This window comes from Pristiophorus japonicus, unplaced genomic scaffold (assembly GCF_044704955.1).
Source record: "Pristiophorus japonicus isolate sPriJap1 unplaced genomic scaffold, sPriJap1.hap1 HAP1_SCAFFOLD_257, whole genome shotgun sequence".
Classification (NCBI taxonomy): domain Eukaryota; kingdom Metazoa; phylum Chordata; class Chondrichthyes; family Pristiophoridae; genus Pristiophorus; species Pristiophorus japonicus.
In genome coordinates, this window is record NW_027252307.1 from 269,936 (window position 1) to 515,614 (window position 245,679).

Consider the following 245,679-nt stretch of genomic DNA (forward strand, 5'->3'; position numbering starts at 1 on the left):
AAGAGGTTACAGAGGTAGGGAGGGGTGCAGGGGCTGGAGGAGGTTACAGAGATAGGGAGGGGTGTAGGGGTGGAGGGGTTTACAGAGATAGGGAGGGGTGTAGGGGTGGAGGAGGTTACAGAGATAGGGAGGGGTGCAGGGTCTGGAGGGGGTTACAGAGATAGGGACGGGTGTAGGGGCTGGAGGGGGTGACAGAGATAAAGAGGGGTGTAGGGGTGGAGGAGGTGACAGAGATAGGGAGGGGTGTAGTGGTGGAGGAGGTTACAGAGATAGGGAGGGGTGTAGGGGTTGGAGGGGGTTTCAGAGATAGAGAGGGGTGTAGGGGCTGGAGGGGGTTACAGAGAAACGGAGGGGTGCAGGGGCTGGAGGAGGTTACAGAGATAGGGAAGGGTGTAGGGGTGGAGGAGTTTACAGAGATAGGGAGGGGTGTAGTGGTGGAGGGGGTTGCAGAGATAGGGAGGGGTGCAGGGGCTGGAGGAGGTTACAGAGATAGGGAGGAGTGTAGGGGCTGGAGGGGGTTACAGAGATAGGGAGGGGTGTACGGGTGGAGGAGGTTACAGAGATTGGGAGGGGTGTAGGTGTGGAGGAGGTTACAGAGATAGGGAGGGGTGTAGGGGTGGAAGAGATTACAGAGGTAGGGAGGGGTGCAGGGGCTGGAGGAGGTTACAGAGATAGGGAGGGGTGTAGGGGTGGAGGAGTTTACAGAGATAGGGAGGGGTGTAGGAGTGGAGGAGGTTACAGAGATAGGGAGGGGTGCAGGGTCTGGAGGGGGTTACAGAGATAGGGACGGGTGTAGGGGCTGGAGGGGGTGACAGAGATAGAGAGGGGTTTAGGGGTGGAGGAGGTGACAGAGATAGGGAGGGGTGTAGTGGTGGAGGAGGTTACAGAGATAGGGAGGGGTGTAGAGGCTGGAGGGGGTTACAGAGATAGGGAGGGGTGTAGGGGCTGGAGGGGTTACAGAGATAGGGAGGGGTGTGGGGGCTGGAGGGGGTTACAGAGATAGGGAGGGGTGTAGGGGTGGAGGAGTTTACAGAGATAGGGAGGGGTGTAGGGGTGGAGGAGGTTACAGAGATGGGGAGGGGTGTAGGGGTGGAGGAGTTTACAGTGATAGGGAGGGGTGTAGGGGTTGGAGACGGTTTCAGAGATAGGGAGGGGTGTAGGGGCTGGAGGGGGTTACAGAGAAAGGGAGGGGTGTAGGGGTGGAGGAGGTTACAGAGAAAGGGAGGGGTGTAGGGGTGGAGGAGGTTACAGAGATAGGGAGGGGTGTAGGGGCTGGAGGGGTTACAGAGATAGGGAGGGGTGTAGGGGTGGAGGAGGTTACAGAGATAGGGAGGGGTGTAGGGGTGGAGGAGGTTACAGAGATAGGGAGGGGTGTAGGGGCTGCAGGGGGTTACAGAGATAGGGAGGGGTGTAGGGGCTGGAGGGGGTTACAGAGATAGGGAGGGGTGTAGGGGTGGAGGAGGTTACAGAGATTGGGAGGGGTGTAGGGGTGGAGGAGGTTACAGAGATAGGGAGGGGTGTAGGGGTGGAAGAGGTTACAGAGGTAGGGATGGAAGAGGTTACAGAGGTAGGGAGGGGTGCAGGGGCTGGAGGAGGTTACAGAGATAGGGAGGGGTGCAGGGGTGGAGGAGTTTACAGAGATAGGGAGGGGTGTAGGGGTGGAGGAGGTTACAGAGATAGGGAGGTGTGCAGGGTATGGAGGGGGTTACAGAGATAGGGAGGGGTGTAGGGGCTGGAGGGTGTGACAGAGATAGAGAGGGGTGTAGGGCTGGAGGAGGTGACAGAGATAGGGAGGGGTGTAGTGGTGGAGGAGGTTACAGAGATAGGGAGGGGTGTAGGGGTTGGAGGGGGTTTCAGAGATAGGGAGGGGTGTAGGGGCTGGAGGGGGTTACAGAGAAACGGAGGGGTGCAGGGGCTGGAGGAGGTTACAGAGATTGGGAAGGGTGTAGGGGTGGAGGAGTTTACAGCGATAGGGAGGGGTGTAGTGGTGGAGGGGGTTGCAGAGATAGGGAGGGGTGTAGGGGCTGGAGGGGGTTACAGAGATAGGGAGGGGTGTAGGGGCTGGAGGGGGTTACAGAGATAGGGAGGGGTGTAGGGGCTGGAGGAGGTTACAGAGATAGATGGGGTTTAGGGGTGGAGGAGGTTACAGAGATAGGGAGGGGTGTAGGGGCTGGAGGGGGTTACAGAGATAGGGAGGGGTGTAGGGGCTGGAGGGGGTTACAGAGATAGGGAGGGGTGTAGGGGCTGGAGGGGGTTACAGAGATAGGGAGGGTTGTAGGGGTGGAGGAGGTTACATAGATAGGGAGGTGTGTAAGGGTGGAGGAGGTTACAGAGATAGGGAGGGGTGTAGGGGTGAAAGACGTTACAGAGATAGGGAGGGGTGTAGGGGCTGGAGGGGGTTACAGAGATAGGGAGGGGTGTAGGGGCTGGAGGGGGTTACAGAGATAGGGAGGGTTGTAGGGGTGGAGGAGGTTACAGAGATAGGGAGGGGTGTAGGGGAGGAGGAGGTTACAGAGATAGGTAGGGGTGTAGGGGCTGGAGGGGATTACAGAGATAGGGAGGGGTGGAGGGGCTGGAGGGGGTTACAGAGATAGGGAGGGGTGTCAGGGTGGAGGAGGTTACAGAGATATGGAGGGTGTAGGGGTGGAGGGGGTTACAGAGATAGGGAGGGGTGTAGGGGCTGGAGGGGGTTACAGAGATAGGGAGGGGTGTAGGGGCTGGAGGGGGTTACAGAGATAGGGAGGGGTGTCGGGGTGGAGGAGGTTACAGAGATAGGGAGGGGTGCAGGGGTGGAGGGGGTTACAGAGATAGGGAGGGGTGTAGGGGCTGGAGGGGGTTACAGAGATAGGGAGGGGTGTAGGGGTGGAGGAGGTTACAGAGATAGGGAGGGATGTAGGGGTGGAGGAGATTACAGAGATAGGGAGGGGTGTAGGTATGGAGGAGGTTACAGGCATAGGGAGGGGTGTAGGGGTGGAGGAGTTTACAGAGATAGGGAGGGGTGTAGGGGCTGGAGGGGGTTACAGAGATAGGGAGGGGTGGAGGGGCTGGAGGGGGTTACAGAGATAGGGAGGGGTGTAGGGGTGTAGGGGTGGAGGAGGTTACAGAGATAGGGAGGGGTGTAGGGGTGGAGGAGGTTACAGAGATAGGGAGGGGTGTAGGGGCTGGAGGGGGTTACAGAGATAGGGAGGGGTGTTGGGGCTGGAGGGGGTTACAAAGATAGGAAGGGGTGTAGGGGTGGAGGATGTGACAGAGATAGGGAGGGGTGTAGGGGCTGGAGGGGGTTACAGAGATAGGGAGGGGTGCAGGTGCTGGAGGGGGTTACAGAGATAGGGAGGGGTGTAGGGGCTGGAGGGGGTTACAGAGATAGGGAGGGGTGTAGGGGCTGGAGGGGGTTACAGAGATAGGGAGGGGTGTAGGGGCTGGAGGGGGTTACAGAGATAGGGAGGGTTGTAGGGGTGGAGGAGGTTACAGAGATAGGGAGGGGTGTAGGGGAGGAGGAGGTTACAGAGATAGGTAGGGGTGTAGGGGCTGGAGGGGATTACAGAGATAGGGAGGGGTGGAGGGGCTGGAGGGGGTTACAGAGATAGGGAGGGGTGTCAGGGTGGAGGAGGTTACAGAGATATGGAGGGGTGTAGGGGTGGAGGGGGTTACAGAGATAGGGAGGGGTGTAGGGGCTGGAGGGGGTTACAGAGATAGGGAGGGGTGTAGGGGCTGGAGGGGGTTACAGAGATAGGGAGGGGTGTAGGGGTGGAGGAGGTTACAGAGATAGGGAGGGGTGCAGGGGTGGAGGGGGTTACAGAGATAGGGAGGGGTGTAGGGGCTGGAGGGGGTTACAGAGATAGGGAGGGGTGGAGGTGTGGAGGAGGTTACAGAGATAGGGAGGGATGTAGGGGTGGAGGAGATTACAGAGATAGGGAGGGGTGTAGGGATGGAGGAGGTTACAGGCATAGGGAGGGGTGTAGGGGTGGAGGAGTTTACAGAGATAGGGAGGGGTGTAGGGGCTGGAGGGGGTTACAGAGATAGGGAGGGGTGTAGGGGCTGGAGGGGGTTACAGAGATAGGGAGGGGTGTAGGGGTGGAGGAGGTTACAGAGATAGGGAGGGGTGTAGTGGTGGAGGAGGTTACAGAGATAGGGAGGGGTGTAGGGGCTGGAGGGGGTTACAGAGATAGGGAGGGGTGTTGGGGCTGGAGGGGGTTACAAAGATAGGAAGGGGTGTCGGGGTGGAGGATGTGACAGAGATAGGGAGGGGTGTAGGGGCTGGAGGGGGTTACAGAGAAAGGGAGGTGTGTAGGGGTGGAGGAGGTTACAGAGTTAGGGAGGGATGTAGGGTTGGAGGAGGTTACAGAGATCGGTAGGGGTGTAGGGGCTGGAGGGGGTTACAGAGATAGGGAGGGGTGTAGGGCTGGAGGAGGTTACAGAGATAGGGAGGGGTGTAGGGGTGGACGAGGTTACAGAGATAGGGAGGGATGTAGTGGTGGAGGAGGTTACAGAGATAGGGAGGGGTGTAGTGGTGGAGGAGGTTACAGAGATAGGGAGGGGTGTAGGAGTGGAGGAGGTTACAGAGATAGGGAGGGGTGTAGGGGTGGAGGAGGTTACAGTGATAGGGAGGGGTGTAGGGGCTGGAGGAGGTTACAGAGATAGGGAGGGGTGTAGGGGTGGAGGAGGTTACAGAGATAGGGAGGGGTGTAGCGGCTGGAGGGGGTTACAGAGATAGGGAGGGGTGTAGGGGCTGGAGGGGGTTACAGAGATAGGGAGGGGTGTAGGGGTGGAGGAGGTTACAGAGATAGGGAGGGGTGTAGGGGTGGAGGAGGTTACAGAGATAGGGAGGGGTGTAGGGGCTGGAGGGGGTTACAGAGATAGGGAGGGGTGTAGGGGCTGGAGGGGGTTACAGAGATAGGGAGGGGTGTAGGAGGTTACAGAGATAGGGAGGGGTGTAGGGGCTGGAGGGGGTTACAGAGATAGGGAGGGGTGTCGGGGCTGGAGGGGGTTACAGAGATAGGGAGGGGTGTAGGGGTGGAGGATGTTACAGAGATAGGGTGGGGTGTAGGGGTGGAGGAGGTTACAGAGATAGGGAAGGGTGTAGGGGCTGGAGGGGGTTACAGAGATAGGGAGGGGTGTAGGGGCTGGAGGGGGTTACAGAGAGAGGGAGGGGTGTAGGTTCTGGAGGAGGTTACAGAGATAGGGAGGGGTTTAGGGTTGGAGGAGGTTACAGAGATAGGGAGGGGTTTAGGGTTGGAGGAGGTTACAGAGATAGGGAGGGGTGTAGGGGTGGAGGAGGTTACAGAGATAGGGAGGGATGTAGTGGCTGGAGGGGGTTACAGAGATAGGGAGGGGTGTGGGGGCTGGAGGGGGTTACAGCGATAGGGAGGGGTGTAGGGGCTGGAGAGGGTTACAGAGATAGGGAGGCGTGTAGGGGTGGAGGAGGTTACATAGATAGGGAGGTGTGCAAGGATGGAGGAGGTTACAGAGATAGGGAGGGGTGTAGGGGTGAAAGAGGTTACAGAGATAGGGAGGGGTGTAGGGGCTGGAGGCGGTTACAGAGATAGGGAGGGGTGTAGGGGCTGGAGGGGGTTACAGAGATAGGGAGGGGTGTAGGGGCTGGAGGGGGTTACAGAGATACGGAGGGGTGTCGGGGTGGAGAAGGTTACAGAGATAGGGAGGGGTGTAGGGGTAGAGGAGGTTACAGAGATAGGGAGGGGTGTAGGGGCTGGAGGGGGTTACAGAGATAGGGAGGGGTGTAGGGGCTGGAGGGGGTTACAAAGATAGGAAGGGGTGTAGGGGTGGAGGATGTGACAGAGATAGGGAGGGGTGTAGGGGCTGGAGGGGGTTACAGAGATAGGGAGGGGTGCAGGTGCTGGAGGGGGTTACAGAGATAGGGAGGGGTGTAGGGGCTGGAGGGGGTTACAGAGATAGGGAGGGGTGTAGGGGTGGAGGAGGTTACAGAGATAGGGAGGGGTGTAGGGGTGGAGGAGGTTACAGAGTTAGGGAGGGATGTAGGGGTGGAGGAGGTTACAGAGATAGGGAGGGGTGTAGGGGTGAAAGAGGTTACAGAGATAGGGAGGGGTGTAGGGGCTGGAGGGGGTTACAGAGATAGGGAGGGGTGTAGGGGCTGGAGGGGGTTACAGAGATAGGGAGGGTTGTAGGGGTGGAGGAGTTTACAGAGATAGGGAGGGGTGTAGGGGAGGAGGAGGTTACAGAGATTGGTAGGGGTGTAGGGGCTGGAGGGGATTACAGAGATAGGGAGGGGTGGAGGGGCTGGAGGGGGTTACAGAGATAGGGAGGGGTGTCAGGGTGGAGGAGGTTACAGAGATATGGAGGGGTGTAGGGGTGGAGGGGGTTACAGAGATAGGGAGGGGTGTAGGGGCTGGAGGGGGTTACAGAGATAGGGAGGGGTGTAGGGGCTGGAGGGGGTTACAGAGATAGGGAGGGGTGGAGGGGTGGAGGAGGTTACAGAGATAGGGAGGGGTGCAGGGGTGGAGGGGGTTACAGAGATAGGGAGGGGTGTAGGGGCTGGAGGGGGTTACAGAGATAGGGAGGGGTGTAGGTGTGGAGGAGGTTACAGAGATAGGGAGGGATGTAGGGGTGGAGGAGATTACAGAGATAGGGAGGGGTGTAGGGATGGAGGAGGTTACAGGCATAGGGAGGGGTGTAGGGGTGGAGGAGTTTACAGAGATAGGGAGGGGTGTAGGGGCTGGAGGGGGTTACAGAGATAGGGAGGGGTGTAGGGGTGGAGGAGGTTACAGAGATAGGGAGGGGTGTAGTGGTGGAGGAGGTTACAGAGATAGGGAGGGGTGTAGGGGTGGAGGAGGTTACAGAGATAGGGAGGGGTGTAGGGGTGGAGGAGGTTACAGAGATAGGGAGGGGTGTAGGGGCTGGAGGGGGTTACAGAGATAGGGAGGGGTGTTGGGGCTGGAGGGGGTTACAAAGATAGGAAGGGGTGTAGGGGTGGAGGATGTGACAGAGATAGGGAGGGGTGTAGGGGCTGGAGGGGGTTACAGAGATAGGGAGGGGTGCAGGTGCTGGAGGGGGTTACAGAGATAGGGAGGGGTGTAGGGGCTGGAGGGGGTTACAGAGATAGGGAGGGGTGTAGGGGTGGAGGAGGTTACAGAGATAGGGAGGGGTGTAGGGGTGGAGGAGGTTACAGAGTTAGGGAGGGATGTAGGGGTGGAGGAGGTTACAGAGATAGGGAGGGGTGTAGGGGTGAAAGAGGTTACAGAGATAGGGAGGGGTGTAGGGGCTGGAGGGGGTTACAGAGATAGGGAGGGGTGTAGGGGCTGGAGGGGGTTACAGAGATAGGGAGGGTTGTAGGGGTGGAGGAGGTTACAGAGATAGGGAGGGGTGTAGGGGAGGAGGAGGTTACAGAGATAGGTAGGGGTGTAGGGGCTGGAGGGGATTACAGAGATAGGGAGGGGTGGAGGGGCTGGAGGGGGTTACAGAGATAGGGAGGGGTGTCAGGGTGGAGGAGGTTACAGAGATATGGAGGGGTGTAGGGGTGGAGGGGGTTACAGAGATAGGGAGGGGTGTAGGGGCTGGAGGGGGTTACAGAGATAGGGAGGGGTGTAGGGGCTGGAGGGGGTTACAGAGATAGGGAGGGGTGTAGGGGTGGAGGAGGTTACAGAGATAGGGAGGGGTGCAGGGGTGGATGGGGTTACAGAGATAGGGAGGGGTGTAGGGGCTGGAGGGGGTTACAGAGATAGGGAGGGGTGTAGGTGTGGAGGAGGTTACAGAGATAGGGAGGGATGTAGGGGTGGAGGAGATTACAGAGATAGGGAGGGGTGTAGGGATGGAGGAGGTTACAGGCATAGGGAGGGGTGTAGGGGTGGAGGAGTTTACAGAGATAGGGAGGGGTGTAGGGGCTGGAGGGGGTTACAGAGATAGGGAGGGGTGTAGGGGCTGGAGGGGGTTACAGAGATAGGGAGGGGTGTAGGGGTGGAGGAGGTTACAGAGATAGGGAGGGGTGTAGAGGTGGAGGAGGTTACAGAGATAGGGAGGGGTGTAGGGGCTGGAGGGGGTTACAGAGATAGGGAGGGGTGTTGGGGCTGGAGGGGGTTACAAAGATAGGAAGGGGTGTCGGGGTGGAGGATGTGACAGAGATAGGGAGGGGTGTAGGGGCTGGAGGGGGTTACAGAGATAGGGAGGTGTGTAGGGGTGGAGGAGGTTACAGAGTTAGGGAGGGATGTAGGGGTGGAGGAGGTTACAGAGATCGGTAGGGGTGTAGGGGCTGGAGGGGGTTACAGAGATAGGGAGGGGTGTAGGGCTGGAGGAGGTTACAGAGATAGGGAGGGGTGTAGGGGTGGACGAGGTTACAGAGATAGGGAGGGATGTAGTGGTGGAGGAGGTTACAGAGATAGGGAGGGGTGTAGTGGTGGAGGAGGTTACAGAGATAGGGAGGGGTGTAGGAGTGGAGGAGGTTACAGAGATAGGGAGGGGTGTAGGGGTGGAGGAGGTTACAGTGATAGGGAGGGGTGTAGGGGCTGGAGGAGGTTACAGAGATAGGGAGGGGTGTAGGGGTGGAGGAGGTTACAGAGATAGGGAGGGGTGTAGCGGCTGGAGGGGGTTACAGAGATAGGGAGGGGTGTAGGGGCTGGAGGGGGTTACAGAGATAGGGAGGGGTGTAGGGGTGGAGGAGGTTACAGAGATAGGGAGGGGTGTAGGGGTGGAGGAGGTTACAGAGATAGGGAGGGGTGTAGGGGCTGGAGGGGGTTACAGAGATAGGGAGGGGTGTAGGGGCTGGAGGGGGTTACAGAGATAGGGAGGGGTGTAGGAGGTTACAGAGATAGGGAGGGGTGTAGGGGTGGAGGAGGTTACAGAGATAGGGAAGGGTGTAGGGGCTGGAGGGGGTTACAGAGATAGGGAGGGGTGTAGGGGCTGGAGGGGGTTACAGAGAGAGGGAGGGGTGTAGGTTCTGGAGGAGGTTACAGAGATAGGGAGGGGTTTAGGGTTGGAGGAGGTTACAGAGATAGGGAGGGGTGTAGGGGTGGAGGAGGTTACAGAGATAGGGAGGGATGTAGTGGCTGGAGGGGGTTACAGAGATAGGGAGGGGTGTGGGGGCTGGAGGGGGTTACAGCGATAGGGAGGGGTGTAGGGGCTGGAGAGGGTTACAGAGATAGGGAGGCGTGTAGGGGTGGAGGAGGTTACATAGATAGGGAGGTGTGCAAGGGTGGAGGAGGTTACAGAGATAGGGAGGGGTGTAGGGGTGAAAGAGGTTACAGAGATAGGGAGGGGTGTAGGGGCTGGAGGGGGTTACAGAGATAGGGAGGGGTGTAGGGGCTGGAGGGGGTTACAGAGATAGGGAGGGGTGTAGGGGCTGGAGGGGGTTACAGAGATACGGAGGGGTGTCGGGGTGGAGAAGGTTACAGAGATAGGGAGGTGTGTAGGGGTAGAGGAGGTTACAGAGATAGGGAGGGGTGTAGGGGCTGGAGGGGGTTACAGAGATAGGGAGGGGTGTAGGGGCTGGAGGGGGTTACAGAGCTGGGAGGGGTGTAGGGGTGGAGGAGGTTACAGAGATATGGAGGGGTGCAGGGGCTGGAGGGTGTTACAGAGATAGGGAGGTGTGTAGGGGTGGAGGAGGTTACAGAGATAGGGAGGGATGTAGGGGTGGAGGAGATTACAGAGATAGGGAGGGGTGTAGGGATGGAGGAGGTTACAGGCATAGGGAGGGGTGTAGGGGTGGAGGAGTTTACAGAGATAGGGAGGGGTGTAGGGGCTGGAGGGGGTTACAGAGATAGGGAGGGGTGGAGGGGCTGGAGGGGGTTACAGAGATAGGGAGGGGTGTAGGGGTGGAGGAGGTTACAGAGATAGGGAGGGGTGTAGGGGTGGAGGAGGTTACAGAGATAGGGAGGGGTGTAGGGGCTGGAGGGGGTTACAGAGATAGGGAGGGGTGTTGGGGCTGGAGGGGGTTACAAAGATAGGAAGGGGTGTAGGGGTGGAGGATGTGACAGAGATAGGGAGGGGTGTAGGGGCTGGAGGGGGTTACAGAGATAGGGAGGGGTGCAGGTGCTGGAGGGGGTTACAGAGATAGGGAGGGGTGTAGGGGCTGGAGGGGGTTACAGAGATAGGGAGGGGTGTAGGGGTGGAGGAGGTTACAGAGATAGGGAGGGGTGTAGGGGTGGAGGAGGTTACAGAGTTAGGGAGGGATGTAGGGGTGGAGGAGGTTACAGAGATAGGGAGGGGTGTAGGGGTGAAAGAGGTTACAGAGATAGGGAGGGGTGTAGGGGCTGGAGGGGGTTACAGAGATAGGGAGGGGTGTAGGGGCTGGAGGGGGTTACAGAGATAGGGAGGGTTGTAGGGGTGGAGGAGGTTACAGAGATAGGGAGGGGTGTAGGGGAGGAGGAGGTTACAGAGATAGGTAGGGGTGTAGGGGCTGGAGGGGATTACAGAGATAGGGAGGGGTGGAGGGGCTGGAGGGGGTTACAGAGATAGGGAGGGGTGTCAGGGTGGAGGAGGTTACAGAGATATGGAGGGGTGTAGGGGTGGAGGGGGTTACAGAGATAGGGAGGGGTGTAGGGGCTGGAGGGGGTTACAGAGATAGGGAGGGGTGTAGGGGCTGGAGGGGGTTACAGAGATAGGGAGGGGTGTAGGGGTGGAGGAGGTTACAGAGATAGGGAGGGGTGCAGGGGTGGAGGGGGTTACAGAGATAGGGAGGGGTGTAGGGGCTGGAGGGGGTTACAGAGATAGGGAGGGGTGTAGGTGTGGAGGAGGTTACAGAGATAGGGAGGGATGTAGGGGTGGAGGAGATTACAGAGATAGGGAGGGGTGTAGGGGCTGGAGGGGGTTACAGAGATAGGGAGGGGTGTAGGGGCTGGAGGGGGTTACAGAGATAGGGTGGGGTGTAGGGGTGGAGGAGGTTACAGAGATAGGGAGGGGTGTAGTGGTGGAGGAGGTTACAGAGATAGGGAGGGGTGTAGGGGCTGGAGGGGGTTACAGAGATAGGGAGGGGTGTTGGGGCTGGAGGGGGTTACAAAGATAGGAAGGGGTGTCGGGGTGGAGGATGTGACAGAGATAGGGAGGGGTGTAGGGGCTGGAGGGGGTTACAGAGATAGGGAGGGGTGTAGGGGCTGGAGGGGGTTACAGAGATAGGGAGGGGTGTAGGGGTGGAGGAGGTTACAGAGATAGGGAGGGGTGTAGGGGTGGAGGAGGTTACAGAGATAGGGAGGGGTGTAGGGGCTGGAGGGGGTTACAGAGATAGGGAGGGGTGTAGGGGCTGGAGGTGGTTACAGAGATAGGGAGGGGTGTAGGAGGTTACAGAGATAGGGAGGGGTGTAGGGGCTGGAGGGGGTTACAGAGATAGGGAGGGGTGTCGGGGCTGGAGGGGGTTACAGAGATAGGGAGGGGTGTAGGGGTGGAGGATGTTACAGAGATAGGGAGGGGTGTAGGGGTGGAGGAGGTTACAGAGATAGGGAAGGGTGTAGGGGCTGGAGGGGGTTACAGAGATAGGGAGGGGTGTAGGGGCTGGAGGGGGTTACAGAGAGAGGGAGGGGTGTAGGTTCTGGAGGAGGTTACAGAGATAGGGAGGGGTGTAGGGGCTGGAGGGGGTTACAGAGATAGGGAGGGGTTTAGGGTTGGAGGAGGTTACAGAGATAGGGAGGGGTGTAGGGGTGGAGGAGGTTACAGAGATAGGGAGGGATGTAGTGGCTGGAGGGGGTTACAGAGATAGGGAGGGGTGTGGGGGCTGGAGGGGGTTACAGCGATAGGGAGGGGTGTAGGGGCTGGAGAGGGTTACAGAGATAGGGAGGCGTGTAGGGGTGGAGGAGGTTACATAGATAGGGAGGTGTGCAAGGGTGGAGGAGGTTACAGAGATAGGGAGGGGTGTAGGGGTGAAAGAGGTTACAGAGATAGGGAGGGGTGTAGGGGCTGGAGGGGGTTACAGAGATAGGGAGGGGTGTAGGGGCTGGAGGGGGTTACAGAGATAGGGAGGGGTGTAGGGGCTGGAGGGGGTTACAGAGATACGGAGGGGTGTCGGGGTGGAGAAGGTTACAGAGATAGGGAGGGGTGTAGGGGTAGAGGAGGTTACAGAGATAGGGAGGGGTGTAGGGGCTGGAGGGGGTTACAGAGATAGGGAGGGGTGTAGGGGCTGGAGGGGGTTACAGAGCTGGGAGGGGTGTAGGGGTGGAGGAGGTTACAGAGATATGGAGGGGTGCAGGGGCTGGAGGGTGTTACAGAGATAGGGAGGGGTGTAGGGGCTGGAGGGGGTTACAGAGATAGGGAGGGGTGTAGGGGTGGAGGAGGTTACAGAGATAGGGAGGTGTGTAGGGGTGGAGGAGATTACAGAGATAGGGAAGGGTGTAGGGGTGGAGGAGGTTACAGGCATAGGGAGGGGTGTAGGGGTGGAGGAGTTTACAGAGATAGGGAGGGGTGTAGGGGCTGGAGGGGGTTACAGAGATAGGGAGGGGCGTAGGGGCTGGAGGGGTTTACAGAGATAGGGAGGGGTGTAGGGGTGTAGGATGTTACAGAGATAGTGAGGGGTGTAGGGGTGGAGGAGGTTACAGAGATAGGGAGGGGTGTAGGGGCTGGAGGGGGTTACAGAGATAGGGAGGGATGTAGGGGCTGGAGGGGTTTACAGAGATAGGGAGGGGTGTAGGGGTGGAGGAGGTTACAGAGATAGGGAGGTGTGTAGGGATGGAGGAGATTACAGAGATAGGGAGGGGTGTAGGGGCTGGAGGGGGTATCAGAGATAGGGAGGGGTGTAGGGGCTATTGGGGGTTACAGAGATAGGGAGGGGTGTAGGGGTGGAGGAGGTTACAGAGATAGGGAGGTGTGTAAGGGTGGAGGAGGTTACAGAGATAGCGAGGGGTGTAGGGGCTGGAGGAGGTTGCAGAGATAGGGAGGGGTGTAGGGGTGGAGGAGGTTACAGAGATAGGGAGGGGTGTAGGGGTGGAGGAGGTTACAGAGATAGGGAGGGGTGTAGGGTTGGAGGTGGTTACAGAGATAGGGAGGGGTGTAGGGGCTGGAGGGGGTTACAGAGATAGGGAGGGGTGTAGGGGCTGGAGGGGGTTACAGAGATAGGGAGGGGTGTAGCGGTGGAGGAGGTTACAGAGATAGGGAGGGGAGTAGGGGTGGATGCGGTTACAGAGATAGGGAGGGGTGTAGGGGCTGGAGGGGGTTACAGAGATAGGGAGGGGTGTAGGGGCTGGAGGGGGTTACAGAGATAGGGAGGGGTGTAGGGGTGGAGGAGGTTACAGAGATAGGGAGAGGTGTAGGGGTGGAGGAGGTTACAGAGATATGGAGGGGTGTAGGGGTGGAGGAGGTTACAGAGATAGGGAGGGGTGTAGGGGCTGGAGGGGGTTACAGAGATAGGGAGGGGTGTAGGGGCTGGAGGGGGTTACAGAGATAGGGAGGGGTGTCGGGGTGGAGGAGGTTACAGAGATAGGGAGGGGTGCAGGGGTGGAGGGGGTTACAGAGATAGGGAGGGGTGTAGGGGCTGGAGGGGGCTACAGAGATAGGGAGGGGTGTAGGGGTGGAGGAGGTTACAGAGATAGGGAGGGATGTAGGGGTGGAGGAGATTACAGAGATAGGGAGGGGTGTAGGGATGGAGGAGGTTACAGGCATAGGGAGGGTTGTAGGGGTGGAGGAGTTTACAGAGATAGGGAGGGGTGTAGGGGCTGGAGGGGGTTACAGAGATAGGGAGGGGTGTAGGGGCTGGAGGGGGTTACAGAGATAGGGAGGGGTGTAGGGGTGGTGGAGGTTACAGAGATAGGGAGGGGTGTAGGGGTGGAGGAGGTTACAGAGATAGGGAGGGGTGTAGATGCTGGAGGGGGTTACAGAGATAGGGAGGGGTGTTGGGGCTGGAGGGGGTTACAAAGATAGGAAGGGGTGTAGGGGTGGAGGATGTGACAGAGATAGGGAGGGGTGTAGGGGCTGGAGGGTGTTACAGAGATAGGGAGGGGTGCAGGTGCTGGAGGGGGTTACAGAGATAGGGAGGGGTGTAGGGGCTGGAGGGGGTTACAGAGATAGGGAGGGGTGTAGGGGTGGAGGAGGTTACAGAGATAGGGAGGGGTGTAGTGGTGGAGGAAGTTACAGAGTTAGGGAGGGATGTAGGGGTGGAGGAGGTTACAGGGATAGGTAGGGGTGTAGGGGCTGGAGGGGGTTACAGAGATAGCGAGGGGTGTAGGGCTGGAGGAGGTTACAGAGATAGGGAGGGGTGTAGGGGTGGACGAGGTTACAGAGATAGGGAGGGGTGTAGGGGTGGAGGAGGTTACAGTGATAGGGAGGGGTGTAGGGGCTGGAGGAGGTTACAGAGATAGGGAGGGGTGTAGGGGTGGAGGAGGTTACAGAGATAGGGAGGGGTGTAGGGGCTGGAGGGGGTTACAGAGATAGGGAGGGGTGTAGGGGCTGGAGGGGGTTACAGAGATAGGGAAGGGTGTAGGGGTGGAGGAGGTTACAGAGATAGGGAGGGGTTTAGGGGTGGAGGAGGTTACAGAGATAGGGAGGGGTGTAGGGGCTGGAGGGGGTTACAGAGATAGGGAGGGGTGTAGGGGCTGGAGGGGGTTACAGAGATAGGGAGGGGTGTAGGAGGTTACAGAGATAGGGAGGGGTGTAGGGGCTGGAGGGGGTTACAGAGATAGGGAGGGGTGTCGGGGCTGGAGGGGGTTACAGAGATAGGGAGGGGTGTAAGGGTGGAGGATGTTACAGAGATAGGGAGGGGTGTAGGGGTGGAGGAGGTTACAGAGATAGGGAAGGGTGTAGGGGCTGGAGGTGGTTACAGAGATAGGGAGGGGTGTAGGGGCTGGAGGGGGTTACAGAGAGAGGGAGGGGTGTAGGTTCTGGAGGAGGTTACAGAGATAGGGAGGGGTGTAGTGGTGGAGGAGGTTACAGAGATAGGGAGGGATGTAGTGGCTGGAGGGGTTTACAGAGATAGGGAGGGGTGTGGGGGCTGGAGGGGGTTACAGCGATAGGGAGGGGTGTAGAGGCTGGAGAGGGTTACAGAGATAGGGAGGCGTGTAGGGGTGGAGGAGGTTACATAGATAGGGAGGTGTGTAGGGGTGGAGGAGGTTACAGAGATAGGGAGGGGTGTAGGGGTGAAAGAGGTTACAGAGATAGGGAGGGGTGTAGGGGCTGGAGGGGGTTACAGAGATAGGGAGGGGTGTAGGGGCTGGAGGGGGTTACAGAGATAGGGAGGGGTGTAGGGGCTGGAGGGGGTTACAGAGATAGGGAGGGGTGTCGGGGTGGAGGAGGTTACAGATATAGGGAGGGGTGTAGGGGTGGAGGAGCTTACAGAGATAGGGAGGGATGTAGGGGCTGGAGGGGGTTACAGAGATAGGGAGGGGTGTAGGGGCTGGAGGGGGTTACAGAGCTGGGAGGGGTGTAGGGGTGGAGGAGGTTACAGAGATATGGAGGGGTGCAGGGGCTGGAGGGTGTTACAGAGATAGGGAGGGGTGTAGGGGCTGGAGGGGGTTACAGAGATAGGGAGGGGTGTAGGGGTGGAGGAGGTTACAGAGATAGGGAGGGGTGTAGGGGTGGAGGAGATTACAGAGATAGGGAGGGGTGTAGGGGTGGAGGAGGTTACAGGCATAGGGAGGGGTGTAGGGGTGGAGGAGTTTACAGAGATAGGGAGGGGTGTAGGGGCTGGAGGGGGTTACAGAGATAGGGAGGGGCGTAGGGGCTGGAGGGGTTTACAGAGATAGGGAGGGGTGTAGGGGTGTAGGACGTTACAGAGATAGCGAGGGGTGTAGGGGTGGAGGAGGTTACAGAGATAGGGAGGGGTGTAGGGGCTGGAGGGGGTTACAGAGATAGGGAGGGATGTAGGGGCTGGAGGGGGTTACAGAGATAGGGAGGGGTGTCGGGGTGGAGGAGGTTACAGAGATAGGGAGGGGTGTCGGGATGGAGGAGATTACAGAGATAGGGAGTGGTGTAGGGGCTGGAGGGGGTTTCAGAGATAGGGAGGGGTGTAGGGGTTGTTGGGGGTTACAGAGATAGGGAGGGGTGTAGGGGTGGAGGAGGTTACAGAGATAGGGAGGGGTGTAGGGGTGGAGGAGGTTACAGAGTTGGGAGGGGTGGAGGAGGTTACAGAGATAGGGAGGGGTGTAGGGGTGGAGGAGGTTACAGAGATAGGGAGGGGTGTAGGGGCTGGAGGGGGTTACAGAGATAGGGAGGGGTGTAGGGGCTGGAGGGGGTTACAGAGATAGGGAGGGGTGTAGGGGCTGGAGGGGGTTACAGAGATAGGGAGGGGTGTAGGGGCTGGAGGGGGTTACAGAGATAGGGAGGGGTGTAGGGGTGGAGGAGGTTGCAGAGATAGGGAGAGGTGTACGGGTGGAGGAGGTTACAGAGATAGGGAGGAGTGTAGGGGTGGAGGAGGTTACAGAGATAGGGAGGGGTGTAGGGGCTGGAGGGGGTTACAGAGATAGGGAGGGGTGTAGGGGCTGGAGGGGGTTACAGAGATAGGGAGGGGTGTAGGGGTGGAGGAGGTTACAAAGATAGGGAGGGGTGTAGGGGTGGAGGAGGTTACAGAGATAGGGAGGGGTGTAGGGTTGGAGGAGGTTACAGAGCTAGGGAGGGGTGTAGGGGCTGGAGGGGGTTACAGAGATAGGGAGGGGTGTAGGGGCTGGAGGGGGTTACAGAGATAGGGAGGGGTGTAGGGGTGGAGGAGGTTACAGAGATAGGGAGGGGTGTAGGGGTGGAGGCGGTTGCAGAGATAGGGAGGGGTGTAGGGGCTGGAGGGGGTTACAGAGATAGGGAGGGGTGCAGGGGCTGGAGGGGGTTACAGAGATAGGGAGGGGTGTAGGGGTGGAGGAGGTTACAGAGATAGGGAGGGGTGTAGGGGCTGGAGGGGGTTACAGAGATAGGGAGGGGTGTAGGGGCTGGAGGGGGATACAGAGATAGGGAGGGGTGTAGGGGTGGAGGAGGTTACAGAGATAGGGAGGGGTGTAGGGGTGGAGGAGGTTACAGAGATAGGGAGGGGTGTAGGGGTGGAGGAGGTTACAGAGATAGGGAGGGGTGTAGGGGCTGGAGGGGGTTACAGAGATAGGGAAGGGTGTAGGGGTGGAGGAGGTTACAGAGATAGGGAGGGGTTTAGGGGTGGAGGAGGTTACAGAGATAGGGAGGGGTGTAGGGGCTGGAGGGGGTTACAGAGATAGGGAGGGGTGTAGGGGCTGGAGGGGGTTACAGAGATAGGGAGGGGTGTAGGAGGTTACAGAGATAGGGAGGGGTGTAGGGGCTGGAGGGGGTTACAGAGATAGGGAGGGGTGTCGGGGCTGGAGGGGGTTACAGAGATAGGGAGGGGTGTAAGGGTGGAGGATGTTACAGAGATAGGGAGGGGTGTAGGGGTGGAGGAGGTTACAGAGATAGGGAAGGGTGTAGGGGCTGGAGGGGGTTACAGAGATAGGGAGGGGTGTAGGGGCTGGAGGGGGTTACAGAGAGAGGGAGGGGTGTAGGTTCTGGAGGAGGTTACAGAGATAGGGAGGGGTGTAGGGGTGGAGGAGGTTACAGAGATAGGGAGGGATGTAGTGGCTGGAGGGGGTTACAGAGATAGGGAGGGGTGTGGGGGCTGGAGGGGGTTACAGCGATAGGGAGGGGTGTAGAGGCTGGAGAGGGTTACAGAGATAGGGAGGCGTGTAGGGGTGGAGGAGGTTACATAGATAGGGAGGTGTGTAGGGGTGGAGGAGGTTACAGAGATAGGGAGGGGTGTAGGGGTGAAAGAGGTTACAGAGATAGGGAGGGGTGTAGGGGCTGGAGGGGGTTACAGAGATAGGGAGGGGTGTAGGGGCTGGAGGGGGTTACAGAGATAGGGAGGGGTGTAGGGGCTGGAGGGGGTTACAGAGATAGGGAGGGGTGTCGGGGTGGAGGAGGTTACAGATATAGGGAGGGGTGTAGGGGTGGAGGAGCTTACAGAGATAGGGAGGGATGTAGGGGCTGGAGGGGGTTACAGAGATAGGGAGGGGTGTAGGGGCTGGAGGGGGTTACAGAGCTGGGAGGGGTGTAGGGGTGGAGGAGGTTACAGAGATATGGAGGGGTGCAGGGGCTGGAGGGTGTTACAGAGATAGGGAGGGGTGTAGGGGCTGGAGGGGGTTACAGAGATAGGGAGGGGTGTAGGGGTGGAGGAGGTTACAGAGATAGGGAGGGGTGTAGGGGTGGAGGAGATTACAGAGATAGGGAGGGGTGTAGGGGTGGAGGAGGTTACAGGCATAGGGAGGGGTGTAGGGGTGGAGGAGTTTACAGAGATAGGGAGGGGTGTAGGGGCTGGAGGGGGTTACAGAGATAGGGAGGGGCGTAGGGGCTGGAGGGGTTTACAGAGATAGGGAGGGGTGTAGGGGTGTAGGACGTTACAGAGATAGCAAGGGGTGTAGGGGCTGGAGGGGGTTACAGAGATAGGGAGGGGTGTAGGGGTGGAGGAGGTTACAGAGATAGGGAGGGGTGTAGGGGCTGGAGGGGGTTACAGAGATAGGGAGGGATGTAGGGGCTGGAGGGGGTTACAGAGATAGGGAGGGGTGTCGGGGTGGAGGAGGTTACAGAGATAGGGAGGGGTGTCGGGATGGAGGAGATTACAGAGATAGGGAGGGGTGTAGGGGCTGGAGGGGGTTTCAGAGATAGGGAGGGGTGTAGGGGTTGTTGGGGGTTACAGAGATAGGGAGGGGTGTAGGGGTGGAGGAGGTTACAGAGATAGGGAGGTGTGTAGGGGTGGAGGAGGTTACAGAGTTGGGAGGGGTGGAGGAGGTTACAGAGATAGGGAGGGGTGTAGGGGTGGAGGAGGTTACAGAGATAGGGAGGGGTGTAGGGGCTGGAGGGGGTTACAGAGATAGGGAGGGGTGTAGGGGCTGGAGGGGGTTACAGAGATAGGGAGGGGTATAGGGGCTGGAGGGGGTTACAGAGATAGGGAGGGGTGTAGGGGCTGGAGGGGGTTACAGAGATAGGGAGGGGTGTAGGGGTGGAGGAGGTTGCAGAGATAGGGAGAGGTGTACGGGTGGAGGAGGTTACAGAGATAGGGAGGGGTGTAGGGGTGGAGGAGGTTACAGAGATAGGGAGGGGTGTAGGGGCTGGAGGGGGTTACAGAGATAGGGAGGGGTGTAGGGGCTGGAGGGGGTTACAGAGATAGGGAGGGGTGTAGGGGTGGAGGAGGTTACAAAGATAGGGAGGGGTGTAGGGGTGGAGGAGGTTACAGAGATAGGGAGGGGTGTAGGGTTGGAGGAGGTTACAGAGATAGGGAGGGGTGTAGGGGCTGGAGGGGGTTACAGAGATAGGGAGGGGTGTAGGGGCTGGAGGGGGTTACAGAGATAGGGAGGGGTGTAGGGGTGGAGGAGGTTACAGAGATAGGGAGGGGTGTAGGGGTGGAGGCGGTTGCAGAGATAGGGAGGGGTGTAGGGGCTGGAGGGGGTTACAGAGATAGGGAGGGGTGCAGGGGCTGGAGGGGGTTACAGAGATAGGGAGGGGTGTAGGGGTGGAGGAGGTTACAGAGATAGGGAGGGGTGTAGGGGCTGGAGGGGGTTACAGAGATAGGGAGGGGTGTAGGGGCTGGAGGGGGTTACAGAGATAGGGAGGGGTGTAGGGTTGGAGGAGGTTACAGAGATTGGGAGGGGTGTAGGGGTGGAGGAGGTTACAGAGATAGGGAGGGGTGTAGGGGTGGAGGAGTTTACAGAGATAGGGAGGGGTGTAGTGGTGGAGGGGGTTGCAGAGATAGGGAGGGGTGTAGGGGCTGGGGAAGGTTACAGAGTTAGGGAGGGATGTAGGGGTGGAGGAGGTTACAGAGATAGGTAGGGGTGTAGGGGCTGGAGGAGGTTACAGAGATAGGGAGGGGTGTAGGGGCTGGAGGGGGTTACAGAGATAGTGAGGGGTGTAGGGGTGGAGGAGGTTACAGAGATAGGGAGTGGTGTAGGGGTGGAGGAAGTTGCAGAGATAGGGAGGGGTGTTGGGGCTGGAGGGGGTTACAGAGATAGCGAGGGGTGTAGGAGCTGGAGGGGGTTACAGAGATATGGAGGGGTGTAGGGGTGGAGGAGTTTACAGAGATAGGGAGGGGTGTAGTGGTGGAGGGGGTTGCAGAGATAGGGAGGGGTATAGGGGCTGGAAGAGGTTACAGAGTTAGGGAGGGATGTAGGGGTGGAGGAGGTTACAGAGATAGGTAGGGGTGTAGGGGCTGGAGGAGGTTACAGAGATAGGGATGGATGTAGGGGTGGAGGAGGTTACAGAGATAGGGAGGGGTGTAGGGGTGGAGGAGATTACAGAGATAGGGAGGGGTGTAGGGGTGGAGGAGGTTACTGGCATAGGGAGGGGTGTAGGGGTGGAGGAGTTTACAGAGATAGGGAGGGGTGTAGGGGCTGGAGGGGGTTACAGAGATAGGGAGGGGCGTAGGGGCTGGAGGGGTTTACAGAGATAGGGAGGGGTGTAGGGGTGTAGGACGTTATAGAGATAGTGAGGGGTGTAGGGGTGGAGGAGGTTACAGAGATAGGGAGGGGTGTAGGGGCTGGAGGGGGTTACAGAGATAGGGAGGGATGTAGGGGCTGGAGGGGTTTACAGAGATAGGGAGGGGTGTAGGGGTGCAGGAGGTTACAGAGATAGGGAGGGGTGTAGGGATGGAGGAGATTACAGAGATAGGGAGGGGTGTAGGGGCTGGAGGGGGTTTCAGAGATAGGGAGGGGTGTAGGGGCTGTTGGGGGTTACAGAGATAGGGAGGGGTGTAGGGGTGGAGGAGGTTACAGAGATAGGGAGGGGTGTAAGTGTGGAGGAGGTTACAGAGATAGCGAGGGGTGTAGGGGCTGGAGGAGGTTGCAGAGATAGGGAGGGGTGTAGGGGTGGAGGAGGTTACAGAGATAGGGAGGGGTGTAGGGGTGGAGGAGGTTACAGAGATAGGGAGGGGTGTAGGGTTGGAGGAGGTTACAGAGATAGGGAGGGGTGTAGGGGCTGGAGGGGGTTACAGAGATAGGGAGGGGTGTAGGGGCTGGAGGGGGTTACAGAGATAGGGAGGGGTGTAGGGGTGGAGGAGGTTACAGAGATAGGGAGGGGAGTAGGGGTGGAGGCGGTTACAGAGATAGGGAGGGGTGTAGGGGCTGGAGGGGGTTACAGAGATAGGGAGGGGTGTAGGGGCTGGAGGGGGTTACAGAGATAGGGAGGGGTGTAGGGGTGGAGGAGGTTACAGAGATAGGGAGAGGTGTAGGGGTGGAGGAGGTTACAGAGATATGGAGGGGTGTAGGAGTGGAGGGGGTTACAGAGATAGGGAGGGGTGTAGGGGCTGGAGGGGGTTACAGAGATAGGGAGGGGTGTAGGGGCTGGAGGGGGTTACAGAGATAGGGAGGGGTGTCGGGGTGGAGGAGGTTACAGAGATAGGGAGGGGTGCAGGGGTGGAGGGGGTTACAGAGATAGGGAGGGGTGTAGGGGCTGGAGGGGGCTACAGAGATAGGGAGGGGTGTAGGGGTGGAGGAGGTTACAGAGATAGGGAGGGATGTAGGGATGGAGGAGATTACAGAGATAGGGAGGGGTGTAGGGATGGAGGAGGTTACAGGCATAGGGAGGGGTGTAGGGGTGGAGGAGTTTACAGAGATAGGGAGGGGTGTAGCGGCTGGAGGAGGTTACAGAGATAGGGAGGGGTGTAGGGGCTGGAGGGGGTTACAGAGATAGGGAGGGGTGTAGGGGTGGTGGAGGTTACAGAGATAGGGAGGGGTGTAGGGGTGGAGGAGGTTACAGAGATAGGGAGGGGTGTAGATGCTGGAGGGGGTTACAGAGATAGGGAGGGGTGTTGGGGCTGGAGGGGGTTACAAAGATAGGAAGGGGTGTAGGGGTGGAGGATGTGACAGAGATAGGGAGGGGTGTAGGGGCTGGAGGGTGTTACAGAGATAGGGAGGGGTGTAGGGGCTGGAGGGGGTTACAGAGATAGGGAGGGGTGTAGGGGTGGAGGAGGTTACAGAGATAGGGAGGGGTGTAGTGGTGGAGGAGGTTACAGAGTTAGGGAGGGATGTAGGGGTGGAGGAGGTTACAGAGATAGGGAGGGGTGTAGGGGTGGACGAGGTTACAGAGATAGGGAGGGGTGTAGGGGTGGAGGAGGTTACAGTGATAGGGAGGGGTGTAGGGGCTGGAGGAGGTTACAGAGATAGGGAGGGGTGTAGGGGTGGAGGAGGTTACAGAGATAGGGAGGGGTGTAGGGGCTGGAGGGGGTTACAGAGATAGGGAGGGGTGTAGGGGCTGGAGGGGGTTACAGAGATAGGGAGGGGTGTAGGGGTGGAGGAGGTTACAGAGATAGGGAGTGGTTTAGGGGTGGAGGAGGTTACAGAGATAGGGAGGGGTGTAGGGGCTGGAGGGGGTTACAGAGATAGGGAGGGGTGTAGGGGCTGGAGGGGGTTACAGAGATAGGGAGGGGTGTAGGAGGTTACAGAGATAGGGAGGGGTGTAGGGGCTGGAGGGGGTTACAGAGATAGGGAGGGGTGTCGGGGCTGGAGGGGGTTACAGAGATAGGGAGGGGTGTAGGGGTGGAGGATGTTACAGAGATAGGGAGGGGTGTAGGGGTGGAGGAGGTTACAGAGATAGGGAAGGGTGTCGGGGCTGGAGGGGGTTACAGAGATAGGGAGGGGTGTAGGGGCTGGAGGGGGTTACAGAGAGAGGGAGGGGTGTAGGTTCTGGAGGAGGTTACAGAGATAGGGAGGGGTGTAGGGGTGGAGGAGGTTACAGAGATAGGGAGGGATGTAGTGGCTGGAGAGGGTTACAGAGATAGGGAGCGGTGTGGGGGCTGGAGGGGGTTACAGCGATAGGGAGGGGTGTAGGGGCTGGAGAGGGTTACAGAGATAGGGAGGCGTGTAGGGGTGGAGGAGGTTACAGAGATAGGGAGGTGTGTAGGGGTGGAGGAGGTTACAGAGATAGGGAGGGGTGTAGGGGTGAAAGAGGTTACAGAGATAGGGAGGGGTGTAGGGGCTGGAGGGGGTTACAGAGATAGGGAGGGGTGTAGGGGCTGGAGGGGGTTACAGAGATAGGGAGGGGTGTAGGGGCTGGAGGGGGTTACAGAGATAGGGAGGGGTGTCGGGGTGGAGGAGTTTACAGATATAGGGAGGGGTGTAGGGGTGGAGGAGCTTACAGAGATAGGGAGGGATGTAGGGGCTGGAGTGGGTTACAGAGATAGGGAGGGGTGTAGGGGCTGGAGGGGGTTACAGAGCTGGGAGGGGTGTAGGGGTGGAGGAGGTTACAGAGATATGGAGGGGTGCAGGGGCTGGAGGGTGTTACAGAGATAGGGAGGGGTGTAGGGGCTGGAGGGGGTTACAGAGATAGGGAGGGGTGTAGGGGTGGAGGAGGTTACAGAGATAGGGAGGGGTGTAGGGGTGGAGGAGATTACAGAGATAGGGAGGGGTGTAGGGGTGGAGGAGGTTACAGGCATAGGGAGGGGTGTAGGGGTGGAGGAGTTTACAGAGATAGGGAGGGGTGTAGGGGCTGGAGGGGGTTACAGAGATAGGGAGGGGCATAGGGGCTGGAGGGGTTTACAGAGATAGGGAGGGGTGTAGGGGTGTAGGACGTTACAGAGATAGTGAGGGGTGTAGGGGTGGAGGAGGTTACAGAGATAGGGAGGGGTGTAGGGGCTGGAGGGGGTTACAGAGATAGGGAGGGATGTAGGGGCTGGAGGGGGTTACAGAGATAGGGAGGGGTGTCGGGGTGGAGGAGGTTACAGAGATAGGGAGGGGTGTCGGGATGGAGGAGATTACAGAGATAGGGAGGGGTGTAGGGGCTGGAGGGGGTTTCAGAGATAGGGAGGGGTGTAGGGGCTGTTGGGGGTTACAGAGATAGGGAGGGGTGTAGGGGTGGAGGAGGTTACAGAGATAGGGAGGGGTGTAGGGGTGGAGGAGGTTACAGAGATAGCGAGGGGTGTAGGGGCTGGAGGGGGTTACAGAGATAGGGAGGGGTGTCGGGGCTGGTGGGGGTTACAGAGATAGGGAGGGGTGTAGGGGTGGAGGAGGTTACAGAGATAGGGAGGGGTGTAGGGATGGAGGAGGTTACAGAGTTCGGAGGGGTGGAGGAGGTTACAGAGATAGGGAGGGGTGTAGGGGTGGAGGAGGTTACAGAGATAGGGAGGGGTGTAGGGGCTGGAGGGGGTTACAGAGATAGGGAGGGGTGTAGGGGCTGGAGGGGGTTACAGAGATAGGGAGGGGTGTAGGGGCTGGAGGGTGTTACAGAGATAGGGAGGGGTGTAGGGGCTGGAGGGGGTTACAGAGATAGGGAGGGGTGTAGGGGTGGAGGAGGTTACAGAGATAGGGAGAGGTGTAGGGGTGGAGGAGGTTACAGAGATAGGGAGGGGTGTAGGGGTGGAGGAGGTTACAGAGATAGGGAGGGGTGTAGGGGCTGGAGGGGGTTACAGAGATAGGGAGGGGTGTAGGGGCTGGAGGGGGTTACAGAGATAGGGAGGGGTGTAGGGGTGGAGGAGGTTACAAAGATAGGGAGGGGTGTAGGGGTGGAGGAGGTTACAGAGATAGGGAGGGGTGTAGGGTTGGAGGAGGTTACAGAGATAGGGAGGGGTGTAGGGGCTGGAGGGGTTTACAGAGATAGGGAGGGGTGTAGGGGCTGGAGGGGGTTACAGAGATAGGGAGGGGTGTAGGGGTGGAGGAGGTTACAGAGATAGGGAGGGGTGTAGGGGTGGAGGCGGTTGCAGAGATAGTGAGGGGTGTAGGGGCTGGAGGGGGTTACAGAGATAGGGAGGGGTGTAGGGGCTGGAGGGGGTTACAGAGATAGGGAGGGTTGTAGGGGTGGAGGAGGTTACAGAGATAGGGAGAGGTGTAGGGGTGGAGGAGGTTACAGAGATAGGGAGGGGTGTTGGGGTGGAGGAGGTTACAGAGATAGGGAGGGGTGTAGGGGCTGGAGGGGGTTACAGAGATAGGGAGGGGTGTAGGGGTGGAGGAGGTTTCAGAGATAGGGAGGGGTGTAGGGGTGGAGGAGGTTACAGAGATAGGGAGGGGTGTAGAGGCTGGAGGGGGTTACAGAGATAGGGAGGGGTGTAGGGGCTGGAGGGGGTTACAGAGATAGGGAGGGGTGTAGGGGTGGAGGAGGTTACAGAGATGGGGAGGGGTGTAGGGGTGGAGGAGGTTACATTGATAGGGAGGGGTGTAGGGGTTGGAGGGGGTTTCAGAGATAGGGAGGGGTGTAGGGGCTGGAGGGGGTTACAGAGAAAGGGAGGGGTGTAGGGGTGGAGGAGGTTACAGAGATAGGGAGGGGTGTAGGGGTGGAGGAGGTTACAGAGATAGGGAGGGGTGTAGGGGCTGGAGGGGTTACAGTGATAGGGAGGGGTGTAGGGGTGGAGGAGGTTACAGAGATAGGGAGGGGTGTAGGGGTGGAGGAGGTTACAGAGATAGGGAGGGGTGTAGGTGCTGGAGGGGGTTACAGAGATAGTGAGGGGTGTAGGGGTGGAGGAGGTTACAGAGATAGGGAGTGGTGTAGGGGTGGAGGAAGTTGCAGAGATAGGGAGGGGTGTAGGGGCTGGAGGGGGTTACAGAGATCGCGAGGGGTGTTGGGGCTGGAGGGGGTTACAGAGATATGGAGGGGTGTAGGGAATGGAGGAGGTTACAGAGATAGGGAGGGGTGTAGGGGTGGAGGAGGTTACAGAGATAGGGAGGGGTGTAGGGACTGGAGGGGGTTACAGAGATAGGGAGGGGTGTAGGGGCTGGAGGGGGTTACAGAGATAGGGAGGGGTGTAGGGGTGGAGGAGGTTACAGAGATTGTGAGGGGTGTAGGGGTGGAGGAGGTTACAGAGATAGGGAGGGGTGTAGGGGTGGAGGAGTTTACAGAGATAGGGAGGGGTGTAGTGGTGGAGGGGGTTGCAGAGATAGGGAGGGGTGTAGGGGCTGGAGGAGGTTACAGAGTTAGGGAGGGATGTAGCGGTGGAGGAGGTTACAGAGATAGGTAGGGGTGTAGGGGCTGGAGGAGGTTACAGAGATAGGGAGGGGTGTAGGGGCTGGAGGGGGTTACAGAGATAGTGAGGGGTGTAGGGGTGGAGGAGGTTACAGAGATAGGGAGTGGTGTAGGGGTGGAGGAAGTTGCAGAGATAGGGAGGGTTGTTGGGGCTGGAGGGGGTTACAGAGATAGCGAGGGGTGTAGGAGCTGGAGGGGGTTACAGAGATATGGAGGGATGTAGGGGTGGAGGAGGTTACAGAGATAGGGAGGGGTGTAGGGGTGGAGGAGGTTACAGAGATAGGGAGGGGTGTAGGGGCTGGAGGGGGTATCAGAGATAGGGAGGGGTGTAGGGGCTGGAGGGGGTTACAGAGATAGGGAGGGGTGTAGGGGTGGAGGAGGTTACAGAGATTGGGAGGGGTGTAGGGGTGGAGGAGCTTACAGAGATAGGGAGGGCTGTAGGGGTGGAGGAGGTTACAGAGATAGGGAGAGGTGTAGGGGTGGAGGAGGTTACAGAGATAGGGAGGGGTGTAGGGGTGGAGGAGGTTACAGAGATAGGGAGGGGTGTAGGGGCTGGAGGGGGTTACAGAGATAGGGAGGGGTGTAGGGGTGGAGGAGGTTACAGAGATAGGGAGGGGTGTATGGGTGGAGGAGGTTACAGAGATAGGGAGGGGTGTAGGGGCTGGAGGGGGTTACAGAGATAGGGAGGGGTGTAGGGGTTGGAGGGGGTTACAGAGATAGGGAGGGGTGTAGGAGGTTACAGAGATAGGGAGGGGTGTAGGGGCTGGAGGGGGTTACAGAGATAGGGAGGGGTGTAGGGGCTGGAGGGGGTTACAGAGATAGGGAGGGGTGTAGGGGTGGAGGATGTTACAGAGATAGGGAGGGGTGTAGGGGTGGAGGAGGTTACAGAGATAGGGAGGGGTGTAGGGGCTGGAGGGGGTTACAGAGATAGGGAGGGGTGTAGGGGCTGGAGGGGTTTACAGAGATAGGGAGGGGTGTAGGGGCTGGAGGGGGTTACAGAGATAGGGAGGGGTGTCGGGGTGGAGGAGGTTACAGAGATAGGGAGGGGTGTAGGGGTGGAGGAGGTTACAGAGATAGGGAGGGGTGTAGGGGCTGGAGGGGGTTACAGAGATAGGGAGGGGTGTAGGGGCTGGAGGGGGTTACAGAGCTGGGAGGGGTGTAGGGGTGGAGAAGGTTACAGAGATATGGAGGGGTGCAGGGGCTGGAGGGTGTTACAGAGATAGGGAGGGGTGTAGGGGCTGGAGGGGGTTACAGAGATAGGGAGGGGTGTAGGGGTGGAGGAGGTTACAGAGATAGGGAGGGGTGTAGGGGTGGAGGAGATTACAGAGATAGGGAGGGTTGTAGGGGTGGAGGAGGTTACAGGCATAGGGAGGGGTGTAGGGGTGGAGGAGTTTACAGAGATAGGGAGGGGTGTAGGGGCTGGAGGGGGTTACAGAGATAGGGAGGGGCGTAGGGGCTGGAGGGGTTTACAGAGATAGGGAGGGGTGTAGGGGTGTAGGACGTTACAGAGATAGTGAGGGGTGTAGGGGTGGAGGAGGTTACAGAGATAGGGAGGGGTGTAGGGGTGGAGGAAGTTGCAGAGATAGGGAGGGGTGTTGGGGCTGGAGGGGGTTACAGAGATAGCGAGGGGTGTAGGGGCTGGAGGGGGTTACAGAGATATGGAGGGGTGTAGGGGTGGAGGAGGTTACAGAGATAGGGAGGGGTGTAGGGGTGGAGGATGTTACAGAGATAGGGAGGGGTGTAGGGGCTGGAGGGGGTATCAGAGATAGGGAGGGGTGTAGGGGCTGGAGGGGGTTACAGAGATAGGGAGGGGTGTAGGGGTGGAGGAGGTTACAGAGATTGGGAGGGGTGTAGGGGTGGAGGAGGTTACAGAGATAGGGAGGGGTGTAGGGGTGGAGGAGGTTACAGAGATAGGGAGATGTAGGGGTGGAGGAGGTTACAGAGATAGGGAGGGGTGTAGGGGTGGAGGAGGTTACAGAGATAGGGAGGGGTGTAGGGGCTGGAGGGGGTTACAGAGATAGGGAGGGGTGTAGGGGCTGGAGGGGGTTACAGAGATCGGGAGGGGTGTAGGAGTTTACAGAGATAGGGAGGGGTGTAGGGGCTGGAGGGGGTTACAGAGATAGGGAGGGGTGTAGGGGCTGGAGGGGGTTACAGAGATAGGGAGGGGTGTCGGGGTGGAGGATGTTACAGAGATAGGGAGGGGTGTAGGGGTGGAGGAGGTTACAGAGATAGGGAAGGGTGTAGGGGCTGGAGGGGGTTACAGAGATAGGGAGGGGTGTAGGGGCTGGAGGGGGTTACAGAGAGAGGGAGGGGTGTAGGGGCTGGAGGGGGTTACAGAGATAGGGAGGGGTTTAGGGTTGGAGGAGGTTACAGAGATAGTTAGGGGTGTAGGGGTGGAGGAGGTTACAGAGATAGGGAGGGATGTAGTGGCTGGAGGGGGTTACAGAGATAGGGAGGGGTGTTGGGGCTGGAGGGGGTTACAGCGATAGGGAGGGGTGTATGGGCTGGAGAGGGTTACAGAGATAGGGAGGCGTGTAGGGGTGGAGGAGGTTACATAGATAGGGAGGTGTGTAAGGGTGGAGGAGGTTACAGAGATAGGGAGGGGTGTAGGGGTGAAAGAGGTTACAGAGATAGGGAGGGGTGTAGGGGCTGGAGGGGGTTACAGAGATAGGGAGGGGTGTAGGGGCTGCAGGGGGTTACAGAGATAGGGAGGGGTGTAGGGGCTGGAGGGGGTTACAGAGATAGGGAGGGGTGTCGGGGTGGAGGAGGTTACAGAGATAGGGAGGGGTGTAGGGGTGGAGGAGGTTACAGAGATAGGGAGGGGTGCAGGGGTGGAGGAGATTACAGAGATAGGGAGGGGTGTAGGGGTGGAGGAGGTTACAGGCATAGGGAGGGGTGTAGGGGTGGAGGGGTTTACAGAGATAGGAGGGGTGTACGGGTGCAGGACGTTACAGAGATAGTGAGGGGTGTAGGGGTGGAGGAGATTACAGAGATAGGGAGGGTTGTAGGGGTGGAGGAGGTTACAGGCATAGGGAGAGGTGTAGGGGTGGAGGAATTTACAGAGATAGGGAGGGGTGTAGGGGCTGGAGGGGGTTACAGAGATAGGGAGGGGCGTAGGGGCTGGAGGAGTTTACAGAGATAGGGAGGGGTGTAGGGGTGTAGGACGTTACAGAGATAGTGAGGGGTGTAGGGGTGGAGGAGGTTACAGAGATAGGGAGGGGTGTAGGGGTGGAGGAAGTTGCAGAGATAGGGAGGGGTGTTGGGGCTGGAGGGGGTTACAGAGATAGCGAGGGGTGTAGGGGCTGGAGGGGGTTACAGAGATATGGAGGGGTGTAGGGGTGGAGGAGGTTACAGAGATAGGGAGGGGTGTAGGGGTGGAGGAGGTTACAGAGATAGGGAGGGGTGTAGGGGCTGGAGGGGGTATCAGAGATAGGGAGGGGTGTAGGGGCTGGAGGGGGTTACAGAGATAGGGAGGGGTGTAGGGGTGGAGGAGGTTACAGAGATTGGGAGGGGTGTAGGGGTGGAGGAGGTTACAGAGATAGGGAGGGGTGTAGGGGTGGAGGAGGTTACAGAGATAGGGAGAGGTGTAGGGGTGGAGGAGGTTACAGAGATAGGGAGGGGTGTAGGGGCTGGAGGGGGTTACAGAGATAGGAGGGGTGAAGGGGCTGGAGGGGGTTACAGAGATAGGGAGGGGTGTAGGGGTGTAGGACGTTACAGAGATAGCGAGGGGTGTAGGGGTGTAGGAGGTTACAGAGATAGGGAGGGGTGTAGGGGCTGGAGGGGGTTACAGAGATAGGGAGGGGTGTAGGGGCTGGAGGGGGTTACAGAGATAGGGAGGGGTGTAGGTTCTGGAGGAGGTTACAGAGATAGGGAGGGGTGTAGGGGCTGGAGGGGGTTACAGAGATAGGGAGGGGTTTAGGGTTGGAGGAGGTTACAGAGATAGTTAGGGGTGTAGGGGTGGAGGAGGTTACAGAGATAGGGAGGGATGTAGTGGCTGGAGGGGGTTACAGAGATAGGGAGGGGTGTGGGGGCTGGAGGGGGTTACAGCGATAGGGAGGGGTGTAGGGGCTGGAGAGGGTTACAGAGATAGGGAGGCGTGTAGGGGTGGAGGAGGTTACATAGATAGGGAGGTGTCTAGGGGTGGAGGAGTTTACAGAGATAGGGAGGGGTGTAGGGGTGAAAGAGGTTACAGAGATAGGGAGGGGTGTAGGGGCTGGAGGGGGTTACAGAGATAGGGAGGGGTGTAGGGGCTGAAGGGGGTTACAGAGATAGGGAGGGGTGTAGGGGCTGGAGGGGGTTACAGAGATAGGGAGGGGTGTCGGGGTGGAGGAGGTTACAGAGATAGGGAGGGGTGTAGGGGTGGAGGATGTTACAGAGATAGGGAGGGGTGTAGGGGTGGAGGAGATTACAGAGATTGGGAGGGGTGTAGGGGTGGAGGAGGTTACAGGCATAGGGAGGGGTGTAGGGGTGGAGGGGTTTACAGAGATAGGGAGGGGTGTAGGGGTGTAGGACGTTACAGAGATAGTGAGGGGTGTAGGGGTGGAGGAGGTTACAGAGATAGGGAGGGGTGTAGGGGCTGGAGGGGCTTACAGAGATAGGGAGGGATGTAGGGGCTGGAGGGGGTTACAGAGATAGGGAGGGGTGTAGGGGTGTTGGAGGTTACAGAGATAGGGAGGGGTGTAGGGATGGAGGAGATTACAGAGATAGCGAGGGGTGTAGGGGCTGGAGGGGGGTTCAGAGATAGGGAGGGGTGTAGGGGCTGGAGGGGGTTACAGAGATAGGGAGGGGTGTAGTGGTGGAGGAGGTTACGGAGATAGGGAGGGGTGTAGGGGCGGAGGAGGTTACAGAGATAGGGAGGGGTGTAGGGGCTGGAGGGGGTTACAGAGATAGGGAAGGGTGTAGGGGTGGAGGAGTTTACAGAGATAGGGAGGGGTGTAGTGGTGGAGGGGGTTGCAGAGATAGGGAGGGGTGTAGGGGCTGGAGGGGGTTTCAGAGATAGGGAGGGATGTAGGGGTGGAGGAGGTTACAGAGATATGTAGGGGTGTAGGGGCTGGAGGAGGTTACAGAGATAGGGAGGGGTGTAGGGGTGGAGGAGGTTACAGAGATAGGGAGGGGTGTAGAGGCTGGAGGGGGTTACAGAGATAGGGAGGGGTGTAGGGGCTGGAGGGGGTTACAGAGATAGGGAGGGGTGTAGGGGTGGAGGAGGTTACAGAGATGGGGAGGGGTGTAGGGGTGGAGGAGGTTACAGTGATAGGGAGGGGTGTAGGGGTTGGAGGGGGTTACAGAGATAGTGAGGGGTGTAGGGGTGGAGGAGGTTACAGAGATAGGGAGTGGTGTAGGGGTGGAGGAAGTTGCAGAGATAGGGAGGGGTGTAGGGGCTGGAGGGGGTTACAGAGATAGCGAGGGGTGTAGGGGCTGGAGGGGGTTACAGAGATATGGAGGGGTGTAGGGGTGGAGGAGGTTACAGAGATAGGGAGGGGTGTAGGGGTGGAGGAGGTTACAGAGATAGGGAGGGGTGTAGGGGCTGGAGGGGGTTACAGAGATAGGGAAGGGTGCAGGGGTGGAGGAGTTTACAGAGATAGGGAGGGGTGTAGTGGTGGAGGGGGTTGCAGAGATAGGTAGGGGTGTAGGGGCTGGAGGGGGTTTCAGAGATAGGGAGGGATGTAGGGGTGGAGGAGGTTACAGAGATAGGTAGGGGTGTAGGGGCTGGAGGAGGTTACAGAGATAGGGAGGGGTGTAGGGGTGGAGGAGGTTACAGAGATAGGGAGGGGTGGAGGAGGTTACAGAGATAGGGAGGGGTGTAGGGGTGGAGGAGGTTACAGAGATAGGGAGGTGTGTAGGGGTGGAGGCGCTTACAGAGATAGGGAGGGGTGTAGGGGCTGGAGGGGGTTACAGAGATAGGGAGGGGTGTAGGGGCTGGAGGGGGTTACAGAGATAGGGAGGGGTGTTGGGGTGGAGGAGGTTACAGAGATAGGGAGAGGTGTAGGGGTGGAAGAGGTTACAGAGATAGGGAGGGGTGTTGGGGTGGAGGAGGTTACAGAGATAGGGAGAGGTGTAGGGGTGGAGGAGGTTACAGAGATAGGGAGGGGTGTAGGGGTGGAGGAGGTTACAGAGATAGGGAGGGGTGTAGAGGCTGGAGAGGGTTACAGAGATAGGGAGGGGTGTAGGGGCTGGAGGGGATTACAGAGATAGGGAGGGGTGTAGGGGTGGAGGAGGTTACAGAGATGGGGAGGGGTGTAGGGGTGGAGGAGGTTACAGAGATAGGGAGGGGTGTAGGGGTGGAGGAGGTTACAGAGATAGGGAGGGGTGTAGGGGCTGGAGGGGGTTACAGAGATAGTGAGGGGTGCAGGGGTGGAGGAGGTTACAGAGATAGGGAGTGGTGTAGGGGTGGAGGAAGTTGCAGAGATAGGGAGGGGTGTAGGGGCTGGAGGGGGTTACAGAGATAGCGAGGGGTGGAGGAGGTTACAGAGATAGGGAGGGGTGTAGGGGTGGAGGAGATTACAGAGATAGGGAGGGGTGTAGGTGCTGGAGGGGGTTACAGAGATAGGGAGGGGTGTAGGGGCTGGAGGGGGTTACAGAGATAGGGAGGGGTGTAGGGCTGGAGAAGGTTACAGAGATCGGGAGGAGTGTAGGGGTGGAGGCGGTTACAGAGATAGGGAGGGGTGTAGGGGTTGGAGGGGGTTACAGAGATAGGGAGGGGTGTAGGGACTGGAGGGGGTTACAGAGATAGGGAGGGGTGTAGGGGTGGAGGAGGTTACAGAGATAGGGAGAGGTGTAGGGGTGGAGGAGGTTACAGAGATAGGGAGGGGTGTAGCGGTGGAGCAGGTTACAGAGATAGGGAGGGGTGTAGGGGTTGGAGGGGGTTACAGAGATAGGGAGGGGTGTAGGAGTGGAGGAGGTTACAGAGATGGGGAGGGGTGTAGGGGTGGAGGAGGTTACAGTGAAATGGAGGGGTGTAGGGGTTGGAGGGGGTTTCAGAGATAGGGAGGGGTGCAGGGGCTGGAGGGGGTTACAGAGAAAGGGAGGGATGTAGGGGTGGAGGAGGTTACAGAGATAGGGAGGGGTGTAGGGGCTGGAGGGGTTACAGAGATAGGGAGTGGTGTAGGGGTGGAGGAAGTTGCAGAGATAGGGAGGGGTGTAGGGGCTGGAGGGGGTTACAGAGATAGCGAGGGGTGTAGGGGCTGGAGGGGGTTACAGAGATATGGAGGGGTGTAGGGGTGGAGGAGGTTACAGAGATAGGGAGGGGTGTAGGGGTGGAGGAGGTTACAGAGATAGGGAGGGGTGTAGGGGCTGGAGGGGGTTACAGAGATATGGAGGGGTGTAGGGGCTGGAGGGGGTTACAGAGATAGGGAGGGGTGTAGGGGTGGAGGAGGTTACAGAGATTGGGAGGGGTGTAGGGGTGGAGGAGGTTACAGAGATAGGGAGGGGTGTAGGGGTGGAGGAGGTTACAGAGGTAGGGAGGGGTGCAGGGGCTGGAGGAGGTTACAGAGATAGGGAGGTGTGTAGGGGTGGAGGAGTTTACAGAGATAGGGAGGGGTGTAGGGGTGGAGGAGGTTACAGAGACAGGGAGGGGAGCAGGGTCTGGAGGGGGTTACAGAGATAGGGACGGGTGTAGGGACTGGAGGGGTTACAGAGATAGGGACGGGTGTAGGGGTGCAGGAGGTTACAGAGATAGGGAGGGGTGTAGGGGTGGAGGAGGTGACAGAGATAGGGAGGGGTGTAGTGGTGGAGGAGGTTACAGAGATAGGGAGGGGTGTAGGGGTTGGAGGGGGTTTCAGAGATAGGGAGGGGTGTAGGGGCTGGAGGGGGTTACAGAGATAGGGAGGGGTGTAGGGGTGGAGGAGTTTACAGAGATAGGGAGGGGTGTAGTGGTGGAGGGGGTTGCAGAGATAGGGAGGGGTGTAGGGGCTGGAGGAGGTTACAGAGTTCGGGAGGGATGTAGGGGTGGAGGGGGTTACAGAGATAGGTAGGGGTGTAGGGGCTGGAGGAGGTTAAAGAGATAGGGTGGGGTGTAGGGGCTGGAGGGGGTTACAGAGATAGGGAGGGGTGTAGGGCTGGAGGAGGTTACAGAGATAGGGAGGGGTGTAGGGGTGGAGACGGTTACAGAGATAGGGAGGGGTGTTGGGGCTGGAGGGGGTGACAGAGATAGGGAGAGGTGTAGGGGCTGGAGGGAGTTACAGAGAGAGGGAGGGGTGTAGGGGTGGAGGAGGTTACAGAGATAGGGAGGGGTGTAGGTGTGGAGGAGGTTACAGAGATAGGGAGGGGTGTAGTGGTGGAGGAGGTTACAGAGATAGGGAGGGGTGTAGTGGTGGAGGAGGTTCCAGAGATAGGGAGGGGAGTAGGGGTGGCGGAGGTTACAGAGATAGGGAGGGGTGTAGGGGCTGGAGGGGGTTACAGAGATAGCGAGGGGTATAGGGGCTGGAGGGGGTTACAGAGATAGGGAGGGGTGTAGGGGCTGGAGGGGGTTACAGAGATAGGGAGGGGTGTAGGGGTGGAGGAGGTTACAGAGATAGGGGGGGGTGTAGGGGCTGGAGGGGGTTACAGAGATAGGGAGGGGTGTAGGGGCTGGAGGGGGTTACAGAGATAGGGAGGAGTGTAGGGGTGGAGGAGGTTACATAGATAGGGAGGTGTGTAGGGGTGGAGGAGGTTACAGAGATAGGGAGGGGTGTAGGGGTGAAAGAGGTTACAGAGATAGGGAGGGGTGTAGGGGCTGGAGGGGGTTACAGAGATAGGGAGGGGTGTAGGGGCTGTAGGGGGTTACAGAGATAGGGAGGGTTGTAGGGGTGGAGGAGGTTACAGAGATAGGGAGGGATGTAGAGGCGAAGGAGGTTACAGAGATAGGTAGGGGTGTAGGGGCTGGAGGGGATTACAGAGATAGGGAGAGGTGTAGGAGCTGGAGGGGGTTACAGTGATAGGGAGGGGTGTCAGGGTGGAGGAGGTTGCAGAGATATGGAGGGGTGTAGGGGTGGAGGGGGTTACAGAGATAGGGAGGGGTGTAGGGGCTGGAGGGGGTTACAGAGATAGGGAGGGGTGTCGGGGTGGAGGAGCTTACAGAGATAGGGAGGGGTGTAGGGGTGGAGGAGGTTACAGAGATAGGGAGGGGTGCAGGGGCTGGAGGGGGTTACAGAGATAGGGAGGGGTGTAGGGGCTGGAGGGGGTTACAGAGATAGGGAGGGGTGTAGGGGTGGAGGAGGTTACAGAGATAGGGAGGGATGTAGGGGTGGAGGAGATTACAGAGATAGGGAGTGGTGTAGGGATGGAGGAGGTTACAGGCATAGGGAGGGGTGTAGGGGTGGAGGAGTTTACAGAGATAGGGAGGGGTGTAGGGGCTGGAGGGGATTACAGAGATAGGGAGGGGTGTAGGGGTGGAGGGGGTTACAGAGATAGGGAGGGGTGTAGCGGCTGGAGGGCGTTACAGAGATAGGGAGGGGTGTCAGGGTGGAGGAGGTTACAGAGATATGGAGGGGTGTAGGGGTGGAGGGGGTTACAGAGATAGAGAGGGGTGTAGGGGCTGGAGGGGGTTACAGAGATAGGGAGGGGTGTAGGGGCTGGAGGGGGTTACAGAGATAGGGAGGGGTGTCGGGGTGGAGGAGGTTACAGAGATAGGGAGGGGTTTAGGGGTGGAGGAGGTTACAGAGATAGGGAGTCTTGCAGGGGCTGGAGGGGGTTACAGAGATAGGGAGGGGTGTATATGGGTGGAGGAGGTTACAGAGATAGGGAGGGATGTAGGGGTGGAGGAGATTACAGAGATAGGGAGGGCTGTAGGGATGGAGGAGGTTACAGGCATAGGGAGGGGTGTAGGGGTGGAGGAGTTTACAGAGATAGGGAGGGGTGTAGGGGCTGGAGGGGGTTACAGAGATAGGGAGGGGCGTGGGGGCTGGAGGGGTTTACAGAGATAGGGAGGGGTGTAGGGGTGGAGGAGGTTACAGAGATAGGGAGGGGTGTAGGGGTGGAGGAGGTTACAGAGATAGGGAGGGGTGTAGGGGCTGGAGGGGGTTACAGAGATAGTGAGCGGTGCAGGGGTGGAGGAGGTTACAGAGATAGGGAGTGGTGTAGGGGTGGAGGAAGTTGCAGAGATAGGGAGGGGTGTAGGGGCTGGAGGGGGTTACAGAGATAGCGAGGGGTGGAGGAGGTTACAGAGATAGGGAGGGGTGTAGGGGTGGAGGAGGTTACAGAGATAGGGAGGGGTGTAGGGGCTGGAGGGGGTTACAGAGATAGGGAGGGGTGTAGGGGCTGGAGGGGGTTACAGAGATAGGGAGGGGTGTAGGGCTGGAGGAGGTTACAGAGATAGGGAGGAGTGTAGGGGTGGAGGCGGTTACAGAGATAGGGAGGGGTGTAGGGGTTGGAGGGGGTTACAGAGATAGGGAGGGGTGTAGGGACTGGAGGGGGTTACAGAGATAGGGAGGGGTGTAGGGGTGGAGGAGGTTACAGAGATAGGGAGAGGTGTAGGGGTGGAGGAGGTTACAGAGATAGGGAGGGGTGTAGGGGCTGGAGGGGGTTACAGAGATACGGAGGTGTGTAGGGGCTGGAGGGGGTTACAGAGATAGGGAGGGGTGTAGGGGTGGAGGAGGTTACAGAGATAGGGAGGGGTGTAGGGGTGGAGGAGGTTACAGAGATAGGTAGGGGTGTAGAGGCTGGAGGGGGTTACAGAGATAGGGAGGGGTGTAGGGGCTGGAGGGGGTTACAGAGATAGGGAGGGGTGTAGGAGTGGAGGAGGTTACAGAGATGGGGAGGGGTGTAGGGGTGGAGGAGGTTACAGTGATAGGGAGGGGTGTAGGGGTTGGAGGGGGTTTCAGAGATAGGGAGGGGTGCAGGGGCTGGAGGGGGTTACAGAGAAAGGGAGGGATGTAGGGGTGGAGGAGGTTACAGAGATAGGGAGGGGTGTAGGGGCTGGAGGGGTTACAGAGATAGGGAGGGGTGTAGGGGTGCAGGAGGTTACAGAGATAGGGAGGGGTGTAGGGGTGGAGGAGGTTACAGAGATAGGGAGGGGTGTAGGGGCTGGAGGGGGTGACAGAGATAGTGAGGGGTGTAGGGGTGGAGGAGGTTACAGAGATAGGGAGTGGTGTAGAGGTGGAGGAAGTTGCAGAGATAGGGAGGGGTGTAGGGGCTGGAGGGGGTTACAGAGATAGCGAGGGGTGTAGGGGCTGGAGGGGGTTACAGAGATATGGAGGGGTGTAGGTGTGGAGGAGGTTACAGAGATAGGGAGGGGTGTAGGGGTGGAGGAGGTTACAGAGATAGGGAGGGGTGTAGGGGCTGGAGGGGGTTACAGAGATAGGGAGGGGTGTAGGGGCTGGAGGGGGTTACAGAGATAGGGAGGGGTGTAGGGGTGGAGGAGGTTACAGAGATTGGGAGGGGTGTAGGGGTGGAGGAGATTACAGAGATAGGGAGGGGTGTAGGGGTGGAGGAGGTTACAGAGGTAGGGAGGGGTGCAGGGGCTGGAGGTGGTTACAGAGATAGGGAGGTGTGTAGGGGTGGAGGAGTTTACAGAGATAGGGAGGGGTGTAGGGGTGGAGGAGGTTACAGAGATAGGGAGGGGTGCAGGGTCTGGAGGGGGTTACAGAGATAGGGACGGGTGTAGGGACTGGAGGGGTTACAGAGATAGGGACGGGTGTAGGGGTGCAGGAGGTTACAGAGATAGGGAGGGGTGTAGGGGTGGAGGAGGTGACAGAGATAGGGAGGGGTGTAGTGGTGGAGGAAGTTACAGAGATAGGGAGGGGTGTAGGGGTTGGAGGGGGTTTCAGAGATAGGGAGGGGTGTAGGGGCTGGAGGGGGTTACAGAGATAGGGAGGGGTGTAGGGGTGGAGGAGTTTACAGAGATAGGGAGGGGTGTTGTGGTGGAGGGGGTTGCAGAGATAGGGAGGGGTGTAGGGGCTGGAGGAGGTTACAGAGTTAGGGAGGGATGTAGGGGTGGAGGGGGTTACAGAGATAGGTAGGGGTGTAGGGGCTGGAGGAGGTTACAGAGATAGGGTGGGGTGTAGGGGCTGGAGGGGGTAACAGAGATAGGGAGGGGTGTAGGGGTGGAGACGGTTACAGAGATAGGGAGGGGTGTAGGGGCTGGAGGGGGTAACAGAGATAGGGAGGGGTGTAGTGGTGGAGGAGGTTACAGAGATAGGGAGGGGTGTAGTGGTGGAGGAGGTTCCAGAGATAGGGAGGGGTGTAGGGGTGGCGGAGGTTACAGAGATAGGGAGGGGTGTAGGGGCTGGAGGGGGTTACAGAGATAGCGAGGGGTGTAGGGGCTGGAGGGGGTTACAGAGATAGCGAGGGGTGTAGGGGCTGGAGGGGGTTACAGAGATAGGGAGGGGTGTAGGGGCTGGAGGGGGTTACAGAGATAGGGAGGAGTGTAGGGGTGGAGGAGGTTACATAGATAGGTAGGTGTGTAGGGGTGGAGGAGGTTACAGAGATAGGGAGGGGTGTAGGGGTGAAAGAGGTTACAGAGATAGGGAGGGGTGTAGGGGCTGGAGGGGGTTACAGAGATAGGGAGGGGTGCAGGGGCTGGAGGGGGTTACAGAGATAGGGAGGGTTGTAGGGGTGGAGGAGGTTACAGAGATAGGGAGGGATGTAGAGGCGAAGGAGGTTACAGGGATAGGTAGGGGTGTAGGGGCTGGAGGGGATTACAGAGATAGGGAGAGGTGTAGGAGCTGGAGGGGGTTACAGTGATAGGGAGGGGTGTCAGGGTGGAGGAGGTTACAGAGATATGGAGGGGTGTAGGGGTGGAGGGGGTTACAGAGATAGGGAGGGGTGTAGGGGCTGGAGGGGGTTACAGAGATAGGGAGGGGTGTCGGGGTGGAGGAGGTTACAGAGATAGGGAGGGGTGTAGGGGTGGAGGAGGTTACAGAGATAGGGAGGGGTGCAGGGGCTGGAGGGGGTTACAGAGATAGGGAGGGGTGTAGGGGCTGGAGGGGGTTACAGAGATAGGGAGGGGTGTAGGGGTGGAGGAGGTTACAGAGATAGGGAGGGATGTAGGGGTGGAGGAGATTACAGAGATAGGGAGTGGTGTAGGGATGGAGGAGGTTACAGGCATAGGGAGGGGTGTAGGGGTGGAGGAGTTTACAGAGATAGGGAGGGGTGTAGGGGCTGGAGGGGATTACAGAGATAGGGAGGGGTGTAGGGGCTGGAGGGGGTTACAGAGATAGGGAGGGGTGTAGGGGCTGGAGGTGGATACAGAAATAGGGAGGGTTGTAGGGGCTGGAGGAGGTTGCAGAGATAGGGAGGGTTGTAGGGGCTGGAGGAGGTTACAGAGATAGGGAGGGGTGTAGGGGTGAAAGAGGTTACAGTGATAGGGAGGGGTGTAGGGGCTGCAGGGGGTTACAGAGATTGGGAGGGCTGTAGGGGCTGGAGGGGGTTACAGAGATAGGGAGGGTTGTAGGGGTGGAGGAGGTTACAGAGATAGGGAGGGGTGTAGGGGAGGAGGTTACAGAGATAAGTAGGGGTGTAGGGGCTGGAGGGGATTACAGAGATAGGGAGGGGTGTAGCGGCTGGAGGGGGTTACAGAGATAGGGAGGGGTGTCAGGGTGGAGGAGGTTACAGAGATATGGAGGGGTGTAGGGGTGGAGGGGGTTACAGAGATAGAGAGGGGTGTAGGGGCTGGAGGGGGTTACAGAGATAGGGAGGGGTGTAGGGGCTGGAGGGGGTTACAGAGATAGGGAGGGGTGTCGGGGTGGAGGAGGTTACAGAGATAGGGAGGGGTTTAGGGGTGGAGGAGGTTACAGAGATAGGGAGTGGTGCAGGGGCTGGAGGGGGTTACAGAGATAGGGAGGGGTGTATATGGGTGGAGGAGGTGACAGAGATAGGGAGGGATGTAGGGGTGGAGGAGATTACAGAGATAGGGAGGGCTGTAGGGATGGAGGAGGTTACAGGCATAGGGAGGGGTGTAGGGGTGGAGGAGTTTACAGAGATAGGGAGGGGTGTAGGGGCTGGAGGGGGTTACAGAGATAGGGAGGGGCGTAGGGGCTGGAGGGGTTTACAGAGATAGGGAGGGGTGTAGGGGTGTAGGACATTACAGAGATCGTGAGGTGTGTAGGGGTGGAGGAGGTTACAGAGATAGGGAGGGGTGTAGGGGCTGGAGGGGCTTACAGAGATACGGAGGGATGTAGGGGCTGGAGGGGGTTACAGAGATAGGGAGGGGTGTAGGTGTGGAGGAGGTGACAGAGATAGGGAGGGGTGTAGGGATGGAGGAGATTACAGAGATAGGGAGTGGTGTAGGGGCTGGAGGGGGTTACAGAGATAGGGAGGGGTGTAGGGGCTGTTGGGGGTAACAGAGATAGGGAGGGGTGTAGGGGTGGAGGAGGTTACAGAGATAGGGAGGGGTGTAGGGGTGGAGGAGGTTACAGAGATAGGGAGGGGTGTAGGGGTTGGAGGGTGTTACAGAGATAGGGAGGGGTGTCGGGGCTGGTGGGGGTTACAAAGATAGGGAGGGGTGCAGGGGTGGAGGAGGTTACAGAGATAGGGAGGGGTGTAGGGATGGAGGAGGTTACAGAGATAGGGAGGGGTGGAGGAGGTTACAGAGATCGGGAGGGGTGTAGGGGTGGAGGAGGTTACAGAGATAGGGAGGGGTGTAGGGGCTGGAGGGGGTTACAGAGATAGGGAGGGGTGTAGGGGCTGGAGGGGGTTACAGAGATAGAGAGGGGTGTAGGGGCTGGAGGGGGTTACAGAGATAGGGATGGGCGCAGGGGTGGAAGAGATTACAGAGATAGGGAGGGGTGTTGGGGTGGAGGAGGTTACAGAGACAGGGAGGGGTGTCGGGGTGGAGGAGGTTGCAGAGATAGGGAGGGGTGTAGGTGCTGGAGGGGGTTACAGAGATAGGGAGGCGTGTAGGGGTGGAGGAGGTTACAGAGATAGGGAGGGGTGTAGGTGTGGAGGAGGTTACAGAGATAGGGAGGGGTGTTGGGGCTGGAGGGGGTTACAGAGATAGGGAGGGGTGTAGGGGCTGGAGGGGGTTACAGAGATAGGGAGGGGTGTAGGGGTGGAGGAGGTTACAGAGATAGGGAGGGGTGTAGGGGTGGAGGAGGTTACAGAGATAGGGAGGGGTGTAGGGGTGGAGGAGGTTACAGAGATAGAGAGGGGTGTAAGGGCTGGAGGGGGTTACAGAGATAGGGAGGGGTGTAGGGGCTGGAGGGGGTTACAGAGATAGGGAGGGGTGCAGGGGTGGAGGAGGTTACAGAGATAGGGAGGCGTGTAGGGGTGGAGGAGGTTACAGAGATAGGGAGGGGTGTAGGGGTGGAGGAGGTTGCAGAGATTGGGAGGGGTGTAGGGGCTGGAGGGGGTTACAGAGATAGGGAGGGGTGGAGGAGCTTACAGAGATAGGGAGGGGTGTAGGGGTGTAGGAGGTTACAGAGATAGGGAGGTGTGTAGGGGCTGGAGGTGGTTACAGAGATAGGGAGGGGTGTAGGGGCTGGAGGGGGTTACAGAGATAGGGAGGGGTGTAGGGGTGGAGGAGGTTACAGAGATAGGGAGGTGTGTAGGGGTGGAGGAGGTTACAGAGATAGGGTGGGGTGTAGGGGCTGGAGGGGGTAACAGAGATAGGGAGGGATGTAGGGGTGGAGGAGGTTACAGAGATAGGGAGGGGTTTAGGGGCTAGAGGGGGTTACAGAAATAGGGAGAGGTGTAGGGGCTGGAGGGGGTTACAGAGATAGGGAGGGGTGTAGGGGTGGAGGAGGTTACAGAGATAGGGAGGGGTGTAGGGGTGGAGGAGGTTACAGAGATAGGGAGGGGTGTAGGGGCTGTAGGGGGTTACAGAGATACGGAGGGGTGTAGGGGCTGGAGGGGGTTACAGAGACAGGGAGGGGTGTAGGGGTGGAGGAGGTTACAGAGATAGGGAGGGGTGTAGGGGTGGAGGAGGTTACAGAGATAGGGAGGGGTGTAGGGGCTGGAGGGGGTTACAGAGATAGGGATGGGCGTAGGGGTGGAAGAGATTACAGAGATAGGGAGGGGTGTTGGGGTGGAGGAGGTTACAGAGACAGGGAGGGGTGTCGGGGTGGAGGAGGTTGCAGAGATAGGGAGGGGTGTAGGGGCTGGAGGGGGTTACAGAGATAGGGAGGCGTGTAGGGGTGGAGGAGGTTACAGAGATAGGGAGGGGTGTAGGGGTTGGAGGGGGTTACAGAGATAGGGAGGGGTGTCGGGGCTGGTGGGGGTTACAAAGATAGGGAGGGGTGCAGGGGTGGAGGAGGTTACAGAGATAGGGAGGGGTGTAGGGATGGAGGAGGTTACAGAGATAGGGAGGTGTGGAGGAGGTTACAGAGATCGGGAGGGGTGTAGGGGTGGAGGAGGTTACAGAGATAGGGAGGGGTGTAGGGGCTGGAGGGGGTTACAGAGATAGGGAGGGGTGTAGGGGCTGGAGGGGGTTACAGAGATAGGGATGGGCGTAGGGGTGGAAGAGATTACAGAGATAGGGAGGGGTGTTGGGGTGGAGGAGGTTACAGAGACAGGGAGGGGTGTCGGGGTGGAGGAGGTTGCAGAGATAGGGAGGGGTGTAGGTGCTGGAGGGGGTTACAGAGATAGGGAGGCGTGTAGGGGTGGAGGAGGTTACAGAGATAGGGAGGGGTGTAGGTGTGGAGGAGGTTACAGAGATAGGGAGGGGTGTTGGGGCTGGAGGGGGTTACAGAGATAGGGAGGGGTGTAGGGGCTGGAGGGGGTTACAGAGATAGGGAGGGGTGTAGGGGTGGAGGAGGTTACAGAGATAGGGAGGGGTGTAGGGGTGGAGGAGGTTACAGAGATAGGGAGGGGTGTAGGGGTGGAGGAGGTTACAGAGATAGAGAGGGGTGTAAGGGCTGGAGGGGGTTACAGAGATAGGGAGGGGTGTAGGGGCTGGAGGGGGTTACAGAGATAGGGAGGGGTGCAGGGGTGGAGGAGGTTACAGAGATAGGGAGGCGTGTAGGGGTGGAGGAGGTTACAGAGATAGGGAGGGGTGTAGGGGTGGAGGAGGTTGCAGAGATTGGGAGGGGTGTAGGGGCTGGACGGGGTTACAGAGATAGGGAGGGGTGGAGGAGCTTACAGAGATAGGGAGGGGTGTAGGGGTGTAGGAGGTTACAGAGATAGGGAGGTGTGTAGGGGCTGGAGGTGGTTACAGAGATAGGGAGGGGTGTAGGGGCTGGAGGGGGTTACAGAGATAGGGAGGGGTGTAGGGGTGGAGGAGGTTACAGAGATAGGGAGGTGTGTAGGGGTGGAGGAGGTTACAGAGATAGGGTGGGGTGTAGGGGCTGGAGGGGGTTACAGAGATAGGGAGGGATGTAGGGGTGGAGGAGGTTACAGAGATAGGGAGGGGTTTAGGGGCTGGAGGGGGTTACAGAAATAGGGAGAGGTGTAGGGGCTGGAGGGGGTTACAGAGATAGGGAGGGGTGTAGGGGTGGAGGAGGTTACAGAGATAGGGAGGGGTGTAGGGGTGGAGGAGGTTACAGAGATAGGGAGGGTTGTAGGGATGGAGGAGTTTACAGAGATAGGGAGGGGTGTAGGGGCTGTAGGGGGTTACAGAGATACGGAGGGGTGTAGGGGCTGGAGGGGGTTACAGAGATAGGGAGGGGTGTAGGGGTGGAGGAGGTTACAGAGATAGGGAGGGGTGTAGGGGTGGAGGAGGTTACAGAGATAGGGAGGGGTGTAGGGGCTGGAGGGGGTTACAGAGATAGGGATGGGCGTAGGGGTGGAAGAGATTACAGAGATAGGGAGGGGTGTTGGGGTGGAGGAGGTTACAGAGACAGGGAGGGGTGTCGGGGTGGAGGAGGTTGCAGAGATAGGGAGGGGTGTAGGGGCTGGAGGGGGTTACAGAGATAGGGAGGCGTGTAGGGGTGGAGGAGGTTACAGAGATAGGGAGGGGTGTAGGTGTGGAGGAGGTTACAGAGATAGGGAGGGGTGTTGGGGCTGGAGGGGGTTACAGAGATAGGGAGGGGTGTAGGGGCTGGAGGGGGTTACAGAGATAGGGAGGGGTGTAGGGGTGGAGGAGGTTACAGAGATAGGGAGGGGTGTAGGGGTGGAGGAGGTTACAGAGATAGGGAGGGGTGTAGGGGTGGAGGAGGTTACAGAGATAGAGAGGGGTGTAAGGGCTGGAGGGGGTTACAGAGATAGGGAGGGGTGTAGGGGCTGGAGGGGGTTACAGAGATAGGGAGGGGTGCAGGGGTGGAGGAGGTTAAAGAGATAGGGAGGGGTGTAGGGGTGGAGGAGGTTACAGAGATAGGGAGGGATGTAGGGGTGGAGGAGGTTGCAGTGATTGGGATGGGTGTAGGGGCTGGGGGGGGTTACAGAGATAGGGAGGGGTGGAGGAGCACACAGAGATAGGGAGGGGTGGAGGGGTGGAGGAGGTTACAGAGATAGGGAGGTGTGTAGGGGCTGGAGGTGGTTACAGAGATAGGGAGGGGTGTAGGGGCTGGAGGGGGTTACAGAGATAGGGAGGGGTGTAGGGGTGGAGGAGGTTACAGAGATAGGGAGGTGTGTAGGGGTGGAGGAGGTTACAGAGATAGGGTGGGGTGTAGGGGCTGGAGGGGGTTACTGAGATAGGGAGGGATGTAGGGGTGGAGGAGGTTACAGAGATAGGGAGGGGTTTAGGGGCTGGAGGGGGTTACAGAGATAGGGAGGGGTGTAGGGGCTGGAGGGGGTTACAGAGATAGGGAGGGGTGTAGGGGTGGAGGAGGTTACAGAGATAGGGAGGGGTGTAGGGGCTGGAGGGGGTTACAGAAATAGGGAGAGGTGTAGGGGCTGGAGGGGGTTACAGAGATAGGGAGGGGTGTAGGGGTGGAGGAGGTTACAGAGATAGGGAGGGGTGTAGGGGTGGAGGAGGTTACAGAGATAGGCAGGGGTGTAGGGGTGGAGGAGGTTACAGAGATAGGGAGGGTTGTCGGGCTGGAGGAGGTTACAGAGATAGGGAGAGGTGTAGGGGCTGGAGGTGGTTACAGAGATAGGGAGGGGTGTAGGGGTGGAGGAGGTTACAGAGATAGGGAGGGGTGTAGGGGTGGAGGAAGTTACAGAGATAGGGAGGGTTGTCGGGCTGGAGGAGGTTACTGAGATAGGGAGAGGTGTAGGGGCTGGAGGTGGATACAGAAATAGGGAGGGTTGTAGGGGCTGGAGGAGGTTGCAGAGATAGGGAGGGGTGTAGGGGCTGGAGGGGGTTACAGAGATAGGGAGGGGTATAGGGCTGGAGGAGGTTGCAGAGATAGGGAGGGGTGTAGGGGCTGGAGGAGGTTACAGAGATAGGGAGGGGTGTAGGGGTGGAGGAGGTTACAGAGATAGGGAGGGGTGTAAGGGCTGGAGGAGTTACAGAGATAGGGAGGGGTGTAGGGGTGGAGGAGGTTAAAGAAATAGGGATGGTTGAAGGGGTGGAGGAGGTTACAGAGATAGGGAGGGCTGTAGGGGCTGGAGGGGGTTACAAAGATAGGGAGGGCTGTAGGGGCTGGAGGGGGTTACAGAGATAGGGAGGGGTTTAGGGGTGGAGGAGGTTACAGAGATAGGGAGGGGTGTAGGGGTGGAGGAGGTTACAGAGATAGGGAGGGGTGTAGGGGCTGGAGGGGGTTACAGAGATAGGGAGGGGTGTAGGGGCTGGAGGGGGTTACAGAGGTAGGGAGGGGTGTAGGGGAGGTGGAGGTTACAGAGATAGGGAGGGTTGTAGGGCTGGAGGAGGTTACAGAGATAGGGAGGGGTGTAGGGGCTGGAGGGGGTTACAGAGATAGGGAGGGGTGTAGGGGCTGGAGGGGGTTACAGAGGTAGGGAGGGGTGTAGGGGAGGTGGAGGTTACAGAGATAGGGAGGGTTGTAGGGCTGGAGGAGGTTACAGAGATAGGGAGGGTTGTCGGGCTCAAGGAGGTTACAGAGATAGGGAGGGGTGTAGGGGTGGAGGAGGTTACAGAGATAGGGAGGGTTGTAGGGCTGGAGGAGGTTACAGAGATAGGGAGGGTTGTAGGGATGGAGGGGGTTACAGAGATAGGGAGGGTTGTCGGGCTGGAGGAGGTTACAGAGATAGGGAGAGGTGTAGGGGCTGGACGTGGTTACAGAAATAGGGAGGGTTGTGGGGCTGGAGGAGGTTACAGAGATAGGGAGGGGTTTAGGGAATGGAGGGGGTTACAGAGATAGGGAGGGTTGTAGGGGCTGGAGGGGGTTACAGAGATAGGGAGGGGTGTAGGGGTGGAGGAGGTTACAGAGATAGGGAGGGGTGTAGGGGTGGAGGAGGTTACAGAGATAGGGAGGGGTGTAGGGGTGGAGGAGGTTGCAGAGATAGGGAGGGGTGTAGGGGCTGGAGGGGGTTACAGAGATAGGGAGGAGTGTAGGGGCTAGAGGGGTTTACAGAGATAGGGAGGGGTGTAGGGGTGGAGGCGGTTACAGAGATAGGGAGGGGTGTAGGGGCTGGAGGGGGTTACAGAGATAGGGAGGTGTGTCGGGGTGGAGGATGTTACAAAGATAGGGAGGGGTGTAGGGGTGGAGGAGGTTACAGAGATAGGGAGGGGTGGAGGGGCTGGAGGGGGTTGCAGAGATAGGGAGGGGTGTAGGGGCTGGAGGGGGTTACAGAGAATGGGAGGGGTGTAGGGGTGGAGGAGGTTACAGAGATAGGGAGGGGTGTAGGCGTGGAGGAGGTTACAGAGATAGGGAGGGGTGTAGGGGCTGGAGGGGGTTACAGAGATAGGGAGGAGTGTAGGGGCTGGAGGAGGTTACAGAGATAGGGAGGGGTGTAGGGGTGGAGGAGGTTACAGAGATAGGGAGGGGTGTAGGGCTGGAGGAGGTTACAGAGATAGGGAGGGGTGTAGGAGCTGGAGGGGGTTACAGAGATAGGGAGGGGTGTAGGGGTGGAGGAGGTTACAGAGATAGGGAGGGGTGTAGGGGTGGAGGAGGTTACAGAGATAGGGAGGGGTGTAGAGGCTGGAGGGGGTTACAGAGATAGGGAGTGGTGTAGGGGCTGGAGGGGGTTACAGAGATAGGGAGGGGTGTAGGGGCTTGAGGGGGTTACAGAGATAGGGAGGGGTTTAGGGGTGGAGGAGGTTACAGAGATAGGGAGGGGTGTAGGGGTGGAGGAGGTTACAGAGATAGGGAGGGGTGTAGGGGCTGGAGGGGGTTACAGAGATAGGGAGGGGTGTAGGGGCTGGAGGGGGTTACAGAGATAGGGAAGGGTGTAGGGGAGGTGGAGGTTACAGAGATAGGGAGGGTTGTAGGGCTGGAGGAGGTTACAGAGATAGGGAGGGTTGTAGGGCTGGAGGGGGTTAGAGAGATAGGGAGGGTTGTCGGGCTGGAGGAGGTTACAGAGATAGGGAGAGGTGTAGGGGCTGGAGGGGGTTACAGAGATAGGGAGGGGTGTAGGGGTGGAGGAGGTTACAGAGATAGGGAGGTTTGTAGGCCTGGAGGAGGTTACAGAGATAGGGAGGGTTGTAGGGCTGGAGGGTGTTACATAGATAGGGAGGGGTGTAGGGGCTGGAGGTGGTTACAGAAATAGGGAGGGTTGTGGGGCTGGAGGAGGTTACAGAGATAGGGAGGGGTGTAGGGGTGGAGGAGGTTACAGAGATAGGGAGGGGTGTAGGGGCTAGAGGGGTTTACAGAGATAGGGAGGGGTGTAGGGGTGGAGGAGGTTACAGAGATAGGGAGGGGTGTAGGGGTGGAGGAGGTTACAGAGATAGAGAGCGGTGTAGGGGTGGAGGAGGTTACAGAGATAGGGAGGGGTGTAGGGGCTGAAGTGGGTTACAGAGATAGTGATGGGTGTAGGGGCTGGAGGGGGTTACAGAGATAGGGAGGTGTGTCGGGGTGGTGGATGTTACAAAGATAGGGAGGGGTGTAGGGGTGGAGGAGGTTACAGAGATAGGGAGGGGTGGAGGGGCTGGAGGGGGTTGCAGAGATAGGGAGGGGTGTAGGGGCTGGAGGGGGTTACAGAGAATGGGAGGGGTGTAGGGGTGGAGGAGGTTACAGAGATAGGGAGGGGTGTAGGCGTGGAGGAGGTTACAGAGATAGGGAGGGGTGTAGGGGCTGGAGGGGGTTACAGAGATAGGGAGGAGTGTAGGGGCTGGAGGAGGTTACAGAGATAGGGAGGTGTGTAGGGGTGGAGGAGGTTACAGAGATAGGGAGGGGTGTAGGGCTGGAGGAGGTTACAGAGATAGGGAGGGGTGTAGGAGCTGGAGGGGGTTACAGAGATAGGGAGGAGTGTAGGGGTGGAGGAGGTTATAGAGATAGGGAGGGGTGTAGGGGTGGAGGAGGTTACAGAGATAGGGAGGGGTGTAGAGGCTGGAGGGGGTTACAGAGATAGGGAGGGGTGTAGGGGCTGGAGGGGGTTACAGAGATAGGGAGGGGTGTAGGGGTGGAGGAGGTTACAGAGATAGGGAGGGGTGTAGGGGTGGAGGAGGTTACAGAGATAGGGAGGGGTGTAGGGGCTGGAGGGGGTTACAGAGATAGGGAGGGGTGTAGGTGCTGGAGGGGGTTACAGAGATCGGGAGGGGTGTAGGGGTGGAGGAGGTAACAGAGATAGGGAGCTGTGTAGGGGTGTAAGAGGTTACAGAGATAGGGAGGGGTGTAGGGGCTGGAGGGGGTTACAGAGATAGGGAGGGGTGTAGGGGCTGGAGGGGGTTACAGAGATAGGGAGGGGTGTAGGGGCTGGAGGGGCTTACAGAGATAGAGAGGGGTGTAGGGGAGGTGGAGGTTACAGAGATCGGGAGGGTTGTAGGGCTGGAGGAGGTTACAGAGATAGGGAGGGTTGTAGGGCTGGAGGGGGTTACAGAGATAGGGAGGGTTGTCGGGCTGGAGGAGGTTACAGAGATAGGGAGAGGTGTAGGGGCTGGAGGTGGTTACAGAAATAGGGAGGGTTTTCGGGGCTGGAGGAGGTTGCAGAGATAGGGAGTGTTGTAGGGGCTGGAGGAGGTTACAGAGATAGGGAGGGGTGTAGGGGCTGGAGGAGGTTACAGAGATAGGGAGGGGTGTAGGGGTGGAGGAGGTTACAGAGACAGGGAGCGGTGTAGGGGCTGGAGGGGGTTACACAGATAGGGAGGGGTCTAGGGCTGGAGGAGGTTACAGAGATAGGGAGGGGTGTAGGGGCTGGAGGAGGTTAAAGAGATAGGGAGGGGTGTAGGGGCTGGAGGGGGTTACAGAGATAGGGAGGGGTGTAGGGGCTGGAGGGGGTTACAGAGATAGGGTGGGGTGTAGGGGTGGAGGAGGTTACAGAGATAGGGAGGGGTGTAGGGGCTGGCGGGGGTTACAGAGATAGGGAGGGGTGTAGGGGCTGGAACTGGTTACAGAGATAGGGAGGGGTGTAGGGCTGGAGGGGGTTACAGAGATAGGGATGGTTGTAGGGGCTGGAGGAGGTTACAGAGATAGGGAGGGGTGTAGGGGCTGGAGGAGGTTACAGAGATGGGGAGAGGTGTAGGTGCTGGAGGTGGTTACAGAAATAGGGAGGGTTGTAGGGGCTGGAGGAGGTTGCAGAGATAGGGAGGGTTGTAGGGGCTGGAGGAGGTTACAGAGATAGGGAGGGGTGTAGGGGTGGAGGAGGTTACACAGATAGGGAGGGGTGTAGGTGCTGGAGGGGGTTACAGAGATAGGGAGTGGTGTAGGGGCTGGAGGGGGTTACAGAGATAGGGAGGGGTGTAGGGGTGGAGGAGGTTACAGAGATAGGGAGGGGTGTAGGGGCTGGTGGGGGTTACAGAGGTAGGGAGGGGTGTAGGGGCTGGAGGTGGTTACAGAGATAGGGAGGGGTGTCGGGGTGGAGGAGGTTACAGAGATAGTGAAGGTTGTAGGGTTGGAGGAAGTTACAGAGATAGGGAGGGGTGTAGGGGCTGGAGGTGGATACAGAAATAGGGAGGGTTGTAGGGGCTGGAGGAGGTTGCAGAGATAGGGAGGGTTGTAGGGGCTGGAGGACGTTACAGACATAGGGAGGGGTGTAGGGGTGGAGGAGGTTACAGAGAGAGGGAAGGGTGTAGGCGTGGAGGAGGTTACAGAGACAGGGAGGGGTGTAGGGGCTGGAGGGGGTTACAGAGATAGGGAGGGGTGTAGGGGCTGGAGGGGGTTACAGAGATAGGGAGGGGTGTAGGGGCTGGAGGGGGTTACAGAGATAGGGCCGGGTGTAGGGGCTGGAGGGGGTTACAGAGATAGGGAGGGGTATTAGGGGTGGAGGAGGTTACAGAGACAGGGAGGGGTGTAGATGCTGGAGGGGGTTACAGAGATAGGGAGGGGTGTAGGGCCTGGAGGGGGTTACAGAGATAGGGAGGGGTGTAGGCGTGGAGGAGGTTACAGAGATAGGGAGGAGTGTAGGGCTGGAGGAGGTTACAGAGATAGGGAGGGGTGTAGGGGCTGGAGGGGGTTACAGAGATAGGGAGGAGTGTAGGGGCTAGAGGGGTTTACAGAGATAGGGAGGGGTGTAGGGGTGGAGGATGTTACTGAGATAGGGAGCGGTGTAGGGGTGGAGGAGGTTACAGAGATAGGGAGGGGTGTAGGGGCAGAAGGGGGTTACAGAGATAGTGATGGGTATAGGGGCTGGAGGGGGTTACAGAGATAGGGAGGTGTGTCGGGGTGGAGAATGTTACAGAGATAGGGAGGGGTGTAGGGGTGGAGGAGGTTACAGAGATAGGGAGGGGTGGAGGGGCTGGAGGGGGTTGCAGAGATAGGGAGGGGTGTAGGGGTGGAGGAGGTTACAGAGATAGGGAGGGGTGTAGGGGTGGAGGAGGTTACAGAGATAGGGAGGGGTGTAGGGGCAGAAGGGGGTTACAGAGATAGGGAGGGGTGTAGGGGCTGGAGGGGGTTACAGAGATAGGGAGGGGTGTAGGGGTGGAGGAGGTTACATAGATAGGGAGGGGTGTAGGGGTGGAGGAGGTTACAGAGATAGGGAGGGGTGTAGGGGCTGGAGGAGGTTACAGAGATAGGGAGGGGTGTAGGGGCTGGAGGGGGTTACAGAGATAGGGAGGCGTGTAGGGGTGGAGGAGGTTACAGAGATAGGGAGGGGTGTAGGTGTGGAGGAGGTTACAGAGATAGGGAGGGGTGTTGGGGCTGGAGGGGGTTACAGAGATAGGGAGGGGTGTAGGGGCTGGAGGGGGTTACAGAGATAGGGAGGGGTGTAGGGGTGGAGGAGGTTACAGAGATAGGGAGGGGTGTAGGGGTGGAGGAGGTTACAGAGATAGGGAGGGGTGTAGGGGTGGAGGAGGTTACAGAGATAGAGAGGGGTGTAAGGGCTGGAGGGGGTTACAGAGATAGGGAGGGGTGTAGGGGCTGGAGGGGGTTACAGAGATAGGGAGGGGTGCAGGGGTGGAGGAGGTTACAGAGATAGGGAGGGGTGTAGGGGTGGAGGAGGTTACAGAGATAGGGAGGGATGTAGGGGTGGAGGAGGTTGCAGTGATTGGGATGGGTGTAGGGGCTGGGGGGGGTTACAGAGATAGGGAGGGGTGGAGGAGCACACAGAGATAGGGAGGGGTGGAGGGGTGGAGGAGGTTACAGAGATAGGGAGGTGTGTAGGGGCTGGAGGTGGTTACAGAGATAGGGAGGGGTGTAGGGGCTGGAGGGGGTTACAGAGATAGGGAGGGGTGTAGGGGTGGAGGAGGTTACAGAGATAGGGAGGTGTGTAGGGGTGGAGGAGGTTACAGAGATAGGGTGGGGTGTAGGGGCTGGAGGGGGTTACAGAGATAGGGAGGGATGTAGGGGTGGAGGAGGTTACAGAGATAGGGAGGGGTTTAGGGGCTGGAGGGGGTTACAGAGATAGGGAGGGGTGTAGGGGCTGGAGGGGGTTACAGAGATAGGGAGGGGTGTAGGGGTGGAGGAGGTTACAGAGATAGGGAGGGGTGTAGGGGCTGGAGGGGGTTACAGAAATAGGGAGAGGTGTAGGGGCTGGAGGGGGTTACAGAGATAGGGAGGGGTGTAGGGGTGGAGGAGGTTACAGAGATAGGGAGGGGTGTAGGGGTGGAGGAGGTTACAGAGATAGGCAGGGGTGTAGGGGTGGAGGAGGTTACAGAGATAGGGAGGGTTGTCGGGCTGGAGGAGGTTACAGAGATAGGGAGAGGTGTAGGGGCTGGAGGTGGTTACAGAGATAGGGAGGGGTGTAGGGGTGGAGGAGGTTACAGAGATAGGGAGGGGTGTAGGGGTGGAGGAAGTTACAGAGATAGGGAGGGTTGTCGGGCTGGAGGAGGTTACTGAGATAGGGAGAGGTGTAGGGGCTGGAGGTGGATACAGAAATAGGGAGGGTTGTAGGGGCTGGAGGAGGTTGCAGAGATAGGGAGGGGTGTAGGGGCTGGAGGGGGTTACAGAGATAGGGAGGGGTATAGGGCTGGAGGAGGTTGCAGAGATAGGGAGGGGTGTAGGGGCTGGAGGAGGTTACAGAGATAGGGAGGGGTGTAGGGGTGGAGGAGGTTACAGAGACAGGGAGGGGTGTAGGGGCTGGAGGGGGTTACAGAGATAGGGAGGGGTGTAGGGCTGGAGGAGGTTGCAGAGATAGGGAGGGGTGTAGGGGCTGGAGGAGGTTACAGAGATAGGGAGGGGTGTAGGGGTGGAGGAGGTTACAGAGATAGGGAGGGGTGTAAGGGCTGGAGGAGGTTACAGAGATAGGGAGGGGTGTAGGGGTGGAGGAGGTTAAAGAAATAGGGATGGTTGAAGGGGTGGAGGAGGTTACAGAGATAGGGAGGGGTGTAGGGGCTGGAGGGGGTTACAAAGATAGGGAGGGCTGTAGGGGCTGGAGGGGGTTACAGAGATAGGGAGGGGTTTAGGGGTGGAGGAGGTTACAGAGATAGGGAGGGGTGTAGGGGTGGAGGAGGTTACAGAGATAGGGAGGGGTGTAGGGGCTGGAGGGGGTTACAGAGATAGGGAGGGGTGTAGGGGCTGGAGGGGGTTACAGAGATAGGGAGGGGTGTAGGGGAGGTGGAGGTTACAGAGATAGGGAGGGTTGTAGGGCTGGAGGAGGTTACAGAGATAGGGAGGGTTGTCGGGCTCAAGGAGGTTACAGAGATAGGGAGGGGTGTAGGGGTGGAGGAGGTTACAGAGATAGGGAGGGTTGTAGGGCTGGAGGAGGTTACAGAGATAGGGAGGGTTGTAGGGCTGGAGGGGGTTACAGAGATAGGGAGGGTTGTCGGGCTGGAGGAGGTTACAGAGATAGGGAGAGGTGTAGGGGCTGGACGTGGTTACAGAAATAGGGAGGGTTGTGGGGCTGGAGGAGGTTACAGAGATAGGGAGGGGTTTAGGGAATGGAGGGGGTTACAGAGATAGGGAGGGTTGTAGGGGCTGGAGGGGGTTACAGAGATAGGGAGGGGTGTAGGCGTGGAGGAGGTTACAGAGATAGGGAGGGGTGTAGGGGTGGAGGAGGTTACAGAGATAGGGAGGGGTGTAGGGGTGGAGGAGGTTGCAGAGATAGGGAGGGGTGTAGGGGCTGGAGGGGGTTACAGAGATAGGGAGGAGTGTAGGGGCTAGAGGGGTTTACAGAGATAGGGAGGGGTGTAGGGGTGGAGGCGGTTACAGAGATAGGGAGGGGTGTAGGGGCTGGAGGGGGTTACAGAGATAGGGAGGTGTGTCGGGGTGGAGGATGTTACAAAGATAGGGAGGGGTGTAGGGGTGGAGGAGGTTACAGAGATAGGGAGGGGTGGAGGGGCTGGAGGGGGTTGCAGAGATAGGGAGGGGTGTAGGGGCTGGAGGGGGTTACAGAGAATGGGAGGGGTGTAGGGGTGGAGGAGGTTACAGAGATAGGGAGGGGTGTAGGCGTGGAGGAGGTTACAGAGATAGGGAGGGGTGTAGGGGCTGGAGGGGGTTACAGAGATAGGGAGGAGTGTAGGGGCTGGAGGAGGTTACAGAGATAGGGAGGGGTGTAGGGGTGGAGGAGGTTACAGAGATAGGGAGGGGTGTAGGGCTGGAGGAGGTTACAGAGATAGGGAGGGGTGTAGGAGCTGGAGGGGGTTACAGAGATAGGGAGGGGTGTAGGGGTGGAGGAGGTTACAGAGATAGGGAGGGGTGTAGGGGTGGAGGAGGTTACAGAGATAGGGAGGGGTGTAGAGGCTGGAGGGGGTTACAGAGATAGGGAGTGGTGTAGGGGCTGGAGGGGGTTACAGAGATAGGGAGGGGTGTAGGGGCTTGAGGGGGTTACAGAGATAGGGAGGGGTTTAGGGGTGGAGGAGGTTACAGAGATAGGGAGGGGTGTAGGGGTGGAGGAGGTTACAGAGATAGGGAGGGGTGTAGGGGCTGGAGGGGGTTACAGAGATAGGGAGGGGTGTAGGGGCTGGAGGGGGTTACAGAGATAGGGAAGGGTGTAGGGGAGGTGGAGGTTACAGAGATAGGGAGGTTTGTAGGGCTGGAGGAGGTTACAGAGATAGGGAGGGTTGTAGGGCTGGAGGGGGTTAGAGAGATAGGGAGGGTTGTCGGGCTGGAGGAGGTTACAGAGATAGGGAGAGGTGTAGGGGCTGGAGGGGGTTACAGAGATAGGGAGGGGTGTAGGGGTGGAGGAGGTTACAGAGATAGGGAGGTTTGTAGGCCTGGAGGAGGTTACAGAGATAGGGAGGGTTGTAGGGCTGGAGGGTGTTACATAGATAGGGAGGGGTGTAGGGGCTGGAGGTGGTTACAGAAATAGGGAGGGTTGTGGGGCTGGAGGAGGTTACAGAGATAGGGAGGGGTGTAGGGGTGGAGGAGGTTACAGAGATAGGGAGGGGTGTAGGGGCTAGAGGGGTTTACAGAGATAGGGAGGGGTGTAGGGGTGGAGGAGGTTACAGAGATAGGGAGGGGTGTAGGGGTGGAGGAGGTTACAGAGATAGAGAGCGGTGTAGGGGTGGAGGAGGTTACAGAGATAGGGAGGGGTGTAGGGGCTGAAGTGGGTTACAGAGATAGTGATGGGTGTAGGGGCTGGAGGGGGTTACAGAGATAGGGAGGTGTGTCGGGGTGGTGGATGTTACAAAGATAGGGAGGGGTGTAGGGGTGGAGGAGGTTACAGAGATAGGGAGGGGTGGAGGGGCTGGAGGGGGTTGCAGAGATAGGGAGGGGTGTAGGGGCTGGAGGGGGTTACAGAGAATGGGAGGGGTGTAGGGGTGGAGGAGGTTACAGAGATAGGGAGGGGTGTAGGCGTGGAGGAGGTTACAGAGATAGGGAGGGGTGTAGGGGCTGGAGGGGGTTACAGAGATAGGGAGGAGTGTAGGGGCTGGAGGAGGTTACAGAGATAGGGAGGTGTGTAGGGGTGGAGGAGGTTACAGAGATAGGGAGGGGTGTAGGGCTGGAGGAGGTTACAGAGATAGGGAGGGGTGTAGGAGCTGGAGGGGGTTACAGAGATAGGGAGGAGTGTAGGGGTGGAGGAGGTTATAGAGATAGGGAGGGGTGTAGGGGTGGAGGAGGTTACAGAGATAGGGAGGGGTGTAGAGGCTGGAGGGGGTTACAGAGATAGGGAGGGGTGTAGGGGCTGGAGGGGGTTACAGAGATAGGGAGGGGTGTAGGGGTGGAGGAGGTTACAGAGATAGGGAGGGGTGTAGGGGTGGAGGAGGTTACAGAGATAGGGAGGGGTGTAGGGGCTGGAGGGGGTTACAGAGATAGGGAGGGGTGTAGGTGCTGGAGGGGGTTACAGAGATCGGGAGGGGTGTAGGGGTGGAGGAGGTAACAGAGATAGGGAGCTGTGTAGGGGTGTAAGAGGTTACAGAGATAGGGAGGGGTGTAGGGCTGGAGGAGGTTACAGAGATAGGGAGGGGTGTAGGAGCTGGAGGGGGTTACAGAGATAGGGAGGAGTGTAGGGGTGGAGGAGGTTATAGAGATAGGGAGGGGTGTAGGGGTGGAGGAGGTTACAGAGATAGGGAGGGGTGTAGAGGCTGGAGGGGGTTACAGAGATAGGGAGGGGTGTAGGGGCTGGAGGGGGTTACAGAGATAGGGAGGGGTGTAGGGGTGGAGGAGGTTACAGAGATAGGGAGGGGTGTAGGGGTGGAGGAGGTTACAGAGATAGGGAGGGGTGTAGGCGTGGAGGAGGTTACAGAGATAGGGAGGGGTGTAGGGGCTGGAGGGGGTTACAGAGATAGGGTGGAGTGTAGGGGCTGGAGGAGGTTACAGAGATAGGGAGGTGTGTAGGGGTGGAGGAGGTTACAGAGATAGGGAGGGTTGTAGGGCTGGAGGAGGTTACAGAGATAGGGAGGGGTGTAGGAGCTGGAGGGGGTTACAGAGATAGGGAGGAGTGTAGGGGTGGAGGAGGTTATAGAGATAGGGAGGGGTGTAGGGGTGGAGGAGGTTACAGAGATAGGGAGGGGTGTAGAGGCTGGAGGGGGTTACAGAGATAGGGAGGGGTGTAGGGGCTGGAGGGGGTTACAGAGATAGGGAGGGGTGTAGGGGTGGAGGAGGTTACAGAGATAGGGAGGGGTGTAGGGGTGGAGGAGGTTACAGAGATAGGGAGGGGTGTAGGGGCTGGAGGGGGTTACAGAGATAGGGAGGGGTGTAGGTGCTGGAGGGGGTTACAGAGATCGGGAGGGGTGTAGGGGTGGAGGAGGTAACAGAGATAGGGAGCTGTGTAGGGGTGTAAGAGGTTACAGAGATAGGGAGGGGTGTAGGGGCTGGAGGGGGTTACAGAGATAGGGAGGGGTGTAGGGGCTGGAGGGGGTTACAGAGATAGGGAGGGGTGTAGGGGCTGGAGGGGCTTACAGAGATAGAGAGGGGTGTAGGGGAGGTGGAGGTTACAGAGATCGGGAGGGTTGTAGGGCTGGAGGAGGTTACAGAGATAGGGAGGGTTGTAGGGCTGGAGGGGGTTACAGAGATAGGGAGGGTTGTCGGGCTGGAGGAGGTTACAGAGATAGGGAGAGGTGTAGGGGCTGGAGGTGGTTACAGAAATAGGGAGGGTTTTCGGGGCTGGAGGAGGTTGCAGAGATAGGGAGTGTTGTAGGGGCTGGAGGAGGTTACAGAGATAGGGAGGGGTGTAGGGGCTGGAGGAGGTTACAGAGATAGGGAGGGGTGTAGGGGTGGAGGAGGTTACAGAGACAGGGAGCGGTGTAGGGGCTGGAGGGGGTTACACAGATAGGGAGGGGTCTAGGGCTGGAGGAGGTTACAGAGATAGGGAGGGGTGTAGGGGCTGGAGGAGGTTAAAGAGATAGGGAGGGGTGTAGGGGCTGGAGGGGGTTACAGAGATAGGGAGGGGTGTAGGGGCTGGAGGGGGTTACAGAGATAGGGAGGGGTGTAGGGGTGGAGGAGGTTACAGAGATAGGGAGGGGTGTAGGGGCTGGCGGGGGTTACAGAGATAGGGAGGGGTGTAGGGGCTGGAACTGGTTACAGAGATAGGGAGGGGTGTAGGGCTGGAGGGGGTTACAGAGATAGGGATGGTTGTAGGGGCTGGAGGAGGTTACAGAGATAGGGAGGGGTGTAGGGGCTGGAGGAGGTTACAGAGATGGGGAGAGGTGTAGGTGCTGGAGGTGGTTACAGAAATAGGGAGGGTTGTAGGGGCTGGAGGAGGTTGCAGAGATAGGGAGGGTTGTAGGGGCTGGAGGAGGTTACAGAGATAGGGAGGGGTGTAGGGGTGGAGGAGGTTACACAGATAGGGAGGGGTGTAGGTGCTGGAGGGGGTTACAGAGATAGGGAGTGGTGTAGGGGCTGGAGGTGGTTACAGAGATAGGGAGGGGTGTCGGGGTGGAGGAGGTTACAGAGATAGTGAAGGTTGTAGGGCTGGAGGAAGTTACAGAGATAGGGAGGGGTGTAGGGGCTGGAGGTGGATACAGAAATAGGGAGGGTTGTAGGGGCTGGAGGAGGTTGCAGAGATAGGGAGGGTTGTAGGGGCTGGAGGACGTTACAGACATAGGGAGGGGTGTAGGGGTGGAGGAGGTTACAGAGAGAGGGAAGGGTGTAGGCGTGGAGGAGGTTACAGAGACAGGGAGGGGTGTCGGGGCTGGAGGGGGTTACAGAGATAGGGAGGGGTGTAGGGGCTGGAGGGGGTTACAGAGATAGGGAGGGGTGTAGGGGCTGGAGGGGGTTACAGAGATAGGGCCGGGTGTAGGGGCTGGAGGGGGTTACAGAGATAGGAAGGGGTATTAGGGGTGGAGGAGGTTACAGAGACAGGGAGGGGTGTAGATGCTGGAGGGGGTTACAGAGATAGGGAGGGGTGTAGGGCCTGGAGGGGGTTACAGAGATAGGGAGGGGTGTAGGCGTGGAGGAGGTTACAGAGATAGGGAGGGGTGTAGGGCTGGAGGAGGTTACAGAGATAGGGAGGGGTGTAGGGGCTGGAGGGGGTTACAGAGATAGGGAGGAGTGTAGGGGCTAGAGGGGTTTACAGAGATAGGGAGGGGTGTAGGGGTGGAGGATGTTACTGAGATAGGGAGCGGTGTAGGGGTGGAGGAGGTTACAGAGATAGGGAGGAGTGTAGGGGCAGAAGGGGGTTACAGAGATAGTGATGGGTATAGGGGCTGGAGGGGGTTACAGAGATAGGGAGGTGTGTCGGGGTGGAGAATGTTACAGAGATAGGGAGGGGTGTAGGGGTGGAGGAGGTTACAGAGATAGGGAGGGGTGGAGGGGCTGGAGGGGGTTGCAGAGATAGGGAGGGGTGTAGTGGCTGGAGGGGGTTACAGAGATAGGGAGGGGTGTAGGGGTGGATGAGGTTACAGAGATAGGGAGGGGTGTAGGCGTGGAGGAGGTTACAGAGATAGGGAGGGGTGTAGGGGCTGGAGGGGGTTACAGAGATAGGGAGGAGTGTAGGGGCTGGAGGGGGTTACAGAGATAGGGAGGGGTGTAGGGGTGGAGGAGGTTACAGAGATAGGGAGGGGTGTAGGGCTGGAGGAGGTTACAGAGATAGGGAGGGGTGTAGGAGCTGGAGGGGTTACAGAGATAGGGAGGGGTGTAGGGGTGGAGGAAGTGACAGAGATAGGGAGGGGTGTAGGGGTGGAGGAGGTTATAGAGATCGGGAGGGGTGTAGAGGCTGGAGGGGGTTACAGAGATAGGGAGGGGTGTAGGGGCTGGAGGGGGTTACAGAGATAGGGAGGGGTGTAGGGGTGGAGGAGGTTACATAGATAGGGAGGGGTGTAGGGGTGGAGGAGGTTACAGAGATAGGGAGGGTTGTAGGGGCTGGAGGGGGTTACAGAGATAGGGAGGGGTGTAGGGGCTGGAGGGGGTTACAGAGATCGGGAGGGGTGTAGGGGTGGAGGAGGTAACAGAGATAGGGAGGGGTGTAGGGGTGTAGGAGGTTACAGAGATAGGGAGGGGTGTAGGGGCTGGAGGGGGTTGCAGAGATAGGGAGGGGTGTAGGGGCTGGAGGGGGTTACAGAGAATGGGAGGGGTGTAGGCGTGGAGGAGGTTACAGAGATAGGGAGGGGTGTAGGGGCTGGAGGGGGTTACAGAGATAGGGAGGAGTGTAGGGGCTGGAGGAGGTTACAGAGATAGGGAGGTGTGTAGGGGTGGAGGAGGTTACAGAGATAGGGAGGGGTGTAGGGCTGGAGGAGGTTACAGAGATAGGGAGGGGTGTAGGAGCTGGAGGGGGTTACAGAGATAGGGAGGAGTGTAGGGGTGGAGGAGGTTATAGAGATAGGGAGGGGTGTAGGGGTGGAGGAGGTTACAGAGATAGGGAGGGGTGTAGAGGCTGGAGGGGGTTACAGAGATAGGGAGGGGTGTAGGGGCTGGAGGGGGTTACAGAGATAGGGAGGGGTGTAGGGGTGGAGGAGGTTACAGAGATAGGGAGGGGTGGAGGGGCTGGAGGGGGTTGCAGAGATAGGGAGGGGTGTAGTGGCTGGAGGGGGTTACAGAGATAGGGAGGGGTGTAGGGGTGGATGAGGTTACAGAGATAGGGAGGGGTGTAGGCGTGGAGGAGGTTACAGAGATAGGGAGGGGTGTAGGGGCTGGAGGGGGTTACAGAGATAGGGAGGAGTGTAGGGGCTGGAGGGGGTTACAGAGATAGGGAGGGGTGTAGGGGTGGAGGAGGTTACAGAGATAGGGAGGGGTGTAGGGCTGGAGGAGGTTACAGAGATAGGGAGGGGTGTAGGAGCTGGAGGGGTTACAGAGATAGGGAGGGGTGTAGGGGTGGAGGAAGTGACAGAGATAGGGAGGGGTGTAGGGGTGGAGGAGGTTATAGAGATCGGGAGGGGTGTAGAGGCTGGAGGGGGTTACAGAGATAGGGAGGGGTGTAGGGGCTGGAGGGGGTTACAGAGATAGGGAGGGGTGTAGGGGTGGAGGAGGTTACATAGATAGGGAGGGGTGTAGGGGTGGAGGAGGTTACAGAGATAGGGAGGGTTGTAGGGGCTGGAGGGGGTTACAGAGATAGGGAGGGGTGTAGGGGCTGGAGGGGGTTACAGAGATCGGGAGGGGTGTAGGGGTGGAGGAGGTAACAGAGATAGGGAGGGGTGTAGGGGTGTAGGAGGTTACAGAGATAGGGAGGGGTGTAGGGGCTGGAGGGGGTTGCAGAGATAGGGAGGGGTGTAGGGGCTGGAGGGGGTTACAGAGAATGGGAGGGGTGTAGGGGTGGAGGAGGTTACAGAGATAGGGAGGGGTGTAGGCGTGGAGGAGGTTACAGAGATAGGGAGGGGTGTAGGGGCTGGAGGGGGTTACAGAGATAGGGAGGAGTGTAGGGGCTGGAGGAGGTTACAGAGATAGGGAGGTGTGTAGGGGTGGAGGAGGTTACAGAGATAGGGAGGGGTGTAGGGCTGGAGGAGGTTACAGAGATAGGGAGGGGTGTAGGAGCTGGAGGGGGTTACAGAGATAGGGAGGAGTGTAGGGGTGGAGGAGGTTATAGAGATAGGGAGGGGTGTAGGGGTGGAGGAGGTTACAGAGATAGGGAGGGGTGTAGAGGCTGGAGGGGGTTACAGAGATAGGGAGGGGTGTAGGGGCTGGAGGGGGTTACAGAGATAGGGAGGGGTGTAGGGGTGGAGGAGGTTACAGAGATAGGGAGGGGTGTAGGGGTGGAGGAGGTTACAGAGATAGGGAGGGGTGTAGGGGCTGGAGGGGGTTACAGAGATAGGGAGGGGTGTAGGTGCTGGAGGGGGTTACAGAGATCGGGAGGGGTGTAGGGGTGGAGGAGGTAACAGAGATAGGGAGCTGTGTAGGGGTGTAAGAGGTTACAGAGATAGGGAGGGGTGTAGGGGCTGGAGGGGGTTACAGAGATAGGGAGGGGTGTAGGGGCTGGAGGGGGTTACAGAGATAGGGAGGGGTGTAGGGGCTGGAGGGGCTTACAGAGATAGAGAGGGGTGTAGGGGAGGTGGAGGTTACAGAGATCGGGAGGGTTGTAGGGCTGGAGGAGGTTACAGAGATAGGGAGGGTTGTAGGGCTGGAGGGGGTTACAGAGATAGGGAGGGTTGTCGGGCTGGAGGAGGTTACAGAGATAGGGAGAGGTGTAGGGGCTGGAGGTGGTTACAGAAATAGGGAGGGTTTTCGGGGCTGGAGGAGGTTGCAGAGATAGGGAGTGTTGTAGGGGCTGGAGGAGGTTACAGAGATAGGGAGGGGTGTAGGGGCTGGAGGAGGTTACAGAGATAGGGAGGGGTGTAGGGGTGGAGGAGGTTACAGAGACAGGGAGCGGTGTAGGGGCTGGAGGGGGTTACACAGATAGGGAGGGGTCTAGGGCTGGAGGAGGTTACAGAGATAGGGAGGGGTGTAGGGGCTGGAGGAGGTTAAAGAGATAGGGAGGGGTGTAGGGGCTGGAGGGGGTTACAGAGATAGGGAGGGGTGTAGGGGCTGGAGGGGGTTACAGAGATAGGGAGGGGTGTAGGGGTGGAGGAGGTTACAGAGATAGGGAGGGGTGTAGGGGCTGGCGGGGGTTACAGAGATAGGGAGGGGTGTAGGGGCTGGAACTGGTTACAGAGATAGGGAGGGGTGTAGGGCTGGAGGGGGTTACAGAGATAGGGATGGTTGTAGGGGCTGGAGGAGGTTACAGAGATAGGGAGGGGTGTAGGGGCTGGAGGAGGTTACAGAGATGGGGAGAGGTGTAGGTGCTGGAGGTGGTTACAGAAATAGGGAGGGTTGTAGGGGCTGGAGGAGGTTGCAGAGATAGGGAGGGTTGTAGGGGCTGGAGGAGGTTACAGAGATAGGGAGGGGTGTAGGGGTGGAGGAGGTTACACAGATAGGGAGGGGTGTAGGTGCTGGAGGGGGTTACAGAGATAGGGAGTGGTGTAGGGGCTGGAGGGGGTTACAGAGATAGGGAGGGGTGTAGGGGTGGAGGAGGTTACAGAGATAGGGAGGGGTGTAGGGGCTGGTGGGGGTTACAGAGGTAGGGAGGGGTGTAGGGGCTGGAGGTGGTTACAGAGATAGGGAGGGGTGTCGGGGTGGAGGAGGTTACAGAGATAGTGAAGGTTGTAGGGCTGGAGGAAGTTACAGAGATAGGGAGGGGTGTAGGGGCTGGAGGTGGATACAGAAATAGGGAGGGTTGTAGGGGCTGGAGGAGGTTGCAGAGATAGGGAGGGTTGTAGGGGCTGGAGGACGTTACAGACATAGGGAGGGGTGTAGGGGTGGAGGAGGTTACAGAGAGAGGGAAGGGTGTAGGCGTGGAGGAGGTTACAGAGACAGGGAGGGGTGTAGGGGCTGGAGGGGGTTACAGAGATAGGGAGGGGTGTAGGGGCTGGAGAGGGTTACAGAGATAGGGAGGGGTGTAGGGGCTGGAGGGGGTTACAGAGATAGGGCCGGGTGTAGGGGCTGGAGGGGGTTACAGAGATAGGGAGGGGTATTAGGGGTGGAGGAGGTTACAGAGACAGGGAGGGGTGTAGATGCTGGAGGGGGTTACAGAGATAGGGAGGGGTGTAGGGCCTGGAGGGGGTTACAGAGATAGGGAGGGGTGTAGGCGTGGAGGAGGTTACAGAGATAGGGAGGGGTGTAGGGCTGGAGGAGGTTACAGAGATAGGGAGGGGTGTAGGGGCTGGAGGGGGTTACAGAGATAGGGAGGAGTGTAGGGGCTAGAGGGGTTTACAGAGATAGGGAGGGGTGTAGGGGTGGAGGATGTTACTGAGATAGGGAGCGGTGTAGGGGTGGAGGAGGTTACAGAGATAGGGAGGGGTGTAGGGGCAGAAGGGGGTTACAGAGATAGTGATGGGTATAGGGGCTGGAGGGGGTTACAGAGATAGGGAGGTGTGTCGGGGTGGAGAATGTTACAGAGATAGGGAGGGGTGTAGGGGTGGAGGAGGTTACAGAGATAGGGAGGGGTGGAGGGGCTGGAGGGGGTTGCAGAGATAGGGAGGGGTGTAGTGGCTGGAGGGGGTTACAGAGATAGGGAGGGGTGTAGGGGTGGATGAGGTTACAGAGATAGGGAGGGGTGTAGGCGTGGAGGCGGTTACAGAGATAGGGAGGGGTGTAGGGGCTGGAGGGGGTTACAGAGATAGGGAGGAGTGTAGGGGCTGGAGGGGGTTACAGAGATAGGGAGGGGTGTAGGGGTGGAGGAGGTTACAGAGATAGGGAGGGGTGTAGGGCTGGAGGAGGTTACAGAGATAGGGAGGGGTGTAGGAGCTGGAGGGGTTACAGAGATAGGGAGGGGTGTAGGGGTGGAGGAAGTGACAGAGATAGGGAGGGGTGTAGGGGTGGAGGAGGTTATAGAGATCGGGAGGGGTGTAGAGGCTGGAGGGGGTTACAGAGATAGGGAGGGGTGTAGGGGCTGGAGGGGGTTACAGAGATAGGGAGGGGTGTAGGGGTGGAGGAGGTTACATAGATAGGGAGGGGTGTAGGGGTGGAGGAGGTTACAGAGATAGGGAGGGTTGTAGGGGCTGGAGGGGGTTACAGAGATAGGGAGGGGTGTAGGGGCTGGAGGGGGTTACAGAGATCGGGAGGGGTGTAGGGGTGGAGGAGGTAACAGAGATAGGGAGGGGTGTAGGGGTGTAGGAGGTTACAGAGATAGGGAGGGGTGTAGGGGCTGGAGGGGGTTCCAAAGATAGGAAGGGTGTAGGGGCTGGAGGGGCTTACAGAGATAGAGAGGGGTGTAGGGGAGGTGGAGGTTACAGAGATAGAGAGGGTTGTAGGGCTGGAGGAGGTAACAGAGATAGGGAGGGTTGTAGGGCTGGAGGGGGTTACAGAGATAGGGAGGGTTGTCGGGCTGGAGGAGGTTACAGAGATAGGGAGAGGTGTAGGGGCTGGAGGTGGTTACAGAAATAGGGAGGGTTTTCGGGGCTGGAGGAGGTTGCAGAGATAGGGAGTGTTGTAGGGGCTGGAGGACGTTACAGAGATAGGGAGGGGTGTAGGGGTGGAGGAGGTTACAGAGATAGGGAGGGGTGTAGGGGTGGAAGAGGTTACAGAGACAGGGAGGGGTGTAGGGGTGGGGGAGGTTACAGAGATAGGGAGGGGTGTAGGGGTGGAGGAGGTTACACAGATAGGGAGGGGTGTAGGGGCTGGAGGGGGTTACAGAGATAGGGAGTGGTGTAGGGGCTGGAGGGGGTTACAGAGATAGGGAGGTGTGTAGGGGTGGAGGAGGTTACAGAGATAGGGAGGGGTGTAGGGGCTGGTGGGGATTACAGAGATAGGGAGGGGTGTAGGGGCTGGAGGTGGTTACAGAGATAGGGAGGGGTGTAGGGGTGGAGGAGGTTACAGAGATAGTGAAGGTTGTAGGGCTGGAGGAAGTTACAGAGATAGGGAGGGTTGTCGGGCTGGAGGAGGTTACTGAGATAGGGAGAGGTGTAGGGGCTGGAGGTGGATACAGAAATAGGGAGGGTTGTAGGGGCTGGAGGAGGTTGCAGAGATAGGGAGGGTTGTAGGGGCTGGAGGACGTTACAGACATAGGGAGGGGTGTAGGGGTGGAGGAGGTTACAGAGATAGGGAGGGTTGTAGGGCTGGAGGGGGTTACAGAGATAGGGAGGGTTGTCGGGCTGGAGGAGGTTACAGAGATAGGGAGAGGTGTAGGGGCTGGAGGTGGTTACAGAAATAGGGAGGGTTTTCGGGGCTGGAGGAGGTTGCAGAGATAGGGAGTGTTGTAGGGGCTGGAGGAGGTTACAGAGATAGGGAGGGGTGTAGGGGCTGGAGGAGGTTACAGAGATAGGGAGGGGTGTAGGGGTGGAGGAGGTTACAGAGACAGGGAGCGGTGTAGGGGCTGGAGGGGGTTACACAGATAGGGAGGGGTCTAGGGCTGGAGGAGGTTACAGAGATAGGGAGGGGTGTAGGGGCTGGAGGAGGTTAAAGAGATAGGGAGGGGTGTAGGGGCTGGAGGGGGTTACAGAGATAGGGAGGGGTGTAGGGGCTGGAGGGGGTTACAGAGATAGGGAGGGGTGTAGGGGTGGAGGAGGTTACAGAGATAGGGAGGGGTGTAGGGGCTGGCGGGGGTTACAGAGATAGGGAGGGGTGTAGGGGCTGGAACTGGTTACAGAGATAGGGAGGGGTGTAGGGCTGGAGGGGGTTACAGAGATAGGGATGGTTGTAGGGGCTGGAGGAGGTTACAGAGATAGGGAGGGGTGTAGGGGCTGGAGGAGGTTACAGAGATGGGGAGAGGTGTAGGTGCTGGAGGTGGTTACAGAAATAGGGAGGGTTGTAGGGGCTGGAGGAGGTTGCAGAGATAGGGAGGGTTGTAGGGGCTGGAGGAGGTTACAGAGATAGGGAGGGGTGTAGGGGTGGAGGAGGTTACACAGATAGGGAGGGGTGTAGGTGCTGGAGGGGGTTACAGAGATAGGGAGTGGTGTAGGGGCTGGAGGGGGTTACAGAGATAGGGAGGGGTGTAGGGGTGGAGGAGGTTACAGAGATAGGGAGGGGTGTAGGGGCTGGTGGGGGTTACAGAGGTAGGGAGGGGTGTAGGGGCTGGAGGTGGTTACAGAGATAGGGAGGGGTGTCGGGGTGGAGGAGGTTACAGAGATAGTGAAGGTTGTAGGGCTGGAGGAAGTTACAGAGATAGGGAGGGGTGTAGGGGCTGGAGGTGGATACAGAAATAGGGAGGGTTGTAGGGGCTGGAGGAGGTTGCAGAGATAGGGAGGGTTGTAGGGGCTGGAGGACGTTACAGACATAGGGAGGGGTGTAGGGGTGGAGGAGGTTACAGAGAGAGGGAAGGGTGTAGGCGTGGAGGAGGTTACAGAGACAGGGAGGGGTGTAGGGGCTGGAGGGGGTTACAGAGATAGGGAGGGGTGTAGGGGCTGGAGAGGGTTACAGAGATAGGGAGGGGTGTAGGGGCTGGAGGGGGTTACAGAGATAGGGCCGGGTGTAGGGGCTGGAGGGGGTTACAGAGATAGGGAGGGGTATTAGGGGTGGAGGAGGTTACAGAGACAGGGAGGGGTGTAGATGCTGGAGGGGGTTACAGAGATAGGGAGGGGTGTAGGGCCTGGAGGGGGTTACAGAGATAGGGAGGGGTGTAGGCGTGGAGGAGGTTACAGAGATAGGGAGGGGTGTAGGGCTGGAGGAGGTTACAGAGATAGGGAGGGGTGTAGGGGCTGGAGGGGGTTACAGAGATAGGGAGGAGTGTAGGGGCTAGAGGGGTTTACAGAGATAGGGAGGGGTGTAGGGGTGGAGGATGTTACTGAGATAGGGAGCGGTGTAGGGGTGGAGGAGGTTACAGAGATAGGGAGGGGTGTAGGGGCAGAAGGGGGTTACAGAGATAGTGATGGGTATAGGGGCTGGAGGGGGTTACAGAGATAGGGAGGTGTGTCGGGGTGGAGAATGTTACAGAGATAGGGAGGGGTGTAGGGGTGGAGGAGGTTACAGAGATAGGGAGGGGTGGAGGGGCTGGAGGGGGTTGCAGAGATAGGGAGGGGTGTAGTGGCTGGAGGGGGTTACAGAGATAGGGAGGGGTGTAGGGGTGGATGAGGTTACAGAGATAGGGAGGGGTGTAGGCGTGGAGGCGGTTACAGAGATAGGGAGGGGTGTAGGGGCTGGAGGGGGTTACAGAGATAGGGAGGAGTGTAGGGGCTGGAGGGGGTTACAGAGATAGGGAGGGGTGTAGGGGTGGAGGAGGTTACAGAGATAGGGAGGGGTGTAGGGCTGGAGGAGGTTACAGAGATAGGGAGGGGTGTAGGAGCTGGAGGGGTTACAGAGATAGGGAGGGGTGTAGGGGTGGAGGAAGTGACAGAGATAGGGAGGGGTGTAGGGGTGGAGGAGGTTATAGAGATCGGGAGGGGTGTAGAGGCTGGAGGGGGTTACAGAGATAGGGAGGGGTGTAGGGGCTGGAGGGGGTTACAGAGATAGGGAGGGGTGTAGGGGTGGAGGAGGTTACATAGATAGGGAGGGGTGTAGGGGTGGAGGAGGTTACAGAGATAGGGAGGGTTGTAGGGGCTGGAGGGGGTTACAGAGATAGGGAGGGGTGTAGGGGCTGGAGGGGGTTACAGAGATCGGGAGGGGTGTAGGGGTGGAGGAGGTAACAGAGATAGGGAGGGGTGTAGGGGTGTAGGAGGTTACAGAGATAGGGAGGGGTGTAGGGGCTGGAGGGGGTTCCAAAGATAGGAAGGGTGTAGGGGCTGGAGGGGCTTACAGAGATAGAGAGGGGTGTAGGGGAGGTGGAGGTTACAGAGATAGAGAGGGTTGTAGGGCTGGAGGAGGTAACAGAGATAGGGAGGGTTGTAGGGCTGGAGGGGGTTACAGAGATAGGGAGGGTTGTCGGGCTGGAGGAGGTTACAGAGATAGGGAGAGGTGTAGGGGCTGGAGGTGGTTACAGAAATAGGGAGGGTTTTCGGGGCTGGAGGAGGTTGCAGAGATAGGGAGTGTTGTAGGGGCTGGAGGACGTTACAGAGATAGGGAGGGGTGTAGGGGTGGAGGAGGTTACAGAGATAGGGAGGGGTGTAGGGGTGGAAGAGGTTACAGAGACAGGGAGGGGTGTAGGGGTGGGGGAGGTTACAGAGATAGGGAGGGGTGTAGGGGTGGAGGAGGTTACACAGATAGGGAGGGGTGTAGGGGCTGGAGGGGGTTACAGAGATAGGGAGTGGTGTAGGGGCTGGAGGGGGTTACAGAGATAGGGAGGTGTGTAGGGGTGGAGGAGGTTACAGAGATAGGGAGGGGTGTAGGGGCTGGTGGGGATTACAGAGATAGGGAGGGGTGTAGGGGCTGGAGGTGGTTACAGAGATAGGGAGGGGTGTAGGGGTGGAGGAGGTTACAGAGATAGTGAAGGTTGTAGGGCTGGAGGAAGTTACAGAGATAGGGAGGGTTGTCGGGCTGGAGGAGGTTACTGAGATAGGGAGAGGTGTAGGGGCTGGAGGTGGATACAGAAATAGGGAGGGTTGTAGGGGCTGGAGGAGGTTGCAGAGATAGGGAGGGTTGTAGGGGCTGGAGGACGTTACAGACATAGGGAGGGGTGTAGGGGTGGAGGAGGTTACAGAGATAGGGAAGGGTGTAGGCGTGGAGGAGGTTACAGAGACAGGGAGGGGTGTAGGGGCTGGAGGGGGTTACAGAGATAGGGAGGGGTGTAGGGGCTGGAGGGGGTTACAGAGATAGGGAGGGGTGTAGGGGCTGGAGGGGGTTACAGAGATAGGGCCGGGTGTAGGGGCTGGAGGGGGTTACAGAGATAGGGAGGGGTATTAGGGGTGGAGGAGGTTACAGAGACAGGGAGGGGTGTAGATGCTGGAGGGGGTTACAGAGATAGGGAGGGGTGTAGGGCCTGGAGGGGGTTACAGAGATAGGGAGGGTTGTAGGGGTGGAGGAGGTTACAGAGATAGAGAGGGGTGTAGGGGCTGGAGGTGGTTACAGAGATAGGGAGGGGTGTAGGGGTGGAGGAGTTTACAGAGATCGGGAGGGTTGTAGGGCTGGAGGAGGTTACAGAGATAGGGAGGGTTGTAGGGCTGGAGGGTGTTACATAGATAGAAAGGGTTGTCGGGCTGGAGGGGGTTACAGAAATAGGGAGGGGTGTAGGGGTGGAGGAGGTTACAGAGATAGGGAGAGGTGTAGGGGTGGAGGAGGTTGCAGAGATAGGGAGGGGTGTAGGGGTTGGAGGGGGTTACAGATATAGGGAGGGGTGTAGGGGCTGGAGGGGGTTACAGAGATAGGGAGGGGTGTAGGGGTGGAGGAGGTTACAGAGATAGGGAGGGGTGTAGGGGTGGAGGAGGTTACAGAGATAGGGAGGGGTGTAGTGGCTGGAGGGGGTTACAGAGATAGGGAGGGGTGTAGGGGTTGGAGGGGATTACAGAGATAGGGAGGGGTGTAGGGATGGAGGAGGTTACAGAGATAGGGAGGGGTGTAGGAGCTGGAGGTGGTTACAGAGAGAGGGAGGGGTGTAGGGGTGGAGGAGGTTACAGAGATAGGGAGGGTTGTAGGGCTGGAGGAGGTTACAGAGATAGGGAGGGTTGTAGGGCTGGAGGGTTTTACAGAGATAGGGAGGGTTGTCGGGCAGGAGGAGGTACAGAGATAGGGAGAGGTGTAGGGGCTGGAGGTGGTTACAGAAATAGGGAGGGTTGCAGGGGCTGGAGGAGGTTGCAGAGATAGGGAGGGTTGTAGGGGCTGGAGGACGTTACAGAGATAGGGAGGGGTGTAGGGGTGGAGGTGGTTACAGAGATAGGGAGGGGTGTAGGGGTTGAGGAGGTTACAGAGATAAGGAGGGGTGTAGGGGCTGGAGGGGGTTACAGAGATAGGGAGGGGTGTAGGGGCTCGAGGGGGTTACAGAGATAGGGAGGGGTGTCGGAGTGGAGCAGGTTACAGAGATAGGGAGGGGTGTAGGGGTGGAGGAGGTTACAGAGATAGTGAGGGGTGTAGGGTTGGAGGAGGTTACAGAGATAGGGAGGGGTGTAGGGGCTGTAGGGTGTTACAGAGATAGGGAGGGGTGTAGGGGCTGGAGGGGGTTACAGAGATAGGGAGGGGTGTAGGGGTGGAGGAGGTTATAGAGATAGGGAGGGGTGTAGGGGTGGAGGAGGTTACAGAGATAGGGAGGGGTGTCGGGGCTGGAGGGGGTTACAGAGATAGGGAGGGGTGTAGGGGCTGGAGGGGGTTACAGAGATAGGGAGGGGTGTCGGTGTGGAGGAGCTTACAGAGATAGGGAGTGGTGTAGGGGTGGAGGAGGTTACAGAGATAGGGAGGGGTGTAGGGGCTGGAGGGGGTTACTGAGATAGGGAGGGGTGTCGGGGCTGGAGGGGGTTACAGAGATAGGGAGGGGTGTAGGGGCTGGAGGAGGTTACAGAGATAGGGAGGGGTGTAGGGGCTGGAGGGGGTTACAGAGATAGGGAGGGGTGTAGGGGCTGGAGGGGGTTACAGAGATAGGGAGGGGTGTAGGGGTGGAGGAGGTTACAGAGATAGGGAGGGGTGTAGGGGTGGAGGAGGTTACAGAGATAGGGAGGTGTGTAGGGGCTGGAGGGGGTTACAGTGATAGGGAGGGGTGTAGGAGTGGAGGAGGTTACAGAGATATGGAGGGGTGTAGAGGTGGAGGAGGTTACAGAGATAAAGAGGGGTGTAGGGGCTGGAGGGGGTTACTGAGATAGGGAGTGGTGTAGGGGCTGGAGGGGGTTACAGAGATAGGGAGGGGTGTAGGGGTGGAGGAGGTTACAGAGATCGGGAGGGGTGTAGGGGTGGAGGAGGTTACAGTGATAGGGAGGGGTTTAGGGGCTGGAGGGGGTTACAGAGATAGGGAGGGGTGCAGGGGCTGGAGGGGGTTACAGAGATAGGGAGGGATGTCGGGGTGGAGGAGGTTACAGAGATAGCGAGGGGTGTAGGGGTGGAGGAGGTTACAGAGATAGGGAGGGGTGTAGGGGCTGGAGGGGGTTACAGAGATAGGGAGGGGTGTAGGGGCTGGAGGGGGTTACAGAGATAGGGAGGGGTGTAAGGGTGGAGGAGGTTACAGAGATAGGGAGGGGTGTAGGAGCTGCAGGTGGTTACAGAGATAGGGAGGGGTGTAGGGGTGGAGGAGGTTACAGAGATAGGGAGGGTTGTAGCGCTGGAGGAGGTTACAGAGATAGGGAGGGTTGTAGGGCTGGAGGGGGTTACAGAGATAGGGAGGGGTGTAAGGGTGGAGGAGGTTACAGAGATAGGGAGAGGTGTAGGGGCTGGAGGTGGTTACAGAAATAGGGAGGGTTGTAGGGGCTGGAGGAGGTTACAGAGATAGGGAGGGGTGTAGGGGTGGAGGAGGTTACAGAGATAGGGAGGGGTGTAGGGGCTGGAGGGGGTTACAGAGATAGGGAGGGGTGTAGGGGCTGGAGGGGGTTACAGAGATAGGGAGGGGTGTCGGAGTGGAGAAGGTTACAGAGATAGGGAGGGGTGTAGGGGTGGAGGAGGTTACAGAGATAGTGAGGGGTGTAGGGTTGGAGGAGGTTACAGAGATAGGGAGGGGTGTAGGGGCTGTAGCGGGTTACAGAGATAGGGAGGGGTGTAGGGGCTGGAGGGGGTTACAGAGATAGGGAGGGGTGTAGGGGTGGAGGAGGTTACAGAGATAGGGAGGGGTGTAGGGGTGGAGGAGGTTACAGAGATAGGGAGGGGTGTAGGGGCTGGAGGGGGTTACAGAGATAGGGAGGGGTGTAGGGGCTGGAGGGGGTTACAGAGATAGGGAGGGGTGTAGGTGTGGAGGAGCTTTCAGAGATAGGGAGTGGTGTAGGGGTGGAGGAGGTTACAGAGATAGGGAGGGGTGTAGGGGCTGGAGGGGGTTACTGAGATAGGGAGGGGTGTAGGGGCTGGAGGGGGTTACAGAGATAGGGAGGGGTGTAGGGGCTGGAGGAGGTTACAGAGATAGGGAGGGGTTTAGGGGCTGGAGGGGGTTACAGAGATAGGGAGGGGTGTAGGGGCTGGAGGGGGTTACAGAGATAGGGAGGGGTGTAGGGGTGGAGGAGGTTACAGAGATAGGGAGGGGTGTAGGGGTGGAGGAGGTTACAGAGATAGGGAGGTGTGTAGGGGCTGGAGGGGGTTACAGAGATAGGGAGGCGTGTAGGAGTGGAGGAGGTTACAGAGATATGGAGGGGTGTAGAGGTGGAGGAGGTTACAGAGATAAAGAGGGGTGTAGGGGCTGGAGGGGGTTACTGAGATAGGGAGGGGTGTAGGGGCTGGAGGGGGTTACAGAGATAGGGAGGGGTGTAGGGGTGGAGGAGGTTACAGAGATAGGGAGGGGTGTAGGGGTGGAGGAGGTTACAGAGATAGGGAGGGTTGTAGCGCTGGAGGAGGTTACAGAGATAGGGAGGGTTGTAGGGCTGGAGGGGGTTACAGAGATAGGGAGGGTTGTCGGGCTGGAGGAGGTTACAGAGATAGGGAGAGGTGTAGGGGCTGGTGGTGGTTACAGAAATAGGGAGGGTTGTAGGGGCTGGAGGAGGTTGCAGAGATAGGGAGGGGTGTAGGGGTGGAGGAGGTTACAGAGATAGGGAGGGGTGTAGGGGTGGAGGAGGTTACAGAGATAGGGAAGGGTGTAGGAATGGAGGAGGTTACAGAGATAGGGAGGGGTGTAGGGGTGGAGGATGTTACAGAGATAGGGAGGGGTGTAGGGGTGGAGGAGGTTACAGAGATAGGGAGGGGTTTAGGGGCTGTAGGGGGTTACAGAGATAGGGAGGGGTGTAGGGGTTGGAGGGGGTTACAGAGATAGGGAGGGGTGTAGGGGTGGAGGAGGTTACAGAGATAGGGAGGGGTGTTGGGGTGGAGGAGGTTACAGAGATAGGGAGGGGTGTAGGGGCTGGAGCGGGTTACAGAGATAGGGAGGGGCGTAGGGGTGGAAGAGATTACAGAGATAGGGAGGGGTGTAGGGGTGGAGGAGGTTACAGAGTCAGGGAGGGGTGTCGGGGTGGAGGAGGTTGCAGAGATAGGGAGGGGTGTAGGGGCTGGAGGGGGTTACAGAGATAGGGAGGGGTGTAGGGGTGGAGGAGGTTACAGAGATAGGGAGGGGTGTAGGGGCTGGAAGGGGTTACAGAGATAGGGACGGGTGTAGGGGCTGGAGGGGGTTACAGATATAGGGAGGGGTGTAGGGGTGGAGGAGGTTACAGAGATAGGGAGGGGTGTAGGAATGGAGGAGGTTACAGAGATAGTGAGGGGTGTAGGGGTGGAGGAGGTTACAGAGATAGAGAGGGGTGTAGGGGCTGGAGGGGGTTACAGAGATAGGGAGGGGTGTAGGGGCTGGAGGGGGTTACAGAGATAGGGAGGGGTGTAGGGGCTGGAGGGGGTTACAGAGATAGGGAGGGGTGCAGGGGTGGAGGAGGTTACAGAGATAGGGAGGGGTGTAGGGGTGGAGGAGGTTACAGAGATAGGGAGGGGTGTAGGGGTGGAGGAGGTTGCAGAGATTGGGAGGGGTGTAGGGGCTGGAGGGGGTTACAGAGATAGGGAGGGGTGGAGGAGCTTACAGAGATAGGGAGGTGTGGAGGAGGTTACAGAGATAGGGAGGTGTGTAGGGGCTGAAGGTGGTTACAGAGAAAGGGAGGGGTGTAGGGGCTGGAGGGGGTTACAGAGATAGGGAGGGGTGTAGGGGTGGAGGACGTTACAGAGATAGGGAGGTGTGTAGGGGTGGAGGAGGTTACAGAGATAGGGTGGGGTGTAGGGGCTGGAGGGGGTTACAGAGATAGGGAGGGATGTAGGGGTGGAGGAGGTTACAGAGATAGGGAGGGGTTTAGGGGCTGGAGGGGGTTACAGAGATAGGGAGGGGTGTAGGGGCTGGAGGGGGTTACAGAGATAGGGAGGGGTGTAGGGGCTGGAGGGGGTTACAGAGATAGGGAGAGGTGTAGGGGCTGGAGGGGGTTACAGAGATAGGGAGGGGTGTAGGGGTGGAGGAGGTTACAGAGATAGGGAGGTGTGTAGGGGTGGAGGAGGTTACAGAGATAGGGAGGGTTGTAGGGATGGAGGGGCTTCCAGAGATCGGGAGGTGTGTAGGGCTTATGGAGGTAACAGAGATAGGGAGGGTGTTGGGGCTGGAGGTGGTTAGAGAAATAGGGAGGGGTGTCGAGGCTGGAGGAGGTTATTGAGATCGGGAGGGGTGTAGAGGCTGGAGGTGGTTACAGAGATTGGGAGGGGTGTAGGGTCTGGAGGAGGTTACAGAGATAGGGAGGGGTGTAGGGCTGGAGGAGGTTACAGAGATAGGGAGGGGTGTAGGGGATGGAGCAGGTTACAGAGATAGGGAGGGGTGTTGGGCTGGAGGAGGTTACAGAGATGGGGAGGAGTGTAGGGCTCGAGGAGTCGACAGAGATAGGGAGCGGTGGAGGGGTGGAGGTGGTTACAGAGATAGGGAGGGGTGTAGGGGTGGAGGAGGTTACAGAGATAGGGAGGGGTGTAGGGGTGGAGGAAGTTACAGAGATAGGGAGGGTTGTCGGGCTGGAGGAGGTTACTGAGATAGGGAGAGGTGTAGGGGCTGGAGGTGGATACAGAAATAGGGAGGGTTGTAGGGGCTGGAGGAGGTTGCAGAGATAGGGAGGGTTGTAGGGGCTGGAGGGGTTACAGAGATAGGGAGGGGTGTAGGGCTGGAGGAGGTTACAGAGACAGGGAGGGGTGTAGGGGCTGGAGGGGGTTACAGAGATAGGGAGGGGTGTAGGGCTGGAGGAGGTTACAGAGATAGGGAGGGGTGTAGGGGCTGGAGGAGGTTACAGAGATAGGGAGGGGTGTAGGGGTGGAGGAGGTTACAGAGATAGGGAGGGGTGTAAGGGCTGGAGGAGGTTACAGAGATAGGAAGGGGTGTAGGGGCTGGAGGGGGTTACAGAGATAGGGAGGGCTGTAGGGGCTGGAGGGGTTTACAGAGATAGGGAGGGGTTTAGGGGTGGAGGAGGTTACAGAGATAGGGAGGGGTGTAGGGGTGGAGGAGGTTACAGAGATAGGGAGGGGTGTAGGGGCTGGAGGGGGTTACAGAGATAGGGAGGGGTGTAGGGGCTGGAGGGGGTTACAGAGATAGGGAGGGGTGTAGGGGAGGTGGAGGTTACAGAGATAGGGAGGGTTGTAGGGCTGCAGGAGGTTACAGAGATAGGGAGGGTTGTAGGGCTGGAGGGGGTTAGAGAGATAGGGAGGGTTGTCGGGCTGGAGGAGGTTACAGAGATAGGGAGAGGTGTAGGGGCTGGAGGGGGTTACAGAGATAGGGAGGGGTGTAGGGGCTGGAGGTGGTTACAGAAATAGGGAGGGTTGTGGGGCTGGAGGAGATTACAGAGATAGGGAGGGGTTTAGGGAATGGAGGGGGTTACAGAGATAGGGAGGGGTGTAGGGGCTGGAGCGGGTTACAGAGATAGGGAGGGGTGTAGGGGTGGAGGAGGTTACAGAGATAGGGAGGGGTGTAGGGGTGGAGGAGGTTACAGAGATAGGGAGGGGTGTAGGGGTGGAGGAGGTTACAGAGATAGGGAGGGGTGTAGGGGCTGGAGGGGGTTACAGAGATACGGAGGAGTGTAGGGGCTCGAGGGGTTTACAGAGATAGGGAGGGGTGTAGGGGTGGAGGAGGTTACAGAGATAGGGAGGGGTGTAGGGGTGGAGGAGGTTACAGAGATAGCGAGGGGTGTTGGGGCTGAAGGGGGTTACAGAGATAGTGATGGGTGTAGGGGCTGGAGGGGGTTACAGAGATAGGGAGTTGTGTCGGGGTGGATGATGTTACAGAGATAGGGAGGGGTGTAGGGGTGGAGGAGGTTACAGAGATAGGGAGGGGTGGAGGGGCTGGTGGGGGTTGCAGAGATAGGGAGGGGCGTAGGGGCTGGAGGGGGTTACAGAGATAGGGAGGGGTGTAGGGGTGGAGGAGGTTACAGAGATAGGGAGGGGTGTAGGCGTGGAGGAGGTTACAGAGATAGGGAGGGGTGTAGGGGCTGGAGGGGGTTACAGAGATAGGGAGGAGTGTAGGGGCTGGAGGGGGTTACAGAGATAGGGAGGGGTGTAGGGGTGGAGGAGGTTACAGAGATAGGGAGGGGTGTAGGGCTGGAGGAGGTTACAGAGATAGGGAGGGGTGTAGGGGCTGGAGGGGGTTACAGAGATAGGGAGGGGTGTAGGGGTGGAGGAGGTTACAGAGATAGGGAGGGGTGTAGGGGTGGAGTAGGTTACAGAGATAGGGAGGGGTGTAGAGGCTGGAGGGGGTTACAGAGATAGGGAGGGGTGTAGGGGCTGGAGGGGGTTACAGAGATAGGGAGGGGTGTAGGGGTGGAGGAGGTTACAGAGATAGGGAGGGGTGTAGGGGTGGAGGAGGTTACAGAGATAGGGAGGGGTGTAGGGGCTGGAGGGGGTTACAGAGATAGGGAGGGGTGTAGGGGCTGGAGGGGGTTACAGAGATAGGGAGGGGTGTAGGGGAGGTGGAGGTTACAGAGATAGGGAGGGTTGTAGGGCTGCAGGAGGTTACAGAGATAGGGAGGGTTGTAGGGCTGGAGGGGGTTAGAGAGATAGGGAGGGTTGTCGGGCTGGAGGAGGTTACAGAGATAGGGAGAGGTGTAGGGGCTGGAGGGGGTTACAGAGATAGGGAGGGGTGTAGGGGCTGGAGGTGGTTACAGAAATAGGGAGGGTTGTGGGGCTGGAGGAGATTACAGAGATAGGGAGGGGTTTAGGGAATGGAGGGGGTTACAGAGATAGGGAGGGGTGTAGGGGCTGGAGCGGGTTACAGAGATAGGGAGGGGTGTAGGGGTGGAGGAGGTTACAGAGATAGGGAGGTGTGTAGGGGTGGAGGAGGTTACAGAGATAGGGAGGGGTGTAGGGGTGGAGGAGGTTACAGAGATAGGGAGGGGTGTAGGGGCTGGAGGGGGTTACAGAGATACGGAGGAGTGTAGGGGCTCGAGGGGTTTACAGAGATAGGGAGGGGTGTAGGGGTGGAGGAGGTTACAGAGATAGGGAGGGGTGTAGGGGTGGAGGAGGTTACAGAGATAGCGAGGGGTGTTGGGGCTGAAGGGGGTTACAGAGATAGTGATGGGTGTAGGGGCTGGAGGGGGTTACAGAGATAGGGAGTTGTGTCGGGGTGGATGATGTTACAGAGATAGGGAGGGGTGTAGGGGTGGAGGAGGTTACAGAGATAGGGAGGGGTGGAGGGGCTGGTGGGGGTTGCAGAGATAGGGAGGGGCGTAGGGGCTGGAGGGGGTTACAGAGATAGGGAGGGGTGTAGGGGTGGAGGAGGTTACAGAGATAGGGAGGGGTGTAGGCGTGGAGGAGGTTACAGAGATAGGGAGGGGTGTAGGGGCTGGAGGGTGTTACAGAGATAGGGAGGAGTGTAGGGGCTGGAGGGGGTTACAGAGATAGGGAGGGGTGTAGGGGTGGAGGAGGTTACAGAGATAGGGAGGGGTGTAGGGCTGGAGGAGGTTACAGAGATAGGGAGGGGTGTAGGGGCTGGAGGGGGTTACAGAGATAGGGAGGGGTGTAGGGGTGGAGGAGGTTACAGAGATAGGGAGGGGTGTAGGGGTGGAGGAGGTTACAGAGATAGGGAGGGGTGTAGAGGCTGGAGGGGGTTACAGAGATAGGGAGGGGTGTAGGGGCTGGAGGGGGTTACAGAGATAGGGAGGGGTGTAGGGGTGGAGGAGGTTACAGAGATAGGGAGGGGTGTAGTGGTGGAGGAGGTTACAGAGATAGGGAGGGGTGTAGGGGCTGGAGGGGGTTACAGAGATAGGGAGGGGTGTAGGGGCTGGAGGGGGTTACAGAGATCGGGAGGGGTGTAGGGGTGGAGGAGGTAACAGAGATAGGGAGGGGTGTAGGGGTATAGGAGGTTACAGAGATAGGGAGGGGTGTAGGGGCTGGAGGGGGTTACAGAGATAGGAAGGGTGTAGGGGCTGGAGGGGCTTACAGAGATAGAGAGGGGTGTAGGGGAGGTGGAGGTTACAGAGATAGGGAGGGTTGTAGGGCTGGAGGAGGTTACAGAGATAGGGAGGGTTGTCGGGCTGGAGGGGGTTACAGAGATCGGGAGGGTTGTCGGGCTGGAGGAGGTTACAGAGATAGGGAGGGGTGTAGGGGCTGGAGGTGGTTACAGAAATAGGGAGGGGTGTAGGGGTGGAGGAGGTTACAGAGATACGGAGGGGTGTAGGGGTGGAGGAGGTTACAGAGACAGGGAGTGGTGTAGGGGCTGGAGGGGGTTACACAGATAGGAAGTGGTCTCGGGCTGGAGGAGGTTACAGAGATAGGGAGGGGTGTAGGGGCTGGAGGAGGTTACAGAGATAGGGAGGGGTGTAGGGGCTGGAGGGGGTTACAGAGATAGGGAGGGGTGTAGGGGCTGGAGGGGGTTACAGAGATAGGGAGGGGTGTAGGGGTGGAGGAGGTTACAGAGATAGGGAGGGGTGTAGGGGCTGGCGGGGGTTACAGAGATAGGGAGGGGTGTAGGGGTGGAGGAGGTTACAGAGATAGGGAGGGGTGTAGGGGTGGAGGAGGTTACAGAGATAGGGAGGGGTGTTGGGGCTGAAGGGGGTTACAGAGATAGTGATGGGTGTAGGGGCTGGAGGGGGTTACAGAGATAGGGAGGTGTGTCGGGGTGGAGGATGTTACAGAGATAGGGAGGGGTGTAGGGGTGGAGGAGGTTACAGAGATAGGGAGGGGTGGAGGGGCTGGTGGGGGTTGCAGAGATAGGGAGGGGTGTAGGGGCTGGAGGGGGTTACAGAGATAGGGAGGGGTGTAGGGGTGGAGGAGGTTACAGAGATAGGGAGGGGTGTAGGCGTGGAGGAGGTTACAGAGATAGGGAGGGGTGTAGGGGCTGGAGGGGGTTAGAGAGATAGGGAGGAGTGTAGGGGCTGGAGGGGTTTACAGAGATAGGGAGGGGTGTAGGGGTGTAGGAGGTTACAGAGATAGGGAGGGGTGTAGGGCTGGAGGAGGTTACAGAGATAGGGAGGGGTGTAGGGGCTGGAGGGGGTTACAGAGATAGGGAGGGGTGTAGGGGTGGAGGAGGTTACAGAGATAGGGAGGGGTGTAGGGGTGGAGGAGGTTACAGAGATAGTGAGGGGTGTAGGGGCTGGAGGAGGTTACAGAGATAGGGAGGGGTGTAGGGGCTGGAGGGGGTTACAGGCATAGGGAGGGGTGTAGGGGTGGAGGAGGTTACAGAGATAGGGAGGGGTGTAGAGGCTGGAGGGGGTTACAGAGATAGGGAGGGGTGTAGGGGCTGGAGGGGGTTACAGAGATAGGGAGGGGTGTAGGGGTGGAGGAGGTTACAGAGATAGGGAGGGGTGTAGGGGTGGAGGAGGTTACAGAGATAGGGAGGGGTGTAGGGGCTGGAGGGGGTTACAGAGATAGGGAGGGGTGTAGGGGCTGGAGGGGGTTACAGAGATCGGGAGGGGTGTAGGGGTGGAGGAGGTAACAGAGATAGGGAGGGGTGTAGGGGTATAGGAGGTTACAGAGATAGGGAGGGGTGTAGGGGCTGGAGGGGGTTACAGAGATAGGAAGGGTGTAGGGGCTGGAGGGGCTTACAGAGATAGAGAGGGGTGTAGGGGAGGTGGAGGTTACAGAGATAGGGAGGGTTGTAGGGCTGGAGGAGGTTACAGAGATAGGGAGGGTTGTCGGGCTGGAGGGGGTTACAGAGATCGGGAGGGTTGTCGGGCTGGAGGAGGTTACAGAGATAGGGAGGGGTGTAGGGGCTGGAGGTGGTTACAGAAATAGGGAGGGTTGTCGGGGCTGGAGGAGGTTGCACAGATAGGGAGTGTTGTAGGGGCTGGAGGACGTTACAGAGATAGGGAGGGGTGTAGGGGTGGAGGAGGTTACAGAGATAGGGAGGGGTGTAGGGGTGGAGGAGGTTACAGAGACAGGGAGTGGTGTAGGGGCTGGAGGGGGTTACACAGATAGGAAGGGGTCTAGGGCTGGAGGAGGTTACAGAGATAGGGAGGGGTGTAGGGGCTGGAGGAGGTTACAGAGATAGGGAGGGGTGTAGGGGTGGAGGAGGTTACAGAGATAGGGAGGGGTGTAGGGGCTGGAACTGGTTACAGAGATAGGGAGGGGTGTAGGGCTGGAGGGGGTTACAGAGATAGGGAGGGTTGTCGGGCTGGAGGAGGTTACAGAGATGGGGAGAGGTGTAGGTGCTGGAGGTGGTTACAGAAATAGGGAGGGTTGTAGGGGCTGGAGGAGGTTGCAGAGATAGGGAGGGTTGTAGGGGCTGGAGGAGGTTACAGAGATAGGGAGTGGTGTAGGGGTGGAGGAGGTTACACAGATAGGGATGGGTGTAGGGGCTGGAGGGTGTTACAGAGATAGGGAGTGGTGTAGGGGCTGGAGGGGGTTACAGAGATAGGGAGGGGTGTAGGGGTGGAGGAGGTTACAGAGATAGGGAGGGGTGTAGGGGCTGGTGGGGGTTACAGAGATAGGGAGGGGTGTAGGGGCTGGAGGTGGTTACAGAGATAGGGAGGGGTGTAGGGGTGGAGGAGGTTACAGAGATAGGGAAGGTTGTAGGGCTGGAGGAAGTTACAGAGATAGGGAGGGTTGTCGGGCTGGAGGAGGTTACTGAGATAGGGAGAGGTGTAGGGGCTGGAGATGGATACAGAAATAGGGAGGGTTGTAGGGGCTGGAGGAGGTTGCAGAGATAGGGAGGGTTGTAGGGGCTGGAGGACGTTACAGACATAGGGAGGGGTGTAGGGGTGGAGGAGGTTACAGAGATAGGGAAGGTGTAGGCGTGGAGGAGGTTACAGAGACAGGGAGGGGTGTAGGGGCTGGAGGGGGTTACAGAGATAGGGAGGGGTGTAGGGGCTGGAGGGGGTTACAGAGATAGGGAGGGGTGTAGGGGCTTGAGGGGGTTACAGAGATAGGGCCGGGTGTAGGGGCTGGAGGTGGTTACAGAGATAGGGAGGGGTATTAGGGGTGGAGGGTGTTACATAGATAGAAAGGGTTGTCGGGCTGGAGGAGGTTACAGAGATAGGGAGAGGTGTAGGGGCTGGAGGTGGTTACAGAGATAGGGAGGGGTATTAGGGGTGGAGGAGATTACAGAGACAGGGAGGGGTGTAGATGCTGGAGGGGGTTACAGAGATAGGGAGGGGTGTAGGGCCTGGAGGGGGTTACAGAGATAGGGAGGGGTGTAGGGGTGGAGGAGGTTACAGAGATAGGGAGGGTTGTAGGGCTGGAGGAGGTTACAGAGATAGAGAGGGTTGTAGGGCTGGAGGGTGTTACATAGATAGAAAGGGTTGTCGGGCTGGAGGAGGTTACAGAGATAGGGAGAGGTGTAGGGGCTGGAGGTGGTTACAGAGATAGGGAGGGGTGTAGGGGTGGAGGAGGTTACAGAGATAGGGAGGGGTGTAGGGGTGGAGGAGGTTACAGAGATAGGGAGGGGTGTAGGGAATGGAGGGGGTTACAGAGATAGGGAGGGGTGTAGGGGCTGGAGGGGGTTACAGAGATAGGGAGGGGTGTAGGGGTGGAGGAGGTTACAGAGATAGGGAGGGGTGTAGGGGTGGAGGAGGTTACAGAGATAGGGAGGGGTGTAGGGGTGGAGGAGGTTACAGAGATAGGGAGGGGTGTAGGGGCTGGAGGGGGTTACAGAGATAGGGAGGAGTGTAGGGGCTAGAGGGGTTTACAGAGATAGGGAGGGGTGTAGGGGAGGAGGAGGTTACAGAGATAGGGAGGGGTGTAGGGGTGGAGGGGGTTACAGAGATAGTGATGGGTGTAGGGGCTGGAGGGGGTTACAGAGATAGGGAGGTGTGTCGGGGTGGAGGATGTTACAGAGATAGGGAGGGGTGTAGGGGTGGAGGAGGTTACAGAGATAGGGAGGGGTGGAGGGGCTATAGGGGGTTGCAGAGATAGGGAGGGGTGTTGGGGTTGGAGGGGGTTACAGAGATAGGGAGGGGTGTAGGGGTGGAGGAGGTTACAGAGATAGGGAGGGGTGTAGGCGTGGAGGAGGTTACAGAGATAGGGAGGGGTGTAGGGGCTGGAGGGGGTTACAGAGATAGGGAGGGGTGTAGGGGTGGAGGAGGTTACAGAGATAGGGAGGGGTGTAGGGGTGGAGGAGGTAACAGAGATAGGGAGGGGTGTAGGGGTGTAGGAGGTTACAGAGATAGGGAGGGGTGTAGGGGCTGGAGGGGGTTACAGAGATAGGGAGGGGTGTAGGGGTGGAGGAGGTTACAGAGATAGAGAGGGGTGTAGGGGTGGAGGAGATTACAGAGATAGGGAGGGTTGTAGTGCTGGAGGGGGTTACAGAGATAGGGAGGGGTGTAGGGCTGGAGGAGGTTACGGAGATAGGGAGGGGTGTAGGGGCTGGAGGAGGTTACAGAGACAGGGAGGGGTGTAGGGGTGGAGGAGGTTACAGAGATAGGGAGGGGTGTAGGGGCTGGAGGACGTTACAGAGATAGGGAGGGGTGTAGGGGTGGAGGAGGTTACAGAGACAGGGAAGGGTGTAGGGGCTGGAGGGGGTTACAGAAATAGGGAGGGTTGTAGGGGCTGGAGGAGGTTGCAGAGATAGGGAGTGTTGTAGGGGCTGGAGGAGATTGCAGAGATAGGGAGTGTTGTAGGGGCTGGAGGACGTTACAGAGATCGGGAGGGGTGTAGGGGTGGAGGAGGTTACAGAGACAGGGAGGGGTGTAGGGGCTGGAGGGGGTTACACAGATAGGGAGGGGTGTAGGGCTGGAGGAGGTTACAGAGATAGGGAGGGTTGTAGGGGCTGGAGGAGGTTACAGAGATAGGGAGGGGTGTAGGGGTGGAGGAGGTTACAGAGATAGGGAGGGTTGTCGGACTGGAGGATGTTACAGAGATCGCGAGGGATGTAGCGGCTGGAGGGGGTTCCAGAGATAGGGAGCTGTGTGGGGCTCATGGAGGTAACAGAGATAGGGAAGGTTTAGGGGCTGGAGTTGGTTACAGAAATAGGGAGGGGTGTCGAGGCTGGAGGAGGTTACAGAGATAGGGAGTGGTGTAGGGGCTGTAGGAGGTTATAGAGATAGGGAGGTTTGTAGGGCGGAAGGAGGTTACAGAGATAGGGATGTGTGTCGGGGCTGGAGGATGTTGCAGAGATTGGGAGGGGTGTAGAGGCTGGAGGAGGTTACAGAGAAAGGGAGGGGTGTAGGGGATGGAGGAGGTTACAGAGATAGGGAGGGGTGTAGGGCTGGAGGAGGTTACAGAGATAGGTACGGGTGTCGGGGATGGAGCAGGTTACAGAGATAGGGAGGGGTGTAGGGGATGGAGCAGGTTACAGAGATAGGGAGGGTTGTAGGGCTGGAGGAGGTTACAGAGATAGGGAAGTGTGTGTAGGGGCTGGAGGCTGTTACAGAGATAGGGAGGTGTGTCGGGCTGGAGGAGATTACAGAGATAGGGTGGGGTGCTGGAGCTGGAGGAGGTTACAGAGATAGGGAGGGGTGTAGGGGCTGGAAGGGGTTACAGAGATAGGGAGGGGTGTAGGGGCTGGAGTGGGTTACAGAGTTAGGGAGGGGTGTCGGGGCTGGAGGAGGTTACAGAGATAGGGAGGAGTGGAGGGCTGTAGGAGCTTACAGAGATAGGGAGCGGTGCAGGGACTGGAGGAGGTTACTGAGATAGGAAGTGGTGTAGGAGCTGTAGGAGGTTATAGAAATAGGGAGCGGTGTAGGGCTGGAGGAGGTTACAGAGATAGGGAGGGGTGTAGGGCTGGAGTGGGTTACAGAGATCGGGAGGGGTGTATGGGCTGGAGGAGATTACAGAGATAGGGAGGGGTGTAGGGCTGGAGTGGGTTACAGAGATCGGGAGGGGTGTATGGGCTGGAGGAGATTACAGATATAGGGAGGTGTGTCGGGCTGGAGTTGGTTACAGAGATAGGGAGGGTGTAGGGGCTGGAGGAGGTCACAGAGATAGGGAGGGGTGTAGGGTTGGAGGGGCTTCCAGAGATAGGGAGGTGTGTAGGGCTTATGGAGGTAACAGAGATAGGGAGGGTGAAGGGGCAGGAGGTGGTTTGAGAAATAGGGAGGGGTGTCGAGGCTGGAGGAGGTTATTGAGATAGGGAGCGTTGAAGGGCGGGAGGAGGTTCCTGAGATTGGGAGGGGTGTAGAGGCTGGAGGTGGTTACAGAGATAGGGAGGGGTGTAGGGTCTGGAGGAGGTTACAGAGATAGGGAGGGGTGTAGGGCTGGAGGAGGTTACAGAGATGGGGAGGAGTGTAGGGGTGGAGGAGGTTACAGAGACAGGGAGGGGTGTAGGGGCTGGAGGGGGTTACAGAGATAGGGAGGGGTGTAGGTTTGGAGGAGGTTACAGAGATAGGGAGGGGTGTAGGGGCTGGAGGAGGTTACAGAGATAGGGAGGGGTGTAGGGGTGGAGGAGGTTACAGAGATAGGGAGGGGTGTAGGGGCTGGAGGGGGTTACAGAGATAGGGAGGGGTGTAGGGGTGGAGGAGGTTAAAGAAATAGGGAGGGTTGTAGGGGTGGAGGAGGTTACAGAGATAGGGAGGGGTGTAGGGGCTGGAGGGGGTTACAGAGATAGGGAGGGCTGTAGGGGCTGGAGGGGGTTACAGAGATAGGGAGGGGTGTAGGGGTGGAGGAGGTTACAGAGATAGGGAGGGTTGTAGGGGTGGAGGAGGTTACATAGACACGGAGGGGTGTAGGGGCTGGAGGTGGTTACACAGATAGGGAGGGGTGTAGGGCTGGAGGAGGTTACAGAGATAGGGAGGGGTGTAGGGGCTGGAGGAGGTTACAGAGATAGGGAGGGGTGTAGGGGTGGAGGAGGTTACAGAGATAGGGAGGGGTGTAGGGGCTGGCGGGGGTTACAGAGATAGGGAGGGGTGTAGGGGCTGGAGATGGTTACAGAGATAGGGAGGGGTGTAGGGCTGGAGGGGGTTACAGAGATAGGGAGGGTTGTCGGGCTGGAGGAGGTTACAGAGATAGGGAGAGGTGTAGGGGCTGGAGGATGTTGCAGAGATAGGGAGTGTTGTAGGGGCTGGAGGACGTTACAGAGATAGGGAGGGGTGTAGGGGTGGAGGAGGTTACAGAGACAGGGAGGGGTGTAGGGGCTGGAGGGGGTTACACAGATAGGGAGGGGTGTTGGGCTGGAGGAGGTTACAGCCATAGGGAGGGTTGTAGGGGCTGGAGGAGGTTACAGAGATAGGGAGTGGTGTGGGGGTGGAGGAGGTTACAGAGATAGGGAGGGTTGTCGGGCTGGAGGAGGTTACAGAGATAGCGAGGGTTGTAGGGCTGGAGGGTGTTACATAGATAGAAAGGGTTGTCGGGCTGGAGGAGGTTACAGAGATAGGGAGAGGTGTAGGGGCTGGAGGTGGTTACAGAAATAGGGAGGGTTGTGGGGCTGGAGGAGGTTACAGAGATAGGGAGGGGTGTAGGGGCTGGAGGGGGTTACAGAGATAGGGAGGAGTGTAGGGGCTAGAGGGGTTTACAGAGATAGGGAGGGGTGTAGGGGTGGAGGAGGTTACAGAGATAGGGAGGGGTGTAGGGGTGGAGGAGGTTACAGAGATAGGGAGGAGTGTAGGGGCTGAAGGGGGTTACAGAGATAGTGATGGGTGTAGGGGCTGGAGGGGGTTACAGAGATAGGGAGGTGTGTCGGGGTGGAGGATGTTACAGAGATAGGGAGGGGGATAGGGGTGGAGGAGGTTACAGAGATAGGGAGGGGTGGAGGGGCTGGAGGGGGTTGCAGAGATAGGGAGGGATGTTGGGGTTGGAGGGGGTTACAGAGATAGGGAGGTGTGTAGGGGTGGAGGAGGTTACAGAGATAGGCAGGGGTGTAGGCGTGGAGGAGGTTACAGAGATAGGGAGGGGTGTAGGGGCTGGAGGGGGTTACAGAGATAGGGAGGAGTGCAGGGGCTGGAGGGGGTTACAGAGATAGGGAGGGGTGTAGGGGTGGAGGAGGTTACAGAGATAGGGAGCGGTGTAGGGGTGGAGGAGGTTACAGAGATAGGGAGGGGTGTAGAGGCTGGAGGGGGTTACAGAGATAGGGAAGGGTGTAGGGGCTGGAGGGGGTTGCAGAGAAACGGAGGGGTGTAGGGGCTGGAGGAGGTTGCAGAGTTAGGGAGTGTTGTAGGGGCTGGAGGACGTTACAGAGATAGGGAGGGGTGTAGTGGTGGAGGAGGTTACAGAGACAGGGAGATGTGTAGTGGCTGGAGGTGGTTACAGAAATAGGGAGGGTTGTAGGGGCTGGAGGAGGTTGCAGAGATAGGGAGTGTTGTAGGGGCTGGAGGAGGTTGCAGAGATAGGGAGTGTTGTAGGGGCTGGAGGACGTTAGAGATCGGGAGGGGTGTAGGGGTGGAGAAGGTTACAGAGATAGGGAGGGGTGTAGGGGTGGAGGAGGTTACAGAGACAGGGAGGGGTGTAGGGGCTGGAGGGGGTTACACAGATAGGGAGGGGTGTAGGGCTGGAGGAGGTTACAGAGATAGGGAGGGTTGTAGGGGCTGGAGGAGGTTACAGAGATAGGGAGGGGTGTAGGGGTGGAGGAGGTTACAGAGATAGGGAGGGTTGTCGGGCTGGAGGATGTTGCAGAGATCGCGAGGGGTGTAGCGGCTGGAGGGGGTTCCAGAGATAGGGAGCTGTGTGGGGCTCATGGAGGTAACAGAGATAGGGAAGGTTTAGGGGCTGGAGGTGGTTACAGAAATAGGGAGGGGTGTCGAGGCTGGAGGAGGTTACAGAGATAGGGAGTGGTGTAGGGGCTGTAGGAGGTTATAGAGATAGGGAGGTTTGTAGGGCGGAAGGAGGTTACAGAGATAGGGAGGTGTGTCGGGGCTGGAGGAGGTTACAGAGATTGGGAGGGGTGTAGAGGCTGGAGGAGGTTACAGAGAAAGGGAGGGGTGTAGGGGATGGAGGAGGTTACAGAGATAGGGAGGGGTGTAGGGCTGGAGGAGGTTACAGAGATAGGTACGGGTGTCGGGGATGGAGCAGGTTACAGAGATAGGGAGGGGTGTAGGGGATGGAGCAGGTTACAGAGATAGGGAGGGGTGTAGGGCTGGAGGAGGTTACAGAGATAGGGAAGTGTGTGTAGGGGCTGGAGGCTGTTACAGAGATAGGGAGGTGTGTCGGGCTGGAGGAGATTACAGAGATAGGGTGGGGTGCTGGAGCTGGAGGAGGTTACAGAGATAGGGAGGGGTGTAGGGGCTGGAAGGGGTTACAGAGATTGGGAGGGGTGTAGGGGCTGGAGTGGGTTACAGAGTTAGGGAGGGGTGTAGGGGCTGGAGGGGGTTACAGAGATAGGGAGGGTTGTCGGGCTGGAGGAGGTTACAGAGATAGGGAGAGATGTAGGGGCTGGAGGTGGTTACAGAGATAGGGAGGGGTGTAGGGGTGGAGGAGGTTACAGAGATAGGGAGGGGTGTAGGGGTGGAGGAAGTTACAGAGATAGGGAGGGTTGTCGGGCTGGAGGAGGTTACTGAGATAGGGAGAGGTGTAGGGGCTGGAGGTGGATACAGAAATAGGGAGGGTTGTAGGGGCTGGAGGAGGTTGCAGAGATAGGGAGGGTTGTCGGGGCTGGAGGACGTTACAGACATAGGGAGGGGTGTAGGGGTGGAGGAGGTTACTGAGATAGGGAGGGGTGTAGGGGTGGAGGAGGTTACAGAGATAGGGATTTGTGTAGGGGCTGGAGGGGGTTACAGAGATAGGGAGGGGTGTAGGGGTGGAGGAGGTTAAAGAAATAGGGAGGGTTGTAGGGGTGGAGGAGGTTACAGAGATAGGGAGGGGTGTAGGGGCTGGAGGGGGTTACAGAGATAGGGAGGGCTGTAGGGGCTGGAGGGGGTTACAGAGATAGGGAGGGGTGGAGGAGGTTACAGAGATAGGGAGGGGTGTAGGTGTGGAGGAGGTTACAGAGACACGGAGGGGTGTAGGGGCTGGAGGTGGTTACACAGATAGGGAGGGGTGTAGGGCTGGAGGAGGTTACAGAGATAGGGAGGGGTGTAGGGGCTGGAGGAGGTTACAGAGATAGGGAGGGGTGTAGGGGTGGAGGAGGTTACAGAGATAGGGAGGGGTGTAGGGGCTGGAGTGGTTTACAGAGATAGGGATGGGTGTAGGGGCTGGAGGGGGTTACAGAGATAGGGAGGGGTGTAGGGGTGGAGGAGGTTACAGAGATAGGGAGGGGTGTAGGGGCTGGCGGGGGTTACAGAGATAGGGAGGGGTGTAGGGGCTGCAGATGGTTACAGAGATAGGGAGGGGTGTAGGGCTGGAGGGGGTTACAGAGATAGGGAGGTTTGTCGGGCTGGAGGAGGTTACAGAGATAGGGAGGGTGTAGGGGCTGGAGGTCGTTAGAGAAATAGGGAGGGGTGTCGAGGCTGGAGGAGGTTATTGAGATAGGGAGGGGTGTAGGGCTGGAGGAGGTTACAGAGATAGGGAGGGGTGTAGGGCTGGAGGAGGTTACAGAGATAGGGAGGTGTGTCGGGGCTGGAGGAGGTTACAGAGATTGGGAGGGGTGTAGAGTCTGGAGGTGGTTCCAGAGATAGGGAGGGGTGTAGGGTCTGCAGGAGGTTACAGAGATAGGGAGGGGTGTAGGGCTGGAGGAGGTTACAGAGATAGGGAGGGGTGTAGGGCTGGAGGAGGTTACAGAGATAGGGAGGGGTGTAGGGCTGGAGGAGTTTACAGAGATAGGGAGGGGTGTAGAGGCTGGAGGTGGTTACAGAGATAGGGAGGGGTGTAGGGTCTGCAGGAGGTTACAGAGATAGGGAGGGGTGTAGGGCTGGAGGAGTTTACAGAGATAGGGAGGGGTGTAGGGGATGGAGCAGGTGACAGAGATAGGGAGGGTGTACTGGCTGGAGGAGGTTACAGAGATAGGGAGGGGTGTTGGGCTGGAGGAGGTTACAGAGATAGGGAGGGGTGCAGGGCTGGAGGAGGTTGCAGAGATAGGGAGGGATGTAGGGGCTGGAGGAGGTTACAGAGATCGGGAGTGGTTTTGGGGTTGGAGGAGATTACAGAGATTGGAAGGGGTGTAGAGGCTGGAGGAGGTTATAGAGATAGGGAGGGGGTGTACGGGCTGGAGGGGGTTACAGAGATCGGGAGGGTGTAGGGGCTGGAGGTTGTTACAGAGATAGGGAGGGGTGTAGGGGCTGGAGTGGGTTACAGAGATAGGGAGGTGTGTAGGGGCTGGAGGAGGTTACAGAGATAGGGAGGGGTGTAGGGGCTGGAGGGGGTTACAGAGATAGGGAGGGTTTCGGGGCTGGGAGGAGGTTACAGAGATAGGGAGGGGTGTAGAGCTGGAGGAGATTACAGAGATAGGGAGGATTGTAGGGGCTCGAGGAGGTTTCAGAGAAAGGGAAGGGTGGAGGGCTGGAGGGGGTTGCAGAGATAGGGAGGGATGTCGGGGCTGGAGGAGGTTACAGAGATAGGGAGGGGTGTAGAGGCCGGAGGTGGTTACAGAGATTGGGAGGGATGCAGGGCTGGAGGAGGTTAGATATAAGGAGGGATGTCGGGGCTCGAGGAGGTTACAGAGATAGGGAGCGGTGTCGGGGCTGGAGGTGGTTACAGAGATAGGGAGGGGTGTAGAGGCTGGAGGTGGTTACAGAGATAGGGAGGGGTGTAGGGTCTGGAGGAGGTTACAGAGATAGGGAGGGGTGTAGGGCTGGAGGAGTTTACAGAGATAGGGAGGTGTGTAGGGGATGGAGGAGGTTACAGAGATAGGGAGGGGTGTAGGGCTGGAGGAGGTTACAGAGATAGGGAGGAGTGTAGGGCTCGAGGAGTCTACAGAGATAGGGAGGGGTGTAGGGCTGGAGGGGATTACAGAGATAGGGAGGGGTGCAGGGGTGGTGGAGGTTAGATATAAGGAGGGATGTCGGGGCTCGAGGAGGTTACAGAGATAGGGAGCGGTGTCGGGGCTGGAGGTGGTTACAGAGATAGGGAGGGGTGTAGAGGCTGGAGGTGGTTACAGAGATAGGGAGGGGTGTAGGGTCTGGAGGAGGTTACAGAGATAGGGAGGGGTGTAGGGCTGGAGGAGTTTACAGAGATAGGGAGGTGTGTAGGGGATGGAGGAGGTTACAGAGATAGGGAGGGGTGTAGGGCTGGAGGAGGTTACAGAGATAGGGAGGAGTGTAGGGCTCGAGGAGTCTACAGAGATAGGGAGGGGTGTAGGGCTGGAGGGGATTACAGAGATAGGGAGGGGTGCAGGGGCTGGAGGGGGTTCCAGAGATAGGGAGGGGTGTAGGGGCTGGAGGAGGTTACAGAGATAGTGAGGGTGTACTGGCTGGAGGAGGTTACAGAGATCGGGAGGGGTGTTGGGCTGGAGGATGTTACAGAGATAGGGAGGGGTGCAGGGGCTGGAGGAGGTTACAGAGATAGGGAGGGGTGTAGGGGATGGAGGAGGTTACAGAGATAGGGCGGAGTGGAGGTCTGTAGGAGGTTACAGAGATAGGGAGGGGTGCAGGGACTGGAGGAGGTTACTGAGATAGGAAGTGGTGTAGGGGCTGTAGGAGGTTACAGAAATAGGGAGCGGTGTAGGGCTGGAGGAGGTTACGGAGATAGGGAGGGATGTCGGGCTGGAGGATGTTACAGAGATAGGGAGGGGTGTAGGGCTGGAGTGGGTTACAGAGATCGGGAGGGGTGTATGGGCTGGAGGAGATTACAGAGATAGGGAGGGGTGTAGGGCTGAAGTTGGTTACAGAGATAGGGAGGGGTGTAGGGCTGGAGGAGGTTACAGAGATAGGGAGGTGTGTAGGGACTGGAGGATGTTAGAGATAGGGAGGGATGTAGGGGCTGGAGGTGGTTAGAGAAATAGGGAGGGGTGTCGAGGCTGGAGGAGGTTATTGAGATAGGGAGCGTTGAAGGGCGGGAGGAGGTTACAGAGATAGGCAGGTCTGTCGGGGCTGGAGGAGGTTACAGAGATTGGGAGGGGTGTAGAGGCTGGAGGTGGTTACAGAGATAGGGAGGGGTGTAGGGGATGGAGCAGGTTACAGAGATAGGGAGGGGTGTAGGGCTGGAGGAGGTTACCGAGATAGGGAAGTGTGTGTTGGGGCTGGAGGCAGTTTCTGAGATAGGGAGGGGTGTAGGTCTGGAGCATGTTACAGAGATATGGAGGGGTGGAGGGCTAGAGGAGGTTAGAGAGATAGGGAGGGGTGCAGGAGCTGGAGGAGGTTACAGAGATAGGGAAGGGTGTCGGGGCTTGAGGAGGTTACAGAGATAGGGAGGGGTGTAGATGCTGGAGGAGGTTACAGAGATAGGGAGGGTGCAGGGGCTGGAGGAGGTTTCAGAGATAGGGAGGGGTGTCGGGGTTGGAGGAGGTTACAGAGGTAGGGAGGGGTGTAGGGGCTGAAGGAGGTCATAGAAATAGGGAGGGGTGTAGGGCTGGAGGAGGTTACAGAGATAGGGAGGGTGCAGGGGCTGGAGGAGGTTTCAGAGATAGGGAGAGGTGTCGGGGTTGGAGGAGGTTACAGAGGTAGGGAGGGGTGTAGGGGCTGAAGGAGGTCATAGAAATAGGGAGGGGTGTAGGGCTGGAGGAGGTTACAGAGATAGGGAGGTGTGTAGGGACTGGAGGATGTTAGAGATAGGGAGGGATGTAGGGGCTGGAGGAGGTTACAGAGAAAGGGAGGGATGTAGGAGGTTACAGAGATAGGTAGGGCTGTAGGGGCTGGAGGAGGTTACAGAGATAGGGACGGGTGCAAGGGCTGGAGGAGGTTACAGAGATAGGGAGGGGTGTAGAGGCTGGAGGAGGTTACAGAGATCGGGATGGGTGTCAGGGCTGGAGGAGTTGACAGAGATAGGGAGAGGTGTTTGGGCTAGAGGAGGTTACAGAGATAGGGAGGGTGCAGGGGCTGGAGGAGGTTTCAGAGATAGGGAGGGGTGTCGGGGTTGGAGGAGGTTACAGAGGTAGGGAGGGGTGTAGGGGCTGAAGGAGGTCATAGAAATAGGGAGGGGTGTAGGGCTGGAGGAGGTTACAGAGATAGGGAGGTGTGTAGGGACTGGAGGATGTTAGAGATAGGGAGGGATGTAGGGGCTGGAGGAGGTTACAGAGAAAGGGAGGGATGTAGGAGGTTACAGAGATAGGTAGGGCTGTAGGGGCTGGAGGAGGTTACAGAGATAGGGACGGGTGCAAGGGCTGGAGGAGGTTACAGAGATAGGGAGGGGTGTAGAGGCTGGAGGAGGTTACAGAGATCGGGATGGGTGTCAGGGCTGGAGGAGTTGACAGAGATAGGGAGAGGTGTTTGGGCTAGAGGAGGTTACAGAGATAGGGAGGTGTGTCGAGGCTGGAGGAGGTTACAGAGATAGGGAGGGGTGTAGGGGCCGTAGGCGGTTACAGAGATAGGGAGGGATGCAGGGCTGGAGGAGGTTAGATATAGGTTGGGATGTCGGGGCTGGAGGAGGTCACCGAGATAGGGAGGGGTGTAGGGCTGGAGGGACTTCCAGAGAAAGGGAGGTGTGTAGGGCTTATGGAGGTAACAGAGATAGGGAGGGTGTAGGGGCTGGAGGTTGTTACAGAAATAGGGAGGGTGTCGAGGCTGGAGGAGGTTACAGAGATAGGGAGGGGTGTATGGGCTGGAGGAGGTTACAGAGATAGGGAGTGGTATGGGGCTGGAGTGGGTTACAGAGATAGGGAGGTGTGTAGGGGCTGGAGGAGGTTACAGAGATAGGGAAGGGTGTAGGGGCTCGAGGAGGTTACAGAGATAGGGAGGGGTGTAGGGGCTGAAGGAGGTCATAGAAATAGGGAGGGGTGTAGGGGCTGGAGGGGGTTACAGAGATAGGGAAGGGTGTAGGGGCTCGAGGAGGTTACAGAGATAGGGAGGGGTGTAGGGGCTGGAGGAGGTTACAGAGATAGGGAGGGGTGCAGGGGTTGGAGGAGGTGACAGAGAAAGGGAGGCATGTAGAGGCTGGAGCAGGTTACAGAGATAGGGAGGGGTGTAGGGCTGGAGGAGGTTACAGAGATAGGGAGGTGTGTAGGGGCTGGAGGAGGTTACAGAGATCGGGAATGGTTTGGGGCTGGAGGGGGTTACAGAGATAGGGAGGGGTGTAGGGGCTGGAGGAGGTCACCGAGATAGGGAGGGGTGTAGGGCTGGAGGGACTTCCAGAGAAAGGGAGGTGTGTAGGGCTTATGGAGGTAACAGAGATAGGGAGGGTGTAGGGGCTGGAGGTTGTTACAGAAATAGGGAGGGTGTCGAGGCTGGAGGAGGTTACAGAGATAGGGAGTGGTGTAGGGGCTGTAGGAGGTTATAGAGATAGGGAGGGGTGTAGGGGCTGTAGGAGGTTATAGAGATAGGGAGCGTTGAAGGGCGGGAGGAGGGGCTGGAGGAGGTTACAGAGATAGGGAGGGGTGTAGGGCTGGAGGAGGTTACAGAGATAGGGAGGGGTGTTGGGCTGGAGGAGGTTACAGAGATAGGGAGTGGTGTGGAGCTGGGGGTGGTTACAGAGATAGGGAGGGGTGTAGGGGCTGGAGGGGGTTACAGAGATAGGGAGGGGTGGAGGGCTGCAGGAGGTTATAGTGATAGAGAAGGGTGTATGGGCTGGAGGAGGTTACAGAGATAGGGAGGGGTGTAGAGGCTGGAGGAGGTTACAGAGATAGGGAGGGGTGTAGGTGCTGGAGGAGGTTACAGAGATAGGGAGGGGTGCAGGGGCTGGAGGAGGTTACAGAGATAGGGAGGGGTGCAGGGCTGGGGGAGGTTACAGAGATAGGGAGGGGTGTAGGGGCTGGAGGAGGTTACAGAGATAGGGAGGGGTATAGGAGGTTACAGAGATAGGGAGGGGTGTAGGGGCTGGAGGAGGTTACAGAGAAAGGGAGGGCTGGAGGAGGTTACAGAGATAGGGAGGAATGTCGGTCTGGAGGAGGTTACCGAGATAGGGAGTGGTTTAGGGCTGGCGGAGGCTACAGAGATAGGGAGGGGTGTAGTGCTGGAGGGAGTTACAGTGAAAGGGAGGGATGTAGAGGCTGGAGGAGGTTACAGAGATAGGGAGGGGAGTAGTGCTGGAGGAGGTTACAGAGATAGGGAGGGGTGCAGGGACTGGAGGAGGTTACAGAGATAGGGAGGGGTGTCGGGGCTGGAGTAAGTTCCAGAGATAGGGACGGGTGTAGGGCTGGATGGGGTTACAGAGATCGAGAGGGGTGTAGGGCTGTAGGAGATTGCAGAGATCGGGTGGTGTGTAGCGGCTGGAGGGGCTTCCAGAGATAGGGAGGTGTGTAGGGCTTATGGAGGTAACAGAGATAGGGAGGGTGTAGGGGCTGGAGGTGGTTAGAGAAATAGGGAGGGGTGTCGAGGCTGGAGGAGGTTATTGAGATAGGGAGCGTTGAAGGCGGGAGGAGGTTACAGAGATAGGGAGGTGTGTCTGGGCTGGAGGAGGTTACAGAGATTGGGAGGGGTGTAGAGGCTGGAGGTGGTTACAGAGATAGGGAGGGGTGTAGGGTCTGGAGGAGGTTACAGAGATAGGGAGGGGTGTAGGGCTGGAGGAGTTTACAGAGATAGGGAGGGGTGTAGGGGATGGAGCAGGTTACAGAGATAGGGAGGGGTGTAGGTCTGGAGCATGTTACAGAGATAGGGAGGGGTGTAGGGCTGGAGGAGGTTACAGAGATAGGGAAGTGTGTGTTGGGGCTGGAGGCAGTTTCTGAGATAGGGAGGGGTGTAGGTCTGGAGCATGTTACAGAGATAGGGAGATGTGTAGGGCTGGAGGAGATTAGAGATCGGAAGGAGTGGAGGGCTGGAGGAGGTTAGAGAGATAGGGAGGGGTGCAGGAGCTGGAGGAGGTTACAGAGATAGGGAAGGGTGTCGGGGCTTGAGGAGGTTACAGAGATAGGGAGGGGTGTATGGGCTGGAGGAGGTTACAGAGATAGGGAGTGGTGTGGGGCTGGAGGGGGTTACAGAGATAGGGAGGTGTGTAGGGGCTGGAGGAGGTTACAGAGATAGGGAAGGGTGTTGGGGCTCGACGAGGTTACAGAGATAGGGAGGGGTGTAGGGGCTGGAGGGGTCACAGAGATAGGGAAGGGTGTAGGGGCTCGAGGAGGTTACAGAGATAGGGAGGGGTGTAGGGGCTGGAGGAGGTTACAGAGATAGGGAGGGGTGCAGGGGTTGGAGGAGGTGACAGAGAAAGGGAGGCATGTAGAGGCTGGAGGAGCTTACTGAGATAGGGAGGGGTGTAGGGGCTGGAGGAGGTCACCGAGATAGGGAGGGGTGTAGGGCTGGAGGGACTTCCAGAGAAAGGGAGGTGTGTAGGTCTTATGGAGATAGGGAGGGTGTAGGGGCTGGAGGTTGTTACAGAAATAGGGAGGGTGTCGAGGCTGGAGGAGGTTACAGAGATAGGGAGGGGTGTAGGGCTGGAGGAGTTTACAGAGATATTGAGGGGTGTAGGTGATGGAGCAGGTTACAGAGATAGGGAGGGGTGTAGGGCTGGAGGAGGTTACAGAGATAGGGAGTGGTGTGAGGCTGGGGGTGGTTACAGAGATAGGGAGGGGTGTAGGGGCTGGAGGGGGTTACAGAGATAGGGAGGGGTGGAGGGCTGCAGGAGGTTACAGTGATAGGGAAGGGTGTAGGGGCTGGAGGAGGTTACAGAGATAGGGAGGGGTGTAGGAGGTTACAGAGATAGGGAGGGGTGTAGGGGCTGGATGAGGTTACAGAAAAAGGGAGGGCTGGAGGAGGTTACAGAGATAGGGAGGAATGTCGGTCTGGAGGAGGTTACAGAGATAGGGAGTGGTTTAGATCTGGCGGAGGCTACAGAGATAGGGAGGGGTGTAGGGGATGGAGCAGGTTACAGAGATAGGGAGGTGTGTCGGGGCTGGAGGAGGTTACAGAGATTGGGAGGGGTGTAGAGGCTGGAGGAGGTTACAGTGAAAGGGAGGGGTGTAGGGGCTGGAGGAGGTTACAGAGATAGGGAGGGGTGTAGGGGATGGAGGAGGTTACAGAGATAGGGTGGGGTGTAGGGCTGGAGGAGGTTACAGAGATAGGGAGGGGTTTCGGGGATGGAGCAGGTTACAGAGATAGGGAGGGGTGTAGGGGATGGAGCAGTTTACAGAGATAGGGAGGGGTGTAGGGGATGGAGCAGGTTACAGAGATAGGGAGGGGTGTAGGGCTGGAGGAGGTTGCAGAGATAGGGAAGTGTGTGTAGGAGCTGGAGGCGGTTTCTGAGATAGGGAGTGGTGTAGGTCTGGAGGTTGTTACAGAGATAGGGAGGTGTGTCGGGCTGGAGGAGATTACAGAGATAGGGAGGGGTGCTGGAGCTGGAGGAGGTTACAGAGATAGGGAAGGGTGTCGGGGCTGGAGGAGGTTACAGAGATAGGGAGGAGTGGAGGGCTGTAGGAGGTTACAGAGATAGGGAGGTGTGCAGGGACTGGAGGAGGTTACTGAGATAGGAAGTGGTGTAGGGGCTGTAGGAGGTTATAGAAATAGGGAGCGGTGTAGGGCTGGAGGAGGTTACGGAGATAGGGAGGGATGTCGGGCTGGAGGATGTTACAGAGATAGGGAGGGGTGTAGGGCTGGAGTGGGTTACAGAGATAGGGAGGGGTGTAGGGGCTGGAGGAGGTCACAGAGATAGGGAGGGGTGTAGGGCTGGAGGAGATTACAGAGATCGGGTGGTGTGTAGCGGCTGGAAGGGCTTCCAGAGATAGGGAGGTGTGTAGGGCTTATGGAGGTAACAGAGATAGGGAGGGTGTAGGGGCTGGAGGTGGTTAGAGAAATAGGGAGGGGTGTCGAGGCTGGAGGAGGTTATTGAGATAGGGAGCGTTGAAGGGCGGGAGGAGGTTACAGAGATAGGGAGGTGTGTCGGGGCTGGAGGAGATTACAGAGATTGGGAGAAGTGTAGAGGCTGGAGGAGGTTACAGAGATAGGGAGGGGTGTAGGGCTGGAGGGGGTTACAGAGATAGGGAGGGGTGTAGGGGATGGAGCAGGTTACAGAGATAGGGAGGGGTGTAGGGCTGGAGGAGGTTACAGAGATAGGGAAGTGTGTGTTGGGGCTGGAGGCAGTTTCTGAGATAGGGAGGGGTGTAGGTCTGGAGCATGTTACAGAGATAGGGAGATGTGTAGGGCTGGAGGAGGTTAGAGATCGGAAGGGGTGGAGGGCTGGAGGAGGTTACAGAGATAGGGAGGGGTGTAGTAGGTTAAAGAGATAGGGAGGGGTGTCGGGACTCGAGGAGGTTACAGAGATAGGGAGGGGTGTAGGGGTTGGAGGAGGTTACAGAGATAGGGAGGAGTGTAGGGGCTGGAGGAGGTTACAGAGATAGGGAGGGGTGCAGGGGTTGGAGGAGGTGACAGAGATAGGGAAGGGTGTAGGTGCTGGAGGGGGTTACAGAGTTAGGGAGTGGTATGGGGCTGGAGTGGGTTACAGAGATAGGGAGGGGTGTAGGTGCTGGAGGGGGTTACAGAGTTAGGGAGGGTTGTCGGCCTGGAGTAGGTTCCAGAGATAGGGAGGGTGTAGAGGCTGGAGGAATTTACAGAGATAGGGAGTGGTATGGGGCTGGAGTGGGTTACAGAGATAGGGAGGTGTGTAGGGGCTGGAGGGGGTTACAGAGATAGGGAAGGGTGTAGGGGCTGGAGGAGGTTACAGAGATAGGGAAGGGTGTAGGGGCTCGAGGAGGTTACAGAGATAGGGAGGGGTGTAGGGGCTGGAGGGGGTTACAGAGATAGGGAAGGGTGTAGGGGCTGGAGGAGGTTACAGAGATAGGGAGGGGTGCAGGGGTTGGAGGAGGTGACAGAGAAAGGGAGGCATGTAGAGGCTGGAGGAGCTTACTGAGATAGGGAGGTGTGTAGGGGCTGGAGGGGGTTACAGAGATAGGGAGGGGTGTAGGGCTGGAGGAGGTTACAGAGATAGGGAGGTGTGTAGGGGCTGGAGGAGGTTACAGAGATAGGGAGGGGTTTGGGGCTGGAGGAGGTTACAGAGATAGGGAGGGGTGTAGGGCTGGAGGGACTTCCAGAGAAAGGGAGGTGTGTAGGGCTTATGGAGGTAACAGAGATAGGGAGGGTGTAGGGGCTGGAGGACGTTACAGAGATAGGGAGGGGTGCAGGGACTGGAGGAGGTTACTGAGATAGGGAGGGTGTAGGGGCTGGAGGTGGTTAGAGAAATAGGGAGGGGTGTCGAGGCTGGAGGAGGTTACAGAGATTGGGAGGGGTGCAGAGGCTGGAGGTGCTTACAGAGATAGGGAGGGGTGTAGGGTCTGGAGGAGGTTACAGAGATAGGGAGGGGTGTAGGGCTGGAGGAGATTACAGAGATAGGGAGGGGTGTAGGGACTGGAGGAGATTACAGAGATAGGGAGGGTGTAGGGGCTGGAGGAGGTCACAGAGATAGGGAGGGGTGTAGGGCTGGAGGAGATTACAGAGATAGGGAGGGGTGTAGGGACTGGAGGAGATTACAGAGATAGGGAGGGTGTAGGGGCTGGAGGTGGTTAGAGAAATAGGGAGGGGTGTCGAGGCTGGAGGAGGTTACAGAGATTGGGAGGGGTGCAGAGGCTGGAGGTGCTTACAGAGATAGGGAGGGGTGTAGGGTCTGGAGGAGGTTACAGAGATAGGGAGGGGTGTAGGTCTGGAGCATGTTACAGAGATAGGGAGATGTGTAGGGCTGGAGGAGATTAGAGATCGGAAGGGGTGGAGGGCTGGAGGAGGTTAGAGAGATAGGGAGGGGTGCAGGAGCTGGAGGAGGTTACAGAGATAGGGAAGGGTGTTGGGGCTTGAGGAGGTTACAGAGATAGGGAGGGTGCAGGGGCTGGAGGAGGTTACAGAGATAGGGAGGGGTGTCGGGGTTGGAGGAGGTTACAGAGGGAGGGAGGGGTGTAGGGGCTGTAGGAGGTCATAGAAATAGGGAGGGGTGTAGGGCTGGAGGAGGTTACAGAGAAAGGGAGGGATGTAGGAGGTTCCAGAGATAGGTAGGGCTGGAGGGGCTGGAGGAGGTTACAGAGATAGGGAGGGGTGCAAGGGCTGGAGGAGGTTACAGAGATAGGGAGGGGTGTAGTAGGTTAAAGAGATAGGGAGGGGTGTAGCGACTCGAGGAGGTTACAGAGATAGGGAGGGGTGTAGGGGTTGGAGGAGGTTACAGAGATAGGGAGGAGTGTAGGTGCTGGAGGGGGTTACAGATTTAGGGAGGGTTGTCGGCCTGGAGTAGGTTCCAGAGATAGGGAGGGTGTAGAGGCTGGAGGAGGTTACAGAGATAGGGAGGGGTTGTCGGAGCTGGAGGAGGTTACAGAGATCGGGATGGGTGTCAGGGCTGGAGGAGTTGACAGAGATAGGGAGGGGTGTTTGGGCTGGAGGAGATTACAGAGATAGGGAGGTGTGTCGAGGCTGGAGGCGGTTACAGAGATAGGGAGGGGTGTAGTACTGGAGGACGTTACAGAGATAGGGAGGGGAGTAGGGGCTGGAGGAGGTTACAGAGATGTGTGGGATGTAGGGCTGGAGGAGGTTACAGAGATAGGGAGGGATGTAGGTTTGGAGGAGGTTACAGAGATAGGAAGTGGTTTAGGGCTGGAGGAGGCCACAGAGATAGGGAGGGGTGTAGGGCTGGAGGGAGTTACTGAGATAGGGAGGGATGTAGAGGCTGGAGGTGGTTACAGAGATAGGGATGGGAGTAGTGCTGGAGGAGGTGACAGAGATAGGGATGGGTGTAGGGCTGGAGGAGGTTACAGAGTTAGGGAGTGGTGCAGCGACTGGAGGAGGTTACAGAGATAGTGAGGGGTGTAGGGGCTGGAGTAGGTTACAGAGATAGGGAGGGGTGTAGGGCTGTAGGAGATTACAGAGATAGGGAAGTGTGTCGGGGCTGGAGGAGTTTAGAGAGATAGGGAGGGGTGTAGATGCTGGAGGAGGTTACAGAGATAGGGAGGGGTGTAGGGGCTGGAAGAGGTTACTGAGATAGGAAGTGGTGTAGGGGCTGTCGGAGGTTATAGAAATAGGGAGGGTGTAGGGCTGGAGGAGGTTACAGAGATAGGAAGGTGTGTAGGGGTTGGAGGAGGTTACAGAGATAGGGAGGGATGTCGGGCTGGAGGAGGTTACAGAGATAGGGAGCGGTGTAGGGCTGGAGGGGGTTACAGAGCTAGGGAGGGGTGTATGGGCTGGAGGAGGTTACAGAAATAGGGAGGGGTGTAGGGCTGGAGTTGATTACAGAGATAGGGAGGAGTGTAGGGCTCGAAGGGGTTACAGAGATAGGGAGGGCTGTAGGGGCTGGAGGAGGTTACAGAGATAGGGAGGGGTGTAGGGCTGCAGTAGGTTACAGAGATAGGGAGGGATGTAGGGCTGGTGGAAGTTACAGAGGTAGTGAGATGTGTAGGGGCTGGAGATGATTACAGAGATAGGGAGGGTTGAAGGGCTGGAGGATGTTCCAGGGATAGGGAGGGGTGTAGGGAGTGGAGGAGGTTACAGAGATGTGGAGGGATGTAGGGGCTGGAGAAGATTACAAAGATAGGGAGGTGATGTAGGGCTGGAAGAGGTTACAGAGATTGGGAGGGGTGTAGTGACTGGAGGAGGTTGCAGAGATCGGGAGGGGTATAGGGCTGGAGAATGTTCCAGAGATTGGGAGGGGTGTAGTGACTGGAGGAGGTCGCAGAGATAGGGAGGGTTGTAGGGAGTGGAGGAGGTGACAGAGATAGGGAGGGGTGTAGGTACTGGATGAGGTGACAGAGATAGGGAGGGTTGTAGGGACTGGATGAGGTTACAGAGATAGGGAGGGGTGTAGGGACTGGAGGAGGTTGCAGAGATCGGGAGGGGTATAGGGCTGGAGGATGTTCCAGAGATAGGGAGGGTTGTAGGGTTGGAGGAGGTTACAGAGATAGGGAGGGGTGTAGGGCTGGAGGATGTTCCAGAAATAGGGAGGGTTGTAGGGTTGGAGGAGGTTCCAGAGATAGGGAGGGGCGAGGTTGCGGGGAGATTTAAACACAAGAATGAGAATGTTAAAATCGAAGTGTTGCCAGACCGGGAGCCAATGTCGGTCAGCGAGCACAGAGGGTGATGTTTGAATGCGACTTGGTGCGAGTTAGGACAGCCGAGTTTTGCCTGAGCTGATGGTTACGGAGGGTGCAAGATGGGAGGCCAGACAGGGGTACGTTGGAATAGTTGAGTCTGGAGGGAACAAAGGCATGGATGAGGCTTTCAGCGGATGAGCTGAGGCAGGGGTGGGGACGGGCGAGGTTACGGAGGTGGGAGTGGGTGGTTTTGGTGATGGAGAGTACCGGAGGTCGGAAGCTCAGCTCAGGGACGCTGACGTTGAGAACAGTCTGGTTCAGCGTTTGACAGTGGCCAGGGAGAGAGATGGAGTCAGTGGCTAGGGAACGGAGTTCGTGGCGGGGACCGAAAACAATAGCTTCGGTCTTCCCAATGTTCAATTGGAGAAAATTTCTGCTGGATGTTGTACTAGCTGTGTGACGGATCAGAGGCAGTGGAGGGGGTTGAGATCGGTGGAGCTGGGTGTCATCATGTACGCCTGGAACTTGACGCAGTGTTTTCGAATGATGTCGCCGGGAGGCTGCATGCAGATGAGGAAGAGGAGGGGCCAAGGATAGATTCTCGGGGTCTCCATGGTAATATTGCTGAGTTTGGTCTCTAGATTTGCCCCACCCTGCTTCCTACTTTTCCCTGGCTCTGTACTTGCTTATAAACTGTTAAATCTCTCACTTTTTTCAGTTCTGATGCCAGGTCATCGACCCGAAACGTTAACTCTGTTTCTCTCTCCACAGGTGCTGCCTGACCCGCTGAGATTTCCAGCATTTTCTGTTTTTATTTCAGATTTTCACCATCTGCAGTATTTTGCTTTTGATGAAATGAATTTGCTCCCTCTGTCACCAGCCAGGTGTTGTGGAACGATTATATTCCCTCCGCCCCAGTGGTGAGACAGATGTTCTCCTGTGTCTTATTGATTGTACAATTTGCCTTGCTAATTGCTTGCTGTACCTGCATGCTAACTTTCTGTGTTTCATGTACAAGGACCCCCAAATCCCTCCGAACACTAATATTTAATAGTTTCACAACGCTTATAAAGTATTCTGTTTTTCTATTCTTCCTACAAAAGCGAATAACCTCATATTTCCCCACATTATACTCCAGTTACCACCTTGTTGCTCACTCCTGTCTATATCCCTTTGCAAACTCTTTGCTTCCTGCTCACAGCTTACTGTCCCATCTAGCTTCGTATCATCAACAAACTTGGATACATTACACTCAATCCATTCATGTAGGTCATTAATATAGCTTGTAAATAGCTGAGGCCCCAACACTGATCCTTGTGGCATCCCAACTTAGTAACAGCCTGCCAACCTGAAAATGACCCATTAATTCCTACTCTCTGTTTTCTGTCCTTTAACCAATCCTCTCTCCATGCTAGTATAGTACATCACCCATCTGCTGTGGCTCAGTGGGTAACACACTTGCCTCTGAGTTCTAGAAGGTTGTGGTTCAAGTCCCACTCCAGAGACTTGAAAACAAAAAAACTAGGCTGACATTCCAGTGCAGTACTGAGGGAGTGCTGCACCATCGGAGGTGCTGTCTTTTGGATGAAATGTTAAACCGAGGCCCCATCTGCTCTCTCAAGTGGATGTAAAAGATCCCATGACACTATTTCGAAGAAGAGCAGGAAAGTTGGAAGAGCAAGGCAGACCCGGTGTCCTGGCCAATATTTATCCCTCAATCAACATCACATTGGGAGCTTGCTGTGTACAAATTGGCTGCCGTGTTTCCTACATTCCAACAGTGATGACACTTCAAAAGTGCTTTGGCTGTGAAGTGCTTTGTGGCATCCCGAAGTCATGAAAGGTGCTATAGAAATCCAAGTCTTTCTTTTTTATCTCGTGCAACAACCTTTCATGTGGCACCTTATAAAATGCCTTTTGAAAACCCAAATATTCTACCATCTGTTGGTTCCCCTTTATCTACCCTGCTAGTTACATCCTCAAAAAAAACTCTGATAAATTTGTCAAACATGATTATGATTGGCTAAGTGCACTCTTACAATTCCCTTAATGATTTTCCTGATGCCTGATGTCAGGCCAATTGACCAGTAGTTCACGGTTTTCTCTCTCCTTCCTTTCTAGAATAGCAGGGTTATATCCCCATTTCCCCTATTCCCGGTCTCCTTCCTCCAAACCAACTCCCCACCCAGACCAACAGCTTGCTTCCAGTTCCACACGCTCTCATTTTTGTTTGGTCTGTGGAACCTTGTCGAATGCCTTCTGGAAGTCCATATAAACAACATCCATAGACATGCCCTTATCTACTATTTTAGTTACCTCTTCAAAAAATTCAACCAGGTTTGTGAGACAAGACTTACCTTCACAAATCCACGCAGGCACTGATCAGCCCATGACTGTCCAAATGCTATGTCCCTAACACCAGATTCTAGTAACTTCTTGTGCTGTGAATGGACAGGACTGCATTCTTAGTTTCATGAACAAGTTTATTTGGATCTCATAAACATTTACAATATGTCACATGGCAGTATAACGATCTTATTAAAAGATTCAGGGCCAATAAAAAGTACCTAAAAAAATCCTCCAACAGTTTGTCATTAACAATATTTTATGTTCAAGTCATATGTTTAAGAAAAATAAAATTACAAAAGTTTTTTTTAATGCAAAGGCAATACAGGCTTGGATAGCGGTGGAGTGAGGAGAGAGTGTGAGAGAAAGGGGCAGACCATGTGTGAGAGGGAGAAAGGGAGAGAGTGAGAGGGATGGTGAGAGAGGCAGAGTGAGAGAGAGACAGAGAGAGGCTGAGAGAGAGACAGTGAGAGAGGCAGAGAGAGAGGCTGGGAGAGACAGAGTGAGAGAGGCAGAGAGTGAGAGACAGAGGCTGAGAGAGAGACAGAGTGAGCGAGGCAGAGAGAGAGATAGAGAGAGGCTGAGAGAGAGACAGTGAGAGAGGCAGAGAGAGCCAGTGAGAGAGCCAGTGAGAGAGGCAGAGAGAGAGGCTGAGAGTGAGAGGCAGAGAGTGAGAGAGACAGAGTGAGAGGCTGAGAGTGAGAGAGGCAGAGTGAGCGAGGCAGAGAGAGAGAGATAGAGAGAGGCTGAGAGAGACAGAGAGAGGCACAGAGAGAGGCTGAGAGTGAGAGGCAGAGAGTGAGGCAGAGTGAGAGGCTGAGAGTGAGAGAGGCAGAGAGAGACAGAGTGAGAGAGACAGTGAGAGGCAGAGAGTGAGAGAGACAGAGAGAGGCTGAGAGAGAGACAGAGTGAGAGGCTGAGAGTGAGAGAGGCAGAGAAAGAGAGGCAGAGAGAGAAAAATTGCAAGTAAAAGGCAATGGAGAAAGATAGAAAGTGAATGAAAGGGAAAGAAAGCAGGGACCTTTGAGGGCTGAAGGTGCGGTGGGAGGGAGAGATTAGGGAGAGGTAGAGTGAGTGAGAGAGAGAAGGAAAGAGAACACGATGAAGATCTTTGAGGGCTGAGGGGAAGGTGGCCAGGCTGCAGGACCCGGGTCTTTGCAGGACAGGAATCCTGGAAAAAGGGCAGTTGTTCTTTTTTTCACAAAACTTAACCAAAGAAAGGATGGGGAAGGATCGAGCGGTGGTGAGGCTTACAAGCAGTTCTCTTAGTTGGGTTTCTTTAAATAGGGACTATTGAGCAATTCAAAGACTACAAGCGAAGGCGAGTTCCGTATCTCCATCAAATACATAAAATAGCACCACAGACTGGACTGGACTGCTCGCTCCGGGAGCAGCTCTTTCTGCCCGGTGGATAGTTCAAATAAAACACAATTCACAAAGCGAGAGACCCGGCCACATTGCAGGACGCGTTTCCTTGTTTCAAAACTATGAATATGTGAATGTGAAAGAGCATGCAGAGCAGCCACGGATCCGGTGTTGAGACGGTAGCGGGGCAGTGAGGGAGCCTCGGTCCTCGGGATGCTGCTCTGGGGAAGCCAGCCGTAGCCTTGTAAGAAAAACGGAAGGGCGTTAATGGGAGAGAACAGCGGCAGACGCGACGGTTCAATAGCACCTCATCTTCAGGAAACGCTTCCCCGGCTGCAGCCCACACCTGGCCAGGTGCTGCCTGGGGCAGGCTTGTGAGAGGCTCCTAGCCCACCCCTCCCCGCTCACCCTCCCCTCCCCGCTCACAAACCTGCCGGAGAACCACATGACCTAGCACCAAAAACTGTCTGATGGAGCAGCTTGAATGGCCCGTGTTGCTGTACAAGGTTCTTCCAGAAACATATCCAATATCTGGGACCCAAAGCGAGGAGCCGGTATACGTGTGCAGCGCAAAGGATGTGTTATTCAGCAGTGTGCTTTTGGTATTGAGCAGAACATGGTTTATTAATCCTACATAACACATTTTTATATATATATTTATATATATGTTTTTGCACATTAGGATTAAGAGATATCCTTGTACAGTTTAACAGTCACATGCATTGCTTTGGAAGCCGGAAGCTGCAAAGGGGGAGGATGCAAAATATTATACAATAAAATATTTACTTACAAACGTACAAAAAAGTATTGTTTTTTTCGTTTTAAAAAGAAATAATAAAATGTCAGCACCATTTCTGAAGAAGGGTTTCATTCAAAACATTTATTTGACGAGATTCTTAAAAAAAAAGACTACTAAAGACCAGAGAAACATGCAGGAGGTACAGAGGGAGGGTCCGCATCTGAGAGAGAGGAGGCGGGGGGAATGGAAGGCAGGTCTCCAGCCAAGCTGCCGCCGGGGTGTGAGCCTCACTTTCTCTCCCAGAGGCTGACCGCCGGGTGAAGACTCCACCTCACTGGCGGGGAAGGGAATCTAATGGTCTCCGAGTTGTCGGATTGTTGAGCGGACTAGTTTAATGTCTGGGGGGTTTGTGGTGTGACGGCCGGGAGGTTATATCCAGGTGGAGTCTTGCTATCCAAACCTGCCCTTAGCTCCATGTCCTCCAGTCTCTGAACTCGCAGCTGATCAAATCTGCACTTTGAGGTTACAGTGTTGTTGGTTTTTTTGCAGACACTTTCATTCTTCCTCTGTGTGTGTGTGTGTGTTTTTTTTAAACGTTTTTCGTTTCTGTCTGAAGTTTCGAGTGGTTTTATCCCACGAAACAGACAGGTCCAATTTCAAAGCCAAACTTCTGCCCTGACTCTCCAAAGTCATTGAACATGACGTCGATGAACGGGAGCTGCTCCACTTTGGGAGTGCTGACGGCCAGCACCGATTTCTGATAACCTTTCCTCGTCTGTGGAGAAACACAGATAGCCAACGTTAGAATCCTGTTCTGAGCCGCTGCTGGGACCGATTCCCCCGAGCTCTGAGCCGCTCATGGGACCGATTCCCCCGAGCTCTGAGCCGCTGCTGGGACCGATTCCCCCGAGCTCTGAGCCCCTGCTGGGACCGATTCCCCCGAGCTCCGAGCTGGGAACAATTCCCCCAAGCTTGCAGCTCCTTGGACCAATTGGCTCAATTCCCTGCCACCTCCCTGAGTGATATTTTCAATCGACGCTGACTCAGCGACCCAGCTTGGTGATGTGGGCTCAGGCCCACGGGGAACGGGATTGAGAATGGTGGATTGGGGCTGGTGCAGGAGTGGGGTGGGTGCAGGGGTAACGTAGGTGCTGGGAGAGGGTGTGGTGGGTGCAGGGGTGGGGTGGGGGCCCGGATACGATGGGTGCAGGGGTGGGGTGGGTGCTGGGAGAGGGTGGGGTGGGTGCAGGGGTGGGGTGGGGGCCTGGATACAATGGGTGCAGGGGTAGGGTGGGTGCAGGGATGGGGTGGGGGCCTGGATACGATGGGTGCAGGGGTGGGGTAGATGCAGGGAGAGGGTGGGGTGGGTGCAGGAGTGGGGGCCCGGATACGATGGGTGCAGGGGTAGGGTGGGTGCCGGGAGAGGGTGGCTGCAAGGGTGGGGTAGGCGCAGGGAGAGGGTGGGGTGGGTGCTGGGAGAGGGTGGGGTAGGTGCTGGGATGGGGTGGGTGCAAGGAGAAAATGGGTGCAGGGAGAAAGTGGGTGCAGGGATGGCGTGGGTGCAGAGATTGGATGGGTGCAGGGTGAGGATGGGTGCCAGGAGAGGATGGAATGGGTGCAGGGGTGGGGTGGGTGCAGGGAGAGGGTGGGTGCCGGGAGAGGGTGGGGTGGGGTGGGGGCCCGGATACGATGGGTGCAGGGGTAGGGTGGGTGCAGGGAGAGGGTGGGGTGGGTGCAGGGGCCTGTATACAATGGGTGCAGGGGTAGGGTGGGTGCAGGGAGAGGGTGGAATGGGTGCAGGGGTGGGGTGGGGGCCCGGATACGATGGGTGCAGGGGTAGGGTGGGTGCAGGGAGAGGGTGGGGTGGGTGCAGGGGCCTGTATACGATGGGTGCAGGGGTAGGGTGGGTGCAGGGAGAGGGTGGAATGGGTGCAGGGGTGGGGTGGGAGCCCGGATACGATGGGTGCAGGGGTAGGGTGGGTGCAGGGGTAGGGTGGGTGCAGGGAGAGGGTGGAGTGGGTGCAGGGGTGGGGTGGGGGCCTGGATACGATGGGTGCAGGGGTGGGGCATGTGCAGGAATGGGCCAAGGGCAGGAATGCCGGCTGATTGGTCCCCTCTCATACCCAAGGACCAATTGTAGCTCCCACTGCCGCATTGCTCAGATCTGCCGAAGGAGCGCAGATCCCTGGTCGGTATGTCCTTGGACCACAATAACCAGAGGTGAACCTGGAGCTAAGAGCTTCAATAGTTTGGTCTTTAACCCTAGAGTGTGGAGAGGAAGCACTCACTGCACATTTGTCCACAATGGCTTGGATATAGGGATTGTTGTCGTACGACATCTCCTCATCGTTGGAGCCCAGGAAGCGGATCGCCTTGTCGTAGCTGTCGGTGGTCGCGTCGTACCAGGCCACCGTTTGGTGGCAGCTGTAGGTGAGGTTCTGATGGGCGGAGGCACTCAGTAGTCGCAGGAAGGTCATCTGCACCACTCCGATGGGATGGCTATCTGCGTCTGCGTAGGACAGCTGATTGTGGAGAGAGAGCGAGAGAACAGCAGTGCTCGGCAACAATTCAAAACCAATCATCTCGCCTTTAACTCACTCACAGTCAGCCGAGGATGAAGAGACCCATTGGGACTTCCTGGAATATAATGGTTGGAGATTGTCCCATAGTCCGTCTCCCTCGGCAAATTTAAAGTCAGCAAAGCTCCGTCTCTCGCTAAGTCCCTTTTAAGGTTACAACAGCAGCTGGGTGCTGCTTGTCAAACGCCTTGCCTTGATCATTATTTAACACTGATTTTAATCTACTCGGGGGCCTTGTGCATGAAACACACAAAGTTAGTGTGCAGGTACAGCAAGTGATCAGGAAGGCAAATGGAATGTTGGCCTTTATTGCCGGGGGGATAGAGTATAAAAGCAGAGAAGTCCTGCTACACCTGTACAGGGTATTGGTGAGGCCACACCTGGAGTACTGCGTACAGTTTTGGTCTCCGTATTTAAAGAAGGATATACTTGCATTGGAGGCTGTTCAGAGAAGGTTCACTCGGTTGATTTCGGAGATGAGGGGTTTGACTTATGAAGATAGGTTGAGTAGATTGGGCCTACATGCATTGGAGTTCAGAAGAATGAGAGGTGATCTTATCGAAACATAAGATAATGAGGGGGCTCGACAATGTGGATGCAGAGAGGATGTTTCCACTCATGGGGGAAAGTAAAACTAGGGGGCATAGTCTCAGAATAAGGGGCAACAATTTAAAACTGAGATGAGGAGGAATTTCTTCTCTGAGGGTTGTAAATCTGTGGAATTCTCTGCCCCAGAGAGCTGTGGAGGCTGGGTCATTGAATATATTTAAGGCGGAGATAGACAGATTTTTGAGCGATCAGGGAATAAAGGGTTAGGGGAGCGGGCAGGGAAATGGAGCTGAGACCATGATCAGATCAGCCATGATCTTATTGAATGGCGAAGCAGGCTCAAGGGGTCAAATGGCTGACTCCTGCTCCTATTTCTTATGTTCTTATGTTTTTATATACTGCACACAGAGGGAGCCAAGAATTTATTTCAGGAACAGGGAATCCCAATGGTCTCAGCAAGTCTGTCCATCTTTAATAGGTCAACCCCACCCACAATATCCCTCAATACCACCACCCATCATATCCCTCAACACCACGCACCCACCATATCCCCCAGCCCCGCCCACCATATCCCCCAGCCCCGCCCACCATATCCCCCAGCCCCGCCCACCACGTTTGGCAGAGAGTTGCTCATCCAGTCAGACTGTGAGTGTCAGAAAGAGGCCAATGTAAAGCTGAAGAGGTTTACCAACCACTGTTCCGGGATCCTTGGACGTTTCCAGGCTCCTTCCAACACTCGTGAGAGTGACGTGACTGAACATGGGGAAGAAAAGACATGCAGGAATGGGGCGGGGTTACACAGCAAGCGGGAGAGAACATGGCAGCCTTCGGAATCGCACCCCATCACACCAGTCTCTTTGGGTCAGAATTCATTCTGGAGCTGACAGCATGTCCAGTGTCTCAGGATAAGTATCTGGGGTAATGACAATTTACCCCCGCCTTTCCTCAGTGGCTGATTGTTTGTGGGTGCTCGGGGAGTCTGCATGTACCTGCGGCTGGGAGAAGCTTTCATCCCAACGGAGATTTCTATCTTCATTTTATTTTAATTGTTGCTTTTGAGAGTTTTTTTTGATTTCCATGTGTTGTTTTGAAGCTACGAGATCCTCACCGATTGCCCCATGGACAATCTTTTGACTAACTGCCAACATGAAGAATAGCCCGTGGTGCCTGCTAAGAGCTGATTTCACAGAATTACACGGCACAGAAACCGGCCACTCGGCTCCACTGCTCCGTGCCGGGGTTTATGCTCCTCACCAGTCTCCTCCCTCCCCTCCTCATCTCACTCCGTCACCATATCCCTCGGTTCCTTTCTCCATCATGTGTCCATTTAGATTCTTATTTTCTAAAAAGCATGTGACCTCCTTACCCCTCCTACCAAAATTCCCTCTGAGCTCTCTTGGTCGATGGGACTATTTGCCAGCGCAGAGGTGCCACCAAGCCTGTGCCGGCTCTGTGACAGAGCGATCCCATCAGTCCCACTCCCCGCTCTGTCCCCACAGCCCGGCACATTTCCCCCTTTCAGTATTTATCCAATTCCCAGTTTGAAAGTTACTATTGAATCTGCTCCCACCGCCCTGTCAGGCAGCGCGTTCCTGATCACAACAACTCGCTGCGTAAACACATTCTCCCCATCTCCCCCTCTGGTTCTTTTCCCAATTATCGTCAATCTGTGTCCCTCTGGTTACTGACCCTCCTGCCCCGGGGAACAGTTTCTCCCGACTTACTCTGTTGAAACCCCTCATAATCCTGAACACCTCCATTAAATCTCCCCTTAACCTTCTCTTCTCCAAGGAGAACAACCCCAGCTTCTCCAGTCTCTCCCCGTCACTGAAGTCCGTCCTCCCTGGAACCATTCTGGTCAATCCCCTCCGCACCCTCTCCAAGGCCCTGACATCCTCCCTGAAGTGGACACAATACTCCAGGTCTAACCATGGAGAGCATTTTCCAGCTGGGTGTCAGGGCAATGGGGTGAATTGCAGCACATCTGCTGTGGTGTGTCTGAGATGGGTCATCGCTGCCTGGATTGTGGCCGGAGCTCGGGATGTCTGTAGGACTTAGCACCACTGCAGATGGAGCATTAAATAGAATCAGAGACACTTACAGCACGGAAGGAGGCCATTCGGCCCATCGTGTCCGCGCCGGCCGACAAAACGCTATCCAGCGTAATCCCACTTTCTAGCTCTGGGTCCCTAGCCCGGTAGGTTACAGCACTTCAGGTGCACATCCAAGTATTTTTTAAATGTGATGAGGGTTTCTGCCTCCTACCAATTACTTCAAATCTATGCCCCCTGGTTGTTGACCCGTCTGCTATCACCAGTGGGGCGAGGCAAGCTGTACCCTTGAGTCTGAAGATTGAAGATACGTGTGAGCTGGGGGAATGACTTCATTCCTGGATGTGATGGGGTTCCCTCGAAACTCGACGGGCGGGGAAACTCCTCGGAGCCTCTCACACTCTTCTGGCGCAACTTCACCGAGAGCGCGGTTTGAAGGGGCTTTCGTCGCACTCCCGGGGGAGCGGGAGCGGACCCGAGGAATTCCTCCTCCTCACCCAGCCCCCCACCAATGATCCGACAGGTGTCCGATGCTCGCAAGACAGCGAGTGAAGCAGAAGGTCACAGGATGAAGTTCCAGAGGCTTGAGAGCAGAGTAAGATCAGGCCAGAAACAGGAGGTCAGAGACTGTGAGTGGGGGGCAGGAAGATCAAGGCCGCTGACTGAGCTCCTCAGATATTCGTCAACCCATGCCAAGCCCACCCACCCACTGCCCAACAAACGGGGGACCGAGGGACTTTAACATCTTAACCGCCGGCACCCAACGTGCTCGTTAATAACAATCAATGGCCGATATTGTAAAAAGGAATCTTCTCCCACCCCAATTTGTCTCCCGGAGGTCGTCACCACGTAACAGCGCCCACACACACTGACGCTCACTGGGGTATGGGTCCCACACACACTGATTCTCACTGGGGTATGGGTCCCACACACACTGATTCTCACTGGGGTACGGGTCCCACACACACTGACTCTCACTGGGGTACAGGTCCCACACACACTGACTCTCACTGGGGTACGGATCCCACACACACTGACTCTCACTGGGGTATGGGTCCCACACACACTGACTCTCACTGGGGTCTGGGTCCCACACACACTGACTCTCATTGGGGTACAGTCCCTCACACACTGATTCTCACTGGGGTATGGGTCCCACACACACTGACTCTCACTGGGGTACAGGTCCCACACACACTGACTCACTGGGGTACAGTCCCACACACACTGACTCTCACTGGGGTACAGGTCCCACACACACTGACTCACTGGGGTACAGTCCCACACACACTGACTCTCACTGGGGTACAGGTCCCACACACACTGACTCTCACTGGGGTACAGGTCCCACACACACTGACTCACTGGGGTACGGGTTCCACGGATTCCGCTGGGCGCTGTTTGTGTGGTCCGATGGGTACAACAATCCTATGCTTGTCTGAGTAACTCAGTGATTGTGACTGCGTAGAGGAAAGCGAGTGAGACAGGATGGAGCTGTGAGCTGTGAAAGCACTAGCGAGTGCCAGCCATGGAATGAGATGAAGGGCAGTGTAGCCACTTACCAGGGTGCCTCGCTTGTACTGACTGTACCAAGCGCCAGGCTGCTCTTTCGGCCAACGAGCCATTTTGCTCTGAAAAATACGAGACTGGTTACAGAGCAGAAAGGTAAGCAGAGCCCGCTTACCAGTTTACCACGCTTGAATTCACTGAACCAGGAGCCTGGTATTTCCTTGGGCCAAGAAGTGACTCTTGCCTGATGTGAAACAGGAGGGCAAAGGAAAAAAGCAAAATAAGTTAATGTGGAAACTAACAGTCCTAGTAATCTTGGTGAGCACAAGAATCTCAAAACTCGCTGGAGAGTCTTAAACAGAGGTCCCTTCTTTTTCCCACCACATTGCTGGAGTTCCTTGAGGATGTAACGAGCAGGGTGGATAAGGGGGAACCAGTGGATGTGGTGTATTTGGATTTCCAGAAGGCATTCGATAAGGTGCCACATAAAAGGTTACTGTACAAGTTAAAAATTCACGGGAATGTGGGTAATATATTAGCATGGATAGAGGATTGGCTAACTAACAGAAAACATAGAATCGGGATAAATTGTTGATTCTCGGGTTTGCAATCAGTAACTAGTGGGGTGCCGCAGGGATCGGTGCTGGGTCCTCATCTATTTACAATCTATATTAATGACTTTGAAGAAGGGACCGAGTGTAATGGAGCCAAGTTTGCTGATGATTCAAAGATGGGCGGGAAAGCAAATTGTGAGGAAAGCAAAAAGTCTGCAAAGGGATAGAGACAGGCTAAGTCAGTGGGCAAAAATTTGGCAGATGGAGTTTCATGTGGAAGAATGTGAGGTTAACCACTTTGGAAATAATGGAAAAGCAAATTATAATTTAAATGGAGAAAAATTGCAAAGTGTTGCAGTACAGAGGGACCTGGGGGTCCTTGTACATGAAACACAAAAAGTTAGTATGCAGGTACAGCAAGTGATCAGGAAGGCAAATGGAATATTGGCCTTTATTGCCGGGGGGATAGAGTATAAAAGCAGAGAAGTCCTGCTACAACTGTACAGGGTATTGGTGAGGCCACACCTGGAGTACTGCGTACAGTTTTGGTCTCCGTATTTAAGGAAGGATATACTTGTATTGGAGGCTGTTCAGAGAAGGTTCACTCGGTTGATTCTGGAGATGAGGGGGTTGACTTATGAAGATAGGTTGAGTAGTTTGGGCCTCATTGGAGTTCAGAAGAATGAGAGGTGATCTTATTGAAACTTATAAGATAATAAGGGGACTCGACAAGGTGGATGCAGAGAGGATATTTTCACTCATAGGGGAAACTAAAACTAGGGGATATAGTCTCAGAATAAGGGGCAACAATTTAAAACTGAGATGAGGAGGAATTTCTTCTCTCAGAGGGTTGTAAATCTGTGGAATTCTCTGCCCCAGAGAGCTGTGGAGGCTGGGTCATTGAATATATTTAAGGCGGAGATAGACAGATTTTTGAGCGATAAGGGAATAAGGGATTATGGGGAGCGGGCGGGGAAGTGGAGCCGAGACCATGATCGGATCAGCCATGATCTTATTGAATGGCGGAGCAGGCTCGAGGGGCCAAATGGCCGACTCCTGCTCCTATTTCTTATGTTCTTATTATTTCCTTGAGGATACTGACCCTCACTGGGGTACGGGTCCCACACACTCTGACTCTCACTGGAGTATGGGTCCCACGCACACTGACTCTCACTGGAGTACCACAGGCACTGTGGGTGTTCGGGCACTGTGGGTGTTCGGGGACTGTGGGTGTTCGGGCACTGTGGGTGTTCGGGCACTGTGGGTGTTCGGGGACTGTGGGTGTTCGGGGACTGTGGGTGTTCGGGGACTGTGGGTGTTCGGGGTCTGTGGGTGTTCGGGTACTGTGGGGTGTGCTCAGTATTAGTGACCTTCTATAAACTCACTCTGTGCTCAGATCTGTGCTGGGAATTTTCTCCCGACCTTCTGGTGATTAGCCATTGTAACTTTGAGGGACAATTAGCGGGAACGCCGCCTGTGCTGTGCATCCCGGGGTAATTCCCAAAGCTAGCTTTCCTGTGAGGGGTAGATTTATGAATTGGGCGCCCAGGGGTCAAACGTGCATTACAGCTCGTCTGATCACCAGAAAAAACGCCCGATATTCCTTTCTATTGATTTTAATGGAATTGAAAATCAGGGCGGTTTGTATCAGTGACACATCCAGGTGGGATGGATCTACCCGTGAATCACACTGAGATTTCCTCCGCCGTGGATTAAATGTGTTTGGACCACAGTAATGTTGCTTGTAAGCTGAGGAGAGACCTGAGGCAGACTTACTCCTTCCGATTTCTTGTCTGGGAAGATGCACGTTTCTCCTCCAGATGTGAAATTGCAGAGGACCTTGAAGGAGTCCCTGGAACAGCCTTGGTTTGGATCAATCCAGTATTCACCTGTGAGAAGACAAATGAGGAATACGCAGGTTGGAAGGACTCATCACTCTGCTGTGAGGGACTAGTCACAACCGTGCAGTAATGTGGGAAGGTACACCTTGTGTCCGCCTCACTACCCCGGCCCATGGTTGTCTCATCCTCGTCATTGTTGCCTAATGACCTCTGAATCCACTCTGTCCATCACAGTTTACCCGTGATCGCAATCACCCTGGTTAGCCTGTCTGGAGGCTCCTCTCTGGGCCAGTCCCCCATCCCACACACTCCTCCTCCCTACATCTTTATCACATTGTCTCCTACTCTAACTCATTGTTACCCCAGGTCTTCGAAACTATCGATCTCCCAATCGCCCTCAGTCCTCTGCTCTTCCTACAGTCTGCAGGACATGAAAACTCAATTACTTCTCCAATTATCTTGCCTTGTCTTCTCTTCCATTCTCTACAACTGGGTATTGGCCGTGACCCTTCACCAAGCTTTCTTCAATGACGCAATAATGGACCCTGTGCCCGGCACCGATGCCCTGCCCTCCGGCCCAGCTAATTTTCTCACCGACACTTCCCAAGACTACTCTTGCCGATGACCCTCTCATTCAGTCAAACAGACATAAACCCAATTAAGTGATTCGTGTTTTGGACACGTGACACAACGGTGCATTACACCAATGCTTGATATTATCACAGATGATCTTATCTGGAGTCTATGACAGTGCGACACCCAGGGGTCCAAAGGATGGGTTAACATTCCAATCTCACACCATAGAGAGGGTGTAAAGTCGGAGTGCTGTTTGGAGAAAGATGGGTGCAGCATTGATGCTGGAGGTCACTTCCACCTCGAGGGTGAGACATGGACACAAGGTGTGCTGGTGACACCTCGGACACCAGCACATCATCAACATTCCCTCCACTTGGACTCCTTGAATCCAATGTTGCACCCCTGAAAATTGGATATGATCGTGTGGTTCATGGAACATAGGAACAAGAAGAGACCATTCAGGCCCTTGAGTCTGTTCCACCATTCGATTAGATTATGGCTGATCTATATCTCAATTCCACCTCCCACTTCCTGACGTGACGTTGACCCATTGTGTGGTGAAGCTTGAGGTGGGCAGTAATTTGGAGCCTACCATCGGGAAAGTCAGGGTGGCAGAGATACAGGTCCTTGCAGGTCCTGGCTGGGTTGTTCTGTGTGCCCATTGGATGTTTCATCTGCTCAATCTCCAGTTTCAGTGAGTTCAGAGACCCAAAGATCTCCTCCATGCCATCTGCATAGTCCAGGTAATTATCCGGATTCCCTTCTTCTAAAAGCAGGCTGGCATCGATGGAACGTTTCGCTCTCTTTGAAGACTGGAACGGGAAGGGCTGAATGACATCACCAGTGGGACCCTTCAGAGCAAAGAAAATAATTGACATTTAATAAACAGAATTTGAAGCGGTCCAAAAATATAATTTATTGTCTTATAGCATGACTCCATGGGCTAAATTCAACATTGTGTCTTCTGCATTTCTCATAACAACTGCCTGTTGGACAGATGCAACTGCACGTTTCTCTAATATATTGAGAAAACCAGGTAAGGACTGAGGTCCAGTGAGGAGGACACACTGGAACACACACTGTACAGAGCAGATGCTGTGACACACACTGTACAGAGCGGGTGCTGTGACACACACTGTACAGAGCGGATGCTGTGACACACACTGTACAGAGGGGGCGCTGTGTCACACACTGTACAGAGGGGGCGCTGTGACACACACTGTACAGAGGGGGTTGCTGTGTCTCACTGTACAGAGGGGGCGTTGTGTCTCACACTGTACAGAGGGAGTGCTTTGACTCAAGATCATATGAAATGTTTTCTGCTAATATCACCAATCGGACTTTCCAGAGTAGCGGCCTCTTTGAAAAATTCATTCGATTCTAAAGTGACACAAGTCATTCTGCTTCTAGTTACAGTTTTAATGACATATGGAAACAACATTGCAGCCTTTAGCTGGCAATGCAGAGTGCTGCTATGTGTCCTTTCCAGTGGAACATACGATTGCTATGGGACCAAGCTCGAGTTCAAATGAATTCTACCAAAAGTTAATACATGTTTTAATGAAAAGATTGCCTACTCACAGGGGGGCCAGGGGGCCCTTGTATTCCTGTTTCACCCTTGGAACCAGTTAGACCCTGCGGAGGAATGAATAAAGACCAGTTATCATAAACATTGGGAGCTGGAGCACCAATCAGCATCGGCTGTGTCTGGTGCTGGTGATGCATCAAACTCACTGCTGCTTCTGCAGGGTCAGGCCACGGTCTGAGGGTTTTCACCAGTTGAGAACAGCAACACTGTCCTGCAGGAGATACTTGGTCAAAGCTTCAGCTCAATGTGACACTCTTCATTATCATCGGAGCAGGAGGAGGCCCATTCAGCCCCTCGAGCCTGTTACACAGGAACAGGAGGAGGCCATTCAGCCCCTCGAGCCTGTTACACAGGAACAGGAGGTGGCCCATTCAGCCCCTCGAGCCTGTTACACAGGAACAGGAGGAGGCCATTCATCCCCTCGAGCCTGTTACACAGGAACAGGAGGAGGCCCATTCAGCCCCTCGAGCCTGTTACACAGGAACAGGAGGAGGCCATTCAGCCCCTCGAGCCTGTTACACAGGAACAGGAGGAGGCCATTCAGCCCCTCGAGCCTGTTATACAGGAACAGGAGGTGGCCCATTCAGCCCCTCGAGCCTGTTACACAGGAACAGGAGGAGGCCATTCATCCCCTCGAGCCTGTTACACAGGAACAGGAGGAGGCCATTCAGCCCCTCGAGCCTGTTACACAGGAACAGGAGGAGGCCCATTCAGCCCCTCGAGCCTGTTACACAGGAACAGGAGGAGGCCATTCAGCCCCTCGAGCCTGTTACACAGGAACAGGAGGAGGCCATTCAGCCCCTCGAGCCTGTTACACAGGAACAGGAGGAGGCCATTCAACCCCTCGAGCCTGTTACACAGGAACAGGAGGAGGCCATTCAGCCCCTCGAGCCTGTTACACAGGAACAGGAGGAGGTCATTTAATTATTTTAAACACCCCTTAATCTTCTAAACCCAAGGGCACACAAGCCCAGTCTGTGCCACCTGTCCTCGTAATTTAACCCTTGAAGATCTGGTATGGTTCTGGTGAATCCACCCGGCCCCCTGTTAAACTAAGACCCTGTCTGCTTGTTCAAGTTGATGTAAAAGATCCCGTGGCACTATCTGAAAATGAGCTGGGGACCTGTCCCGGTTTCCTGGCCAACATCTATCCCTTAAACAGCACCATCAATCCATTATCTTATTGCTGCCTGTGGGATCTTGCTGTGCACACATTCGCTGCTGCGTTTCCCACATTACACGTCACTGCTAGTTCACAGGCTGTGAGTAGCTTTGGACACCGAGGATGTGAAAGGCGATGTATAACTGAGAGCTCGCTGCAGGACTACAAATCCACCCGTTCCCTCCTTGAATACATCAGCTTGTTTGGCCGTCGCCTTTGTTCTCGACTGCAAAGGGCGGATGTTATGAACAAGTGAACTCGATGGGGATCGGGAAATCCAGGCACAGTTCCCGCGATTACTTGACACACATTCCTGGGGGGGCCAGGAGCTAACATCTACAACGTGAACATATGTCTCCACAAGTTATGTCCAGCTTGGATCCTCACCCCACCCTCCTCACCCTCCCCACACGCCTCACCCTCCCCACCCTCCCCACACGCCTCACCCTCCCCACACGCCTCACCCTCCCCACCCTCCTCACACGCCTCACCCTCCTCACCCTCCCCACCCTCCCCACCTCCCCACACGCCTCACCCTCCCCACCCTCCTCACACGCCTCACCCTCCCCACCCTCCTCACCCGCCTCACCCTCCCCACCCTCCCCACACGCCTCACCCTCCCCACCCTCCTCACCCTCCCCACCCTCCCCACACGCCTCACCCTCCCCACCCTCCTCACCCTCCCCACCCTCCCCACACGCCTCACCCTCCCCACCCTCCCCACCCTCCTCACACGCCTCACCCTCCCCACCCTCCTCACCCGCCTCACCCTCCCCACCCTCCCCACACGCCTCACCCGCCTCACCCTCCCCACCCTCCCCACACGCCTCACCCTCCCCACCCTCCCCACACGCCTCACCCTCCCCACCCTCCCCACACGCCCCACCCTCCTCACCCTCCCCACCCTCCCCACACGCCCCACCCTCCTCACACGCCTCACCCTCCCCACACGCCTCACCCTCCTCACCCTCCCCACCCTCCCCACACGCCTCACCCTCCCCACACGCCTCACCCTCCCCACCCTCCTCACACGCCTCACCCTCCCCACCCTCCCCACACGCCTCACCCTCCCCACCCTCCCCACACGCCTCACCCTCTCCACCCTCCTCACACGCCTCACCCTCCCCACACGCCTCACCCTCCCCACACGCCTCACCCTCCTCACCCTCCCCACCCTCCCCACACGCCTCACCCTCCTCACCCTCCCCACCCTCCTCACACTCCCCACACGCCTCACCCTCCCCACCCTCCTCACACTCCCCACACGCCTCACCCTCCTCACCCTCCCCACCCTCCTCACCCTCCCCACACGCCTCACCCTACTCACCCTCCCCACCCTCCTCACACGCCCCACCCTCCCCACACGCCACACCCTCCTCACCCTCCCCACCCTCCTCACACGCCTCACCCTCCCCACACGCCTCACCCTCCCCACACGCCTCACCCTCCCCACACGCCTCACCCTCCTCACCCTCCTCACACGCCTCACCCTCCCCACACGCCTCACCCTCCTCACACGCCTCACCCTACGCACCCTCCCCACCCTCCTCACACGCCCCACCCTACTCACCCTCCCCACACGCCCCACCCTCCCCACACGCCTCACCCTCCTCACCCTCCCCACACGCCTCACCCGCCTCACCCGCCTCACACGCCTCACCCGCCTCACACGCCTCACCCGCCTCACACGCCTCACCCTCCCCACACGCCTCACCCTCCTCACCCTCCCCACACGCCTCACCCTCCTCACCCTCCCCACATGCCTCACCCTCCTCACCCTCCCCACCCTCCCCACACGCCTCACCCACCCTCCCCACACGCCTCACCCTCCCCCACCCTCCCCACACGCCTCACCCTCCCCCACCCTCCCCACACGCCTCACCCTCCTCACCCTCCCCACACGCCTCACCCTCCTCACCCTCCCCACACGCCTCACCCTCCTCACCCTCCCCACACGCCTCACCCTCCCCACCCTCCTCACACGCCTCACCCTCCTCACCCTCCCCACCCTCCCCACCTCCCCACACGCCTCACCCTCCCCACCCTCCTCACACGCCTCACCCTCCCCACCCTCCTCACCCGTCTCACCCTCCCCACCCTCCCCACACGCCTCCCCACACGCCTCACCCGCCTCACCCTCCCCACCCTCCCCACACGCCTCACCCGCCTCACCCTCCCCACCCTCCCCACACGCCTCACCCTCCCCACCCTCCCCACACGCCCCACCCTCCTCACCCTCCCCACCCTCCCCACACGCCCCACCCTCCTCACACGCCTCACCCTCCCCACACGCCTCACCCTCCTCACCCTCCCCACCCTCCCCACACGCCTCACCCTCCCCACCCTCCCCACACGCCTCACCCTCCCCACCCTCCTCACACGCCTCACCCTCCCCACCCTCCCCACACGCCTCACCCTCCCCACCCTCCCCACACGCCTCACCCTCCCCACCCTCCTCACACGCCTCACCCTCCCCACACGCCTCACCCTCCCCACACGCCTCACCCTCCTCACCCTCCCAACCCTCCCCACACGCCTCACCCTCCTCACCCTCCCCACCCTCCTCACACTCCCCACACGCCTCACCCTCCCCACCCTCCTCACACTCCCCACACGCCTCACCCTCCTCACCCTCCCCACCCTCCTCACACGCCTCACCCTCCCCACACGCCTCACCCTACTCACCCTCCCCACCCTCCTCACACGCCCCACCCTCCCCACACGCCACACCCTCCTCACCCTCCCCACCCTCCTCACACGCCTCACCCTCCCCACACGCCTCACCCTCCCCACACGCCTCACCCTCCTCACCCTCCCCACCCTCCTCACACGCCTCACCCTCCCCACACGCCTCACCCTCCTCACACGCCTCACCCTACGCACCCTCCCCACCCTCCTCACACGCCCCACCCTACTCACCCTCCCCACACGCCCCACCCTCCCCACACGCCTCACCCTCCTCACCCTCCCCACACGCCTCACCCGCCTCACACGCCTCACCCGCCTCACACGCCTCACCCGCCTCACACGCCTCACCCTCCTCACACGCCTCACCCTCCCCACACGCCTCACCCTCCTCACCCTCCCCACACGCCTCACCCTCCTCACCCTCCCCACATGCCTCACCCTCCTCACCCTCCCCACCCTCCCCACACGCCTCACCCACCCTCCCCACACGCCTCACCCTCCCCCACCCTCCCCACACGCCTCACCCTCCCCCACCCTCCCCACACGCCTCACCCTCCTCACCCTCCCCACACGCCTCACCCTCCTCACCCTCCCCACACGCCTCACCCTCCTCACCCTCCCCACACGCCTCACCCTCCCCACACGCCTCACCCTCCTCACCCTCCCCACACGCCTCACCCTCCCCCACCCTCCCCACACGCCTCACCCTCCTCACCCTCCCCACACGCCTCACCCTCCTCACCCTCCCCACACGCCCCACACGCCTCACCCTCCCCACACGCCTCACCCTCCCCACACGCCTCACCCTCCTCACCCTCCCCACACGCCTCACCCTCCCCACACGCCTCACCCTCCCCACACGCCTCACCCTCCCCACACGCCTCACCCGCCTCACCCTCCCCACACGCCTCACCCTCCTCACACGCCTCAACCTCCCCACCCTCCTCACACGCCCCACACGCCTCACCCTCCCCATCCTCCTCACCCTCCTCACCCTCCCCACCCTCCTCACACACCCCACCCTCCCCACACGCCTCACCCTCCCCACCCTCCCCACACGCCTCACCCTCCCCCACCCTCCCCACACGCCTCACCCTCCTCACCCTCCCCACACGCCTCACCCTCCTCACCCTCCCCACACGCCTCACCCTCCCCCACCCTCCCCCACCCTCCCCACACGCCTCACCCTCCCCACCCTCCCCACACGTCTCACCCTCCCCCACCCTCCCCACACGCCTCACCCTCCTCACCCTCCTCACCCTCCCCACACGCCTCACCCTCCTCACCCTCCCCACCCTCCCCACCCTCCCCACACATCCCACCCTCCCCACACGCCTCACCCTCCCCACCCTCCTCACCCTCCCCACCCTCCTCACCCTCCCCACCCTCCTCACACGCCTCACCCTCCCCACACGCCTCACCCTCCTCACACGCCTCACCCTCCCCACACGCCTCACCCTCCCCACACGCCTCACCCTCCCCACACGCCTCACCCTCCTCACCCTCCCCACACGCCCCACCCTCCCCACACGCCTCACCCTCCCCACACGCCTCACCCTCCCCACACGCCTCACCCTCCCCACACGCCTCACCCTCCTCACCCTCCCCACACACCCCACCCTCCTCACCCTCCCCACACGCCTCACCCTCCCCACACGCCTCACCCTCCCCACACGCCTCACCCTCCCCACACGCCTCACCCTCCTCACACGCCTCACCCTCCTCACACGCCTCACCCTCCCCACACGCCTCACCCTCCCCACACGCCTCACCCTCCCCACACGCCTCACCCTCCTCACCCTCCCCACACGCCCCACCCTCCCCACACGCCTCACCCTCCTCACACGCCTCACCCTCCCCACACGCCTCACCCTCCCCACACGCCTCACCCTCCTCACCCTCCCCACACGCCCCACCCTCCCCACACGCCTCACCCTCCCCACACGCCTCACCCTCCCCACACGCCTCACCCTCCTCACCCTCCCCACACACCCCACCCTCCTCACCCTCCCCACACGCCTCACCCTCCCCACACACCCCACCCTCCCCACACGCCTCACCCTCCTCACCCTCCCCACACGCCTCACCAATCCCTCTCATGATCTAAGAAACTCAAGCCCGCTTCTCTCCCTGGGATCTCTTGTTATTGTGTAAATGCTGAATGCTCAAATGAAACTCCACACTGTGCTATTTAAAGAAGGCATCATCCATTTATTCTAAAATAATGGAGAGTGGAATTTGGTTCAGGTTTGTATAATAACATCACCCGTTAGCTCCGTGACATAAGGCACTCAGCTATCTTGTCCTTCATTCAATGTTTCCCGGCCTGCCCTTCCTTACCTGAAAGTTTGCCAGCCGAGTGAGGAGTCTCACTCCTCACACTCTGTACACCCAGGAAAGGGGGCTCGCAAATGTATTTTGTTTAATGGAAGAGAACGCAGTCTTAATGCAATTACGTAGACTAGGCCTATAGTCCCTAGAGTTTAGAAGAATGAGAGGTGATCTCATTGAAACATACAAAATTCTTACAGGGCTTGACAGGGTAGATGCAGGGAGGATGTTTCCCCCGGGCTGGGGAGTCTAGAACCAGGGGGTCACAGTCTCAGGATAAGGGGTCGGTCATTTAGGACTGAGATGAGGAGAAATCTCTTCACTCAGAGGGTGATGAATCTCTGGAATTCTCTACCCCAGAGGGCTGTATATTCAAGACTGAGATCGATTAATTTTTGGGAACTAAGGGAATTAAGTGATATGGGGATAGTGCGGGAAGGTGGGCTTGAGAACTCACTGAATGGCTCGAAGGGCCAAATGGCCGACTCCTGCTCCTAATTCTTAAGTTCTTAATGAAGCTGATTTGGAACAAGCTTCCTGTGTATCAGTATCAGAGAGTTCCGCAATCAACACCTCAACATCCACAAACATTGTCCAGAGACATACTTACACTGGAACCTTTCGACCCTTTAGGACCCGGTGGACCCTAACAAAAAGAAAGCAAGAGTCAGTCGCTTCACTGGCTAATGGATCTTCACACAATGTAAGGTGATCAGTGGGGAGTGAGACCGGTGAGAGGCTTGGTTCATAAACAGTTTCTTCATTTAATTTGAAACTCAAACTCAACCAACAGCTGTTCCTACAAAGGGCAATTGACCCAGTGCTCGGTGCATTTATTTGTCTATAGTTTTATCAATTGTAGGCGTTTCACGTTAATATTTACTTGTAAACATAGATATTGCTGTGTTGGTCTCTGGTCTGTGAGGTAATATTCACCATTTTGAAGAGAGCTTGGTGGGGCAGAGATAGACTGCGTTAAACACAGTAAAAAGTGAGTGGGGTAAAGTCAGTCCCCGGGTTTTACCCCCTGTGGGGCGCGGGGGGGGTGGGGGGAGAATGGATAAAATACAGCTTCCAGATTCTAAAGGGAACTTTGCTGGTGCATCTGCCAATGCTGAGAATGTGGAACTGTTTGGATTGGAGCTCCCCGGCATTACACATGGAAGAGATTGCTGTAAGCTGTGTTTGGGAACTAAGACGTGAATGGCGATCTCCCCCACAGGGACAGCCTCGAGCCGGTGTGGTGCCTCTTCAGTGCTAACCTTCCAAATGATGCCTTCCGTTGAGTTTCCACCCCTGAAACAAAGCTCCCGACATTCCCAAACCTGCCTTAAAGCTCGACGTTGGAAAAATCACCCAGCTGATTTGCAAAGATGCGATAAGGTCAGAATATAGTTCAATCAATGCTCGGGGATTAGTTTCTGTACATTGGACCGTTCGATACTTACAGTTAATCCAGGAGGGCCAGGAGGGCCGATGGGACCAGACTGACCATGGACACCCTGGAAGAGATTCACAAACATGGATTGTAAATGACTATATAATAGAATTGCCCGGGCTACAGTGGTGTAGTCGCTCTGTTACTCGATTAGTAATCCAGAGAATATGCGTTCAACTCTCAATAATCCGGAGAATATGAGTTCAACTCCAACAGTCGGCAGCTTGGGAATTTGAATTCCATTAAAAAAAATCTGGGAATAAAAATTTGGGATCAGTAAAGTGACCATGAAGCTGTCGGGTTGTTGTAAAAATCCAACTGGTTCACCAATGTCCCTCAGGGAAGGAAACCTGCCGTCCTTACCCGAAAATAAATCACACAAAGCAATGTGTTTGACATCAATAACATTCAACTGTTGCTATAGTGAAAGGAGATGTTTTAGGATGAATCCATTGATGCAGGTACTTCGGCGGAGGCCTACTCCGAGAGGGACTGGTGTCAATAGTTTGTGATGGACAAGGAACACTTGGCCACTCAACACTTACCGAATCTCCTTTTGGACCTCCAGTTCCCTGAGGACCTGATTGACCTCGATCACCTTTCTCACCCTGTTCTCCCGGAGGCCCAATCAAACCAATCAAACCGGGATGACCCTGTAACACAAGACATGCAGTCACCACACAGTTACAACAATACACAGACGTCCCAGCTCCAACATGGCTACATTCAAGAGTGTCAATGAATCTTGCAAACTCTTTGCAGTGCTCAGCTTGCTCCATTGAGAAATTAGTACAGGAGGTGGGCTGTTAGTACAGGAGGTGGGGAGTGGGCCGTCAGTACAGGAGGTGGGGAGTGGGCCGTCAGTACAGGAGGTGGGGAGTGGGCCGTCAGTACAGGAGGTGGGGAGTGGGCTGTTAGTACAGGAGGTGGGGAGTGGGCTGTTAGTACAGGAGGTGGGGAGTGGGCTGTCAGTACAGGAGGTGGGGAGTGGGCCGTCAGTACAGGAGGTGGGGAGTGGGCCGTCAGTACAGGAGGTGGGGAGTGGGCTGTTAGTACAGGAGGTGGGGAGTGGGCCGTCAGTACAGGAGGTGGGGAGTGGGCTGTTAGTACAGGAGGTGGGGAGTGGGCCGTCAGTACAGGAGGTGGGGAGTGGGCTGTCAGTACAGGAGGTGGGGAGTGGGCTGTCAGTACAGGAGGTGGGGAGTGGGCCGTCAGTACAGGAGGTGGGGAGTGGGCCGTCAGTACAGGAGGAGGGGAGTGGGCCGTCAGTACAGGAGGAGGGGAGTGGGCTGTTAGTACAGGAGGTGGGGAGTGGGCCGTCAGTACAGGAGGTGGGGAGTGGGCCGTCAGTACAGGAGGTGGGGAGTGGGCCGTCAGTACAGGAGGTGGGGAGTGGGCCGTCAGTGCAGGAGGTGGGGAGTGGGCTGTCAGTACAGGAGGTGGGGAGTGGGCTGTCAGTGCAGGAGGTGGGGAGTGGGCCGTCAGTACAGGAGGTGGGGAGTGGGCCGTCAGTGCAGGAGGTGGGGAGTGGGCCGTCAGTACAGGAGGTGGGGAGTGGGCCGTCAGTACAGGAGGTGGGGAGTGGGCTGTCAGTGCAGGAGGTGGGGAGTGGGCCGTCAGTGCAGGAGGTGGGGAGTGGGCCGTCAGTACAGGAGGTGGGGAGTGGGCTGTTAGTACAGGAGGTGGGGAGTGGGCCGTCAGTACAGGAGGTGGGGAGTGGGCCGTCAGTACAGGAGGTGGGGAGTGGGCCGTCAGTGCAGGAGGTGGGGAGGTGGGCTGTTAGTACAGGAGGTGGGGAGTGGGCTATTAGTACAGGAGGTGGGGAGTGGGCCGTCAGTACAGGAGGTGGGGAGTGGGCCGTCAGTACAGGAGGTGGGGAGTGGGCTGTCAGTACAGGAGGTGGGGAGTGGGCTGTCAGTACAGGAGGTGAGGAGTGGGCCGTCAGTGCAGGAGGTGGGGAGTGGGCCGTCAGTACAGGAGGTGGGGAGTGGGCCGGCAGTGCAGGAGGTGGGGAGGTTGGAGAAAGTAGGGGGTATAAATGAGTGGTTATTTTCCCTGCAGCCGTGGTGGTGGGGCAATTATGGTGTGGGAATTACTTTGTGTAAGAGTTGAATGGACTCCAAGAATTCCTCTGACTGGGGAGTCTAGAACCAGGGGTCACAGTCTCAGAATACGGGGTCGGACATTTAGGACTGAGATGAGCAGAAACCTCTTCACTCAGAGGGGGGTGAATCTCTGGAATTCTCTGCCCCAGAGGGCTGTGGGGCTCAGTCTTTGAGTTTATTCAAGACAGAGATCGATAGAATCGAGGGATATGGGGACAGTGCAGGGAAGTGGAGTTGAGGTCAATGATCAGCCGTGATCTCATTGAATGGCGGAGCAGGTTCGAGGGGCTGTATGGCCAACTCCTGCTCCTAATTCCGATGTTCTAAGAATGGGCAGTATTTGGTGAGGACCCTGTGACCAAAGTTCCCATTAACTTTTCAAAATTCCACACAGGCGCGATTTCTTCTTGTTATTAGCCGGTGAGGCATCCGACAGGGGCTCCGGAGAGCGGCCGAGCCCAGGGACCAAAGGCCGAGCCCAGGGACCCTACGGCCGAGCCCAGGGACCAAAGGCCGAGCCCAGGGACCAAAGGCCGAGCCCAGGGACCAAAGGCCGAGCCCAGGGACCAAAGGCCGAGCCCAGGGACCAAAGGCCGAGCCCAGGGACCAATGGCCGTGTCCGGGCCTGGGGACCAACGGCCGAGCCCAGGGACCAACGGCCGAGCCCAGGGACCAACGGCCGAGCCCAGGGACCAACGGCCGAGCCCAGGGACCAACGGCCGAGCCCAGGGACCAAAGGCCGAGCCCAGGGACCAAAGGCCGAGCCCAGGGACCAACGGCCGAGCCCAGGGACCAAAGGCCGAGCCCAGGGACCAACGGCCGAGCCCAGGGACCAACGGCCGAGCCCAGGGACCAACGGCCGAGCCCAGGGACCAACGGCCGAGCCCAGGGACCAAAGGCCGAGCCCAGGGACCAAAGGCCGAGCCCAGGGACCAAAGGCCGAGCCCAGGGACCAACGGCCGAGCCCTGGGACCAACGGCCGAGCCCAGGGACCAACGGCCGAGCCCAGGGACCAAAGGCCGAGCCCAGGGACCAAAGGCCGAGCCCAGGGACCAAAGGCCGAGCCCAGGGACCAAAGGCCGAGCCCAGGGACCAACGGCCGAGCCCTGGGACCAAAGGCCGAGCCCAGGGACCAATGGCTGAGCCCAGGGACCAACGGCCGAGCCCGGGGACCAATGGCTGAGCCCAGGGACCAACGGCCGAGCCCGGGGACCAACGACCGAGCCCAGGGACCAAAGGCTGTGCCCGGGGACCAATGGCCGTGTCCGGGCCTGGGGACCAATGGCCGTGTCCGGGACTGGGGACCAATGGCCGTGTCCGGGGACCAATGGCCGTGTCCGGGCCTGGGGACCAATGGCCGTGTCCGGGGACCAATGGCCGTGTCCGGGCCTGGGGACCAATGGCCGTGTCCGGGCCTGGGGACCAATGGCCGTGCCCGGGGACCAATGGCCGTGTCCGTGCCCAGGGACCAATGGCCGTGTCCGGGCCTGGGGACCAATGGCCGTGCCCGGGGACCAATGGCCGTGTCCGTGTCCGGGGACCAATGGCCGTGTCCGTGCCCAGGGACCAATGGCCGTGTCCGGGCCTGGGGACCAATGGCCGTGCCCGGGGACCAATGGCCGTGTCCGTGTCCGGGGACCAATGGCCGTGTCCGGGCCTGGGGACCAATGGCCGTGTCCGGGGACCAATGGCCGTGTCCGGGCCTGGGGACCAATGGCCGTGCCCGGGGACCAATGGCCGTGTCCGTGCCCAGGGACCAATGGCCGTGTCCGGGCCTAGGGACCAATGGCCGTGTCCGGGCCTGGGGACCAATGGCCGTGTCCGGGGACCAATGGCGGTGTCCGTGCCCGGGGACCAATGGCCGTGTCCGGGCCTAGGGACCAATGGCCGTGTCCGGGCCTAGGGACCAATGGCCGTGTCCGGGCCTGGGGACCAATGGCCGTGTCCGGGCCTGGGGACCAATGGCCGTGTCCGGGCCTGGGGACCAATGGCCGTGTCCGGGCCTGGGGACCAATGGCCGTGTCCGTGCCCAGGGACCAATGGCCGTGTCCGGGCCCGGGGACCAATGGCCGTGTCCGGGCCTGGGGACCAATGGCCGTGTCCGTGCCCAGGGACCAATGGCCGTGTCCGTGCCCAGGGACCAATGGCCGTGTCCGGGCCCGGGGCCCAATGGCCGTGGCCGGGCCCGGGGACCAATGGCCGTGTCCGGGGACCAATGGCCGTGTCCGGGCCCAGGGACCAATGGCCGTGTCCGGGCCTGGGGACCAATGGCCGTGTCCGGGCCTGGGGACCAATGGCCGTGTCCGGGCCTGGGGACCAATGGCCGTGTCCGGGCCTGGGGATGGGAGGAGGCGGACCCGCGTGAGTCAGTGACACCGCCTGGGGAACCATTCACCTCGGATCCCAGCTGAGAAACGTACCTTCTCACCCTTCGTTCCAGGGTCACCCTTGAGGCCTGGCAAACCGGGAGGGCCCTGGAAAACAGAAAGAAACATCACTGTCACAATCGGGCTGACTTCCTGTCAGAGAAACAAGTTGAAATGCGAGTGTTGTGGGTACAAACCATTGGGCCAGGTGGACCTGTGGGACCAGGTGGACCTGGGAAACCTTGCTCGCCCTACGTTTAAACAAAGAAATGAGCGTGTTAGACAAACAAAAGGTTCTCAGTTGTCAGAGAAATGATTACGTTACTGAAAGAAAGCGATCCTAGCGACTCTGTTGGTTCAGAGTCGGAGTCCTTTACTTACGACTGGGCCTGGGATTCCTCGTAGTCCCTCCGAGCCAGGTTTTCCTGGAGATCCTTGTGGGCCCACTGGGCCTGTCTTGCCAGGAGGACCTTCAGCACCACTGTCACCCTGAGGAGAAGGAGAGACATCATGAAGGATCAATCGGTCAATGGGCATCGAATCGCACAGCTCAGGAGGAGGCCATTGGGCCCATCGAGCCTGTGCCGGCTCTGTGACAGAGCGATCCCCATCAGTCCCACTCCCCGCTCTGTCCCCACAGCCCGGCACATTTCTCCGTTTCAAATATTTATCCAATTCCCGGTTTGAAAGTTACTATTGAATCTGCTCCCTGTCAGGCAGCGCGTTCCCGATCACAACAACTCGCTGCGTAAACACATTCTCCTCATCTCCCCCTCGGGCTCTTTTGGCAATTATTGTCAATCTGTGTCCCTCTGGTTACTGACCCGCCTGCCCCGGGGAACAGTTTCTCCCGATTTACTCCATCACAACTCTTCATAATCCTGAACACCTCGATCAAATCTCCCCTTAACCTTCTCTGCTCCAAGGAGAACAACCCCAGCTTCTCCAGTCTCTCCAAGTAACGGAAGTCCCTCGTAACCGGTCCGTGAAGGAAATTCATGGAATGAGGAGAATCTCTAAAATCCTGCATTTCGTAGAATCATCGGATGATACAGCACAGGATGAGGCCATTCAGCCCCTCCTATATGAGCCATTCATCCTTTCTCCAGAGCCCTGCTCACTAGAAAATATTAAATGTGCATTGACAATCACTGTGAATAACTGCATCTCCATCGGCAACTCACCGAACGAGGCTTCAGCGTGGGATCAAAACTGACATTGAAGGACTTTTGTTGGGGAAAGGTAATAAGGACTACAGAACCAAGGCGGGAAATGGAGTTAAGATACAGATCAGCCACGATCTGTTCCTGTGTAACAGGCTCGAGGGGCTGAATGGCCTCCTCCTGTTCCTGTGTAACAGGCTCGAGGGGCTGAATGGCCTCCTCCTGTTCCTGTGTAACAGGCTCGAGGGGCTGAATGGCCTCCTCCTGTTCCTGTATAACAGGCTCGAGGGGCTCAATGGGCCTCCTCCTGTTCCTGTGTAACAGGCTCGAGGGGCTCAATGGGCCTCCTCCTGTTCCTGTGTAACAGGCTCGAGGGGCTCAATGGGCCTCCTCCTGTTCCTGTGGAACAGGCTCGAGGGGCTGAATGGCCTCCTCCTGTTCCTGTGTAACAGGCTCGAGGGGCTGAATGGCCTCCTCCTGTTCCTGTGTAACAGGCTCGAGGGGCTCAATGGGCCTCCTCCTGTTCCTGTGGAACAGGCTCGAGGGGCTCAATGGCCTCCTCCTGTTCCTGTGTAACAGGCTCGAGGGGCTGAATGGCCTCCTCCTGTTCCTGTGTAACAGGCTCGAGGGGCTGAATGGCCTCCTCCTGTTCCTGTGTAACAGGCTCGAGGGGCTGAATGGCCTCCTGTTCCGATGTTCCTTAACTATGACTTGCATTGTGCCATCCAGTGGATGACAAACACTCAGTATCCATAACACGAGTTGCAGAAACATTGCACAATACTTCCAGCTACTTGGCTTCAATCGTAAGGTTGTTTGTTCCAGGGGTAAATCTGTGCAACAGATGCTTCTGACCAAACCTTCCGTTATTTCTTACACTCATTAATCTGCCTCAGTCCACATCTTTCCCTTTGTTGTGTTTACATCATCCAAAGGAGTTTGATGCTCGATCAGGCGGCTGTGGATCGCTGTCCTCGTTATCGCCCCCTCGGCCGGAGACGATCAGGCTACTTGACAAGCATCAGCCCTGGCTCAGTGGGCAGCACTCTCACCTCTCAGTCGGAAGGTTGTGGGTTCATGACCTACTCCACAAACTGGAGCCCATGTTCCAGGCCGACACTCCCAGTGCAGTACTGAGGGAGCATCGCACTGTCGGAGGGGCAGTACTGAGGGAGCGCTGCACTGTTGGAGGGGCAGTACTGAGGGAGTGCCGCACTGTCGGAGGGGCAGTACTCAGGTAGCGCTGCACTGTTGGAGGGGCAGTACTGAGGGAGTGCTGCACTGTCGGAGGGGCAGTACTGAGGGAGTGCTGCACTGTCGGAGGGGCAGTACTGAGGGAGTGCTGCACTGTTGGAGGGGCAGTACTGAGGGAGTGCCGCATTGTCGGAGGGGCAGTACTGAGGGAGTGCTGCACTGTTGGAGGGGCAGTACTGAGGGAGTGCTGCACTGTTGGAGGGGCAGTACTGAGGGAGTGCTGCACTGTTGGAGGGGCAGTACTGAGGGAGCGCTGCACTGTTGGAGGGGCCATCTTTTGGATAAGCCATTAAATTATGGAGGTGAAAGTTTTAACTGCAGTAACAGAAGAGTAGGGGAGTTCTCCCCCGGCTCCTGAGCAACATTCAACCCTCGACCAACGTCACCGAAACAGATCATCTGAGTGCCGTGTTTCTTTGCATCACCACAGTGACTGCACTTTAACAAAAATGAATTGTCTGTGATGTGCTTTCGGATGTCCTGAGGACACGAGAGGAAGTGTCGAAATGCAACTCTTTTAACGTCCATTGACAGAGCGGAGCACAGGCCCCTGATGTTCCCGGGCGGGTCTGAAAACCTCAAGCAATTATGCAAATCAAAATCAAGGCTTTTGAATCTAGAGTCGTCCAGTCAGTCACTTTCATCACAGCACCAGTGTTCGATTCGAGTGTCTCTTCATAGAATCATAGAAATTTACAGCACGGGAGGAGGCCATTCGGCCCATCGTGTCCGCGCAACCGACAAAGAGCTACCCAGCCTAATCCCACTTCCCAGCTCTCGGTCCGTAGCCCTGCAGGTTACAGCACTTCAGGTGCACATCCAAGTATCGTTTAATGGGAACTCTTTCCCTTTTAGTCAGAGTTTGGGTGTCCCACCTTGGATGGAGATCCCAGCCTTTGAGAGCGTGCAGGAATGATTCACCAGGATTGGACCTGGGACAAAGGGACTGAGTTATGACGAGAGTCGAAGTAAACTTGTGAATATTCCCTGGAGATGAGCCGGTTAAACTCGGATTTTCTCGAGGTGTTTAAAAGTGTGACGGGAATTGACGAGGTATGAAGGGACGGATTATTTTCTGGTTGGAGAATCCAGAACCGTACAACTCAAACATCTACACAAAGCGCTGTGAGAATATGGGGGCGGTCACAGGAGGCCAAGGTGCATAGTGAAAGACTTGCAGTTAGAGAAGAGTTTAAATGGGAGACATCGTTATGTGGTAAGTGATGGTGTTAAGTGATGTGGAGATATGGCAGGAATCAGGGTGAATAAGGTCAAGCTCCCAGGGTAAACAAAAATGGTGCAACATCTCCGAGCTCCAAATGGCCTACGTGTAGGCATCTCTCTCCCTTACCTTTGCACCTTTCTCTCCTTGTCTCCCCTCAGAACCTGCAGGACCATGAGGACCCTAGAAAACACCAAAGAAAAACATCTTAAAAAGGTACAGCCTTTAAATCATGCATGCTGTTGCAAATACTCATGGACACTGCTGATTTTGCCGCAGCGTGTAGTGAGCCGTCACTGAGGCTTTGAGTGGAGATTATCGGGAATCCTGTTTGACGTTTCACACTCACCCTCTTTCCTGGAGGACCAGGTGGCCCGGCCTCACCAGTTGGACCAGGAGAACCCTGGGAAAAGAAAGGTGACGTTAGAATCTTCATTCGGGTATCGTACACTGGTGTGTTACACAACTGCTCACAGAAAGCTGAGCCAATTTTGTGCCTGCCTTTCCAATTATGTTACACAAGGCGCCGTGTATCACTGGATGTGAAGTTTGCCGAAATCCATCGCTCACATCCTTCCATCACATTGTGACCATCACACCTCATGCTCCATTTTGTCTGCAACACTGGGGCTGGATTTTTGGCATTGCTGATTTCGGGGCGGTAATGGTGGAGGGCGGTAAGGTTTGTGCCCAGGAACAGTTTGCACCTCAGTCAGTAACATTGGGCCGCTGGGCCCTGAGTGTGGGGCGCAATGCTAAGGGAGGCGCGTTGTACCCCTCTCTCGGGTGTTAGGGTGGGAAACTCCCGAGTTAAAGAGCCAGGCCAGGAGCGCTCCCAGAGATGTCTGGGGAGAAAAACAACCTGAAAAAAACATTCCCTAAACATTGCCCACGCCGCCAGAACATAAATCGCAAAACAAATTAAAAGAAAAAACAATCACACTTGCCTTAGGACGACATTACCTCCCTCACTGCAGTCGGTATCGCGTGGACTGCCGTCTTTCCCAGGCACTCAGTCGGGGCACGGGTCGGGCAGGCCTCAAAACTCGCGCTGCACACACCCGGGGCGCTGGCGCTGTACACACCCGGGGCGCTGCACACACCCGGGGCGCTGCACACACCCGGGGCGTTGTACACACCCGGGGCGCTGCACACACCCGGGGCGTTGGCGCTGTACACACCCGGGGCGTTGTACACACCCGGGGCGTTGGCGCTGTACACACCCGGGGCGTTGTACACACCCGGGGCGCTGGAGTCACACCCGGGGCGCTGGAGTCACACCTGGGGCGCTGCACACACCCGGGGCGCTGCACACACCCGGGGCGCTGCACACACCCGGGGCGCTGCACACACCCGGGGCGTTGGCGCTGTACACACCCGGGGCGCTGCACACACCCGGGGCGTTGTACACACCCGGGGCGCTGCACACACCCGGGGCGTTGGCGTTGTACACACCCGGGGCGCTGTACACACCCGGGGCGCTGCACACACCCGGGGCGTTGGCGCTGCACACACCCGGGGCGCTGCACACACCCGGGGCGCTGGAGTCACACCCGGGGCGTTGCACACACCCGGGGCGTTGCACACACCCGGGGCGCTGGAGTCACACCCGGGGCGTTGTACACACCCGGGGCGTTGTACACATCCGGGGCGCTGCACACACCCGGGGCGTTGCACACACCCGGGGCGCTGGAGTCACACCCGGGGTGCTGCACACACCCGGGGCGTTGTACACACCCGGGGCGCTGCACACACCCGGGGCGTTGTACACACCCGGGGCGTTGCACACACCCGGGGCGCTGCACACACCCGGGGCGTTGCACACACCCGGGGCGCTGGAGTCACACCCGGGGCGCTGCACACACCCGGGGCGCTGCACACACCCGGGGCGTTGCACACACCCGGGGCGCTGGAGTCACACCCGGGGCGCTGCACACACCCGGGGCGTTGGCGCTGCACACACCCGGGGCGCTGGAGTCACACCCGGGGCGCTGGAGTCACACCTGGGGCGCTGCACACACCCGGGGCGTTGGCGTTGTACACACCCGGGGCGCTGCACACACCCGGGGCGTTGGCGTTGTACACACCCGGGGCGCTGCACACACCCGGGGCGTTGGCGCTGCACACACCCGGGGCGCTGCACACACCCGGAGCGCTGCACACACCCGGGGCGGTACACACCCGGGGCGTTGTACACCAGGTGCCACTCTTCTGGGCGATGCTGCTCCGCGCTGCCACAAAACCCGAGCCGAGGATCGCTGTGGGGCGGGAGGCTGACCTCATTGTCGCCACCATTGCCACCGCTCCAGGGGTGAAAAACGGAGCACAAAGGGCCGGAAAATCCCCCCACTAGGGGTCAGATCTTTCCCTCTACTCCATTCCTGGAAATCGATCGGCTCGTGTGGGCTCTTTGATCCTATTTTTTTGGGCCAGGCCTCTGTACCAGACAAGTCCCCCTCCCCTCTGTACCAGACAGGTCCCCCTCCCCTCTGTACCAGACAAGTCCCCCTCCCCTCTGTACCAGACAGGTCCCCCTCCCCTCTGTACCAGACAGGTCCCCCTCCCCTCTGTACCAGACAGGTCCCCCTCCCCTCTGTACCAGACAAGTCCCCCTCCCCTCTGTACCAGACAGGTCCCCCTCCCCTCTGTACCAGACAGGTCCCCCTCCCCTCTGTACCAGACAGGTCCCCCTCCCCTCTGTACCAGACAGGTCCCCCTCCCCTCTGTACCAGACAGGTCCCCCTCCCCTCTGTACCAGACAGGTCCCCCTCCCCTCTGTACCAGACAAGTCCCCCTCCCCTCAATGCTGAGCCCTTCAGCCCCTCTGCCCCATCAGGACATGTCGTGGTTCGTGCAAACCCTTTGGTCAGACTAGAATTCAGGAGACCTATCGGTAACCCAGGGGCACTGAGGCAAGTTACTGCTCCCCCAACTAGTGCCCCACCTGAGCACATTCTGAGCTGAACAGTGCCGCATCCCATTGGGTTGTCCCTTCCCCTCTTGACCATGGCTCAGTAGTTGACCTGCTGGTTATCCAACCCCCTACAAACCTAACTCTCCCCTAACAAGCATCCATTGCCAATTAGTTTTGAACTCACTGTCTGTCCAGGTTCACCATCTTCTCCCTTGTCCCCTGAAGGTCCATCTTGACCCTGTTGAGAAAGAAAAAGGCCAGGTTATGAGGGTCTTGTGGCTGCTTCATCACCTTTTGAAGATTTACTCAGATTTGATCATCGAGTTCACGAGCAGAATTCCAATTCTATCTCCATGTGTTAGAACAAACATGTCAAAAAAATCATCAATACTTTTTGATGCTGAAATTGAGAGCATCCATCTGTCACATCAGCCGCAAACCACAACACGGAATAAATAGAGCATCCTTCACCCCAAGGGCTTGGATTAATACTCTCAAGGTGTTTATCGCAGACATTTAATCAATGATTCTACTCAGCAGCAATTCTCTCTTAACTAAACAAATCTTGAGCTTACCGGAGGTCCGGATTCACCAGGAGGGCCAGGGTCACCAGGGAAACCAACCGGTCCCTAAGGAAAGGGGGAGAAAAAGAGCAAAAGGTCAGTGCTTGGTCATCCTGAGGAGTTCCAAGTGAAGAGCAAGTTTACATCTGCGACGAGTGTCTGCGATCCCGACGATTGTCGGAGGTAGACAGGAGTTAGACAACCTTGAGGTCATGTGGGGGAATGAGTTGGAGTAGAAGGGGGAGAGGCGTCTCAGTTTACACACAGCGAGGAGGCAGAGACATCCTCTGCTCAGTTTCTCGGAGCAAAGCAGAGAAAACGCGGCCGTTCCTGATGGATTGAAATAAGAATGCCCCGATTATTTTTTTTTGAAGGGTGAAGGGCTGAGATAGGGTGGCCAATCCTCCAGCAATAGAAGATTAATCTCTGGGACACTGCTTCTGTAAGCAAAAACCCGGGAGATAAATCATTGGGGCATTAAACAAAATGTGTTTTTTGAGCGAGGTTAGGAACTAGTGATTAGGAGACTTTGATGAAGGAGCAGAAAGGGTTGATGAGGGCCCTGCAGATGTTGTATATATGGACTTTCAAAAAGTATTTGATAAAGTACCACATAACAGATTTACTCGAAAATAAAAGCACATGGTATTAAAGGGATGGTGGTAAGTTGGGTATGTAATTGGCTGTGGATTGGAGGCAGAGAGTGGTGAACAGATGGTTTTCTGACTGGAGAAAAGTATGCAGTGGGTTCCCCCAGGGATTGGTATTAGGACCATTGCTTTTCTTGTTATATATAAATGACCTGGACTTGGCTACAGGGAGTATAATTTCAAGTTTGTAGATGATGCAAAACTTGGCTATGTAGTAAATAGTGAGCAGGATGGTAGCAGATGTCAGGGAGACAGAGACAGACTGGTGATATTTGCAGACACGAGGCAGATGCAATTTAATGCAGATAAGTGTAAAGTGGTGCAGTTTGGGAGAAGCAACATGGAAAGGCAGGATAATCTCAATGGTGCTATTTTGATGCCCTTCACAAATCCTTGCAGGTGGCACGGCAAGTTGAGAATGTGGTTCAGAAAGCGTCTGGGATACTGGGCTTTGTAAATAGAGACATTGAATACAGAAACAAGGACGTCACACTAAACCTTCACAATTCACTGGTCCGGCCTCAGCTGGAATACTGTGTCCAATTCTGGGCACCACACTTTCGGAAGGATGTGAAGGTCATGGAGAGGGTGTGGAGGAGATTGACCAGAGTGGTTCCAGGGATGAGGGAGTTCAGTGACGGGGAGAGACTGGAGAAGCTGGGGGTTGAGCAGAGAAGGTTAAGGGGAGATTTAATAGAGGTGTGAAAACTCATGAGGGCTTTTGATAGAGCAAGTAGGGAGAAACGGTTTCTTCTGGCAAGTGGGTCGGTAACCAGAGGTCATCGTTTAAAATAATTGGCAAAAGAACCAGAGGGGAACTGAGGAGAAATGTCTTCACACAGAGAGTTGTTGTGATCTGGAACACAATCCCTGAAAGGGCGGTGGAATTAGATTCCACGGGAACGTTCAAAAGGAAATTGGCCAAGATGTATTTGAAGGGGATTAATGTGCAGGGTTACGGGGGAAAAACTGGGGTGTGGAACTAAATTGGATAGCTCTCTCACAGAGCCGGCACAGGCTCGATGGGCCGAATGGCCTCCTCCTGTGCTGTAAGACTGTGAGTCTATGAAACAGTGAGTTTGGAACCTGACTGTCTGGGCATTGGGACAGTGATTGATGGACAATTACGGAGGTAAACTGAAAATGGTTGGAGGATGAAGAGAAGGGATAGGAAGGAGGAGGAGAGGATGATGAGTGTGAGGTGCTGGAAATGCTCATATACTCACAGGGCTGCCCTTAGGACCATCGTCACCAGGAGGACCTTTCGGACCTGGAGGCCCAGCAGAGCCAGATGGTCCAGATTCACCTTTCTCACCACGTTCGCCTTTCGGGCCCTGCGGAGGATTCAAACAACTCATTAACGGCACACAGAGAGTCCGAGGGCGGCTGGGCTTCTTACAAATCCACTTGGAGTTCACATTTCAGTGCTATACTGGAGGAGCGTCGCAGGGGCAGTACTGAGGGAGTGCCGCACTGTCGGAGGGGCAGTACTGAGGGAGTGCCGCACTGTCGGAGGGGCAGTACTGAGGGAGTGCTGCACTGTCGGAGGGGCAGTACTGAGGGAGTGCCGCACTGTCGGAGGGGCAGTACTGAGGGAGTGCCGCACTGTCGGAGGGGCAGTACTGAGGGAGTGCCGCACTGTCGGAGGGGCAGTACTGAGGGAGTGCTGCACTGTCGGAGGGGCAGTACTGAGGGAGTGCTGCACTGTCGGAGGGGCAGTACTGAGGGAGTGCTGCACTGTCGGAGGGGCAGTACTGAGGGAGTGCTGCACTGTCAGAGGGGCAGTACTGAGGGAGTGCTGCACTGTCGGAGGGGCAGTACTGAGGGAGTGCTGCACTGTCGGAGGGGCAGTACTGAAGGAGTGCTGCAATGTTGGAGGTGCCTTCTTTCAGATGAGACGTTAAACCGAGGCCCCATCTGCCCTTTAGGGCGGATCTAAGAGATTCCACGGCCTATTGAAAGAAGAGCAGGGGAGTTCTCCTCGGTGTCCTGGGGCCAATATTTGGCCCTCAATCAACATCACTAAAACCAGATGATCTGGTCGTAATGACATTGCTGTTTGTGGGAGCTTGCTGTGCGCAATCTGGCTGCTGCGTTCCCACATTACAACAGGGACCACACTTCAAAAATACTTCACTGGCTGTGAAGCGCTTTGGATCATTGTGAGGTTGGTAAAGGCGCTATAGAAATGCTTTCTGTTCTTTCTTTCACATGGAGTGATGGGTTGGGTGGGGGATGGAATGGGGGGATGTGCAGGAATTGCCCCAGTCACTGTGATGGTGACTCTCTCAGCGACCATTCCCTCTGTTTACTTCGAGTGAATCATTAACACTTTCGACTAAGATGAGCTGAGGGATTCAGTTATCCTCAGACCCAACACAAATCCTTTGAGCTGATACAACCCTGTCCTCAGCTGCCACGCCCCTGGGTTCCATTTCGTAATTTAATCCTTTCAATTGAGAAAACAAGACTGTTGTACAGAGGTGGGTGGGGGAGGGGGCAGTGAGAGATACATGTGGCAAGTGGTGTGACAGAGGGAAATATACATAACTCATTACAGGCAAGAGCGCCCAGCACTTACAGGCATTCCCAGGTATCCTGGAGGTCCCGGCGTTCCCGCTTCACCTGAATCACCCTGCGGGAAAACAGAGACACGTTGAAGCTGTTAGTGAAATGCTACCCAAAATACTTCATGACATCCTCTGTGAGTGATCCATGTCAATCCCAGTTGGACACAGTAACTGTGTATACATCAATCCCAGTGGGACACAGTAACTGTGTATCCATCAATCCCAGTTGGACACAGTAACTGTGTATACATCAATCCCAGTGGGACACAGTAACTGTGTATCCATCAATCCCAGTTGGACACAGTAACTGTGTATACATCAATCCCAGTGAGACACAGTAACTGTGTATCCATCAATCCCAGTGGGACACAGTAACTGTGTATCCATCAATCCCAGTTGGACACAGTAACTGTGTATCCATCAATCCCAGTGGGACACAGTAACTGTGTATCCATCAACCCCAGTGAGACACAGTAACTGTGTATCCATCAATCCCAGTGGGACACAGTAACTGTGTATACATCAACCCCAGTGAGACACAGTAACTGTGTATACATCAATCCCAGTGGGACACAGTAACTGTGTATCCATCAATCCCAGTGGGACACAGTAACTGTGTATACATCAATCCCAGTGAGGCACAGTAACTGTGTATACATCAGTCCCAGTGGGACACAGTAATTTATATAACTCTACACACATTCGGAGCAGTATTTGGAAGCTGATGTAAGGGAAGGAAGAATTGAGGAGCCTACCTTTTCGCCCACAGATCCAGGGTTACCAATTCCTCCCGAAGGACCTTGAGGACCCTGTAACAGAAAGAACACACTGGATTTTAAGACAGACCATGCCAGGGGACTGAAGGGCAGGCTTCATTCTCAAGACTGGGATTCATATAATACACACAGTGCCTGCTCTGTCACTTTCCATCTCAAGTCAGGCTCGTGCGATCTTCACACTCTCCAGTACAACACCCATATAATAAACGCAGCAGATGACCACTGCCATTGTTCACAGTGTCCTTCCCAAATGCTTTTACTCAGGACAGTGTCTGTGGATTTGATGTATCTCAGTACTTTGGAATGTTGTTTTGTAATCCCATATCCCGTCTCTCTGTCTCTCCCTCTCTCAAAGCTTCACAAGGGTGATTCAGCTCAGCTGGTCCAATCTCTCAGTGTATGACGGGACAAATGTCTTGTTTACTTCCAACTGGATCTATATCTTATTCCGTGAATGGAGCCTCCTCCAGCCTGTCGAGATCTCTGCGCTGCTCCAATTCTGGCCTCTTGCCGATCCCTGATTTCCATCGCTCCACCATTGGCGGTCGTGCCTTCAGTTGTCTGGGGCCTGAGCTGTGGAATTCCCTCCCTAAACCTGTCCGCCTCTCTCTCCTCCTTCTCAAAGCACTCCTTAAAACTTCCCTCTTTGACCAAGCTTTTGGTCACCTGTTCTCATATCTCATGTGGCTCGGGTTCAAGTTCCGTGTCGGATTTTCGCTCCTGTGAAGCACCTTGGGCTGTTTTACTACGTTAAAGGCACTATATAAATGTAAGCTGTTGTTGTTGTTGTAAAATTGATGGACAATCTAAGTCAAAACACTGGGCACAGCTTTGGGACTGATTCAAAGACAAAGGATTGAGAATGTAGGTAAGCTGAGTTTCGCTTCACTGCAGCGTAACCATGGTTACTGTGGAGGATAAAATATTGGAAGGAGTACTTACCTCTGCTCCTGGAGCACCCGATGGGCCTCTGGGCCCTGGTGGGCCTGGTGGACCCTGGTAACAGAAATATTGGACATGTCAATCACATTACTGTCACTCATCACCGGAAAACCAACACATTGCAATAAGGAAAAAAAAGCCTCATTGAATTCAATGGAGGCTCGATTATACAAAGACGCACACACTCACCATTGGGCCAACATCACCCGTTTCACCTTTATCACCTGCTGGACCAGGTAATCCCTGGAAAAAATTAGAACGTGCAGTGGTTATTATTTCCACGTATATCAACAGGGAAACATCCCTCAGGCTCATTTCCCACAATTTCCCATGTGGGATCGAGTGTGGGCTTTACAGGATGTGAAGATGAGGGGGTGGGAGGGACAAATGGGGGTCTTTTAACTGCTCCCAAACCATCAGGCTTCCCTCGACCCTTGGACCCCCCCCGCACCAGCCCCCGGAGAGAACAACCCACCCAGCAAGGTAATGACGATGAGGTGCTCATTCTCAAACAACGACAGAGTGAGAACCAGCTGGCAGTCTCCGTTCATGAGTGAATTGGTAAAAGTCGACGGCTGGGATAAGTCAGCAACTTCATTCCCGTTGTATCTGTGACAACCAGGGTGCTGCAAGGTGAACTAGCCGGACCCTGGTCATTTTTGTCTCGCAAGTCCTATGTTGTTAAGGCTTGAACAAAATCTATTGGAGACTTGCACCCTGGTGTTACAGTGACTCCCAGCAGATTTTAGATTCACAATCTAGCCCCAAATAAATCAAACTAACCCTGTTTATTTTCCCAATGAGTCCCTCTGTGTGGCTCGAATGCCTGCAGAGTAGTGCGTTGATTGAAGAATCTTGATCCCCCTCGGGAAGCTGTGAGTTTACCCAACGGACTGACAAGAATCATGCAGGGATATAGAATCATCAAATCGCACAGCACAGGAGGAGGCCATTGGGCCCATCGAGCCTGTGCCGGCTCTGTGACAGAGCGATCCAATCAGTCCCACTCCCCGCTCTTTCCCCACAGCCCGGCACATTTCCCCCTTCCAGTATTTATCCAATTCCTGGTTTGAAAGTTACTATTGAATCTGCTCCCACCGCCCTTTCAGGCAGCGCATTCCTGATCACAACAACTCGCTGCGTAAACACGTTCTCCCCATCTCCCTCACTGGTTCTTTTGCCAATTACCATAAATCTGTGTCCCTCTGGTTACTGACCCTCCTGTCACTGGGATCAGTTTCCCCTTATTTACTCCATCAAAACACCTCATAATTTTGAACTTCACTATTTAATCTCCTCTTTAATCTGCTCCAAGGAGAACAACCCCAGCTTCTCCAGTCTCTCTCCGTCACTGAGGTCCCCCATCCCTGATACCGTTCGAGTAAATCTCTCCTGCACCCTCTCTAAGACCTTTACATCTTTCCTAAAGTGCGGAGCACAGAATTGAACACAATACTCCAACTGAGGCCGAACCCGTGTTTTTCAAAGGTTGAGTGTGACTTTATCACTTGTATTCCTCCATTAATAAAGCTAGGGACCACATATGTTTTTTTAACAGCCTTCTCAACTTCTCCTGTCACCGTCAAAGATTTGTGTATGTACACACCCAGCTGTCTCTGATCCTGCACCCCCTTTAAAACTGTACCCTTTAGTTAATGTTGCTTCTCCTCATTGTTCCTTCCAAATACATATAGAGTAGATACTTTGTCCTTGTGTTTTTAATACAGTGAATAAGACAATGCGTCAGGTTGTAGCACTGCAGGGTCAGACACTGCATGGGGGCAGGCCGTCACACTGAGCTTTTAATTCAGCTCCGAGTGTGGTCACACACCCTGGAGCAGTCGGAAATGTATTGCCCGTTTCCGACAATCATAACACAAGTTTAGTATTGTGTCTCTGACAGTAATAAACGGGTAGATCGGGGCACGGGGAGTGTTGACAATGAAGAGCGACAGGAGTGAGTGATCGGAGAAGGAACGTTACAACAAGAACATAAGTACGGCTGGAGCAAAAACAGGCCATCGGCCCATGAACCCCGTCCCATCCAGAGCCCATTCCTGATCACTCATCGCTCATACCCTCCCTCTACATCCCGAACTGGGACACGTCGGGGCTGGTGAGGTTCGATTGACTCTAGCTGCCATGTGCAGTGACATCATTAACGCGTTCAACAAACACGATCTCTCTGGACATGTTCCGGATTTCATCACAAACTTCGCCCAGAGAAAATCTGGAATTGATTATCGATCCGCTGTGCATGGTGACAGGTGATCTCACCCTCCCCCCACCGAACCCCCCCCCCCCCACAAAACACCTCCGCTCACACCCCCACAAAATAATCCCCCTCACCCTGAACACCCCCGCTCCTCACCCCAAAAACACCTCCGCTCACACCCCCCCAACCTGAACACCCCCCCTCCTCACCCCAAAAACACCTCCACTCACACCCACCCCAAACCCCCCCCACCCTGAACACACCTCCTCCTCACCCCAAACCCCCCTCGCAAAACACCTCCGTTCACCCCTCAAAACAACTGCCCCTTCCCCCCCAAAACACCTCTCCAAAAACACCTCCCCTCACCTCCAAAAACACCTCCCCTCACCCCCTTAAAACACGTTAACACGTTCCCCGCACCCCCCACCCACCCTTTCCCCGGAGAATCCAGCAGTGTTGGAATCTCATTCTCCTCTTCAATCCCCTGCTCCCTCCTAGGATCAGCCCTGAGCCAGTAAGAAGGGATGGCCGTTGGTTATTGTGCAGATTCCATTGGGTGTCCTCAGAGATGTCTCAACCAAACCAAGAAACTAACTGAAAGGATGTGAAATGAATGGGCAGCTTGTCGTGTTTCCCACACTTGAGTGCCAGCCAGGAAGATAGTATTAAACAGGTAGACTTTCAGTAACTTACCTGAAGACCAACTGGGCCAGGAGGACCATGGAAACCCCTTGGTCCTTCATCACCTTTCTGGCCAAAGAGACCTTGCTGTCCTCTTGGACCAGGCTCACCATCAGCACCCTAAAACACAAGCAAGGCAAGGTATCAGAACTCTCACCTGTGGACACTAACTCAGCAAATGGTCTAACGCAGGAACCATGCACGGGGCTGTACTCACGGCAGGGCCAGGTTGTCCTATAGGGCCTTGGGGTCCCGATGGACCAGGTGGACCCTGTAAACAGAACATGAGACACACATTTTCAGTGAGAGTTATTGGATCCAATACAAGGTCTAGCCTGAAGTACATGGGCTGATGTTCCCGATTGTTACAGATTGCTTGGACAGTCAATGGTCAATCACACCATTTATTGGGTTTCTGTGGCTCTTCTGGCAAAGTTCCGGCGGGTGAGTGGGAGAACCCCAGCGGAAATTCACCCCCGCATTGAGCTTCGGGCAACGTGGGGGAACATTCAGCCTCGGAGGGTGCACAGACATCAACAGGAAGGAAAATCAGGTGGACTTACTTAACGGGCATGTTTTGTGCCTCCGCCAAAGATGAATTTGATCCCCTTTGTTCCGTGGCATGGACAGGTCAAGTGAACACACTCCCATTGGGCTGGAACTAGTTGAGCATTCCTGAGGATTCTGTGCAGCACATGTACCTCGTGGAATGATGCAACTTTATCATCACTCAATACCCCGGTCAAAAGTCTTCAAGGAGGATTCCAACTGAGCCAGGATAAGTCCTGTCAACACTTGGAGCCAAGTCTATCTCCTTTGAGTCCAAGAGTTGGAGACAGAGCCAGAGAGAGCTTGATGTCCAGTTCGATCAAATGACCCATTCCAATCAATTCAGGGCCCTTTTTTCCCTCAGCATTTCCACAACAGGATTCAGACACATTCCCGAGGGGCCCAGTGCAGAACTTTAACTCTTCATGGGCTAGGTCAGAAGCAGGTTATTATCTGAACTGGTCATTTATCTTATTGCCTTTTGTGGGAGCTTGCTGGGCACAAATGGGCTGCGATGTTTCCGACATTACAACAGTGACCACACTTCAAAAGTGCTTCATTGGCTGTGAAGCGTTTTGGGACGTCCCAAAATGCAAGCTCTTTCTTCCTTTTACCTCAGCAGACACGAGAGAGAGTGACTCATTCCCTGATTTTTATTTTGAAAAACGTTTTCTCTGAGTGATGGAGCAGGCAAGCCCAAATAGTGACATCTGCTCTTCCCCGTAGTGTGGTCAGTCACAGACAGCCGGCGATCGACGCACTGAAAACTGCAGCCCGAGCAAGGCCAGACCCCCCGAGCCAGGTCCGACCGCCCTGAGCAAGGTCCGACCCCCGGGGCCAGACCCCCCCGAGCCAGGTCCGACCGCCCTGAGCAAGGCCCGACCCACGGGGCCAGACCCCCCCGAGCAAGGCCCGACCCACGGGGCCAGACCCCCCCGAGCCAGGTCCGACCCCCGGGGCCAGACCCCCCCGAGCCAGGTCCGACCCCCGGGGCCAGACCCCCCCGAGCCAGGTCCGACCGCCCTGAGTAAGGCCCGACCCCCGGGGCCAGACCCCCCCCTGAGCAAGGCCAGACCCCCGGGGCCAGACCCCCCCCTGAGTAAGGCCCGACCCCCGGGGCCAGACCCCCCCCTGAGCAAGGCCAGACCCCCGGGGCCAGACCCCCCCCTGAGCAAGGCCAGACCCCCGGGGCCAGATGCCCACTGCGCAAGGGCAGACCCCCAGGGTCAGGACCAGGCTCCCCCACCCCCTCCCCCCCCCCCCCCGAGCACAGCCCCACCGCCGAGCAAGGCCAGACCCCCGGGGCCAGACCCCCCCTGAGCAAGGCCAGCACTGGTTGGGCCCGTCTGGGATATTGCCGAATCAAATGCACCTTTCGTGATGCCCATTCTCACCTGTTCACCCTTGTCACCTTTGCTGCCCTTTTGTCCTGGATCACCAAATTCACCCTGATCGGGAAAAACAAGGAAAGATCAAACATCATTGGCCTTTCAAATAAAACCATTCGTTCCGATATCCCCCACTCCTCGCTCCCCCCGGTCTCCCTCACTCCCCCCGGTCTCCCGCGTTCCCGGTCTCCCTCACTCCCCCCGGTCTCCCGCGTTCCCGGTCTCCCTCACTCCCGGTCTCCCTCGCTCCCCCCGGTCTCCCTCATTCCTGATCTCCCTCACTCCCGATCTCCCTCGCTCCCCGTACCCCTCGCTCCCCGTGCCCCTCGCTCCCGGTCTCCCGGCCTCCCTCGCTCCCGGTCTCCCTCGCTCCCGGTGCCCCTCGCTCCCGGTGCCCCTCGCTCCCGGTGCCCCTCGCTCCCGGTGCCCCTCGCTCCCCGTGCCCCTCGCTCCCCGTGCCCCTCGCTCCCCGTGCCCCTTGCTCCCTGTGCCCCTCGCCCTCGCTCCCCTCGCTCCCCTCGCTCCCGGTCTCCCTCGCTCCCGGTCTTCCTCGCTCCCCGTGCCCTTCGCTCCCCGTGCCCCTCGCTCCCCATCTCCCTCGCTCCCCGTGCCCCTCGCTCCTGGTCCCCCTCGCTCCCCGTGCCCCTCGCTCCCCGTGCCCTTCGCTCCCCGTGCCCCTCGCTCCCCATCTCCCTCGCTCCCCGTGCCCCTCGCTCCCCATGCCCCTCGCTCGCGGTCTCCCTCGCTCCCAGTGCCCCTCACTCACGGTGTAACACATTTCTAGTTCCCCTCCCAGTCACACACCATCCTGACTGGGAAATATATCGGCCGTTCCTTCATCGTCGCTGGGTCACAATCCTGGAACTCCCTCCCTAACAGCACTGTGGGAGCACCTTCACCACACGGACTGCAGCGGTTCAAGAAGGCGGCTCACCACCACCTTCTCAATGGGCAGTTAGGGATGGGCAATAAATGCCGGCCTGGCCAGCGACGGCCACATCCCAGAATCAATAAAAAACCCTTTGTCGCTATTTGAGTGGATGGGCCCATTACTGTCGGTGTGTTGTGCTCGCACCTTGTCTCCATCTTCACCTGGTGGTCCCGAAGGTCCCGCCGGACCAGGGAGACCGACTGGACCCTGGATTCCATCGCGTCCAGCTGGTCCCTGTGGCCCTTTCTCACCCTGTGTGGAGTAAGGAGAGAGAAACATTGAAGAACGTGTCGCTCGAGTGTACAACCCAACCCAATGTGTTCACTGCCATATTTAGAGAGTCAGACCGCTGTTAGATCGAGGATTCTTAAACTCTTTCATTCTGCGTCTGATTTCCAGGGGCTCTGGTAGTGGATTAATGGAGTCGCAGTATTGAAATGCTGATGTAGTGATGGTCATCTGCTTCTGGATCTCAGTATTTACTACTCGTGCTGCAAGAACAGTGGCTGCAGTAATCCTTCCCTCCAACCAGTTTGACAAGCTATGAGGTGCAGATCCTTTCTGTCGCCTCTGGTTTCGAATGTCAGCTGCGTGTTTAGACACTGACTGAGGTCTAAGGTGAGCGCTCTGATAACACTGCAGAGACTGGGCAGAGAACACTGAGGAACCACACACACAATTCTTACAGGGCTTGACAGGGTAGATGCAGGGAGGGTGTTTCTCCCGGGCTGGGGAGTCTAGAACCAGGGCTCACAGTCTCAGGATAAGGGCTTGGCCAGTTAGGACTGAGATGAGGAGAAATCTCTTCACTCGGAGAGTGGTGAATCTTTGGAATTCTCTACCCCAGAGGTCTGTGGAGGCTCAGTCTTTGAGTATATTCAAGACACAGATCGATAAATGATTGAATATTAAAGGAATGAAGGGATATGGGGACAGTGCAGGGAAGTGGAGCTGAGGTCAAAGATCAGCCGTGATCTCACTGAACGGAGGAGCGGGCTCGAGGGGCCGAACGACCGACTCTTGCTCCTAATTCTTATGAGAAAGAACAGGAAGGAGAGTGTACAGAGCGCAAGATATATGGATAGTGTACACAGAGCAAGGTACATGGGCCTGGAGTTTCCGCTGGATATCGGCGGAATCAGTACCAAAGGTCACGGAATTTTAGGTGCAAATTGCGTCCAGCGCAGAGTGTCCGCGACGTTTTGCGCTCATTTAAAAACATTGCGCTAGAAGCAGGGCTCTGCCACAACTCCAGGCGGATTAATCACCGCGGCAGGTTCCCGTTAACCGCGCTGGTTTACGGGCCTTCGAGGAGGCTCCAGAGATGAAGCTGGGGCTTTGTGCACATGGACACCAATGGGCGATGGTTGGAGAGGCTTGGAACTGACGCCTGTTCCCCTGTCTCACTGGAAAACGGTTCTGTGTATTATTTTTTGTCATTTTCAGCAATTTAAAATTGGGTTGCCGACAGGTGGTGGATCGACATGAATTAAAAAGGCTTATATTGTGTGATAAATCCATTTTCAGCTGTTCTGCTCAAACTTTGCCGAGTTACCGCTCTTAAACTTAACAAGGACATTTTTTTTTAAAAGCGAGATTTTTTGGAGTAACAAATGATGTTTTAAAACACTGCCCGGAGACGCTGGTTCATGGCAGATTTAAGTTTGGTGATATGCAAATGAATTTGAGCAGAAACTCGGGGCGGGGGAGGCAGTGGGAAACACTTTGGGGGCAATTTGCACCAGAATAGCCGATTGTGCCCGAAACAGAGACTCTCTCGCCCATGGTGTACACACAGCACGTGGGCAATGTACAGAGTTAGTATTGAGTGCTTCAGTCAGGAGAAACTGTACTTACAGGGGTTCCCTTTTCACCAGAGGGTCCCGGAGGGCCCTGAGGCCCAGGTCGCCCCGGGAGACCGATTGGTCCTGCTGGACCAGCTTGTCCACGATCGCCTGGAGAACCCTTTGGAAAAAAAACAACTCAAGGTTAAAACTAAAAATGCCACCAATAATCCTGGACTTTATAGATGTTCAACTGCAAGTGGGGGCACATGTTGTTTTTTCAATGTTGTGGGCTGAATGTCCGAGCTTGGTGGGGGAGCATGGCGGGGTATAGAGACTCTGAGGGCCACAAATCCATCTGCCAGCCCGTCTGTAATGTACACACCTGTAAGTATGCTCAGGGTTGTACAGCTGTTGAGTTGGGAGGGGCTTAGCCAGTCATGTGATGTTCACAAGACTCAATAAAACCCCAGCCAGTTGGGTTCGGGGGATCAACGATGGGGCAGGTGGTTGTGAGCCTGGTGGATGAACTGGTAATGTGTGGTGTGATTGTTAAACCTTTGCTAATAAACCAACTAGTTCTTAATAGCAATATGTTGCTATGAATTCTTAAGCAAAGAGCCCATGAAACAAATACATTACACCGTCTGATTGTAAAATCAATCTTGAATTGCAGCAACCTATGCTTCCATTTCATGGTGAGATTCTCTCATTTTCTGACCTTTCCCTTTGCTTGTATCTCTCGGTGTCCTGTCCTGTCCCCAGGCTGAAGGGATAGGCCATGTCCCGAGCCAGCTGGAGCTGTGTGACTGGCCATCCCCTCCTCTCCGGGGAATGAATTGCCCTCCTTTTGTGAGGGGAGGGGTGAGGCACCTCCCCCCGACCCAGGACATCCACTGCCAACCGGTCCTGTGTGGGTCCCTGTTCTGCCACTCCATGGCAACCCACGGCAGTGACCAGGTTCCACAACAGATCCAAAACAGACCCGAATTGTCTCGTTACATCAATCACTGAATTTCCTTGCTGAAAGGTTTCTGATCGATACAGGTGTGGGGATCCGTGCCATGAACCATCACCCCTCACTGCATGGTCCAAAGTGTTGCATTTTACAACGGTCCCAGAATTAACTCCGTATCTTGGCCGACTGCCCAACCTTCCAGGATTGGCTGGGAATCTCCAGCAATTAACGATTAACCTCCCGGACACTTGTGTGTATTTCTCATTTTTCGAATACTCTCGTTTATTAGTGAGAGACTGGTTGGAGATGTTTGATTGGGTGGGGTGGTTGGAAACGGGAGGTCACATGATGAATGCTCCAGGAATCGGCCCAATCAGAGTTGGTGACCCGAAGGCCTTGGGCATTTGCTCTTTTCTCCAGGCTGTTTCTCACTTACCAGTGGGCCCGGGGGACCAGGAGGCCCTTCACTGCCTTTCAAACCGATCTGACCCTGTCGACAGACAAGAAATAAAAATCAGTGGAGGAATCCATCACACGTGCACTCTATGCTTCGAGCCGGGGTCCGGAGTGCGAGTCCGGGGGGAATTTGCTCTGGTTTGCGGCGGACATGCTAACAATTTCACCACAAGAACCGAGCACATGGATTTGCCCATTTCATTCCCACTAAGACACAGTGACCAGAGCAAGCCTCCCCCAGACTCTGACCACCTTGACAATATTGGAACTATTCAGAATCGCGCGGAGCTGCATTAAGGAGGCCAAGGCCAAGAATTTCCTCCCAGCTTTTCACGGACAGAAACGGGGCTTCTGACATAATTCCAGAGAAGTTACCGCAGCTCTGAGGAAATTCACCCACGCGATCAACTCCCAACAATCTCTGAGCGGGATTTCACACAACAGATGAGGCCGATCGCCCTGGTCCCTGAAAGAGTTCTTGCTTAGACCTATTCCCACACCTGTTCCCCACTTGGCCCATCATCCCTGTGCCCTCTCCCTCAAAGAGCTCGCCCCTCACTCCCATTCCACAGCCCTTGCCCAAAAAACAGTCAAAAAATATTTTTCAAATATTTGTCCTCTTCCTTTCTAAACCTATTATAATCATCACAGGCAGTCCCTCGGAATCGAGGAAGACTTGCTCCCACTCTACAAGTGAGTTCTCAGGTAACTGTACAGTCCAATACGGGAGCCACAGTCCCTGTCACAGGTGGGACAGACACTGGTTGAGGGAAGGGGAGGGTGGGACTGGTTTGCCGCACGCTCCTTCCGCTGCCTGCGCTTGGTTTCTGCACGCTCTCGGCGACGAGACTCGAGGTGCTCAGTGCCCTCCCGGATGCACTTCCTCCACTTAGGGCCGTCTTTGGCCAGGGACTCCCAGGTGTCGGTGGGGATGTTACATTTTATCAAGGAGACTTTGAGGGTGACCTTGAAACGTTTCCTCTGCCCACCTAGGGCTCTCCTGCCATGTAGGAGTTCCGAGGAGAGCGTTTGCTCTGGGAGTCTCCTGTCGGGTATGTGGACGATGTGGCCTGCCCAGCGGAGCCGGTCGAGTGTGGTCAGTGCTTCGATGCTGGGGATGTTGGCCTGAGTGAGAACATTGACGTTGGTGCCTCTGTCCTCCCAGTGGATTTGCAGGATCTTACAGAGGAAGCGCTGGTGGTATTTCTCCAGCGTTTTGAGTTGTCTGCTGTATATGGTCCACGTCTCTGAGCCATACAGGAGGGCGGGTGTCACCACTATAGATGTTGCTCAGCGCACTATTTCTGGTAGAGCATTCTATGTCCTAATATCCCTCTGCTTAAAAAGAAATGATTTGTATCTAACCCCGTGCTGCACCTGCCCTGGGAGTGTTTGATGGGACAGTGTAGAGGGAGCTTTACTCTGTATCTAACCCCGTGGTATACCTGCCCTGGGAGTGTTTGATGGGACAGTGTAGAGGGAGCTTTACTCTGTATCTAACCCCTTGTACCTGCCCTGTGAGTGTTTGATGGGACAGTGTAGAGGGAGCTTTACTCTGTATCTAAACTCCTGTACCTGCCCTGGGAGTGTTTGATGGGACAGTATAGAGGGTGCTTTACCATGTATCTAACCCCGTGGTATACCTGCCCTGGGAGTGTTTAGATGGGACAGTGTAGAGGGAGCTTTACTCTGTATCTAACCCGTGCTGTACCTGCCCTGGGAGTGTTTGATGGGACAGTGTAGAGGGAGCTTTACTCTGTATCTAACCCCGTGCTGTACCTGCCCTGGGAGTGTTTGTTGGACAGTGTAGAGGGAGCTTTACTCTGCATCTAACCCGTGCTGTACCTGCCCTGGGAGTGTTTGATGGGACAGTGTAGAGGGAGCTTTACTCTGTATCTAACCCCCTGTACCTGCCCTGGGAGTGTTTGATGGGACAGTATAGAGGGTGCTTTACCATGTATCTAACCCCGTGGTATACCTGCCCTGGGAGTGTTTAGATGGGACAGTGTAAAGGGAGCTTTACTCTGTATCTAACCCGTGCTGTACCTGCCCTGGGAGTGTTTGATGGGACAGTGTAGAGGGAGCTTTACTCTGTATCTAACCCCGTGCTGTACCTGCCCTGGGAGTGTTTGTTGGACAGTGTAGAGGGAGCTTTACTCTGTATCTAACCCGTGCTGTACCTGCCCTGGGAGTGTTTGATGGGACAGTGTAGAGGGAGCTTTACTCTGTATCTAACCCCCTGTACCTGCCCTGGGAGTGTTTGATGGGACAGTGTAGAGGGAGCTTTACTCTGTGTCTAACCCGTGCTGTACCTGCCCTGGGAGTGTTTGATGGGACAGTGTAGAGGGAGCTTTACTCTCTATCTAACACAGTGCTGTACCTGTCCTGGGATTATTTGATGGGACATTGTAGAGGGAGCTTTACTCTGTATCTAACCCCGTGCTGTACCTGCCCTGGGAGTGTTTGAAGGGGTAAAAGAACATAAGAACATAAGAATTTGGAACAGGAGTAGGCCATCTAGCCCCTCGAGCCTACTCCGCCATTCAACAAGATCATGGCTGATCTGGCCGTGGACTCAGCTCCACTTACCCGCCCTCTCCCCGTAACCCTTCATTCCCTTATTGGTTAAAAATCTATCTATCTGTGATTTGAATACATACAATGAGCTAGCCTCAACTGCTTTCTTGGGCAGAGAATTCCACAGATTCACAACCCTCTGGGAGAAGAAATTCCTTCTCAACTCGGTTTTAAATTGGCTTCCCCGTATTTTGAGGCTGTGCCCCCTAGTTCTAGTCTCCCCGACCAGTGGAAACAACCTCTCTGCCTCTATCTTATCTATCCCTTTCATTATTTTAAATGTTTCTATAAGATCACCCCTCATCCTTCTGAACTCCAACGAGTAAAGACCCAGTCTACTCAATCTATCATCATAAGGTAACCCCCTCATCTCCGGAATCAGTCGAGTGAATCGTCTCTGTACCCCCTCCAAAGCCAGTATATCCTTCCTTAAGTAAGGTGACCAAAACTGCACGCAGTACTCCAGGTGCGGCCTCACCAATACCTATACAGTTGCAGCAGGACCTCCCTGCTTTTGTACTCCATCCCTCTCGCAATGAAGGCCAACATTCCATTCGCCTTCCTGATTACCTGCTGCACCTGCAAACTAACTTTTTGGGATTCATGCACAAGGACTCCCAGGTCCCTCTGCACCGCAGCATGTTGTAATTTCTCCCCATTCAAATAATGTTCCCTTTTACTGTTTTTTTTTCCAAGGTGGATGACCTCACACTTTCCGACATTGTATTCCATCTGCCAAATCTTAGCCCATTCGCTTAACCTATCTAAATCTCTTTGCAGCCTCTCGGTGTCCTCTACACAACCCGCTTTCCCACTAATCTTTGTGTCACCTGCAAATTTTGTTGCACTACCCTCTGTCCCCTCTTCCAGGTCATCTATGTATATTGTAAACAGTTGTGGTCCCAGCACCGATCCCTGTGGCACACCACTAACCACCGATTTCCAACCCGAAAAGGATCCATTTATCCCGACTCTCTGCTTTCTGTTAGCCAGCCAATTCTCTATCCATGCTAATACATTTCCTCTGACTCCGCGTACCTTTATCTTCTGCAGTAACCTTTTGTGTGGCACCTTATCGAATGCCTTTTGGAAATCTAAATACACCACATCCATCGGTACACCTCTATCCACCATGCTTGTTATATCCTCAAAGAATTCCAGTAAATTAGTTAAACATGATTTCCCCTTCATGAATCCATGTTCCGTCTGCTTGATTGCACTATTCCGATCTAGATGTCCCGCTATTTCTTCCTTAATGATAGCTTCAAGCATTTTCCCCACTACAGATGTTAAACTAACCGGCCAATAGTTACCTGCCTTTTGTCTGCCCCCTTTTTTTAAACAGAGGCGTTACATTAGCTGCTTTCCAATCCGCTGGTACCTCCCCAGAGTCCAGAGAATTTTGGTAGATTATAACGAATGCATCTGCTATAACTTCCGCCATCTCTTTTAATACCCTGGGATGCATTTCATCAGGACCAGGGGACTTGTCTACCTTGAGTCCCATTAGCCTGTCCAGCACTACCCCCCTAGTGATAGTGATTGTCTCAAGGTCCTCCCTTCCCACATTCCTGTGACCAGCAATTTCTGGCATGGTTTTTGTGTCTTCCACTGTGAAGACTGAAGCAAAATAATTGTTTAAGGTCTCAGCCATTTCCACATTACCCATTATTAAATCCCCCTTCTCATCTTCTGAGGGAGCAACATTTACTTTAGTCACTCTTTTCCGTTTGATATATCGGTAAAAGCTTTTACTATCCGTTTTTATGTTTTGTGCAAGTTTACTTTTGTAATCTATCTTTCCTTTCTTTATTGCTTTCTTAGTCATTCTTTGCTGTGTCGAGGGAGCTGCACCCTGTATGTGGAGCGTGCTGTACTGATTGCTTGATGCTGACTCTGGGCTATTATTATTGTTTGAAATGTCACTATCGAATCCCAGCTTCAGACCCTCTGTCGGGACCACGCGATGATCAGTCTGAGGTCCAAGTGCTGAAGATTCAGTTGCTGTACTTACGAGGGGTCCGGGCAGTCCACGTTCACCAGTGAATCCTCGGAGGCCTGGTGGACCATCTTTCCCCGGAGGGCCTGCAGGTCCAGGGTCACCCTACAACACACGGAGCAAAGGAAGAGTCAATCTGGCAACAGACCGTCCAACAGGCAGTTAAAGTCCAACAGGAACCGAGGCATCGAACTGCAAGATCCAAACTAAACGTTAGATGTGAAAAATTACCTTTTTCCTTGTAAGATTAAAAAACACCTTTTCCTTCCTCGCTTCTCTTGAATCTCAGCAGTGGCTCAGTAGGTAGCACTCTCATCTCTGGGGGACAAGTGAGTGGGCTTATGCCCCACTCCAGAGATTCAAGCACAAAATCTAGGCCAACACTGCAGAACAGTACTGAGGGAGTGCTGCACTGTCGGAGGGGCTGTACTGAGGGAGTGCTGCACTGTCGGAGGGGCGGTACTGAGGGAGTGCTGCACTGTCGGAGGGGTGGTACTGAGGGAGCGCTGCACTGTCGGAGGGGCTGTACTGAGGGAGTGCTGCACTGTCGGAGGGGCAGTACTGAGGGATTGCCGCACTGTCGGAGGGGCAGTACTGAGGGAGTGCTGCACTGTCGGAGGGGTGGTACTGAGGGAGCGCTGCACTGTCGGAGGGGCTGTACTGAGGGAGTGCTGCACTGTCGGAGGGGCGGTACTGAGGGAGTGCTGCACTGTCGGAGGGGTGGTACTGAGGGAGCGCTGCACTGTCGGAGGGGCTGTACTGAGGGAGTGCTGCACTGTCGGAGGGGCAGTACTGAGGGATTGCCGCACTGTCGGAGGGGCAGTACTGAGGGAGCGCTGCACTGTCGGAGGGGCGGTACTGAGGGAGCGCTGCACTGTCGGAGGGGCAGTACTGAGGGAGTGCCGCACTGTCGGAGGGGCAGTACTGAGGGAGTGCCGCACTGTCGGAGGGGCAGTACTGAGGGAGTGCCGCACTGTCGGAGGGGCAGTACTGAGGGAGTGCCGCACTGTCGGAGGGGCAGTACTGAGGGAGTGCCGCACTGTCGGAGGGGCAGTACTGAGGGAGTGCCGCACTGTCGGAGGGGCAGTACTGAGGGAGCGCCGCACTGTCGAAGGGGCAGTACTGAGGGAGTGCTGCACTGTTGGAGGGGCAGTACTGAGGGAGTGCTGCACTGTCGGAGGGGCAGTACTGAGGGAGTGCCGCACTGTCGGAGGAGCAGTACTGAGGGAGCGCTGAACTGTCGGAGGGGCAGTACTGAGGGAGTGCCGCACTGTCGGAGGGGCATTACTGAGGGAGCGCCGCACTGTCGGAGGGATAGTACTGAGGGAGTGCTGCACTGTCGGAGGGGCAGTACTGAGGGGGCGCTGCACTGTCGGAGGGGCAGTACTGAGGGAGTGCTGCACTGTCGGAGGGGCAGTACTGAGGGAACGCCGCACTGTTGGAGGGGCAGTACTGAGGGAGTGCCGCACTGTCGGAGGGGCAGTACTGAGGGAGTGCCGCACTGTCGGAGGGGCAGTACTGAGGGATGGTAAACCGAGGTCCCGTTTGCCCTCTCAGTTGGATGTAAAGATCCCACGGCATTATTTTGAAGAACAGAAGGGGAGTTCTCCACAGTGTCCTGGCCAATATTTATCACTAAAACAGATTATCTGATCATTATCATATTGCTGCGCGCAAATTGGCTTCCGCGTTTCCCACATTACAACAGTGACTACACGGTAAAAATATTTTGCTGGCTGTAAGACGTTTTGGAATGTCCTGAGGTTCTTAAAGTAAGCAATTCTCTCAATATAAATACAAGGGTGACATAGTTTAATTGAAACGTTTTGAAGGATGGGGCTTGGCAGCGAGAAGATGACTGTTCCCAGTGGTTGTGGATCTGGAACGAGAAGCCAGAGATTCCAGATTAAACGTGAGAGATTTGGATCAGAGGGCTGGAGAAACTGCTTTACATGGAGAGCTGTGAGGCTGTGCGATTCACTCCCAGGGTTAGTGGATGAGGCAGGAACTGTCAACGTTCAGGATTAGATTGGAGACAGGGAGGAGGGAGAAGGGGGTGAAAGGACATGGGAACAGAATGGGTAAATGTAGTTAGAACTATTGCCTTGTGTGGAGCATAAACACGGACTGGATGGGCCAAATGGCCTGTTTCCCTGTTGTAACTCCTATGTATTTCTACAACAACAGCTTATTAACATAAGAATTAGGAGGAGTCGTCGGCTACATGGCCCCTCGAGCCTGTTCCGCTATTCAATAAGATCACAACTGATCTTCTAGCTCAACTCCACTTTCCCGTCCGATCCCCATATCCCTCGATTCCCCAGGTGCCCAAAGGTCTATCAATTTCTGACTTGAATATACTCAAAGACTGAGCCTCCACAGCCCTCGGGCAGAGAATTCCAAAGATTCACCACCCTCCGAGTGAAGAAATTCCTCCTCATCTCGGTCCTAAATGGCCGACTCTTTATCCTGAGACTGTGACCCTTGGTTCTAGACTCCCCAGCCCGGGGGAAACACCCTCCCTGTATCTACCCTGTCAAGTCCTGTAAGAATTTTGTATGTTTCAATGAAATCAACTCTCAGGGCTAGAACCTCCACTTTTTTTGTATTCTTAACCCACTTAATGCCCATTTTACCACTGAAATGACATATAACGCACATATATCGCCCATTTAGCACAAAATGGAAACTGATGGGCATTTTTTGAGAACTTATCGGCGAGCGTTACTATCCCCATGTGGTTAACGCCGGGGAAAAATAATGCTACTCGCCCACTTTTTTTGGGCGGAATCATCAGAATGGGCGAAATCTACGCCCATAATATCGCCCAGCGTTACTTTCACCACCTCGCACACATGTCGCCCACAATATCACTCGCCCAAAAAATCGCCCAGAAAAAGTGGAACTGTTCTGATCTAAAGCCAGCGGTGTTTTTAAAATCGTAGGTTGCTTCATTCAAAAGGCTGCTTCAACCTCGGGGGAGTTCGAATGTACTCTGCAGGTCGTTGGAGTTGATGTGAACATCTCTACAAACATCTTGACCATACTGTGACCGATTGGAACTGAAGAGGTGTCTTCGTCGGGACATTCCTTGTTTGTGACCAATCGGTGGAAAACAGAGAGCTACTGCAATGGGGCCTGTCCTTTCTCACCCTCTCCTGGTGACCAATTACATGCAGCAGACTCGAGATCGCCGAAGGAATGCTCCGCAGCATTATGTGCCCAATGTAAGACATGACAGACTGATGAGGAGGACCAGACATTACACTCCCCGCAAGTACAAGGAGAAGCAGTCTTACCTCGACTTTCCCGCCACCACCTGCCTTCGGAGACTGCGCTTCCACAAAGAGGTTATCACTGAGGTATGCCAGCTGATAAGGGGAGATCTGCAGCCTGCCAGCACCATCAGTACTGCACTATCCATCGAGGTAAAAGTCACTGCAGCACTGTCGTTCTATGCCTCAGGTTCTTTTCAGGCCACAGCTGGAGACATTTGCGGACTTTCTCAGCATGCCGCACATCGCTGCATTAGACAGGTCACTGAAGCCCTGTACACACGCAGGAGGGACTTGATCAGCTTCCCTATGACCAGGGAGGCACAGAGTGAGAGGGCTCTAAGATTCTACAGAATTGCAAACTTCCCCAAGGTGCAGGGAGCAATAGACTGTACACACATCGCGATGTGGGCACCTTTTCAGGATGCAGAGGTTTTCAGGAACCGCAAGGGATTCCACTCCCTGAATGTCCAGCTGCTTGTCGACCACCAGCAAATTATACTGGCAGTGAATGCTCAATTTCCGGGCAGCATCCATGATGCTCACATCCTGCGTGAGAGCTCTGTATCTGACTTGTTTAACAATGAGCCACAAGGTCAATGCTGGATGCTTGGGGACAAAGGATATGGCCTTGCCACCTGGCTGATAACCCCTCTGCGTGACACCCACACCGAGGCCGAGAGGCGATACAATGAGAGCCACAGAGCAACTCGCAATATCGTGGAGAAAACCATTGGAGTGCTGAAGCAGCGCTTTAGATGCCTGGACCACTCAGGAGTTGAGCTCCAATACCACCCTGAGCAGGTAGCTCAATTCGTGGTGGTGTGCTCCATGCTGCACAACTTGGCTATCAGGAGGGGACAAGAATTGCCTGATGAGTCTGACAGTCCACCTCACCAGCGAGAGGAAGAGGAGGACAAGGAGGCGGATGCTGACATCGGCCCAGACAATCAGGCTGATGCTGAAGCCATGCCCCGCCCCCCTGTAGACCGCATGAAAGGGTCTGTGGTGGCATGATAGCTGCAGAGCCTTACGTCAGGAGCTCATCAATGAGCGCTTTGCCTGAAAGAACGTTGGTGTTATTTACAAGGCTGACACACTGCTGGGTGTGCAGGTCATACATCAATGGTGGGCATCACCTTGGTGACAGTTAAAGTTTACGTTGATCGAAGTTAAGTGTCATTATACCCTTTGGAATCACCAGCGTATAACGGTGTAACTATCTGAGCCAATGTGCTACAAGGTTTTGTTAATTAAAATACATTTAAACCAAACATTAGTCTGAAATCACCAGTATTTCTGTACAAACCAACTCTCCCCGCCCCCCCCCCCCCACTCCTCGATTCTCCTCCCCACCTTTACCCTTTTCCCTTCCCCTCCTGACTCCTCAGGCAATGCTTCATTGGGGGGGGGGGGGGAGGGGGGGCGCGGGTGATGGCCAAACCGCTGCTTGGACGGATACGGGAGAGGACGGTCCGGAGGTGGGAACATGCTCCGAGCCCGAAACAAGATGTTGCTGCTGGCTCTCATGTGGTTGGCAATGAGGGTGCAGCACCTTGGGGTGCAGTGCCGCGCTCCGGGACCACTGGGAGACCTCTACCACCAGTGTTCCTGGCTACCAGCTCCAGGGCCTCCTCCATCCCTTCCATGTTATATATTATTTGTTGGACAAAAACTCGGTGCCAACTGTGTTCTTGGTACTTAGTGGGCTTCTTGCTGCTGGTGAATCTCCGTCGTGCCTCCCACAACAGGCAGACAAGCACACACCACACCACACACACCTTCAGTGCCTCTGAGCCCCCTCTCTCTCTGTCTCCTCTTCTGTGCATGTCATGATGACCCTTGACCTCCTGAATCGCGGGAATCGAGCATTGCCATGCCGTTGCTAAGGACGGTCACACTTTACGGCAGAAGGTCAAAGAAATTTGACGGTAACACCAATTTTCAAAAATGGAGACTAGGTGTTTTGAGAATGGACGAGAAGCCGGCGATCTGAAAACCCTTTTTACCGCCCACGCCGGAAATATTGGCCATTTGTGGCCGTTAAGCACAAAAGTGGAGGTTCTAGCCCTCATTCTTTTAAACTTCAGAGAATATAGACCCACTCTATTCAATCTCTCCTCATTGGACAATCCCCCCATCCCATGCATCAATCTATTGAACCTTCGCTGCACTCCCTCTATGGCAAGTATATCCTTCCTTAGGTAAGGAGACCCGAACTGTACACAATACTCCAGGTGCGGTCTCACCAGGGCCCTGTATAATTGCAGTAAGAGTCTTTACTCTTATACTCAAATCCTCTTGTAATAAAGGCCAACATACCATTTGCTTTTTTAATCACTTGCTGTACCTGCAGGTTAACTTTCAGTGATTGGTGTACAAGGAACCCAGGTCCCTCTGAACACCAACATTTCCCAATCTCTCACCATTTAAAACATTCTGCTTTTGTATTCTTCCTATCAAAGTGGATAATTTCACATTTCCATACATTATATTCCATCTGCCACCATATGCCTAATCACTGAACCTATCGATATATCTTTGCAGACTCTCTCTGTTCCCTAGCTGTGTAGGCTACGGACCCAGTGCTGTAAGGTGGGATTAGGCTGGGTAGCTCTTTTTCGACCTGCACTATGGGCCGAATCGTCTTCTTCTGTGTTGTAATTTTCTATGATTCTATGATTTCTATGAAGACAGATGCAAAATATTTGTTTCACATTTCTGCCATTTCCTTATTCCCTGTAATAATTTTTCCTGTCTCAGCCTCTAAGGAACCCACGTTTACTTTCACTGATCTCTTCCTTTTTACAGACTTGTAGAAGCTCTTACAATCTGCTTTTATACTTTTTGCTGGTTTACTGTCACAGTCTATTCTCTCCCTCTTTATCAATTTCTTGGTCATCCGTTGTTAACTTTTTAAACTTTCCCTATCCTCAGGGATAACTTGCATTTATATAGCACCTTTCACATAGCAAACCATCCTAAGGCACTTGGCAGGAGCATTATCAAACAAAATTTGACACATAAGGAGCTATTAGGACAGGTGAAGTAGGTTTTAAGTAGCGTCTTAAAGGAGGAGAGAGAGGCGGAGAGGTTCAGGGAGGGAATTCCAGAGCTCGGGGCCCAGGCAGCAGAAGGCACGGCCACCGATGGTGGAATGATTATAATCAGGGATACAGATGAGGCCAGAATTAGAGCAGTGCAGAGACCTCAGGGGGTTGGAGGGTTGGAGGCTGTTACAGAGATAGGGAGAGGCGAGGCTATGGAGGGATTTGAACAGAAGGATGTGACTTTTAAAATCGAGGCACTGCCGGGTGAAAGGGTTTTAATACGAGTTCGGACAATTTTACCAATTTTCTCTCGGGAGTCTCGTGATCAACGGGACAGCAACAGATCTGCTCTCTCAGAACTGTCACAAAGAATGTTGGGTCAAACCTCAAACACTCACCTTTGCACCTTCTTTCCCAGCGGATCCCGGGAGGCCTTGTTCTCCAGGGGGCCCGGGTGGGCCTGGGTGACCACGTTCTCCAAGGGGGCCAGTCTCTCCTGTCGGACCCTGTCAGGGGAAAAAGCAGCCACAAACACAGTGAGACGTAGTGCTAGCCTTTCGAGCACCCCCGGAACCCATGCTAATCATCCGTGCACCTCCCACACAACCTGTGCCAACCTACCAAAACCCTCCACACCCCATGCTGTCCTTCTGAACCGCTCACACCCTGTGTCATCCTCCGAGCCTCTCCACAATCGAGTCCAACCTTCCGTCTCCCAGCCTGAGCTCTGCTTTCCCTTTGTAAATGGCAGTCAGATGTTTCTGTACCACATGGGCTGTAAAAAGCCACACCTTTTTTTATCCAAGTGGGCCTGTTGTGTAGAATAATGCACGGAGGCTGATCCCGATTGTCAGAATCACCACACGAGGGGGTAGGAATGGTGATTGTTCCTGTTCGTGCAGATCAAGGGGTCCACCTTTTATTGGTCTTTTTTATGAAGTCAAAAATAAATAATCTGAACAAAATTTCCAGCATAAACCGAAAGGGAGATGCAAGCTGAGGGAGAGGGGTGGTTGGATGATCCTGCACTGTGCGTGGGTAAGTGCGAAATACCATCCGGGCAGGTGCTGTTAACAATGGGGGTCACATTTGTATTAAACATCGGTCGTTGCTTAACAAGGGCCAAAGTTAAGTTTAAATAAACAGCTTAATCCAGCAGACACGTGATGTGAACGTTAACATCAGGCCTGAGATGGACCACTAGCTGGGTACAGAGAACAAAGTGATGCTCCTTCCGTCCGACAGTCACCGAGAGACGGTGTGATTCACCGAGGAATGGTCGGATATCCCACCACAGAAACATATTGACTGTTGAGCTTTCGGAGGCTGAACACTTAAGCTTGAACTCGAATCCTCAGTGCCAGTGCCTGAACATTTATTTTCCGATCATAAACTTATTTTGAGATTCTGACATGAATGTTGAACGATCCTGTACTTACCTGAGGACCAACCACACCAGGAGGACCAGGGGGGCCTGTCTTTCCTTGGAAACCCTTTGTAGAGAAGGATTGAGAGGTCAGTTACTTACAAGTGAAATCTCAGCAATAATAACTCACATGGAATATGACGAGGAGAGCAAGTGAAATTCATTCAGAGTCAATGCAGCCCATGAGGGGCTTCTCCTCCACAGGGGCCCTCGGAGACTAAGAATCAGGGTGGCACAACAAGCCACACACTGCTCAGCACCAAGAATCACAGAGCTCCCGCTCCGTCTAATCTTCATGTGTTGCTGCATCAAAACACAGAGCCATGCCCCACTGTCCCACAGCCTACTGCAGCAACACACAGAGAGCCATGCCCCATTGTCCCACAACCTATTGCATCAACACACAGAGAGCCATGTCCCACTGTCCCACAGCCTACGGCAGCGACACACAGAGAGCCATGCCCCACTGTCCCACAGCCTATTGCATCAACACACAGAGAGCCATGCCCCACTGTCCCACAGCCTATTGCATCAACACATAGACAGCCATGTCCCACTGTCCCACAGCCTATTGCATCAACACACAGAGAGCCACGCCCCACTATCCCACAACCTATTGCATCAACACATAGACAGCCATGTCCCACTGTCCCACAACCTATTGCATCAAAACATCGAGAGCCATGCCCCACTGTCCCACAACCTATTGCATCAACACACAGAGAGCCATGTCCCACTGTCCCACAACCTATTGCAGCAACACACAGAGAGCCATGCCCCACTATCCCACAACCTATTGCAGCAACACACAGAGAGCCATGTCCCACTGTCCCACAACCTATTGCATCAAAACATCGAGAGCCATGCCCCACTGTCCCACAACCTATTGCATCAACACACAGAGAGCCATGTCCCACTGTCCCACAACCTATTGCATCAACACAGAGAGCCATGCCCCACTGTCCCACAGCCTATTGCAGCAACACACAGAGAGCCATGCCCCACTGTCCCACAGCCTATTGCAGCAACACACAGAGAGCCATGCCCCACTATCCCACAACCTACTGCAGCAACACACAGAGAGCCATGTCCCACTGTCCCACAACCTATTGCATCAACACAGAGAGCCATGCCCCACTATCCCACAACCTATTGCATCAACACACAGAGAGCCACGTCCCACTGCCTACTGCATCAACACACAGAGAGCCATGCCCCACTGTCCCACAGCCTATTGCATCAACACAGAGAGCCACGCCCCACTGTCCCACAGCCTATTGCATCAACACAGAGAGCCATGCCCCACTGTCCCACAGCCTATTGCATCAACACAGAGAGCCACGCCCTACTGTCCCACAGCCTATTGCATCAACACAGAGAGCCACGCCCCACTGTCCCACAGCCTATTGCATCAACAGAGAGCCACGCCCCACTGTCCCACAGCCTATTGCATCAACACAGAGAGCCATGCCCCACTGTCCCACAGCCTATTGCATCAACACAGAGAGCCACGCCCCACTGTCCCACAGCCTATTGCATCAACACAGAGAGCCATGCCCCACTGTCCCACAGCCTACTGCACGTCAATGCAGTCAACCTGTAAAAATGGGGTGTAATCATTCTGAAGGGTAGGACCCGTATAGAGATAGTTTCTTTAAAGGATGGAATCTTTAAAGGAATCAGAATCCTGAAGCTGAACCACACACAAGTCATTTTGTTTATAAAAGTGTAGACTGACATCATTGTGTCACCTGATCCCATTCATTGCAGGATAAGGACCCCATTGATGGATGGGAATGGGTCTCATTGATGGCTGGGAATGGGTTCGATTACTTCCTCAGTACAGGTTCCATTCATCCCTGGATACAGTTTCCTAGTTTCCAGTTCACCTATAAATTTGCTTCAGTATAATATTTTGCAAAGGGGGACTGCATTCCAGAGGCAAAATTCCAGCCCTTAAGGATGGAATTAGAAACATTTCAATGAAAGCAATGATTAGGCAGATGGAAGGAAAGATTTGATCAATAGCCAAAGCTGTTTGGCCCTCCAGGATGTACCAATGAAAGATTTGAGAGAGACATTCGACAAATATACTTGGATTGGCTGGGGTCCTTATTTATTCTGCCTCACAAAAAGGGGACAGATGAGGGAAGGAAGTGAGAGAACAAAGATGTCTGGAGTACAAAATGCAGCATCATATAAGGAAAGGAAACAGCAAACAACATATATCATCGTAATATAAAGGAAGAACTCCACTTAACTCAACTCAACACAACCCAACACAACTTAACTCAACTCAACCAAACACAAATCAACTCACCTCAATTCAACTCACCACAACACAACTCAACTCACCACAACACAAGTCAACTCACCACAACAAAACACAACTCACCACAACAAAACACAACTCACCACAACACAACACAACACACCTCACTGCAACACAACACAACACAACACACCTCACTACAACACAACACAACACAACACACCTCACTACAACACAACACAACACAACTCACTACAACACAACACAACACACCTCACTACAACACAACACAACACACCTCACTACAACACAACACACCTCACTACAACACAACACAACACAACACACCTCACTACAACACAACACAACTCACTACAACACAACACAACACACCTCACTACAACACAACACAACACAACACAACTCACTACAACACAACACAACACACCTCACTACAACACAACACAACTCACTACAACACAACACAACACACCTCACTACAACGCAACACAACGCAACACAACATACCCAACACTGTAAGATACAACACAACTAACTCAACTCAAGAAAATTCAACTCAACTCAACACACCACAATGCCACACCACTCAAGTGAAAACAACACAAAATAAACTCAAAACAACTCAACCCAATACAACTCAACACAACTCAACTCAAGTCAACTCAACTAAATTCAACTGAAGACAACAGAACACAACTCAACTCAAGTCAACCCAATACAACACAACACGACTCAACTGAACACAACACAACTCAACACAAAACACAACTCAACTCAATGCTGCTCAAACCAACTCAAAATACACTCAACACAACTCAAACCAACAGAACTCAACTCACCCAATGCAACACAACACAAGTCAACACAACACAACTAAATACAACTCAACACAAGTCAGCTCAACACAAGTCAACTCATCATGAGTCAACGAAACAAAATTGAACACAACACAACTAAATTTAACCCGACACAACTCAACACACCCTCAGCACAACTCAACTCAATTCAATGAAAGGCAATTCAACGCATCTCAACTCAACCCAACACAACATAACACAAAAAACTCACCTTAACACAACACCGGTCAACAAATGTCAATTCAACCAAACACATCTCAACTCAATTGAGCGCAACTCAATTCAGCACAACACAACACAACTCAACACAACTCAATTCAACACAACACACCCCGACACTGTAGAACACAACACAACTAACTCAACTCAAGAAAAGTCAACTCAACACACCACAACGCCATACCACTCAAGTGAAAATAACAGAAAATAAACTCAAAAGAACTCGACCGAATACTACACAACTCAACAAAACTCAACACAATGCAACTCAAACCAACTCAAAATACATTCAACACAACTCAAACCAACAGAACTCAACTCACATAATCCAACTCAACACAACACAACTAAATACAACCCAATACAATTCAATACAAGTCAGCTCAACACTAGTCAACTCAACATGAGTCAACTAAACAAAACTGAACACAACACAACTAAATTTAACCCAACACAACTCAACACATCCTCAGCACAACTCACCATAACTCAACCTGGTGCAACTCAACTCAACACAACATAATACAAAACAACTCACCACAACACAACACAACACAACACAACACAACACAACTCAACAAATGTTAATTCAACCAAACACATTTCAACTCAACTGAACACAACTCAACATAACAGAATTCAACATAACACAACATAACTAACACAACTCAAGACAAGCCAACTGAATACAATGCAGCACAATTCGACACAATTCAATAAACACAACTCACTCAAATCAACACAAGTCAAATCAACAAAACTCAACACAATTCAATTCGACACAACTCGACACAATCAACTGAAATCGAATAAAATCGGTTAAAATCGACTCAACACAACTGGACACAACTGGACACAAACAATTCGAGACACCTGAAATCAACTCGACACAACTCAACACACTCAAACTATTTCAAAATAAACTCAACACAAGTCAAGTCAAGTCAAGTCAAGTCAAGTCAACAGAACACAACTCAACTCAAGTCAACCCAGTACAACACAACACAACTCAACACAACACAACACAACTAAATACAACTCAACACAAGTCAACTCAACGTGCGTCAACTAAACAAAACTGAACACAACACAATTAAATTTAACCTGACACAACTCAACACACCCCCAGCACAAGTCAACACAACTCAACTCAATTCAAACCAACACAACTCAACTCAACGAAAGGCAACTCAACGCATTGGATCTCAACCCAACCCGATGCAACTCAACTCAACATATCACAAAACAACTCACCACTACACAACACCGCTCAACAAATGTCGATTCAACCAAACACATCTCAACTCAACTGAACACAACTCAATTCATCACAACTCAACATAACAGAACTCAAGATAACACAACACAACTAACGCAACTCAAGACAAGTCAATTCAACATAAGTCAACTCAACAAACCTAAATTTAACGCAACTCAACTCAACTTTACACAACTCAACACAACACAATTCGACACAACACAATTCGACACAATTCAACTCACTCAACTCAGCACAACGCAACTCATGTAAACACAACTCAACAAATCAACAGAACTCAACTTAGCACAACACAACTCAACGCAACACCATGCAATGAAACACAACACAACTCAATTCAACGCAACGCAACTCAATCCAATTCAACTCAAACCAACTAAGCTGAACTCAACGCGACACAACTAAACCCAACACAACACAACTCAAACCAACACAACTCAAATCAATCCAACACAAAATAAATTCAACACAACTCAACGCAACCCAAGGCAACTCAACACGACTCAGGATTTTGAATAACCTTTGTTGGACAGTATCCTTTGGTTCTATTTTATCCCCTTCTCTGCTCAATCTGCTGTCTCTGTGCTGGGGCTGTGGCTGGCATTGGGACCAGGGGTACAGGTATGACTGGGGTACTGGCATAGGCTGCAATCAGGAGCCGTTAGGGAGTTATCATGAGGCCCATTCCAGTCATACCTGTCTTCTCACCCAACATCTGCGCACAGCAGATCTCGGAAACCTTCAGTCATGTCTGGTGCTGTGAGCTTTATTCCTTCTTGGGGTGAAGGCAACGGTGTAAATGCTGTCATCTATCGCCCAGCCCTAGTTATTCAGAGTGGTAGCCCTGCTTCTTGGAAGTACAAGTAAACAGTTTGCTCAGCCACTTCAGAGGGCACCAAGAGTAAAGGAGTTGATCGGGTAGAGAGAGAAACTATTTCCTGGGGTGGGGGGAGTCCAGAACAAGGGGCAGAACCTTACAATTAGAGCCCGGCCGCTCAGGGGTGATGTCAGGAAGCACTTCTTCACACAAAGTGGGAATGTGTCTCCCCCAAAATGATGTTGATTCTGGTGGTCAATTATAGCTTTCAAAACTGCGATTGGTAGATTATTTGGAGGTAAGAGTATTAAGGGTTACGGAAACCAAGGTGGGTAGATGGAGTTAAGATACAGATCAGCCATGCTCTAACTGAATGGCGGAGCAGGCTTGAGGGGATGAATGGCCTCTTCCTGTTCCCAGCCACATAGTGGCAGACTGGAATCACTTGTGGTGAAGAACGGTTAAGGGTGATAGGTTTTCTTCCCTGAAGGACATTACCTCTGGATCCACTCATATATCTGAGCATGGTAAACTGGGTGATAGTGGAGAGCAGTGAAGCCGAGAGAGATTATCTGACATGGGTCTGTTGGCTGTTCATTTGCCCGACATCTCCTGTATAAATGGACTGCACTGCCAGTTCAGATGCACACGGTTTCTGTACACAGACAAGTGCATTTCCTGCAACATCTACTGTCAGAGAGACAGGTTGTTCCACCAGTAACCTGGAGGTAGCAGACTCCATCTGCCAGGGGCTCAGGCTGATCTCTGGACATGTCGCCGTGCTTCTGATCGTACATTCCAATCGCACAACCCTTTTTTCCTACAGGAGAGAGCAGCTACCTTGGAGGCAGCCTCCTCAGAGGTAGGGAAGGCAGTCAAACATTACAAGACATCTCAGAGAAGATTGAAACTTACAGTTTCACCTCGTTGCCCAGGGTGTCCAGGTAATCCGTCCTTTCCGGCTGGGCCCTAGAAAGTGATTGGAGAGAAAGACATAATTTACCAGTTGATAATATTTGATTGAACATTTAATCACTGTGAAAAGATTATTACGATATGGAACTGGCAGGGATATTCGCCTCCGACACCAGGGCTTGAATCTAGCCCTGATTGATGAGATGAAAGCCCACTCTGTCTGCTGGTTCTAAGGATTTACTGAGAAATCTCAGACATCAGCACTTTCTTGCTCCCAGAGGCCACTGGTGAGGGATGATGAAAAACACCAGTCTGGTGCATGAAGAGCTACTCCTCCAGTACTGGAGCTGAGTCATGAAATTGGTCTGTTTACAGGGAGCTTTACTCTGTATCTAACCCCGTGCTGTACCTGCCCTGGGAGTGTTTGATGGGACAGTGTAGAGGGAGCTTTACTCTGTATCTAAGCCCGTGCTGTACCTGCCCTGGGAGTGTTTAATGGTACAGTGTAGAGGGAGCTTTACTCTGTATCTAACCCCCTGTACCTGCCCCGGGAGTGTTTGATGGGACAGTGTAGAGGGAGCTTTACTCTGTATCTAACCCCCTGTACCTGCCCTGGGAGTGTTTGATGGGACAGTGTAGAGGGAGCTTTACTTTGTATCTAACCCGTGCTGTACCTGCCCTGGGAGTGTTTGATGGGACAGTGTAGAGGGAGCTTTACTTTGTATCTAACCCCATGCTGTACCTGCCCTGGGAGTGTTTGATGGGACAGTGTAGAGGGAGCTTTACTCTGTATCTAACCCCATGCTGTACCTGCCCTGGGAGTGTTTGATGGGACAGTGTAGAGGGAGCTTTACTCTGTATCTAACCCCCTGTACCTGCCCTGGGAGTGTTTGATGGGACAGTGTAGAGGGAGCTTTACTCTGGATCTAACCCCGTGCTGCATTTGTTACTCTGTTAACCTAGAAAAACAGCCTAATCATAGGATGTTACAGTGCAGAGGGAGGTCATTTGGCCCATTGTGCCTGTGCCGGCTCTTTGAAAGAGCTTCCCAATTAGTCCCACTTCCCTGTTACTTCTCTATAGCCCGACAAATGGTTCCTTTTCCAGGATATATTCCCAATTGAACTTATTGAATGGTTGAAGTTATTTGATAATATGTAAAGAAACAACTATCAGGGCCTCTGATCAACCACATTTTCCCAAACATCAATCATTAAAAGTGTAAAATAAAATCTCAACCAGCCTTTTCTTTCGTCTGAGCAAATCCAGATCAATTTACAATGTAGTAAGAAATGAGGCAAGTGCCTGGGACTACTTACAGGGGGGCCTTTGGGTCCAGCGAATCCCATTGGGCCCTGTGGTCCAGGTGGTCCCTAGAATGTAAACACGAGCAGGTTGAAGAGAAAAGTAAAGCCTTGCATTTATATAGCGCCTCTACAACATCAGGACGTCGCAAAGCCCTTTGCAGCCAATGAAGTACTTTTTTTCAAGAGTTATAATGTAGGAAAAGCAGCAGCCATTTTGCACACTGCAAGCTCCCATAAACAGCCAATGGGAGAAATGACCAGATAATCTGTTTTTCGTGATGTTGGTTAAGAGATTAATATTTGCCCCAAGGAGAACTCCCATGTCTTCTTCAAAATAGTGCATGGGATCCTTTATGTCAATCTGAGAAGGCAGATGGGACCTTGGTTGGATGTCTCACCTGAATAGGCACAGAAACATCGTTGGTTACTAACCACGGACTTGAGCTGTGAGTTGCTACAACTTGTATGTCACTGGCTGTGTTACTGAGATGCCCATGCTGATGCCACCCAGGGAGGAGTTGGACGACCATCATCAGCTGAGAAAAGGTCAGCTGACGAGGGAGTACCAAGTGCTGCGGTATAATTCTGATGTTCTGCGATGTCGAGCTTACTATCGGTGCCTCGCTGCCATGGGTAGGTGCCATGCGGAGGTCGGGGATACATTGGCCGCATGGCATGTACCCACCCTCTCAGCTGTGGTCGGTATATAGTATAGTATCCAGAATATAGTACATTTTTTAACAGTTAAGCTTTCCTAATTTTGATGTCCACATCCTCTTAAAGTGCTTCAGTTTTGCTGCACTGGTTTGTGACAGAGGAGCGACGAGAGATCGTGGCAGAGGTGCGACAGATGAGGGTACGGGGCCCAGAAGAGCTGAGGGCCCGGGGGCAGCATGGACCAGCCCACACTGTGCGATATGTGTGCACACTGGGTCCGTGCAGCAGAGCAGGTCTCCAGTCGTCCTGGTTAACCCTTGTACTGGATAAAGACCTCGCTCTGTCAAGCCCGTGTGGTGGCTGGTGTGCAACGGTCACCCCACGTTAAAAAAATCCACCCACAGGCATCTTCCACCCTTCAATTGGAGTTCAGGATCTGGAACATCAGGTCCTTCATCGAAACACCTGTGAACTCGTCCTCGTTCGAGGGACCGCCTATGATGATGTAGTCAGTGAGTGCTAAACGTGACAACGTAAACATGGACAATAGACCGAGTGAAACAGTCTTCAACAAATGCAGAAACACACAGAGAAGCCTACGCCAGGCCAATCAAAGTTTATCACAGAAAAAACTGATCCTCATTGGATAATCTCAGACCTGATTTCCACATGGCTTGGCTTATCACAGAATTGATACGCATATTGATTGGATAGTTCAGAGTAGATCTCCATATGGATTGGCTCGATCAAAGATGAGTTTCTTGACCTGTATTGTGCCTTGTTTTTGAAATGAGAAGTTTTCTTTCCAATTTGGAACCTGTTGTTGGTCTTTGCAGCCCATTCAAAATAATCAATGCCAGCACTTTTGTTTTTGGATTCTTGAAAACTAATTATTCCTCAAATGCCCTGATCTGAGTTGACAGATGACGCCGAGGTGGATCCAATAATATACATGCTGTAAACATGTGGCAACGAAAAACTATTTGTATCCAACTCTGGCAGTCGGCGTTTACCGTGAAGACTCTTTGTGGAGGGAAAAGCAGTGGGACAGGACAGATTGAGTTCTGTCCCCACACCCAGTCTCAAGACAACATAATAAGGTCAATGTTAGGGACACAAAACACTCACTGCTCTCAGCTCCTGATACCTTCACTCTTCACTGCTTACCTCGGAGGAGCAGAGAGTCCGAGACTGGAGACAAGCTTTGCTCTACATCAAAACTCAGCACAGAGACAAGACAAGAGAAAGGATCTTGGTGATTGTATCTCCTTACCCTCTCACCAGTCGGACCAGGAGGACCATCATTGCCTGAGCTACCCTGTAATTAGAGATGGTCAGAAATATTAGCTCCAGAAAATGAAAGGATTATGAAATTATATTTACAATAACAGCATAAAGGATATTTCTGTAAATATCTTCATTCCATTACAATTTCAACAGGTTTCTTGCGGCCTCCATACCAGATATTCACCCCCAAACCCCATTTTCGACATGTCTATATTGGGGCAGGGGGGCAGACACCTTTCAACCTCTGCCCTGACGAGCTGGGTGGATAGTTTCCTCCTTCTCGAGGTGGAAAGGGACACATTTCATTTGTATTCGACACAGTTTCAACCCAATCATTAATGGGAGGGGTCCAGGGATCAAAGCCCCCCCATACATGGCAGTGAATCACGTCATATTACAGGAAGGACGTGATTGCACTGGAGAGGGGACACAGGAGATTTATCAGGATGTTGCACTAGAGAGGGTACAGAGGAGATTTACCAGGATGTTGCACTAGAGAGGGTACAGAGGAGATTTACCAGGATGTTGCACTGGAGAGGGTACAGAGGAGATTTATCAGGATGTTGCACTGGAGAGGGTACAGAGGAGATTTACCAGGATGTTGCACTGGAGAGGGTACAGAGGAGATTTACCAGGATGTTGCACTAGAGAGGGGACACAGGAGATTGATCAGGATGTTGCACTGGAGAGGGTACAGAGGAGATTTACCAGGATGTTGCACTGGAGAGGGTACAGAGGAGATTTACCAGGATGTTGCACTGGAGAGGGTACAGAGGAGATTTACCAGGATGTTGCACTGGAGAGGGTACAGAGGAGATTTACCAGGATGTTGCACTAGAGAGGGGACACAGGAGATTTACCAGGATGTTGCACTGGAGAGGGGACACAGGAGATTTACCAGGATGTTGCACTGGAGAGGGGACACAGGAGATTTACCAGGATGTTGCACTGGAGAGGGGACACAGGAGATTTACCAGGATGTTTTACTGGAGAGGGGACACAGGAGATTTACCAGGATGTTGCACTGGAGAGGGGACACAGGAGATTTATCAGGATGTTGCACTAGAGAGGGGACACAGGAGATTTATCAGGATGTTGCACGAGAGAGGGTACAGAGGAGATTTATCAGGATGTTGCACTGGAGAGGGTACAGAGGAGATTTACCAGGATGTTGCACTGGAGAGGGTACAGAGGAGATTTACCAGGATGTTGCACTGGAGAGGGTACAGAGGAGATTTACCAGGATGTTGCACTGGAGAGGGTACAGAGGAGATTTACCAGGATGTTGCACTAGAGAGGGTACAGAGGAGATTTACCAGGATGTTGCACTAGAGAGGGTACAGAGGAGATTTACCAGGATGTTGCACTAGAGAGGGGACACAGGAGATTGATCAGGATGTTGCACTAGAGAGGGGACACAGGAGATTTACTAGGATGTTGCACTGGAGAGGGTACAGAGGAGATTTACCAGGATGTTGCACTGGAGAGGGTACAGAGGAGATTTACCAGGATGTTGCACTGGAGAGGGTACAGAGGAGATTTACCAGGATGTTGCACTAGAGAGGGGACACAGGAGATTTACCAGGATGTTGCACTGGAGAGGGGACACAGGAGATTTACCAGGATGTTGCACTGGAGAGGGGACACAGGAGATTTACCAGGATGTTGCACTGGAGAGGGGACACAGGAGATTTACCAGGATGTTGCACTGGAGAGGGGACACAGGAGATTTACCAGGATGTTGCACTGGAGAGGGGACACAGGAGATTTATCAGGATGTTGCACTGGAGAGGGGACACAGGAGATTTTATCAGGATGTTGCACTAGAGAGGGTACAGAGGAGATTTATCAGGATGTTGCACTGGAGAGGGGACACAGGAGATTTATCAGGATGTTGCCGGGACTGGAGAATTTTAGCGATGAGGAAAGATTGGATAGGCTTTTGTTGTTTTCTTTGGAACAAAGGAGGCTGAGGGGAGACCTTATTGAGGTGTATAAAATTATGAGGGGCCTGGATAGAGTGGCTAGGAAGAATCTATTTCCCTTAGTAGAGGATTCAACAACCAGGGGGCATAGATTTAAAGTCATTGGCGGGGAGGGGGGTGTTTAGAGGGGTTTTGAGGGGAAATTTCTTCACCCAGAGGGTGGTGGGGGTCTGGAACTCACTATCCGAAAGGGAGGTAGAGATAGAAACCCTCACCACATTTAAAAAGAGCTTAGATGTCCTGCAGTGTCGTAACCTGTAGGACTATGGACCAAGAACTGGAAAGTGGGATTAGGCTGGATAGCTCTTGTTGGCCCGGCATGGACACGATGGGCCGAATGGCCTTGTTCCGTGATGTAAATTTCTATGATTCTGTGATAGAAACATAGAAACATAGAAAATAGGTGCAGGAGTAGGCCATTCGGCCCTTCGAGCCTGCACCGCTATTCAATGAGTTCATGGCTGAACATGCAACTTCAGTACCCCATTCCTGCTTTCTCGCCATACCCCTTGATCCCCCTAGTAGTAAGGACTACATCTAACTCCTTTTTGAAAATATTTAGTGAATTGGCCTCAACAACTTTCTGTGGTAGAGAATTCCACAGGTTCACAATTCTCTGGGTGAAGAAGTTTCTCCTCATCTCGGTCCTAAATGGCTTACCCCTTATCCTTAGACTGTGACCCCTGGTTCTGGACTTCCCCAACATTGGGAACATTCTTCCTGCATCTAACCTGTCTAAACCCATCAGAATTTTATATGTTTCTATGAGATCCCCTCAATAAGAGGAGGGAGGGGATGAGGGGGAAGATTATGGGTAGGGCAGAGTGATATTTTGGGAGCAAAATGAGTGAGAGGGGAATTGAGGGCGAGATGGAGATTTAGGGAGAGAGGTGGGGGAGGTGTTGGGAGGAGGGGGTGAGGGCGGAGGTGATGGGAGGATGGGGTGAGGGGGGAGTTAACGGCAGGAGGGGATGAGGGGGGAGGTGTCGGGATGAGGGGGGAGGTGTCGGGAGGAGGGGGAGGTGTCGGGAGGAGGGGGAGGTGTCGGGAGGAGGGGGTGAGGGAGAGATGTCGGGAGGAGGGGGTGAGGGGGAGGTGTCGGGAGGAGGGGGTGAGGGGGAGGTGTCGGGAGGAGGGGGTGAGGGGGAGGTGTCGGGAGGAGGGGGTGAGGGGGTGGTGTCGGGAGGAGGGGGTGAGGGGGAGGTGTAGGGAGGAGGGGGAGGTGTCGGGAGGAGGGGGTGAGGTGGAGGTGTCGGGAGGAGGGGGTGAGGGGGTGGTGTCGGGAGGAGGGGGTGAGGGGGAGGTGTCGGGAGGAGGGGGTGAGGTGGAGGTGTCGGGAGGAGGGGGTGAGGTGGAGGTGTAGGGAGGAGGGGGTGAAGGGGTGAGGGGGAGGTGTAGGGAGGAGGGGGGTGAGGGGGAGGTGTAGGGAGGAGGGGGTGAGGGGGAGGTGTCGGGAGGAGGGGGGTGAGGGGGAGGTGTAGGGAGGAGGGGGTGAGGTGGAGGTGTCGGGAGGAGGGGGTGAGGTGGAGGTGTCGGGAGGAGGGGGTGAGGGGGAGGTGTCGGGAGGAGGGGGTGAGGGGGTGGTGTCGGGAGGAGGGGGAGGTGTCGGGAGGAGGGGGTGAGGGGGTGGTGTCGGGAGGAGGGGGTGAGGGGGAGGTGTCGGGAGGAGGATGTGAGGGGGAGGTGTCGGGAGGAGGGGGTGAGGGGGAGGTGTCGGGAGGAGGGGGTGAGGGGGAGGTGTCGGGAGGAGGGGGTGAGGGGGAGGTGTCGGGAGGAGGGGGTGAGGGGGAGGTGTCGGGAGGAGGGGGTGAGGTGGAGGTGTCGGGAGGAGGGGGTGAGGGGGAGGTGTCGGGAGGAGGGGGTGAGGGGGTGGTGTCGGGAGGAGGGGGAGGTGTCGGGAGGAGGGGGTGAGGGGGAGGTGTCGGGAGGAGGGGGTGAGGGGGAGGTGTCGGGAGGAGGGGGTGAGGGGGAGGTGTCGGGAGGAGGGGGTGAGGGGGAGGTGTCGGGAGGAGGGGGAGGTGTAGGGAGGAGGGGGTGAGGGGGTGAGGGGGAGGTGTAGGGAGGAGGGGGTGAGGGGGAGGTGTAGGGAGGAGGGGGTGAGGGGGTGAGGGGGAGGTGTCGGGAGGAGGGGGTGAGGGGGAGGTGTCGGGAGGAGGGGGAGGTGTAGGGAGGAGGGGGTGAGGGGGTGAGGGGGAGGTGTAGGGAGGAGGGGGTGAGGGGGAGGTGTAGGGAGGAGGGGGTGAGGGGGTGAGGGGGAGGTGTCGGGAGGAGGGGGTGAGGGGGAGGTGTTGGGAGGAGGGGGTGAGGGGGTGGTGTAGGGAGGAGGGGGAGGTGTCGGGAGGAGGGGGTGAGGGGGAGGTGTCGGGAGGAGGGGGTGAGGGGGAGGTGTCGGGAGGAGGGGGTGAGGGGGAGGTGTCGGGAGGAGGGGGAGGTGTCGGGAGGAGGGGGAGGTGTAGGGAGGAGGGGTTTGCGGGTTCCGATTTGTTTGATCCCTCAATGGCTCCAGTCCCTGACACTCGGGGGGGTGGAGGGGGTGGAGGGGGTGGAGGGGGGGGGGTGAATTGCCCGTATGTTGTGCCCGGTTTCCGGTTTGCCCCTTCGCCTGGCGATGGATAGATGGCGGTGCCTGGGATGAAATTACGGCAGTGATTTGGGGGGGGGGGGTTTGCCGGCAGTGCCGCCCCCACGGTTAGCGCCCCGGGCCGGCAAGCAGCAGTCGATGATGTCACCGCTGTGCGCGCTGACCCCTTTGCGGCCCGCGGGGGAAATTGCCCCGTGAGCTGCGGGGCTGGCGCGGACATCCGCCCGGGGCGCCCCTTAAAGGGGAGCCGTGTGCGCCATGGGCCGCCATTTAATTTTGTCGGCCTGACAAGGGCGGCTCTCTCCTCCACCGTGCTGCCATCGTGCGGCCCCGCGCTCCCTGTTGGGTATCGGGCCGCTGGTCCGGACGATTGTGACCAGTGATGGCCGGCTGTGTGCGTGGTGGCCCTGCCCTTTAACTGAAGACCAGGGGCGTTGTTGCACGTTAGTGTTACGCGGAGCCTCCTCGTAGCGCTGACCTCTTTACCACCGCGCTGATGCTCCGGGAGCGCTTCTCCAATGAGGCGGAGCACCTGAGATAGCGCTCCGCCCAATCGCATGTTGGGGGTGGGACTTCAGGCCCAGGCCCCGAAGCTTACTGCCCCCAATGTCTGCCCCCAAGTCCTGCCCCGCGAGGTTACATTATTGATATGAAAGTCGAGTTACCTTCGGACCAGCTTTCCCTGTCAATCCTCTCGGACCACGTTCACCACGCGGACCCTTTGACGATAAAAATAAAACAGGTTAGAAGCACAATAAACACACACTTGGATTGCCGAGGTTCATTATGAGAAATTAAACCATTAAAGCATTGACAATTAGCAGCGATACACGAGTATAGGTAATGATAACGTTGAGTAAATAGCTTCATACCGTCGGGCCTCTCTGTCCTCTCGGTCCTGATTTTCCTGGAGTACCCTAGAGACAAGGATTGAAAAGGTAGGTTAGCGAATGGTGAGTGGGGGGAGGGCAGAGTCTGCACCCACACACGGTGAAGGATCCCCCTCCCTCCAACAGTCTTCACTCGCAGATAGTCTGCCCTCTGGCTACACGTGACTCCAGTCTCACACCAATGTTTCTGACTCTGACTCTGAAGTGACCCAGCGAGTTGCGTCACGGCGAGTGTGGACTGGCAGTAAATGCATGCCCACATCTTGAGGATGAATTTGAGAAAAATATCGACCAATCAGGCCAGACCGGCAGAACCATTCATTAGACGCCAAATTTTATTTCATGTCTTTAATCAATCGCAATGAAGCATCCTCAACTGGGTTCTCCATTGATAAGCGCACAGAGGCTGCATTTACCCAGAGGCCACAACTGGTGGGCAGGGGGAGAGGTGATTTTAACCTATTTCCATTCAGGCCTCGGAGGGCAAAGGTCAGTCAGGACCCAGTGGGCAAGGACTAGAGAAGCTGGGGTCATTCTCCTTAGAGCAAGAACATTAAGGGACGATTTAGCAAAGGTGTTCAAAATTATCAAGGGCTTTGATCGAGTAAATTGGGAGAAATTGTTTCCCGTGGCAGGAGGGTTGTTAACCAGAGGACATAGATTGACGATAATTGGTAAAGGAACCAGGGGGGGGAGGTGAGGAGAATGTGTTTACACAGCGAGTTGTTGTGATCGGGAACGCGCTGCCTGACAGGGCGGTGGGAGCAGATTCAATAGTAACTTTCAAACCGGGAATTGGATAAATATTTAAAAAGGAAAAATTTGGCAGGCTGTGGGGAAAGAGCGGGGGGTGGGACTGATTGGATCGCTCTGTCACACAGCCCGCACAGGCTCGATGGGCTCAATGGCTGTGAGATTCTCTGATTGTATGAGGAGCAGGGGTTGGATGTGTCCCTGTGATTGTAGACTGGGTGACCGCTTTGTGGAGCACCTCTGTTACAATCTATATTAACCACTTGGAAGAAGGGACTGAGCGTAATGTAGACAAGTTTGCTGATGATACAAAGATGGGAGGAAAAGCAATGTGTGAGGAGAACACAAAAAATCTGCAAAAGGACATAGACAGGCTAAGTGAGTGGGAAAAAATTTGGCAAATGGAGTATAATGTTGGAAAGTGTGAGGTCAAGCACTTCAGCAGAAAAAAATCAAAGAGCAAGTTATTATTTAAATGGAGAAAGATTACAAAGTGCCGCAGTACAGCAGGACCTGGAGGTATTTGTGCATGAAACACAAAAGGATAGTATGCAGGTACAGCAAGTGATCAGGAAGGCCAATGGTATTTTGGCCTTTATTGCAAAGGGGATAGAGTATAAAAGCAGGGAAGTCTTGCTACAGTTATACAGGGTATTGGTGAGGCCACACCTGGAGTACTGCGTACAGTTTTGGTTTCCATATTTACGAAAGGATATACTTGCTTTGGAGGCAGTTCAGAGAAGGTTCACTCAGTTGATTCTGGAGTTGAGGGGGTTGACTTATGAGGAAAGGTTGAGTAGGTTGGGCCTCTACTCACTGGAATTCAGAAGAATGAGAGGTGATCTTATTGAAACGTATAAGATTATGAGGGGGCTTGACAGGGTGGATGCAGAGAGGATGTTTCTACTGATGGGGGAGACTAGAACTAGGGGGCATGGTTTTAGAATAAGGGGCCGCCCATTTAAAACTGAGATGAGGAGGAATTTCTTCTCTGAGAGAGTTGTAAATCTGTGGAATTTGCTGCCTCGGAGAGCTGTGGAGGCTGGGTCATTGAATAAATGTAAGACAGAAATAGACAGTTTCTTGAGCGCGAAGGGATTATGGGGAGCGGGCAGGGAAGTGGAGCTGAGTCCATGATCGGATCAGACATGATCTTATTAAATGGCGGAGCAGGCTCGAGGGGCCGTATGGTCGATTCCTGCTCCTATTTCTTATGATCTTATGGACATGGACTCAGGTGAAAGATCCAACTCAGAGGTGTCCTGGACTTTGGTCGCGTTGCAACACTGGCTGGCACTGAGTGGATGAGGTGGGTGTGTGTGTGCGATGATCGAACACAACAGTGCTCCATGTCTTGCCCAACTCCCCCTCCCTGTTCCGGACTTCCCAAGTCCCGTGTCCTGGCCTGTGAATTCTGTGCTGCTGTTGGAACATTAAAGTAGAAAATGCACAGAATTCAAAGCAGTAAAGTGTCATTGTAACCCATGTATAAACTGACCTAAGTTGTACACCGTGAGAACACTGACCACTAGGTGGTGAACTTGTGGGAGACTCTCCTAACCTGGACTTTCAGGTATAAAAGGGGAAGCTCCACCCACCTTCATCACTTCAGTGCTGGAATAAAGGTTGCTGGTCACAGAGTGACCTTCTCTCAAGCATGGGCCTGGTGTGCATTTGTCCTGTATAGTAAGGACTTATCATAAAGTCTGTCCCCTGCAGGGCTCCAGCTCCTTGGCCCCCTACCAGTATTCCCAGCACTGAAGATTTATGTTTGTTTCCTGGCTCTCTGTGCTCAGTTTTGGCCGGATAGCAAACCAGATGCAGTTAAAGAAATCAAACAGCTGTTCCCAGCGGGGATCTCTGTATTTTAACTACGCTGGGCTAGAGACAGATGTTGTGTGATGGACACGTTTTGCATACTGTAATCTTGAGAAGAGTGGACGGACACAGGCCCTGTCAATCATTACCCATCTGTTCAACCTCCCTCCGCCTCTTAAAGGAGAAGGAGGAACCGGAGGAGGCTATTCCACTATTCAATTAAATCTCGGCTGATCTGTAGTTCCATCGCTCCACCATCGGTGGCCGTGCCTTCTGTTGCCTGGGCCCCAAGCTCTGGAACTCCTTCCCGAAACCTCTCCGCCTCTCTCTCCTCCTTTAAGACGCTCCTTAAAACCTACCTCTTCGACCCAGCTTTTGGTCACCTGCGCTAATATCTCCGTATGTGGCTCGGGGTCAGATTGTGGCTGATTTACACCCTGTGAAGCACCCTGGGATGTTTTTCTAGGTTTAAGGCGCTATATAACAACAACAACGTGTATATATATAGCGCCTTTAACATAGTGAAATATCCCAAGGTGCTTCACAGGCGTATTATGAGACAAATAAATATATCGAAATGCAACTTGTTGTAACTCCATCTACCTGCCTTTGCTTCATATTCTTTGACCAACAAACATCCATCCAGCTCAACTTTGGAACTTTCAACTGACCCCCCGGTCTCGACAGTGTTTTGGGGGACAGAGTTCCCGATTCCCACTGCCCTTTGTGTGAAGAAGTGCTCCCTGACATCACCCCTGGTGACGCTGCGCTCCAAAGCTTGCCTATCTTTCCTGAGGTGCCGTGCCCAGATTGGAACACAGTTACTCCAGGAGCGATCTGACCAGAGCTTTACATAACTGCTGCTTGTTGATTTTAAATGGCTCAATGCCCCATGAATCAGTGAGCAGTCGGACCTGGAACCAGCGTTGTGAAACACCAGCTGCCAACACTGGGATCCTGGCGTCTGTCTTATTTATAAAACGCAAACTCGACAGCCCGAAACACGGCAGGGGGGATCTGGGAGGGGCGACAGTCCGGAGAGGGAACTGACTGACAGGCTCCGCTGAGCTGAGACACTCTCGCCTTGGAGTCCGGGGACGCAATGAGAGACTTTCACCCTTCTGTTCCCTGCCCTCCCGATGACCTTGCCAAAGTTGGAGGAGTTTGGGGGTCGGGGCGAGGGTCCCTTTACTGGAGGAGCAAGGTCTTCCCTCCACGTTACTGGAGTAACATTTCCCGCTGGACAAAGAGGCTGGAGATGGCAGCAGAGGATTGACTTGCTGGGAATCTGCTCTGGATAAAATTGCGGATTGCCCCAACCCCTGCCGCAAAGGCGCCTTTTGTAAGGGAGTTACATTGAAATAATTAAAATAGGATTGAATTTCCTGTTGCAGGACCTGCAGTGCGGGGTCCGATGATCGGAGATGGTATGAATGTCCCTGATGGATATTGTAACCTGACGCCAGAAACAAGCTTCCATTGGACCGGGGTCAATAGTTATCTGGCCTTGCACCCACCTTCCGGAAAAAGCCCAAATGGAACGCTGCACTGGCTGAGGAAGCAGTACTGACCCTGACTGAGTTCCAGACTCTGCTTCCTGCAGCCGGCCAACATCTCCCGCATTAAGCCAGTCGGATAATCAGCCTGGCTCACTGCAACACTTCTGGAATGATCAACATCCTGAAACACTGCTGGCGGTTGCTCCTGGCTCTCAGGCTCTCGCTGGTCGAGATGGGTCACGTTTTTTTGGGGGGAGGTAGTCGGGGTGAGGGGGAGGCCGAGGCATGAGCTGCTCCAGGGTCCCACGGACACCAAGGCCTGTAATTGAGTGAGCCAGAAACAGACGGGAGGGCCGTTTAACCCAGCGAATCGGATTCTGCTCCGGTTGTCGGAGCTCGCAGAGTGTATCAATCCCAGTGCCCAGGCTGTGAGAGGCCTAACCAGCAGGCCTCAAGGGGGTCAAGGAAGGTTTTGGGGGCTTTATTTTCTGTGGGCCAGTATCTCGCCATTCGATGCCCGACCTGAGAGATTCCCTCAGATTGATCTAGAAACCAATCCTTAACATACAGCATCAAGCCATCTCCTTCTCTGTACCTTACCTTACTCTCCAACAGCCCCCATCCCCGCCCTATCTATCTTTGAATCATTAAGGTCACCCATGAGGTATGATGGCCCTGCTCTTCCCGCATTTCTAACTTGTCTACAAATCCATCCGGTGCAATATGATCAACTCCCAACGGGGTAACAATTCCCTCATTATTGGTCTGTACCTACACTGTGGGGCAGGGTCTCTCTAACCCAGTTTGTACCCTACACTGTGGGCCTGGGTCTCTCTAACCCAGTCTGTACCTACACTGTGGGCCTGGGTCTCTCTAACCCAGTCTGTACATACACTGTGGGGCAGGGTCTCTCTAACCCAGTCTGTACCTACACTGTGGGGCAGGGTCTCTCTAACCCAGTCTGTACCTACACTGTGGGCCTGGGTCTCTCTAACCCAGTCTGTACCTACACTGTGGGCCTGGGTCTCTCTAACCCAGTCTGTACCTACACTGTGGGCCTGGGTCTCTCTAACCCAGTCTGTACCTACACTGTGGGCCTGGGTCTCTCTAACCCAGTCTGTACCCTACACTGTGGGCCTGGGTCTCTCTAACCCAGTCTGTACCTACACTGTGGGCCTGGGTCTCTCTAACCCAGTCTGTACCTACACTGTGGGCCTGGGTCTCTCTAACCCAGTCTGTACCCTACACTGTGGGCCTGGGTCTCTCTAACCCAGTCTGTACCGACACTGTGGGCCTCAGTACCACGGTGGGCAGGGTGGTTCCTCATTGAGCTGTGGAACAATGTGAAGAAGCCTTTTCACACAAAGCCTCCGTGTTTATTACAAACTGATGCGCTCCACTCAGATCCCACAAACTGAACCTTTTCTGGACGGCCGAGCTCGGAATATTTCCCACGTAACGTCTGCCGGTCATGAAGCTGAGACCTACCCTGACACCTTTCTCGCCATTCGCTCCGGGGAATCCTGGGAATCCAATTGATCCCTGGAAAGACCAAGAGAGAAAAATCATTAAGGGGAAGCAAGAGGCTATGGCAGCTACAGGTAGGGTCAGCTGCTCAACCGCAGGAGGCTCACTTACCTTTGGGCCTTGTCGTCCTGGGTATCCCGGCAAGCCTGGAACTCCCAGCTTTCCCTAGGGCAACAGAAGAAACAGGTTAAGTGGTGTCGTGGAACCTGGGCCTTTCCCCCTCAATCCCTCTGACAGGAGGCGGGAGAGATGGGACACACCCAGACCCATGGGCTGGCTCCCAACACGGACCCGCCATCAATGGCACTGCGGATTGGGGAGTCAACCATGGGGGTCATCGAGCCCCCTTTGCAGGGCTAGGATCCTCCACTCACCGGCTTCACCCAGGTCTCGATATTATTCTGCGAAGTGAACGACTTATCATACGGTCACATAAAGGGTTACAGCATCAGGAAATGTCCATTAGACCCAACCCCACCTCCCTCACATCCCCCAACCTCGCCTCCCTCACATCCCCCAACCCCGCCTCCCTCACATCCCCCAACCCCACCTTCACCACCTCCCCCAACCTCGCCTCCCTCACATCCCCCAACCCCACCTGCCCCACATCCCCCAACCCCACCTTCCCCACCTCCCCCAACCCCACCTTCCCCACATCCCCCAACCCCACCTTCCCCACATCCCCCAACCCCACCTTCCCCACATCCCCCAACCCCACCTTCCCCACATCCCCCAACCCCACCTTCCCCACATCCCCCAACCCCACCTTCCCCACATCCCCCAACCCCACCTGCCCCACATCCCCCAACCCCACCTTCCCCACATCCCCCAACCCCACCTTCCCCACATCCCCCAACCCCACCTTCCCCACATCCCCCAACCCCACCTTCCCCACATCCCCCAACCCCACCTGCCCCACATCCCCCAACCCCACCTTCCCCACATCCCCCAACCCCACCTCCCCCAACCCCACCTCCCTCAACCCCACCTCCCTCACATCCCCACCTCCCTCACCTCCCTCAACCCCACCTCCCCCAACCCCACCTCCCCCACATCCCTCAACCCCACCTCCCTCAACCCCACCTCCCTCACATCCCCACCTCTCCCCATATCCCTTAACCTCCCCATCCCCACGTCCCTCAATCCCACCTTCTCACCTTGTCACCCTCAACCCTTCTCTCTCCAGAAACACATCTAATTGTCTCTGACCATATTTTTTTCACTCTCTCCTTCAAAGACCTTATTCAGAATGTTACATGCAGGAAATGGTTCCCGATAGAATTGGGTTATTACTTTGCTTCACACAGGACTGGGACAAGTGCCAAAGGTCACATGCGAAGGTTTACACAGGTCGCTGAGAGGGAGGTACAGTGTTTCCGACAGTACTTGGACTTTCCTCTCAGTGACTGTCATTGATTGGAGCACTTGGGTGCAAGCCCTGGAACTCTGGGGCCGGTTCATGCTCAGATACCTTTTCACCAGCTGGGCCTGGTGGGCCAGGATCTCCTGAAGGCCCAACGCGACCCTTCGGACCTTCCGGGCCATCCTCTCCCCGGGGACCTGCCGGACCAAGCTCACCCTGCCAACAAACAAAAGCACAAGTTCGGCAAGTGAATGGATTGTCACAGAAAGGTTTCATTACACCGGGAGTGAGGGAGACCGGGGGGGGAGTGAGGGAGACCGGGGGGGGGTGAGGGAGACCGGGGGGGAGTGAGGGAGACCGGGGGGGAGTGAGGGAGACCGGGGGGGGGAGTGAGGGAGACCAGGGGGAGTGAGGGAGACCAGGGGGAGTGAGGGAGACTGGGGGGAGTGAGGGAGACCGGGGGGGGAGTGAGGGAGACCGGGGGGAGTGAGGGAGACCGGGGGGGAGTGAGGGAGACCAGGGGGAGTGAGGGAGACCGGGGGGAGTGAGGGAGACCGGGGGGAGTGAGGGAGACCGGGGGGGGGGGGGTGAGGGAGACCGGGGGGAGTGAGAGAGACCGGGGGGGGAGTGAGGGAGACCGGGGGGAGTGAGGGAGACCGGGGGGGAGTGAGGGAGACCAGGGGGAGTGAGGGAGACCGGGGGGAGTGAGGGAGACCGGGGGGAGTGAGGGAGACCGGGGGGAGTGAGGGAGACCGGGGGGGGGTGAGGGAGACCGGGGGGAGTGAGGGAGACCGGGGGGGGAGTGAGGGAGACCGGGGGGGGTGAGGGAGACCGGGGGGAGTGAGGGAGACCGGAGGGAGTGAGGGAGACCGGGGGGGGGGGGGGGGGGAGTGAGGGAGACCGGGGGGGGGGGGAGTGAGGGAGACCGGGGGGGGGGGGGGGAGTGAGGGAGACCGGGGGGGGGGGGAGTGAGGGAGACCGGGGGGAGAGTGAGGGCGACCGGGGGGAGTGAGGGAGACCGGGGGGAGTGAGGGAGACCGGGGGGAGTGAGGGAGACCGGGGGGAGAGTGAGGACGACCGGGGGGAGTGAGGGAGACCGGGGGGAGAGTGAGGGCGACCGGGGGGAGTGAGGGAGACCGGGGGGAGTGAGGGAGACCGGGGGGAGTGAGGGAGACCGGGGGGAGAGTGAGGACGACCGGGGGGAGTGAGGGAGACCGGGGGGAGTGAGGGAGACCGGGGGGAGTGAGGGAGGCCGGGGGGAGTGAGGGAGGCCGGGGGGAGTGAGGGAGGCCGGGGGGAGTGAGGGACACCAGGAGTGAGGGAGACTGGGAGTGAGGGACAGAGACAGAGACTGGGAGTGAGGGGCGGAGACAGAGACTGGGAGTGAGGGATAGAGACAGAGACTGGGAGTGAGGGAGACTGGGAGTGAGGGACAGAGACAGAGACTGGGAGTGAGGGAGACTGGGAGTGAGGGACAGAGACAAGACCGAGAGTGAGGGATAGAGACAGAGACTGGGAGTGAGGGAGACTGGGAGTGAGGGATAGAGACAGAGACCGGGAGTAAGGGAGACCGGGAGTGAGGAGCAGAGACAGAGACTGGGAGTGAGGGGCAGAGACAGAGACTGGGAGTGAGGGAGACCGGAAGTGAGGGACAGAGACAGAGACTGGGAGTGAGGGACAGAGACAGAGACTGGGAGTGAGGGAGACCTGGAGTGAGGGGCAGAGACCAGAGACTGGGAGTGAGGGGCAGAGACAGAGACTGGGAGTGAGGGAGACCTGGAGTGAGGGACAGAGACAGAGACCGGGAGTGAGGGAGACCGGGAGTGAGGGACTGAGACAGAGACTGGGAGTGAGGGAGACCGGGAGTGAGGGACTGAGACAGAGACCGGGAGTGAGGGAGACCGGGAGTGAGGGACTGAGACAGAGACTGGGAGTGAGGGAGACCGGGAGTGAGGGACAGAGACAGAGACTGGGAGTGAGGGAGACCTGGAGTGAGGGACAGAGACAGAGTCCGGGAGTGAGGGAGACCGGGAGTGAGGGACTGAGACAGAGACTGGGAGTGAGGGAGACCGGGAGTGAGGGACTGAGACAGAGACCGGGAGTGAGGGAGACCGGGAGTGAGGGACTGAGACAGAGACTGGGAGTGAGGGAGACCGGGAGTGAGGGACAGAGACAGAGACCGGGAGTGAGGGAGACCGGGAGCGGGTCTGTAATGCTCGCTGTCACAGTCTCGGAGTGAAGGGTTGGTGTGTGTTACAGTGAGCAGGATGGAGCACTGTGAGCAGGTTTGGTCATAGACGTTTGGCTTTGCCGGTCAGTCTGTCCTTGGTGAATGTGCTGTGGGTTTTACCCGATTCTCGGCCTCCTCCCTATCACTCCTGTGCTCTGGTCTCACATTCCAGAATATTAATTACCTGCATCCCTTTCCAAACAGCTGAAATTGTGAAATATTTTGGATTGGATTTTCCTGTTGGTGATTGAATCTTGACAGAAAAGCAATTGCTCTGTGAATAAAGATCCATTGTGGACTAGTCTGGATTTACAATGTGTTGTGTTTCAGTAATATCTTGCGGAGACAGTTTGGGCGGACCGAGAGCAGACACTGTGAGATGGGGAGACTCTGACATTAAACAGCTCTGACACCTATGGAGCGGCTCACAACACGAGGGAGCTTGGTACAGGCTGTTTGCCAAGCTGACACAGCAATGGGCTCAGGGGTTGGAAACCACAGATGCTCAACTCCAGGAGTCTGGAACCATCACTCACCAAAACAATTGGGGGTGGGACCTGCATTTCAGTTAGAGATAGCAAGGAAATCAAATCATGGTCTACAATAATACATGAAATATAACAGAGACACAGAGAGAGGGAGAGACAGAGAGAAAGAGAGTTAGAGAGAGAGAGAGACAGAGGGAGAGAGACAGAGAGAGAGAGAGAGACAGAGAAAGAGAGAGTTAGAGAGAGACAGAGAGAGAGGATCACAGGGACACAGAGAGAGAGAGGGACAGAGAGAGAGAGAGGGACACAGAGAGAGCAAAAGAGAGAGTTAGAGAGAGAGGGACACACAGACAGAAAGATGCACAGAGAGAGAGACAGAGAGACAGAGAGAGAGAGGGACAGAGAGACAGAGAGAGACAGAGAGAGAAAGGGACAGAGAGACAGAGAGAGAGAGGGACAGAGAGAGGGACAGAGAGACAGAGAGACAGAGAGATGCACAGAGAGAGGGACAGAGAGAGAGACAGAGAGAGAGACAGAGAGACAGAGAGAGAGACAGAGAGAGAGAGGGACAGAGAGACAGAGAGAGAGACAGAGAGAGAGAGGGACAGAGAGACAGAGAGAGAGATGCACAGAGAGAGGGACAGAGAGACAGAGAGGGACAGAGAGAGAGAGAGACCGGTAGCTGCAGGAGCAGGGTGGGGATTCCAGTGCCCAGTGATGCGTCTCCAGCCTGTCACTGCCCCCAGCGGGGCGACACTGAACCCTTCCCCCATATCCTTTGGGGCACAGCCTCTCAAAGCTGCTCTGGAAGTCGAAGTTTTGGTGCCGGGGTCAGGAGGGACATTGTTAACCCACTTTCCCCATCACGTGGCCGCGCTGAGCAGCAGTGTCAGGCCCGGGTTACATAGCCCGACCTAGGCCGAGCCCAGCCTCTCCTCCAGTCTGTGCCCCACTGTCGTGCGTGAGTGTATACATACACTGGCAAGTGTGTACCACACAGCATGTGAACCTGTGTGGGTGTACGTCTAAAACTTACAGGGCTTGACAGGGTAGATGCAGGGAGGATGTTTCCCCCGGGCTGGGGAGTCTAGAACCAGGGGTCACAGTCTCAGGATAAGGGGTCAGTCATTTAGGACTTAGATGAGGAGGAATTTCTTCACTCAGAGGGTGATGAACCTCTAGGATTCTCTGCCCCAGAGGGCTATGCAGGCTCAGTCTTTGAGTATATTCAAGGCCGAGATCAATAGGCTTTAGGATATTAAGGGAATCAAGGGAGATGGGGATAGTGCAGGAAAGTGGAGTTGAGCGAGAAGATCAGCCATGATCTCACTGAATGGCGGAGCAGGCTCGAGGGGTCGAATGGCCGACTCCTGCTGAACCTGTATAAATCACTGGTTAGGTCTCAGCTGGTGAATTGTGTCCAATTCTGGGCACCGTACTTCAGGAAGTATGTCAGGGCCTTGGAGAGGGTGCAGAGGGAGAGTGAGCAGAGTGGTTCCAGGGATGAGGGAGTTCAGTCACGTGGAGAGACTGGAGAATCTGGGGTTGTTCTTCTTGGAGCAGAGAAGGTTAAGGGGAGATTTGATCGAGGTGTTTAAAATCATGACGGGTTTCGATAGAGTGAATCGGGAGAGACTGTTCCCAGTGGCAGGAGGGTTGGTAACCAAAGGACACATCAGGGGAGGGCAGCAGCAGCCAAGTTCATGGCACCGTGGCTAGCTCTGCTGCACAGGAGGGCAGGAAAAAGAGTGGGAGAGCAATAGTGATAGGGGATTCGATTGTAAGGGGAATAGATAGGCGTTTCTGCGGCCGCAACCGAGACTCCAGGATGGTATGTTGCCTTCCTGGTGCAAGGGTCAAGGATGTCTCGGAGTGGGTGCAGGACATTCTGAAAAGGGAGGGAGAACAGCCAGTTGTCGTGGTGCACATTGGTACCAACGATATAGGTAAAAAATGGGATGAGGTCCTACGAGATGAATTTAGGGAGCTAGGAGCTAAATTAAAAAGTAGGACCTCAAAAGTCATAATCTCAGGATTGCTACCAGTGCCACGTGCTAGTCAGAGTAGGAATCGCAGGATGAATACGTGGCTTGAGGAGTGGTGCAGAAGGGAGGGATTCAAATTCCTGGGGCATTGGAACCGGTTCTGGGAGAGGTGGGACCAGTACAAACCGGACGGTCTGCACCTGGGCAAGACCGGAACCAATGTCCTAGGGGGAGTGTTTGCTCGTGCTGTTGGGGAGGAGTTAAACTAATATGGCAGGGGGATGGGAACCAATGCAGGGAGACAGAGGGAAATAAAATGGAGACAGAAGCAAAAGATAGAAAGGAGAATAGTAAAAGTGGAGGGCAGAAAAACCCAAGGCAAAATACAAAAAGGGCCACATTACAGCAAAATTCTAAAGGGGCAACGTGTGTTAAAAAGACAAGCCTGAAGGTTCTGTGCCTCAATGCGAGGAGTATTCGGAATAAGGTGGATGGATTAACTGCGCAAACAGCAGTTAACGGATATGATATAATTGCCATCACGGAGACATGGCTCCAGGGTGACCAAGGCTGGGAACTCAACATCCAGGGGTATTCAACATTTAGGAAGGATAGACAGAGAGGAAAAGGAGGTGGGGTGGCGTTGCTGGTTAAAGAGGAAATTAATGCGATAGTAAGGAGGGACATTAGCCTGGATGATGTGGAATCAGTATGGGTGGAGCTACGGAATACCAAAGGGCAGAAAGCGCTGGTGGGAGTTGTGTACAGACCACCAAACAGTAGTAGTGAGGTTGGGGACAGCATCAAACAAGAAATAAGGGATGTGTGCAATAAAGGTACAGCAGTTATCATGGGTGACTTTAATCGACATATTGATTGGGCTAACCAAACTGGTAGCAATACGGTGGAGGAGGATTTCCTGGAGTGTATTAGGGATGGTTTTCTCGACCAATATGTCGAGGAACCAACTAGAGAGCTGGCCATCCTAGACTGGGTGTTGTGTAATGAGAAGGGACTAATTAGCAATCTTGTTGTGCGAGACCCCTTGGGGAAGAGTGATCATAATATGATAGAATTCTTTATTAAGATGGAGAGTGACACAGTTAATTCGGAAACTAGGGTCCTGAACTTAAGGAAAGGTAATTTCGATGGTATGAGGCGTGAATTGGCTAGAATAGACTGGCAATGGACACTTAAAGGGTTGACGGTGGATAGGCAATGGCAAACATTTAAAGATCACATGGATGAACTTCAGCAATTGTACATCCCTGTCTGGAGTAAAAATAAAACGGGGAAGGTGGCTCAACCGTGGCTAACAAGGGAAATTAAGGATAGTGTTAAATCCAAGGAAGAGGCATATAAATTGGTCAGAAAAAGCAACAAACCTGAGGACTGGGAGAAATTTAGAATTCAACAGAGGAGGACAAAGGGTTTAATTAAGGGGGGAAAATAGAGTACGAGAGGAAGCTTGCAGGGAACATAAAAACTGACTGCAAAAGCTTCTATAAATATGTGAAGAGAAAAAGATTAGTGAAGACAAATGTAGGTCCCTTGCAGTCGGATTCAGGTGAATTTATAATGGGAAACAAAGAAATGGCAGACCAATTGAACAAATACTTCGGTTCTGTCTTCACGAAGGAAGACACAGATAACCTTCCGATTGTACTAGGGGACTGAGGGTCTAGTGAGAAGGAGGAACTGAAGGATATCCTTATTCGGCGGGAAATTGTGTTCGGGAAATTGATGGGATTGAAGGCCGATAAATCCCCGGGGCCTGATAGTCTGCATCCCAGAGTACTTAAGGAAGTGGCCCTGGAAATAGTGGATGCAATGGTGATCATTTTCCAACAGTCTATCGACTCTGGATCAGTTCCCATGGACTGGAGGGTAGCTAATGTAACACCACTTTTTTAAAAAGGAGGGAGAGAGAAAACGGGTAATTATAAACCGGTTAGCCTGACATCAGTAGTGGGGAAATGTTGGAATCAATCATTAAGGATGAAATAGCAGTGCATTTGGAAAGCAGTAACAGGATCGGTCCAAGTCAGCATGAATTTTCTGGAATTTTTTGAGGATGTAACTAGCAGAGTGGACAAGGGAGAACCAGTGGATGTGGTGTATTTGGACTTTCAAAAGGCTTTTGACAAGGTCCCGCACAAGAGATCGGTGTGCAAAGTCAAAGCGCATGGTATTGGGGGTAATGTACTGATGTGGATAGAGAACTGGTTGGCAGACAGGAAGCAGAGAGTCGGGATAAAAAGGTCCATTTCAGAATGGCAGGCAGTGACTAGTGGAGTGCCGCAGGGCTCAGCGCTGGGACCCCAGCTCTTTACAATATACATTAACGATTTAGATGAAGGAATTGAATGTAATATCTCCAAGTTTGCGGATGACACTAAACTGGGTGGCGGTGTGAGCTGTGAGGAGGACGCTAAGAGACTATAGGGTGAATTGGACAGGTTAGGTGAGTGGGCAAATACATGAAGGCAGAATATTATCTGAATGGCGGCAGACTAGAAAAAGGGGAGGTGCAACGAGACCTGGGTGTCATGGTTCATCAGTCATTGAAGGCTGGCATGCAGGTATAACAGGCGGTGAAGAAGGCAAGTGGTATGTTGGCCTTCATAGCTAAGGGATTTGAGTATAGGAGCAGGGAGGTCTTACTGCAGTTGTACAGGGCCTTAGTGAGGCCTCACCTGGAATATTGTGTTCAGTTTTGGTCTCCTAATCTGAGGAAGGACATTCTTGCTATTGAGGGAGTGCAGCGAAGGTTCACCAGACTAATTCCCGGGATGGCTGGACTGTCATATCAGGAGAGACTGGATCAACTGGGCCTTTATTCACTAGAGTTTAGAAGGATGAGAGGGGATCTCATAGAAACGTATAAGATTCTGACGGGACTGGACAGGTTAGATGCAGGAAGAATGTTCCCAATGTTGGGGAAGTCCAGAACCAGGGGACATAGTCTTAGGATAAGGGGTAAGCCATTTAGGACCGAGATGAGGAGAAACTTCTTCACTCAGAGAGTTGTTAACCTGTGGAATTCCCTACCGCAGAGAGTTGTTGATGCCGGTTCATTGGATATATTCAAGAGGGAGTTAGATATGGTCCTTACGGCTAAAGGGATCAAGGGGTCTGGAGAGAAAGCAGGAAAGGGGTACTGAGGGAATGATCAGCCATGATCTTATTGAATGGTGGTGCAGGCTCGAAGGGCCGAATGGCCTACTCCTGCACCTATTTTCTATGTTTCTATGCCACAAGTTTACGATAATTGGCAAAAGAACCAGAGGGGAAATGAGGAGAATCGTTTTATGCAGCGAGTTGTTGTGATCTGGAACGCGCTGCCTGAACACAGGAACACAGGAACAGGAGGAGGCCATTCAGCCCCTCGAGCCTGTTACACAGGAACAGGAGGAGGCCATTCAGCCCCTCGAGTCTGTTCTGCCATTCAATGAGATCATGGCTAATCTGTGACCTAACTCCATAAACCCGCCTTTGGCCCATATCCTTAATACCTTAGGTTAATAAAAATTTAAAATTAGCAACTGATCCAGCATTAACTGCCGTTTTCGGGAGAGAGTTCCAAACCTCTCCCACCCTTTGTGTGCAGAAGTGTTTCTGAACTTCACTCCTGAAAGATCTGGCTCTAATGTTTAGACTGTGCCCCCGAGTCCTGTACTCCTCAACCAGCGGGAACAGTCTCTCTCTATCTACCCAATCTGTTCCCCTCAATATCCTGAAAACTTCCATCAGATCACCTCTTAACCCTCTAAATTCTAGGGAATACAACCTTAGTTTGTGTAATCTCTCCTCGTAACTTAACCCTTGGAGTCCGGGTATCAGTCTGGTAAACCCACACTGCTCTCCCTCCGAGGTCAATATATCCTCCCTACGGTGTGGACCCAGAACTGCTCACAGTGCTCCAGGTGTGGGCCCAGAACTGCTCACAGTGCTCCAGGTGTGGGGCCCAGAACTGCTCACAGTGCTCCAGGTGTGGGGCCCAGAACTGCTCACAGTGCTCCAGGTGTGGGGCCCAGACCTGCTCACAGTGCTCCAGGTGTGGGGCCCAGAACTGCTCACAGTGCTCCGGGTGTGGGGCCCAGAACTGCTCACAGTGCTCCAGGTGTGGGGCCCAGAACTGCTCACAGTGCTCCAGGTGTGGGCCCAGAACTGCTCACAGTGCTCCAGGTGTGGGGCCCAGAACTGCTCACAGTGCTCCGGGTGTGGGGCCAGAACTGCTCACAGTGCTCCAGGTGTGGACCCAGAACTGCTCACAGTGCTCCAGGTGTGGACCCAGAACTGCTCACAGTGCTCCAGGTGTGGGGCCCAGACCTGCTCACAGTGCTCCAGGTGTGGGGCCCAGACCTGCTCACAGTGCTCCAGGTGTGGACCCAGAACTGCTCACAGTGCTCCAGGTGTGGACCCAGAACTGCTCACAGTGCTCCAGGTGTGGACCCAGAACTGCTCACAGTGCTCCAGGTGTGGACCCAGAACTGCTCACAGTGCTCCGGGTGTGGGGCCCAGACCTGCTCACAGTGCTCCAGGTGTGGGGCCCAGACCTGCTCACAGTGCTCCAGGTGTGGACCCAGAACTGCTCACAGTGCTCCAGGTGTGGACCCAGAACTGCTCACAGTGCTCCAGGTGTGGACCCAGAACTGCTCACAGTGCTCCAGGTGTGGGGCCCAGAACTGCTCACAGTGCTCCAGGTGTGGGGCCCAGAACTGCTCACAGTGCTCCAGGTGTGAAATGACGGTGGGAGTAGATTTAATAGTAACTTTCAAAAGGGGAAAAGTTTGGAGTGTGGGGACCGAGCCGGGAAGTGGGACTGATTGGATCGCTCTGTCACAGAATGGCCCTCTGTGCTGTAAGGTTCTCCAGTGACAGGGTGTACAGTGCTTCCGTCTGTTACTCACTCTGTCGCCCTTTATTCCCATGTCGCCCTTGAAGCCTGGGAAACCATCTTCACCCTGTAAAAGTGGAAAGAGAATAAAGAATGAGATTCACAAGTGTAACTGGGACACGCCCCCCCCCACAGGCTGAGGCTCCACCAATGGCATCGCTTGAGGTCCGACACACTGACAGGATGCTGGGAGAGGTGGAAGCCAAGGCTCTCCCCACGGACACTTGTGCCTCGCTCCCCACTGCTCCCCCCTGTACCCTTCACACTCACTGCTCGCCTGCTTCAATGTCTCTCCAATGTCAGCCGTGGCTCAGTGCGATTCTCTCTGGCCTATGAAGGTCGTGGGTTCAAGGCCCACTCCAGAGATTTGAGCACAAATTCCAGGCTGACACTCCCAGTGTAGTACTGAGGGAGTGCTGCACTGTCGGAGGGGCAGTACTGAGGGAGTGCTGCACTGTCGGAGGGGCAGTACTGAGGGAGTGCTGCACTGTCGGAGGGGCAGTACTGAGGGAGTGCTGCACTGTCGGAGGGTAGTACTGAGGGAGCTCTGCACTGTCGGAGGGTAGTACTGAGGGAGCACTGCACTGTCGAAGGGGCAGTACTGAGGGAGTGCTGCACTGTCGGAGGGGCAGTACTGAGGGAATGCTGCACTGTCGGAGGGGCAGTACTGAGGGAGTGCTGCACTGTCGGAGGGGCAGTACTGAGGGAATGTTACACTGTCGGAGGGTCAGTACTGAGGGAGTGTTACGCTGTCGGAGGGTAGTACTGAGGGAGTGTTACACTGTCGGAGGGGCAGTACTGAGGGAGTGTTACGCTGTCGGAGGGTAGTACTGAGGGAGTGTTACACTGTCGGAGGGGCAGTACTGAGGGAGTGCTACACTGTCGGAGGGGCAGTACTGAGGGAGTGCTACACTGTCGGAGGGTAGTACTGAGGGAGTGCGACACTGTCGGAGGGTAGTACTGAGGGAATGTTACACTGTCGGAGGGTAGTACTGAGGGAGTGCTACACTGTCGGAGGATAGTACTGAGGGAGTGTTACGCTGTCGGAGGGTAGTACTGAGGGAGTGCTACACTGTCGGAGGGGCAGTACTGAGGGAGTGAAAGGCGCCTATGTATCGAGAAGATGGGATGAGCCCTGGGAGGCCGAGGGGGCTGTGCTTCAATGTGGGAATGGTAGGGTCGGTCCTGCCTCTCCCGGTTCCAGAGCCAGGTTCACTGATCTGACATCAGCGCTGACGCTCACACCGTGCCCTCTCGTAACCTCGCACGGCTGAACACGAGATGAAGGACTCCCTCCAGCACTGCATGAAGGGGCAGCAGCTACTCACAGCTCTCTTTCCACTGGCTGTGGTTACCTTCTTCGGGCTGTGGGAGTTTTGTACAGATGGTTAAAGTTTGAATAGACCACGGGGCACGGACACACTGCATTGCTGATTGGTGGCTTTGCCCAGAGCAGGTGTTCGCTGACGTGACAGGTCCAGTCGGCCTCGCGCCCAGCACCGAGGACAGGCCACACCAAGCTGGGCATGTTGCTGGAGGAGGGAGGAGGGATAGGAGCACTCTCAGCAGCAGGTTGATAAAGGACATGTTGATAAAGGAAGTGTGGATAAATGTTCCTGCAGGGAGTCTGAGTGAAACCAGGACTGTGGTGCCTCTCATGGTCGAATACCTGGTGCCAATCACCATCCAGGCTCACAGGTGAAGACTGGGCCACTCATCAGGAGTTAGAGTCTTCAGGAGAGGAGGAGGGCAAACTGGGAGGGCAGGAGCGTGGAATTGCGTTGCAGGATGAGGTCGATGGGCTGAATGGCCTCGCTCTCCCGTCACATTCTCAGTGACCATCACCAGGAATCAACCAGCCGTTTCAGGAGCTTTTTATACAACTTCTCTGGTGTAAAAACAGCGACTAAAACTGGAGCTCCCTCAGAGATGAGGTGAGGAATCGACACTCGAGAATCCACTCCTTACCTTTCCACCTTTGTGTCCCATAAAACCACGAACACCATCGGCGCCCTGAAAAACAACAGAACACAGCTCAAGGGTTTCGCTCAACTTACCCCGCACCCCTCCGTGGGCTGGAAGTGGGTGGGACAGTCGGGGGGAGGGGCAGTGTCAGGGGAGGGAGGCTGTCTCTCTCTCTGTCTCTCTCTCTCTCTCTCTCTGTCTGTCTCTCTCTCTCTCTGTCTCAGTCTGTCTCTCTCTCTGTCTGTCTGTCTCTCTCTCTGTCTCAGTCTGCCTCTCTCTCTGTCTCTTTGTCTCTCTCTGTCTGTCTGTCTCTCTCTCTCTCTCTCTCGCTCTGTTTGTCTGTCTTTCTCTCTCTCTCTGTCTCTCTGTGTCTCTCCCTCTCGGTGTCTCTCCTCTCTCTCTCTGTATCTCTCTCTCTGTATCTCTCTCTCTGTATCTCTTTCTCTCCCTGTCTCTCTCTCTCTTTCTCTGTCTCTCTGTGTCTCTGTCTCTGTCCCTGTCTCTCTCCCTCTCGGTGTCTCTCCTCTCTCTCTCTCTGTCTGTCTCTCTCTCTCTCTCTCTCCCTCTTGGTGTCTCTCCTCTCTCTCTCTCTGTCTCTGTCTCTCTCTCTTTCTCTCTCTCTCCCTGTCTCTCTCTCTCTCTCCCTGTCTCTCTCTCTCTCTCTCTCTGTGTCTCTGTCTCTCTCTCTGTGTCTCTCCTCTCTCTCTCTGTATCTCTCGCTCTCTCTCTCTGTATCTCTCGCTCTCTCGGTATCTCTCGCTCTCTCTGTATCTCTCGCTCTCTCTGTATCTCTCTCTCTCGGTGTCTCTCCTCTCTCTCTCTGTATCTCTCGCTCCCCCTGTATCTCTCTCTCCCCCTGTATCTCTCTCCCCCTGTATCTCTCTCCCCCTGTATCTCTCTCCCCCTGTATCTCTCTCCCCCTGTATCTCTCTCCCCCTGTATCTCTCTCCCCCTGTATCTCTCTCCCCCTGTATCTCTCTCCCCCTGTATCTCTCTGTCTCAGTGTCTTTGCCCTGCAATAACTGACCATCATGCAGGGGTAACATCAGACAGCTTGGAACTTCACTACACATTTAGAAACAACAGTGAAACACTGGATTTCCAAGAATAGAAGGAATCAGCGTGGCCCAGGGGGGTGACACACAATGCCCGGTGTGTGTGCCAGCTCTGCCCAGCGTGACTCAGTCTTGGGCAGAGTCACCGCACCTGGCACTTGTCCCAACCCCTTGTCCCAAGGGGTGTGGCTGGGGCAGGAGAGGCTCACGTACAACATCCCAGGCTGCTGGAAACACCAACAGCTCTTTATTGCTCTTAAAGTAAACTTGATTTAGGACTCCGATTTCCATTGTCGAACTGTAAAGTTGACTCCGTGCCCGAGCTGGTTAGGGCTGAGCGAGAGCTCGCTGACTGGCGTATACAGGCACCAGCTCGGTCTCCAGCCCGCCCCGAGATGCTGACCACAACCGACGAGGCTTACCTTGACCCCACGTGGACCTGGATAGCCGATGGGACCCTGTGGCCCTGAGGGACCCTGGAGAGACAAGAGGCAAAAATCACTCAGACTGTGGGGCCGAGCGGAGGGATCGCAGGGGCTGAGACTGCTCGGCACAGACTCGACCCCAGGCCGTCGGGACAGGGAGGGGCAAGGACATGTGCGCGGGTGGTGAGGATCCGCCTGTGGGACAGCTGTACGGGCAAACGCGCAGTAAGGAGCTCGTGGGAGGACCCAAGGTGGGGGGGGGGGGGGTTACGTGGGGGGCAGGGTACAGGCCTGGGGTACGGGGGGGGCAGGGTACAGGCCTGGGGTACGGGGGGGGGGGTGGTACAGGAGAGACCCCAGCATATGGGGGGGAAGGGTACAGGAGAGACCCCAGGGTACGGGGGGGGGTACAGGAGAGACCCCAGGGTACGGGGGGGGGTACAGGAGATACCCCAGGGTACGGGGGGGGGGGCGGAGGGTACAGGAGAGACCCCAGGATACGGGGGGGGGTACAGGAGAGACCCCAGGGTACGGGGGGAGGGGTACAGGAGAGACCCCAGGGTACGGGGGGGGGTACAGGAGAGACCCCAGGGTACGGGGGGGGGTACAGGAGAGACACCAGGGTCCGGGGGTGGAAGGGTACAGGAGAGATCCCAGGGTACGGGGGGGGGGGTACAGGAGAGACCCCAGGGTACGGGGGGGGTGGGGAGGGTACAGGAGAGACCCCAGGGTACGGGGGTGGAAGGGTACAGGAGAGATCCCAGGGTACGGGGGGGGGGGGGGTACAGGAGAGACCCCAGGGTACGGGTGGGGGTGGGGAGGGTACAGGAGAGACCCCAGGGTACGGGGGGGGGGAAGGGTACAGGAGAGACCCCAGGGTACGGGGGTACGGGAGCAGGGTACAGGAGAGGCCCCAAGGTATGGGGGTACGGGGGTACGGGAGCAGGGTACAGGAGAGACCCCAGGGTACGGGAGGGGAAGGGTACAGGAGAGACCCCAGGGTACGGGGGGGGGGAGGGTACAGGAGAGACCCCAGGGTACGGGGGGGGGGGTACAGGAGAGACCCCAGGGTTCGTGGGGGTGAGGGTACAGGAGAGACCCCAGGGTACGGGGGGGGGGGTACAGGAGATGCCCCAGGGTACGGGGGGGGGTTCAGGAGAGACCCCAGGGTCCGGGGGTGGAAGGGTACAGGAGAGACCCCAGGGTACGAGGGTACGGGAGCAGGGTACAGGAGAGACCCCAGGGTAAGAGGGTACGGGAGCAGGGTACAGGAGAGACCCCAGGGTACGAGGGGGGGGGGGGTGAGCAGGGTACAGGAGAGACCCTAGGGTACGGGGGGATGGGGAGGGTACAGGAGAGACCCCAGGGTACGGGAGCAGGGTACAGGAGAGACCCCAGGGGTACGGGGGGAGGAAGGGTACAGGAGAGACCCCAGGGTACGGGCAGGATTGAGTTCGGGGCTCGCTGTACATCGCTCGGGAACAGCACTGGGTTAAAGCGAGAGAACAGAGGAATCGGACGATGGAACTTACCGGACTTCCTTTCTCTCCAGACGGACCTTCCTTGCCAGGGTGACCCTGAGGACACAAAGAGGAATTGCTGAGTCCTCCGACCCATGTTACACGGTGAGTATTCCCGTGCCCTCCACCCTCCCAGTCAGAAAACTCCTTCTCTGTGAGGTCCCCATTGGGACAGCTCCGATTGCAAGCGGCTTGGGGAGCAGGAGGTAAGTCCACACCTCGAGCCTGTCCTGCCTACAACACGATCCCGGCCGATCTGTGCCTCAACCCACTGAGCCACCTTTGCTCCATGTCACTCAACAAAGATCTACCCGCCTCCGTCTAAAAACTTTCAATGGGGGAGATGGAGAGAATGTTTTTACGCAGCGAGTTGTTGTGATCGGGAACGCGCTGCCTGACAGGGCGGTGGGAACAGATTCAATAGTAACTTTCAAACCGGGAATTGGATAAATACTGGGACAGGAGAAATGTGCCGGGCTGTGGGGACAGAGCGGGGAGTGGGACTGATTGGATCGCTCTGTCACAGAGCCGGCACAGGCTCGATGGGCCCAATGGCCTCCTCCTGAGCCGTGCGATTCGGTAATTCTGTGAAATCCCACCGTGGCCAGTTTGGGAATTTGAATTTGTTCGGAAATAAAAATCTGGCTCAGTAACAGTGACCATGAAGCTGTCAGATTGTGGTAAAAACCCAACTGGTTCACTGATGTCCTTCGGAGATGGAAACCTGTCATCCTTACCCGGTCTGGGCCTATCGGTGACACCCTTCCCACACCTGGATAACTCTTAACCGCCCTCTGACATGGCCTGAAGTTACTCAGTTGTATCAAACCAGGGTAACTAGGGCTGCATAATAAACGCTGGTCTTGCCAGCGACACCCATATCTTGAGAACTCTCCCCCTGCTGGTGTGACTCTCCCCCTGGGAGTATAACTCCCCCTCTGCCGGTATAACTCTCTCCATGCCGGTATAACTCTGCCCCCGCTGGTATAACTCTCTACATGCCGGTATAACTCTCCCCCCGCCGGTATAACTCTCCCCTGGGGGTCCGGTGGTGACTCACTGGGGGTCCATCTGCTCCTGGTACTCCTGGTAGCCCGGGTTTGCCGGTGGGACCCTGTGGGTTGAAAGAGAGCAGATTTGAGATTGAGTGCGAGCAAGATACGGTGACAGAGATGATCAACTCCAGCCGCGAGGAACCGATTTCACATCGAGCAAAGTTGGAAGCCCCCTGACACGACACTTACTTTGGTTCCTGGGGGTCCGATTGGTCCTTGTGGTCCTGGGAGACCCTGTGAAACACAAGAAACATCGACAGATTAAGAATAAACCCAGAGAGATAGATTTTATTGCAGAAATTCTGCAGCTAACAGCAGCTACAAATGGAGTGTGTGTTTTATAGCGTTAATTACACAGAGTTCACAGCACAGCCATTCGGCCCAACCAGTCCATGCTCCACTTGAGTCTCCTCCCATCTTTCCTCATCTCACTCTGTCAGCATAAGCCTCCGTTCCCTTCTCCCTCATGTGTTTATCCAGCCTCCCCTTAAATACATCGATACAATTCACCTCAACCCCTCCCTGTGGCAGTGAGTTCCACATTCTCACCACGCTATGAGTAAAGAAGTTTCTCCTGAATTCCCCGATTGGATTTATTAGTGACTATCTTATATTGATGGCCCCTAGTTCTGGTCTCCCCCACATGTGGAAACATCTTCTCTACCTGTACCCTTTCGAACCCCTTTCATAATTGTAAAGTCCTCTATCAGCTCACCCCTCAGCCTTCTCGTTTCTAGACTGGGTCTTGTGTAACGAGAGAGGATTAATTAGCAATCTGATTGTGCAAGGTCCCTTGGGGAAGAGTGACCATAATATGGTAGAATTCTTCAATAAGATGGAGAGTGACACAGTTAATTCAGAGACTAGGGTCCTGAACTTAAGGAAAGGTAACTTCGATGGTATGAGACGTGAATTGGCTAGAATAGACTGGCAAATGATACTTAAAGGGTTAACGGTGGATAGGCAATGGCAGACATTTAAATATCACATGGGATGTATAACAATTGCACATCCCTGAGTGGCGTAAGAATAAAAAAGGGAAGGTGGCTCAACCATAACAAGGGAAATTAGGGAAAGTGTTAAATCCAAGGAAGAGGCATATAAATGAGGAGGGGGGAAATAGAGTACGAGAGTAAGCTTCCAGGGAACATTAAAACTGACTGCAAAAGCTTCTATAGATATGTGAAGAGAAAAAGATTAGTGAAGACTAATGTAGGTCCCTTGCAGTCAGAATCAGGGGAATTTATAATGGGGAACAAAGAAACGGTCGACCAATTGAACAAATACTTTGGTTCCGTCTTCACTAAGGAAGACACAAATAACCTCCCGAAAATACAAGATGACCGAGGATCTAGCGAGAAAGGGGAACTGAGGGAAATTCTTATTAGGCCGAAAATAGTGTTAGGGAAATTGATGGGATTGAAGGCCGATAAATCCCCGGGGCCTGATAGTCTGCATCCCAGAATACTTAAGGAAGTGGCCCTAGAAATAGTGGATGCATTGGTGGTCATTTTCCAACAGTCTATCGACTCTGGATCAGTTCCTATGGACTGGAGGGTAGCTAATGTAACACCACTTTTTAAAAAAGGAGGGAGAGAGAAAACGGGTAATTATAGACCGGTTAGCCTGACATCAGTAGTGGGAAAATGTTGGAATCAATTATTAAAGATGTAATAGCAGTGCATTTGGAAAGCAGTGACAGGATCGGTCCAAGTCAGCATGGATTTATGAAAGGGAAATCATGCTTGACGAATCTTATAGAATTTTTTGAGGATGTAACTAGTAGAGTGGACAAGGGAGAACCAGTGGATGTGGTGTTTTTGGACTTTCAAAAGACTTTTGACAAGGTCCCACACAAGAGATTGGTGTGCAAAATTAAGGCACATGGTATTGGGGGTAATGTACTGACGTGGATAGAGAACTGGTTGGCAGACAGGAAGCAAAGAGTTGGAATAAACGCATCCTTTTCAGAATGGCAGGCAGTGACTAGTGGGGTACCGCAGGGTTCAGTGCTGGGACCCCAGCTATTTACAATATACATTAATGATTTAGACGAAGGAATTGAGTGTAATATCTCCAAGTTTGCAGATGACACTAAGTTGGGTGGCAGTGTGAGCTGTGAGGAGGATGCTAGGAGGCTGCAGGGTGACTTGGACAGGTTAGGTGAGTGGGCAAATGCATGGCAAATGCAGTATAATGTGGATAAATGTGAGGTTAACCATTTTGGGGGCAAAAACACAAAGGCAGAATATTATCTGAATGGCAGAAAGTTAGGAAAGGGGGAGGTGCAATGAAGCCTGGGTGTCATGGTTCATCAGTCATTGAAAGTTGACATGCAGGTACAGCAGGCGGTGAAGAAGGCAAATGGTATGTTGGCCTTCATAGCTAGGGGATTGAGTATAGGAGCAGGGAGGTCTTACTGCAGTTGTACAGGGCCTTAGTGAGACCTCACCTGGAATATTGTGTTCAGTTTTGGTCTCCTAATCTGAGGAAGGACATTTTTGCTATTGAGGGAGTGCAGCGAAGGTTCATCAGACTGATTTCCGGGATGGCAGGACTGACATATGAAGAAAGACTGGATTGACTAGGATTATATTTACTGGAATTTAGAAGAATGAGAGGGGACCTCATAGAAACATTTAAAATTCTGATGGGTTCAGACAGGTTAGATGCAGGAAGAATGTTCCCGATGTTGGGGAAGTCCAGAACCAGGGGATCACAGTCTAAGGATAAGGGGTAAGCCATTTAGGACCGAGATGAGGAGAAACTTCTTCACTCAGAGAGTGGTGAACCTGTGGAATTCTCTGCCACAGAAAGTTGTTGAGGCCAATTCATTAGATATATTCAAAAGGGAGTTAGATGTGGCCCTTAGGGCTAAAGGGATCAAGGGGTATGGCAAGAAAGCAGGAATGGAGTACTGAGGGAATGATCAGCCATGATCTTATTGAATGGCGGTGCAGGCTCGGAGGGCCGAATGGCCTACTCCTGCACCTATTTTCTATGTTTCTATGTTTCTAGAGAAAAGAGCCCAGCCTGTTCATCCTTTCTTGATATGTATACCCTCTCAGTTCTGGTATCATCCCTGTAAATCTTCTCTGCACCCTCGCCAGTGCCTCTATATCCCTTTTATAATATGGTGACCAGAACTGTACGCAGTGCTCCAAGTCTGGTCTAACCCAGGTTCCATACAGGTTCAGCAAAACTTCCCTATTTTTCAATTCGATACCTCGAGAAATAAACCCTGGTGCTTGGTTTGCTTTTTCTGGCCTTGCTAACCCGTGTCGGTACTTTTAGTGATTTGTGTATCTGTATCCGAGATCCCTTTGTACCTCTTCCCCCACCCAGACTCACACCCCCCCAGTAATAAGTGACCTCCCTATTCCTCCTACCAAAATGTAATCCCTCACATTTATCTGTGTTGAACTTCATTTGCCCATTCTGCAAGTTTATTAATGTCCTGCAGTAGTTTGTTGCAGCCCCTCAGTACTGACTGCCCGGCAGTGTGCTGCCCCGGTGTACAGAGTGTATCGAGGGGTCTGAGAGTTACCTGAGCACCAGGATTCCCCTGCTGTCCGGGTGGACCGGGTTCACCTTGAGGACCCTAAAGAAAGAAAATATATTTGTGATTAATCCAGCACCACATAAACTCAGCAAATTGTGTTTGCTCAGAATCGAGAACTATCTGCAAACACTCATTTGTAACATCATGTGACAAGCAGTGGGCAGGGACAGAGGTAAGGGTCTCACTCACACACACACACCCTCACACACACACACCCTCACACACTCTCACACACACACTCCCTCACACACACACACTCCCTCACACACTCTCACAGACACACACACACACACACACACACTCCCTCACTCACTCACACACACACCCACCCTCACTCACACACCCTCACACACTCTCACAGACACACACCCTCACACACACACTCTCACACACTCTCACAGACACACACTCTCACACACACACACTCCCTCACTCACTCACACACACACACCCTCACTCACACACACCCTCACACACACACACACACACTCACACACACACACACCCTCACACACTCTCACAGACACACACCCTCACACACACACACACTCCCTCGCTCACTCACACACACACACCCACCCTCACTCACACACACACTCTCACACACTCTCACAGACACACACCCTCACACACTCTCACAGACACACACCCTCACACACTCTCACAGACACACACCCTCACATACACACACCCTCACACTCTCACACACTCTCACAGATACACACCCTCACACACACACACCCTCACACACTCTCACAGACACACACCCTCACACACACACACCCTCACACACTCTCACAGACACACACCCTCACACACACACACCCTCACACACTCTCACAGACACATACCCTCACACACACACGCACACTCCCTCACTCACACACACACCCTCACACACTCTCACACACACTCACAGACACACACCCTCACACACTCTCATAGACACACACCCTCACACACACACACCCTCACACACTCTCACACACTCTCACAGACACACACCCTCACACACACACACCCTCACACACTCTCACAGACACACACCCTCACACACACACACCCTCACACACTCTCACAGACACACACCCTCACACACACACGCACACTCCCTCACTCACACACACACCCTCACACACTCTCACACACACTCACACACACTCACAGACACACACCCTCACACACACACACCCTCACACACTCTCACAGACACACACCCTCACACACACACGCACACTCCCTCACTCACACACACACCCTCACACACTCTCACACACTCTCACAGACACACACCCTCACACACACACGCACACTCCCTCACTCACACACACACCCTCACACACTCTCACACACACTCACACACACTCACAGACACACACCCTCACACACACACACACACACTCACACACACTCACAGACACACACCCTCACACACACTCACACACACACACTCTCACACACACACTCTCACACACTCACAGACACACACCCTCACACACTCACAGACACACATACTCCCTCACACACTCTCACTCACACACACACCCTCACACACACCCACAGACACTCACAGACACACACACTCACAGACACACGCACACTCCCTCACTCACACACACACCCTCACACACTCTCACACACTCTCACAGACACTCACAGACACACACCCTCACACACACACACACACTCTCACACACACTCACACACACTCACAGACACACACCCTCACACACTCACAGACACACATACTCCCTCACACACTCTCACTCACACACACACCCTCACACACACCCACAGACACTCACAGACACACACACTCACAGACACACGCACACTCCCTCACTCACACACACACCCTCACACACACACTCTCACACACTCTCGCGCACTCTCACACGCACTCACACGCACTCACACACACTCACAGACACACACCCTCACACACTCTCACACACACTCACAGACACACACCCTCACACACACACACACTCTCACACACTCACAGACACACACTCTCTCACACACTCACAGACACACATACTCCCTCACACACTCTCACTCACACACACACCCTCACACACTCACGCACACTCCCTCACTCACACACACACACTCTCACACACACACACACCCACACACACTCACAGACACACGCACACTCCCTCACTCACACACACCCTCACACACACCCTCACACACACACTCTCACACACTCTCACACGCACTCACACACAGTTCCAGCAGTGAGCAGGAGCAGGACCCCTGTGTTTGGGGCTACCTGTAGCCCCTCTCTCTCTGCACCAACGTTCTCACCGAGCTGCAGGCCGGAGGGTCTGCGCAGTCCGCACGCCGGCTTCTCAATCCCAGACTTTGTGCATGTGAAGAATTATGAACATGCCGCGAAGCTGGTTAAAGAGACCACACAACCAAAAGAAACATTCGGGGAGTGTTGGTCCTCTGTGCTGCCGAGGCTGAGACCTTGGGCCCGCCCTGGTGCAAAAGGCTCAGATACTCACCGCGGGGAGCAGTCACCCGCTGAGCCATCAGACATTAACATGAAGCATCTCATGGCGGCTCAGGAAACAGATGACCTGGTTTATCTAACGGAGGCCGAGGGGCCGAACATTCTCCACAATACCCAGCGCCTGGCCTGGGATGTTCGGCCGGGGGGGGCGTTTCCAGGGAAACATCTGGCCCCGGGTGGAAAGGCCCCACTTTGAACCCGCTGCCACCCATAGGGAATTCCCCGGGGGGAGAGGGAGGAGGGGGGGAGATAGAAATGAAGATTAAATCTCCCCTCCCCCCCACTCCACGACTCCGAGCTCCAGGATTCTCACCCATTTCCAAGTGAATGTCAGGTCAGGGAAACGAGCTGAGGCTCACAGTTGGGACGGATTATGCTGGGTTCCGGCCGATTTATGCTGGGTGGGGGGGTGGGCGAGGAGCGAGGCTTGAGGGCCGAGGGTTGAGGAGCAAGGGTCAAGGGGCGATAGGAGCAAGGGTCGTGTGGCGAGTACGTACCTGACTACCCTTGGGACCATGGTGACCGTCCATTCCTGTCACGCCCTGAAAAGCAAATAAGACGCAGGTTAATCAAAGAGACATTTGTGGGATCTCAGAGCTCGGGGAGTCACTCGGAGCTCGGGGAGTCACTCGGAGCTCGGGGAGTCACTCGGAGCTCGGGGAGTCACTCGGAGCTCGGGGAGTCACTCGGAGCTCGGGGAGTCACTCGGAGCTCGGGGAGTCACTCGGAGCTCGGGGAGTCACTCGGAGCTCGGGGAGTCAGTCACTCGATTTATCCCGAGGGAAGGATGGTTGGAACGCACCGAGGTATTGACCATAATCCTCCAATCCTCCTTAGATATCGGGGGTGATGCCACAGGGCTGGAGAATTGCAAATGTTAAAACCCTTGTACAAAGATAAACCCGGCAACTACAGGCCGCTCAGTTTAACCTCGGCAGTGGGGAAGCTTTTAGAAACAATAATCTGGGACAAAATTAACAGTCACTTGGATTAATTAATGAGAGCCAGCACGGATTAGCTAAACGCAAATCGTGTTGAACCAACTTGATTGAGTTTTTTGATGAAGTAACAGTGAAGGTTGATGAGGGCAGTCTGGTTGATGTAATGTACACAGATTTCCAAAAGATGTTTGCTAAAGTGCCACATAATAGGCTTGTTAGCAAAATTGAAGCCCATGGAATAAAAGGGCAAATATAAACTAAATGGTACAAATTTAAAGGTGGTGAATGAACACAGAGACCTGGGGGTACATGTGCACAAAGTGTTGAAGATGGTAGGGCAGGTTAACAGAACAGTTAATAAAGCACATGGGATCCTAGGCTTCATAAATCGAGGCACAGAGGACAAAAGCAAGGGAGTTATGATGAACCTTTATAAAACACTGGTTGGGCCACAGCTGGAGTATTGTGTCCAATTTTGGGCACTGCGCTTTGGGAAGGATGTGAAGGCCTGAGAGAGAAGGAGCAGAAAAGATTTACAAGAATGGTTCCAGGGATGAGGGACATAAGAACATAAGAAATAGGAGCAGGAATAGTCTATACGGCCCCTCGAGCCTGCTCCACCATTTAATACGATCTCGGCCACTTCCCTGCCTGTTCCCCATAACCCCTTACTCCCTTATCAGTTCAGAAACTGTCTATTTCTGTCTTAAATGTATTCAATGTCCCAGCTTCCACAGCTCTCTGAGGCAGCGAATTCCACAGATTTACAACCCTCTGAGAGAAGAAATTTCTCCTCATCTCAGTTTTAAATGGGCGGCCCCTTATTCTAAGATCATGTCCCCTAGTTCTAGTCTCCCCCATCAGTGGAAACATCCTCTCTGCATCCACCTTGTCAAGCCCCCTCATAATCTTATACGTTTCGATAAGATCACCTCTCATTCTTCTGAATTCCAGTGAGTAGAGGCCCAACCTACTCAACCTTTCCTCATAAGTCAACCCCCTCATCTCCGGAATCAACCGAGTGAACCTTCTCTGAACTGCCTCCAAAGCAAGTATATCCTTTCGTAAATATGGAAACCAAAACTGCACACAGTATTCCAGGTGTGGCCTCACCAATACCCTGTATAACTGTAGCAAGACTTCCCTGCTTTTATACTCTATCCCCTTTGCAATAAAGGCCAAGATTCCATTGGCCTTCCTGATCACTTGCTGTACCTGCATACTATCCTTTTGTGTTTCATGCACAAGTACCCCCAGGTCCTGCTGTACTGCGGCACTTTGCAATCTTTCTCCATTTAAATAATAATTTTCTCTTTGATTTTTCTGCCAAAGTGCATGACCTCACACTTTCCAACATTATACTCCATCTGCCAAATTTTTGCCCACTCACTGAGCCTGTCTCTGTCCTTTTGCAGATTTTTTGTGTCCTCCTCACACATTGCTTTTCCTCCCATCTTTGTATCATCAGCAAACTTGGCTACGTTACACTCAGTCCCTTCTTCCAAGTGGTTAATATAGATTGTAAATAGTTGGGGTCCCAGCACTGATCCCTGCGGCACCCCACTAGTTACTGGTTGACAACCCTCAGTAACGTTGATAGACTGGAGAAGCTGGGGTTGTTCTCCATACAGCAGAGAAGACTAAGAGAAGATTTGAAAGAAGTGTTTGAAATTCAGAAGGGTTTAGACAGAGTAAGTAAGGAGATAATTTCCAATGGTTGAAGGGTCTATAATCACAGGGCACAGATTTAAGACGATTGGCAAAAGAACTAGAGGTAACATGAGGGAAATCTTTTTTTATGCAACGAGTGGTTAGGATCTGGAATACACGGCCTGATAGGGTGGTGGAGGCAGATTCAATAGTAGCCTTCAAAGGGAATTGGATAAATACTCGAGGGTTAATAATTTGCAGGGCTGTGGGGAAAGGGCGGGGAGTGGGACTAACTAAAGTACTCCTGTAGAGAGCCGCTCAGACACGATGGGCCGAATGGCCTCCTGTTGTGCTGTACTGTATCAGCCAATTATCAGCCCAGACACAGCCAGAGAGAGAGTAAAGCTCCCTCTACACTGCACCGATTACACAGCTCACCCTTAGCCCAAACCTTAGAACAGCATAATACCACCTCCTGCACCAGCACTCCCTCCGACTGAGACTGGCCAGGAACGTCTGAGACTCCTGGTCCTGATCCGGCACTGGACTGAGATGGTGCAACGCATCACAGCCAATACGCCCCGAAATCTTTCATCCCAACATCGGGGCTGGATTTAAATCCAGTGTCTGACCCCGTGTCCCAGAGTGTGAAAGGTCAGTGTGTGGCCCCGTGTCACAGAGTGTGAAAGGTCAGTGTGTGACCCCGTGTCGCAGAGTGTGAAAGGTCAGTGTGTGACCCACTGTCCCAGATTGTGAAAGGTCAGTGTGTGACCCCGTGTCCCAGAGTGTGAAAGGTCAGTGTGTGACCCCGTGTCCCAGAGTGTGAAAGGTCAGTGTGTGGCCCCGTGTCACAGAGTGTGAAAGGTCAGTGTGTGACCCACTGTCCCAGAGTGTGAAAGGTCAGTGTGTGGCCCCGTGTCACAGAGTGTGAAAGGTCAGTGTGTGACCCACTGTCCCAGATTGTGAAAGGTCAGTGTGTGACCCTGTGTCCCAGAGTGTGAAAGGTCAGTGTGTGACCCACTGTCCCAGAGTATGAAAAGTCAGTGTGTGACCCCGTGTCCCAGAGTGTGAAAGGTCAGTGTGTGACCCCGTGACCCAGAGTGTGAAAGGTCAGTGTGTGACCCACTGTCCCAGAGTGTGAAAGGTCAGTGTGTGACCCCGTGTCCCAGAGTGTGAAAGGTTAGTGTGTGACCCCGTGACCCAGAGTGTGAAAGGTCAGTGTGTGACCCCGTGTCCCAGAGTGTGAAAGGTCAGTGTGTGACCCACTGTCCCAGAGTATGAAAAGTCAGTGTGTGACCCCGTGTCCCAGAGTGTGAAAGGTCAGTGTGTGACCCCGTGACCCAGAGTGTGAAAGGTCAGTGTGTGACCCACTGTCCCAGAGTGTGAAAGGTCAGTGTGTGACCCCGTGTCCCAGAGTGTGAAAGGTCAGTGTGTGACCCCGTGTCCCAGAGTGTGAAAGGTCAGTGTGTGACCCCGTGTCCCAGAGTGTGAAAGGTCAGTGTGTGATTACCCCGTGTCCCAGAGTGTGAAAGGTCAGTGTGTGACCCCGTGACCCAGAGACATGAACCACACCAGCAGTGAGGGGGAAACTCGCACAATGTAAAGAGAAATGTCCGCCTTATTCCCTCCCCAGGACTCTGAGGGTTTTCACCAGCTGTCCTTCATTTCCCTGGACATTGAGGCCCACCCTGTCCAGAGTCCGTGTCCGATTATTCTACGGCTGGCTGTATATTGGGAGTTTGGGCACCGAGATGAACGTGCTGTGTGTGTGGTCTGCCTGGTGTTAATGGATCCCTCCCTCAATTCCTGGCGCACGCCCCTGTCACATACTCTGACCTCGATATCTCGGCCCTGCTTTCGCCTGCGACTGATCGAGCTCTCTGGCCCCCGGATCAATAACCTATCGCAGCACGGATCCCAGCTCGGGAGAAGTTATAATAGTGGGGTCAGTAACTGGGGGGAAGGGCAGAGTGAAATGGAGACGTGTTTAAATAAACCCATAAAATGAAGTGTATGGTTCACACATCGAACAGGCATTGAAGTGAAATGATATACTGGGTGTATAATGGGCGGGGATGGGGGGGGGAGGAGATGTTCTGGAGTCTGAAACAGCTCCTTAATGCCCAGCTCGACACTTGACAATAAATCCCAGAGACTGATAGCAACCATCGCCTCCCCTTCCCCGCCAACACTCGGCTCCCACAGATACTCACTGGGGGGCCCACTGGTCCCGCTGGTCCTTTCGGTCCGAGTAATCCACGAGGACCCTACAAGGGAAAGCACAGTGAGCCGGGATCAAACAATCTCACCCCCCACCCCCCACAATCTCACCCCCCACCCCCCACAATCTCACCCCCCACCCCCCACAATCTCACCCCCACCCCCCACCCCCCACAATCTCACCCCCCACCCCCCACAATCTCACCCCCCCACCCCCCACAATCTCACCCCCACCGCCCACCCCCCACAATCTCACCCCCACCGCCCACCCCCCACAATCTCACCCCCACCGCCCACCCCCCACAATCTCACCCCCACCCCCCACCCCCCACAATCTCACCCCCACCGCCCACCCCCCACAATCTCACCCCCCACCCCCACAATCTCACCCCCCCACCCCCCACAATCTCACCCCCACCGCCCACCCCCCACAATCTCACCCCCCCACCCCCCACAATCTCACCCCCACCCCCCACCCCCCACAATCTCACCCCCACCGCCCACCCCCCACAATCTCACCCCCCCACCCCCCACAATCTCACCCCCCACCCCCCACAATCTCACCCCCACCCCCACAATCTCACCCCCACCCCCCACAATCTCACCCCCACAATCTCACCCCCACCCCCCACAATCTCACCCCCACCGCCCACCCCCCACAATCTCACCCCCCACCCCCCACAATCTCACCCCCCCCACCCCCCACAATCTCACCCCCCCACCCCCCACAATTTCACCCCCACCCCCCACAATCTCACCCCCCACCATCTCACCCCCACCCCCCACAATCTCACCCCTCACCCCCCACAATCTCACCCCCACCCCCCACAATCTCACCCCCCCACCCCCCACAATCTCACCCCCCACGCCCCACAATCTCACCCCCCACGCCCCACAATCTCACCCCCCACCCTCCACAATCTCACCCCCCACCACCCAACAATCTCACCCCCCACCCCCCACAATCTCACCCCCACCCCCCACCCCCCACAATCTCACCCCCCACCCCCCACAATCTCACCCCCCACCCCCCACAATCTCACCCCCCACAATCTCACCCCCCACAATCTCACCCCCCACCCCCCACAATCTCATCCCCCCACCCCCCCACAATCTCACCCCCCACCCCCCACAATCTCACCCCCCACCCCCCAACAATCTCACCCCCCACCCCCCAACAATCTCACCCCCCACCCCCCACAATCTCACCCCCCACCCCCCAACAATCTCAACCCCCCCCCCCCACGATCTCACTCCCCCACCTCCCCCCCCCACCCCCCACAATCTCAGCCCCCCACAATCTCACCCCCCACACTCTGCACCCTCCCCACGTTGACAATGCACGACCAGTAACACAATCCCCGGCCCCCGCCAGGTGAACAGAACCAGGGTCCATCTTAACAAGGGGGCAAGCTGCATCACCCCCCCACTCCCCCAGGGACACTCCCCCAGGAACACTCCCCCAGGGACACTCCCCCAGGGACACTCCCCCAGGGACACGCCCCCAGGGACATGCCCCCAGGAACACTCCCCCAGGGACACGCCCCCAGGGACACGCCCCCAGGGACACGCTCCCAGAGACACGCCCCCAGAGACACGCCCCCAGAGACACGCCCCCAGAGACACTCCCCCAGGGACACTCCCCCAGGGACACGCCCCCAGGAACACACCCCCAGAGACACGCCCCCAGAGACACGCCCCCAGGGACACGCCCCCAGGGACACGCCCACGCAGGGATACCCCCAGAGACACGCCCCCAGGGACACGCCCCCGCAGGGATACCCCCCCCCCCCCACCAGGGACACCCCGCTCCCCCCACCCCCCCCCACACACACACAAACAGCCCTGAGCTTTTCTCAGCCTCCCCCCCTCGCTGTTTCGGAGCAGCAGTGTTATGGTGATTGGTTTACGCGATGTCAGCAGTATTGCTGCCAGTTACCCCCTGGATTCCGTATTCCAGTCTCCATGCTTTGTATCTACTCCAGAGTCCACCCAGTCACACTAAGCTCCACTTCCAGTCCTTTTATGTACTCCACAGCCAGTTTTGAGGTTTTCTGTGGATCCAGTTCATTTTTACTGAACTCCAGTTCCAGGTTTTGCATTGTACTCCAGTTCTGCTTTCTGTATTGTGATCCACACCACGTTTTGTATTGAACTCAATCTCATTTTTTGGACTGCCCAGGTATGTTGTGTCCACAAAAAGCAGGACCAATCCAATCCGGCCAATTACCGCCCCATCAGTCTGCTCTCAATCTTCAGCAAAGTGATGGAAGGTGTCACCGACAGGGCTATCAAGTGGCACTTACTCACCAATAACCTGCTCACCGATGCCTAGTTTGGGTTCCGCCAGAACCACTCGGCTCCAGATGTCGTTACGGCCTTGGTCCAAATATGGTCAAAAGAGCTGAATTTCAGAGGTGAGGTGAGTGACTGCCCTCGACAACAAGGCAGCATTTGACCGAGTGTGGCATCAAGGAGCCCCAGTAAACCTGGTCAATGGGGATCAGGGAAAACTCCCCACTGGCTGGAGTCATACCCAGCACACAGGAAGATGGTTGTGGTGGTTGGAGGTCAATCATCTCAGAACCAGGACATCGCTGCAGGAGTTCCTCAGGGCAGTGTCCTCGGCCCAACCATCTTCAGCTACTTCATCAATGACCTTCCCTCCATCATAAGGTCAGAAGTGGGGATGTTCGCTGATGATTGCACAGTGTTCAGTGCCATTCACAACTCCTCAGATAATGGAGCACTCCATGCCCACATACAACAGGACATGGACAACATTCAGACTTGGGCTGATAAGTGGCAAGTAACATTCGCACCACACAAGTGCCAGGCAATGACCATCGCCAACAAGCGAGAGTCTAACCACCGCCCCTTGACATTCAACGGCATTACCATCACCGAATCCCCCACCATCAACATCCTGGGGGTCACCATTGAGCAGAAACTTCACTGGACCAGCCACATAAATACTGTGGTAACAAGAGCGGGTCAGAGGCTGGGTATTGTGTGGCGAGTGTCTCACCTCCTGACTCCCCAAAGCCTCTCCACCATCTACAAGACACAAGTCAGGAGTGTGATGGAACACTCTCCACTTGCCTGGATGGTGCAGCTCCAACAACACTCGAGAAGCTCGACACCATCCAGGACAAAGCAGCCACTTGATCGGCTCCCCATCCACCACCTTCAACATTCACTCCCTCCACCACCGGCGCCCCCTGGCTGCAGTGTGTACCATCTACAAGATGCAGTGTAGCAACTCGCCAAGGCTTCTTCAGCAGCACCTCCCAAACCCGCGACCTCTACCACCTAGAAGGACAAGGGCAGCAGGAGCATGGGAACACCACCACCTCCACGTTCCCCTCCCAGTCACACACCATCCCGACTTGGAAATATATCGGCCATTCCTTCATCGTCGCTGGGTCACAATCCTGGAACTCCCTCCCTAACAGCACTGTGGGAGCACCTTCACCACACGGACTGCAGCGGTTCAAGAAGGCGGCTCACCACCACCTTCTCAAGGGGCAATTAGGGATGGGCAATAAATGCCGGCCTTGCCAGCGACGCCCACATCCCAGGAACGAAATAAGAGAAATTCCACAGCTCTCACTGTAACACTGATATACCCCACACCCCTCACTGTAACACTGATATACCCCACACCCTCACTGTAACACTGATATACCCCACACTCCTCACTGTAACACTGATATACCCCACACCCCTCACTGTAACACTGATATACCCCACACCCCTCACTGTAACACTGATATACCCCACACCCCTCACTGTAACACTGATATACCCCACACCCTCACTGTAACACTGATATACCCCACACTCCTCACTGTAACACTGATATACCCCACACCCCTCACTGTAACATTGATATACCCCACACCCCTCACTGTAACACTGATATACCCCACACCCCTCACTGTAACACTGATATACCCCACACCCCTCACTGTAACATTGATATACCCCACACTCCTCACTGTAACACTGATATACCCCACACCCCTCACTGTAACACTGATATACCCCACATCCCTCACTGTAACACTGATATACCCCACACCCCTCACTGTAACACTGATATACCCCACACCCCTCACTGTAACACTGATATACCCCGCACCCCTTACTGTAACAGTCCTTTGTGAATGCTCTAATACTCACTGATTCACCAGGTAACCCTCTTGGACCCACTTCTCCATCGTCACCCTGTAACAGAGGAGGGGAAGCTGTGTTCAGTGGATGGAGTCAGCATCAACACTTGAGCTTTGCCCAGGACACGGCTCCATGGGTAGACTGTAAGCCGACCACTACTCACCCGCTCTCCGTCATCCCCTGATAGCCCAGGAGGTCCTTGTGGCCCTGCATCACCCTGCGGAGAGAACAGTCACACACGCCTGTTAAGTAACCATTCAGAGTTTACGTAAAAGCTTAAAAACGCTCTGACATCTGAATCAACTCACACAATTAATCTCCAGAACCTGTAACCTGTTCTTAAGATATGAAACAGCCAAATTTCCTGACGTGTCACACATGATCATGCTGTTCCTGTCATGCTTTGTCACGTTATCGCATGGCTTTTATTTGCCCCGTGTCCTAACTCGCACCCAGTCCTGCTCACCCATCACCCCCTGTGCCCCATGTCCTAACTCGCACCCAGTCCCGCTCACCCATCACCCCCTGTGCCCCTTGTCCTAACTCGCACCCAGTCCCGCTCACCCATCACCCCCTGTGCCCCTTGTCCTAACTCGCACCCAGTCCCGCTCACCCATCACCCCCTGTGCCCCTTGTCCTAACTCGCACCCAGTCCCGCTCACCCATCACCCCCTGTGCCCCTTGTCCTAACTCGCACCCAGTCCCGCTCACCCATCACCCCCTGTGCCCCTTGTCCTAACTCGCACCCAGTCCCGCTCACCCATCACCCCCTGTGCCCCATGTCCTAACTCGCACCCAGTCCCGCTCACCCATCACCCCCTGTGCCCCATGTCCTAACTCGCACCCAGTCCCGCTCACCCATCACCCCCTGTGCCCCATGTCCTAACTCGCACCCAGTCCCGCTCACCCATCACTCTCTGTGCTCGCTGACCTACATTGGCTTCCGGTTAATCAACGTCTCGATTTTAAAATTTTCATCCTTGTTTACAAGTCCCTCCGTGGCCCCTCGCCCCTCCCTATCTCTGTAATCTCCTCCAGCCCTACAACCCCCCCGAGATGTCTGCGTTCCTCTAATTCTGCCCTCCTGACCATCCCTGATTATAATCGCTCCACCATCGGTGGCCGTGCCTTCTGTTGCCTGGGCCCCAAGCTCTGGAACTCCCTCCCTAAACCTCTCCGCCTCTCTCTCCTCCTTCAAGATGCTCCTTAAAACCGACCTCTTTGGTCACCTGTCCCACTATCTCCGTATGTGGCTCGGTATCAGATTTTGTTTCATAATGCTCCTGTGAAGCGCCCTGGGATGTTTTATTATGTTAAAGGTCCGATATAAATACATGTGTTTTTCCACTGATGTACAGAGGGACCTGGAGGTCCTTGTGCATTAAACACAAAAAGTTAGTCTGCAGGTCCAGCAAGTGATCAGGAAGGGAAATGGAATGTTGGCCTTTATTGCCGGGGGGATAGAGTATAAAAGCAGAGAAGTCCTGCTACAACTGTACAGGGTATTGGTGAGGCCACACCTGGAGTACTGCGTACAGTTTTGGTCTCCGTATTTAAGGAAGGATATACTTGCATTGGAGGCTGTTCAGAGAAGGTTCACTCGGTTGATTCTGGAGATGAGGGAGTTGACTTATGAAGAAAGGTTGAGCAGGTTGGGCCTGTATTCATTGGAGTTCAGAATAATGAGAGGTGATCTTATCAAAAGATGTAAGATATTGAGGGGGCTCGACAAGGTGGATGCAGAGAGGATGTTTCCCCCTCGTGGGGGAATCTAGAACTAGGGGACATAGTGTCAGAATAAGGGGCCGCCCATTTAAAACTGAGATGAGGAGGAATTTCTTCTCTCAGAGGGTTGTAAATCTGTGGAATTCTCTGCCCCAGAGAGCTGTGGAGGCTGGGTCATTGAATATATTTAAGGTGGAGATAGACAGATTTTTGAGCGATAAGGGAGTGAAGGGTTATGGGGAGCGGGCGGGGAAGTGGAGCTGAGTCCATGATCGGATCAGCCATGATCTTATTGAATGGCGGAGCAGGCTCAGAGCAAATGGCCGACTCCTGCTCCTATTTCTTATCTTCTGATGTAAAGTTCTGCAATACGAGGTGTCCCCACTAGATGTTGGTGTTGCATGTTCTCGGCCTAGTTGGTGCTCGAAGCCCGGGTAAATTTTTATAACTTCAGTGGAAGATTGTCAGGAAATGGTGCGAATTTTGTCGGGTTTCCTTTGTCCTGGAGTCTCCCGGACTATCCCGAGCCACGCACGGGGGAAAGATCGACAGGGCTATTTTAGGTTTTTGATTTGATTTTGGTGAATCAGCTCCAGGTGAGGAGGGAACAGCGACTTTGCCGGCTGGGGAGGAGGGAGGTCATGTCCCAGTGGAGCAATACTCGACCCACTCTCAACACCAGCCGTGCTGCAGAGAGCCAGCGATCTGGGCGCTGGAGTCGGGAGAGAATGCAAGGCGATGGTTTGTCGATGGAGAACCAGAGGGGAGGAGGTGGAACTTCAGGTGAGGGGGTAAATCAGGAAGGAGGTGATGAGTGAGAATGATGGGAGTTTAATCAGCTTGTAGACTGGAGGGGTAGAATCATAGAAATTTACAGCACAGAAGGAGGCCATTCGGCCCATCGTGTCCATGCCGGCCGACCAAGAGCTACCCAGCCTAATCCCACTTTCCAGCTCTCGGGCCGTAGCCCTGTAGCTTACGGCACTTCAGGTGCACATCCAAGTACTTTTTAATGTGGTGAGGGTTTCTGCCTCTACCACCCTTTCAGGCCGTGAGTTCCAGACCCCCACCACCCTCTGGGTGAAGACATTTCCCTCAAATCCCCTCTAAACCCCCCCCCCAATTACTTTAAATCTATGCCCCCTGGTTGTTGACCCCTCTGCCAAGGGAAACAGGTCCGTCCTATCCACTCGATCCAGGCCTCTCATCATTTTATACACCTCAGTCAGGTCTCCCCTCAGCCTCCTCTGTTCCAAAGGAAACAACCCCAGCCTATCCAATCTTTCCCCATAGCCAAAGTTCTCCAGTCCCGGCCACATCCTGGTAAATCTCCTCTGTACACTCTCGAATACAATCACGTTCTTCCTATAATGTGGTGACCAGAACTGCACGCAGTACTCCAGCTGTGGCCTAACCAGTGTTTTATACAGTTCAAGCCTAACCCCCCTGCTCTTGTATTCTATGCCTCAGCTGAGGGGCTGAGGGAGGGGAGGAGTTCCCCGGGGTGAGGTGCTGGGTAAGAATGCACCAGAATAAGAGACAAAGTGAAGAGCCGCGATCTCACTGAGCGAGGGTAGCGGGAGGATTTGGGAGTTCAGGAGAAAGAAGGGAGGTTGGTTCTGGAGAGCACGGAGCGGATTAGTGTCAATGGAACAGAGGGAGACGGGAAATGTTTTCTACCCAGAAGCAATTCCTGTCACAGATATTATCTGTGTTTAGTCACAGGTATGAAAGCGATCAGGGCGGACGTGAAGCTTCCAGAAGCAACACACAGGCTCTTTACAGGCATGTGCTCACAGCCCTGATCTGACAGGTGTCTGCACATCACACTCTGCACCAGACACCTCCGCAGGACTCAAACATGTTGTAACAAGGGTCCAGACAGGTAACTCGGCTTCAAACAGGAGGGGAGACAATAACACAGATAGGGTTACCCACGGGTTAGATACAGAGTAAAGCTCCCTCGACACTGTCCCATCAAACACTCCCAGGGCAGGTACAGGGGGTTAGATACAGAGTAAAACTCCCTCTACACTGTCCCATCAAACACTCCCAGGGCAGGTACAGGGGGTTAGATACAGAGTAAAGCTCCCTCTACACTGTCCCATCAAACACTCCCAGGGCAGGTACAGGGGGTTAGATACAGAGTAAAGCTCTCTCTACATTGTCCCATCAAACACTCCCAGGGCAGGTACAGCACGGGGTTAGATACAGAGTAAAGCTCCCTCTACACTGTCCCATCAAACACTCCCAGGGAAGGTACAGGGGGTTAGATACAGAGTAAAGCTCCCTCTACACTGTCCCATCAAACACTCCCAGGGAAGGTACAGGGGGTTAGATACAGAGTAAAGCTCCCTCTACACTGTCCCATCAAACACTCCCAGGGCAGGTACAGGGGGTTAGATACAGAGTAAAGCTCCCTCTACACTGTCCCATCAAACACTCCCAGGGCAGGTACAGGGGGTTAGATACAGAGTAAAGCTCCCTCTACACTGTCCCATCAAACACTCCCAGGGCAGGTACACTGACAATCGATAACAAGCCTTCATGGCTGGTCTGTTGAAAGCAATCAGCTCTGAGCTCTCTGTTACACCTCCTGTATGAAGGGGATCAATACTTACTCTGTTGCCCTTCTCGCCCGGCAGCCCAGGCAGCCCGTCAAACCCTCGATCACCCTGTGAAACAAGAAAAAATTTCAGTCTCATGTACATGTATGGTAATGATTCTCTCCCGTCTGGTACTGTACACCCCGTGTGTCCCAGTGTCTCCTGTACATGTACGGGACACAGCGGGTAAAGGGAACGATATCTCGGGCTGAGATTTGCTGAGATGTGTGTGTACCTTTCCTCCAGGCTGCCCCGGCATTCCTCTGGATCCATCAGACCCCGCTCGACCCTGAAACAAAACAAAAATCAGTCACAGGCTGAAGATGCTGACTCTCCCTGGGGTACAGTCCCTGAAGGTGCTGACTCTCCCTGGGGTACAGTTTCTGAAGGTGCTGACTCTCCCTGGGGTACAGTCCCTGAAGGTGCTGACTCTCCTTGGGGTACAGTCCCTGAAGGTGCTGACTCTCCCTGGGGTACTGGTCACTGGACTGTGATCAGGAGCAGGAGCTCTGGCTGATTTTCCCCCTTCCTTACCCGGAGGCCAATTGTAGCTGCTAGGAACAGGAGGAGGCCATTCAGCCCCTCGAGCCTGTTACACAGGAACAGGAGGAGGCCATTCAGCCCCTCGAGCCTTTTACACAGGAACAGGAGGAGGCCATTCAGCCCCTCGAGTCTGTTACACAGGAACAGGATGAGGCCATTCAGCCCCTCGAGCCTGTTACACAGGAACAGGAGGAGGCCATTCAGCCCCTCGAACCTGTTACATTAGGAACAGGAGGAGGCCATTCAGCCCCTCGAGCCTGTTACACAGGAACAGGAGGAGGCCATTCAGCCCCTCGAGCCTGTTACACAGGAACAGGAGGAGGCCATTCAGCCCCTCGAACCTGTTACATTAAGAACAGGAGGAGGCCATTCAGCCCCTCGAGCCTGTTACACAGGAACAGGAGGAGGCCATTCAGCCCCTCGAACCTGTTACATTAAGAACAGGAGGAGGCCATTCAGCTCCTCGAGCCTGTTACACAGGAACAGGAGGAGGCCATTCAGCCCCTCGAACCTGTTACATTAAGAACAGGAGGAGGCCATTCAGCCCCTCGAGCCTGTTACACAGGAACAGGAGGAGGCCATTCAGCCCCTCGAGCCTGTTACACAGGAACAGGAGGAGGCCATTCAGCCCCTTGAGCCTGTTACACAGGAACAGGAGGAGGCCATTCAGCCCCTCGAGTCTGTTACACAGGACCAGGAGGAGGCCATTCAGTCCTTCAATTCTATTAGATCAGGGCTGATCTGTATATTAACTCCATCTCCCCGCATTGGTTACGTAACCCTTAATACCCTTACCCAACAAAAACCCATCAATCTCAGTTTTGAAATTTTCAATTGCCCCTCCTTAGCCTCAACAGTGTTTTGGGGGAGAGAGTTCCCGATTCCCACGGCCCTTTGTGTGAAGAAGTGCTCCCTGACATCACCCGGAACGGCCTGGCTCTAATTTTAAGATTCTGTCCCTTGTTCTGGACTCCCCCCATCAGAGGGAATAGTTTCTCTCTCTACCCCATCGAATCCTTTAATCATCTTAAACACCTCGATTAGATATAGAGACGTGGCCCATGACTTATCACAGAGTGGGGTCCCATAGAATCACAGGAGGAGGCCATTGGGCCCATCGAGCCTGTGCCGGCTCTGTGACAGAGCGATCCAATCAGTCCCACTCCCCGCTCTGTCCCCACAGCCCGGCACATTTCCCCCCAAGTATTTATCCAATTCCCGGTTTGAAAGTTACTATTGAATCTGCTCCCACCGCCCTGTCAGGCAGCGCGTTCCCGATCACAACAACTCACTGCGTAAACACATTCTCCCCCTCTGGATCTTTTCCCAATTATCGTCAATCTGTGTCCTCTGGTTACTGACCCTCCTGCCCCGGGGAACAGTCTCTCCCGAGTTACTCTACAAAACGTTTTATGATTTGGGCCACCCCTATCCACCTTATCCTCAGACCTGCTCCAGATACAACACCTTCTGTTCCCGCGTATCAGTGGTGGGATATTCACCCCCACCCCCCCTACAAACCTCCCCCAGGGGAAGGGGACAATGTGGAGATCAGTTTGGAGTTCACTTACCCTGCGTCCTGGCTTCCCCGTGGGACCAGGGGGACCTTGAGCACCTCTGGGACCCTGTGTGAATGAGAGAATGATGGGACCCCGTCAGTAACTCTGTGACTGCCAGGTGCTGTGTCAAGGGATTGCGATTCCAGACCCGACTGCTTCAAATCCCACCGCAGTAATTATATCGCACCTTTCACTATCTCAGGACTATCAAAGCGCTTCACAGCCAATGAAGTACTTTTGAAGTGTAGTCAATGTTGTAATGTGGGAAACACGGCAGGCAATTTGCACACAGCAAGCTCCCACAAACAGCAACGTGATAGTGACCAGATAATCTGCTTAGGGATGCTGATTGAGCGATAAATATTGGCCCCAGAACACCGGGGAGAACTCTCCTGCTCGTCTTCCAAACAGCAGCTGTTGGAATTTAGTGTCTACCTGAGAGCAGATGGGCCTCGGTTTAACGTCTCATCCAAAAGACGGACCCTCCAACAGTGCCTACACCCTGACACGCGTCTGGTTAATCTCACAGACCGCGTCTGGTAAATCTCACAGACCGCGTCTGGTTAATCTCACAGACCGCGTCTGGTTAATCTCACAGACCGCGTCTGGTTAATCTCACAGACCGCGTCTGGTTAATCTCGCAGACACGCGTCTGGTTAATCTCACAGGCCGAGTCTGGTTAATCTCACAGACCGCGTCTGGTTAATCTCACAGACACGGGTCTGGTTAATCTCACAGACACGCATCTGGTTAATCTCACAGACACGCGTCTGGTTAATCTCACAGACCGCTTCTGGTTAATCTCACAGACCAAGTCTGGTTAATCTCACAGACACGCGTCTGATTAATCTCACAGACACGGGTCTGGTTAATCTCACAGACCGCGTCTGGTTAATCTCACAGACCGCGTCTGGTTAATCTCACAGACACGGGTCTGGTTAATCTCACAGACACGCGTCTGGTTAATCTCACAGACCGAGTCTGGTTAATCTCACAGACCAAGTCTGGTTAATCTCACAGACCGCGTCTGGTTAATCTCACAGACACGGGTCTGGTTAGTCTCACAGACACGCGTCTGGTTAATCTCACAGACACGGGTCTGGTTAATCTCACAGACCGAGTCTGGTTAATCTCACAGACCAAGTCTGGTTAATCTCACAGACCGCGTCTGGTTAATCTCACAGACACGGGTCTGGTTAATCTCACAGACACGCGTCTGGTTAATCTCACAGACACGCGTCTGGTTAATCTCACAGACCAAGTCTGGTTAATCTCACAGACACGCGTCTGGTTAATCTCACAGACACGCGTCTGGTTAATCTCACAGACACGGGTCTGGTTAATCTCACAGACCGCGTCTGGTTAATCTCACAGACACGGGTCTTGTTAATCTCACAGACCGCGTCTGGTTAATCTCACAGACCGCGTCTGGTTAATCTCACAGACACGCGTCTGGTTAATCTCACAGACACGGGTCTGGTTAATCTCACAGACACGCGTCTGGTTAATCTCACAGACCAAGTCTGGTTAATCTCACAGACACGCGTCTGGTTAATCTCACAGACACGCGTCTGGTTAATCTCACAGACCCTGGTTAATCTCACAGACACGCGTCTGGTTAATCTCACAGACACGCGTCTGGTTAATCTCACAGACCGCGTCTGGTTAATCTCACAGACACGCGTCTGGTTAATCTCACAGACCGCGTCTGGTTAATCTCACAGACACGCGTCTGGTTAATCTCACAGACACGCGTCTGGTTAATCTCACAGACCGCGTCTGGTTAATCTCACAGACCGAGTCTGGTTAATCTCACAGACACGGGTCTTGTTAATCTCACAGACCGCGTCTGGTTAATCTCACAGACCGCGTCTGGTTAATCTCACAGACACGCGTCTGGTTAATCTCACAGACACGGGTCTGGTTAATCTCACAGACACGCGTCTGGTTAATCTCACAGACCAAGTCTGGTTAATCTCACAGACACGCGTCTGGTTAATCTCACAGACACGCGTCTGGTTAATCTCACAGACCCTGGTTAATCTCACAGACACGCGTCTGGTTAATCTCACAGACACGCGTCTGGTTAATCTCACAGACCGCGTCTGGTTAATCTCACAGACACGCGTCTGGTTAATCTCACAGACCGCGTCTGGTTAATCTCACAGACACGCGTCTGGTTAATCTCACAGACACGCGTCTGGTTAATCTCACAGACCGCGTCTGGTTAATCTCACAGACCGAGTCTGGTTAATCTCACAGACACGCGTCTGGTTAATCTCACAGACACGGGTCTGGTTAATCTCACAGACCGCGTCTGGTTAATCTCACAGACCGCGTCTGGTTAATCTCACAGACACGCATCTGGTTAATCTCACAGACACGCGTCTGGTTAATCTCACAGACACGCGTCTGGTTAATCTCACAGACCGCGTCTGGTTAATCTCACAGACCGCGTCTGGTTAATCTCACAGACCGCGTCTGGTTAATCTCACAGACACGCGTCTGGTTAATCTCACAGACACGGGTCTGGTTAATCTCACAGACCGCATCTGGTTAATCTCACAGACACGGGTCTGGTTAATCTCACAGACACGGGTCTGGTTAATCTCACAGACCGCATCTGGTTAATCTCACAGACACGGGTCTGGTTAATCTCACAGACACGCGTCTGGTTAATCTCACAGACCGAGTCAGGTTAATCTCACAGACCGAGTCTGGTTAATCTCATAGACACGGATCTGGTTAATCTCATAGACCGTGCCTGGTTAATCTCACAGACACGCCTCTGGTTAATCTCACAGACCGAGTCAGGTTAATCTCACAGACCGAGTCTGGTTAATCTCACAGACACGCGTCTGGTTAATCTCACAGACACGCCTCTGGTTAATCTCACAGACCGAGTCAGGTTAATCTCACAGACTGCGTCTGGTTAATCTCACAGACACGGATCTGGTTAATCTCACAGACCGCGCCTGGTTAATCTCACAGACACGGGTCTGGTTAATCTCACAGACACGGGTCTGGTTAATCTCACAGACACACGTCTGGTTAATCCCACAGACACGTTTCTGGTTAATCTCACAGACACGCGTCTGGTTAATCTCACAGACCGAGTCTGGTTAATCTCACAGACACGGGTCTGGTTAATCTCACAGACACGCGTCTGGTTAATCTCACAGACACGGGTCTGGTTAATCTCACAGACACGCGTCTGGTTAATCTCACAGACCAAGTCTGGTTAATCTCACAGACACGCGTCTCGTTAATCTCACAGACACGGGTCTGGTTAATCTCACAGACACGGGTCTGGTTAATCTCACACGCCGTGTCTGGTTAATCTCACAGACACGGGTCTGGTTAATCTCACAGACACGGGTCTGGTTAATCTCACAGACCGCGCCTGGTTAATCTCACAGACACGCGTCTGGTTAATCTCACAGACACGGGTCTGGTTAATCTCACAGACACGCGTCTGGTTAATCTCAGACACGGGTCTGGTTAATCTCACAGACACGCGTCTTGTTAATCTCACAGACCGCGTCTGGTTAATCTCACACACCGCATCTGGTTAATCTCACAGACACGGGTCTGGTTAATCTCACAGACACGGGTCTGGTTAATCTCACACGCCGCGTCTGGTTAATCTCACAGACCGAGTCTGGTTAATCTCACACACCGCGTCTGGTTAATCTCACAGACACGGGTCTGGTTAATCTCACAGACACGGGTCTGGTTAATCTCACACGCCGCGTCTGGTTAATCTCACAGACCGCGTCTGGTTAATCTCACAGACACGCGTCTGGTTAATCTCACAGACACGGGTCTGGTTAATCTCACAGACCGCGTCTGGTTAATCTCAGACCGAGTCTGGTTAATCTCACAGACACGGGTCTGGTTAATCTCACAGACACGCGTCTGGTTAATCTCACAGACACGCGTCTGGTTAATCTCACAGGCCGAGTCTGGTTAATCTCACAGACCGCGTCTGGTTAATCTCACAGACCGAGTCTGGTTAATCTCACAGACACGGGTCTGGTTAATCTCACAGACACGCGCTGGTTAATCTCACAGACCGCGTCTGGTTAATCTCACAGGCACGCGTCTGGTTAATCTCACAGACACGCGTCTGGTTAATCTCACAGGCCGAGTCTGGTTAATCTCACAGATCGCGTCTGGTTAATCTCACAGACACGGGTCTGGTTAATCTCACAGACACGCGTCTGGTTAATCTCACAGACCGCGTCTGGTTAATCTCACAGACACGCGTCTGGTTAATCTCACAGACCGCGTCTGGTCAATCTCACAGACACGCGTCTGGTTAATCTCACAGACCGCGTCTGGTTAATCTCACAGACCGAGTCTGGTTAATCTCACAGACACGCGTCTGGTTAATCTCACAGGCCGAGTCTGGTTAATCTCACAGACACGCGTCTGGTTAATCTCACAGGCCGAGTCTGGTTAATCTCACAGACCGCGTCTGGTTAATCTCACAGACCGAGTCTGGTTAATCTCACAGACCGCGTCTGGTTAATCTCACAGACACGCGTCTGGTTAATCTCACAGACACGCGTCTGGTTAATCTCACAGACACGCGTCTGGTTAATCTCACAGACCGCGTCTGGTTAATCTCACAGACACGCGTCTGGTTAATCTCACAGACCGCGTCTGGTTAATCTCACAGACACGGGTCTGGTTAATCTCACAGACCGAGTCTGGTTAATCTCACAGACACAGGTCTGGTTAATCTCACAGACACGCGTCTGGTTAATCTCACAGACACGCGTCTGGTTAATCTCACAGGCCGAGTCTGGTTAATCTCACAGACTGCGTCTGGTTAATCTCACAGACCGAGTCTGGTTAATCTCACAGACACGGGTCTGGTTAATCTCACAGACCGCGTCTGGTTAATCTCACAGGCACGCGTCTGGTTAATCTCACAGCCACGCGTCTGGTTAATCTCACAGGCCGAGTCTGGTTAATCTCACAGACCGCGTCTGGTTAATCTCACAGACCGCGTCTGGTTAATCTCACAGACTGAGTCTGGTTAATCTCACAGACACGGGTCTGGTTAATCTCACAGACACGCGTCTGGTTAATCTCACAGACTGCGTCTGGTTAATCTCACAGACACGCGTCTGGTTAATCTCACAGACCGAGTCTGGTTAATCTCACAGATACGGGTCTGGTTAATCTCACAGACACGCGTCTGGTTAATCTCACAGACCGCGTCTGGTTAATCTCACAGACCGCGTCTGGTTAATCTCACAGGCACGCGTCTGGTTAATCTCACAGCCACGCGTCTGGTTAATCTCACAGACCGCGCCTGGTTAATCTCACAGACACGGGTCTGGTTAATCTCACACACCGCGCCTGGTTAATCTCACAGACACGGGTCTGGTTAATCTCACAGACACGCGTCTGGTTAATCTCAGACACGCGTCTGGTTAATCTCACAGGCCGAGTCTGGTTAATCTCACAGACCAAGTCTGGTTAATCTCACAGACCGCGTCTGGTTAATCTCACAGACACGGGTCTGGTTAGTCTCACAGACACGCGTCTGGTTAATCTCACAGACACGCGTCTGGTTAATCTCACAGACACGCGTCTGGTTAATCTCACAGACCCTGGTTAATCTCACAGACACGCGTCTGGTTAATCTCACAGACACGCGTCTGGTTAATCTCACAGACCGCGTCTGGTTAATCTCACAGACACGCGTCTGGTTAATCTCACAGACCGCGTCTGGTTAATCTCACAGACACGCGTCTGGTTAATCTCACAGACACGCGTCTGGTTAATCTCACAGACCGAGTCTGGTTAATCTCACAGACACGCGTCTGGTTAATCTCACAGACACGGGTCTGGTTAATCTCACAGACCGCGTCTGGTTAATCTCACAGACCGCGTCTGGTTAATCTCACAGACACGCATCTGGTTAATCTCACAGACACGCGTCTGGTTAATCTCACAGACACGCGTCTGGTTAATCTCACAGACCGCGTCTGGTTAATCTCACAGACCGCGTCTGGTTAATCTCACAGACCGCGTCTGGTTAATCTCACAGACACGCGTCTGGTTAATCTCACAGACACGGGTCTGGTTAATCTCACAGACCGCATCTGGTTAATCTCACAGACACGGGTCTGGTTAATCTCACAGACACGGGTCTGGTTAATCTCACAGACCGCATCTGGTTAATCTCACAGACACGGGTCTGGTTAATCTCACAGACACGCGTCTGGTTAATCTCACAGACCGAGTCAGGTTAATCTCACAGACCGAGTCTGGTTAATCTCATAGACACGGATCTGGTTAATCTCATAGACCGTGCCTGGTTAATCTCACAGACACGCCTCTGGTTAATCTCACAGACCGAGTCAGGTTAATCTCACAGACCGAGTCTGGTTAATCTCACAGACACGCGTCTGGTTAATCTCACAGACACGCCTCTGGTTAATCTCACAGACCGAGTCAGGTTAATCTCACAGACTGCGTCTGGTTAATCTCACAGACACGGATCTGGTTAATCTCACAGACACGCCTCTGGTTAATCTCACAGACCGAGTCAGGTTAATCTCACAGACCGCGTCTGGTTAATCTCACAGACACGGGTCTGGTTAATCTCACAGACACGGGTCTGGTTAATCTCACAGACACACGTCTGGTTAATCCCACAGACACGTTTCTGGTTAATCTCACAGACACGCGTCTGGTTAATCTCACAGACCGAGTCTGGTTAATCTCACAGACACGGGTCTGGTTAATCTCACAGACACGCGTCTGGTTAATCTCACAGACACGGGTCTGGTTAATCTCACAGACACGCGTCTGGTTAATCTCACAGACCAAGTCTGGTTAATCTCACAGACACGCGTCTCGTTAATCTCACAGACACGGGTCTGGTTAATCTCACAGACACGGGTCTGGTTAATCTCACACGCCGTGTCTGGTTAATCTCACAGACACGGGTCTGGTTAATCTCACAGACACGGGTCTGGTTAATCTCACAGACACGGGTCTGGTTAATCTCACAGACACGCGTCTGGTTAATCTCAGACACGGGTCTGGTTAATCTCACAGACACGCGTCTTGTTAATCTCACAGACCGCGTCTGGTTAATCTCACACACCGCGTCTGGTTAATCTCACAGACACGGGTCTGGTTAATCTCACAGACACGGGTCTGGTTAATCTCACACGCCGCGTCTGGTTAATCTCACAGACCGCGTCTGGTTAATCTCACAGACACGCGTCTGGTTAATCTCACAGACACGGGTCTGGTTAATCTCACAGACCGCGTCTGGTTAATCTCAGACCGAGTCTGGTTAATCTCACAGACACGGGTCTGGTTAATCTCACAGACACGCGTCTGGTTAATCTCACAGACACGCGTCTGGTTAATCTCACAGGCCGAGTCTGGTTAATCTCACAGACCGCGTCTGGTTAATCTCACAGACCGAGTCTGGTTAATCTCACAGACACGGGTCTGGTTAATCTCACAGACACGCGCTGGTTAATCTCACAGACCGCGTCTGGTTAATCTCACAGGCACGCGTCTGGTTAATCTCACAGACACGCGTCTGGTTAATCTCACAGACACGGGTCTGGTTAATCTCACAGATCGCGTCTGGTTAATCTCACAGACACGCGTCTGGTTAATCTCACAGACACGGGTCTGGTTAATCTCACAGGCCGAGTCTGGTTAATCTCACAGATCGCGTCTGGTTAATCTCACAGACACGGGTCTGGTTAATCTCACAGACACGCGTCTGGTTAATCTCACAGACCGCGTCTGGTTAATCTCACAGACACGCGTCTGGTTAATCTCACAGACCGCGTCTGGTCAATCTCACAGACACGCGTCTGGTTAATCTCACAGACCGCGTCTGGTTAATCTCACAGACCGAGTCTGGTTAATCTCACAGACACGCGTCTGGTTAATCTCACAGGCCGAGTCTGGTTAATCTCACAGACACGCGTCTGGTTAATCTCACAGGCCGAGTCTGGTTAATCTCACAGACCGCGTCTGGTTAATCTCACAGACCGAGTCTGGTTAATCTCACAGACCGCGTCTGGTTAATCTCACAGACACGCGTCTGGTTAATCTCACAGACACGCGTCTGGTTAATCTCACAGACACGCGTCTGGTTAATCTCACAGACCGCGTCTGGTTAATCTCACAGACACGCGTCTGGTTAATCTCACAGACCGCGTCTGGTTAATCTCACAGACACGGGTCTGGTTAATCTCACAGACCGAGTCTGGTTAATCTCACAGACACAGGTCTGGTTAATCTCACAGACACGCGTCTGGTTAATCTCACAGACACGCGTCTGGTTAATCTCACAGGCCGAGTCTGGTTAATCTCACAGACTGCGTCTGGTTAATCTCACAGACCGAGTCTGGTTAATCTCACAGACACGGGTCTGGTTAATCTCACAGACCGCGTCTGGTTAATCTCACAGGCACGCGTCTGGTTAATCTCACAGCCACGCGTCTGGTTAATCTCACAGGCCGAGTCTGGTTAATCTCACAGACCGCGTCTGGTTAATCTCACAGACCGCGTCTGGTTAATCTCACAGACTGAGTCTGGTTAATCTCACAGACACGGGTCTGGTTAATCTCACAGACACGCGTCTGGTTAATCTCACAGACTGCGTCTGGTTAATCTCACAGACACGCGTCTGGTTAATCTCACAGACCGAGTCTGGTTAATCTCACAGATACGGGTCTGGTTAATCTCACAGACACGCGTCTGGTTAATCTCACAGACCGCGTCTGGTTAATCTCACAGACCGCGTCTGGTTAATCTCACAGGCACGCGTCTGGTTAATCTCACAGCCACGCGTCTGGTTAATCTCACAGACCGCGCCTGGTTAATCTCACAGACACGGGTCTGGTTAATCTCACACACCGCGCCTGGTTAATCTCACAGACACGGGTCTGGTTAATCTCACAGACACGCGTCTGGTTAATCTCAGACACGCGTCTGGTTAATCTCACAGGCCGAGTCTGGTTAATCTCACAGACACGCGTCTGGTTAATCTCACAGATACGGGTCTGGTTAATCTCACAGACACGCGTCTGGTTAATCTCACAGACACGCTTCTGGTTAATCTCACAGACCGCGTCTGGTTAATCTCACAGACCGCGTCTGGTTAATCTCACAGACACGGGTCTGGTTAATCTCACAGACCGAGTCTGGTTAATCTCACAGACACGCGTCTGGTTAATCTCACAGACCGCGTCTGGTTAATCTCACAGACACGCGTCTTAATCTCACAGACACGCGTCTGGTTAATCTCACAGACCGAGTCTGGTTAATCTCACAGACACGCGTCTGGTTAATCTCACAGACACGCATCTGGTTAATCTCACACACCGCATCTGGTTAATCTCACAGACACGCGTCTGGTTAATCTCACAGACACGGGTCTGGTTAATCTCACAGACACGCGTCTGGTTAATCTCACAGACACGCGTCTGGTTAATCTCATAGACACGGATCTGGTTAATCTCATAGACCGCGTCTGGTTAATCTCACAGACCGCGTCTGGTTAATCTCATAGACACGGATCTGGTTAATCTCACAGACCGCGTCTGGTTAATCTCACAGACCGAGTCTGGTTAATCTCACAGACACGCGTCTGGTTAATCTCACAGGCCGAGTCTGGTTAATCTCACAGACCGCGTCTGGTTAATCTCACAGACCGCGTCTGGTTAATCTCACAGACCGAGTCTGGTTAATCTCACAGACCGCGTCTGGTTAATCTCACAGACACGGGTCTGGTTAATCTCACAGACACGCGTCTGGTTAATCTCACAGACCGCGTCTGGTTAATCTCACAGACACGCATCTGGTTAATCTCACAGACACGCGTCTGGTTAATCTCACAGACCGAGTCTGGTTAATCTCACAGACCGAGTCTGGTTAATCTCACAGACCGAGTCTGGTTAATCTCACAGACACGGGTCTGGTTAATCTCACAGACACGCGTCTGGTTAATCTCACAGACCGCGTCTGGTTAATCTCACAGACCGAGTCTGGTTAATCTCACAGATACGGGTCTGGTTAATCTCACAGACACGGGTCTGGTTAATCTCACAGACACGCGTCTGGTTAATCTCACAGACACGGGTCTGGTTAATCTCACAGACACGCGTCTGGTTAATCTCACAGACACGGGTCTGGTTAATCTCACAGACACGCGTCTTGTTAATCTCACAGACACGCGTCTGGTTAATCTCACACACCGCGTCTGGTTAATCTCACACACCGCGTCTGGTTAATCTCACAGACACGGGTCTGGTTAATCTCACAGACACGCGTCTGGTTAATCTCACAGGCCGAGTCTGGTTAATCTCACAGGCCGAGTCTGGTTAATCTCACAGACCGCGTCTGGTTAATCTCACAGACACGGGTCTGGTTAATCTCACAGACACGCGTCTGGTTAATCTCACAGACCGCGTCTGGTTAATCTCACAGGCACGCGTCTGGTTAATCTCACAGACACGCGTCTGGTTAATCTCACAGGCCGAGTCTGGTTAATCTCACAGATCGCGTCTGGTTAATCTCACAGACACGGGTCTGGTTAATCTCACAGACACGCGTCTGGTTAATCTCACAGACCGCGTCTGGTTAATCTCACAGACACGCGTCTGGTTAATCTCACAGACACGCGTCTGGTTAATCTCACAGACCGCGTCTGGTCAATCTCACAGACACGCGTCTGGTTAATCTCACAGACCGCGTCTGGTTAATCTCACAGACCGAGTCTGGTTAATCTCACAGACACGCGTCTGGTTAATCTCACAGGCCGAGTCTGGTTAATCTCACAGACACGCGTCTGGTTAATCTCACAGGCCGAGTCTGGTTAATCTCACAGACCGCGTCTGGTTAATCTCACAGACCGAGTCTGGTTAATCTCACAGACCGCGTCTGGTTAATCTCACAGACACGCGTCTGGTTAATCTCACAGACACGGGTCTGGTTAATCTCACAGACACGCGTCTGGTTAATCTCACAGACCGCGTCTGGTTAATCTCACAGACACGCGTCTGGTTAATCTCACAGACCGCGTCTGGTTAATCTCACAGACACGGGTCTGGTTAATCTCACAGACCGAGTCTGGTTAATCTCACAGACACAGGTCTGGTTAATCTCACAGACACGCGTCTGGTTAATCTCACAGACACGCGTCTGGTTAATCTCACAGGCCGAGTCTGGTTAATCTCACAGACTGCGTCTGGTTAATCTCACAGACCGAGTCTGGTTAATCTCACAGACACGGGTCTGGTTAATCTCACAGACCGCGTCTGGTTAATCTCACAGGCACGCGTCTGGTTAATCTCACAGCCACGCGTCTGGTTAATCTCACAGGCCGAGTCTGGTTAATCTCACAGACCGCGTCTGGTTAATCTCACAGACTGAGTCTGGTTAATCTCACAGACACGGGTCTGGTTAATCTCACAGACACGCGTCTGGTTAATCTCACAGACTGCGTCTGGTTAATCTCACAGACACGCGTCTGGTTAATCTCACAGACCGAGTCTGGTTAATCTCACAGATACGGGTCTGGTTAATCTCACAGACACGCGTCTGGTTTATCTCACAGACACGCTTCTGGTTAATCTCACAGACCGCGTCTGGTTAATCTCACAGACCGCGTCTGGTTAATCTCACAGGCACGCGTCTGGTTAATCTCACAGCCACGCGTCTGGTTAATCTCACAGACCGCGCCTGGTTAATCTCACAGACACGGGTCTGGTTAATCTCACACACCGCGCCTGGTTAATCTCACAGACACGGGTCTGGTTAATCTCACAGACAGGCGTCTGGTTAATCTCAGACACGCGTCTGGTTAATCTCACAGACACGCGTCTGGTTAATCTCACAGACACGCGTCTGGTTAATCTCACAGACACGCGTCTGGTTAATCTCACAGACACGGGTCTGGTTAATCTCACAGACACGCGTCTGGTTAATCTCACAGACACGCGTCTGGTTAATCTCATAGACACGGATCTGGTTAATCTCATAGACCGCGTCTGGTTAATCTCACAGACCGCGTCTGGTTAATCTCATAGACACGGATCTGGTTAATCTCACAGACCGCGTCTGGTTAATCTCACAGACCGAGTCTGGTTAATCTCACAGACACGCGTCTGGTTAATCTCACAGGCCGAGTCTGGTTAATCTCACAGACCGCGTCTGGTTAATCTCACAGACCGAGTCTGGTTAATCTCACAGACCGCGTCTGGTTAATCTCACAGACACGGGTCTGGTTAATCTCACAGACACGCGTCTGGTTAATCTCACAGACCGCGTCTGGTTAATCTCACAGACACGCGTCTGGTTAATCTCACAGACACGCGTCTGGTTAATCTCACAGACCGAGTCTGGTTAATCTCACAGACCGAGTCTGGTTAATCTCACAGACACGGGTCTGGTTAATCTCACAGACACGCGTCTGGTTAATCTCACAGACCGCGTCTGGTTAATCTCACAGACCGAGTCTGGTTAATCTCACAGATACGGGTCTGGTTAATCTCACAGACACGGGTCTGGTTAATCTCACAGACACGCGTCTGGTTAATCTCACAGACACGGGTCTGGTTAATCTCACAGACACGCGTCTGGTTAATCTCACAGACACGGGTCTGGTTAATCTCACAGACACGCGTCTTGTTAATCTCACAGACACGCGTCTGGTTAATCTCACAGACACGCGTCTGGTTAATCTCACAGACACGGGTCTGGTTAATCTCACAGACCGCGTCTGGTTAATCTCACACACCGCGTCTGGTTAATCTCACAGACACGGGTCTGGTTAATCTCACAGACACGGGTCTGGTTAATCTCACACGCCGCGTCTGGTTAATCTCACAGACCGAGTCTGGTTAATCTCACACACCGCGTCTGGTTAATCTCACAGACACGGGTCTGGTTAATCTCACAGACACGGGTCTGGTTAATCTCACACGCCGCGTCTGGTTAATCTCACAGACCGCGTCTGGTTAATCTCACAGACACGCGTCTGGTTAATCTCACAGACACGGGTCTGGTTAATCTCACAGACACGGGTCTGGTTAATCTCAGACCGAGTCTGGTTAATCTCACAGACACGGGTCTGGTTAATCTCACAGACACGCGTCTGGTTAATCTCACAGGCCGAGTCTGGTTAATCTCACAGACCGCGTCTGGTTAATCTCACAGACCGAGTCTGGTTAATCTCACAGACACGGGTCTGGTTAATCTCACAGACACGCGTCTGGTTAATCTCACAGACCGCGTCTGGTTAATCTCACAGGCACGCGTCTGGTTAATCTCACAGGCCGAGTCTGGTTAATCTCACAGACCGCGTCTGGTTAATCTCACAGACCGAGTCTGGTTAATCTCACAGACCGCGTCTGGTTAATCTCACAGACACGCGTCTGGTTAATCTCACAGACACGGGTCTGGTTAATCTCACAGACACGCGTCTGGTTAATCTCACAGACACGCGTCTGGTTAATCTCACAGACCGCGTCTGGTCAATCTCACAGACACGCGTCTGGTTAATCTCACAGACCGCGTCTGGTTAATCTCACAGACCGAGTCTGGTTAATCTCACAGACACGCGTCTGGTTAATCTCACAGGCCGAGTCTGGTTAATCTCACAGACACGCGTCTGGTTAATCTCACAGGCCGAGTCTGGTTAATCTCACAGACCGCGTCTGGTTAATCTCACAGACCGAGTCTGGTTAATCTCACAGACCGCGTCTGGTTAATCTCACAGACACGCGTCTGGTTAATCTCACAGACACGCGTCTGGTTAATCTCACAGACACGGGTCTGGTTAATCTCACAGACACGCGTCTGGTTAATCTCACAGACCGCGTCTGGTTAATCTCACAGACACGCGTCTGGTTAATCTCACAGACCGCGTCTGGTTAATCTCACAGACACGGGTCTGGTTAATCTCACAAACCGAGTCTGGTTAATCTCACAGACACAGGTCTGGTTAATCTCACAGACACGCGTCTGGTTAATCTCACAGACACGCGTCTGGTTAATCTCACAGGCCGAGTCTGGTTAATCTCACAGACCGCGTCTGGTTAATCTCACAGACTGAGTCTGGTTAATCTCACAGACACGGGTCTGGTTAATCTCACAGACACGCGTCTGGTTAATCTCACAGACTGCGTCTTGTTAATCTCACAGACACGCGTCTGGTTAATCTCACAGACACGGGTCTGGTTAATCTCACAGATACGGGTCTGGTTAATCTCACAGACACGCGTCTGGTTAATCTCACAGACACGCTTCTGGTTAATCTCACAGACCGCGTCTGGTTAATCTCACAGACCGCGTCTGGTTAATCTCACAGTCACGCGTCTGGTTAATCTCACAGCCACGCGTCTGGTTAATCTCACAGACCGCGCCTGGTTAATCTCACAGACACGGGTCTGGTTAATCTCACACACCGCGCCTGGTTAATCTCACAGACACGGGTCTGGTTAATCTCACAGACACGCGTCTGGTTAATCTCAGACACGCGTCTGGTTAATCTCACAGGCCGAGTCTGGTTAATCTCACAGACACGCGTCTGGTTAATCTCACAGATACGGGTCTGGTTAATCTCACAGACACGCGTCTGGTTAATCTCACAGACACGCTTCTGGTTAATCTCACAGACCGCGTCTGGTTAATCTCACAGACCGCGTCTGGTTAATCTCACAGACCGCGTCTGGTTAATCTCACAGACACGCGTCTTAATCTCACAGACACGCGTCTGGTTAATCTCACAGACCGAGTCTGGTTAATCTCACAGACACGGGTCTGGTTATCTCACAGACCGAGTCTGGTTAATCTCACAGACACGGGTCTGGTTAATCTCACAGACACGCGTCTTAATCTCACAGACACGCGTCTGGTTAATCTCACAGACACGCGTCTGGTTATCTCACAGACCGAGTCTGGTTAATCTCACAGACACAGGTCTGGTTAATCTCACAGACACGGGTCTGGTTAATCTCACAGACCGCGCCTGGTTAATCTCACAGACACGGGTCTGGTTAATCTCACACACCGCGCCTGGTTAATCTCACAGACACGGGTCTGGTTAATCTCACAGACACGCGTCTGGTTAATCTCAGACACGCGTCTGGTTAATCTCACAGGCCGAGTCTGGTTAATCTCACAGACACGCGTCTGGTTAATCTCACAGATACGGGTCTGGTTAATCTCACAGACACGCGTCTGGTTAATCTCACAGACACGCTTCTGGTTAATCTCACAGACCGCGTCTGGTTAATCTCACAGACCGCGTCTGGTTAATCTCACAGACCGCGTCTGGTTAATCTCACAGTCACGCGTCTGGTTAATCTCACAGCCACGCGTCTGGTTAATCTCACAGACCGCGCCTGGTTAATCTCACAGACACGGGTCTGGTTAATCTCACACACCGCGCCTGGTTAATCTCACAGACACGGGTCTGGTTAATCTCACAGACACGCGTCTGGTTAATCTCAGACACGCGTCTGGTTAATCTCACAGGCCGAGTCTGGTTAATCTCACAGACACGCGTCTGGTTAATCTCACAGATACGGGTCTGGTTAATCTCACAGACACGCGTCTGGTTAATCTCACAGACACGCTTCTGGTTAATCTCACAGACCGCGTCTGGTTAATCTCACAGACCGCGTCTGGTTAATCTCACAGACACGGGTCTGGTTAATCTCACAGACCGAGTCTGGTTAATCTCACAGACACGCGTCTGGTTAATCTCACAGACCGCGTCTGGTTAATCTCACAGACACGCGTCTTAATCTCACAGACACGCGTCTGGTTAATCTCACAGACCGAGTCTGGTTAATCTCACAGACACGGGTCTGGTTATCTCACAGACCGAGTCTGGTTAATCTCACAGACACGGGTCTGGTTAATCTCACAGACACGCGTCTTAATCTCACAGACACGCGTCTGGTTAATCTCACAGACACGCGTCTGGTTATCTCACAGACCGAGTCTGGTTAATCTCACAGACACAGGTCTGGTTAATCTCACAGACACGGGTCTGGTTAATCTCACAGACACGGGTCTGGTTAATCTCACAGACACGGGACTGGTTAATCTCACAGACACGGGTCTGGTTAATCTCACAGACACGCGTCTGGTTAATCTCACAGACCGCGTCTGGTTAATCTCACAGACACGCGTCTGGTTAATCTCACAGACACGGGTCTGGTTAATCTCACACACCGCGTCTGATTAATCTCACAGACCGTGTCTGGTTAATCTCACAGATACGAGTCTGGTTAATCTCACAGATACGGGTCTGGTTAATCTCACAGACACGGGTCTGGTTAATCTCACAGACACGGGTCTGGTTAATCTCACAGACACGCGTCTGGTTAATCTCACAGACACGGGTCTGGTTAATCTCACAGACACGCGTCTTGTTAATCTCACAGACACGCGTCTGGTTAATCTCACACACCGCGTCTGGTTAATCTCACAGACACGGGTCTGGTTAATCTCACAGACCGCGTCTGGTTAATCTCACACACCGCGTCTGGTTAATCTCACAGACACGGGTCTGGTTAATCTCACAGACACGGGTCTGGTTAATCTCACACGCCGCGTCTGGTTAATCTCACAGACCGAGTCTGGTTAATCTCACACACCGCGTCTGGTTAATCTCACAGACCGCGTCTGGTTAATCTCAGACCGAGTCTGGTTAATCTCACAGACACGGGTCTGGTTAATCTCACAGACACGCGTCTGGTTAATCTCACAGACACGCGTCTGGTTAATCTCACAGGCCGAGTCTGGTTAAGCTCACAGACCGCGTCTGGTTAATCTCACAGACCGAGTCTGGTTAATCTCACAGACACGGGTCTGGTTAATCTCACAGACACGCGTCTGGTTAATCTCACAGACCGCGTCTGGTTAATCTCACAGGCCGAGTCTGGTTAATCTCACAGATCGCGTCTGGTTAATCTCACAGACACGGGTCTGGTTAATCTCACAGACCACGTCTGGTTAATCTCACAGACACGCGTCTGGTTAATCTCACAGACACGCGTCTGGTTAATCTCACAGACCGCGTCTGGTCAATCTCACAGACACGCGTCTGGTTAATCTCACAGACCGCGTCTGGTTAATCTCACAGACCGAGTCTGGTTAATCTCACAGACACGGGTCTGGTTAATCTCACAGACCGCGTCTGGTTAATCTCACAGACCGCGTCTGGTTAATCTCACAGACACGCGTCTGGTTAATCTCACAGACCGCGTCTGGTTAATCTCACAGACACGGGTCTGGTTAATCTCACAGACCGAGTCTGGTTAATCTCACAGACACAGGTCTGGTTAATCTCACAGACACGCGTCTGGTTAATCTCACAGACACGCGTCTGGTTAATCTCACAGGCCGAGTCTGGTTAATCTCACAGACCGCGTCTGGTTAATCTCACAGACCGAGTCTGGTTAATCTCACAGACACGGGTCTGGTTAATCTCACAGACTCGCGTCTGGTTAATCTCACAGACCGCGTCTGGTTAATCTCACAGGCACGCGTCTGGTTAATCTCACAGCCACGCGTCTGGTTAATCTCACAGGCCGAGTCTGGTTAATCTCACAGACCGCGTCTGGTTAATCTCACAGACTGAGTCTGGTTAATCTCACAGACACGGGTCTGGTTAATCTCACAGACACGCGTCTGGTTAATCTCACAGACTGCGTCTGGTTAATCTCACAGACACGCGTCTGGTTAATCTCACAGACCGAGTCTGGTTAATCTCACAGATACGGGTCTGGTTAATCTCACAGACACGCGTCTGGTTAATCTCACAGACACGCTTCTGGTTAATCTCACAGACCGCGTCTGGTTAATCTCACAGACCGCGTCTGGTTAATCTCACAGGCACGCGTCTGGTTAATCTCACAGCCACGCGTCTGGTTAATGTCACAGACCGCGCCTGGTTAATCTCACAGACACGGGTCTGGTTAATCTCACACACCGCGCCTGGTTAATCTCACAGACACGGGTCTGGTTAATCTCACAGACACGCGTCTGGTTAATCTCAGACACGCGTCTGGTTAATCTCACAGGCCGAGTCTGGTTAATCTCACAGACACGCGTCTGGTTAATCTCACAGATACGGGTCTGGTTAATCTCACAGACACGCGTCTGGTTAATCTCACAGACACGCTTCTGGTTAATCTCACAGACCGCGTCTGGTTAATCTCACAGACCGCGTCTGGTTAATCTCACAGACACGGGTCTGGTTAATCTCACAGACCGAGTCTGGTTAATCTCACAGACACGCGTCTGGTTAATCTCACAGACCGCGTCTGGTTAATCTCACAGACACGCGTCTTAATCTCACAGACACGCGTCTGGTTAATCTCACAGGCCGAGTCTGGTTAATCTCACAGACACGGGTCTGGTTATCTCACAGACCGAGTCTGGTTAATCTCACAGACACGGGTCTGGTTAATCTCACAGACACGCGTCTTAATCTCACAGACACGCGTCTGGTTAATCTCACAGACACGCGTCTGGTTATCTCACAGACTGAGTCTGGTTAATCTCACAGACACAGGTCTGGTTAATCTCACAGACACGGGTCTGGTTAATCTCACAGACACGGGACTGGTTAATCTCACAGACACGCGTCTGGTTAATCTCACAGACCGCGTCTGGTTAATCTCACAGACACGCGTCTGGTTAATCTCACAGACACGCATCTGGTTAATCTCACAGACACGGGTCTGGTTAATCTCACACACCGCGTCTGATTAATCTCACACACCGCGCCTGGTTAATCTCACAGACACGGGTCTGGTTAATCTCACAGACACGCGTCTTGTTAATCTCACAGACACGCGTCTGGTTAATCTCACAGGCCGAGTCTGGTTAATCTCACAGACACGGGTCTGGTTAATCTCACAGACCGAGTCTGGTTAATCTCACAGACACGCGCCTGGTTAATCTCACAGACACGGGTCTGGTTAATCTCACAGACACGCGTCTGGTTAATCTCACAGACCGCGTCTGGTTAATCTCACAGGCACGCGTCTGGTTAATCTCACAGCCACGCGTCTGGTTAATCTCACAGGCCGAGTCTGGTTAATCTCACAGACCGCGTCTGGTTAATCTCACAGACCGAGTCTGGTTAATCTCACAGACACGGGTCTGGTTAATCTCACAGACACGCGTCTGGTTAATCTCACAGACTGCGTCTGGTTAATCTCACAGACACGCGTCTGGTTAATCTCACAGACACGGGTCTGGTTAATCTCACAGACACGGGTCTGGTTAATCTCACAGACACGGGTCTGGTTAATCTCACAGACACGCGTCTTAATCTCACAGACACGCGTCTGGTTAATCTCACAGACACGCGTCTGGTTATCTCACAGACCGAGTCTGGTTAATCTCACAGACACGCGTCTGGTTAATCTCACAGACACGCGTCTGGTTAATCTCACAGACACGCGTCTGGTTAATCTCACAGGCCGAGTCTGGTTAATCTCACAGACACGGGTCTGGTTAATCTCACAGACCGCGTCTGGTTAATCTCACAGACACGCGTCTGGTTAATCTCACAGACACGCGTCTGGTTAATCTCACAGACACGGGTCTGGTTAATCTCACAGACACGCGTCTGGTTAATCTCACAGACACGCGTCTGGTTAATCTCACAGACACGCGTCTGGTTAATCTCACAGACCGAGTCAGGTTCTCATTTACCTGAGGGCCGAAGTCTCCCATTTCGCCTTTAATTCCCAGGTATCCAGGGGGCCCCTGAAAAAGGAAATCGAGACAGTTACAAGACATGAGAGCCCCGCCCACACCAGTCCCACACCACAGGCCCCGCCCACACTGCCTCACAGGCCCCGCCCACACCAGTCCCACACCACAGGCCCCGCCCACACTGCCTCACAGGCCCCGCCCACACCAGTCCCACACCACAGGCCCCGCCCACACTGCCTCACAGGCCCCGCCCACACCAGTCCCACACCACAGGCCCCGCCCACACTGCCTCACAGGCCCCGCCCACACCAGTCCCACACCACAGGCCCCACCCACACTGCCTCACACCACATGCCCCGCCCACACAGCCTCACCCACACTACCTCACAGGCCCCTCCCACACTGACCACATGTCACAAGCCCAGACCATACCAGTGCCTCTCTCATTGGTCCCATCCTACAGGCCCCTCCCACACTGGCCCTGCCTGCACAGGCCCCTCCCCCCCATCTCTCCCCTGTGTCCCAGGCTCAGCCTCCCTCAGCCCGTGCTGGGCGCGTCCCCAGGAACAGGACAGGAAAGGCCCATTGAGCTGTTTCTCTCACAGGCCATCGACAATCCACCCTGCCCAGGACTCCGTGTAATTTCTCACTCAGTGTGTTTCTCAGAGGGTAACTCGAGCAGCGTTCCAGCATCTTCTGCCTAAGTCTGGATAACCTCCGACATCGTTCGCTGCTGAACCCTTTAGTGACCAATTGTCATCTCAAACACATGGACCTGTTGCTGAGCTCCCCTCCAGCTCGGTCACAGCCACACACAACCTTCTGCAGTGAGGGCCTCCTCTCCGCCCTCTCCCCACTCTCCCCTCCCTACCCCCACTCTCCCTCCCCTCCCCTCCCTACCCCCACTCTCCCCTCCCCTCCCTCACCCCACTCTCCCCTCCCTCCCCCCACACTCCCCTCCCCTCCCTCCCCCCACTCTCCCCTCCCCTCCCCAGTTGAGGATCAATCACCCAGCACGGCCCAGTCTGGGGCCGATGGGATTCAGCCATCAATTACAGACTCAGGAAAAAGCACATTTAACAAAAATGTTTCGTGGGGCCGAGCGAGAATTCTCCGAGTTAACACGTGCAACATCTGGAGAAAGAAAAATTAAGGAAAATCTGGTTTTTGAACCGGCCTCTCATCCCAGGAAAACTAAACATCTTCAAAAGCTCAGGCGGCCTTGGAATTGGCCGAGGGAGTCTGGCCAACTTATTGCCTCACAAAGTGAGGGAGTCCGTGGTGTGACTGTGATGTACGACAGAGGGAGAGAGCAGGGTCAGCGAGCCCCGTGCTCGGAGCCCTCCCCCATCCTGGAGACCCCAGCAATCCCCCGGCAGTTCCAGTACTTACAAGTGGGCCAGGTCTTCCGGTCAAACCCATTGGTCCAGTCGGACCCCGCAATGCCAGCTGTAAGACAAACAGAAAAATCTCCCTCAGCAAATGCAAAGCATAAAAATTATCCCCGCTGTCCTGGACCAATATTTATCCCTCAATCAATATAACAAAAACAGATTATCTGGTTATTGTCACAATGCTGTGTGTGGGAGCTTGCTGTGCGCAAATTGGCTGCCTCGTTTCTCACATTACAACAGTGACTACACTCCAAAAGTACTTCATTGGCTGTAAAGCTCTTTGGGACGTCCGGTGATTGTCAAAGGCGCTATAGAAATGCACGTTCTTTCCACAGGCCAATCACCTCCGGAGCCCTCTGCTGACACCTGACCACAGCTGAACATCCTTCAACCATACCATTACCGTGGACGCTATCTTGGAATAAACATTCCTCGGCGTTGTCATAACGACTGGATATGAACTTCTGCGGGTCACGATCCCAGATGTTATAGAAGATAAGAAAGAATTTGCATTTCGAGAGCACCTTTCACCACCTCAGTGTGTCCCAAAACACTTCACAGACAATGAAGCACTTTATGACGTGCAGTCAGTCGCTGTTGTAATATATGAAATGCAGGAGACAATTTGAGCACAGCAAGCTCCCACACACAGCACTGTGATAATGACCGGATCATCTGTTTTGTTATGTTGATTGAGGGATAAATATTGGCCCCAGGACACCGGGGAGAACTCCCCTGCTCTTCTTCGATAAAGTGTCACGGGATCTTTTACATCCACCTGAGAGAACAGACGGGGCCTCGGTTTAATGTCTCATCCAAAAGATGGCACCTCCGACAATGCGGTGCTCCCTCAGTACTGCCCCTCCGACAATGCAGTGCTCCCTCAGTACTGCCCCTCCGACAGTGCGGTGCTCCCTCAGTACTGCCCCTCCGACAGTACACTCCCTCAGTACTGCCCCTCCAACAGTGCAGCGCTCCCTCAGTAATGCCCCTCCGACAGTGCAGTGCTCCCTCAGTACTGCCCCTCCGACAGTGCGGCGCTCCCTCAGTACTGCCCCTCCAACAGTGCAGTGCTCCCTCAGTACTGCCCCTCCAACAGTGCAGTGCTCCCTCAGTACTGCCCCTCCGACAGTGCAGCGCTCCCTCAGTACTGCCCCTCCGACAGTGCAGTGCTCCCTCAGTACTGCACCAGGAGTGCACTAGATTTTTTGCACAAGTCTCTGGCGTGGGATGTGGGGAGGAGGGAGGGGATGGGTGGCCCAGGTCACTGGATGGTTTCCCCATCCACCCCTGTGAAGGCTACTATGCCTTGTCTGAGCGGAAATACCGGTCGCCGCTGACACGCAGGGACCGAACCAACACTGAGGGACTGGACCTCCAGCCCTCTATCCACCCTGAGAAAATCAGTCATCCTGACATTCATTGTATGGAAGAGCGTAGGTAAAGGCGATGAGGGAATGGAGTTCCTGCAATGTGTGCAGGACTCCTTTCTAACCCAACATGTTAAAAGCCCAACAATGGAGGATTCGCTATTGGATCCAGAAATGGGGAATGGACCAGAGCAGATAAGAGAAGTAAAAAAGGGGAGCATCTAGGCAATAGTGACCATAATACAATACGCTTTAAGATGATAACTGAGAAGGACATAAGTATGAAGAAAACTAGGGTAATAAATTGGAGATAAGCTGATTTTGAGGGACTGAGAATAGCAGTCAGGAAAATAAAATGGTCAACAGTATTGGCAAAAATTGACATAGAACAGCAATGGGAAACATTTAAAACGGTGATCAACAAAGTGCAGGAACAATATATTCTGCTGAAAGGAAAGAATAAGCTGAACACTAATGAGACTCCGTGGATGAATGATGCCATAAGGGAACAATTGAGGGTAAAGAAAGAAGCAAACATTAAATACATAGACAGCAGGGGAGTGCATGATAAGGGAGAATACGAAAAGATTAGGAGAGAAGTATAAAAAAAAACAATTAGAAAGGCAAAGAGGAACTATGAACTTAAATTATCAAGGAACATAAAACAAAATAGTAAAATATTTTACAGGCACATCAATAAAAAAATAAAGGTTGGGAAGGGAATAGGGCCATTAAGGGATCGACAGGATAATACCACAGGTAATGATAGAGAGATGGCAGGAATATTTAAACATTCTTTTCTTGCAGTGTTTACCAGGGAGATAGAGCAGGTGGACATGACACTGGATGATGAGAATAGTAATGAGATAAGTGCATTTAAAATAAAAAGAGGGGATATATTAAATAAACTAATCAAACTCAAAGAGATAAAACCCCTGGTCCGGATGGATTGCGTCCACACATTTTAAAAGAATCGAGGTAAGAGTCAGCGAAGCCATACGGTAGATGGGCAATGGCAAACATTTAAGGAGATATTTCATAACTCTCAGCAGATATATTCCAGTGAGAAAGCAAGACTCTAAAAGAAGGATGAACATTTGCTGGAGTTTTTTGAGGATGTAACGAGCAGGGTGGATAAAGGGGAACCAGTGGATGTGGTGTATTGGGATGTCCAGAAGGCATTTGACAAGGTGCCACATCAAAGGTTACCGTACAAGTTACGAGTCTTGCTTTCTCACTGGGACCAGTGACTGGTCGAAGACCTGTTTAATTTTGGGCCCAATGTCCTCGACCTTTCAGACAAACAATGTCCCAAAGTGCTGGGTGGAACTGACACCTGGCTTGGGGCAGAGATTCTGACGCATTTTGGCCGAATGTTTAAAATTCTGGTTCAAGGAAGCTGGGGGGTGGGGGGCGGGGAATGGGGAGGGGGTGGGGGTAATGGGGGGGGTGAGGGGAATGGGGAGGGGGTGGGGAATGGGGAGGGGGGAATGGGGGAGGGAGGAATGGGGAGGGGAATGGGGAGGAGGGAATGGGGAGGGGGGAATGGGGAGGGGGTGGGGGTAATGGGGGGGGTGAGGGGAATGAGGAGGGGGTGGGGAATGGGGAGGGGGGAATGGGGAGGGAGGAATGGGGAGGGGGAATGGGGAGGGGGAATGGGGAGGGGGAATGGGGAGGAGGGAATGGGGAGGGGGGAATGGGGAGGGGGTGGGGGTAATGGGGGGGGTGAGGGGAATGGGGAGGGGGTGGGGGTAATTGGGGGGGTGAGGGGAATGGGGAGGGGGTGGCGAGGGGAATGGGGAGTGGTGGGGAATGGGGAGGGGGGAATGGGGAGGGAGGAATGGGGAGGAGGGAATGGGGAGGGGGAATGGGGAGGAGGGAATGGGGAGGGGGAATGGGGAGGAGGGAATGGGGAGGGGGAATGGGGAGGAGGGAATGGGGAGGGGAACGGGGGGTAATGGGGAGGGGTAATGGGGAGGGGGAATGGGGAGGAGGGAATGGGGAGGGGGAATGGGGAGGGGAATGGGGAGGAGGATGGGGAGGGGGGACGGGGGGTAATGGGGAGTGGAGGAGGAAATGGGGAGGGGGAATGGGGAGGGGGGAATGGGGAGGAGGGATGGGGGAGGAAGGGATGGGGAGGGGCGAGAATGGGGAGGGGTCCGGGGGGAAACTCTGTCGGGCCTTCCATCTGCTTCCCCCCCACACCAACGGGTAATTCCCAGCTGTCCCAGGGAACTCCTCCCATGAGGAACTGCTGCTAACTGAGACCCTGGCCCACCCAGGCCTCCGAGCCACGAACCTTCCTCACTCACAGTAAGGGGGCTCGATGCCCTGGAACGGTGGGGCGGGGAAGTCACATGACCTTCGCAGGTCCGAGGGGCTCGTGCTCCAGCTGAGGATGAAATTGTGAGGACAGGCTGCACAGACTGGGCTTGTATTCCTGATATTGATCGAGAGAAACGATTTCCTGGGGTGGGGGGAGTCCAGAACAAGGGGCATCGCCGTAAAATTAGAGCCAGGCCATTCCGGGGTGATGTCAGGGAACACTTCTTCACACAAAGGGCCCTGGGGATCGGGAACTCTCTCCCCCAAAACACTGTTGGGGCCGGAGGGGGGTCAGTTGAAAATATGAAAATTGAGATTGATGGATTTTTATTGGTTAAGGATGTCAAAGGTTACGGAACCAAGGCGGGGAGATGGAGTTCGGTCACAATCAGCCAGGATCTCACTGAATGGCAGAACAGGCTCGAGGGGCTGAATGGCCTCCTCCTGTTCCTGTGTAACAGGCTCGAGGGGCTGAATGGCCTCCTCCTGTTCCTGTGTAACAGGCTCGAGGGGCTGAATGGCCTCCTCCTGTTCCTGTGTAACAGGCTCGAGGGTCTGAATGGGCCTCCTCCTGTTCCTGTGTAACAGGTTCGAGGGGCTGAATGGCCTCCTCTTGTTCCTGTGTAACAGGCTCGAGG

The 245,679-nt window shown here is 55.0% G+C and overlaps 1 protein-coding gene across 1 annotated transcript; it reads right to left on the reverse strand.

Annotated features, from left to right (window-relative positions):
- Positions 1-103,517: 103,517 nt before the first annotated feature.
- Positions 103,518-241,396, reverse strand: LOC139247100 (collagen alpha-1(V) chain-like). Its single transcript, XM_070871510.1, has 54 exons — positions 241,345-241,396; positions 239,950-240,003; positions 220,219-220,272; positions 218,340-218,393; positions 218,120-218,173; positions 213,937-213,990; positions 213,783-213,827; positions 209,591-209,644; positions 205,284-205,328; positions 202,248-202,301; positions 198,890-198,934; positions 198,706-198,759; positions 197,658-197,702; positions 196,123-196,176; positions 194,649-194,693; positions 192,694-192,747; positions 183,186-183,293; positions 181,826-181,879; positions 181,676-181,729; positions 176,100-176,144; positions 175,893-175,946; positions 170,648-170,692; positions 168,730-168,783; positions 167,411-167,464; positions 161,044-161,097; positions 160,003-160,110; positions 153,295-153,384; positions 148,684-148,737; positions 147,363-147,470; positions 145,650-145,757; positions 144,581-144,634; positions 142,855-142,908; positions 142,650-142,757; positions 139,931-139,984; positions 139,742-139,795; positions 138,776-138,829; positions 138,032-138,085; positions 136,677-136,784; positions 134,813-134,866; positions 134,422-134,475; positions 131,673-131,726; positions 131,453-131,506; positions 128,066-128,173; positions 127,882-127,935; positions 127,739-127,792; positions 123,759-123,866; positions 123,224-123,277; positions 122,386-122,421; positions 115,588-115,641; positions 114,599-114,857; positions 113,366-113,478; positions 111,211-111,279; positions 106,636-106,869; positions 103,518-105,122 (listed from the first exon to the last, which is right to left on the reverse strand). Exons 1-54 carry the CDS (start codon positions 241,372-241,374, stop codon positions 104,976-104,978), a joined length of 3,831 nt encoding a protein of 1,276 aa, XP_070727611.1. The 5' UTR covers positions 241,375-241,396; the 3' UTR covers positions 103,518-104,975.
- Between the last annotated feature and the right edge of the window lie 4,283 nt (positions 241,397-245,679).

What these genes read in the sequence shown, in the direction of transcription:
- LOC139247100 (XM_070871510.1), bottom strand. Translation starts at nt 241,374, where the DNA reads ATGGGTTTGACCGGAAGACCTGGCCCACTT. An exon ending in TGGGAATAAAGGGCGACAGA is followed by an intron (nt 183,294 to 192,693) that starts GTGAGTAACAGA and finishes GTTTGTTGGCAG; the next exon opens with GGTGAGCTTGGTCCGGCAGG. An exon ending in GAGGTCCAAAAGGAGATTCG is followed by an intron (nt 123,278 to 123,758) that starts GTAAGTGTTGAG and finishes AATCTCTTCCAG; the next exon opens with GGTGTCCATGGTCAGTCTGG.